The 278,947-nt window shown below is 41.7% G+C and overlaps 7 protein-coding genes and 1 long non-coding RNA gene across 13 annotated transcripts; 4 read left to right on the top strand and 4 right to left on the bottom strand.

Moving 5' to 3' along the window:
* Window positions 1–17,172: 17,172 nt before the first annotated feature.
* LOC309810529 lies at window positions 17,173–35,205 on the bottom strand. Its single transcript, XR_014295014.1, has 3 exons — window positions 35,091–35,205; window positions 31,592–31,691; window positions 17,173–17,428 (listed from the first exon to the last, which is right to left on the bottom strand). It is a non-coding gene; the product is annotated as an uncharacterized lncRNA (long non-coding RNA).
* On the top strand, window positions 21,529–22,523 carry LOC309810767 (taste receptor type 2 member 38-like; the record flags this gene model as incomplete). The annotated part of the gene is given in 3 exon segments (XM_082632980.1): window positions 21,529–22,077; window positions 22,079–22,269; window positions 22,271–22,523. Coding segments are annotated over 3 exon segments (993 nt in total).
* Window positions 35,206–47,321: 12,116 nt separating the features above from the next.
* Window positions 47,322–52,194, top strand: PRSS37 (serine protease 37; the record flags this gene model as incomplete). The annotated part of the gene is made up of 5 exons (XM_082632801.1): window positions 47,322–47,355; window positions 49,019–49,160; window positions 50,464–50,721; window positions 51,344–51,476; window positions 52,054–52,194. 5 exons carry the CDS (start codon window positions 47,322–47,324, stop codon window positions 52,192–52,194), a joined length of 708 nt encoding a protein of 235 aa, XP_082488927.1.
* Window positions 52,195–56,300: 4,106 nt separating this feature from the next.
* LOC309810528 (large ribosomal subunit protein eL32-like) lies at window positions 56,301–56,830 on the top strand. Its single transcript, XM_082632602.1, has one exon. It carries the CDS (start codon window positions 56,361–56,363, stop codon window positions 56,766–56,768), a length of 408 nt encoding a protein of 135 aa, XP_082488728.1. The 5' UTR covers window positions 56,301–56,360; the 3' UTR covers window positions 56,769–56,830.
* Window positions 56,831–70,308: 13,478 nt separating this feature from the next.
* SSBP1 (single stranded DNA binding protein 1) lies at window positions 70,309–80,075 on the bottom strand. 3 transcript variants are annotated; one of them, XM_082632902.1, is made up of 7 exons: window positions 79,988–80,075; window positions 79,251–79,317; window positions 77,197–77,257; window positions 76,380–76,520; window positions 76,086–76,173; window positions 74,101–74,189; window positions 70,309–70,869 (listed from the first exon to the last, which is right to left on the bottom strand). In XM_082632902.1, the coding sequence occupies exons 2-7, from the start codon at window positions 79,272–79,274 to the stop codon at window positions 70,826–70,828; spliced, it is 447 nt and encodes a 148-aa protein (XP_082489028.1). In that variant the 5' UTR covers window positions 79,275–79,317; window positions 79,988–80,075; the 3' UTR covers window positions 70,309–70,825. The 3 variants fall into 3 exon arrangements, with proteins under 3 accessions (XP_082489028.1, XP_082489029.1, XP_082489030.1); XM_082632903.1 differs by having other exon boundaries at window positions 79,929–79,997; XM_082632904.1 differs by lacking the exon at window positions 79,988–80,075 and adding an exon at window positions 79,770–79,905.
* A 7,087-nt stretch (window positions 80,076–87,162) lies between these two features.
* WEE2 (WEE2 oocyte meiosis inhibiting kinase) lies at window positions 87,163–109,589 on the bottom strand (the record flags this gene model as incomplete). The annotated part of the gene is made up of 11 exons (XM_082632250.1): window positions 87,163–87,319; window positions 88,955–89,097; window positions 90,749–90,919; window positions 91,689–91,774; window positions 91,907–92,014; window positions 92,680–92,826; window positions 98,155–98,276; window positions 99,842–100,014; window positions 102,067–102,118; window positions 104,109–104,305; window positions 109,236–109,589. The coding sequence occupies 11 exons, from the start codon at window positions 109,587–109,589 to the stop codon at window positions 87,163–87,165; spliced, it is 1,710 nt and encodes a 569-aa protein (XP_082488376.1).
* Window positions 109,590–121,258: 11,669 nt separating this feature from the next.
* Window positions 121,259–166,813, top strand: DENND11 (DENN domain containing 11; the record flags this gene model as incomplete). The annotated part of the gene is made up of 9 exons (XM_082633070.1): window positions 121,259–121,526; window positions 143,306–143,405; window positions 144,351–144,509; window positions 156,248–156,401; window positions 160,903–161,041; window positions 161,947–162,078; window positions 162,216–162,366; window positions 162,885–162,953; window positions 164,590–166,813. 9 exons carry the CDS (start codon window positions 121,259–121,261, stop codon window positions 164,783–164,785), a joined length of 1,368 nt encoding a protein of 455 aa, XP_082489196.1. The 3' UTR covers window positions 164,786–166,813.
* Window positions 166,814–175,851: 9,038 nt separating this feature from the next.
* On the bottom strand, window positions 175,852–261,146 carry AGK (acylglycerol kinase). 4 transcript variants are annotated; one of them, XM_082633072.1, is made up of 17 exons: window positions 260,584–260,800; window positions 259,684–259,829; window positions 255,424–255,541; window positions 229,274–229,313; window positions 226,375–226,454; window positions 221,177–221,252; window positions 215,672–215,764; window positions 213,910–213,942; window positions 212,483–212,577; window positions 207,578–207,647; window positions 194,843–194,922; window positions 191,876–191,933; window positions 187,078–187,225; window positions 186,522–186,616; window positions 180,182–180,252; window positions 178,129–178,213; window positions 175,852–176,738 (listed from the first exon to the last, which is right to left on the bottom strand). In XM_082633072.1, exons 3-17 carry the CDS (start codon window positions 255,522–255,524, stop codon window positions 176,601–176,603), a joined length of 1,263 nt encoding a protein of 420 aa, XP_082489198.1. In that variant the 5' UTR covers window positions 255,525–255,541; window positions 259,684–259,829; window positions 260,584–260,800; the 3' UTR covers window positions 175,852–176,600. The 4 variants fall into 4 exon arrangements, with proteins under 4 accessions (XP_082489198.1, XP_082489197.1, XP_082489199.1 ...); XM_082633071.1 differs by lacking the exons at window positions 259,684–259,829; window positions 260,584–260,800 and adding an exon at window positions 261,030–261,146; XM_082633073.1 differs by lacking the exon at window positions 260,584–260,800 and having other exon boundaries at window positions 259,684–259,926.
* Window positions 261,147–278,947: the final 17,801 nt, after the last annotated feature.

Genomic DNA, 278,947 nt, shown 5'->3' with positions numbered 1-278,947 from the left:
ATAGACTTTAAAATAAAGACTATTACAAGAGACAAAGGGGGACACTACATAATGATCAAGAGATCAATCCAAGAAGAAGATATAACAATTGTAAATATTTATGCACCCAACATAGGAGCACCTCAATACATAAGGTAAATGCTAATAGCCATAAGAGGGGAAATCGACAGTAACACAATAATAGTAGGGGACTTAAACGCCCCACTTTCACCAATGCACAGACCATCCAAAATGAAAATAACTAAGGAAACACAAGCTTTAAATATACATTAAACAAGGTGAACTTAATTGATATTTATAGGACATTCCATCCAAAAACAACAGAATACACTTTCTTCTCAAGTGCTCATGGAACATTCTCTAGGACAGATCATACCTTGTGTCACAAATCAAGCCTTAGAAAATTTAGGAAAATTGAAATCGTGTCAAGTATCTTCTCCGACCACAACACTATAAGACTAGATACCAATTACAGGAAAAAATCCGTAAAAAATACAAACACATGGAGGCTAAACAATACACTACTAAATAACCAAGAGATCATTGAAGAAATCAAAGAGGAAATCAAAAAATACCCAGAAACAAATGACAATGAAAACACGACACCCAAAACCTATGGGCAGCAAAAGTAGTTCTAAGAGGGAAGTTTATAGCCATACAATCCTACCTCATGAAACAAGAAACATCTCAAATAAACAACCAAACGTTACACCTAAAGCAATTAGAGAAAGAAGAACAAAAAACCCCCAAAGTTAGCAGAAGGAAAGAAATCATAAAGATCAGATCAGAAGTAAATGAAAAAGAAATGAAGGAAACAATAGCAAAGACCAGTAAAACTAAAAGCTGGTTCTTTGAGAAGATAAACAAAATTAATAAACCATTAGCCAGACTCATCAAGAAAAAAAGGGAGAAGGCTCAAATCAATAGAACTAGAAATGAAAAAGGAGAAGTAACAACTGACAGTACAGAAATACAAAGGATCATGAGAGATTAGTACAAGCAACTCTATGCCAATAAAATGGACAAACTGGAAGAAATGGACAAATTCTTAGAAAAGCACAACCTTCTGAGACTGAACCAGGAAGAAATAGAAAATATAAACAGACCAATCACAAGTAATGAAATTGAAACTGTGATTAAAAATCTTCCAACAAACAAAAGCTCAGGACCAGATGGCTTCACAGGTAAATTCTATCAAACATTTAGAAAAGAGCTAATGCTTACCCTTCTCAAACTCTTCCAAAATATAGCAGAGGGAGGAACACTCCCAAACTCATTCTACAAGGCCACCATCACCCTGATACCAAAACCTGAAAAAGATGTCACAAAAAAGAAAACTACAAGTAATATCACTGATGAATATAAATGCGAAAATCCTCAAAAACTAGCAAGCAAAATCCAACAGCACATTAAAAGGATCATATACTATGATCAAGTGGGGTTTATCCCAGGAATGCAAAAAGACCATATAATCATCTCAGTAGATGCACAAAAAGCTTTCAACAAAATTCAACACCCATTTATGATAAAAATATCATCCTCAATGGTGAAAAACTGAAACCATTTCCACTAAGATCAGGAACAAGACAAGGTTGCCCACTCTCACCACTATTATTCAACATAGTTTTGGAAGTTTTAGCCACAGCAATCAGAGAAGAAAAAGAAATAAAAGGAATCCAAATTGGAAAAGCAGAAGTAAAACTGTCACTGTTTGCAGATGACATGATACTATACATACAGAATCCTAAAGATGCTACCAGAAAACTACTAGGACTAATCAATGAATTTGGTAAAGTAGCAGGATACAAAATTACTGCACAAAAATCTCTTGCATTCCTATACACTAACAACAAAAAATCTGAAAGAGAAATTAAGGAAACATTCCCATTTACCATTGAACCAAAAAGAATAAAATACCTTGGAATAAACCTACCTAAGGAGACAAAAGACCTGTATGTAGAAAACTATAAGACACTGATGAAAGAAATTAAATATGATACAAACAGATGAAGAGATATACCATGTTCTTGTATTGGAAGAATCAACATTGTGAAAATGACTATACTACCCAAAGCAATCTACAGATTCAATGCAATCCCTATCAAACTACCAATGGCATTTTTCACAGAACTAGAACAAAAAATTTTACAATTTGTATGGAAACACAAAAGACCCCATATAGCCAAAGCAATCTTGAGAAAGAAAAACAGAGCTGGAGTAATCAGGCTCCTGGACTTCAGACTATACTACAAAGCTACAGTAAGCGAGACAGTATGGTACTGGCACAAAAACAGAAATATAGATGAATCGAACAGGATAGAGAGCCCAGAGATAAACCCATGCACATATGGTCATCTTATTTTTGATAAAGAAGGCAAGAACATACAATGGAGAAAAGACAGCCTCTTCAATAAGTGGTGCTGGGAAAATTGGACAGCTACATGTAAAAGAATGAAATTAGAACACTCCCTAATACCATACACAAAAATAAACTCACAATGGATTAAAGACCTAAATGTAAGGCCAGACACTATCAAACTCTTAGAGGAAAACATAGGCAGAACATTCTATGACATAAATCACAGCAAGATCCTTTTTGACCCACCTCCTAGAGAAATGGAAATAGAAACAAAAATAAACAAATGGGACCTAAAGAAACTTACAAGCTTTTGCAGAGCAAAGGAAACCATAAACAAGATGAAAAGACAACCCTCAGAATGGGAGAAATATTTGCAAATTAAGCAACTGACAAAGAATTTCCACAATTTACAAGCAGCTCATGTAGCTCAATATCAAAAAAACAAACAACCCAATCCAGAAATGGGCAGAAGACCTAAACTGACATTTCTCCAAAGAAGATATACAGATTTCCAACAAACACATGAAAGGATGCGCAACATCACTAATCATTAGAGAAATGCAAATCAAAGCTACAATGAGGTATCACCTCACACCGGTCCGAATGGCCATCGTGAAAAAATCTACAAACAATAAATGCTGGAGAGGGTGTGGAGAAAAGGGAACCCTCTTGCACTGTTGGTGGGAATGTAAATTGAAACAGCCACTATAGAGAACAGTATGGAGGTTCTTTAAAAAACTAAAAATAGAACTACCATATGACCCAGCAATCCCACTACTGGGCATAGGCCCTGAGAAAACCATAATTCAAAAAGAGTCATGTACCACAATGTTCACTGCAGTTCTATTTACAATAGCCAGGACACGGAAGCCACCTAAGTGTCCATCGACAGATGAATGGATAAAGAAGATGTGGCACATATAAACAATGGAATATTACTCATCCATAAAAAGAAACGAAATTTGAGTTATTTGTAGTGAGGTGGATGGACCTAGAGTCTGCCATACAGAGTGAAGTAAGTCAGAAAGAGAAAAACAAATACCATGTGCTAACACATATATATGGAATCTAAAAAAAGAAAAATAAAGGCTCTGAAGAACCTAGGAGCAGGACAGGAATAAAGATGCAGACATAGAGAATGGACTTGAGGACACGGGGAGGGTGAAGGGTAAGCTGGGACGAAGTGAGAGAGTGGCATGGACATATATACACTACCAAATGTAAAATAGATAGCTAGTGAGAAGCAGCTGCATAGCACAGGGAGATCAGCTCAGTGCTTTGTGTCCACCTAGAGGGGTGGGAGGGATACGCAAGAGGGATATATGTATACTTATAGCTGATTCACTTTGTTATACAGCAGAAACCAATGCACCACTGTAAAGCAACTATACTCCAATAAAAATGTTAAAAAAAATACACTTGCATGTGTGGAAAGCAATGTATGTACAGATACAGGTTCTTCACTGTAACATGATATATAACAGCAAGAGATTGCGAATAGTGTAGATATCTATAGAGAGAGGATGGAGTAAATTATGAAATAAAATAAAACTTAATATTATTCAAAATCATGATATGGTGGGTTTTTTTTAAATAAAGATACACAAATTCTTCTATACTCTTCCCTTCAAGAGGTGGAGCCAAGCCCCCCATCCCTCACCCCATGAGAGTGGGCTGGACTTAGTGACTCACTTCTAACAAATAGAATACAGCAGAGCGGATGGTGTGTGATTCCCAAGCCTGGGATACAAAAGGCATTACATCTTCCTCCTTCCTCTTTCTCTTGGATCACTTCTTGGAGAAGCCAGCTGCCATGCCATAATGACGCTCAAGCAGACCTACAGAAAGTGCCAACAGCCAGCAAGGAACTGAGACTTCCTGCCAACAGCCATGTGAGTGAGGCATCTCAGAAGCAGATTCTCCAGCCCCAGTGAAGCCTTCACAGGACAGCAGCCCTGGGCAGCATCCTGGCTGCAACCTCATGAGACCTTGAACCAGAACCACCTACCTAAGTATTCCTAACCCACAGGAACTGTGAGATAATAAACGTTCATTGCTTCAAGCTGTGAAATTTTGGGGTAATTTGTTATGCAGCAATAGATGATTAATATACACGGGTAAATGTGACTTTTGAATAAATATCACTTGCATTTTTAAAAATCTGTTTGCCTCCTATCAAAAGTCCTTTTGCATCATATTCAAATATGGCTACTGGCTCTATGGAACAATGATAATTACTTTCTAGCTATAGAAGAGAAACATTTCCTCAAACCTTAAGGAAAAAAAAAAAACCCTCATCAGCATCATCTAATTTACCTTACTTCCCAAATTATATGGATCTCAGTAGTGAAACCTATAATCTCAATTTGAAATGCAATTTAGAAAAAAATCAAGATCAAAGAAAAAATGTTTTAAAAAACTGTTACTTGGCAGTCTGTCATCAATCTTTGGATATTCTATTTCATATGAGAAACATAAACTGTGCAATTTTAATGATAATAATTGCTACCAGTAATTGAGTAACATTCTAAGAAGTTTACATAATCCATTGCATGTAATCTTTGTTATAACCCCTAGTGAGTTATTGCTACCATCTTCGCTTTCAGATGAGGAAGTTAAGCTTTAGCAAGGCCATATAACCTGCCTGATGTCACACAGCTGATGAGGAGTAAAGCCACAATTTGAATACCCGCCCTTTGGACCTCACAGCCAGAACTTGTAAGCACTACCCTGTATTCCATGTAATAATGCCCGCAGTGTACTCCAGCTTAGGCTTTTGGTGAGATTGTGCTGTCGTCAAATAGTACCTGGGTCATTAACCAAGTACTTCGAACGTGTGTGGCACTGGGCGAAGCACTTAGGTGCATTATTTTATTTCGTCCCCACAACCACCCTCTAAGCTGAGACTGTATTATCCCCATTTGACAAATGAGCTAACTGAGCCTCAGAGACCCCAGAATGCCTGAGGTCCAGGCAATCTGAATCCAAAGCCCACTTCCAAATATGATGCAAGTACAGAAAACTTACACATTCGTGATGATAAAAGTTTTTAATTTAAGAGGATGGAGGATGCATGGGAGATGCCTGTGTCCTTCCAAAGACAACCTCCGGTTAGGAAGCTTACAGAAAGAAAAGGAAAGAATTCTGCAACATCTCAGTCTCCACAGCCCCTGGGGGGTTTCAAAGCAGTTTTGTAAGCATCTGTTGTAGTAGTCAATTCACTTGAAGTTTACAACCCACAGGACTGTTTTAAATTCTCTGTGAGAGCCAGGAGAACGAGTTCCCCGTGTTTATCAATCCTTTATCTTTGGAGGAACAGGAGATCTGATTGCAGTTTATTTATTTACTCAACAATTATTTATTAAGCTCCTACAATGTGCCAAGCACTCTTCCAGGAGCTGGTTATGCAACAACAAACAAAAAGGTAAAAATTCTTGCCCTCATGGGACTTATATTCCTGTGGGTAGAAAAAAAGAGACAAAAAAATAAATGAATATGCTGTGGAGAAAAATAAAGCTTGGGCGGGGGAAGGACGAGGAACGTGAATGAGGGTTGCAATTTTAATTAGGCTGCTTAGGGAAAATCTCATGGAAAAGCTGCAAATTATTACTGTACATAAATCGTGCAGACTCCAACGGTAATTTTTTCCTTGAATTAAAATGGTTATACGAATAATTGCCAAAGCTCATTTTCCTGGTACTGTTATAATCATTTAGGCAAAGTAGATGGATAAAGCAGGTAGGGCCCAAACTACTGAGATGGCTATCTGAATTCATTAGGAAAAACTGGATAATCAATTTTCATTTTTTTCTGAATTATAGCCATTAGCTGATTTACATATGGCATTCTAAGCGTTCCTTTCAAAAATCCTGTGATAACACAAGGCAAGAGCTCTCATGGAAAAGAGAGGGTTAGTTTTACAGAGGCCGAGAATAACTTGCAAAGAGGACCCCAGCAAGTCACAGCTATTCCTCAAAACTCCTGGGCAAAATTTACTGACTTTGTACACTGTCGTCCGGATACTTAGAGAATGGGAAGGAAAAAAGGAGCTAACGATCTTTTTCTCCCTAGTCTGGTCACATCCAAAGTGCAAAGATCTAAAAGCCAGCTTGACCCGACTTAGCTGTGTGGCCTTGGAAAAACTTGAGCCTCATTTTCCTCATCTGAACCCAAAGGGATTGTGTCTAGAAGACAGCTATGACCTACAGTGACCCCAGCAGCAGGGTGTGCAAAGGCTTATCTGCTCCACCACCTTCTGCAGTTTTGGAAATTTTTAGATGGAAAATTTCTTCTTCTAAGGCCATCTAGTCCTTAGTATTCCATGCTCAGGGAGCAGTTTATAGAGTAACATTATTAGCCCATCAAAACTCTCATTTGTGAGGGATGCCGGATAATAAAAATCATTGGCATCTGCGGAAGCGTGAGTGAAACAGCGATGAGCTATCTTCAGTTGGGGGTACAGGACAGAAGGTCCTCCACATCATTTGGTCCTTCTCAGCACAGCAAACCAAAGACCCCTCCCTCTTCCTCCTACCTGCCCACCACACATACACACTGCTCCACACCGTGACAAAGAGCAATAGACAGTTTGGAGATCTGGAGGTCCCTTTAGCACATGAAAGTTGCCATTCAGACCCTCTATCAGGAACCCATGGAAGCTTTTTCTAGTGAGACCTGTGGGACTGATCTTGGTCTCCTGTTTCTCCAGTTGCAACTCTCCCTTCTCACCTCCACGGCCCATCAGAAAAGGAATGCCCACGTGTGTTTAGCTAGACTCTCAACAACTAGTGAGGATACCACCCTCTCTTACTTTGTTTTACCAGAGAGGAGCCTGCAACAATCCATCACCTTCCCCCTTCCCCTAGGCACTTTCGTTCCATTTTGACAGGAGACAGTTCAGATGCCAAGTCTTTCCCTTCATAACCTCCTTCCAGACCCCACAGGAAATCACTACACACCAAAGCATGCACACACGCCAGTACTTCACACACACACACACACACACACACACACACCCCCCACATACACTTTTAGACTCTTCCCCATAATAATTCTTTATTTGATCAATAAAGGCACCAAACTCACAGGGATAGAAATATATAGATTTCTCAATTTCCTGACCGTGATGGGTTCTCTAAATACCACTTCTCAGTCACAGCTCCACATCCTTTTAGAGGAACATCCTCAAATGCCCTACTCTAACTTCCCAATTCTAACTCCTTCCCCTCGCTTCCCCCACCTCATCTCAAGAATCAGAAAGAATTTCTACCAGTTACCTCACCCTGAATATTAAATCATTCATCACCACACAGACATGCACACACACATACATCCCAAGAAAAAAAGAGCTGAATTTTGTTTAATATGTGTTTGTGTAATTTTGTGGTTTGTTGTTGATGGGTTTTTTTTTGTCTGTGTTTAACCAGTTCACAAGGGCATTTGATTGAAAGAGATGAGCACAAGTCCAGGCACACTTGCACATATATATATCTGTAGCCGTAAGAGAGCACACAGTTTAGGTACATACCTCATCACCCCCGCTGCTGCTCCCTCTCTCTGAAGGATGGGGTGGCAATCAAGGCAGAGCACAGTCCACAGAAAGCAGCCACAGCCCTGGTAACTGATTACTGTACTGATGTGAATGGAGTTCAAAAGCAAATGACCACCCCGGCTCTTTCTCAGGATCAGATTTGCTAGTTAATTAGTAATCAAAGTCTCCCTGAGGCCGTCATCCCTAAGCCCTTGGGGCAAGAAGTAACCACCCTGACCCCTGGGGCACTGAATGTCTCTGCTGCAGTGAGGACGCTCCCTGTGCCTGGTAGCAGAACAAGACTGACACAAAGTGTAGATGATAAAGAGCAAAAAAAAAAAAAATGATCCTGCTGCCCCAGAAGGGCCCCATCTCTCCCAATGACCCCTAATCTCATCCACTGATCTGTGTTTGAAGGAAATAATTCTGAAAATGTTTTCAAAATAGTTCCTTCTTTTCCTGCCTCTAGGAGGGTTATTCTTAAGCTTTCTTATGTTAAAGAGACCCTTTGGCCATCCGGTACCTCCTAGGGTACCTCTCTTGGAATTACATTTTTCTTAGAATTACATTTTTAAATGCATGAGACAAAATACAAAATAAGCATACAAAAGAAACCAATTTCATTGAATTACAGTTAGTAGAATACTTTTTAAATTATAGTAATGGGGCTTCCCTGGTGGCGCAAGTGGTTGAGAGTCCGCCTGCCGATGCAGGGGACACGGGTGCGTGCCCCAGTCTGGGAGGATCCCACATGCCGCGGAGCGGCTGCGCCCGTGAGCCATGGCCGCTGAGCCTGCGCGTCCGGAGCCTGTGTGCCGCAACGGGAGAGGCCACAACAGTGAGAAGCCCACGTACCGCAAAAAAAAAAAAATAAAAAAATAAAAAAAAAATAAATTATAGTAATGTATGTGCTTCTTTAATAATATATTGTATTAACTAACAAATCTAGCAGCTGGTCTAATAGCCACTGCAGTTTCAAGATAGTGTAAACAGTATTTTGAGATTATCTTCAACATATGATATAAAAGTATCCGTGACCTCTCTTGGAATCAAAGTCTTAGGTACTGCTCACACTACTGTGATTTGTGGCCTAATTTTATATTTTGAAAGACATATTAAATGTCAGTATGTCAGCAAAGAAAAAAACATAAACACTTTCCCCTTCCAAGTTCACCTGCTCTCTGAATTAAATGCACAAACCCCAGGTTAAGAACTCCACTCTATTGCTAGGCAGACCCTCCCTCAAAGGAGGGCAGTGTCCTTGCCTGGGTGCCACTCCAAGTGATGCCAGTGATCCATGAACCCATTATTGCCAGTCCCAAGGAAATAAGTACCAAAACTGGGGATAAATATTTAGAAGCTTCTATTGCCACTTGTCATGGTAACTTATGTCCATTGACCCTAATAATTAAAAACTGGAGTTTGTGTTTGTGTATATATATGGTTTTTAATTTTCTTTTTCTAGTAATGTATTTTTATTTTAAATCTACAAAAGTCTCAGTCTGTGACATAATGGAAATTCTTGTTTTTTAAAAAACCTGATTTTTTACCATGGATCATTTTAAAAGCTCTGCTCAACTACTGTTATTCCTGGTCATTTGCTTTTATGGGTCAGTGAAAATTCAAGAGAAACTTAGGCCAAGGGACCTAAATTTATAACCTGTGTATCACCGAGAAAAACTAAAGTCACCATCTATTATCATTATTTCATTGTTGACACAGATTATTAAAATGGAATGAATTTATCTTTTTGAAAAGTTCACTTTCTTGTCCTTATTTTTCTCATTTCATCGACCAACAGAGAAGGAAGCTCAGCTCAGTGCTCTGTGATGACCTAGATGGGTGGGACTTGGGGGGGGCGGTGGGAGGGAGATCCAAGAGGGAGGAGACATAGGTATACATAGAGCTGATTTACTTCATTGTACAGCAGAAACTAACACAACATTGTAAAGCATTATACTCCAATAAAAAAATTAATTAAATAAATAAATAAAAAGGGAGTTTGTGATTGACATGTACACACTGCTATGTTTAAAATGGATAACCAACAAGGACCTACTGTATAGCACAGGGAACCCTGCTCAATATTCTGTAACAATCTAATTGGGAAAAGAATTTGAAAAAGAATAGGTACATGTGTATGTATAACTGAATCACTTTGTTGTACACCTGAAACTAACACAACATTGTTAACCAACCATACTCCAATATAAAACAAAACGTTAAAAGGAAAAAAAGAAATGTTGGGAACCAGTAAGACCTGCAGACCAGGTATTGGGAACCCCTGATCTACTGCGTTTGTTTGGCATCACAATGACAAAGAATTCTGAGCTAAAAGAGGAAGAAAAGGAAAACTAAGGTGTATGAAGGCCTGTTGGGTACTGACGCCTTTTGCCGACATTATCTCATCAGTATTCACAACGGCCTGACAGCTGCAAAGGTCTGAACTGTCATGCGGATACTTGTCCACTCTGCATCAGAGCCCAGGCAGACCATTTAGTATTAGCCCGAAAGAACTTCAAAGATCACCACATATAGCCCCCTCATTTTACAGACGGGGAACCTCGAACCTAGCAATTTTGTGAGGTTTGCGTTAGTCTAATAACGGAATGTAGTACGTGCGTGTTAACATTTAAAAAAGAAAAATTTTTGGCAGCTATATACTTTGCCCAAGGCCCTGTACTACTCACTGATTCTATGATGTTGCCTGACTAGAGATTTTGAAAAGTGTAGCCACTGGATTTAAAAAAGAGATGGTTCAGGACAGACCAATGTACAGAACTGTGATGCTGAGAGTGGTTTGTGACCCTGGTGACACAGCCTTACTTGAGCCTGAGGATGTCAGGAAAACATGTCTGTCTGGGAGCCATGGGGGCCATGCAACTATGAGAACCAGTAATGTGAGGACAAACCCTCCTCCTCAGAACTCTCCGGCCAAGCCCCTTCCCCAGACCCCGTGGCCCCATGTCTGGATCATGAAGGAGCTCCTGGGCCCCCTCCCTCCTTCCAACTCCTGAAAATACGATAACCGCTTCCTAAACACAAGTCAATTCAATGTTTAGTTATTATACGTGGCTATAAACAAGCATCTATCAGAATAGCAATGACAGCAATATTTATGGAACGCTTACGTGGCCCATGCATTATGTTAAATGAGTCACAGGCATGATTTCAATTTCTCCTCATAATTACACTATGAGGCAGTGACTGTTATCACCCCAGGTTTACAGCTGAGAACCCTGAGGCACAAAGAGCAACTGCCCGAAGGCTGTGTAACTAACAAGAGGTGAAACCAGAATGCGAGCGCAGGCAGCCTGGTCGAGCCTACGCTGGAACACAAATGTGAGCGCTGCGTCCGTAACCTCACAGCCAAGAGCATGTGAGAAGTCAAACGGCTGCGCTACAGAAGACAAGGCAGCACTGACAAATGTCACTGGAAAAAGAACACTCCCCACTGGGAGGGACGGGAAAGAAAGAAATTAAAGGCCAAGACAGATGGGAGTGGGAAAGAAGGAGAGACGTTAAGATTTTGGGGGCTAAGGGGTCAGCATAAGCAAGGCACAGAGGTAAGAAAGAATGGGACCTGCTTCAGAAACTGCAGCAGAAAGATAAGGGAAGACGGTTGTGGGAAAGTCAGGAACATTATTGGAAAAGTACCCTAGAGCCGACGCATCACGGAGATTCTGCTAACAAGAAGACTTCCACCAGCAACAGGGACCCATCGCAGGCTGTCATAAACATGAAATAGATTTCTAAGCCTAAGAGTTCTCTGCCTAGGACTCAGTGTTCAGGATTATCTGTCTCTGTGAGTCTTTACTCAGAATATTACTTCTTCCCACACCTCCAAACAGAACAAGACATATCCACAGGGAACACTGTGAGCTGTACAAGCTGCATGTCCACTGGGGTGGCCCCAAAGTATGGAACTCTGCTACCCTGAGATCCTCCCTGGGTATTCCCTGAAGACCAAAGAGCCAGTGGGTCACAGTCAATCCTGGGCAAGAACACCCGTCTCTCCCTGTGCAACTTTCCCAAAACAAAACTTTCTTCAGGCTTCTCTTCTAAAACCTAAAATAGCCATGGTCTAGTTCTCACGATAAATCGCACTTTTCTTTCTCTCTTTAAGGCCCTCCCTGTCATTATGACTCCACCACTCCAGTGTTTTTCACTGCGCACCAGTCAACTGGGCTCATGGCTGCTTCTGCATTTTTGCCTGAGGGCAGCCCTCCACCAGGGCTGTGTCTACATCCTCTTGTCCTCTGTTTTCTGTGAAAACCCCTCTCCTATTGCAAAGCCAAGTTTAAAATCCACTTGGTCATGAAATTTTCTCCAAACACTCAATTCACATTGACGTTTCCTCTTTTCTGAACTACTGAAGTAACAGTACATTCAAGAACAGTGTTCTGTCTTATGGGTGAACATACCCCAAAGTGCTCGGGGGAAAGCTAGCCTCTCATCAAGTCCCTGCTGGCTGAGTTCCCTCAGAGTCTCCCCAAAGCCAGACCCACGTGAAGAGCCTATTCTGACCTCCTGAGTGGAGAAGGGACAGCTGAGCCCCAGTGTGCGTTCTCCATCCTCCTAGCATTGAACATGGCAATGGATTCTCCCTTCTTGGAATGAAATCCTTATGAAAAGATACTCATCTGTCTGGATTTTACCAGCAATGGACTGTGGGTGGGTTATATAATCCTGAAAGTATTCCTAAATAAGCTTATTAATCTGAAACAGGTAGATATAACATTGAAATCAAGTTAAATCATCTCTTGGACACTGTTTCCATGTTAAGTCTTCAGCTGGTAGTTTAGTAGTTCCCTGTATGGTGTCATAGAAAGAGCAGGGGGTTTGGAAACAAACTAGCTGGGGTTTGAATATTGGATTCTCTGCTTACTTTCCACAGACCTTGGGCAGTCATTTCAATGCTCTGAAGCTCAATTGCCCTCTCTGTACATTAGGGGTGAGAATATGTGTGACATATATTATTTTGCGCCTAAGCTGAGATAATAAGTCCCTGATATCCAGTGTCGGTTTCCCAGTCCCTCCCTAACTTGTCTTTTCTGAAAATAAAGTCAAATAAAACCCAGCAAGCGGTCGCGTTAGCTTAAATTCTGTTAACAACTCCTCCTTCAGTTCATCCACCCTCAGGAAGACCCTCACTAGCCTGGGCCGGAGGAGGTGTTCTCTTGCATCCATGGACCACTGACAGACAAGTGCGGAGCATCAGTGCCTCCCACAGGGAACCACAGGCTGAGGGGGAAAAGCAGCCCAGCCCAGGACTTTGTTCTCCATGGCTCCTTAACACTCCTTCTTCCCCCATCTCTCCCCACACCCCCACTCCCAAGCACATGCCGTCTCCACACCTTCTTGTCACAAAGCATCTCTCACAGCCTCCACAGCCTACAAAATTGTATAAATTGTACCTCTTTCTTTTTATTGCAGCCGAGTTCCTTCTTTCATTCCCAAAATAAGCTCTTCACATCAGATGCTATCTAGCAACGGAGAAGTTGCTCAGAGTGAGAGTAATTTCCCTGCCCAGAAATGTTCAAAGAAAGGTGAAAGTAAAAGAGACTTATACTGGGCATTACAGCATTTCCTTCTCTTGTGAAATACCTATTAGTCAGCAGTTTTACACAACCTTTCATCCTTTCCTGCCTCACCCCCACGGACAGGAATAAGTGCAAACACCGGTGTGAGTCCAAGGAGAGAGTTATTAGGAATAATATATTACTTAGTATTCACCTGTTAGTAATAAAACTTTATATTTGTATAATACATGGCAGTTTTCAGAGCACTTTAATCTGTATTATCTCTCTGATCACACAAAGAAATAGAGCAGGAATTTTTTATCCCCATGTATAATGAGGAAACAAAATGATTTGCTAAAGGTCACTCAAATACTGGCCAAGTCGAACTAGTGCTAACTTAGTTTCAATCTCGTAATCCAGTGTTCACAGAGTCTGAGTCAGTAAATCCAGAAATTGCTTTTTCAGACACTAAATACTTGTTCATTCATTCAACAGATTCAAAGTTCACTCTCCACCACGTGTCCCAAAGAGGAAAGCTCAGATCCCATCCGTTATCAAATTCTACCATCCTCCCCTCACAGATGGATACTTCTCTTAAGTCCAAAGCTTGTCCTAGAGATTTCTACCATTTCCTCCATGGCTCCCCTACCCCATGCCCAGGGAACTGGCCCAATCCTGTAAGGGACCCCAATACAGTCCTAACTCACTAGTTACAGTTGACTGGACCAGCACTGGACAGCTGATCCAACCTGGTCCAATTGGATTCTCTCTCCCAGAAATTAGGATTTGAGACACAGAGTCTGAATCATATTCAGGCTGTGGGATCATGTCATGTTACTGAGAGGCAAAAATTAAGGTTTTACTGAAAATACCTGTTTGCCCAAAAGAGAACAGGACAGACATATAGAAAGAAGCAGGAGTAAGAGATTATTAAAACCCAAAGAAGAAAAAGTAAAGAGACTAGCTACCAGTATTTTTCCTATTTCTGTTAAGACCAATACACAACAGAATTTCAGGTGACTCTCCTGCTTCTTCACTAAAATACTACTTCTACAATACTACCACCACTGCTTCTACTACTAACCACCATCATCACCACCACCATCACCACCACCATCACCACCACTACCACCATCACCACCACCACTACCACCATCACCACCACCATCACCACCACCACCATCACCACCACCATCACCACCATCACCATCACCACCACCATCACCACCACCACCACCACCACCATCACCACAACCATCACCACCACCACCACCACCATCACCACCACCACTACCACCATCACCACCACCATCACCACCACCACCATCACCACCACCATCACCACCATCACCATCACCACCACCATCACCACCACCACCACCACCACCATCACCACAACCATCACCACCACCACCACCACCATCACCACCACCACTACCACCATCACCACCACCATCACCACCACCACCATCACCACCACCATCACCACCATCACCATCACCACCACCATCACCACCACCATCACCACCACCACCACCACTACCACCATCACCACCACCATCACCACCACCACCACCACCACTACCACCATCACCACCACCATCACCACCATCACCACCACCATCACCACCACCACCATCACCACCACCATTATCATCATCACCATCACCACCACCATCACCACCACCATTATCACCATCACCACCACCACCGTCACCATCACCACCATCACCACCATTACCACCACCATCACCACTACCACCATCACCACCACCATCATCATCACCACCACCATCACCATCACCACCACCATCACCACCATCACCACCACCATTATCACCATCACCACCACCACCGTCACCATCACCACCATCACCACCATCACCACCACCATCACCACTACCACCATCACCACCACCATCACCACCACCACCATCACCACCATCACCACCACCATTATCACCATCACCACCACCACCATCACTACCATCACCACCACCATCACCACTACCACCATCACCACCACCATCACCACCACCATCACCACCACCACCATCACCACCATCACCACCACCATTATCACCATCACCACCACCACCGTCACCATCACCACCATCACCACCACCATCACCACCACCATCACCACCACCATCACCACCACCACCATCACCACCACCATCACCACCACCATCACTACCATCACCACCATCACCACCACCATCACCACTACCACCATCACCACCACCATCACCACCACCACCATCACCACCACCATCACCACCATCACCATCACCACCATCACCATCAACATCATCCTTTCCTGCAGCCATGTACTGTGAGTTTCTATACCTGGCAACCAAATAGTCTCTGATGGCCCTGCTATGGCAGGCTCTCATTGTCTCCCTCTGTCCAGTGTAAATACCTTCACGAGAAATTTCTAACCACTCCAGTCCAACCTACAAGCAACATATTGGCAACACTTTGCTGACTCCTACAACCACTTAAAATTGTAGGACCTTCAAATCCCCACAAAGTCCCTCTGAATTATTTGGCCTCCCTATAGAACTGTGCTTTTTAGTTCAGGATACATGTAATCTAGGGGTATGTGGTGACACACTGAGAGGTACGCAACACATCTTCTTGGAAAATCAACTTTAGTCAAAGTCCTTGGAGAAGAATAGGCAATTTGAATATTTGGAATTATGAAAAATATGGCAGTATAAAGTAATGGCATGCATAATTTTTTTCAACATAAAACACTGAATTTACAGAAATCTTCCTGTGAGCCTGCTTCCCCCAGGTCCCCACCCCAGGGGAAACTGTGAAAAGAATGCCATAGGGAATGTCTTAAAGGCGCCAATAATGTCTCACAGCCACACACAGGCTCTGGCTATCGTTTTTGCCCTCTCCTCTGGCTTGGCCTCTCTCCCCCACATACTCCCTTGCCATTCCACTCTCTGGGAGTCTCCGTGTCACACCATCTCCCCTGTCTCTGATAGACAGTGACCCTCAAAGTGTCACTGCTGCTCAGTGTTCTCTTCCTTTTTCCATTACAGAGAAACAGAACAGGGCTGATTGTCATCCAATGTCTCACAGCTCTATCAGCTTTTACTTAAAACCTCCTCTTCCATAATTCATATTAGTGGACAAAATAAAGCTCAAAAAGGGGTCTGAGCACCTTCTAAAGCAATCCCTACCCACAGGTCCCTGCTGGGGAAAGTGACCCAAGTATGTCCCTAATCACAAGATTCCATGCTGGCACCTGTGCTGACTGGACCTGGGCTGGGTACTAACCCAAGACAGCCAGTCCTTCAACTGACTGGCATCTCCATACACCGCCTGCTGTGTGAGCACCAGACAACCCAGATTCTCTTTCTGAATGGAACGCACAGAGAATTTGCAGCAGGATCGGTTAGTAGCAAGAGCAAAACTGAAAGGCAGAGAAACAGAAATAAGAGCTGTGTGAGACCATCTTTAACCTCATCTCCCCTAGCATTACCTCTCTGCCCTCCTCCCTTTGACAGTTCAAAACGGACAGGATATGCTTTAAATGCAGGAAGCAGAGACGTCCTTCCTTTTGTTTCCTCTCTTGCGCTTCCTGTTTTCTGCCTCTTCGTGACAAACGAACCCAGACACAGGGCAGGTTGCCTTTCCCTCAGTCCACTTCCTCACTTCACATCCCCAGATGGGCAAATGGACTCAGAGCCCTTCTCACAGGCAAGTTATCAGTTAGTCATTGCGTTCAGCTTCCAGTCACAGTGGCCCAAGCATTGTGACTTAAAGACAGAAAGATATTACCTTTCTCACTTTCTCTGCTCTCTCTGGAGCACGGGTAGCCACTGGTATGGCTTCGCGAACTCAAAAACTTCAGGGTTGAGATTCTCTTGGCTTTTCACTCATGGTTGGAGCTCCAACCATAACATCTTAGTTCAGGCACAGAAAGAAGAAAAGGAGACAAGGGCTTTCTAAAAGATCTCACCCAATGTCTTCTTCTTGTGTCTCACTGGCTACTCTTATCTGAAAGCAAGATGGGAAATGCAGTTTATTTTTAGTTAATATTGACATACCCAATAACACAGGGGTTCTGTTGGCAATGAAAAGGAGAGAACTAATAGTTGCAGGCAATTAGCAATAACTACCATGAACAGAATGGCAAGTTGGATGAGTGGATTCTGCCTAGGTCTACTGCATGCTCCAAACCAAGTTGTACCAGAGTTCCACCTTGGGAGCTTTCAGACGCTGGTCTAGCTTTTAACAAAGTAACACACGCCCTACACCCCACTTCCCTGCTGCTCCTCTCATGTAATCGGAGTGATTGGCAGAGCTGGATTTGGGAATTCCCGGGACTCTTGGCTACATGCCAGCTAAAAGCATCAGCATCCTAACTCCTCACTTAGTAACCTTGGCCAAGATATCTAACTAACCTTCCTGAAACTCCACTTTGCCATCAGTAAAATGGAAGTCTCACTACACTCTTCACACAGCAACTCTGAGATTAAAGGACATTCAGCCTGCCATAATAAATGGTGTCTAAAATTTCACTTCTGTGACATACGGGTCACATTACTGCAAGAGTAAATCAACGACTGGGGTGAGCTTGCACGGAGAACAGGCCAGGAATTCCAGGTCTCACAGTGGTCTGGCGCCACCTCGTGGCAGCTGTTGAGTAATGATAGGAAGATTCTGGATCCCAAGCTGGCTTTGACTTGGGAAAATGGGAGGGAATACATGACTCTTCAGTTCGATTATCTGGGGAGTTCGGAGACGCAAGACTCATCCGCAGGTGCCATGCTTCCTAAGAGCAATTTACCTGTTCTTTCCCACTGGTCTCAGACAACCCTCTGAGGCAGGAGGTAGACAGGCCCCAGGCTGAGCAGCTGGAGTCTGTCCCCTGGGGACAGATACTCCAAGATAAAGATAACGGCAGGGGCAGGGAGGACCTGAGTGCTGCCCAGATAAAAGATAAAGAGACCATATATTTCCATTCTTGAGGTCAAGGAGACTTACCCAACTACATAGGAGCAGAAAGGCTCCTTGGGGGCCAAAAAGGGAGGGGGCGCCACCCCATAATAGGTGGTGTCAACCTTCCCATAGCCCTCTGTGCTAGAATCGATCTTGGCTAAGAGATGCACAGGCACACAGGGGAGGATCCGGAGTTAAACCAAATACAGACTCAGAGCCAGGCAAAGCAAGATGACTGGCCAGAGGAAACCCAGAAGAAATGCCCACATAAGTGATTCAAAGCACCACGGAGGCGCGACTCTCTCTCTGAGCCAGCCCGTGTGCGCCTATTCACAGGTACTTTTTTCCTCCTAATAAACACTTTACTTGTTTCACTACTTTCCATTTCTTTGCTGAAATTTATTTCTACAAAGCAGACAAGCCAGGGCCTTCTCACTGGCCACTGGCCCTCATGGTCTAGTGGCTAGGATTCAGCGCTCTCACTGTCACGGCCTGACTTCAAGCTCTGGTCAGGGAACTGAGACCCTGCTTCAAGCCACTGCAGGCCGAGGCCACCCAAGATCACCTCCATAACTATCTACCCACAGGGTAAGAACTGAAGCCAGTCCCTAGGTAGGAATGGGGGCAGGTGCCAGACGAGAAGAAGCCAATCATGGATCACTTTATATTATAATTCTCACAGAAGTGAAAGAAACAGTCTTGGTCAGGAGCCCGGCCTCTCCAGTCTCACCTTCTGCTACAAGGCAGCACTGGCCTCGTCTCACCTATCAGAGCACAGGGCTCCTTCCTACCCTGGTACCTTCCTGGGGGCAATATCCTCCATCGTCACCATGGCCCTACTTCAGAACACCACCATCCCAGTCCTCTGTTTCCTGTCAGTTGTCTGTCCCATTAACATTAAATTGTTTCTTTCAGTTATCTCTGTTATCTCAAGTCATTTAGCCGTACTCTCCTGTCTAAATTAAAATGCTCTCTCTCCGGGAGGAATACACTCTTTCACATATAAACTGCCATCTCTTCACCATCCCTGTTGTCTTGGCTTACTTCCTCAAGGCCTCACGGGACTTCCCTGCTGTCTCTCCCCCTCCACCCCTTTGCTCTGCATCTAGATAATTAAGTAGGTGAGGGAGCGTGAGGTTGCAGGGACTGAGGAATCTCAGCTCAGGGATGTTCAAACAGGAAGCTCACACTGTTCTCAGAAATGCACATACTTTCTTACAACAGCCAAGATATGAAGGCAACCTCAGTGCCCATGAATCAACACATGAATGGATAAAGAAGATGTGATGTGTGTGTGTATATATATATATAGTGTGTGTGTGTGAAATACTACTCAGCCATAAAAAAGAATGAAATTTTGCCATTTGCAACAACATAGATGGACCTGCAGAGTATTCTGCTTAGCGGAATAAGTCAGAGAACAACAAATATTGTATGTTTTCACTTACATGTGAAATCTATATATATTTGGTGAGAACATTTAAGTTTTACTCTCTAAGCAAATTTTATTTATACAATTCAGTGTTATACATTGTATGTTATACACTGGATCCTCAGACTTTATTTGTACCCTTTTGCCAACCTCTCCTTATTTCTTCCACCTCCCAACCACTGGCAATCACTGTTTTACTCTTTGTTTCTATGTTTGACTCTTTTTCTCATATTCCACATACAGTATAAGTGATACCATGCACTATTTGTCTTTCTCTGTCCGGCTTATTTCACTTCGCACAATGTCCTCAAGGTCCATGCAAATCACAGGATTCCCTTTTTCTCATGCCTGAATAATATTCCACCGTATCCATTCATCCATTAACAGACCCTTGGGTTGTTGCCATATCTTGGCTATTGTGAATAATGCTGCAATGAACATGGGAATGAGGACATATCATTGATATCCTTTTGCATTCCCTTTGGATATATACCCAGAAGAGGAACTGCTGGATCATATGATAGTTCTATAACTAGCATTTATTGATTGGACATCATGTGCCAAGCACAATCCCAGTCATGTTACATGTGTCAATTCGGGTCATCCTCCCAACCCACTGAGGTAGGTATTATTTTGTTCGTCATCTCTATTTCATGTGAGATGAGCGAAGAGGGTTCAGTCACTTGCCAAGTTCTCACAGAGAGGAAGCAGCAGAGCCAGGCCTTGGCCTGAAAGAGCTTGGTTCTAGAGCCCACACTCTCAACACAGAGCGCCCTTCAGAGGAGGACATCTGAGAAGGGACATTATGTATGATTATGTATGCAGGACCTCTAGGCCACTGTGAAAACTTGGCTGATACCGTGAAGGAGATGGGGGGCCCTGAAAGGTTTGAACAGAGCAATGACATGATCTTAGTTATATGTTAAAAGGATCACTATTGCTGCTTTGTATAAAGTGGGGTATGGGGGGGGTGGGAAGCAGACAGAGCAGTTGTAAGGCTTCAGCAATGATCCAGGCCAGATACCCACCCCTACCCCTTCATAGCAAGATGCTGGCCTTGTTCATGTTAATACTCCTCTTGCCAAGCACAGTACCTGGCATAATAATGATGACTGAATGAAATCTTTGGCAATGGCAGTCATACTAGTCATACAGGGGAGGGACCATGCACTTGTCTATATTAAAAACGTAGTCTATGATCAGTCACCCTCAGGGGTGATAGAAGGCATGCAAATGGAAAGAGGCACCATCTCAAACCTTAGTTCACAGAGAATATATGCTTGGTCTGCTGCCAGTTTCCTTAAAACCCATAAGCAAATCCTGCTCTCCTCTCCACTCATGTGGGTCCAGATGGGCATGCAAAACTGGGCTTGGGAAATCAAAACCTTGTCTTATTTGCATCCCTGATGCCAGGCCATGGTCCTCTGGGAAAGCTGTTGTTACAGAAACACCTGGGTTTATTCAAAGCTTCTGCATCACCCAAGAGATAGAACCATCATTCTTCTACTTTTATGATGAGCCTTTGTGTGTATCCAAGAGATATTCTAAAGCAGCAATATCCCTCTAAGTTTACTGTCAGAACTTTTTATGCACTCACTCTGGGATAGCTCTAGAGCAAGAGCTGGATGTCTTGTGAAGGAAAGGTCGTGGCACAGAATGTACACTTACCCTTCTCTGCTGGGTGGTATTTGAGTCTTAGATTAGCCAAGTAAGAAGAGACACCATGGTGACTCTAAGTGCCATTGTAACTGTGCCCTATAAAGTCAGGAATGCATTTCTGTTCTTTTCAGTCCTGGAGTCTGCAGTAGGGATCCTGGTCAATGCCTTCATTTTCTTGATGAATTTTTGGGTCGTGGTGAGGAGGTGGCTGGTGAGCAACTGTGATCTTGTCCTGCTGAGTCTCAGCCTCACCTGGCTTTTCCTGCACGGGCTGCTCTTTCTGGATGCCATCCAGCTTACTCACTTCCAGCGGATAAAAGACCCGCTGAGCCTCTGCTACCAGACCATCCTCATGCTCTGGATGCTCGTATATCAAGCTGGCCTCTGGCTCACCACTTGCTTTAGTCTCCTCTACTGCTCCAAGACCGTCCATTTCTTTCACACCTTCCTCCTCCGCTTGGCAAGCCGGATCTCCAGGAAGATCCCCCAGATGCTCCTGGGTGCTATTTTTTCCTCCTGTGTCTGCACTGTTCTCTATTTGTGGGACTTTTTCAATAGATCTCACTTCTCAGTTGCAACCATGCTACTCATGAATAACAATACAGAACTCAATTGAGAAACTGAGAAAACTCAATTTCTTTCATTCCTTCCTCTTCTGCAGCCTGGGGTCCATCCCTTCTTTCTTGCTTTTTCTGGTTTCTTCTGGGGTGCTGATTGTCTCCCTGGGGAGGCACATGAGGACAAGGAGGGCCAAAACCAGAGACTCTTGGGACCCCAGCCTGGAGGCCCATATCAAAGCACTCAGGTCTCGTCTCTTTCTTCTGCCTGTATGTGGTGTCCTTCTGTGCTGCCTTCATCTCGGTGCCTTTGCTGATGCTGTGGCACAACAAGATTGGGGTCATGGTCTGTGCAGGGATACTGGCAGCCTGCCCCTCAGGGCACACAGTCATCCTGATCTCAGGCAATGCCAAGCTGAAGAGAGCTGTGGAGACCATTCTGCTCCGGGCTCAGAGCAGCCTAAAGGTAAGAGCGGACCGCAGGATGCCAGATCTATGTTGAGAGTGGACATGAAACGGGCTCTTCATAACTATGCCTCTGATTGTTCATAAAGCCTTCAGAAACCTATTCCAATTTCTTTTCTAAGGTATAACTCCAAGTCTCTCTACTTTACATCCATGATCCCACCCACAGTAGAATAAAATAATAAAGCTCTACACGTGGCCTAGGCAAGTAGAATGCCATTGGTTGTCTAGGTTTGTCTTGATAAAATGAACAAAATAGAGAAGTGAAGTACTCAGTGTAAATTCTTTGTATACTATAGCTTACTAGTGCTTGGTATGAGCCAAACCATGAGAAATCACCTCTTATGAAATGATATCTAAATCCCAAGATAGCATGGTTGGTTTTTCACATGACTGCTATTTTTTTTTTCTTTCTTTTTTTTTTTTTTGCGGTACGCAGGCCTCTCACTGTTGTGGCCTCTCCCATTGCAAAGCACAGGGTCCGGATGCGCAGGCTCAGCGGCCATGGCCCACGGGCCCAGCCGCTCCACGGCATGTGGGATCTTCCCAGACCGGGGCACGAACCCGTGTCCCCTGCATCAGCAGGCGGACTCTCAACCACTGTGCCACCAGGGAAGCCCAGGACTACTATTTCTTAACATGAGTGCTAGTGGGACTTCCCCGGTGGTCCAGTGGTTAAGACTCCGTGCTCCCAATGCAGGGGCCCTGGATTCGATCCCTGGTCAGGGAACTAGATCCCGCATGCCGCAACTAAGATCTGGCACAGCCAAATAAATAAATATTTTTTTTAAAAAATAGGTGCTAGCATATAATATTTAAACATATTCACTACTATGGCAATTATATTATCCTCCTCAACCTCCACAATATTCATGGAAACATAGATATGATAAGACAAACTTGGAAGAACAATGATGTCATCACTTGAGCTTCAAGAGGTACTACATTAAAACGCCTACAGGAACCAGAGGATGGGTCATTTTGTCTGAAAATGCACTGATTCAGAGATGTACATTCACCTGCTTTAGAGTGGGAGAAAAAGAGAGGTAGATGCTTGCTCAGTGGATGCCCTGGATGTCAGAGCCTGTGTGTGTGTCTCCTGGTTCTACTCTACTTGCTCACGAGGACAGTGCTTTCTTTGCCTGGTACCAAGCACCGGTCCGTCTAGTCGGGGAACCTGCCAAAATAGCCTCGCTAAAAGGCCTATTTGTGGAGACCGGCATTCTCTGCCTGCCTGCACAGGAATCTAGCCAGGAAGGCTTTCCTCAAATCACATCCTAAATGGCTCAACAGAGAGAAAGGTATACCAGACCTAGATCTTTATGGGCTTCAAAGCACAGCCCATGACCCCAGTGGCTCCTGGTTCTGCCGGCTGCGGGTGCTGCTGAGTACTGCTTCCTCCTCCCAGGACCTGTTCTTGATAACTCCCATCCCTCCTCTCTATGAGAATGGCTGAGGGCTCAGAGCAGTGAATTAATAGACATGTGCTAGTTTCCTATAGCTGTTTTTAAGATGCTTAATTTAGTTTACAGAAATTTGACATTATGTGCCTAGGTGTGAGTTTCCTTTTATAAAATCTGTCTGGAGTTTGCTGCTTTTGTTCAGTCTATAAGTTGATATTTTTCATTAGAGAAATTATGAGACATATTTCTCCATATGACTCCTCTGGATAGTGCCCTCAAGAAACTTTTTTATCTCTTTGCTCTCTCAAACAACAAAAATTTTTTTCTCTTTTCTCTTTTTAAAAAATTTTAATGAAATATAGTTGATTTACAATGTTGTGTTAGTTTCAGTGTACAGCAAAGTGATTCAAAGTGATATATATATATAATTGAATATATATATTATATTCAATATATACATATTCTTTTTCAGATTATTTTCCCTTATAGGTTATTACAGAATATTGAGTATGGTTCCCTGTGCTATACAGTAGATGCTTGCTGTTTATATATTTTATATATAGTAGTGTGTATATGTTAATCTCAAACTCCTAATTTAATAAGTGGAGTGTCAGACCTTTCCCAAAAGTAGTCTCACACACCCCAATGATCCTAGACCACCACTAAGCACCATGTCCAGAAGTGTGCTACTCTCTTCTCCTAGGAAAAAGGACCTGCAGGGCATACTCTCCATACTTAAAGTGTTCCTAATAAAAAATTTATCAATGTGTTTCTCCCTTGAACTTTATTATCCTCACGTATTTTGCAAGAAATACCTTGCAAAAGGTAGAGAAGGAGAGATGCAGAATAGCAGGGGAGCTGCAATTGAATAAACTTAGAAATTTCAACGTTAAGATCGGAGGGTGATGCAAAGAATAATAAAACATGTTCTGTTTAGTGTAGAATCTTCCATTTACTTGGGGGAATACACACCATCATATAGGGAACATTTAAGTGGTGACAAGAGGCTGTATGTAATTCAGTGTCAAAATTTTTGGCATAAACAAAATGTGTGACCAGAGTTCAGATCACAATTTAAGTGAAATGACATAAACAAAGGGGTAGAAGTGAGAATAAGCATAGTATATTCTGTACAGGTAGGTCAAGGTCAGATTGTAGAGCCAAGCTCAAGAGCTGAGGCTTCTTCATGTTAATGGTCATAACAAAACCTTAAATAGGGAAGAGACATGATCATAGCAGTGATTTTATAAGGTTTTGTCTGATAGTGTTTTCTAATATTGATTTGAAAGGGAGGAGGTGAAGGTTTTGGGCTATTTGCACTCCAACTGCAGTGACAGATTTGAGAGTAGGATGGGGGTAGTAGGAATGGAGAAACTGAAATAGATATAACAGAGCTTTCAAAAAACACCATCAACTAGTGTCTTGATATGGTGTTTGACAGAGAAGGAAGAATCAAGGAGGCTTTCAGTGTGTGAGTGTGTTGTGATATAATGACTGACAAAAATAAAGAAGTTGAAGAAGGAAGTTGGATTGAGTTTGTGGAAATTGGTAAATGTGGTTTGGAACTTATTGCAACTGGACTGACATCATGTCACCTAGTTGAAAAACACCAGTAGAGTCTTGGAAATGAAGAACTAAAATTCAGATTTGAGGACAGAACTAGAAATAGACATATGGTCATCAGAAGAGCAGCTAGTCTGGAAAATATAGATTTTTAATTGGGTTATAAAGGTAGAGGGAAAATGTTGGCAAGGTTGGAGGCCATAAATTCCTGGCAGCAGTAATTGGGCAAGAAGTAATGAGAATCGTTGGAATAGGCCAGATGTGTGTGCACGTGCGTGCGTGCTTGTGTGTGTGTGTGTGTGTGCCTTCCCAGCACCTTCTTTCTTCTGAGAACAACCACATCCACCTAGGGGTAACTGCTCCTCATGTCCCAGTTAGGATGTTTACCATGATCCTGCCTCTGACTAAATTTGCTGGGTCTTTTCTAGTCCCACCAATGTCTACCTTCGGGATTTTTCTAACTCGATCCAAGAAAAATTTCTAAGACATGAAATACAGCAGCTTTTCCTGGCTATGCTTCCTGCCATATTTCCTATCACAAGAGGAAACGAGCAGAGACAAGAGGTAGATATGGCAAGACCTAGTTTTATTTGGTTCTTGATGTTCCAGAGGTTCAGCTATATCCTTTGCCTGCTTTGGTTTCACTGTACAACCCTTTATTATATGCGATGAGCCAACACATACCACTTTTGCTTAAATTAGTTTGAATTGAATTTTTCACTTGCAACTAAAAGATTCATGATACAATGATAATACATAACCCATGAATGGAAGAGGGGGATGTGACTGGTGAGTAGTACAAAGAGTTTCAGTTATACTGTAATGTTTCATTTCTTGGATTAGGAGATGGGTGTTTATTATATTATTCTTTATTCTTTTTTGTACACCTGAAATATTACATGATATAGTTTTTAAAATACTGCATCAGAGACTTGACATTACATGTCATCTAAGTACTTTGAATATGTTGTTGCTGGGGCATTTACATGGAGGCACACCACTGTATAATTAGATTCACTCTGTCCTACAAAAAGTCTGATTTGGGAAAATTTACTTAGCACTACATAATCTAGTTCACTTTCTGTGCCAAAATTAGTTTTCAGAAACGAAACAGATGACGTGAAATAAATTTCTGAGCCTATAAAAAATTAATTTTCAATATATGTTCTCCAATTTCAAAATTGTTGGGCAAATGTTCTATTCATATTTAGAAGAACCTATACTTAAAAAGAACTACTTTCCATTTATGAAGCAGAATGCAGTTAAATATGGCTCCCTGTTAACAGGATTCAAGGATAAATTCTGTACTTTACATCTCAATGAACAATATTAACCTGAAATGGCAATCCACAAAAGAAGTTTTTAGTTCCAAATCAAAGACAGGTAACAATTAAACGTTTCTAACTTTCAATTTGTATTTTTTCAATGAATTTAAAATATTGTCTCCAAAATCATACATTTGTGTTATGTGTTCAGTTGAGTAAAAATAAAAAGTTTCATATAGTTCTGGCAAGTGTTTGTCTTATGCTTGGTTAACTTCATTCAGTATATTCATTGTCAAGTACCTATAGGCATTTGAGTTTGTAAACCACTGGTTTATAAGCCACATTACTATAAAAACGTATAAAGGAAAGGTGTATTTCTTCACTCAGAAGGAGGGGGAAAGATCTCTGAGGTTTAACTTTGGCAGAATTACACACAATATCCATCACCAAACAAAATGATGAAATTTGTGGCTTAATGTACCTCCACTGAAGTTAATTCGCTGTTTACACCAGCCATCACCACAAAATCTGCAGGTCTTACCTTTATAATTGTGTATCTGGCCAATTCAAGAAGCCAAGGAATAGTGTTCCTCAAAAATGATTTCACAGAAATCATTAACACCAAAATTGCCACGTTTAAAAAACATTTTCTTGCAGTTTTGCTTTACAATTTCCAAAATCTTAAGGCCATCTGTTAGCAAAGACACTTCAAGTTTTCTTCTCACGAGTCCATTTTGATAAGTTATATTTGTGTAGTGATTTATCTAGTTTATCAAAGTTTAAAACTTTAATGGCTTAAATTTATGGTACTTTCTTACCATCATATTTCATAGATTCTAAAATAGCATCAATTGTAAGATACATCCTTATTTTACACACTACAAAAGAAGAAAAATTCAAAGCTGTCAATCAAACAATGCTTTCTTATCAGTAACTATGATACATCCTAAATCCAGAGATGTCATAATGAGAAAAAAAATGTGTTTCTCAGAGTCAGTGAAATATGGTATATTTTAAATCTCAGTGTATATGTTCCTTTGTTAATTTCTAATGTTGCTTAGTAGATGCATGGAGTACAACAGACTATCGTGCAGTGAATCCTATTCACACAAAGCCCTGTTTTTTTCTGTAGTTCCAGACTTTTCAAGCCTGTCTGGTACACAGCTTTAATTACCACATCCATGAATATTTTAGCACAGTGGGTTTCTTGACGAATGATGCAATGAGCAGGTTTCAGTTCTTTGCCATTGCGAAATGTTGCCACCATGGTTTAAATTCAGTAATAAGTCTGACTTTAACACCTACCATCACAGAATTTCCCCCAGTCACGCTTACTAATTTGAACTTTCTATAGTAAAATATCAAAGCTTTTCTTAGTACACAGATATAGATCATTTCTTGAAGTTGTAGATATCATGGGTACCATTTTAATAAATGCATTGGTTGCATAACCTTTTCAATCAATACCACAAGTAAATATAGCTAGCTACTTGTAATTATTATTTATACCCTTGCTTTCATCTGCTGCAATTATAAAACACCACAGATTAATTCCTCTCCAGCAAGTGCTCAGGCAATATTCTAAGCGACAGTACTTCTGGCTATAATATATTCATGAATGTTTGATTCTGTTGAAGTCATATAATTTCTCCTTTATTTCGCAGACAATCTTAAAGAAATTCATTGTCTGTAAAGGATTTTACGGCCACTTTTCCACAAAAGCATTTGGTAAACATTCTCTTTTCATTCAGACATTAATCATGGAACATTGAGTTCTTCCTTTCAGTTAATTGAGTTTTCATCATATGTCTTCTCTACAGAGCAGATGTTCTTTAATGTGTTTCGTAACTGTATTTAAGTTTTATTTTTTGGTGAAGACACATTTTGCATTTTCAATACATAAACTATTGTTTACTTTTTGCAGAGACAGATGTTCTCTCCCATTTTTCTGAAAGCGTATAGACTCTTCCTTCCACTTTTTGTTTCCCCTCTTTCAGGAGACTTGAAACGACTCTTGCTCTACTCCAGGAAAACACAATGGCCATGTAAACAGGATAATAGCTTGTACAGTAACTGGATTCCTCCCAGTGAGACGGTGAGATAGGAGGCAGCCCGAGCGAGCCCCAGCCCCTGCTTCAATAAACGACTGCCCGGAGGGAACGTGTTTTCAGCAGTGTCAGATCTTCTAGATACCTGGATAGCTACTGAAATCTCCAAAGCTTCAAAATGTTAATTCAAATTTCTTTCTGTTTAACAGATCAAACAGAATATAGCTGCAATCTGTGGGCCACCAGTTTGTAACCTCTGCTACCAATTTGCAGCCTCTCCCTAATGGGATATGAGAGAGTATTTTTCTGTTTGAGCAGAAAAGAAATGAGGAACTGAGACAAAGAACCATGAGATAAACGCCTAAGAAGGTGCTATTTAGGCTGAATAACTCAGAATGTAATGTGGGACTATTATCTACTGGTGCACATAGCCCTGCAGAATCCTCCTGAAAGTTGCTGAGTTTCCAAACTAGAGAGAAGGGTAGACTCTTTCATCTTACTAAGCTTCCTATCCGTTAGGCCTATAGTCTGGAGACCACAAAGAGGCTCTGAGAGCTCCCAGTATGGAGAGAGTGGGGGCTGGGTGGAGGTCTAACAGCCACAGCCCATGAGCAATTACAAATCAAACTCTGTATTGCACTTGACTTAGTTCCTAGATCACAATGGTTCTCCATCAGAACTTTAGATATCAATTTATGGTCTTCTGGGATTTAGAATTTTTTTTAAAAAAATCTGAAGATTTTTTTTACCTCCTTCTTAGGTTTTTCTACCTAGAAGCCTCTGGAATGTATTTTACCTACTTTTTAAAATTAAAACAAATCACTAGAATTATGCAGGTTTGAATCTAATTTCATTGATTTTGCCTGACTTTCAGCCTTTTCAATTACATTTTCTTCCACAATTTCTTTGGTTATTACTGCTGCTTATTAAGTTTTCGTGTTTTCTCTTCTGTAAACCACAGCATATGTAAATGACCTGCTAGATCTGACATCACATCTCTCTTTCTCTCTCCTCTAATCACATTTCTTTTTTCCTTTTTTCTATGAATTCTGAATTAATATTTTAGTAATATCTTCAAATATTCTCATTTTTTTCTGGAGTATCTAATCTGCTATTCAGACCTCTTCCCTCCACTGATTTTTTTTTTTTTTTTTTTTTTTTTTTTTGCTGTACGCGGGCCTCTCACTGCTGTGGCCTCTCCCGTTGCGGAGCACAGGCTCCGGACACACAGGCTCCGCGGCCATGGCTCGCGGGCCCAGCCGCTCCGCAGCATGTGGGATCTTCCGGGATCGGGGCACGAACCCGTGTCCCCTGCATCGGCAGGCGGACTCTCAACCACTGCGCCACCAGGGAAGCCCTCCACTGATTTTTTTAAATCAATAATTAAATCTTGAAGCATTTGTTTTTTAATTTCATTATATTAGGTCATATTCTTTTTATAAAATCAGTGTTCTCTAAACTCTGAATGAAAACATAAGTGAGATGTTTTCTAACATTTCCTATGACTTATAATGACTTTATTTCACAGACAGGCATTGGATCATTTTTTTTCATAATGCTCATCTTATTTTAAGTTATTATATTCTCACACATCCATTGGTTTTTTTTTGTTTTTGTTTTTGTTTTGCTATATATTAAACTTTGAAGTAGGATGTTAGCAAGTCTTTTACCCCACATTTGAAGTTGTGATGGGACCTGATAGATGTTGGAAGCATTAAATATTGTAAGATTTCATGAAGGAAGATGGGGGAAGTATTTTATTTTCTCTGGTTCTGTTTTGCCAGGCTACAGACAACCTGAGCAGAAAGTCTGATCACTGAACATAGTGTTTCTTCTGCCTGGTGCTGTGGCAGCTTGATAGAAATGAAGTCATGTCCTCCCTACCCAATTGAATGACTGTCCTCAGCAGAAGGACTTCTAATTTATTCAATGAGCCACTGCACAATGTGAAAGCCAAGTGTGAGCATCTCCCTCGGATCTCTGTGCTAGAACCTGACAGCCTTCCCACAGGCTCTACAGCATCCCTTCTCCAAGCTCCACAGCCACACCTCACCTCCAGGCCCTAACTCTTCAGATTAGGGTATATATCATAGAGTTCTCCTAGGGGGTCCTTCTAGTTATTCCCCAAGCAGGCTTATTCTGTGCATTCTGTGAATTCTGGATTGTCACCTTGTCTGAGTGGTAATGTACCTTAAAATAACACAGTAGTGGTGATATGTATGTGAATATAAATTAACTCTATCACAAACTAGGGGGCGGTTAGCTACCATCTGAAGTACTAGAGTCATAATTCATACTCCAGGGTGGTTATTTAAGATATGAAGCTTTCTAATCGGGAATTAATATCTTCAGAAATGGTCTAGCACTTAAAGTTTCCTTATTGAAAACTACAATAGCAAATGTGTTAATTAACATGAAGAATACAACACAAATTTTTAACCGATTAGGAATATTTTGTGGACCCTACAAATGCAGAAATTGCAAAAACCCAACAAACCTAGAAGCCTAATGTCATACTGCAGTGTTCTAAGCAGTATGGATGAGCTGCAGTTACAGCAGTGATGAAGACAGACTCAGCCCTGCTTCCATGATTTCACAGAATCTAGGAGGGAAAGCAAACAAGTGCATTATCATGCACTTTCCCCTCAAGGATAAAATATGAGACCGTATCATGAGACCATAGATATGGGGCACCTAGAGCCAACTGGGGCAGGGAAGGAGAACTGGCAGGAAAATTTCCCTGAAAAAAGTAACATTTAACCAGAGACCCAAAGGATGAGTCAGAATTATCTAGTTAAAGAGAGTATACAGGAATATAGGACTTGCCTGGCAGTCTGGTGGTTGAGACTTCACCTTCCAATGCAGGGGGTGCAGGTTCGATCCCTTGTCAGGGAGCTAGGATCCCACATGCCTCACAGCCAAAAAACTAAAACATAAAACAGAAGCAGTATTGTAACAAATTCAATAAAGACTTAAAAAAATGGTCCCCATCAAAACAAAAACAAAAGAAGAGAGTATACAGGAATATATATGTGCTTGGGAAAGGGGAGGTGGTTCTATTAGTGCTTTGTACATACTACATGCTCAATAAATATGTGTCAGGTGAATAAGTGAAGACTTGAATCCAAAAGAGAGTATATAAAGAACCAAAAGTTTAATGTTGCCAGCAGACAGTGCTAGGGGGCTAGCAGATGTAGTGTCATAAGATGTACTGAAAAACCAGAACCTATATCCCAAGTGCCTAGCAGAGTCTCTGGCACATGGTAAGCACTCAACAACATCTGCTGAAAAACTGAACGTGCAAAGACACATAGACCATGTTAAGGAGCCCAAAACTTATCTTAAGAGCAATGGAAAGTTACTAAAATATTTCATCAAGGGAATGATATGATCAAGTCTGCATTTTAGAAAGATCATTCTGACTAAGAGTGGAAAACTGTTAAAGCCAGATTATGGCAGAGAGGTTTCTTTAGAGACTGTTGAGGAGGTCCAGGAGAGAGCAGATGGTGACTGGATACAGGGTAGCAGGGAGAACGTGGAGGAGAAGACAGGTTTGATAAGCTCTGAGGAGACAGAATCATCATGACTTGGAGTTTTATTGAATGGGAAGGAGGAGAGAGAGAGAAGCCAAGGATAATACCCTCATTTCATGATTTGGGCAACTAAATAGATGGTCTTCCCATTCAGAGAGAGGGAACTCAAGAGGATGAACATGTTTTTAGCAGAGGATGGCAATTAATACACTCAGGGGCATGTCGACACTGCACGGTCTGTGGAGCATCTCAGTGAAAAGTGAAACTAGTCAGAAGACACACCGATCTGAAGCTCAGTAGAGATTGGGGCTCAGGTTAAGACTTGGGAATCATCTTCATGAACTTGGTGACTGAAATCATGAGACTAAGAGAAGAGGGAAAAGTACAGAATTTGAGGAATAGGCAGAGGAGAAGTAAATAAAGGAGAGGGCAGAGAGAAAGAAGGAAAACCAGGAGAATGTAGAATCATGGAGGCCAAGAAAAAGAGTATATAACATAGCATGATATGGGCCCCTGTTGCAAGATCAGGCAATATAAAGACCAAATGGCGTTCATTTAATCTACTGAGTAGAAGTCATTACTTGGGGATGTAGTTGTGGTGGAATTCAGACTGGAGGGAGTAAGGAGTAACTGGAAGATAGAGGAGGCAGTGAAAACTGACCATCCTTTCAGGAATTCTGACTTTGGGGATAAGAGGAAACATCAGGTCTCTTTCAATTTCTAGTTTTCTCATGAAATGTCTTGAAAGAATTCCTGTAATATATACATTTAAATGTATATATGCCTAATAATAAAGCTCAAGAGACAGCATTAGTCTTCCTGTGCTTGAGGTACAAAATAACAACTTTTTTGTAAATATTCATATTCATATCACTCCAAAACTCCGATCAATGAATCACAGGATGTCCGTTCTTCTTCTAGGTTTCCATTCTCAGACATCTTCCTGCAAGTATACACATGGCGGCTAATCAACCAAACAGGTCAATCACAGTTCCTACTGCCACAAAGTCTCACCAGCCCACTGAGCTGGTGGTGTTGCTGCCATTGTCACCATAGGGAGGTGACTCTGAAAATAGGCAGTCCACCTGTTTGGTGCCGGACTCTGTCAGTTTCAACAGTGGATGCTGGAAGATGGCATAAGGAAAACTACATTGTCCCTATTTTTGCTCTTCCTTAGAAGAGTTCTTGACTATCCATTTCAATCCACACACACACACACACACACACACACACACACACACACACAAGCTGTTTTCCCCACAACACACCCACAGTACACCTAGAAGCCTTGTTTAACCATATACTACGTGTCCCCTACAAATTTTTTCCAAGAACAACTGTGGGCATGACCTTCATCTCCCTTAACTCTCTGGTAATTACAGTTTACAGCAGACTCCACTGTCTCAGTAAGATAATTATAACATTACATAATACACTTCCTAAAAACTTAGCATTTTCACCTTAGTATTACTTGAAGACTATCAAAGTCAAATCTCAGTTTTGCTGTTTTTCATTTCTTAGAATTGTGGTAAATATACATAACATAAAATTTACCATCTTAACCATCTTTAAATGTACAATTCAGCAGTATTAACTACATTCGTGTTGCACAATCATCACTACCATCCATCTCCATGGCTCTATCCATTTCGTAAAACCGAAGATATTTTCAACATATATAACTGAAAAACAAGTAACATCTAGAGCATTTATAGAAGTTCTATGAAGCAATATTTGTAAAATTTAATACACAAAATTTTCAAAAGACATAAAAGAGTTTTTCCCAAAAGAAACATTACTGTCAGAAGGAGAAGGAAGAGGAGGATGGGGGCAGAGGATGTTAATCATCACTACTAGTAAAGGTAATAAAATTAAAATGATAATAAGATATTTGACAGTTAATCAGCAAAAAAATTAAAAAGCTTGACAATACCCAGTGTTGGGAGAACTCATAAATTGCTGGAGGGTGTGTAAAAGTGAACATTTGCATGCTCTATGACCCAGCAATTCCACTCCTAATTATATGCTCTAGTTATATACCAAGAGGTGTACTTACAGATATAAAACGATATGTGAATATACCAATACACACACACACACACACATATATACAGAATATGTATCACATATATATATACAAGAATACTTTCTAAGGTATGTGGTACAAGTACATTTACAGTAACACTGTTCAAAATAGCAGAAAACTAGAAATAACTCAAATGTGTGTCAAGAAAAGAATAAACCAGTGTGAATTCATATTGAAATATAATACAGCAATGAAAAATAAAATACCATCACATCTAGCAGTTTTGGATGAATCTTAAAAACATTAAGAACAGGGCTTCCCTGGTGGCTCAGTGGTTGAGAGTCCGCCTGCCAATGCAGGTGACACGGGTCCGTGCCCCGGTCTGGGAAGATCCCACATGCTGCGGAGCGGCTGGGCCCATGAGCCATGGCTGCTGAGCCTGCGCGTCCGGAGCCTGTGCTCCACAACGGGAGAGGCCACAACAGTGAGAGGCCCGTGTACCACAAAAAAAAAAAAAAAACATTAAGAAAAATTTACAGGTCTATTTTTATATGTATGTAAGATATAATTTTATAACATAAAACTTTTTCCTTTCCGGACACGTTAAACATAAGAACGTGTAGTTAAGTTTTATCCAAGTAGCTGAGCTCCCCTTCACCGTCAAATCAGGATTTCCTGACCAGCACAAGTTTTTTAGAATTTCCACAAGGAGTGTTGAGCCCCAGCCTTGAAGCCTTAACAGAGTAGACTGCTCCCCATCACTTACGGTAAGAAGCAGTGTGCTTCCATTATCACCCGCTGAGGAGCAATCAAGAGTCCCCATATAGGACTGGTAACTGGATTTCAGGTATAATAAATAGAAAAGATGACTTAGGTCTTCAGTGTCTTCAATAACAAATGAAATACACCTGAAACACAGAGAGAGGAGAATCAGGGATACAACCCAGCTGATTAATGGAAACTTGGTGTGGTTATGGAGATTTCAAGACACCAGTGTCCGATAATATCAATATTTACCACATTAATCACTTAGCCTACCATGTGGTACTAGAGTTCCATACTGTACAAACACTGTACTAAGCACTTTAGGTACTTTTAAAATGTTTTTTAATTTTCACAGGAAAAAAAAAACCCTGGGGTGGATACATTTTATCTTATTTTACAGAGTAAAAGCTTAACATTAGGAGACTTACTTAAAGCCATACAACTAGTGAATGATGGTTGGTTCAAGGATTCCGATTCCAGTCTATTTGATCCTAAATCCCATGTATGTACTTCTCCTCTACATGACCTCCCTGCTTCCCCTCATCCTGTCTGCAGCTTTCCAGAATAGCTTAGCTCATTTCCAATCTCCCAAAGGCTCAAGGCTTCTTGGTTCTATCCATAGTCACAGCAATGCAGCCTTTCCTACAGCTCCCTGACTTTTCCTACTAGTGAATTGCAGAGATGCTCTGAGACTAGTCATCATGATTCCAACAGCAATAAATTCATTAATTAAATAAAAAATAAAAACTTTAATTCTGGCATGAAAACATAGGGAGAGATACTTTGTACTGATGGGCACTTAAATATAAAATAGTACTTATTCTCTGGAAATAGGTACCTGGATTCAAATTCTAGCTCTATCTTTACTAGTAGCATGAACTTGAACAAATTATGTAAATCTCTATATCTTAATTTCCTTATTTGTACACTGAAATCATAAATGAACTTTTCTCCTAAGGTGATTGTGAAGATTAAATGTGTTAATATATGTAAGTAGCTTGGAGGAATGTTTGGCATATAATGTGTCCAATAAATGTTATTTCTTACTAAGGCAGTTTCAAGAACATTTTTATGTTGATAAAGTGCAAAATAATGCTCAGAAAAAAGACATAGACAAAGCCTCTCCATGACCCACCAAATAACTAAACATCAGATATTGACGGATACCTCCCTTCTTTGCCTTACTGCTGTTTCTTTACCAATGATAGCTCTAGCCCTAATATAATCCTCCTACCTCCTAAATAAAACTTTTGAGGTACCCAATTAGGGTTGGGGGACCCCAATTAGGGTTAGGATGTCCCTCTTCTCAACTGCATCTAATTCTGAACTGACCCCATTTCTCTAACTCCATCTTCAGAATTATCCAGCACAAGCTCAAACCCTGTAAGACACCCCTTCCAGCTCCCCCTTAACTGGGACACTTCTGAGGTTCTCTGGAGTGTGTTCTCCCAGATGCATAAAGAAAAATAAATCTCACTTTAAAAAAATTACTGGTTGGGCTTTCCTGGTGGCGCAGTGGTTGAGGGTCCGCCTGCCGATGCAGGGGACACGGGTTCGTGCCCCGGTCCAGGAAGATCCCAACCCGTGGAGCGGCTGGGCCCGTGAGCCATGGCCGCTGAGCCTGCGTGTCCGGAGCCTGTGCTCCGCAACGGGAGAGGCCACAGCAGTGGGAGGCCCGCGTACTGCAAAAAATAAATAAATAAATAAAATTACTGGTTAGTGGGTTCAACAAGTTAGATAAAATCTTGCTTTCTCCAGTTTAGGAAAGGACAGAGGAAAATATAAAACTATTAATGTTTTTAAAATCTATGTTCTAATTGGGGCTTCTCTTGCTATGTCAATTTATATTTCTGGGTCTATTGGTTTTTCATCTATACACATTACGTAGTAAAGGAACAATGACTTGTACAATATCCCCAGCATTTAGCACAATGTCTAGCACATAGTAGAAAATTAATACATATATATTATACAAATGGGTTAACGAGAGATTAGAACTCACTTTGTGTGCAGGGGTCCACTGGAAGGCTATGAAATTAATGCAATGGTTTTATGGATTCATATGTGAAGCAAGCATCATCAGAAGACTAAAAGTTAATATTATGTATACATATGCATGTACTTTTTTCCAAATCTATATATGCATGCATTTATTTTTTTAATTTACTGAATACTTATATGTACCAGGAAATATTGATATATTGGATGTTAAATATAAAGGGGTATCCAAGAGAAAAGCAGACTTTGTCTTCATGAAATGAGGGAGGTAGACAATAAGCAAATTGTGATGACACAATAAAAAAACAAATTGTGATGAGACAGTAACAGTGTTTTATGAGAAAGAATAATAAGGGCAGTAAATGAAAAATCTAATTTACTTTGGTTGGCAAAGAAGTACTTGCTGGGAAAGTGACCGTTAATCTGAGACATAAAAGATGAGAAAAAACAGCCATGGGAAGGTTAGGGTAAAGAGTTTCCCAAGAAAGGAAATGCATGTGCAAAGGCTTAAAAATGGGGAAGAACTAGGAGTGCTCAGGAATCTGAAAAGAACCAGTGAGACTGAAGCCTAGAGAGCAAGGAAAATATTGGCCTAAGTTGAGCCTGGAGAGGAGGCAGGGACCTCATCAATCAGGGCTTCAAAGCCATAGTCAGGAATTTGTATTTTATTCTAAGCGTAATAGAAAATTTTGAAGAATTTCATGTATGGGAGTGATATGATCCTATTATATTTTTAAAACATCACTTGCTTCCGATTAGACACAGGGTTAAAAAAGGCAAAAGTAGAAACAGGTTTATTGAAGTAGACCTAGCAAAAAGTGATGTGGCTTGTGTTAATGTGGCAGCAATGAAGATGGAGAAGGTCAGATAAGTAGATGGATATGAGACCTATTTCAAAAGTAGAGTGGACAGGAAATCCAGTTAAATACTATTTTGATAATAAAATACAAATTGCTTTAGCACGTATAGTTAATTCACCTTTTTGTTATTATATAAGTTTTTAATAACATCATAAAAAGACTCAAAATATTTTAAGACTAAAAGGGGTTCTCATGCTCAAAAAGGTTGAGAACCACTGGCATAGGTAGTGTTCTCATTCCTTCTTACTCTAAGCTCTTCCTGTACATAAATCTAAGTCTTATTTAACTCCCATAATCTATCCCTGATTCCAGACCATCTCTCACTAGCTTCTAAGTCTGCACTACCACTAGATCCAACTTATCTCTAGCAACAAGATATCCAGGGTCCCTTGAAGTCACTGGGACTTCCAAGGAAAGGTGAAGAACAGATCTTCTCCTAATTAAGACTGAGTTATGTACCTGGCTGAGCCCCCCAACTAAATATTGGTCATATACTCTAAATGTGTCCAGGTTTTTTTCCACCAAAGCCTTGATGCCCTGTGACCCAAGGTACTGTGTCACTCTTAACAGAGCTTTATAAAGTCACTGATTCTAAGAACTCATTAGAAACTTATACATTGACTCTTTTTCCCCCTCCATTTCTTATCAGACCCTGCCTGTTTTTACTTCCCTCTCTACCCAAGTTAGATTCCTTTATTTATCATTTCAACTATGCTCTTATTCTTTGGAACTCCCTTGTCCTAACACCCTTGAGCCATACTTCAACTGGCCAAATCTTAACTCCATTTTAATGCAACTATATGCCTTCACTGTATCTGTAGCTTTAACTTTCTTGATTTCTCACAGAACACATTAACTACACTCTCCTCTTAGAAACAGACTCCCCTGACTTGTATAAAATCACATTTCTATTGCCTCCTGACCCTTAAGGTACTTCACTGGTCTCTCATCTTCTACCCTCCAAAACATGAAAGCTCAACTTCCAGTTGATCCAAGATGGAGTAGCCCCATTCCTCCCAGCTCCTCCCTTTTACAACTAAAAGAACCCTGCACAACAAGCACAACAAACAAACATGGACTCAAAGTTGAAAAGAAGGAAGTGTACTGCCTAGAAAACTGGAGACTTAAGGAACAACATGGCAGTAACTTCCCTGCGTTTACCTTTTACTTATATCTCCAAAGATCCAGGACAGGGCACAGGAGCAGCCCACAACCCAGAACCTCCAACCGACAAAGACAAAAAACAAACAAACAACAACAAAAAAACCCCCAAATGACCTCCAAGTAAAAACCTGCTGCTCCTAGTTACAGGAAAGGGAAATGGGTGGTCTAACAGGACGTCTTATGGACAATACCCACCCTACTCCAACCAAACAACAAAGGAAAAAATGCCCACACACCATGGCTTCACCAGGGCTGAGCAGGCAGCTCATCTTCTATCCCCAATCCCAGTGGAAGCAGGCTTCCTGTTAGACCACCTTTTTCCCTTTCCTGTAACTAGGAGGAGCAGGTGTTTACTAAAGGCTCTAATGGATAAAGGAGGCAGCATGCAATCACAGAAGGGGAAATATAAGCAGAGAATTGGAAATCTCAAGAAAGAACCAAAAAGAAATGTTAAAAATAAAAAACACTAACAGAAATAGGCCTTTGATAGGTTTATTAGTAGACTGGACATAGCTGAGGAAAGAATCTTTGAGCTTCCACATGTATCAAAAGAAACTTCCAAAGCTGAAAAAAGAGAACAAAGACTGAAAAAGACAGAAGAGAATATCCCAAAACTGTGAGACAACTATAAAATGTGTAACATATGCATAACGAGAATACCAGAAGGAAAAGAGAGAAGGGAACAGAGGAATATTTGAAATAATAATAACTGAGAATTTCCTCCAAATAAATGACATATCAAATCACAGATCCAGGAAGCTCAGAGAACACCAAGCAGGATAAGTACCAAGAAACTACACTTAGACATATCATTTTCAAACTACAGAAAATCAAAGATAAAGAAACAATCCTGAAAGAAGCCAGAGGGAAAAAAGACCTTACCTATGGAGGAACGAAAAAAAAAAAGAATTACATCCAACTTCTCCTCAGAAGTCATGCAAACAAGAAGAAAGTGGAGAAAAATATTTGAAGTATTGAGAGAAAATAAACACCAACCTAGAATTCTGTACCCTGTGAAATTATCCTTCAAAAGTGAAGGAGACATACTTTGTCGACAAACAAAAATTAAGGGAATTTGTTGCCAGTAGACCTACCTTGAAAGAAATGTTAAAATAAAATCTTTAAGAGAAGGAAAATAATATACAACACAAATTCAGATCTACATAAAGAAAGGAAGAGCATTAAAGAAGAAATAAGCAAAGGTAAAAAATTTTTTTCCTATTTTTAATAGTAATTAATATCTATTATATCATAATAGATAACAGCTTGCTTAAAATAATAGTAGCAACTATGTATTCAATTATGTATGCTTACATATACACACATATATGTTAAATGACAGCAATGATATAAGGGACAGGAGGGAGGAAGTAGGATTACTTTGTTATTACAAGGTACCCCACACTACCTGTGAACTGGCATAATGTTATCTGAAAGTGGACTAGGATTAGTTGCAAATGTATATTGCAAGCTCTGGGGCAACCATATATAAACAGGAAAGTATAAAGAAGAGAAGTATAATGATATGCTAAGAAAGGAGAGAAATTGGAATCATATAAAATGCTCAGTTAAAACCACGAAAGGCAGAAAAAGAGTGGAAGACAAAAACAAACATTCTTATTATTGTTAATAAGAAACAGTAACAAATATGGTAGATATTAATCCAACTATATCAATAATCACTTTTGAATGTCAATGGTCTAAATGCACCAATTAAAAGATGGAGATTGTCAGAGTGGATTAAAATATAAGACTCAACTATATGTTGTCTACAAGAAACCCACTTTAAATATAAAGATGCATATAGATTAAGATTAAATGGATGGATAAAGATATATCATACTAAGACTAATCAAAAGAAAGCAGGAATATCTATACTGATTTGAGACACAGCAAACTTCAAAGCAAGGAAAGTTACCAGCAATAAAGAGGGGCATTATATTATGATAAAGGTGTCAATTATCCAGGAAGACATAACCACCCTCAATGTGCATCTGCCCAATGAGAGAGCCTCAAATTATATGAGGTAAAAACTGATAGAACTGAATGGAGAAATAGTTGAATCCACTATCATAGCTGGAGACTTCAACACCCCTCTATCAGAAATGGATGGTTCCTCATCAACAGACAAATGGATAAAGAAGATGTGGTACATATATACAATGGAACATTACTCAGCCATAAAAAGGAACGAAATTGGGTCATTTGAGGAGACATGGATAGACCTCGAGACTGTCATACAGAGTGAAGTAAGTCAGAAAGAAAAAACAAATATCGTATATTAACGCATATATGTGGAATCTAGAAAAATGGTATAGATGAACCAGTTTGCAAGGCAGAAATAGAGACACAGATGTAGAGAACAAACATATGGACACCAAGGTGGGGGGGTGGGATGAATTGGGAGGTTGGGATTGACATATATACACTGATATGTATAAAATAGATAACTAATGAGAACATGCTATATAGCACAGGGAACTCCACTTCGCTGTACCGTAGAAACTAACACAACATTGTAAAACAACTATACCCCAAATAAAAAAAAAAAAAGAAAGAAATGGATGGTTCCTGAAGGCAGAAAAGTAATCAGGACATAGTTGAACTCAACAGCACCTTCAATCAACTGGATATAGTAAAAAAATTACAGAATACTTTATGCAAAAGCAGCAGAATATATATGTTTTTCAAGCTCACATGAAAAATTCATCAAGATAGACTACATTCTGTGTCATACAAGACACATAATAAATTTAAAAGAATAGGAAACATACAGTGTCTGCTCTCAGGCCACACTACAATTAAATTAGAAATCAATAACAGAAAGATAGCTAGAAAATCCCAAAATATATGGAGATTAAACAACTTACTTACAAATAACACACGGGTCAAAGAAATCTCAAAAGGAATTTAAAAATATTTTAACTAAATTAAAATTAAAACACAATTTACCAAATTTGTGGATGCAGGAAAAACAGTGCTGAGAAGGAAATTTTTAGCATTGGAGGTATATATTAGAAAAGAAAAAAAAAGATCTAAAGTCAATAATATGTTTTCACCTTAGGAAGCTAGAAAAAGTGGAGCAAATTAAATCCAAAATAAGCAGAAGAAAAGATATTACAATATCATAATAATTAGAGCAGAAATCAAAGAAAATGAAAATAAGAAATAGAGAAAATCAACAAAACCAAAAACTGGTTCTTTGAAAGGATCAGAAAAATCAATAAGCCTTAGCCAATATAACCAAGAATAAAAGAGAGAGGACACAAATTACTATTAGAAGTGAAAGAGGAGATATCACTACCGACCCCATGGACAGTAAAAGGACCATAAAGGAATACTATAAACAACTCTATGCGGGCAAACATGAAAACCTAGATGAATTCTGTGAAAAACATAATCTGCCAAAACTCAAACAAGAAGAAATAGACAATCTAAATATGCTTATACCTATTAGAGACATCGATTAAACAATAACCTTCCAAAACAGAAAACACTGGGCCCAGATGAGCTCACTTATGAATTCTACCAAACATTTAAGTAAGAAATTATACCAATTCTCTGCAAACTCTTTCAGAAGATAGAAGCAGAGGGAATATTTCCTAAATCATTCTATTAGGCCAGCATTATCCTAATACCAAAAACAAAGTCATTACAAGAAAACTACCAAAAAAATCCCTCATGATCATAGATGCAAAAATCCTCAACAAAATATTAGCAAATCAAATCCAACAATGTATAAAAAACATTATACATACACTAAGACCAAGTGGGATTTCTGCTAGGTATGCAAGACTGGTTCAACATTTGAAAATCAGTTAGGAGCTTCTTCCTTATGTTTTCTTCTAGGAATCTCATGGTTTAAGTATTTAATTCATTCTGAGTTAATTTCTGTGAGTGGTGTAAGACAGTGTTCCCATTTCATATTTTGCATGTGGTTATCCAGTTTTCCCAGTACCATTTGTTGAAGAAACTATCCTTTCTTCATTGAGTGTCCTTGGCTCTCTTGTCAAGTGTCAACTGACTGTACATACGTGGGGTTATTTCCAGGCTCACTATTCTGTTTCACTGTTCTATGTTTCTATTTTTATACCAATACCACAATGCTTTAATTACTATAGTTTTGCAGTATAGTTTGAAATCAGGAAGTGTGATGCTTCTGGCTTTGTTCTCTGGATTGCTTTGGCTATTTGAGGTCTTTTGTGATTCCATACAAATTTTAGGATTTCTTTTCTATTTCTGTAAAAAAAAAAAAAGTCATTGGAATTTTGATAGGGATTGCATTAAATCTATAGATGGCTTTGGGTAGTATGGAAATTTTAACAATATTCATTCTTCCAACCCATGAACATGGGATATCTCAATTTGTTTATGTCTCCTTTAATTTCTTTCTTCAAAGTCTTATAGTTTTCATTGTACAGATCTCTCACTTCCTTGGTTAAATTTATTCCTACGTATTTTATTGTTTTTGATGCTATTGTAAATGGGGTACCATAAAACTCCTTGAAGGAAACATAGAGAGGAAACTCCTTGACATGGGTCTTGGCAACGACTTTTCTGACATGACACTAACAGTACAAGCAACAAAAGCAAAAATCAACAAGTGAGGCTACATCAGACTGAAAAGCTTCTGTACAGCAACAGACACAATCAACAAAATGAACTTGTAACCTACGGAATGGGAGGAAATATTTGCAGACTACATAAAGGGATAAAGGGCTAATATTCAAAACATATAGAGGACTCATACAACTCAAAAACAATTTAAAAATGAGCAGAGGAATTAAATAGACTTGTTTTCCCAAAGAAGACATCTAAATGGCCAACAGGTACATGAAAAGATACTCAACATCACTAATCACTGGGAAATGCAAATCAAAACCACAATGAGATATCATCTCACACCTGTTAGAATGTCTGTCATCAAGAAGATACAAAAATCCTTAACAAATATTAGAAAATTAAATCCAACTGCAAAGGAAGAAATATAATTGTCCCTTCCTGTAGGCGACATGATTGTCTACATAGAAAATCCCAAGGAATCTACAAAAAACTCCTAGAATACATGAGTTCAGCAAGGTCAGGGGATACAAAATCAACACATAAAAAATCAGTCTCACTTCTATATACTAACAATGAACATGTGAAACCTAAAATTAAAAATGCAATATGATTTACAGTCACTCCAAAGAAAATGAAATAATTAGGCATATAGCTAACAAAATATGTACAGAATCTTTATGCTGAAAAATTTTTAATGTTGAAGAAAGAAATCAAAGAACTAAATAAAAGGAATAACATGCTGTGTTCATGGACTGGAAAACTAAACATAGTAAAGGCAGCAATTGTCCCCAGACTGATCGATAGGTTTAATGAAATTCCTATCAAAATTCCAGCAAGGTCTATTAATTATGGAGAGAAGCTTATTGAACATTTATCAGACATTCAGATGAGGTTTTAAGCCCATAATAAAAGTTTTAGGACTTCCCTGGTGGCGCAGCAGTGCAGGAATCCACCTGCCAATGCAGGGGACACAGGTTCAAGCCCTGGTCCAGGAAGATCCCACATGCAGTGGAGCAACTAAGCCTGTGCGCCACATTACTGAGCCTGAGCTCTAGAGCCCATGAGCCACAGCTACTGAGCCCGCATGCCACAACTACTGAAGCCCACATGCCTAGAGCCTGTGCTCCGCAACAAGAGAAGCCACCACAATAAGAAGCCTGCACACCACAACGAAGAGTAGCCCCCGCTCACCACTAAAGAAAGCCCGTGCACGGCAACAAAGACCCAACGCAGCCAAAAATAAAAATTAAATTAAAAAAGAAGTTTTAGTTAGGTTCTACAAATGACTGAGCCTGTACAGAAAATGACTAGTATATTACCTACTTCCCAAACTTTCCTGTTCCTAACCCATCTGCTCTCCCTCTCCAACAAAGCTCCACAGCCTCATCTCCTAGTAACGCCCCAATCAAGCATGAGATACCTTCGGTCACTCACCAGTTATCATCAGCAAGGTTAACAGGATACACTTCATGTTGATGCCTGAATCTTGTCCTGAGGATAAGGCTGTAGTGGAAACTAACAGGCACAAAGCAGGGATAGAAGGTATATCCTGCTTGGGGATTCTGAACAGCAGGAGAAAGTGCAGGCGAGAGAACTGGGGATGAGGATTCTACAAGTCTGTCATTTAGAGGCTTCTCCTTCCAGTATTGATCCTTGGTGTAAACAAAATCCTTAGGAACAAAATCTGAGTAAAAGAATGGCAAGTTGAGCAACAGTAGAGAGGCACATGCATTCGTTCAAGTGAGACAGGATTATGGCCTGGGTTGGGGTGATAGCAGTGAGAATGGAAAGATATGGATGGCTTTAAGAGACTTCGGGAAGTAGGATGGACTTTGGGATTGAGTGGTCAGAAAAAGAGAACATTTTGTAAAGTGGAAGGTAGAATTGTCTTCTAAAATAAGGAAAACAAGTAGAAGAATGAATTTGAAAGGCTGGAGGAGTAAGGAGTTTAATTTTGACATGCTAAATTTCAGGAGCTGAGAGGAGACACAAACAATGGTTTCCAGGAGGCAGCTGTATATGTGAGACCAGAGCTCTGGGCTAGAGATACCAATGTGAAGCTCATCAACAGGCAGCAGTCCCCAGTGCCAACGCCTCCAGAAAATCTGCTTTTCTGCTCTTAGTCCTCACATCCTCGAACAAGCCTCAAACTCCCTTCCTGGTCCAGAATCTTTCCAAAAGATCTAGGAAAACAACCTGAAAGGAAAGTGTATCTCTTTCCCAAATTTTTACCTGTTCTAACTAATCCCACCCCCACCACAGAAAACTTTCCATAACTCCATCCTGTCTAGGAACCTCAAATATATTTCATAAACCAGCCCTACTCCCAATGTATATCTGTGTTCATTGTGAGGTTCAAGAAAGTATGTGTCGTGTTAATTTCTCATTCCACACTTCAGGGAATTTGTGTGAGGGACTGTATAGCTTTCCCAGATCCATGAATGCTGGTTAATGAGCTGAAGCCTGGAGGATGTGGTTGAAAAGTGGTGGGTATCCAGTAGTAAGATGTAGATTGTACTTATAGTCTTTCCAGCCATGTGTGATTTGAGAAAATCATTTAAATTCTCTGTTTCGGGTCTGTCACCTACAGGTCAGGAAAAAAGAAAAAATGATACCAGCCCCAACCCTGTCTCGTCTTTCCAGGGTTGCTGTGACACTGGAGTGAGATTATGAGTTTAGGAAACTTTCAGGGTCTAGAATGATACAAAGCATAATTAATTTTACATCTCAGACTAACCTGATATAAAATCACCACTAACAATGTCTGTAAAGAACTTAGCTCAGTGCCTGGGATGCAGTAAGTGCTCAATGAATGTTAATTATTAGCATCCCTGCTCTTTGTGTTCCCAACTAGCCAGGGATGACGGTGGCAGTCTGTTACTGGCTGAGAAATCTTTTCATTAGGTAAAAAACACTTAGAGGTACTGCCTTCTGAATTGTCACTAACCATTCAGTAGATCCTAGATCTAATGTAATCTAGAATGTAAGTCATTCTCCAACTGTCAAAATAACCGCTCAGTGAATGCTTTCCATGTCCACATTTCCATAGCTCAAAGCTGCTGATCAAACAACCAGACCAAGCTGGTGATGATGGCTGAGTGATGAAATAGTGACCACAGGGAAAGATGAAGTTAGTGTAATAAAGAAGGGAGGGGCTGAAGGAAAGTATAAGTAACTGTCAGGGAGTTCAGAGCAAACCTGAGCACACTGTCTTCCTGAACTAAGGTGGAGAATCCTGTCTCCCACAGCCCTGGCCTGAAAAACTCCATGGGGAGATAAGTCCTAAGCCTGGAGCTCCCTGTCCCGCAGACGGTTTAACTACTTTTAGGCAGATGGGCTTTTAGGGGCAGCAAATAGAGGGACCTGGATCCAGAAGTCTAGGAACTAGGCTTCCTTGTCCTTCCCTAAGAGACCCCAATAGAGGCACAGTCCCCCACCTTCCCTGGAGCAGAAGGGCCTCCATCTGCCTATCTGGAGCCCTCTTCCTCCTTCCTGTTTATGCCCAGAGCTGCTTTTCAATCCCACTGCGTGCCCCCATGCCTAACCACACCCACTGACTCTCCTAGGTGTTCCTGAGGAAAATACTGAGCTGAGAGCTCCATTTTCTGCTGGAATTCCGCACCTCACAAGGAAAGATTTAGACGGCTATGAAATTTATCTTCTGTTTGAGTGTCCTTGTTGGTATGTATCCATGACTTTCTACTCTGTCCTATAAGGCACAGGTTAATAGAGGATGGAGTGAGGCAGAGGCAGGATGTGTGGAAGGTGCAAAAGAAGAGTCAAGAAAAACTGTCAGAAGCATAATTAGGGGTCTCCTCTCTCAGACTCCAAAGGCTCTCGGGACAGGCTGAGCCCCCAGTGCTAGGCTATGGGGTAGGTTATGGTGTACACCTGCCTCAGAGAATGCTCGACAGTGAGTGTTCCACCCTGGTTATTCCAAAATGTGGGCTTCATCACAGTGGGCAAGCCTAGTGTAGTCACAAAGACAGAGTACTCATTTTGACATCTGATATGCCCCCTTTTTCAAAAGCTTAGAGACTCAGAATGCAAGGAATGGAGAACGTGGGAGCAAAAGATCAAATGCTAGGGCCCTATGTCCTACACTTCCTGACTACCATGAAGTTCTTCTGATGGCAGAATTTGCTGGTGAGGTCTTTCCCACCACACCCTGACTTGCCTAGGTTGCATCACAAATTAGCTGTGTGAGCTTGGACAAGTTAATTAATCTATCTGTGCTTCAGTTTCTACAGTCAAAATGGGGATATTACTACCTACACTATAGAGTCATTGTGAAGATTAAATAAATCCGTGTAAAGCACTTAGAACAAGAGCTCAATGTCTCTTGTCCTTAATAATAGTCCACCCTTTTTTCCTTGGGGTTTCTAACTGTGTGACCTCACAGAGAAGGGTGTGGTGAGGTACAGGACTGGGCTTGGGGAGGATTAACATAAGAACCAAGGGCAGTTGAGACAAGAACAATATTTCTGATACTAGAATCAGCCTTCCTCCTCTTTATTCTCTAGTTTTTTTAAATAATATAATTCATTTATAAAAGCACTGCATGTTCATACTAGAAAAGTTGGAAATATTAAAAAGTAGAAACAATAAACATCATTCATAATCCCACCTCAGTCAACACATGCTAATGCATTGTCTGAATTTACTCCCAGGCTTTACTTATTTTTAATGGTTTATTTTTGTTTCTTTACTTGTTTATAGACAATTAGATTACTGGATTAAATGTACATTTTTATTTTTTAACTTAAAGGTTATCAATATTTCCTTTGCTGTTTAATATTCTTTACAAATGCAATTTTAATATATATGACGTTCCATTTGTTCATATACTTTTGTATTTCAATGTCCAACGTTACTGCATTGGACACTCATATTTCAACCATTTAGTTATTATAAATAGTGTTAAAATGAGCACATTTATTAATAATCTTTGTCTACATCTGATTATTTCTTTAGAATCAAGAATTCTTGGCTTTGGAAATATTAGGTCAAAGTTGACGAACCATTTACAATTCTTGATGCCCATTTCTAAATTGCTTTTCAAGAAAACAGAATAAATTCCCATTCCTATAAGCAGTAAATGAGAGTCTCTCTCATTGTACTTTCTTAGACTGAATATTACCAATATTAAACAAAAATGATTAGTATAAATATTAGATGAAACACTATGTCATTTTGATTTACATTTTTATTCGAAAAAAATGTCAAACATTTTCACATTTCCTGGCCAACTGATTACTTCTTTAAAATCATCCATATTTCTATTCAACTAGGAAGTTGTTGATTGTCTTATTCGTTCTAAGAACATCTTATATATGTTTCTCAGGGATATTTTTCCCCGCTCACTCATCTGTGCAGAAAGAAGACCATGCCCCCTATTTGGTATACCTCAAGTCTCACTTCAATCCCTGTGTGGGTGTCCTCATCAAAAGCAACTGGGTGCTGGCCCCTGCTCACTGCTACCTACCGTGAGTGCTGGGCATCCTTACCCACTACAACAGCTACTACTCATTCTGCGTCGGTGGTTCTCAAGTAGAGGCAGCTTCCCCTCCAGGGTATTTACATTTGGCAAAGGCAGACATCTTTGGCTGTCACAATGGGATGAGGGATGGGGGGAGGCTGTGCTAAGGGCGCCTACCCAGCGAACAGAGGCCAGGGCAGGGATATGGCTAAACACCCTCCCGCGCACAGAGCAGCCCCACCGCAGAGCAGTACCCAGCCCCAAACGTCAGCAGTGCAGCTCTTGAGGAGCCCCGTTCTACGTACTATGCCTCCTCAGTCTCCCGTTGGTTTTTCAAGTTTTTTACTGGCAATAGGAATGTGTTTTGTCAGTTAAGGGACCAGCAGGTAACTGATGGTACACTCAAATTTGATTAAGTTGTGGAGTTCATAAAAAGAACTAATGACAAAGATATGGTCTCGTTATAGGGAAAACACAGGGAATAGTTCAGTCCCCCCGTGTTTAGCATTAGAAAGGTGCAGTTACTACCCCTAGACCTAAAGCGGCGGGGGAGAGAATGTTTACAAGGGGAGAGGGGGAAAGAGAAAGAGAGAGAGAGAGAGAGAGAAAGAGAGAGGACAGAGAGAGAGCGCTGTGCGCAGGGACTGCCTGATAGGGGCTGTAACCATTGGTCAAGAGATAGCCAACAGCCACGCCCTGTGGCAATCTTACAGGAAGAAAGATGGGAGGATAAATACTCCAACCTCTCCCTTCTCCCTCCCCTTACTTTCTGGTGCTTCTTATTGGCCAAATACCAATCAAACGCTAGAGGACCAGAAAGCCCACTGACTTAATCCACATATATCGCCTTCCAAAGTACAGAGCAGGATGAAAGAGTTGTGAGTAGATCTGATGAAGCAAACAGGAGATACCCAACACTCAAGTCACCTCATTCTCTTATCTCCACCAGAATGGAAATGCCCAATCTGATAGGCTGGAGCTGGAAAGGAGGGAAAATAATATTTCTATGCCATGCATCCTTTTCTTCTCCACTACATTAAGGACACTACATGAAAACACAGTGGTTAAAGGCTCCACCACTCAACTGTGTGACGTGGGTGAATACTCTTATGTGCCTCCGTTACTTCATCTGTAAAATGGGGATTCAAAATAGAATCCACCTCACAGATTTGTTGTGAGTGGTAAATGACGTAACCCAGAATCCAGATAAAGCCCTTGGCAAAGTATCTGGCACACTATAACATTCAACATCAGCTTAGATGATGATGACAATGATGGTGATGATTACTTCCAACCCTTTATCCCTCCAGAAACCTGAGAGTGATGCTGGGAAATCTCAGGAACAGAATCAGAGATGGGACAGAGCAGATAACTGACCCTATCCAGATTGTCCGCTACTGGAACTACAGTCATAGTCCCCCCCAGGATGACCTCATGCTCATTAGGCTGGCTAAGCACGCCAACCTCAACCACAAAGTCCAGCCCATTCCCCTCGCCACCAGCACCGTCAAGCCAGGCACCGTCTGTACGCTTTCAGGCTTGGACTGGAGCCAAGACAACAGTGGTGAGTGCACCTCCCACAGAAAGTCAGGGTCGTCAGTTATCCCTGAAGAGGAGCACCCATGTCTGTATAGCTGAGAAGGGAGGAGAATGGATGGAGACCAAAGGGAGATATACTATACGAGTGGTCTGACAAAAAGAGACCCTCCCCGAAGTCCAAAGCTCCTCCCTTCCCAGGGTGACTAATGCTCCACTGCTTCTTCAGAGCTTTGGCAGAGGGGGCCACCAGGCCACCTGAGTCTGCACAGAGGCCACGCCATTCCTGATCGTCAGAGGTACAATTCACATTAAAGAGTCTGTGCTCCCCTCTCCCATACTGGCTCACTTAACATGTGGAGGACACTTGAGAACTTGAGTCAGGTCACCTCTTATGCCTCCAAGAACAGACACAGGGAAGAAAGAAAACTCTGCTTTTTAAAGGGACATAAAAGCTATTTCAAAATCCTCAAGGTTAACTCTCATAACCATGCACAAAATCATGTCTTCCCTTTGTCTCATTATTTTCTTCAGACATACACAAAACACCAGTTGAAATAGAAGGTGGTAATTGGAGCGCTAAATAACAATTGTGAAAAAAAAAAACAATTGTGAACCGGAAGGTTTCTTTTATCCCTGTCTTCCCTCAGGCAGACACCCTGATTTAAGGCAGAATCTGGAGGCCCCCATGATGTCTGATGCAGACTGCCAGAAAACTGAACAAGGAAAAAGCCACAGAAACTCCATATGTGTTAAATTTGTGAAAGTGTTCAGTCGAATTTTTGGGGTAATCTTTTCTCTCTATTCAAATTTCACTTACTTGTATTATATATGTCCAGTTAACTATTTAATCACGATATTTAAAAAACTGAAAGCCCACAGCTTCAAAATTTTTTGAAAATTTGATAAGGCTGCAGCAAAGCCCCCCATTACCTTCAGTAAAGGGCCCTCCTTAGAGATCTGTATTCGTTAAAGGGCATCACGCAGTACCTAGAGTTAATAACACTTTGCTAGGTTTTTATTCTCATAGATGCAACTTTGAAACGGGCATTGCTTTTAAAAATTAATTCAAACTTTTCACAAATTGAAACTGGCTTCACCAGTTCAAACAAATGGAGTTTGACTCATTTTACATGTGAGTTCTAGAAAGGTTTTTCTCTGATTTTCTCAATGTCACACAAGACTAGTTACGACAAAGCTAGATAAATGACTCAAGCTTCCAGTCTCCCAACTCAGTGCTCTTTTCTTGATGCAGCATGCTACCTCTAGACAGGGCGCATCCACATTGCGGACGAGAGGGCTCCTATAGGGAGAAGATCTGACCATATCTGTCTCTCTCCCTCTCTCTGCATGATCCCTTGTAGGAGGTGGCCGTTGCTACTGTCATCTGCAAAGGCAAGCTACAGGGGATCGAGGTCGGACACTTCATGGGAGGGGATGTGGGCATCTACACCAATGTTCAGAAATATATCACCTGGATTGAGAACGTCACTAAAGACAAATAAGACCATACTACTCCCTCTGCATCCCAGTGGCTCTGCCATTGACAATACTAACCACAAGTTTCCCCAAATTCAAAATAAAATGTCCAAATAGAAATATTTGGATGTATCACACCAGTATCCTATGTTTCCTTATTTGTGTCTCTGTCCATATCCCATAATGATCTGAAGAACCAAGAACAAAACATGAAATAAGCACTTTCTACACTGTACTGGGTTATATCCATTATCTCATTTAATGCTTATAACAAGCCTTTGAGGTTATCGTTTATTGCTACTTTACAAATAAGAAAATTGAGACTAATATAGGTTACTTAACATTATTATAGCTGGTAAATATCAGAACCTGAAATGGAACCCCAAAATGTCAGATTTTCATCCCTGTGCTCTTAGCCTCGAAATTACAGGCAAGTCCATAGCATCACAACAGATGCTGGCTTCTGTTTTCCTGCTACTTCTCTTAACATTCAAAGGGCTTGAAGCTCTCAATTGTGTCTCAGATCTTGGGTACTGAAATAAACTCTCCCCAAAATGCAGCAGGCTGAAAGGAGAGAGCTAGTGGATGGGTAGGAGGTTGAAAAGAAATGTCAGGACAGTGACAACAATCACAAATCAAGTCCAAAGGGAGGCCTGGCAGCTCCAGAGCAAGATGAGGAAGTCATTTAGATCCAAGGAGAGCACAGTATCAGGGCAGCAGCAGAGCTTAAGAGGTAGAGATAGCTGAGAGGAGGTGAAAGAAGGGCAGAAATTGGGTTTGGCCTCAGACCATGGGATTAACAAGGTCAAGAAAGCAGGTACCAGTCCTCTGGTTGAGAACTTGGTAAAACATCTCTCCAGGTATCCCAGATCTGGAAGTGATAGAGGAATTCAGGATACCCAAGAGATTTGGTCATATAGGACAAGGAAGGTTAAAGTAATCTCCCAGCAGATGAAGATTCAGGAAACAACCCCACACTATCCTTGAGTAATATTTTCTATTCCCAAGGTTTAAAATACAATCTATACTTTAATGATGTCTGTGTTAGGCAGGATAATGCCCCCCCAAAATGTCCACACCCTAATCTTCAGAACCCATGAATATGTTACTTTACATGGAAAATGCAGCTTTGCAGATGTGATTATGCTTATGGACGCTGAGATTATCCTGGATTATCTGGGTGGGACCAATGTAATCACACTGGCCCTTAAAAGTGGAAGAGGAAGGCAGAATATTTGGCCAGAGAGATGTGACAACAGAAGAGGCAGCAGAGATTCAAAGCATGAGATGGACCTACCCCCCACTGCAGGCTTTGAAGATGGAAAAAGGGAGCTACAAGGCAAGGAACATGAGTGGTCTCTAGAAACTGGAAATGACCCTCAGCCACCAATTAGCAAAGAAATGGGGACCTTAGTCCTACAATCCTTGACAGCTTGATTTTAACCCAGTGAAATCTGTCAAATTTCTGACCTACGACTAGTACTATAAGATAATAAATTTGTATTGATTTAAGGTGATACATTTTATTGATTTAAGGTGTTCGTGGTAATTTGTTACAGCAGCCATAGAAAACTAATACAACCTTTAAATCCACAGCCCCTAGAAGAACTGCTTTTTATAATGGGATTTAAAAACCTTCAATGGTTCCCGATTGCCCTGAGAATATCTACACTTATTAGAATGGCATCCAAGCCTCCTTGATACTTCCCACCAACCTCATCCCACTCCCAAAATAGAATTTCTAATACTGTCTTGCCACTTGGCATTGCTTCCTGACCCTGTGAAATGTAAATCAGGTTAAAAAGAATGTCAGAGGAAGACATAAAAAAAAAAAAAGAAGCCCAATGCCCTCTTTCCTTTTAAGGTAGCAACCTGGTCGAGGCACAAACTTAACAAAGTTAGATCCATTCAAAAAAAAAAATTCCTTGAGTTGAAGTCAAGTCTTCGAGTGTTGAATGCAAAGGCAACACTATTCCAGGCAAAGTATTTCCTCTACTCCCATTGCCTATGACTTAGGCATAAACAAATCATATCAATCACTCTTAGTAGATTGCAAACTGTGCGTGCTTTGTTCAAACGTGTGAAAACTCCCTTAAATGCTGCCCTGCGGCTGCTGTCTCCTCAAATGATGCAAAGAACAATTAGGCAATAGAAGCAACAAGAAAGATTAGGACTTGTTTAAATCAAAATTACTGCCAATATGACAAAAGATAACTCAAACAGCAGTGTAGATCTGGATCACCATTCCAAATCATCTGTCCTATAGCCTCAGCCAGAGGATGACCAGAAGGAAGTCTGAGAAATGAAAATAAAATCCATAGTCCTACCTGTCAGAAAATTATCAATTCTGCAAAACAAGCAAGGACAAAACCACAACCTATCTGGAAAGAAAGGACCACAAAAGTTTCAGAATCCAGATGGAAAAAGAAACACTGAATGCACTCTGTGCTCCAAAGCCAATTAAAAGTGACCAATCCCTATTCACTGCCCATTTCCAAAAGCTCACCCAGTAAAGATCACCCAATTTATAACCATAAGAGCTAGCCCTTTAAAAACCCTCTGTAACTCCCCTTCTGTGGACATCACTGATGTTCTGTTCTTAATAAAGTATTCCCTAGCTGGAACGATTATTAATAAATGACTCTGCTCTTGACATAGGCTTTCCTGATGATTTTGTGTGGATTTTAACAGCTTGTATCTAAAGCAAAGCCTCCACTTATTCACTAGATCCCACCCCCTCTCTTCTAGTCAAGAAAATCACTCTGGTACTATTTCTCTTTTGGTCTCTCAGTCTCTCAGTCTCTCTGTCTCTATCTCTGTCTCTCTCTCTGTCTCTCTCCCCCCCCCCATCAGTCCCATAAACACAGAACCATGTTGTTATATCTCCCATTAAAAAACTGTATTTAGATCTCATGTCCCCTGCCCCGGCTGCTATCCTCTCCTACAATTTACAGCAAAACTCCTTGAAAAGGTTGTCTATTTTCACTTTTTTTCACCAATTCCTCTCCATCCCAGTCTCTTGATCCAACTCAAATCTGGCTTTTGCACAGCACTCCCTCTAAAACTACTCTTTCTAAAGTCACCAATGACTTGTATATTTCTAAATCCACAGGTCAATTCTCAGCTCTTATTTTACTTGACATTATCAGCATCAACTGAAAATGTTACTCATTCCCTCTTCCTGGAAACATTTTCTTTACTTGGCCTCCAGGACGTCATCTTTTTTCCATCTATCTAGCTGGCTACTTCTTTTCAGTCTCCTCTATTGATTCCACCACATTCCTCCAACCTCTTAACATCAGAGTTCCCCAAGTTTTAGTCTTGGCCCTCTTCTCTTATCCATATCATCCACTTCCTTAGTGATCTATGCCTGTCTTAAGATTTTAAATATGATGTATAATCTAACAGTTCCCAAATATATATCTCCAGTTTGGACTTTTCCCTTGATGTCCAGTCTCATGTATTTTACTCATATAGTCTACTTTGATATCTAATATATATCTCAAACTTAACATGTTCAAAACTGAACTCCAAGTCTTACCCACAGGTCAACCAGCCTCACCCACGATCTTCCCCATATGAACTGATGACAAGCTGATGACCCTGCAATTTACTCAGGCCAAAAATTTTGGAGTCACTTTTGACTCCTCTCATCTCTCATATCTTATATCTAATCTATAGGTAAATCCTGCCAGGTCTATCTTCAAAACATTTCGACAATCTTACCACATCTCCCTGTCTCCACTGCAACCACCCTGGTAAACCTGGAGCAGTGCAATATCCCCCAACCCATTTTTTTTTTACAACTTTATTGGAGTATAATTGCTTCACAATGGTGTGTTAGTTTCTGCTTTATAACAAAGTGAATCAGTTATACATATATATCTGTTCCCATATCCCTTCCCTCTTGCGTCTCCCTCCCTCCCACCCTCCCTATCCCACCCCTCCAGGCAGTCACAAAGCACGGAGCTGATCTCCCTGTGCTATGTGGCTGCTTCCCACTAGCTATCTATTTTACATTTAGTAGTGTATATATGTCCATGAGTAAAAGACCAAAGTAAGTATATAAGTGAGGGCCTTGGCAGAAAATAATTTGCATAAACTGGGTAATTCTAGAAGAGTTTTAAAAAGGGATTATTTGCTCTTCCTTGGCGCTGCCTACGGAGGTGGCAGCCATCTCCTACTCGGCATCATGGCTGCCCTCAGACCCCTCGTGAAGCCCAAGATCGTCAAAAAGAGGACCAAGAAGTTCATCCGGCACCAGTCAGACCGATATGTCAAAATTAAGCGGAACTGGCAGAAACCCAGAGGCATTGACAACAGGGTGCGCAGGAGATTCAAGGGCCAGATCTTGATGCCCAACATCGGTTACGGGAGCAACAAGAAAACAAAGTACATGCTGCCCAGCGGCTTCCGGAAGTTCCTGGTCCACAACGTCAAGGAGCTTGAAGTGCTGCTGATGTGCAACAAGTCTTACTGTGCTGAGATTGCACACAACGTCTCCTCCAAGAACCGCAAAGCCATTGTGGAGAGAGCAGCCCAGCTGGCCATCAGAGTCACCAATCCTAACGCCAGGCTGCACAGTGAAGAAAATGAATAGACAGCTCGTGTGCACGTTTTGTTTAATAAAACCGTACAACGGCCATCTGGCATTTCCCCCTTGGTTTTACTCTTCAGTTTGTTCGACAGCTTGTCACAGAGATTGCTCTTTTGCCTGTTCGTGCTCTGTGGAACCTTCTGTTTGGAAGGCGTTTGTAAAGGATACGTGATCCCTCCTTCATGGGACCCAGGCCTCAGGTGCCCAGAGCAGCCTTGGTCAGCTCCAGGTGGGCTCAGGAAGATATGGCCCTCGGACCACGGTAGGTTCCGAGACCCCTGGTTGAAGGACCTTGCATCTTGGAGCACGTAGTCATTTTTAGCCTCACTTTATAAAGTGAGGAATTACCCTGTGTGGTTCTTGTGAAGATTGAGGACAGTCAAGTTTCCTTTTCAACTACAGTCCTAGACCTTAGTCAGCGGTACCTAGAATTCAGCTGTTTTATGAGGCTAAGAGGCCATTATTCCAAGACATGGTATTAAGTGGCAGCACAGGTCCCATGGAGCAGGGCATGTGGCACTCTATAGCACAAGATTGGATTGAAGGCCCTTAGTTCAGTAGATAGATGTCTTACAGATTGGCTCCTGTTCAAAACTCAGTCAGAAACATTTGAGTAAATTGTTGGTCATTGTGTGACTTCTTTGAATTGACGTGGGAAGCATTCTGATAGTCTTTTGACTACTGAGTGGAGGAATTGTGCAGAGAAAACAGTAACAGCTTAGGATCTGTCCTTTATTAACCGCGGATAGCAGAAAATTCTTTGGCCTGTCGCTTAATGTTTCTGTGTCCTTGATACTAAAAACTAGACGTGTCCACAAACCACCTGGTTACACCTCAATGGGGGGACATGAAAGGTGGTTTGTACTTTTTCATTTGTGCTTTCCTGTCTCAGTTTGCTACCTAAGAGTTTGGGGATTAGAAAAAAAACATTACATCTAATTCCCTACCGCACTCCCCTGCAAAAATAATACACATTCCTGATTTATCACTGCCAATGAGAAATAAAGCATTTTGGATTCTAAAAAAAAAAAGGGATTATTTACAAAATGATGGACAGAGTACAGGGAAGCCATAAACAGATAGTGCAGTACCTCAGGGCTAGGAACAGTGGGGCACCATACCATGATACCACTGAGAGAGAGAGAGAGAGAGAGACCTTTGTGGAGGGGACCTCCTGACCGTAGCTGAGATTTTTCAGTTGGGAGACCCTGAAGAGAGTGAGCTGAGAGAATACACTTCAAAACACAGATCAGCAGACTAACAGGGCATTCTGAGATCATCTTCCACTCCTTCGTTATTCTTGACACTTTCTCCACAAGGACTTAGACATCATGGTCCAGGTCTTTGCATCATTCCCGCTTCTGATACTAATCTGCATGGCAATTGTGTTGATAAACATCCCGAGTACACTCGGACTGACATCAAGACAAATCATAGATAATATCCATTTCTACCAATCAAAGTTCAGTAATCTGAAGAACACAGAAGGAAATCAGTAGAGTTGAGTGTACACAGCAGAGATCAGCAATATATATAAAATGATAAGTGGTATGCAGCCTTCCAAGTCCCTTAAAGTCTTGACCTGGAGAATGCACAATGGCCAGCAATAAGTCTAAGTGAGCATCTTATCAGGATCCTAAAGGCCCACCCTCAAACTATAGATGCATAAATACATTCTGTATGTGGCTAACATGGATGATTTTCCATTTCCATTGCCTCCACCCTGGTCCAAGCTACCATGATCTCTCATATGAACTGCTCAGTGGCCTCCTAACCCATTTCTCTACTTCTAATCTTTTCCCCCGTAATACATTCTTCATACAGTCACAAGAATGATCCTGTTAAAGTGTAAATTAGATCTTCCACTCCACTACTTAAAACACTTCACTGGCTTCCCAGTGCAACTGCACAAAATATAAACTCCTCATAGTATACTGTATACTGAGAATCTCTTCTAAATATCCTTCTGCATGCAACAGAATTCAAGATAAATTTTATAATATCACATGGTCTGAGTTAAGGAATAGGCTTTATTGGATAAGAGAAAACTTCTACATCCACAACAGAAATGAAAGCATGGTTCCTCCTCGTCCTCCTATGACTACACAGAGGGACCTGGGCACTGTTAGGGTAGCAGTATACATCTGTATGCCCATGGAGATACCTCATCCTCTCTATTGGTCTCACTTCTTGTAACAAAAGTGTGAAAGCAACTTTGTCAGTAGGAAAATAAACAGTCTGCCTAATCCCAGAAAATCTGGACTTGGGGAGCCAGCTATTACAGGAGCTGTCTAGGAAGGCCAGCTGACCAACACCTGGGGACCTTAGATGTTCTAGTTCCCAGTGTTAGAAGGAGAAAGTCATCAATTCTGTGGGAATTGAGCTTATGTGAAACACATAAGTGCTTCACAGAAGTGAAAGAAAGATAAACAGGTTATCTTTTCCCAGATAACCTGTTGTCCAGGCAACCTAGATTGAACTCCTAGGGTTATTTTTGGATGACTTTCATCTTTGCAGTATAAATTTCCTATAAGAAGAGTGTTCAAATTTCCCAGTTTGTCCGGGACAATTATGGTTAGGTGCCTGTTGCTCCGAGTAATTTGTTAATAATGCACCCTTTTGGTGTTTTACTCACTGAATACCATCTGGCCCTAAGCTCAGTCCTTGGAACACAGTAGAACCTCAATAAATATATATGGAATAAATAAATTTTCCAGAAGTTTCATTTTTGCTTTTATCTCAAGTTTTAGATTCATTTTCTAATATCGCTGGATTTCAGGAAAAATAATGGAAAATAAATGAACTAGAAATTAAATCTTATTTCTGTACTGCCAATCATTCATCTAACATTTCTTGAGCATCTACTATGTGACAGGAAGTGTACCAGGTACAGGAAATCATGGACTAGAAAGCAAGAGAGACATATCTACAAAAAAATTACATAACGATGTGACCAATGCTTTAAGAGATAGATACAAAATATACATGTTTGCACAGAGAAGGGACCAAATTCTGCCTGGAATAGTCACAGGATTGAAAGAGGAGATAACATTTGAGATATGTTTTTTAAAATAAATCGGAGTTCACCTGGCAGGCAAGGTAAAGAAATGGGAATTCCATGCACTACTGAAATAGATGATGATTTATCCACCAACACATACCCACAGACTATCCAAGCAAGAAAATAATAAACATACATAATACTTAATTACATGCTATGCACTGTTTTAAGGTAGCTAGAGTAAGTCACTTAATTTTCAACACATGAGGTGAGTTCTATTATTGTCCCCATTTTTAAGGAGGAGGAAACTAAGGCTCAGAGATTCTCATAGAGCTAGTAATCAGTACAGCAAGGATTCTGACCCAGGCACTCTGGCTTCAGAATCCATTGCCTTAACTAAAGACCTCAAAGATCACCTATTAATGACACCTCAATAAATACAAGAAAAAAAATGGGGCCTTGAGCAGTAATGTTATGTCAGAGACAAGATGTTAGATCCCCTCTTTTTAGATCACACTGCGTCATCTGCTCTGGTTCTTACTGACCCCTATAAACTCTCAAACCATGGGCTGCACCTCAAACCAACAGGTGTTTTATTGAGAACCCTGTGTCCCATTCTCTTCCTTTAACATTACTCCTCATTTATCTGTATAACACATTTTATCAATTAGGGATCTGCCACTATGGCAAAATGGAAAAAATCCCAGAAGATAGTAACCTAGGATACTTGCATCCTTCCCATAGAAATGCTTTAAGCTAACGATGTGACAGTAGGCAAGTGTCTTGATCTTTCTGATCCTCAGGTTGGAAATAAATAAAATGAGGAGGTACCAGATAGTCAATATGAATGAATGGTTTAAGGACCTGGGTTCTGGAATCAGGCCTGGATTTGAATCTGAGTGCCACTGCTCATTAGCTATGTGACCTTAGGCAAGCTAATCTTCCTAACCTTAGATTTGCTCATCTGTGAAACAGACATAATAATAATAGTACCTATTTCACAGAATTGTTAGAGGGATTAAATAAGATAGTGACTATAAAAATGTAAAATGCAGGAGTGTTTTTGAAACGTTAGCTATTAATAGGGTCACTGCCCTACACATTACCCATACTTAGGATATTTTAATGAAAACTGCTATTCTTTTAATGTAATATTTAATACATATAAAAATACATGTAACATATAGGTAAATTATAAAGCAAACAAAATAAGTACCCATAATCCCACCACCCAACTTAAGTAAAACATCACCAGTGGTACCATGGCACATGTGTGCTTCTTCTTTGTCCTACCCCTTGTTCCTTCCCTCAGCTTCCTATGGTAACTCATCTTGAATTCTGTATTTCATTCCTTTTTGAATAGTTCTATCATATAGTTATCTATCCATTAAAATATTGTATACTTGATTTTAACCTTTATAAAAATAACATGCTATAACAAATATCCTCTGCAACCAGAGCAACATGTTTATAAAAGCTATTCCTGTTACAGGATAACTGTAATTCATTTACCCAGCTGTATGATAATCTACTGTGTGAGCATTTATTTATCCATTCTCTGTGGATGAACCTTGGGGTTGTTTGCAGTTTTGTACTATTACGTACATTATTGCTATGAACACCTTTGGACCTGTTTCTTGGGCCACATGGGTAAGAGTTTCCTATAGAGTGTACCTTAAAGGTTGAATAACTAGGTGAAATTTCAACAATATCAAAATGATCTCTCAGACAAGGCAAGTTAATCTCCCTCAAAAAGAAGTGCCAATTTACACTCCCCCCACTAGTTTCCATTGGTCTACAACATCCTCCTTCACACTTTGCTCCTTCAAATGTGTTGACATTCGCTAGCATGGAGGTCTTGAAAGTTCATTGCAGTTTCTGGTTTCCATTTCCTGGATTAATGAGGTGGACCACTTTTTCATATATTAATGGCTTATATTTCCTTCTCTGTGAAATGCCTGTCTTTGACCATTTTTGTACTAAGCTGTCATTTTCTTATTGCTCCATAGGTTTTCATATATTCTAGATCATATTCTTTTTGCTTTGTAGGTCTTTATATGTTCCAGATTGTATTTCAGTTATATTATTTCAAATATCTTCTCTGCCAGTTTGTGACTTGTCATTTTGCTTTCTTTATGGTGATTTTTGGTTTTAAAAAAGGTTATTTTTAACAGTTAAATTTATCACTCTTTTCTACATTCAAGTTTTTGTTTAAAAAAAAAAACTCCACACCCCCAAATTATAAAGTCATTGTCTATATTTTCTTCCCCCCAAATTTTTTTTCTAAAGAAGGGGGAAAGTTCCCCCATAATTTTTACCTCCTATTTTTTATTTATTTAGGCCACCCCACACGACTTGCAGGATCCTAGTTCCCTGACCAGGGAGGAATCAAACCCAGGCCCCCAGCAGTGGAAACACCGAGTCCTAACCACTGGACTGCCAGGGAATTCCCCTCTTCCAAAATTTTTGTTTTTCCTTTTCCTTTTTTTTTTTTTTTTTAACGGTACGCGGGCCTCTCACTGTTGTGGCCTTTCCCATTGTGGAGCACAGGCTCCGTACGCGCAGGCCCAGCGGCCATGGCTCACAGGCCCAGCCACTCGGCGGCATGTGGGATCTTCCCGGACCGGGGCACGAACCCATGTCCCCTGCATCGGCAGGCGGACCCTCAACCACTGCGCCACGAGGGAAGCCCTCCTTTTACTCTTTAAATAACCAAGAATTGACTTTTGCATAAGGTGTAAGGTAGAGATCCAATTTCACTTTTTTCTATTGATTTATGGGTGACAAATTTTCCTAGCATAATTTATTGAATAATCTATACTTTACCCAGTGATCTAGAATGCCACTTTCGTCATATATACTTTCCATATATGCATGGTCTGTTTGTGGGTTCTCTATTCTACACCACTGTTCTATGTTTATTCCTGCATCCATAGTATACTTAAATTATCACTGTAACGTTACTTTCAAAAAAGAAAACTGTCTTGCCAACTGGCAGAGCAAGCCCCCCATCTCACTCTTCCTCTTCAGGAACATGCTGCCTGGTCTTGGATCTTTGCTCAACAATACATCTTTAGAATCAACTTGTCCAGTTGCCCCAAAACACTTCTGGGAATTTTTGATCTGTAAACATCAACTTGGGGAAGGTTGACATCTTTACATTGTGATGCTTCCAATAAATAAAAATGGCATACCAATGTGTTTAAGTCTTCTTTTAATGTATTTCAGTAAGTTTTATGTCCTCCATAGGAACCACACACCTGGAGACATCTTTCATCTTCTGATGCTCTTGTATACGGCATCTTTTTAAAACTACATTTTCGCTGCTGTTGTTTGCGATTGACTTTGGTATACTGATCTTATTTCCAGCAACACTTAATTACTCATCCATAGATTCTTTTGTATCTTCTATGTAATCACAGCCTTGTAACTTTCTTCCTTTCCTGTCTTAAAACTTTTTCTTTCCCTTCCTAACTGTGCCCTGATACAACAGATTAGTTCCTCCAAAGAGATACCAGAGTGCTCTCATTCTCTCTCTGCCAACACTCACAAATAAGCGGTCATGCGAGCACACAGTGAGATGGTGCGTCACCTATAAGCCAGGAACACAGGCCTCACAAGAAACCATGCTGGTACCCTGACCTTGGGACTTCCAACCTCCAGAATAGTGAGAAAACAAATGCCTGTTGTTTACATCTCCTAGCCTATGGTATTTTGTTACAGCAGCCCCAACTAAGACAGCCAATGATGCAAATAAAAACTATGTTATACTTAGGATCCAGTTATTTTCCTGTGGGAAATCTCCTCACTCCAGATTATCTAGTCTGCTATACTGCCAGGAGAAGCTTAAGGGCAGGGCAGTACTTCTGTTCTTAAGTGTTCCTTTATTTAACAGGGGGCTGTTAACTAAGGGTCCTCATTAGGGACTTCAAGCAAAATTAAACAATATTTATTTGATGAGAGTGTGCTCATATTCATGCTTTTTAAGGCTAATTGCTAAGGTTTTGTGTGTCTTTGTTCCAATCCCCTCCTCAAATTTAGAATGAGACATAAGTTAAAAGCCTCAAGGATTGTGGGAGCAGAGGTGAGATTTTACTTCTACTTACAGTGGAAGTCATACAAGAGAAAGGCAAGAGTAACGAGTTGATCATGTATATGGAGATAAAGGTAAGAATGTGTAAATTCGTAAGGATTAGGTTTAACTGCAAAGCACAAATCAGTGGCTTAAACAAGGTAGAGATTTATTTGTGTCTCCAAAAGAAGTCCAGAAGTAGACTGTCCAGGTCTGGTATGGTGGTCCCATGGTCATCACAGATCCCCATTTCTTCTGTCTTCCATCCTGAAGATAGTATCATGCTCCAAGACCACAAGTGGAGATTCAGCCAGAGTCCACATTTCAGACAAGAAAAAGCCAAATGAGGGTTTAGAGAAGCACATAGGATGAGCCTCCCAACAGAGTTAGTTCACTGAAGGAACTTCCCTGGAAACACCATCAAATAACTTCTGCTTATAGCCCCTTAGCAATCCTTAACTGCAAAGGAGAATAGAAATACAATATTTTAGCTGTTCACACTGTCATCCCCAATAAAATATGGATTCTGTAAATGCAGAAGGAGTAATAGATATTGGGTATCATATTAACAACGTTTTGTTGGTTTTTTTTAATGACGTTTCTCATTTTCTGTATTTTACGATGCTTTGACATCTTGGGGCCTGGCAGACCCTGGGAGGGACTTTCCCCACTCCACCCCCAAATGATAGCTGATTCCTAGAAATAGTAAATGACTTGCCCACGAGCACGCCTTTGATATGCACACCAAGCAACCCTGAGTTCATACCCCTCATTAGCCTTTCATCAGGCTCCTGAAGTCCAGGACACTATTCCTCTGCCTGAAATCACCCCAGGGCAAGGTACCTGACAACCAGGGACCACCCCTATTACCCACTGCCTGCTGAAATGTATTCAAACTGTCCAATCCTAAACTTGCTCAGCTCTCCTATCCTGTCTCACCCATTCTTTCCCCGTGAAAACAACAATAAAAGCTCTGACCCATGCTTTCCCCTCGGTCCTTCTGCCTCCTGACCTACCCTGGTACCTCTCCGTGTGGTCCTGGCATGGTGTGTTGCAAGCCCTCCTCTTGAGAACTGTAAGTAATAAACTCTTCGTTCAAAGGCAGTTGTCTCTGTGACTGTCATCATACCATTCCTGATTAGAACAAATCCCATGTACATCGTAAAACAGGTAGGCAACTGGAAATCCTTCCCACAATATGGTTTTCCACAACAGGAAGCTGGAATCCTGGCATCATCTGAAAGTTATCTCACAAAAATCTGCTTACAATGTGTCTGGCAGAAGAAAACTAAAGTCACTCTTGCCTCAGCATCTCTTCTGAGCGCCAGACTCGTTAGCTAACCTTCACCCTCCCAAATATAAGCTAGAAAGTCTACAGTTAAACTGTTTTCAAAACGAAACTCGTTATCTTCGCTCCTCAAATCTGCTGCCACATCCACGTTCCTTAGTCTCTAATAAAATGTCATCATCTACACAGCTGCCCAAGCAGATGTTTCAAAATTATCTTCTGGAGTCCCACGAAGTGGCCTCTGGGATGCTTTCAGGCACCCAGGTAGACCCACGCAGTCCACCAGGGGGGGGTCACTAGAGGCCACAGAGCTCTAAATTGCGGCCGGACAGCGTGACCCGGAGTAAGTGTAACACACACCGGATGCCAAGACTGAGGACGGATGGGAAGGGAGTGTATGATATTCCCTTGATGACTTTTTATATTGACATGTTGGAATATTTTGTATACGCTGGGTTAAGTAAAAGTATTAAAATTTAGAAAAAAAAATTATCTTCTGATGGCCTTTTCTCTTACCACCAACACCTGTTCTGTCACCACTAGATCCTGGACAGGAGCTATGTGTTCTCGGTTATCTCCAACCCAGAGCCTAGCACAGGACGCGGCACATAGTTGGTACGCAACGAATGAGTCAGTGTGAATCCTAAACATCCCTCGTGTCACCTCTCATCCCCACTTTACTAACCTTTCCAGGCTTATTCAGTGGCTTCCTAACTACCGCCAGGCTTTGCTCCTTCTAACCCTTCAACTGTCTTCACAGTTCTTTCTAAAGCACAGTTCTGATGAGACGTCCCTGTTTTAAAACCTTCTATGGGTCCCCATTGCCAAAGTTCTCTGCAAGCTTTCAACGCCCTTTACAATCTAGCCTCGAGCACCTTTCGTGTTTTATCTTTGAATGCTTCGTATACTTCTAAGTTTCTGGACCTTCGTTCGTGCTGTTCCCTCTGCTGAAAACTAACCTAACTATTCTCTTCTGGGCCCCACAGGACTCTGTTTCTACCGTGACTAGAGTGTCCCCCCCACCGTATCACACTTGTCTACACAACTCCTGCTTTTACCTCCCCCATCCAACCCCCACCACCGTACACTGCGAGTCCCTTCAGTGCAGGAGTCCTGTTATATTCACCGCTACATCCACGCTGTATGGCTGCATGGCATATAGCAGGTGCCCACATGGCCTCTGAGTGTAAAAAAAGATGCCCAGGTTAATTGTAAACAGCCACAGAAGATTAACAACAAACCAAAGAAAAAAAAATGACCAAAGTGGAATATGTGCTCAGTAATCCACGGACATTAATAACTCAACAAAAAAAGGTCAAGTACAATAAATTGAAATTAAAATGCTCTCCTAAGTATCTCCTGAGACTTGGTGAGATGGGCATGGTGACTAAGAGATATACCTTGTTTAAAATAACTGCAACAGTAATAATAGCCAGCATGTATTGAGCACTTGATTCAGTTACTATGTGCTAAGTAAGTTACATGTATTACTTACTGTGTTCTTCACAGTAGGCCTATAAAAGTACGACTACTATTATCCCTGTTTTATTCACAGGAAAACAAAACAACAAAAATCAAAGGCATGGAGTGTTAACTCACCAGAGTTCACCCAGCTGCTCTGAGTAAAGCAAAAATTCAAATGCAGGCTTTCTGACTGCACAGCCTTAAGTGAACTATTATGACAGACCACCTTTTTCCCAAATGACTGGTACAGTAGAAAAACTAAAAAATGTCAAGATGTACACTTATTTGGACAAATAGGACCCTAAGGTCCAAAGCACGGCAGAGAGCTAATGGATGAAGGGTAAAGAGAGAAAAAGAAAAATTTCAACATTGTGGATGCATGATTCTGACAGCCAGAAAAGCTACACATCACCCTATCACAGACTGTGGGACTAGCACAGGGACCAAGAATAGTAGTTTTGAGAGGGGACTTCAATGCTGTTGGTGCCTGCCAAAAGTCTCACTCTCTGAAAAGTGAGCCTGACAAATTCTTGAACAATCTTCCTGACAATTTCAATGCTCAGTAGGAGGGAAACCATTGTAGGAAACAATAAAAGGAGCAGACACTCTGAACTTATTTTAACCAGTAAAGAGACACTGCTTGATAAAAAGGAAGCAAGAGGAATATGTAAAGATAACCTGGTAGAGAAATTAAGCGTGACTTATCTTCCTGTGGGATCATCGGACTGAAAATGACAAAGAATAAAGAGGCGGAGTTATTTCTCCCTCACTCGTAATTCTCCCCCCCAACCAAAACCTAGTATGTACTGAACTCCTGGTGTGATCCAGATGCACCTTGCATAGGGCGCTGGTCACAAGTCAGCAGTGGGGTTCTGGTTATGCAGGGCCAATGCAAGCGGGAAGGCAGCAGGAAGGAGACCATAAGGCAGAAAGCAAAATGCAAACTTCATGTACCCAAGTTCAAACCCCAGGTGTGCCTCTTATAGGCTGTGTGACTTTGACATGTCTCTTAACCTCTCCATTTCAAGTTTCCTCACCTATAAAACAGAGATAATACTACCTTCTTCTCAGGGTAATAGTTAAATGAGACAATGATAAACACTTAACTCAGGGCCTTGTGTGCAGGTGGTAAGCACACAATAAATGTCAACCATTAATATGATTATTGTTACCTTGTTAGATATTTCTCTGTAGCGCATTAACCTTGGGATTATTTCTCATTTTCTGCAATGATCTGCTTGCTGTTACTCCCACCAAATCTTCAGGGCACATAATGCAAACCCTGACAGCAAAATAAGTAAAGTGACCCTGCCCTCATTTTCATGTTGATGTTTCAGGGCAATCCAACTGAACAACACACATTTACAAAGCCCTAAAATGTCACTGTGCTCGGCTGAGCTGGACAAGGGCAAAGGGGTAGTCTGAGCAAAAGACAACACTGCCTTCAAGAATTACACGATATCTTTTGGGAACAATGAAAAACTACCACTAATTTCCCCTAGATGAGCTGCAAAGGTTAGACTGAAACGCAGTTGGCAATGACAAGTAATCCCCAAAACAGCCAGAGAAACATGTCTTTGGTGTTTTCAGATGTCTTTGGACTGATCAATCATCCAGAGATTTTTAAGAAATGGATGACTCTCTGAGAACTGCACCTTGCAGCAAACAGTGGATCTTATCTGGGCTGGTCTTTAAAGTCAGCCATCCTGGGTTGTGTATGTTTATTAAGAGGATACAAAAAAAAAAAGAAGAAAAAAAAAAGAAATGAAGTGTTTAAGCATGAGATGTTACGATACAGATAATGGGGAAAAATGCATGAAAGAATATCTAGTTCACCTCTAGCACATGAAGTGGTACTAGCTTAACGTGAATGAGGAGAGCAAGCCTGGCTTGGAAATAATGGAAAGATTTTTTTCCCCAAAAAATGTAAAGAGCTTTATTTACTTCTTCTTCTTCTTATGAAGGTAATACATACTCAATGCTAAAAAAAAAAACATTACAAAATTGTAAAAAATAAGGAAAATCATACATAATCTTCTCAGAGATCATCAGAGCATTTTGATTTTTCTCCTTCCAGACTCTTCTAAGTATATATTTATATCAATTACTTTTTTTCAAATGTGGGAATAACACCACACATGCTGTTTGATACTTTTTCTCCCACACTTCCATATATCATACTCATCTTTCTACCTAACCCTGAATCCCAAAATAAAAGTCACAGGGCAGTTTTCTGCAGGTACATCCCCTGACACTGTAAGAACATGAAAAAAGGAAATGCAGGACACAAAACTTGGACTAGAAGACCCCTACGGTCTGTTACTGCTATCAGATTCCACAGGTCCACTCTGAGACTAGGCTGGGAACAGTAGAAAGTTTCTCAGGAGACGGGGCTGCCTGCGGGGGGAGGGCAGACTTTATGCTCCCACAGCCTGCCTGGTTGTGGCCCCCGGGTCTGCAGTATCACATGCACGCTGAGGCCTCCGCACTGAACACCTGACTCTGAAAGCCCTGCTGCCCAGCCTCAGAGCCTCTCAAGCAATCTCCAGTGGGAGTCTGCAGAAGAGCCCCTCGGCTCACAGGGATCCTGGAGGACACATGCTTCTTCTGCCCCTGTGCCCTGGACTCAGAATCGCTTGGGGTTGGTAATTAAGCAGTTTGGTTCAACATGTCACTTTCCCAAGCACAGATTCATCACTCAGTTTAAACAGGAATACTAATCCGCATTAACTTCTCACAACTTTGAAGGAGCATAAAAGTACCTTTGCTGAGGAAAAAAATTAAAAGTTGCCCAAAAGACAAATTTTATCTACTTTACAATTTTGCTTAAGGAATGTGGCGTAAAGGAGTGAGGACTACATCACCAGACAGTTTTAATGTGGGAACTCAAGAGAGCAGACTTAATATGCTGACTAATGGTCCCAGCTACAGGAAAAAAAGAAAAAGATGGTTGAAAAAAATAATTAAAATTTAAAAATAAATAAAGATAGCTGATATGAGGAAACAGTAATTAATTTTCTACTGTCCCTGGGAGAAAGAAAGGATAAAGCTAAGGAACTCCATTTTTCCTTAACCAAACTGTGAGTACAAAATGCTGCTGATGTGTGCAGAAAATACCTTAAAACAAAAAGTCAAGGGTCCATAAAATAACGTGTGAATTCTGAACCTGTCAAAGTCCAGCGGGGTCTAAGCTACAGTTAGCACCACACTCTCTCAGGCAGTGGGGAGAGGACATGTTAAAGTAAAAGATGCATTAAAAAACTGAGTTTGTTTTATGTAATCTTTACGAGTAAATTACTAGTACTCTGTCAGAATCTTATAATAACTGTGCATACACAATTGTACACAGTATGTACATCAAGACACCATGTAGAAAAATAAGAGGAAAATGTCATATCTGAGGCGCTAACCTAGAGAGGCAGGGACTACCCTGAGAGCTCTGTATGAGACTAAAAGGACAGAGAATGGGGTTTAGAAAGATAGAAAATAGTGAAACCAGAGCCTATGTCATCACCTGGAGATGGACTAATCATCCCTAGTTATACTTTAGGTCTTTACTGCTAGTAAACTCTGTTTCACAAATGCTACTAGTGAAATTGTCCAAAAATGTAAGACGTGAATAATGTAGGTTCATCTTGAAGCTATTTAGATTAGAGATTAACCACTGTTCAGCAAGCCCCTACAATTTAGGCTAAAGCTTAATATCCCGTTGGGATCATTCATGTGTCAACGTTTATTGCCTATTCTGTGCCAAGCAATGGTTAAGACGCAGGTACATAAAGAAGATACAGTTCTTGCCTTCTAGTCTATAAACCAAACAGATAAGGAAATCAGTATTTACAACCATGGGATAAACGTATGACGTACAGCAATGCTCAATAAACACTGAGTGGCTAAATCAATACTATAATAGAAGTGTGCACAGAAAAGGGGGGGGGGCCTTCCGAAAGGACAGTTATCCCTCTGCCATAACACGGATGAACCTAACAGTTCACTATTTTGTATACTTATACACAGAAACCATCTCTTAAAGAATAAACAACTAGTGAATACCATAACATACAGGAGCTACCAAGGTTCATGACACAAAAAGGGGAAGGAGGACAGCAGTCAGGGAAAATATTATCACTCATTTTACATAGAGTATTTTAATTCTTGTCCTCAGAAACTATAAAGACTATCAAGATTTGGAAACGAGACTGTACCAAACAATGGCCAAAGAAGCATCGTCCATTCTATGCCTTGTCTTTCGTCTGGTCACTCAGAAATATAATGTTATCTGTAAAGAAGCCAAAGCATAAATGTTATTTTCAGAACGCTTTCTCCATCTTGTTTAATCATTCCCCTCTACCACATACATATTTTAGTGCTATTCACTGAAAAGACTTTAGACAAATTCTCAAAATATTATGTTCTTGCTATATTGCTTGCTATGTCCTTGAGAGGTATATACAATAGTTATAATGGAGCTAAAAGCTGGGCTTCAACCGTTTATCGACAACTCAGACCTTGTGAGAAAAGGTGGGATACTTCTCATCTTCCCTGAAGATAGCTAAGGTCTTCTCAGTAATAACTTTCTACAAAAGAGCTAGTCACAAATTCTGATGCTTGCAGTGCTCAGACAGATGCCATTAAACCAGGGAGCACGTCCTCACAGAGAAAAGGATCCCGGCATGACAGTCCACAGGCTGGAGGGATGGAGGAAGGACAGGGTTCAACAAACGGCCCCATCGCACAGATTTATGTTTTTTAAGTCTGAACACTTATATAGAACACATTTTATTTTTAAATTTTAAAACAGAATGAGTTTTATATATTCACTCTTGAGAAAATTTTTACTAATCAGTATTTCAGAGAGAACATTTTTATCCAAAAACATCAGACATTGCTCTTAAAATATTGTGCAGAAAGAGTTAGTTTAGGACAAGCAAAGGAAAAGAAGTAGTATCTCCCGTATAACACCGAAAGATCTACATTCTTAAAACTTCAGAATTATTCAAAAATGGTTGTTATATAGTAATTGAATATTTGTTGATGACTAGTCTTCTAAACTAGAATGTTTTGGAACAGAATGGTTACTATTTTAGAAGAGATTATCAGAATTGACATCACTGTGTAAAAAAGACAAGCGTGCCACCTGCTGGTGGTGGTTATTTTTAAGCTACATTGATCCAAAGGAGAAAAAAATATGGCCTATAAAACAGATAAGCCAAATTAAAACTCTATTCCCTTCCATTCTAATGTCACTAAAGACCTGTTCAATTTTACTGTTAGCCATAAACCTATATCAACTGCTTAATCATTCATGCTAGTGAATACTGGTGACAAGGGAAAAAAAAGGCAGATAATTTGAAATGCTTCTATTTGGCCTGGTTTATAACAATTCGCACAATCCAAAATTTGCCCTCACAACAGGCTTACAGTGGAATATGAAAGTGTTAAATGCTTCATAAATACATGATCAATAGATTTTAAACTGTCAATTATTTTATTAGAAAGCTTGGTCTTCCACTGCTGAAATCACAGGGGTAGTTCTATACCATATACAGGTCTAGAAAAAACTTTTTGAATAGGTAGATGTGTCTGGAGGCTTGACCCAAGGAGGAACAGGGCAGGCAGGAAGTAATTTACTGTCAAAACACTCAAGAATTATGAAAGCAAACCGGTCAGAAAAAGACCTCATCTAAGTTATCAAGGTCAGTATACTTTCAAAGAAACCAGTAAGAAAATATACGATTATTATTTACAACAAATTATAATTTATCCATATGGCACAGTAGTTAAGACAAATTCTGGAGCAAGTGACAAGAGAAAGATAAGAGGAAAATCTGTCAATTAGGAGACTTAAGTTGTCAGACTTTTTGCCTCCAGAATTGTGAGAAAATTCATTTCTGTTGTTTAAAAAAAGAAAATAAGAGACACCTAAGATACATATAAACCATGTAATATGATGTATGGACTGGTATTTATGAAGCAGTCAGAGAAATTTCAATACTATGACATCTGGTAAAAAAAATTTAACAACAATTTCTTAATATTAGGTGTGATAATAGCACTATAGTTATGTTTTAAAAAGGAATCTGTATCTTTCAGAGATACCTACTGAAATATTTACGGATGATATAATGTCTGAGATTCCCTCAGAATAATCCAGGTGGGAGAAAAGGGGGCTGGGGCACAGATGAAATAATATTGGCCATCTATTGATAATTGTTAAAGCTGCATTATGGGAGTTTTCGTTTCTTACTGTTCTCTCTCCTTTTGTGTATGTTTGACATTTTCCATAATAAAAAAATTAATTTTTAAATGATATCTAATTTGGGCATACCTCAGAAGTTCATAAATATTGATACTACTATAATAAAAGTTCTTTTATTCCCATCTACTTATTTATCAAAACAAGGTTTCTCAGTTTTTATATCGATTAAAAAACAAGAGAACAGAATGAATACTTAACTATTTTAGCAATTTATCCAAAAGGCAAAAAATGCATCATCTATGTCATTAAGATACACTTTCAATAAAATTTTAGTTTGTATACATATATACTGAAGTTGTTTTGGTCAGTTATGTTCTAAAAACAACTGTAATGATAACCTGAAAGGAGAAACCTAACATACAGAGCTCTACTGTTGCAGAATTTTTTTTAATATTTTAAAATTTCTATTTATGCATGTACTTTTGTTACAGCTAATTGAATGAATGACAAAAGAGTCTTGACTATACAATATATTAAGGTACACTTCTGAGGAGAAAATGAAATTGAAAAACAAGTTCATAGAAAAGGGAATAATGTAAAATTTCCAAATGTTGAGTTTGTATCTTTTTTAATGATGATGGATATCAAATTACTATAATATTTAGATCCATTAATACCTTTAAGAGTAACATAATTTTATATTAAAAAAGTTTAATGTCAACTTAAACATGTCCAAAGGGGTATATTATTTTCAAAATTCTTGTAGAATTTTCAGAAAAGTTTGAAAACTCTGCTCTAGAGGCTATCTTCTTAACCTCCCGAAGCTTCATGTGTCCATCTTTTCTATGTTGTTTGTATTTTGTTTAATGAGAACAAAAGGAATTTAAAACAAAATCATCATGTTAAGTACCAAACAGGTTCTGAACAAATCTGCACAAATGTCTAATGCCACTCACTTTAGTATAACTCTGTCTTGACACATGCTTTTTCCTGTTTAGGCCACGTCCTTCAAAGACACTAAAGGTTTCCTAAGTCCAAATAATAAGTACTGGTATAGACAGTTCAACTGATAAGTTACTTTGTGAACTAAAACTGTGAGTACAGAGATAATTTTCTAAAGGAAGAGATAAATGTAGAAACCTGGAGCAAGCCCACAAACGGTCACTTGGAATTCTCCTGGTGAAGTGCCTTACAATCTCATTGGCATCAGTACTAACAGCCTCAGGTAAAGTTACAACATAGCCAAGCTTTCAAAAAAGGAAAGGAGAAAAAAAAAAAAAAAAAGAATAGCTATTATCACAAGAGCCTTACCAGCTATAATTGTTGTTGCTTGTCGTCTCACATTATTTTTATCCATATATTCACCATAGTCTACTTTCCCTTCCACATAAATTCGAGACCTGATATAAATAAAATTTACAGTTTTTAGTCTGGAGATTCTAATGTACTTTACAGGAGAGAGTCAGGTCAGAGAGGGTAAGTATACATTAAGGATGAAACAGATAATCATACAGAACCTCATTTTTGCTACCACTTCTCAAAATTCAGAATTAAGAGTACTAAAACAGAGAGTTCCCTTGTGGCCTAGTGGATTCCTAAGGAATGCTAGCTCTAGGATTTCAGGCTTTCACTGCCAGGGCCCAGGTTCAATCCCTGGTCAGGGAACTGAGATCCCACAAGCCACGTGGTGCAGCCAAAAAGAAAAAGTAGTGAAAACAGAATGTGCACAGACTTGCCACACTTAGGAAAAAGGACAATGTTTTCATCCTTGAGCTAACTGTGGTCCTTATGGAAGTTTAAAAAAAAAAAAAAAAAAAAAGCTGTTCAAAATTTTAAGCCAAAATTAAAAAAAAAAAAAGCAACCTTAAGACCATGAAGAGCAACCTAGTGGCATCCTTTAAACCTCTATGGTTAATTTCCAATGTGTTATTTTCTGTCACTGCTGATTTTGGATTCTCTAACAGATTTGCTGATTTTTTCATTTATTTTTTAGTTAGTTCCTTTCTATATTAAGGTTCATACACTTACTCTCAAAAAACTTAGATTATTAAAATGCAAAATTTTCAGTTTTAGTATTTCACTCAGAGTTAATTACTAAGACTATACTGCACTCTCTAGAAGGCTGAACTAGAAGACAACTGTAACTCTGATTTCAAAGAGTAGAAAATGGCCATAATGACACCAATTTTCAGAGTCTAACACCACCAAAAATGTACAATACAGAAAATAGACAAGACTGGTAAAATGACTGGGTGCCAAAGGGAACAGTCACACAGATTCATCAATCAGTAGGTGAAACTGCATATAGACATTTTCCTTGAAATTTCCTGTGTTTATATGTGTATATATGCACATATCATACATACATGACAATGGAGGTACATATAAATAAAAGGTATGCACTTATTTTAAAAAAATAGAAATTTTAGTTACTGCTGAAATTATTTTACATGAAATGTTTTATTTCTATAAAACAAGTACATTTCTAAACATACTATGACTACAACTGCTGTTAAACACATCCTTTTGTCCTTCCGTGGGTTTGGAAAAGATACTTTTTATACATAATCAATCCAAGCATTCCAAAAGGGAACTACTAAGCTTACATAAAATTATCAAATATGAAATAACTGCTGTGAATATTACCATAATACCTGTGTCAGGCTTCCGACATTCCAGACCCTCTGTTAGGCCATCGTGTGATGCCAAGAGGCAAGACACCTGCCTTCAGGATCCCTGGCCGTGGAGGCACTTGCTCACATGGTACTCGGTACCCTGTGCCTTCTCTCTTACCTCATCAGCTCCACTTAAGTACACATCCTCTTTGCCCTAAATTATAAGTTCTTAAAAGGCTAAACCATGTTAAAACCTTTAAATTAGTCACATATGGCAATGCGCTATGTTTATAGCATTAAGCATTGCATGAATACCTCTTGGGTTAACACAGAGTAATTAGTGGTACTACATAAATAAAGGAGCTACGCAGTCCATGAGAACACGTTACCAGTTTCTTAAACCAGCGGTCCCCAACCTTTCTGGCACCAGGAACCGGTTTCGTGGAGACAATTTTTCCCTGGACGGGGGTGGAGGGAGTGGAGGGGGTGGGCGGGTGGCTTGGGTGGCAAAGCGGGCCATGGGCAGGGGCAGCTGAAGCTTCGCTGCTCGCCCACCGCTCACCTCCCGCTGTGCAGCCCGGGGCCTAACAGGCTGTGGACCGGGACCGGTCCGTCGCCCGGAGGTTGGGGACCCCTGTTTTAAACCATTCAATCTGTAAGATCCTTCTTTCCTCAACTTACCCCTTTTTCACATACTGATATGCCACATCTCTCAGGCCTGGTCGGAATACTGAAATTCTGTGCCACGTTGTCTTTTGACTGACATCACCTAAATCACAAGAATAGGGAATGTGGTTACAAATGCAAGACAAGTGCCAAAGGACGACGTGTCCCAGCAAAACCAATGCCACAATTTCTAAAAGAGCAGAAGAGAATTAGAGAAGGTCCTTTCTAAAAGTATCTAATTAGATAATTCACAATAAATAATGTCTACTTACTGCTGATAAAATTAAGAGCCCGGGCTTTTGTACTCACCCATTTGGTGTGTTTCATTTTCCCCTGATCGCCACATCTCATTTGTTGCTAGAGAAAATATTGTGACTGGGTTTTTTCCTTCTACCTGTCTCATGACAGGGTCCTGACCTACTCGACCAAGTAACTGCACACGATTCAGAGCTGAAAGGCAATGTGTAGATAAAACGAGACTGAGAGAAATGTCCAGGGAGGAACAGCTACAAACAGTACTCCAACTTCAGTCTTGGCATTAAGCAAAACCCAAGTTCTAGAAGGTTTGAAAATAAGTTGAAGGGGCAAATAGACAGAGGTTGGGAGGGAAAAAGAGGATTGGCAGGAAAGGAGAAAATATTCAGAGGAAGTAGCCCCACAAAACAAACGTTAAGCTCTTTATCTAAATTCTTCTTTTAAATATCTAAAAAAACTTCTAAAAACTTCTTTAAACTGTCTGTAGAGTTAAAAACACAAATCTGAATATCTTCATAAATACAAGGGACTATTTCTGTGAAACAACAGCTTTCACAAACATTCACTACTTCAACCAAATAACACATACCCTTGGAAGACTTAGATAACCAAATAGGACTCAAGGAAATTCTCTGGCAGGAAAGTGACAACAAGAGTGAGTAAAAACTGACTGGTAAAGGAAGAAGGGCCCAGTTTACAGGAGCCCCGCAGCCTGGCGGGGCAAGGCCAAGATCTGAGAGGCAAATATGAGTCAAGAGCGTGATGACTAACAGCTTATAACCCAACGAACACACCTCTTGTGTAACACTGAGAATATTAGCATACTGCTATAAATAACACACTTTAAACTAGGAAATCAGCTACTACTTACATCTTTCGAGAACCAAACTGCCAGCTATTTCAGACTCATGTCTTACAAACTGATGAAGGACCTAAAGTGGAACAAATGAGTAAAACAACTTTAATCCGGGGGGAAAGGCAAATACAAACAGAAGACCCGTTCACACGTGGTCACCATCTAGTCAGTAGCTCCTGTGGCATACATCCACACAAGAGGTGTGCCCAGCACACAGAGCCAGAAGGACCACGCAAACACTTCAGGGCAGCCTACTGCAGAAGCCCACAGGTACACAGGAGGTGTTACCCAGTATACCCAAGACAGCTCATCTACAGTCCTCTCCCGCTTCTTTTGGGGCAATCTTCCTGATTACGGTGCCTCTGTGTCTGCACACAAAAGGTAAATAAATACATGTTGGAAAAAGTCATGCTTTCGACAGACCAAAGAAAAAAGTCTAAGGTAAACAAACATGATTCTTTGATAAAGTGCCAAGATAGGCCTGCCCAAATGGGTCTGTCAGACAAAGGGAATCACTGCCATGTAACAGCAGCACTCAATGATAACGACAGCTATCATTACTGAGTACCCGCTAACTGCTTTACCTCATCAATTATTCCTCAGACTAAATCTATAAACTATGCAAAATTACCACCACTTTATCGATGAGAAAAATGAAGTTCAAAGAGAGAGAGTAACTTGCCCAAAATCCTACAGGAAGTAAGTGGCAAGTCACGCCGAGATCCCAGGGCCGTCCGACCCCAAGGCTGCTGCTTTTCCCCGTGCCCTCTGCGGCCTCTTCGAGGACCTTCTGTGTAAGGGCTACTGCCCAGATATGAGGACGCACCACTGGGAGCATCACCGGGTTCAGAGAGCTAAGCATTACACCAGAGGAACATGGGTCAAGTGGTGGCACCGTTAATAAGCGGCCAATTAAAACAATACCCACTCCAGGGGTGGTACTTCTGGCCATGGAATCCTAGCGCTATGTTTGGGAGCAGAGAGTGGGCAAGAAAATTAAAATGTGAGTTACAACCTATTAAAGATCAAACTGCTAACTGCTACCTGGGTCATGATTCCAGAAAGGTGCTAATCTGAGGGCTCAGATGAGCCAGAGATCCTAAGTTTCACGGGAACAACAGTTTGCCTCATTGGGGGCACACAAAAATCAAGACCTACTGGAGGAGCAGAAATGGGGAAAGAATTAATTTAACTGGGATACTTTTTAAAATTAAACATTTAACTCTTTTATACACAGCTTTAAAGATACCGTAATATTGTAAAATCGTGTATTAAGACAGGAATAACTCTTCCATGCTTCACATTTCAACACATGAAAAAGTATACGTTTCAAAAGTACGTATAAGTTAGTACGGATCCAAGAATATAGGGCCAACTCTACAGCAGAGCGGGGGAAATGTGAACAGCTTTCACGGAGGAATTGCTTCTTCCTTATCTTCACAAGATGAGTGAGAGAGGTGTTCTAAGGGAGAATCTATAGCACTTGGTGCCCAGATGAGCTTAAGCGAGCAAAAAGGGGTCTAGGCTGGCTCAAGGCTGGCGAGGCTGACTGAGGAGATCAGGGGAGGAGTCTGACTGGGTGATATGGGAAGCAATCCTGGACCTGGAAAACGTGTGGTGATGCTGAGACTGCCCCTGCTCTCCTCAGCACAAGGAAGCAGGGCGGGGTGGGGAGGCAGGCTGACAACACATGAGGCACATGGTCAGAAAAGGAACCACCTGTCTTATTAAAAAAAAAAAAAAAAAAAAAAAAAGCTGGAACAACGGTTCTCATAGTCTGCAGATCAACAACGACCTTCAATGCTCTCTAACTGATCTACGTGCAAGTAGCACATGTTTTTAACAGTAATTATTCCCATTATACATGTGAACACACTAGAAAAGTTCCGTTTTGCTTTAGTGAACATTATTTACCCAAGTAAAATCTGTCCCCAGCCCTCATGTCAGATAAGTACACCAAGGTGTGTGGGCTCAAAGGACTTTTGCTTCTGCAGGCAAAAGCCTAAAGAAAATTTGATCACTATGGCTTATAGGAACACATCCCAACACTAATACGAAGAAGTGATTACCTGCACTACAGGTCTTCGAAACATGGCTTCTATTTCCTTTTCTTACAATCTAATCTTTAACCTTTTCCTGAAGAAAAAAGAGATCAATTAGGTCCAACAGCAAGAACATGAATTCACTGAGTCCTAAGTGCCTAACTGCATCCACGACTTTTACGCAACCCACCTTTCGATCGTATCGCATCAACAGCCCTGCACAGGGGACGGGAAGGACTCCCTCCTGCTCCCAGAAAGCCCCTCTCGCACCTTCATGCTTCTTATCCCCCTTAACTTCCTCTTCCTCCAACCCACACCAAAAAATCCTGATTCTATCCCCATTTCCGTTCCACTGTCTTCTCAAATTTTATTAAAATGCAAGTTCCCTTCGGGCAGGGACTTCTGTCGGACTTTTTCACTGTGACACCCAATACCCCCAAAACAGTTCCTAAGACATAGTAAGGGCTCAATAAATATTAAAATGTTAGCACGGGGCTTCAATCTGAAACGTGTAGCCGTAAAAACTACCGCCTCCAGCCCCGTCACCAAAGACCAAGGAGATCCCTGGGCTTCGCCGCCTCACAGCCGAGATGTGCGGCCGCCCCTTCTCCAAGATGACGCTCCCAACCAACAACTTAAAGGAACTGAGAGGGGCGACGAAACCACGGAGTCCTCTGCGCGAAGGAGGAGACAAGGTCCACACACCGACACAGTACCGCCTCCAGGACCCACGAAGAGCCTTCCGCCCCTTCTCCCTCCCTCACCTGACGCTCAGGTTCCGACAGCTTCCAGGCAGGAACTCATTTTCGGTTGCTGCTGGGACGCAAGACTCGCGAGAAGAAGGATAAAACGGAAATCCCTCTGCGTGCGTCGTAAAAATGAGGCCGGCCGGCGCCGCGGGAAACACGCGCCCTTAACGCGGTAGTTCCGAGAGCTTCCTTCTGGGCGGGAGCGAATGAGTCAACGCCGCCAAGTGGTTCAGTTAACCTATTTGCAAGCTTCTAGCGAAATGAAATTACTGTTTGAAGAGGTTCCCGGCCCGGCCCGGGGCTCGGCAAGGTGGACGAAACAAAGGATAGCTGTGCCTCTGGAAAAAACTAGAAAGGTTCAGGCCTCCAAAAGCAAGAAGAGAAAAACAAAACAACAACAACAAAAACAAACAAAAAACGGAAAAAGTAGTAGAGAAAGAGCCGAAAGCGCAAAATTTAAGGGTCACCAAAAAAATGGGAATCAAAATAAGTAGTAATGCAATGTTTTCAAAAGTCAGAATTAAGGCAAAAAATTCGTGAATAAAATATGAAAATTTTTATTAAATACAGTATTTGAGCCAGATAGGATCCTAAGGCACCAGGAAAAACGTTTTTATGTATTTTAAAAAAACTTTCCAAGAACATTAAATTACTTGAAGAAATATTGAACATCTGAAAATTAGGTGTATTAAAACTAACAACGTTGCTTTAAGTTTAAATATTTTGCTTTTATCAAAAAGATAATTTTACCTTCTTGGCTTTAATGGAAGTAAACTGATTGATAGTATTTTCAAAATCTACTTCTTCGCTTACTTTATTTCCAATTGCAAGAGTTGCTGTGCCTGATCATGTTTCCTGAGGAAGTGGCATTAACTTCAGCTTACTGATCTTGCCTTTATTTAGAATTCTGATATTTTGTTCATTGTGGATTTTTCTTTAATTTTAATATCTTAAAATTATTGCATTAAAGTAGCATTAATCTTGAATACTGGGTTTCTTGGCCCCACTTAAATTTTGTCTCATTCCCCCTAATCCTGGCTTTGGTAAGGAAGAGGGGAATGGAGGCCCATAGACTGCAGAATACAGGCCAGAGGGAGCCTCCCCAGGCCTGTCCATCACCTGGTCCTGGCACTGTCCAGCTTCTAGAAAAGGTACCCTCCACATCGTTCTAATAAGCAAATCTCCTCCTCAGAACCCTACTTAAAACCTTTCAATGGCCCATTCTTGCCCTAAAAGGAAAAAACACAAACTACTTCATGTGATTTCCAGCACATACCCTAACCCACTCTTAAGAGTATGATTTACTAGTTGGTATATTTCTTGACGCTTACCTCTGTTTTACTTCCACCTTCAAGATGTTTAGTCCTGGAAACATACCATGTTATGCTGCCTTCAGGCCCTGCACAGGCATTAATCATCCCACACTCCATTGTGTTACTACTGTAACATACCCTCTGATGATTTCCTATTTAAAAATCCTATTTCCATTTGAGCTGTTGAGTCAAGTGAAAAACCAAATTCACCCTTTCCTTCAAAGCCAGTTTCCCCCTTCTAAGTTCCTTGTTTGTTTTAATAGTACCAAGATTCTCCCAGACTTGAACTTTGGAATCATCTTTGACACTTCTCACAGATCACCTACATCTGTTCATCCATATCCAATCACTTGGCCCTAAAAGTTCTGTCTTCACTAGGCCACAGATCTCTCCCTCTTTCTTTCTGTTCACAAACACTTTGGGGTAAGGAGTGTGGAAAGGTTTGTTTAAAAAAAAGAAAAGCAGGGCTTCCCTGGTGGTGCAGTGGTTGAGAGTCCGCCTGCCTATGCAGGGGACACGGGTTCGCACCCCAGTCCGGGAAGATCCCACATGCCGCAGAGAGGCTAGGCCCGTGAGCCATGGCCACTGAGCCTGCGCGTCCAGAGCCTGTGCTCCGCAACGGGAGAGGCCACAACAGTGAGAGGCCCGCGTACTGCAAAAAAAAAAAAAGACAAAAAAACAAAAAAAAAAGCAGAAAGCACCATGCAAATTGAAAATAGACACATCTCTGGCAAACTTTTATAACCTTATGAATAACATCTCAGTGGAGAATCTGGGCTAATCTGAATTCTCTCTCAGACAGGAGTTACCAATACACCTTCTCCTTAGACTGTTGGCTGGAGAAAGTTGCAAGTGCTGTTTTCTTTGACAAAGAAAAACATATTAAGATGTATAATGTCATGGAAGAACAGAGTTAAAACATTTTCTTCTGTCATCAAATAGATCCTCCTTCACAATATGACAAATACTTCAGCGTTGCTTTACTCTGTCTTCAGCATCAGAAATGTCCTTTCCACATACTTCCAAAATTCTCTACTCAAATCGTCTTTCCTTTGTTCTCCCATTTCACTCTCTTTACACACTCAGTCTATCTTGTATTAGAATTTAAATGCCCATGAAGGTGCCTCCTCTTCCCCATTGATTGTGAGCTCTTAGAGAATAAGGACCTTGTTGTGAATATCCAGTTGGCAATTATGCTTTAAACAAGAACAGGCCACAGGCCAGAACAGAGAAATAGAACCTAGAAGGATACTTAAATAGGCCTGAAATTAGAAAATTAAAAAAAAAAGAATCTAGAAGAGTAGCTGAAATGTATTTTTTAATTAAACATACCACTTTTACAAGAATCTACAATTTGCATTTTGGTGAGGAATTCCTGAAACCTCTTCATAGTGTGCATATACCTGCACACACTCTAAATTAATCATAAACTTTCTGTAGTTCATCTATGGGCCCAGAAAGTACCTTCCCAATGCTGAGAAGTGGTGAAAGCATCGTGGCTCTAATCAGTTACAATTACCCCTGGCAACAGTGGAATAATTCAGGGCTTTCATCCTTTACAAATCTAGCTGAGAAAGAGACATGTCTATTATATGTGCCCAAGTCCACAAAGTTATCTTTGGCCTTGCCTTTCTTTTTTCCTTATGATAACAGATCAATTTTAATTCTAGCACCTGCAGCTATACAAGGGTGTGCATTATAAACTTCATGGAACTGTTGTACACATTCAATAAAGTGACAACTGTGCAATACCACTTAGTATCTCAAAATCAGGAACATACATTGGAATTGTTTAAACACAATCCACAGAATTAAAAACAAAATCAGAAGTCATCCCCAGTTATACTGTCAATTAAAAGTTTTATCACTTACTACTTGATATAACAGTCAATATCTAGTAGGGGATATCGGAAATGATTTCAGATTCTCATCCTGTTGTACTCTGTTGGGAAGGTTTCTTGAGTAGCTATGTGACTGGCCAAAGGTGGGTACAACTAGGACCAGAACAGCATGTAAGGTTCTGCCAGTTTCTGTACTTTTTTCCTTTGTCAGTGAAAAGTGAACAGTAAGAATTAAATACTTATCTTTACATATACACAAGGTATGCTGTGAAAGCATATTTGCTAAAAATATGGAACGCTTCACAAATTTGTGTGTCATCATGGCACAGGGGCCATGCTAATCTCTGTACCGCTCCAATTTTAGTATATGTGCTGCCAAAGCGAGCACTGGCCTTGCCTTTTTTCTCCCTTAAATTAAAAAAAGTCTCAGCTATAGGCATCAAGTGGTAGAGACCAGGGTTGGCAATGCTTTCTCACAGATAGGAAGCTTTGGACAATTTCAGTGCTGTAGAAGAAGATTTTTTAGGTATTTTAATCAAGTTTTCACTTTGCTTTTAAATCAGTTTTTCCTCAAGCCTCATAACTATTGGAAAATTACAGCACTTATTACTTAAACTGATTACTGTCATGTTTTACATTGATTCAAAAGCAATTTTAGCAATACTCCATAGTTACTATGGCTATTTTTTTGTTAAAATGTTTTTTGAATTTATTTTATTTATTTTTTATAAGCAGGTTCTTATTAGTTATCCATTTTATACACATCAGTGTATACATGTCAATCCCAATCTCCCAATTCATCCCACCACCACCACCATCCCCACCATTTTCCCCCTTTGGTGTCCATGTTTGTTCTCTACACCTCTGTCTATTTCTGCCCTGCAAACCAGTTCATCTGTACCATTTTTCTAGGTTCCACATATATGCGTTAATATACGATATTTGTTTTTCTCTTTCTGACTTACTTCACTCTGTATGACAGTCTCTAGATCCATCTACGTCCCTGCAAATGACCCAATTTCGTTCCTTTTTGTGGCTGAGTAATATTCCATTGTATATATGTACCACACCTTCCATTCATCTGTCGATGGGCATCTAGGTTGCTTCCATGACCTGGCTATTGTAAATAGTGCTGCAATGAACATTGGGGTGCATGTGTCTTTTTGAAATATGCTTTTTTCTGGGTATATGCCCAGTAGTGGGATTGCAGGATCAAATGGCAGCTCTATTTTTAGTTTTTTTTTTTTTTTTTTTTTTTTTTTTGTGGTACGCGGGCCTCTCACCGCCGTGGCCTCTCCTGTTGCGGAGCACAGGCTCTGGACGCGCAGGCCCAACGGCCATGGCTCACGGGCCCAGCCGCTCCGCGACACGTGGGATCCTCCCACACCGGGGCACGAACCCGCGTCCCCTGCATCGGCAGGCGGACTCCCAACCTCTGCGCCACCAGGGAAGCCCTATTTTTAGTTTTTTAAGGAACCTTCATACTCTTCTCCATAGTGGCTATATCAATTTCCATTCCCGCCAACAGTGCAAGAGAGTTCCCTTTTCTCCACACCCTCTCCAGCATTTGTTGTTTGTAGATTTTCTGATGATGCCCATTCTAACTGGTGTGAGGTGATACCTCATTGTAGTTTTGATTTGCATTTTGTTAAATGCTTTTTAAAAACTCAACCTGACAGTTTTTATGCAATTCAAGATTGACAGTATGGTTCATACAGAGATTTTTAAGATACCTAACTGTTCAGGCTGAAATGTTGACATTTATCTTTCAGTGTTCATCTTTCTACAGTTTTAGATGAATAGCTTCTATAAATTGGTAGATATGTTAGAGCTTAGTAAAGCACAGTAGTATTTCTTTATAAGATTTCTTTAACTCAAGATTGTCTGTTGACACCTTAACGTCAGTGTTCATGTTTAAGAAACAGAACTTCATGACTGAGGGTGGAGTTTCTCACAGAGGCCAGGGGTCAACTTTCAACTGAAATGGAAGGGATTAAATCCCAAACCCATTGAGGATCCAGTCTCTCTCACACTCAGTGTCTGTGCAGCTTGCCTGCTCTTTTGGTGACTTCCTGCTACTGTGGAGCCCAGCAGAGAGAAATGGAGAGAAACCAACAGTCTGGCATCGGGTCCATTCAGGTGCTAGAACAATCTTTGGGAACGTGGTAGAGAAGGGGTTGTAGACCCTAATAGTAGTTGTCAGTGCCTGAGAAGAACAGTGTAACCACAGAATTCTGGGCTATACATTGCATACTTTTAATAATATACCTGCTGATAACTCGTAACACGTGGTTGACCTTGCAACACTGTACCGCAAGGGACATGGCTGGTGTCAGGGAGGCAAGAGAGAAATTAACTCAGTGTTAAACCCTGAATAATCAACTATACTCCAATATTAAAAAAAAATTAAAAAAAATACATAAGAGTACAAGGGAAAAAAAAACCTGAAGAAAGACTCATTCTTTAAAATGTCAGTGGGCAATCCAGAGCACTATACCCCACTTAATTGCATGGAAGAAATTGCTACTCCAAAGCAGAAGAATGATGTGATGGTTTGTTCAATCATTTATTCAATTTTTTTTTTTTTTTTTTTTTTTTTTTTGTGGTACGTAGGCCTCTCACCGTTGTGGCCTCTCCCACGGCAGAGCACAGGCTCCGGACGCACAGGCCCAGCGGCCATGGCTCACGGGCCCAGCCGCTCCGCGGCATGTGGGATCCTCCCGGACTGGGGCACGAACCCGTGTCCCCTGCATCGGCAGGCAGACTCCCAACCACTGCGCCACCAGGGAAGCCCGATTTATTCAATTTTAAAAACTTCTTAATTTGCCTTTAAAAATTAAGGGAAAAGAAGAAAACAAGGCAGCCAAAAAGCCTACAAGCCATGAAGAGGGTAACATCATCAATATGACACAACCAGGAGTTCTCAAATGCCTTTATGACCAACATTATTTTCTATCATAGCTTGGCCATTATTAGCTTTTAGGGCCGTGAAGCTGGGCCTTAAAGTCAAGACCTGTTAGTACCAGCCTATGGAATTCTCTCTCCTATCTACTCATGGTTTCCAACATAAATTTCTTATTCTTTGTTAGTTACATATTTATAAAGACGAGTGCTTTACTCATATTTGGCTTTGGACAAGATAAAAACCTTTATTTACAAACATTCTATTCCTTTAAAAATATATATACAGAGTAAAGGATTTGGATAAAATAAGTTAAATCACAGGAAGCAAAGCCAACTTCTGTTAAAATCAAGGAGAAATTGGTGACAACCAGAGAATCAAAACCAGTTATAACAGTTACAAGAGGCTCAAAGCAAATAGATTGAGGAACAACAAACCACATCAAATTTCCCTTGAACCCTCTACCCAGTGGTTTTGTTCTACAAGTTAATAGCCAGCTCAGAAATTTGAAGTTATGTAGAGTCTTATTTCTACCCACCTCATATGGTGGTGAAGTCATTTACTTAATAAATACAACATCAGAGAAAGGGGTTGGCTCCATTCAGAGAATGCAGTAAGAAAACTACTTGCTCAAAGTGGCTGAAAATTCCTTGAGGAATAAAATCATCTAACCTGGGAAATGTTGTTGAAATCCAGGCACACTTGCTTGTAAGCTGTTACCTCAACTCAAAACAAAATTGAATTCCTTTCTGTTTGCCCGGAGAGTCCCTGGGATCCTTGATAGGTAGGTAGGCAGCCTCATAGTCCACAGGCTGCACAAAGGGCTGCTTTCAGTTCAGAAGTCCATGCTTTTCCATTGTGCATCAACAAATCTAAGAAGTGAATGAACTGTTGACAGGTGGTGTTAGGAATGTAGCAAGAGAGAAGAGAAATGGCTACCAATGATAATACCTACGACCATTGCTGCTAGGAAGTCTTGATAGCTGTAGGATCTTGGCTGAAAACGCTAAATTAGGAGTGGCTTTTGAAATCTTTGGGCACCCAAGTCTGTCAGTTTCTCCCTTTACAAGAGAAAGGTTGACACAGTCGGTATCTATTTTGGGGATAAAAGGAGAGTTGGTGTGAAAGGAGTTCTTACGGGGAAGACTGTCCCCAGGTGAAGCTTGAAGACTTGGCACTCTTTCCTCCCACCAGGCGTTTGGTGCTTCTTGATCCCGTGGGGGTCCCAGAGACCCCAGGGACACTGTGGCATTCCTTGGGGGACTGGGCCTGCTGGGCTTCTTTCAGTTCTCTGGAATTAACGAGGAAAAATGTACGCTACTTAGTTCTAAATTAGAGATAATATTTATGATCAAAACTGATATAGATATGGCATGGACATACATACACTACCAAATGTAAAATAGATGGCTAGTGGGAAGCAGCTGCATAGCACAGGGAGATCAGCTCGGTGCTTTGTGACCACCTAGAGGGGTGGGATAGGGAGGGTGGGAGGGAGATGCAAGAGGGAGGGGATATGGGGATATATGTATATGTATAGCTGGTTCACTTTGTTATAAAGCAGAAACTAACATACTATTGTAAAGCAATTATACTCCAATAAAGATGTTTTTTAAAAATTAAATTAAAAATTTTCTAAAAAGTGAAAAAAAACTGATATAGATTTTTCTTTTTATTTCAGTATTTATAGAAACAAGCCTGAACTATACACGGAATAGAAAATTAGCTCCTGTGATTATCTTAAAAAATGGCTACCTCACACGTGCCTCAACACACAGCAGGCTTGGCTTACTGAATTCTACTGATTGGGGCATAAACGGTCTTTAAAATTAAAGAAAAATAAGAGAACAACTCTAAAGGCTATATACAAAAGCTCCAGGGGTCCGCGAAGCGCAGCCCATGGGTCAAATCTGGCCTGCCACCTGTTTCTGTAAATAAAGTCTTACTGGAACTCAGCCATTCCCATTCATTTGTATATGGTCTATGGCCACTTTCACATCACTCCAGTAGAGCTGAGTCGTTGCAGCTAAGATTATATGGCCCACAAAGGGTGAAATACTATCTCGTTCTTACAGAAAAGTATGCCAACCCCTGGTCTAGACAATTTCAAAAAGCAAAAAAATATTGAGTTGCTTATTAGGAAGGATTACCTGACTAAAGGCTCAGTTAGAGCTTCCACAGCTCATTGCCAAGAAATCATTTGGGGGACTTTTCAAACTAATCATTTTAAGATGGGTTGTGCATCCAAAAGAAACTGGACCTCTAAGTTTATTCTAGACAAGGACCATTTTTCATCTGCTTTTATATTTTCAACAGTTCACAGTATGTAATAATTACTTTAAAATGCCTTCAGAACCGTGCTCAAACATCGCTTCCTGACCTTTATAATACCAAGCCCACCCTATCTAATTAATTAATTTGTTAAATGAAGGAATAGATTAATAAATAAATGCCTGCATGAATACAAGCTTACATGCATAAGTAATAGGACTGCTTCCTTTGGCTTGGAAAAATACTTCTTTCTCTAAACATTTGCCAAGACAGAATATGTGCCTGCCCCCAAGATTTAATGGATTTCTAATAGATATCTTCCCTCTTTAACTATGGTTATCTTATATCGGGTGATCATCCACCAGTTACTTTAAAACACTGGTCACTCAGAATCCTGCTAATTTTTCTTTACCAGTTGTATTTCCTTGTATTCATTTGCACTGACTGGAATTTTCTCTCTCAAGCCATCTAGTCATGGAGCATCCAGCCCCTTGTTACAAAGAGCCCCATGCTACTAGCCTCTTTGTGGGCAGGGGCCCCTGTGTCATACTGTTGGATTCCACTTGAATCCATAGAGAAGACACATCAGACCAGTCATGTCACTGTGAGTAGTACATAAATAGATTCTTTCTCAACTCCAGCGTCCAAAATCTACCTTTCCAGTGTGGCTGTCTTGAACTTTTCCAAGTTCAACTGCTGCTGAAGCTCTTCTGTTTTCCCCAGAGAGGGACAGAGAACTCGACTTTTGGCCAGAGCTGCTGCAGAAGGTCTCTCTGCTGGATCGGGGTGGATCATGTTCTGATGAGGTAGGACCAAAAAGGAGGAAATAGAACCTTCACTGTTGGGAAAATTCTCCCCACCCAAGCCAACTCCAACCCAGGTTCTGCTGGTGGATTTTGTGAAACTCGTTTCTCCTTTGTACAAAGGGAATAAATAAATGAAAACTTAGCTCCACCTGGGACAGGAATATCATCCTTATCTGGTAGCATCAGTCATCCATACCTTTGAGTTGTCCTTAAGTATCATATTTTAGAGCTGGATGAATGATGAACCAGCTTAATTGCCTTAATTTTAAGCAGGAAGAAACTGAGGTCCTGAGATAAAAAGTGGCTTGTCTAAGTTATTGACAGGACCAAGACTAAAACTCGGGTTACCCAACTCCTAGTTCAGCTCACTTTCTACCATAACGTGCTCATTTTTCACTTAAAATTAATTAAGGATATCCCACCATGACAGTATTCCTACAGCATTTATCTTCAGGTAGAGGATGTGTATAGCCTAAAATGACTGGAATACAGTAGAAAATACCTAATATATGGAAATTAGTAGTGTCGAATAATGAAGAAAACACTGACCTTTCCATTTGGGGAGCAACGTTCAGAGCCAGCTCCACCACTTATTATGTAGCCTTGAGCAAGTCACGTACCTTTGCTGAAACTCAGTCTCCCTTTCCTATATTTAGGATAGTGATATTCACCTTCTGGACTATTGTGAGAATTAAATGAATTAACATATGCATATTACCTAGCACAGGGACAGCATTGAGGTACTCAGAATCAACTAAATCTAAGAGCAATTTACACACAGAAATAGGTGATTAGACTATGAACCGAAGACCACTGTGAGGAAAGGTTTGTCTTCTTTCAGGAAAGCAGAAGTGAGGAAGGACAAGTTTGGAACTAAATTTGAAGTGTTCAGGTAAACTGTGAAACTCAAATTTAATCTCCAAGAGAGTAGATATTTCTAAGGCTATTTTAGGGATTCTAACCATTCCGGTTCCTTAAGCCATGAAGTAAGTCTTACATATACATTGCTTTTCTAGTATAATTCTAGTTTCTTGACAGTGTAGGTATTTTTGTACCTCTCTTTGTTTCAACATAATACCTTCCTTTCCTTGTCCCTTCACATACTCAGGTATCATTAAGGGCAAGGAACACATAGATTCCTAAATTAACATTATGCCTTTCTTCTGCTCAAATAACTAGTGGGATTGTCAGTTATCCATTAATAAAGTAACTTATATTTCCTCTATACACACAAAATTCAATTTTTTGAGTAATATCACTGTTACCATTGACTGTAGTTAAAACCCTGAAATAGGAGCCTAAGAGCAGGTTTGATTTTGGAATTAATCAATTATCAAAAGTGAAATACAAGTCAAGGAACTGCTCTGAGTCTTGGTTTCCTCATCTGCCCACCTCGCAGGGTTATTAGGAAAGGTAAATGAAAAATACACTAGGATTTTTAAACTACAACAAAAGGTTTTCATGATATGCTCTAAGTTTCCTAGAGAACCTTTCAGTCTGTCCTGTTTTTTCTGGGCTTTCTAGTCCTGCTTCCTTTCCCTTCTGTCGATGGCACCACCATTTCCCTTTTCTCACCTATTTGCCATTACATTTTTTAAAAAACAGACATTTCTGTCCTCTCTTCATTTCATTAGAGACGCCACCTTGAGTAGTTGGTGAAATCCTTTGGAGAGCTCCTGAGGAACGTCTGGAAGATTCCCCTCACGGATGTGATGCCACGCCGCACCATTGGTAGGTAATGACTCTGCTCCCGCGGCCACTGCAATGGTCAATCCCAAGGCAAATATGTCTGCTTTAGGAAGGTGCTGATAATTCTTCAAAACAGAAGACAGGAAGTTCGCCAGTTAGTTCGCCAAGTGAAGTGAGTCTAGACTAAAACACAACTGGTAAGAGAGATTCATTTGAATGCACATGAACTTAAACAGATGCAGTGGGCAAGGTTATAGCTGCTGTGGTTAGTGGTCTATCTCTAGGGAAGACAGGACACAGCACAAATCCACTTGATTAGCACTGCCCTGCCCCAAAGAGTCTGAGGCAGAATCTCAGCGCCATTTTGCTCTCTCAGGCTCAAAGAGGCTTGAAGCATAGATTGACTGATCACAGATAGGAAAGACTCCTCTTTTTCCCCCCTGATTATTATCCTGTAGAAAGTTATACCCTTTTCCTAGGCCAGACTCACAGACATCTTAGAAGGTGAGCAATAAGTGAAGGTCATTCCAATGACCAAAGCTGGAAGTGCAATCAAAAGGATAGTAGCATGATAAAGATGGGTTCGACCAATAATGGCTTCCTTCCTACTAGGAAATCCATAAATTTAAGAATTCTAAGAAGTATTAGAAACAGTAAAGGACCTTCACAAAAAATAGTAAAAATTTTGATTAATCCATGCTTGAGCCAGCTTTCCCCACGCTTTTTTTTTGCAAAAGTTTCTCTCCTATCTTTGGTCTCCATTCTGGATAGAAAAAGGATAATATAAATTTAAATTATAAATATATACTTTTCATTTCTTGCACTGTCAACGTTCATTTGAGACTCAAAATGTTCAATGGTTTATAAAATACCCTCCATTTCCCTAATCTATACCTCTTGCAAAATCTCATTAGCCAGGAAGCGACTATCTCCCTCTTCCACTTTGGGCTTGCTTATTGATGTCACATGACCCAAGTCACCTAAAAAAAGAAAAAAAGAAATAGAGTTCTTTAAAAGCATGTCTTTCTTAAAACTGGAATAAACGGAGTAGAATCGTCCACATAAATTTTATAGGATCATAGTATACCAATCAGGTTACAAGACAGACTCACCAATTTTATACATCACATTGGCAGAGAGAAACCAATCAGCTTCATTTTCAATCTCTTCTGGGACTACTGGAGAGTCACTTTGCATCTTATGACATATGAAGATGTTACCTGAAAAAATACAGAATTGTCGTTAAGTAATGAATCCTAAACCTTTTCACCCGAGATTCTTTTCTGTAAATAACATTTCAGCCACCCTCCTTTTCTGTGTGCATGTAACAAGGCTACCAAGGTTTCTTTTCTTCCATGGAATCTCTCACACTACTTCTGAACAGCTGAGTGATTGATAAAACCTATTTCAGGGAAACTTAAATCTCAGACATACTCCATCCTCTGAAGAGGCTGGTGGCCTCAAAACAAAGAAATAATCAAAACCACAAAATAGTAACCACATTTCCTCGCATTTCACATTAATGAGTGCCTAAACCATTCATTGCTGCTCACTTCGATCAGGGCTGAGTTAGGAAGAGAAGAGCATCAGCTGTAAAAAGTCAAGATGCAGCCAATATGCTGTCACTTATCTATGAGGTAAATTAAACACTTATTTTCATACTTTTGCTTCACTATCTGGGAGTCTTTCCTCTCTGTCCTCTAGGCCCAGGGGGGAAATGGCTAAAGCTCTTTAACTGAAATTTGGGCAGGGAAGGGGGAAAGGGGAACTGATGAAAGGGATTCTGCCAGCAAACAGCATCTTTGACACTTGATAGACACGCAGGCACAGATTCTGACAACAGTGGGGAAAGAACTAAATACCGCCGGAGGAGAGCTGTACTGACTAGGTTTGATGTCCAGGTGTGCCATGCCAGAGTTGTGGATGTACTTAAGCCCAAGGGAAATCTGTAGAAGGATGTCTTTGAGTTTGCACTCTTGGAAATGATTGCCAGACTTTGCGTTTTCAGATATAGCAGCTTGCAAGCTCCCACCTGGGAAAGAAAAACAGAGAGTAGCCCCGCAAAATGAGAGAAAAGGTATGAATCTTATAAACGAAAGCATAGTACGTATTCAATAAATTCCTCATGAGTGAACGCAGTCCAGCAAGTATAAACTGCTTCAGTGTGAGTTTGAAACATAAGATCTGCTCCCTGTCTATACCATAGACATATTGGAAAGAGGAATTAAGGGCCTTTAAAGAGGAAAAGAAAATGCCATATCCTAGGTATTCAATATGTGGCCCTATTGCTTTGAGTATGCCCCAACTAACATTTTAAAAGTTTTACCTAGTTATTAACCAGAAGGCCAATCATCCCTAGTCATGTAGCTACTATGATGTTGATGAATAATTCCATGTTGGTATCAAGCTAGTAATTATAGGCCATTAGTAATTTTAATGTAATTGGCTTCAAGTTTCATTCCATTAAAATATATATCATGAAATAAGAACATGTAATGATTGCTGATCCAAGGAAAATATAAAACCTCCATATACACCTAAACCCTATTTGAGCCACCATGTTTGTATATCAACTATTTATCATTGTTATCAATAAAAAGATAAGGCCCCGGCTCATCTGACTACCTGATCTTAGATGCCCCTATCCTAAGGTATTAGAATGCTTCTGAACCCTTTGTTTCATTAATTAGCATTTGTTGGCAGCCTCTTCAGTCAAATTAGAGACTCCTGGGACCCCCTTGTCAGAAAGCCCACAGCTCTACACTCCAAGTATGTATCAGAACAGGAGCATCTGAGATGGTAACTGTACTTTTAAGGAAATCGATATTTAAAGTATCTTTAAATTCAGTAAAACTGAATTTAAAGCTTGAGCTGCCATGTGAAAATAAGTTCAGAAAGGAGAATTCAGCCCCTTTCAGAAACACAAAAAGGGCTAAAGTAAAGGTTATTTTTTTTCCCCGGGAGTCTTCTTAGGAAAGAATTTATGGACTGTTAAAGACATTAATTAGAAAGGAAGATTAAGTAAAGAAACAGTGCGTTGTGCTTGTTAAACGTGCAGTCACCTCAATACCAAGTTTGCGGATAAGGTTATGAGCTGCGACAAAGCCCCCGGGTCCCCACTAGCCTGGGTGTTCCTTTAGGACAGGGCCCACAGCTCTTTCATCTTCACTGTGCCAAGGTCTGGCATGTAATAAGTATTTTCTGAACTGAATGTCTATTCTGGCAACAGAGGGAAAAGAAAGGCTGAGTCAAGGACCCTATGAAAGGTATGGAAAGAAAGAAGCATCCTGGGTAACTTAGGATGCACTTAATATGTTCCTTTAGATTATAAGCAGAGGTATTTCTAATCCCCTGAAGAGCTGCAGATAGTTAGTAAGGGTAACTAGACCAGTGTTAGCAGCACTTTTAGTTACTCAGAATCTCTACAGGTAATATTAAAGATAGCCAAGAGGTAATTAGAAGAGTAGGGGTTACTGGAAAGTAATCATTTATACGACTGTATTAGAATATCCTTATTTTGCTACAGCTAAAGCTGATTGTGTCCACACACTCTTATAGAAGAGCATAGTTAACTGTTCTTTACTAAATAGTATTAACAAGGAAGCGTGTGTTTATAGACATAGCAATACTGAATGACTGTAAACTTAAGTCCTCCTAATCTCACCCAGCTGCACTGGAGCCTTAGCTCTGTAACCCAAGGCTCCCCGCTGGAGTTGGCTCCTGCCAGCATGGTGCCCTAGGAGGAAACAGCCAGCTCCTGGCAGCTCTTTTCAAACCACCTTTGTGAGAGGAGTTGCTGAATTCCTTCCTTTAGATAAAATAAAGATACTCGCCCTACTTGGCAGGAAAAAAAAAAAAAAACTTAAGAAAAATATATCTATGTTTTCCTGTCTGCTCGTGAGGCCTAACTGATACCGAAACAAATAAATAGCAAATGCCTTCCAACAATGAAATGCAAAAAGCAGACCAACAATTCAACAGGATATTGTGTTCATACATTTGTATTCTCACAATCTTGATTTTAAGTTGCTACCAACAACACAAAGCATATTTTCCTGCTGGTAGAGTTGTTCCTTATTTGGTGGAAAAATATAACCAGTATTCATGGTGTTCCACAGAAGACACAGACTTCTGGATGTCACATCACTTGAGCAAGTATGAGAACCACCATTCTAGGGGAACATGCCCTGTAAAACTTCTGTGACAGAGATGTCAAAAGAAAATACTGCCTTTAGGGAGAGATTAATCATCCAGTCCTGAATTGGTTAGAATCCTGGTTGTTGCAGAATCAGCCTGCTACCAGAAAACCTTCAGATTTCTGAGGCTGGCCCAGAGGTGGCTTGTAGGGGATCTTGGCTAGGGTGGCAGAGAAGGAGGGAACTTTTGATTAGTTCAGGGTTCAGGAGGGACAGGAGGGGAAATCAGATGACTGTTAGCCTCTAATAGTTAAAATCTAAGTTATCAAAATCATCTAACTTATAATCAGAGTTAAAACCATAAGCATACATGTTCCAGCCGGACTGCTATGAGAGTAGGGGTGAGGGGTAAGGGTGGGCATGGGGAAACAGGGCATAAGGATGAAGAGGTGAGAAAGAGGGAGAGGATGCAGTGGGGAGGGAGTGGAAGGAATGAGGCACTGACTACTCTGCTACTTCACACATACTTTGGGCTTATTATCCTCTACTTAGAGCCATCAGGCAAAGTCTCAACATGGATTATCCTTAACTACAAACAAGGTATAAGGACATGCTTTATTTTCCATGATCAGTTCACATATGAAAGGTTCAATGTATGTGAATTACATTTTGCTAAATCACAGTCCCATTTTAATTGGCAAGTGTTGAGTGAAGTTGGTGAGCCTCCATGATGAACAAACAATGATTCCCCATAATCTATCCCATCTAGTCAGACTCACTGCCTGGCTTTCACAACCCACTGCAGTCTTCCCACCCTTTACCTTGCTGATCTTATTTCCTCCTGTAGGGTCACCTCAGGCCTGTTAGTCTCCTTACCATCTGCTAGGCCAGACCGGTTCCCAGCACGGTGCTCTTAGCCTGCCTGTTCCCCTAACTGAGTGGTCTTCCTTCTCCTTGCCTAAACTCTAGTAATCCTTCTGCAAGGTCTCATTCAAGTCTTACCTCCTTTATGAGATTTTCTGCGGATATGCTAATGACATGTATTATCAAGTTCTTACTCTGTATTGGGACTTGATATTGTGCTAGCATTTGACATATATTGTTGTTAATTTTCAAACTACTCCCTTAAGTAAATATTACTGTCTCTTTATTCATTGAGATTAAATAACATCCCAGTGATCCTACAACTACTATGGGACAGAACTGGATTTTTTTTGGGGGGGCGGTACGCAGGCCTCTCACTGTTGTGGCCTCTCCCGTTGCGGAGCACAGGCTCCGGACGCGCAGGCTCAGAGGCCATGGCTCACGGGCCCAGCCGCTCCGCGGCATGTGGGATCTTCCCAGACCAGGGCACGAACCCGTGTCCCCTGCATCGGCAGGCGGACTCCCAACCACTGCGCCACCAGGGAAGCCCCAGAGCTGGATTTTGAACCCAGGTCTGCCTGACTTTAAAGCCCAGGCCCATCCCACCACATGGCCTCTTGCTCACATTCATCCGCTCTGAATGCTTTGTATCCACAGTTGTACCATATGGCTTTGCATCAGATTGTCTCTTTTGTATTCATTTTAACAGAGCAGATGGAATAAAGCTCCTTGAAGATAAGGACTTACTTACCTTATCTCACGCTACAGTATTTCTCACCCTAGAGCTTAATACAGTGTTGAGCCTATAGAAGGTATTCAAATGTTGAAAAGAATTAGAAGGTGATTTGTAATAGATCACTTCATCTTATTCTTTTTGAAAATTTGAAACTTTTACATTGCCCCAGTTAAAATTTACATTGCCTGCAGGTTAAAATTAGTTGTGTTTCACTTTATTAATTTTTTAATTTAATATTCTCTTTGTTAGTAGCTGAATGTCATGGAAATAAAATCAATCTTCTTTATAGAGAGAGGGAAGAGAGAAAAAGAATAGGGAATCTCAGGTTATGATAAGAGGAAATTAAGAAGAGAAGATGATACGAAAGTCTCAACCTCTCAATCACAAGTATAAGGAAAGGGTCCATTTTTTAATCCCAAAGAAACTATTAGAAAAAGGGATTTGGGGTGAGCTTATTAAGAAAAAAAAACTCATGAAGTTCACAGGTAAGGCTATGAGAAAATCAGGCTATAAGGAAACAATAAGGGAAATGCCAAATCATTATTTTATAGGATATGTCTTCTATACCATTTTCTATGTTTTTAGCAACTCGTAATGTTATTTACTTACCTACTTATAAAATCAATCATGTATACGGTGATGAAGCTTTATCACTGATCACTGTCCTCAAAAGCCAGGCTGGACGTACATACTCAGGGCTATCCAGTGGTCATTAAACTTACCCAAAGACAGACTGTACTATTAAAGAAGCTCAGGGTGGGTGTATATGTTGGGGGGATGCCGTTATCCAATATTACTGCAGCTAAAATATGGATTGCAAAATATGGATGCATCCTAAAATGATGGCAAGCTTCTATTCAACTGGTAGCACTTTTCTACTTTACCACTGAACATTTTGATGAAAATGTATTTCCGAGAATAACAATACACAGCTACTGTTATGTCACCCCTTAATCATAGATTAAAATATTAATCATGGATTAGAAATATGTTAATCCAAAGGACCACTCTTATAATTTAAGTAGCCCAGAAAAAAAAGGTTTTACTGGTTACGGTGTATATATGGTCCTGAAGGACCTAGGAGAACATATCTGAAGTCACTAAGTTTCAGTCCCAGCACCCCACCCCATGCCCTTACTCTCCTGAGAATACTTAAAGCTCAAAGGTAAGAAGCAGCAAGAAACATGAACAATCCCCAAACACAGGAATCCACTTCAAAATTAATCCAAATTTGGCTATATAAGTTTACCATCCCTTCCCCAAAATCATAGGGACTATGGCTTACATCTTTTAGAATACCTAGTAAATGGTAAAAGGATGATTTACCATTCAAACCACCAGGGTGAAAGTTTTCTCTTTAAGTATTAAAGTGTGAAGGATGTGATAGCTTCTGTGTATCAGCTGTGCATCAGCTTTGAAAGAGATACATAACAGCATAAGCCTGAAATTCCTTTCCAGCTCAACTCATTTTCTCCAGCTCTCTGTTTCCAAACAAAACAGTAGTACAGACTTTTAGGTATGACTCTAATATACCTGCCATGAACTACAAGAAGGAGGTAAAGATTCTTTTCTGAGGACTTAAAAGTTCATCGCCCTCTCCAGAGATATTAGACCACGTACTTACCATTGCAGTATTCATTCTGGATGATCATGTGGTCATCTTCTGCCCAAGCAGAGTAGTAACGGACCACATGGGGGTGGTGCCCAAGCACCGCATGAGCATAAACTTCATGCATAGCCAAATTCCTAAGAGACGGAAAAGCACTGATAAAATTGCATCAAGATAATAGACATACAAATGTTTTTAAAAGACAAGCTATGAGGCATTATTAACAATGGCAGAACATTTACTGAGTGCTCACTGCTTGCTTACTATTTTATCACATTTAATGTTTGTAACGCCTCAGTATGATATAGTGGCAAGGATTAAGGCCTTAGAAAGTTAAGTGACTGACTCAAAGTCAAGCTGGTGATAGTAGATCTAAGACCAGAACCTTGGTTGTCCTGGACCAAAGTCCATGGTGTTTTGATTGAACATGACATATGTAGAGAGGAATCCTAGGTGGTTATTACCTCAGCAGCAGACCTGCTTTAATTCTTTTTTTTAAATAAACAAACTTATTTATATATTTTTTATTTATTTATGGCTGTGTTGGGTCTTCATTGCTGTGCACGGGCTTTCTTTAGTTGTGGTGAGCGGGGGCTACACTTTGTTGCAGTGTGCGGGCTTCTCATTGTCGTGGCTTCTCTCGTTGCGGAGCACACGCTCTAGGCGCGCAAGCTTCAGTAGTTGTGGCACGTGAGCTCAGTAGTTATGGCTTGTGGGCTCTAGAGCTCAGGCTCAGTAGTTGTGGTGCACAGGCTTAGTTGCTCTGCGGCATGTGGGATCTTCCCAGACCAGGGCTCGAACCCGCGTCCCTGCATTGGCAGGCAGATTCTTAACTACTGCGCCACCAGGGAAGCCCAGACCTGCTTTGATTCTTATTTTCACTGTATCACAATCTAAAAACCCTGATGGGCTTAAGAAGAAATGGACTTGATTGTGGATATTGTGATGGGCCCTCTACCTTCCCTATGAAGGCTAAACAATCATTATAGTCAATATTAAACTCAGCCAGTATGATGTAGTCACAGGGACAGTCTTGGGGGCAGATATTCATTATGCAATAGGAAATTCAACACAAAAAAAGCAAAATATAGTACTTGATCAATTTCATTATTCAAATGAAGAATTCCAAAGACTGATGTCAGATTCAGCATTTTAGTATTATATTCCCCAGAGTTCATAAAAAGCAATGGCTGAATCTGAAAATATTTGTTTTCCTTGTGGAAAGGAAGAACTTTTGAACATTTAGTTCTGGGAATGAAATTTAAATTTTTGTTAGTTTTTCCTTGCTTACAAGGAAGGAAACTTTGAAACTTGACTATTGAATTTATTATTAATGCAAAGTAGAGATAACCAGTGAGTTAATAATAACTTGGTAATATTTCTGATGAACTAAACAGGCACCAGAAGATCATTCCATAAATCTATTCGTTAAAAAAAAAACAGTAAGACCAGTAGTAAAAGCCACAAGAATTACAAAAAACAAAACAAAAACACAACATGATCCCAAATGCTCATGGTATATTTCAGGAAATAACTTATCTCTGATCTTGAAAATTCAGAAAGGTTATGAATGTGAGACAACTTTCAGAGGGTCAGGGTGGGGGTAGTGATTAAAAAAAGTAGCAAATGACATCAGTGCCCTGATTCAAAATGCTTTGACAAATCCAAGTGTGTATTTCTAGTACATTTTAAAGGTACTCACTCATCTGATGATCCTACCAAAGGTTTCGTGGAGCGTTTTATTGCATAAACACATCCATCCAGCCTCTTAATGCACTTGTAGACCGTACCAAATTCCCCAACCCCGATTTTTTCCACCTCCAAGAATTCTTTTTCATAGCGGGAAGCCATGTTGGTTTCTCGTAGAACACATCTCTGAAATATTTCAGTAAAAAAAATAATTCTCCCTAACATATTGTGAGAATAAAATTAAGGCATATTATTCCTAAATTTCTCTAAGTTTTCAAAAAGACTTTTGAGGCAAATCCATCAATATTCTTGGTGACAAACGCCTCTGCAACCCTGCCACAATTGCTGACTACCTTCTCTGTGTTCTTTATAACCTGTCATACAACTCTGTACTGACATTTCTCTTTGCTACAGTATTACATCTTTTTCTATACTATTTCCTCTGTCTGGCCATACTCTTCTTCCCTATATGTGCCTAGAGGGGACACCTCACTCACAGCCAGAGCTACTGTCCTTAGCTGAAGGAGTGGGTGGGCTCTTGGAGGAGGATGTTAAACAAAGAGAATACCTCTCTTTGACTCTTGTTTACTTGTCTCACACTCTGGCTGCTGATGTTTCATCTCAAGTTGAATAAACATACTGTGTTCAGTTTGCTTCCCAAAAAATCTTAGTCTGGAGAACAAAATTGTCAAATTGATTATTTCAGAATGTGTGCTCAGATATAGCAACCACTCCCACTACTGGCCAACCAGCAACATCACTCATTGCTCTGCTAGTAAATAACTCGAGCAAGTCACTGAACTCCTTTATCAGTTTTCTCATTTGTAAGATGAGGATCATAGCAACTATGCCTCAGGGTCCTGTCAAACATCACATGAGAATTATATATGTTACAAATATATATATATATATATATATATATATATATATATATATATAAAATTCTCAGTAAATGGTGGCTATGATGACAAAAATATCCAGAGATTTATATGAATCTCAATCCAAGCTGATTCGTCTCTGTGAACTCATTTTTTCCCAATATCCTCCTTAGCAAGAATTTTTGCCATCCAACTTTAAGTGCTTAAAATATCTTGACTCTTACTAGCTCTTCATTTTCAACATGCAGTCCCAGCCAGTCTTCATCAACAAGATCTATAATTTCCCTCGCCCTTAGCCAGTCTCAAGCTCTGTTTCCTCCAAGTCTGGATTTGCTAGAGCTACCAGCCCTCTCTCCATCTCCTCTAATAGGAAGATTGTTTTTGCAAAATGATGCTGTAGAATCAGACAAACCTAATTGTTTCCCATGAGGAACCCACACTTTTTTTTTTTTTACTATTTTATTTATTTATTTATTTTTTAAACATCTTTATTGGAGTATAGTTGCTTACAATGGTGTGTTAGTTTCTGCTTTATAACAAAGTGAATCAGTTAGGGACCCACACTTCTGATCAGAGGCCTGAAGGTGTGGGTAGTGCTTACCTGCTACCTTACCATCCTCATCTCAGACACCAAGTACCACCTTACCATCCATATCACTCCCTCCCCCTCCCCGACCCTCCCCCCTCCCACTTACATGCACTGAACATTATAATGTTATGAAAACATGCCTATGTTCAAGCATCTTAATGGCAATTTAATATTCCACTGACTTTATAATTTACTTGGTCATTCTTCTATTATTGGACATTCAGTACTCCCCCCCTTTTTTTTTTCGCTATTACAGTTAAGGCTGCAACAAACATCTCTGGTGGTAATATTTACAGCATGATTTTCTTAGTTTATATTATCAAATGAGGGCTACTAGATCAACATTATAAAAATCAATGGATACTGACACATTTAAGAGCTAAATTTTACATATAGACCTCTGGCTTTATGCCCTTTTTCTCTGTTTTGTCTTATTCATTTTTGGACCTTAAATATCTTGATTTTCCCTTCACTTCTTCTGGAGTATAGAATTTTCCCCCAGATCAAAGACAGTAGCAGTAGCCTTTAAGAATACTCCAAGGTAATGGTTCAGCAATATATTTGTTAGACACTGTCTGGTAAAGTAACAACTCGCTAAGAATATAGACCCTGATGAGAGCCCAGATAAATTTAGCCGCAAAACATATTTACTACAAGGTGTGTGGAGGGTTGGAGAGGAGAGAAGGGAGAAAGAGGGAGGCAGGGAGAAAGAAGGAGGCATCAGGATGAAATGACTGTGTCACGACAGCTGGACCAGAGAACTGTGCTCACCTTGGCAGGCAGCCCTTGTTCCACCTTGCCTTCTCCTGGACCAGCTTCCTCACTTGGAAAAAAAAAAAGTGATATCAGAGTACGATTAGCACTTATTGAGCCTAGTACTATGCTAGGTTTGGGGACTCTATAAGTAAATAAGACAATTACTTCCCCTCTTCAATCTATATTTGGGCACAGGGATAAACAGAAATTTTCAATGCAAGAACTTAGGACAGGATAAAAACAAGATATCAAGGGATACCATAGACAGCACCCAATTAATTATTTGAAGAGTAAAAGCCTTTCCCAAAAGAGAGGACATGTAAGCTAAGATTCCAAGAATGAGTAGGAACCAGCTAAAAGAAAAGAACAGGGTTTTAGGCAAATGGAACAAGGTATGCTGAGATGCGGATCAAGAGAGTGCACAGAACATATCTGAAACTCTAAGGGCTCTTCACCACTAGTATACATTTCCCCTGCAGCACCCGCCTCCCTTAGAACCCGGCCTGTCTTAGGTTCACAAGCCAACTGTAAGTATAGCAGAATGTGCTCTAATCCTGGCTAAGATGTTTTCAATTACTTTTCATTAAGCTAAGTCTCTGACGGACACCCTCTTTGGCATGAGCAGATGCATCCTGGATCTTTAAGCAAAATTTCAGTTTCTAGATCAGCTAGCTAGGTTCTTCTTCTGGACAAGTACAGGGTAGAAGTGGCAAGTGGAGGACATTACACTCGTGCAAATTAGGTGACACAGGACACTTGTGACTTACATTTAATACTACATTCTAATACTGTATAAAATAACAATGCCACGGTGAAAAAGAGGGGAAAATACCCTCTCAGAATCACTAAGTTATTGTACTAAAATGTCATCACTTTCAGGGCCAGGAATTCAAATCAGCAGTCTTTTCCTGCTGGCTTCAGTGAGAGGTGAAGCCATTTACTCTGAAGGTTTACAAAGAATCCTAAAGAGCTAAAAGCAGTGGAATAGTCAGTAGCAAGAATAGACCAGTGTGCTTGTGCTGAAGTCCTGTTTACTTAAGATCCAGAAAATAGTATTGAGAAAAACCTATTCTGGCTATAAGGCTGATTAATATGTAGTCATGGATTCCAAAAGAACACAGCATATTAACTGTTCTACAGGCTTTTAGATTGTTAGCTGTGCATTTATTTTGCTGAGTACATCTAAGCATAAATGACTGGCCTGTTGTAGAGGTGCTTCCATTCTATAAAAAAGCAGCATGGAGGATACAGTAGAGAAATGTCCCTGAGTAATCTGCACTCTCCTTATTTAGGTGATTTCTACCATTCAGTGGCCTTTGTGGAATAGTGCAGCTGGCTTTCCATTTATTAGCCCCTCCAAAAGCAGTACTCTCTTTTTCTCTTCAGCCAGCCTTCCATCACCTGCAGAGAAGTTCAAATCCTTGCTCTATGGCTCTCATCACCAGTCACACCACTAGACTCAAAACAGCAATACACTCTCTGGAACGGGAACTACACCTTCCCCAACTGCTGGATTCGTAGTAACCAGAGGGGAGCCCTTGAGTGCAGTTCCATAGCCCATTCAACTTCCTAATATAAGACAGATCTACTGCTTACTCTGCCCTGTTCTTTCAAAGAGAAGGCATTTTACGGTACACTTCAGAATGGAAAGGTATTACGATCTCTGTGACAAAGAAGGTTAAAGCCAGCACTGACATTTAGAAAGGAGGGAATATATATAAACATGATGTCGACTCATTCAGACAGACTTCTTGTTTATTCCTAATCTTTTTTTTTTTTTTTTTCAGTACGCGGGCCTCATCACTGTTGTGGCCGCTCCTGTTGCAGAGCACAGGCTCCGGATGCGCAGGCTCAGCGGCCATGGCTCACGGGCCCAGCCTCTCCGCGGCATGTGGGATCTTCCCGGACCAGGGCACGAACCCGCGTCCCCTGCATCGGCAGGCGGACTCTCAACCACTGCACCACCAGGGAAGCCCTAATCCTAATCTTTAACACTCCCCCTTCCACTTGGCAATAGTAAGATCAGTTCTCAAAAGTCATAGCAACAGGACACTTACAGGTCGCCTCGGGTTTTCCGCTTGCCGTTGGATTTAAGGAATTGTTTCCTATAGGACTCCGGAGTGAAGGGATTAATATTGATCAGAGCCAGTGAGGTCATCGCATCGGTGAAGGGACCAGGTGTGAGCTTCAGATGCTTAGAGCTTCGGGAGGGGAGCTTCCCTGTTGAAGAGATCCCCGGCTGGCTCACCTGGCCCTGAATGAGGATGACAAAAGACAAATCAGAACGGAGGTAATTTTAAAAAAATGGTTCTGTATCCGTTAGTTAATTAATATTTGAACCAAAGAAAGTTATGGCTGAAAGGGACCTTAGAGGGTATCTGGTTCACTGCAAACACTGTAACTGGTTCTCTTATGAAAAATACAGATTCCCAGTCTACCTCTAGATATTTTGATTCCTGGGATCAGCACAGCAATCTCTGCTTTTGTTAAGCTCCACCCTCTTCCCCTGGGCGATTCTGATAGTCAGCTATGAGACCACCAATTCTAGTCCTACCTCCAGCTTTTCAAAGATGACCTTTCAGCTTAAACAAATGAAAATGACTCTAGAAGACCTGGTGCTTATGTTCTCAGACTGTATAGTTAATTTCCCCTCAATTATTCATCCCAATATTTGTTTGGTACCTACTAAGTAGCAGATGCTGGGTTAGGTGCTGAAGGGTCCAGAGGTGAATTCTGGTTCTTAAGGAATGCACAGTCTGTTAATCAGCAGTTCATTGATGTTTCAGAAATAATCACTTTGTAAGGGAAAGATTTCCTAGACTATGTAAACATGGAAAAAGAAGTTTCCAAGTCCATTAAAAATGTAGCACAAATTGAGAAAAGTTCCAGGAAGTGGGGTAAGGAGACTGAAAAGTAATACTCTAAGCCCTTAAGATGCAAGGCTTTGCAGTGGCTACAACTAGCATACCAGTCAATAGGAAAATGTGCAGGGCTTACCACTCCAAGTGGGGTACAGTAAGAGAACATCGGCCTAAAACCTAACCAGAACTAAATCAAACGACATAGGGGAGAAATCAAAGACAAAGAATTCTGATGAGACGGCAGAATGCTATTATGACCTAAGTGCCAGGGGCCAGAGGAATAGCTGGTAATAGATCCTCAAGAGGACAGTAGTAGACACAGGGGCCATGATGTAACCTCACAGTGTAATCATTGCACTGTGAGGCCCTTTGGAAAAGAATTCTATTTTGATATTCTCTGCACATGACGTTTGAGTGTAGAAGCAGAAGCTAGATTACAATATGATTCAGTATATAAAAATGTAATTAAAGAATGTGAGGCTACAAAGAATGGATATTAAACTTACTAATGAATACTCATTATTAGATTAATGATAGAAACAGAAATAAATACTCATTAACTGACTGATAGAAGCAGAAATGAAGGAAGCTATAGAGTATACATAGTAGCCTAACATTTTTTTAAGTGAAGAAAAATTGACACAGTCAAGAGTTTTGCCGAGGGTTTTACATATGTCTTAGAGTTCAGAGGGTCAACAGCCCTGGGGATATTATCAGACAAAGCCATTCAATGACAAACAGTTTTCCCATAAGTTTATTGTAAGGGTTGAGTATTGGTTCAAAAGAAATAAACTTATACTATATGACATTTCTCAGTTGTCAATGTGATTCAGGAAATGAATTTAGAATTATAGTAAATCATTTTCTGAAACAATTCTTTTTGTGATGCTGATTATCATATGGAAAATAAAATGCATCTGTCACATATGAAACAGTGGGGCATCCACACCTGGGACGCTGCACATAGTTCCAGTTGCTACCGTTCAAGGACAACAAAAAGGCCTAGAAACTTTTCAGATAAAAGTAAGGAAAAGTATTCCTATCAAGGAAGACTATGAGAATTCCTAGTCTGGAAATATGAGGGCTGATAGATTTTGTGAACTCCACTTACAATATAGCAAATATATTATGTTAATATGGACTTTATTGCCAAAATGATAGAATTATGAGTAATCCTTTTGAAATCTAAAAGAACACAGCTTGCAACAAGATTTATGAAAGTGAGTTCTGCCTAGAAGTAGACTGAAAATTTCTGGAAAGATGACCAGGTTGAGAGTATAAACGTGTTGCAGAGAGTGTAGCTAATTCTATATAAGTAACAGCTCTTACTACAGATGATTAAGAGAAAGGAAATTTGGGGAATAGCTCCTTGACTTCTGAAGATGGTGAGAGGAGAAGGAGGCAACCTCCCACTAAGACACAACATCACAGGGACTGGGAAAGACTTTAAAGGCCCAGTTGGTATAATTAGTTCCCTGATGCTTGAATCCCTGGTACAGTGTTTTTCTACCAAGTGGTCATCAAATAGCGTTGAATGCATTTAGCCCCAGGGACCTTACTGCCTCCTAAGGAAGCTCTTCTATCTCTAGATAATTCTGCTAGGAAGTCCTTATGGGGACCTGAAGTTGTTTCCCATGATTTCTGGTCCTATCCCTCGGGCAAGGCTGAACTAAGCCAATCCTCCTTTCCTCTGCATCCCTATCTTTAGCACAACATTATGAATTATCATCCCCCTGGCCTCTCTCCTCTGACCTTGATCCAAACTATATTTTTCGTAAAGTGTGTACTTTCCCAGTTGCATTTCAAGTTTCCCTCCCAAATGTTGTTTTCTTTCTGTCCCTCAAATCTTGGCATTCTAGGGTCCCTAGCTTGGACCCCTCCTCTTCTTACTCTGGCACACAGACTATGTAAACTTATACACACCCATGGCTTCAACAACTTCCTAAATGCTGATGATATCCAAATATAGATCTCCAACTTAGGTGGTTTTCCTGCATTGCAGAACCACTTATCCAACGATTTACACCACATCTCTTTCTCCAAACCTGTACATCCTCTAAGGTGACCTACCTTGATTCAAGGTACCATCGACTCTGTCAAACAAGCAGGAAGCCTCACAACACCCTAGGTCCCTGCTTTTCCCTCAACCCCTCCATCAAGTCAGTTAGCAATTCCTAAGCATCTCTCAACTTATCACTGTCCACCACTATCCAAGTTCAGGCCCTTCTTTTTTCTCACTAGATCTATTATGAATACTGCCCTGCCCCCAGGGTCTCTCCCACTCCATTCCATCCCTCACATGAAGGTCATGATTTTTCAAAACTGCCTCTGACCAAAACCATTTAATGGCTCTCTCAACACTTTCAGGATAAAATCTCAGTGTAGCTGCTACCTACCTACTCTGGGCTCACTGCCAGACCCCTGCCACTCTGAATAACAAGCGGTTTTCCAGGTGTAGCGGGATCTTTCCCCTCCACAGCTCGGTAGATGCTTTTCCCTCAGCCTCGAGCTCTCACTCCCTTCTTTTCCTGGCAAACTGCGACTCACCCTGTAAGACGGCTCTCAAACATTACTTTCTCTGGAAAGGTGTCCTGGATATCTCAAAACTTAATTCCCCACTATTTCTCATCACGCTCTACAAGTCCTCTAGCATACCTGATCTGAACTTTACTTACCGTTGTTGTTTACCTTTATTCATACTTTTTGAGGTAGTGAAGGGTTTGCCAGCAGAAGGTCTGCTAACATATCAAGGTGTTCAGTTAAGTTTTCAATGAGTGGATGAAATGCACATACTGTGCGTGTCCCCTTGCCTGCTTACTCTTGCTCTGAACTACATGCTCCTAGCCCACTCTCCCCATAATTTCCATGTATTAAAACCATACCAACTTTCATTGCCCTTCATATGCCTCCTTCACCTTCATTTCTTTCCTGACTACCCACTGAGAAGCGGTCCACCCAGAGAACTCTGACCACTCTTGAATCACCTATCACATAGTATCCGTAGGCACATCTCCCCTGCCAGAGACTGCCTCATGCTCCCAGCCCACAGTGGGTTCTCAGAAAATTAATGGTTAATTGATTGGTTATTGGGACCATTGAAAAACCCACAGACAGACGCATGAGCCTATTGAAGTAGTTTGTCTACCATTCAAACAAGAAGCTTAGTATTTGCTGGTAGTTGTGGTACCCATACTCAGCAGGTACCAAAGAGACCTGCTGGCAGTGACTGTGCTGCCAGAAGCACAGATGTAATAACATGAAGATTTAAGCACCTCAAGCTGAGCCAGCAGGAAGCAGAGCTGATTCCAGGCCTAAAGCTCACACACCACGGCACCAGTCTATTAGAGGTAACCCTGCCCCAGTCCTGGCTTTAATAACATGAATGATATAATAGGAGATCAATCACAGCAAGGATAAAGGAATCGGCTTACTTGGGACCTTTACCTATTTGCCATCCTCAGCTTATAAAGGAGTATCAACAAGTTACCTCTTTGTTCACATATAAGAGCCTGTACCTCACTAGACCAAGGAAGGGAGAGGACTTCTTTCTGGAAAGAGCAGCAGCAAAGAGATAAAAAATATGTTAAATAGTGAATGTGAACATCCTTATATTAGGAAATATTAGTAAATAATCACAGAAAAATAGAGCCAGTTGGCATAATGGCAAGAAAAGTAGACCAAGCCCCAAAGATCATGTTTCTCAGTCCTTTCTCTGCCGTTGGCTGAGCTACAGGCCACTTTCTCTCCTGAGACCTTGGTTTTCTCATAGGTAGAGTACCGGTCAGGCTGTAGATCTCAATATTTTTTCCAGTTCCAATATTCTTTCACTAGGAACTTTTTCCCCACCCAAGATTTATCTGTGGCCTACACCAATGGTTTTAAGAAAACAGCTGGGGGGCTTCCCTGGTGGCACAGTGGTTGAGAGTCCACCTGCGGATGCAGGGGACGTGGGTTCGTGCCCCGGTTGGGGAAAATCCCACATGCTGCGGAGCAGCTGGGCCCATGAGCCATGGCCACTGAGCCGGCGCGTCCGGAGCCTGTGCTCCGCAACGGGAGAGGCCACAACAGTGAGAGGCCTGCGTACCGCAAAAAAAAAAAAAAAAAAAAAAAAAGACAGCTGGCAAGACACTTAATTCTGTTTCCTGGTAACTTTAAACTCTTCTTCATTTTCACCAGGAAATACATAACTGAAGATAAATAGATACAGCCTGTGAAACAGATCTGTCACACATACATAGGACTGGGCCCTCATTCTCTGTCCGCCGAACTGAAGGAACACAGACCTCAGCGGCCCGGCTCCCTCCTCCCCAACGATGGACTTACTTTGGGAGTGAAGGGGCCCTCGCAGCGTGGCGGCTTGCCCTTGTCTGGCGGGGCTGGGGTTTCAGGACGTGTGAGAGAGTGTGACACTGGCGTTCTCAGACCCTGACCTGGACTCGCTTGGTCTTTTTCCTGAAATGTGTTGAGGTCACCTACGTTACTAAGGGGAGTTCTGAGAGGCGTACGCTGTGCCTCCTGAGCAAGTCCTGAATCCTGAACTGCAGACTTCTCTGGGGTTTGGCTCTGGGCCTCCTCGCTCTCTGGTGCTTCCTTCTGCTCTTCATTCTCGTGCTCTTCCTCACAAGAGGAAAAGTTTAATTTCTGCTTCAGTTCTTTGTCCTCAGCGTTGTCACCCATCTCAGCCAAAGAGCTTTGCAACCTAGCCAAGAAGGCCTCTCAGCAGAAAACACTACAGAGCTGCAGAAATGAGGAGAAAAGAAAGTAACCTGGCAAGTTCCCTAACTCCAGCCCGGCCTTCCTTCTACCAACTAACAGCTACATGGAGACACACCACTGGTTTACTCACTTAAGTACCACGTATCTGTGTGATCTCAGCTTCTCCTTATTTCCATTCTGATTAAAGAAGCCTCCAGTAACTCATTGAGCAATTAAATCCAATTATGTATAGAGCTCTTCTGGATATCCCACAGTCTCCCTGCACCCATGTGCAACAAACTACTAGGGAAACAGGTGGATTCTTTAATTTAGCATGGCTTTAAAAATACATATTCACCAACTGGGAACAAGCTCATTATTGGAAAGAAATTATTTTCACTCTTTTCCACCTACCATTTAGAAATATCACCCTCTCCCCCAGTTCCCACCTACCCAGTGGCTAGCAGCAGTTCCTTAGAATTCAGTATCACCTGGATATCATAATGATCCTTAAACAGCCGCTAACATATCTTGGCTGGAGTTCATCGCCCTAATAGAGACACACCTGAGATCGCTGCCAGACACACCTGTCCTAATTCAGGCACCTCCACACCCTCCGCCCACCCCCGGGTATTAGCAGTTAAAGCTTTTAGGGAACCGGACACACTTTCACACTGAAAAAAAGAAAGGTAGAAAGATCAGCAAACAGAGAAGCAGATATATGTATCACTTGAAAATGACAATTACTTGGGCCCCAGATGCCTTATTTTGTAAAATATGTTTTCTTACTGTTTAGATATCTTTAACATACATTATTCAATTTCTTTCTCAGAGAGGCCCCTATGGATAGGGGGGGAAAAAGCTCTTTGAAGAAAAAAAAGGCCACCAATATCACTTTGTAGGAGAAACCATGTGAAAGGCACTACATGAAAAAGGAAAATGATGTACATGAGCCCCTGGTGCCCTCAGGGGAGACTCTGGAGGGCCTGGACATGAGGAATTATTTACACAACAAATGTGGACCCAAAGAGAGATGCTGAGGATGAGTTTGGTCCTGACTGAAACAAATCCAATGTCCCTTCTCTTGATAGTCTTTGGTTACCCATTGCCTGTCACCCATCTTCCATCTTCTCTCTCTTCACCAATCCCTCCACCCCTTTTTTCTCACTCCTTTCCCGTTTCTCACCTGAACTCACAAGAATGTTAATCCAAGTGAAGGTAACTGGGGTGGGGGTGATTGTGAAAGTGTTTCTGCAGCTAAACGCCTTCTCATGCCCCAGCTTCTTGTAGGTGCGCACACCACCCAATCCTTCCTTTGTCCTTCCCCAGTCCCTCTGGCCACACAAACTTTCCAAATCACTCAACAGGGTAGCTCCCTGCTCACCTTTGTCAGAGACTCGGCATCCCACAGGGGCCAAGGAAAATAGAGTCATCCACAGGGAGGGGAGGCCAGTAAAGAAATTCCTATTAACTGAGATTCTGGGCTTCCGAGTGAGTTTCTTGTTTGCAAACCAGCAGGCCATGTGATATAATTCCTTCACTACAACCTTGGTGCTGATCAGTTTTCCCCTCTCAAGGCTGTGGCTAGTCACCTCTCCAGGCCAGCTAGAGGCTGGCTCTGCTCTCAGGCAGGATGGGACCAACCTGAAACCCTCTGACTGTATCACGGGCCTGCAGCCAGGGCACAGGGGCTGGTGTATTGGGTGTTACCCAGTAGGCCAGGTTGGTTTTTATCATCACCCCTGCCTTTCCTCTCTGCCTTGCTAGAATTCTCAATTACCTTTACTTATGACTGCACTGTTTGCCTAGGGAGGCAACTATGCCATCGTGATGACCAACAGATGATTGTGGCTAAGGCTTCAGAATAAGAAAGGTTTAATAACAAGTACAAAAAGAATATTCCCTATTTGGAAAATAGAACAATGAGAATTGGGCAGTTGCCGACCTTGATGGCCCAAGGGAATCCCTGGAGGTGCACATCTGGCCTCTTGCCTGCAGCCCCACTATTTCTGGTGTCATGCTTTACTCTTTTCTGTGTCCTTAGCCCCTTCACATTATGAAAGAGCCCGTCTTTGCTCCAGTGCACGTTAATACCACAGGCATCCATCCCAGGCACAAAGCTTAGCATCATAGTTGAGATGAGGTGTCAAAAGGGGAACCCAAATAACCTGTGACAATAAGAGGAAAAGGAGGGAGGATTTTTCCCTTAATGTGGAACACATGTGGGTGTTCCATAAACTTTTTTTTTTTTTTTTTTTTTGCGGTACGCGGGCCTCTCACTGTTGTGGCCTCTCCCGTTGCGGAGCACAGGCTCTGGACATGCAGGCTTAGCGGCCATGGCTCACGGGCCCAGCCGCTCCGCGGCATGTGGGATCTTCCCGGACCGGGGCACGAACCCATGTCCCCTGCATCGGCAGGCGGACTCTCAACCACTGCGCCACCAGGGAAGCCCCATAAACTATTTTTGAATGGACTTGGGAAAGTAAAATTAATGTATCTCATTTTGTTTAAAATACTCAGTATTTGAATTTTTTGAAGGTGGAATGTTGTTCATATTGATATAGGGATTTCTGCACAGCAGGAAGATAATGTTCCCAGGAGTAAGAGGTACAAGGAGGAAGTCAGCTTTGCATCTTAGGACTGGGTTCCCCAAACCGTGTGCTTGGGGGAAACTCTCCTTCTGCAGACACTGCTGAGTGATGAGAAAGCTCCTAGACTCAGAGCTCCGCTCTGACCAAACCTCAGTTCTGAGGCCTCTGAGACACTGATGGGAAGCACAGAAGCAGGAAAATCCAGCTAATTCAAATCGGATTCACAAGAGGTAGAAGCTTGTATTCACCTTCGAGGTAGACCGTTCCTTTGCAAAAGTAAAGCTAAGGCCGTGGGAGATGAGATATTTGAGGGTCTGTTGCTCCGAGGAGGGACGTGCTAGCCTGATTGTCTCCTCAGTTAGGAGGGAGAAATGTAAAAAATGCTTGGACAAGCCAAAGTGAAGCTCTACCACACTATTTATTGAAGACTGAATTAAGACTGATTCATTCCAGACTCTGAAAAAATACCGATGCTGGATTATGATGTATTTGACGGGACTGCCCCACTGGGAACCACTGGGAGGTCTGGTTTTCCAGATAAGAATTGGACATTTTTACTGCCAGGCTTAATGAGAAGCTGGCAGATTCCAGGACAGGAAGTGAAGACTTGAAGCCGGCTTAAGCTGAAAGCAACTCTCTGGGCTTTGGATGGTTGGGCCTAGAATCTGAAGACCAGAGACACACTTGAGGGAACTCCAAGATGGTGGAGGAGAGAAGTTGACCTTTATCCCCAGAATGTGCCCTGTAGAGGCAACAGTGCAGCCTCAGTGTTCTCAGACAAGGGCCCATGGACCTCATCAACATATGGAGGAATCATCTCCAGCTCACTGAGGAAACGGGATGAGGAGGCAGTGATATCTCTCAGGTCCCTCCTACTTCAAGCCCATCGTCTTCCTTGTCCTCATCTTGCTCAGTCTCTCATCACAGCCGGAAGTGTTTCTCAACCCCGCAGGGCAATGTTTGCAAAACCTTAGAAAAAAGCAGAACATGTCATCACCGACGTGTATTGTTCAGCTCCCTGGACAGATCCATCAGCCACAGTGACGGTGAGCACGTGCTGGGCCTGGACCCGTCCCATCAAGGGTCTCAGGTGCTCCTGACTCCTAGCAGCTCTCTTCCCGTGACAAGGGTGGTCAGCAAAGCCAGGAACCGTGAAGGAGACCTTCTCTTGATCTCCTTCCCACACCAGGAGAGAGTGCACAGAAGCAGCGGCTGCCAGTCGCAATCAGTCTAGTGATAATTACAACAATCATAAACAATATTCACTAGCGGTACTTATATTTGGCCACCACATTTCTTCTTTTGAAGTCCTTGTACATCTATGTCTAATGAGTAGCATTCCCAGCAGAACAGAATTCCAAGGAAAGACTGTGGGCCAGGTAAGATAAAGCCTGGAAGTCATCTCAAAGCTTATGAGTCTATCATGAATACTTTTCTTCTTGTTGTTTTGCTTTTTCTTGTGGAAGTGTTCAAACACACCAAAAGTAGAGGAAATATAGTATAATGAGTCCTGATGTACCAATAACCTAGCTTCAAAAATTGGGGGCAGTTTTACAGTCTTGTTTTGTTTACATCTGCAAATTTCTTGGGGGTGGGTGCTGGAGTATTTCAGAGCAGATCACTGATAACATGTCCTTTCACCCATGAATACTTTGGTGCTGTTAGTAAAAATCCTTAGATTAATCTATTTATTTGAAATCTACTATATAACTATGTAATGAGTAATCAGATTCTAATGAATTGCTTCTCTTGCCAGAGTTTTCCATTTGCTAGAACTAGAGGATAGTCATCAAAATAGCTGTTATAGGGCTTCCCTGGTGGCGCAGTGCTTGAGAATCCACCTGCCGATGCAGGGGACGCGGGTTCGTGCCCTGGTCTGGGAAGATCCCACATGCCGCGGAGCGGCTGGGCCCATGAGCCATGGCTGCTGAGCCTGCGCGTTCGGAGCCTGTGCTCTGCAATGGGAGAGGCCACAACAGTGAGAGGCCCGTGTACTGCAATAAAAAAAAAAATAGCCGTTATAATAGAGATATACTACTTGTCCACTCACAAGACAGTATTCTTCTTAGAACAGGTACAGAGTTCTGACCTCATATCCCACTAATTTAGAGACGGTTGATGTACTGCCCATACTTTAAGGAGAAGATAGTTTAAAATGATATAGAGTCATTAGTCTGATCTTTTCTCTATGGGCCACAGTTAGGAGAATTTAAGTGGCACTTGACCATTCCCAGGTTCTCTAAAATTAGAGCAGGTACTAGTTGCCTATGTGACTGAGTCCAAAGCCAGCCCTGCAGCCACAGAGGCGAGATCTCTGTCCCCTCTGTCTCTTTCTCTCTCTCACACACACAACATACACAACACTTGCGTGCACGTACACACACACACACACACACACACTCACTGCTTTGTTGTTTTTGGTTTTTTTTTGCAGTACGCGGGCCTCTCACTGTTGTGGCCTCTTCCGTTGCGGAGCACAGGCTCCGGACGCGCAGGCTCAGTGGCCATGGCTCACGGGCCCAGCCGCTCCGTGGCATGCGGGATCTTCCCGGACCGGGGCACGAACCCGTGTCCCCTGCATCGGCAGGCAGACTCTCAACCACTGTGCCACTAAGGAAGCCCCCCACACTCACTGCTTTAATGGGAAGAAATTAGTAGGGATGGAAAAGACGTTCTCAGAGCTGGACCTACTGTACCTCAATCTTGACTCATTCCCTTTCTCTGCTCTGAGAGGTGGGACTCAAGAAGTCCCAAGGAATTTGTCAAACATTCTCAGTCATTTCTTCACACTTCTGACCCAATTACAAGATCCCCACACTAAAGTTTTGCATTCATAAAACTAAGAAAGGCAAGGTTTTAATGATTTTTTTGAAGTGTGATTAGGAATGAAAGCTCTTCCACAGGAGGTGACCAGCAGAAACTCTAAAGACAGAAACTTAAAATATTAGTCTCTCAGAAGAGAGTGTGGGTATGGGGGATTGGAGGAGAAGGAGATTGCTACTCATTATACGTCCTGCATGCAATTTGATTATTTAATCTTTGCCATGTATATATATGCCAAATATATATATATTATATATATATATATATTTAAACCTGTCCAGAGTGTGCTTGAATCACTTTGCTCACTCCTCTTCATTTCCTGACCTCTGAACTCTGGAGGTCCCTGAGCTCAGTCCCCCAAACTTTTCTTTGTGTACACTCACTTCCTTGGAACATCATCCAGCCCATAGCTTTAAACCCGATCTGTAAGCTGGTGACCTTTGAATTGATATCTGCATCACATACCTCTCTGTTGAACTTCAGACTTGCAGCTACCAAATCAAATCTCCCTCTGGTTGTCTAACAGGCATCTCAATCTCAACACGCCCGAAAACAAACTCCTGATCTTTCCTACCAAACCTATTCCTCCTGCAATTTTTTCATTTCCCAGTAAATGGAAACATACCAAAAATCTGCGAGTGATCATTGACTACTCGCTTTCCCTGCAGCTGTGCATCCAATCTATGAGAAATTCTTTCAGTTCTCTCAGCCTCCTACTACTGGCATCCCCTGCTTTCCCCCAGCCCCTCTCCACCCAGCAGCCAAAGGGATCCTCCTAAAATGATCCTGCACTCAGATCCTCCAGGGACTCCCATTGCACTCAGAATACGGAGCCCGCCCCTCTACTAGGCCCCCAGGGCCATAGGATCCACCCAACAACCTGTCTGATTCCTGCTACCCGCTCTCTGCTCTAGTCTCCTCGCTGTTCCTCCAGACGCCAAAACCTTTCCCATGCGTCTCACTCACCCCATCGCTTCCTTCAGTTGTCTGCTCACAGGTCATTTATCAGAGAGGTCTTCCGCATCAACCCCATCACCCATTCTCTGGTCCCTCACCCTGTTTCACATTTCTTCACAGCACTTACCACTACATCATATATTATATATGCAATGGTTCATTTAAAAAATTATCTCCCTCATCCCAGCCCCAATAGAATCTAAATTCCATGAGGATAGGGACTTAACTCTTGCTTGATGCTGTTTTTCCATTACCTGGAGTAAGGCTTGGCACACAGTAGGTGCTGTGAATCAAGGCACACACTATGTGTTCTATGTACCCTTATGATGGACACTACCACAGAATGGATACCTTTTACGAGGTTTCAGATGTTTAATTTCCAACTCCATTGCAAATTTCAGAGGCCTAAAAGGGAGGGATGTGTGGATTTTAAATAACTTAGTAATTTTGAATATATATTCTATTCTATTAATCCCTACACCATTTATGGCTCAACCGGAACTCAGCGTCTGTAGTATGTGATTTACTGTGCTTTCAACTTGGATCCTGCCAACAAGTGCCCGAAGCGCAGATGATTCAGTGCAGATGGGGCTGACGTTATAGTTGTGTGGCTAATGTATAAAGTAAATGTGTCTCCTCCATTCACATTCTAAATTTCACCCCGTTACACCTCAGCTTGTCCCACAATCTGGACTCCTGTTTGGACCACTGGTATTTGCCCTGGTCCACTAGTTATGCAGACTGATCATGGAGGCAGAACAACCTATTCCTCACATGGATGGAAGACTACCTGGCCAAATAAAATGGCTTAGTTATATAAAGGTGTTGACCCTCCTCCAGTAAATATGTACAGATGACCCTTGAACAGTGCAAGGGTTGGGCTCGACCTTCGGCATGGTCAAAAATCCGCACGTGGGCTTCCCTGGTGGTGCAGCGGTTGAGAGTCTGCCTGCCAATGCAGGGGACATGGGTTCGAGCCCTGGCCTGGGAGGATCCCGCATGCCGCGGAGCGGCTAGCCCCGTGAGCCACAATTACTGAGCCTGCGCGTCTGGAGCCTGTGCTCCGCAACAAGAGAGGCCGCGATGATAAGAGGCCCGCGCACCGCGATGAGGAGTGGCCCCCACTTGCCGCAACTAGAGAAAGCCCTCGCACAGAAACGAAGACCCGACACAGCCATAAATAAATAAATAAAATTAAAAAAAAAAACAAAAAAACAAAAAACTGCTAGCTCATCAAGACTTGCTTCAAAATTCTTAAAAAAAAAAAAAAAAATCCGCATGTAACTTACAGCGGGGCCTCCGTATCTGAGACTCCCCTGCATCCGTGGGTCCCCATCGGTGCTTTCAACTAACCACGGATGGTGTAGTACTGTAGTGTCTACTACTGACAACCCACGCGTAAGTGGACTCGCGCCCTTCAAACCTGTGTTGCTTAGGGGTCAACTGTAATTCTCATGCAGTTTCGAATGAACAAAGATCACATTTTTTTGAAACTGGCTAAAATGATTTTAAGTTTCACATGGAAAAATCATTGTCAAAGAAATAGCTGAAGGTTTTTTTAAAAGAGTAAACAGAGAAGACGACCTCTCCTAGAAATAGAACTTTAAATTGTATGTAGAATAGGCAGGTCAGTGGTGAAGAATATATAGCTTAGTAAATATCAGCAATATTAAAAATTTTAGGGTCTCACGTCCTATCACATATCAATATAAACAATGAATAGATGAAGAGATCACATGTGGAAAATCAATCATAAATAACTAGAAGAAAATAAAAGTGAAGGTTGATCAAAGTTCTGGGAGGGGAACAACTTTATAAATGTCAAAGCAACGTGAGAAATCACAAAAAGAATTGATAAGCTTGATGACATAAAATTTAGAACTTCTATATTTCATAAAGCAATTAAGCAGCATTGAAACCATACAGTAAATTGGGAGTAATATTAACAAAAATGATGCCAGACAAAAGATGATTCTTACTGCATAAAGAACTCATGAAAATTGATAACAATTCTTCAGACAGTGTCTTCAGGCAGTGCTCTGAAGAGGAACCACAAATCACCAACATATATTTCGAAACCATGATTAGATTCAGTCACAAAACGTTAACTTAAAACAAAATGCCATGGTCATCTGACAATTGGCCAAAAAAAAAAAAGATTTTAAATGGCACTATCTAATTGGGACAAGAGGGAAATGAAACTGATGCCCTTGTACACTTGTGAATCAACAATTTGGCAGTACAATCAAAACATGGATACACCTTAATCCAGTACTGCCACCTCTGGCAATCTGTCATGTCAGCAGCCTGAATAGCTGATTGTACTTGCCCTGCCTGTCACCCCTTATTCTAGATTTCATTTTTTGCCTGATAGCTGCCTCCCCTGCTGGGCTATAAGCTTGATGCGAAGGGATGTCTGTTTTCTTCACAGCTGGACTGGGCATAGAATAGGAACCTAGTGTTAGTTCAGAGTGAAATTTAGGCACAACAAAAAAGGGAAGAGCTTGATTGTCTAACAATGAGAATGGTTAAGTAAATAAATTTTCAAACACACATACAAGAGAAGGAATTAAAATGATGCATATAAAACTTTCTAATAGAATGGCGAATTGTTCACAGTCTGATATTAAGGGGAAAAAAGAATACAAAATTGATATACAGTATGATTTCAACATGTAAACACAGAAAAGAAAAACAACTAAATCTATCATTTATTTTAAGATATACCATTATTATACCATTATTTTTACATGCCACTAAGAATAAAAAATGCCCATGATGGGGAGTCTAATATGATACCCCCTACACAACTTTGCCAAGTAAACCTCCCACGCAGAGAGGGCCAGGCAAGGAAGACTGCTTGTCTCAACTTTGTCATCGGGTGCAGAGAAGAAAAAAATCTCATCTAGGAATTAAAAGGCAGGGCTCGCAATAGCTTGTATTTTGAATTCACACTACCAGCGTGGCCCAAAGAACCTCCAGAAGAGAATTTAACTCAGAGTAGTCTCTGGTTGGTGGTGCCTCCAGATGGCTGACAAAAGCAAACACAAATCTCCCTTGTGAGACCCGGATCTCAGTGGGGCTGGCAGCAGTTATAAGTTGCCATAGCAATCCTAACAAGTGAGAAATTTTGCATCCTAGAACTGATGAGATAGGATAAGCAAAACCTTCGCAGGGGCCAATTTAGCGGTGAGATGATAGATCAAAAATACTTTTATATAATGTACTTTATGTACATTGTATTTTTATTGTAGTGATATTTATATAGTGTAGATATATTTTATATGTTTTACATAATGTAGATATATTCTTTGTAAAAGTGAAATAATTTTATTTTAAAATTTAGACATATGGGATTCTAGGGGAACTCATTAAAAAATTTAACATTACCCGAGGGTCTCTGAATGTGACCAGCCTTCATTTCTTGCTGCCTTTAACACTAGTTTCCCACCAGATCTATTCTAATAGCTAAGTTCAATTAATTCCCTTCCTATCATCTCATGAAATTTAGTAGACACAGAGATGATGAATCTGATGGTCAGGTACAGGGCCTCTCTCAGTCTGTGAATGTATGTCAAGCGGAGTGTCATCAGCATCATTAACATTTTTGAACACCCACTATGTGCAAGATACTAGGTTAAGCCTGGCAGGAGGGGGCCAGCTGTGCAGAGGTTTAAGTCTCTACTTTCATTCATTTGCTTAGTTGACAAATATTTGTTGAGCACCTGTTATGCAAGGCACTAGGGTCTGAAGATTGACCTGATGGCTGGTGAGCTAGAACACATGCTTAAATGAAGATTGGAAAAGGCACTAGGTTTAGGGTTTGGACATTTGGGTCTTCTGTTTATACAGAAAATTGATTGAGATGGAGATTATGAGTTTATTTCTTCATATATATATATACAGCTTGAGGGTATTAAACTAGGGAATTCGGGGCTGAGGGGAGGCTCACACAAAAGATCAGGAAAAGGAAGTCCCTTGGAAAAAAAGGAAAGTCAAACTAAAGCTGATGGCTTTGGAAATGGATTAAGGATTTTTTAAGAGTTCCCCATTTTATATTTAGAAGTAACATTTTGAATGCCTCACCCCTTGGGGTAAATCTGGTGGTTAAGTAATCAGAGGAGGTGGGAAAAAGAAATAGAAATAGCCACTAAAATAATGAGAAAGAATGAAGTGAGGAGAGAGACTTGTTCAGACACCCAATTCCTCCAACGTTCAGGAAGGCTTGGGGTTTGCCTGCCCTTAGAAGGACACTAGGCGTTACCCGGGGGGTGTTGATGAAGAGTGATATCTGTGTACCAGACACGCAATGATAAGATGATTTAACCCCCCTTCCCAAGGAGATCATCAATGACTGCCCAAGGCTGCTGCTTCCAGACAAAAATCTATGACACAACAATAAATGAATCTATGCAGCATTTTACCCTGAAGAAGGCAGACTGCTTTCATCTTGGCTATATTTATCAACATCTCCCCCACCCCCCAAGGGCAAGTAAGTGACCGTCGTCCACCACTCTCTGTAGAGACTAAGTCACTGAAACGGATGGGGAGCCCCACGCAGGGTCCAGGAAGGCCAGGGCCAGGCACTATCCAGCTCATTCAAGGGCACACCGACTGGGTGATACACACACAACTACTCCAGGCCGGACACCAAAGCCCATAGCTTCAGCGGATCAGGCCACGTCCCAAGCGCAAACAACGCGGGCAGCCGGGGCTCCCCGCTTCTGCTTCACTCCCAGCACGGCGGGAGCTCTGAACACACATCCAAGGTTATGTAACACCTATCTGTCACGGTCCATATGGCCAGGGGACTTTCAAAATCATGCTGGCGTATAACAGTTCACGGTGGTACAGTCATCCCACGGAATCCTAGGTGAGAAGGAACAGGTAGACAGATCCAAGTGGCTGCGCGTCCATGTCACCGCACTTTTCCTATCCCCGGGCGCGCAGATGCATCCGTGAAGTCTCAAACCAGGCACGCAGTTCAGCGAAGCCCGTAGGGAAGAACGCCCTCTCGGGCAGGGTCGGAACTCCGCCGAGCTGGGTGGGAGGGAGGCGGGCACGGCGCGGCGCGGGGCGGGGCGGGGCGGCACGGGGAGGGGCGGGGCGGCCGGGGCAGGTGCGGGCCTGGGGCGGCGGCGGCGCGGCGTGAGCGCGGAGGCCCGGCCGGCCGCCCGCCCGCCCTCCGGCGAGAAGAGTTCCCGCAGCCCGCCCCTGCGCCCGCCCCTCGCCGCCCGCGGCTCCTCCTCGCCGCCGCGCCGTGCCTCGCCTCACCTCGCCATGGTGGAGCGGGGAGACGCGGCGCCGCTGCTGCGTTGGGCCGAGGGCCCCGCCGTCTCCCCGCCGCTGGCCCCGGCCCCGCAGGCTGGAGTCCGGGGCTGGGGCGGCGGCGGGGGCGGCCGGGCGGCCGCGGAGCCGCCGAGGAGGCGGGAGCCCGAGGAGCTGGGTCCCTCCCAGGTGCTGCTGCAGCCCGGGCGTCTGGAGCTGGGCGACGTGGAGGAGGACCAGGTGGTGGCCGTGTTCGTGGTCACCTTCGACCCCCGCTCAGGTGAGAGCCGCTCCGAGACCGCGGGCGGGGAGAGGGTCGCCGCCCACTGGGCTTAGGGGGCGGCGGGGGAGGGGCTCGCTGCGCGCGCACCCGCACACGTGCAACCCCCTCCGCGCCGACCGGGCTACCCTGGGCGAGCCCGGCGCCCCCGGGAGGTCGGGGCGTGGGGCTTTGTTCCCTGCGCCCCTGACCCCCTCTCGGTTGCGTCCCGCTGCCTCTCAGCGGATCCCCAGCCCGCGCGCCCGTCCCCACAGTCGTGTTTGCGCTTCTCCGGTGACAGAGGATCTCGTTTGTGGCCATAGGCACGCTGGCTTTTGTTTTCGTTTCGGGCTCGGTTAAAAGGTTTCTCCCGAGAAGAGGAGGAACGCCCCCCAGGTGAATTCCGTCCGAAACTGATCGTCCTCAGCTTTCATGGTCTCTGCTTCCCGCCCTTGCTCCCCATCCCTCCGTGCACGGTAACTTTGTGAGCGGCCAAGTTTACTCTCTCTGACGGTATTATTTTGAGGAATTGATGCCTGGAGCATTAAGGGGTGGCACTGAGGCATTAAGCTGGAGACCGATGAAAAGAGAAGCCTCCTCAGGTAGGCTTTACCCTGACCATCCAGTAAGGAAGTGTGCATTTTACTGGTGAGAGAATTCATGGGGTTCAAAAGTGAATGAGTAAATACCTCCCTCCGAGAGCCTTAGGTAGTCGGGGAAGGACCCTGCTCTCAGGATTGGAGGGATGAGAGCTGTAGTCTTGGTTCTAGGGTTTAAGAACGCCCAGGTGTGTCTTTCTATCCTAACTCCACGGAGGTTGCTGGAATGGGGAGTGTTTATTAGGGGAAAAAAAAACAGAACAGTTTCTTTCTGGAGTTTCCTTCCTGGTCTGGCAAGGGTGAGGTGTGGAAGCCATTCTGAAAAACTTGATACTGTGCGCTGGAGTGGGAGGAAAAAGGGTGAGGGTCTTGGGATGGCAGAAGATACAATCCAGGGAGGATTATAAACCAGCAAGACCCAGGAAGAAGTAGGAACAGCTGTGGGGAGACTAGGCCTTTCTGACTCCTGTCTGTTCCTTGGCCCCATCCCAGTGGGTTTGAAACAGTTTTGACTGTGACCCACCATATGAAATTCATTTTACATACCAGTCAGTGTGCTCACATACGTACATACGTAACTGAAACAGAAGTTTCATGAAATGGTATTAACCCCTTTTACATGTAGTGCATACTGGCATTTTCTATTTTTCTTTTTCTTTTTTTTTAATACTCATCACATAGGCTGGTTGACTCATGTATGGTTGGGACTCCCAGACAGAAAAACTGTTCTTTTTTTGACCAGAGTAAACTTTATTGCTAGACAAAAACAGATACTACTTTGTAATTAATAATATTCCTTATGCCCTACCCCATGACCTACATACAGTAAATAGATGTGAGCATGAGATTCATTCTGGAAGGTGTTTAAGAGTAACTAGAAGAAATGGAGAGAAAGCGCTAACAGGTTCTGATTTAGCAGTGGTCGCTCTGGCGGTAGAGCCTAGAGAGGGGAAGAGGAGAAGGAAAAAAAAAAAATCCTACACTAACCACAGATGGAGTTAATTACATTGAAAAGCACCACAGAATTGGAACCCTCCCCCTGCCTTGTCAGTCACAGCTGGTGAGCATGATTTTGTGGGTATGTGTAAATGGAGTATTTGTGGGTACGTGTGATGTGCACACACACATGCACAAGTATGTATTTGTAATGCTTTTCAGATTAGGGTTAGTGTGGAAAGAAGGGATTTAACTGACACTTGGACACTTGCTTTGTGCAGGCATTTTACTATAATGGTTTTTCTTTTTTTTAAATTTATGTTTATTTTTATTTATTTTTGGCTGTGTTGGGTTTTCGTTGCTGCACACAGGCTTTCTCTAGTTGAGGCGAGCGGGGGCTACTCTTCGATGCGGTGCGCGGGCTTCTCATTGTGTTGGCCTCTCTTTGTTGCAGAGCACGGGCCCTAGGCACGAGGGCCTCAGTATTGTGGCATGCGGGCTCAGCAGTTGTAGCTCGCAGGCTCTAGAGCGCAGGCTCAGCAGTTGTGGCGCACAGGCCCAGTTGCTCCGTGGCATGTGGGATCTTCCTGGACTGGGGCTCAAACCCGTGTCCCCTGCATTGGCAGGCGGACTCTCATCCACTGCGCCACCAGGGAAGTCCCCTATAATGGTTTTTCATCTAATTCTCATCACCATTGTAATTTGATGATTGTTTATAACCAAGGATGATTAAGTAACTTGGAAATATTAACTAGCCAATAAATACTTGACTCCGAGTCTGGTTGTCTTTCTAGAATACAACACTGCCTGAACCTCTGGCCCCTAACTTTTTATCCTACTGGGTGCAGAGAGGGGAGAGGCTGAGAAGGAGTGGGGGAGGGGAGAGAGTGTGTTTTTAACTTTGGTTGATGGTTTTGTTTTGGTTTTTTTTTGGAAAGCTGCTGTTTCCTGCCCATAACTCTCTTGTCATCTTCTCAGTCCTAATTGGCACTTTACTTCCTGTAAAAAATTGTGATCGTACCTATAGCAAGTAAAAATTATATAGTGCAGTATAATTCTAAGAGTAGAAGATGGAATGAATGAATGCTACTGGGGTTCCCAGGGCTGCAAAGGTCGACACTAGGACAAGGGCCTCAGAGAGCCCATGGAGTGTCCCTTGGGTGAAGGTTGAGGAAATCGCGGTCTGAAGAGGGGAGATGGAGGCCCTTGGATGCCCAGTGAGCAGGAGACGTCGCTGGGGCCAGACTTACGTCTCCCAGTTTTAATAGTTCAGTGTCTTCCTCATTCTGCTACAGAGGCAGGTCTGCTATGTGTTATTATTATTATTATTATTATTATTATTTTTGGCACGTGGGCGTCTCAGTGCTGCGGCCTCTCCCGTTGCGGAGCGCAGGCTCAGCGGCCATGGCTCACGGGCCCAGCTGCTCCGCGGCATGTGGGATCTTCCTGGACCGGGGCACGAACCTGCGTCCCCTGCATCGGCAGGCGGACTCTCAACCACTGCGCCACCAGGGAAGCCCTGTGTTACTATTTAATCTTGGTCCACCGAGGCTTTTGCCTTCCTTAGCCCATGATACCCAAAGTAGTAAAGTGAATACTGGCTTCTTTACCCAAATCAGAACATATCACAGAAGTTCTTCCATGGGAGAAACTGTCTAGCGTTTCTGCGCCTGCCTGTCTGCTCCCTATGTCTCTCCCAGCTGTGGCCTCAGTGTCCTTCCCCAGGAGTTCCTCCCTTCTCCCCAAACCTCCCCAGTCACCTGCTGCCCAGGCCATGGGTATTTCATTCATCTTCCCACCTGGTATAGGGAACTGTTGGCACGTGTGCCTGCGAGAGTACAAGAGGGGATGGAGGAGGAGAGAATCCACAGCCGTGGGTCATCTGTCCGGGTGTGTGTGGTCTGGGTGTTGAGAGAGGTGTGAAGGAGGGGTGGATCCTGGTTACGCGCACATTCACACGCTCCTGGGCAGGGATGTGCTCAGTGATGCTCAGACCGGTGAATGGGAATAAGAGTAATTCTCCTATATTTTTGGATGCTAATTTTGGGTTGGGCATCTGTAGAAAGAATCAGAGAAGAGGCTGGGGCCATAAAGAATGTTATTTTCATCGGAGTCACGGTTTGAAAATTATGGTTGTTGGATCTGCCGATGTTGTGAGGTCCGTAGGGGCTTCAGGGTCAAGTGACGCAGAGGCTCGCTCTCTCACACACACTCTCCTTCCCCGTCTCTCTCTCTCACTCACTCCCTGACACACTCAGTCTTATCTGGAGCAGGGAGTCCCTGGGATGGTGCTGGTGCCGGCCATGTGGGCTACAAAGCTGCTATTGAAACCAGGCCCAGATGCCGACGATGGGAGCCAAGTGGGAGAGGTTGGCAGCCAGAATACTGGTTTTTCATTGTGTCCAACCCATTATTTAGAGCTTTGGGTTTTAATTTTGATTCTCTTCTTTGGGTGTCTAGTAAAATTTTCGTTCTTTTGTCTGCTTAATTAAGGGAAAAGTTACTGTCACGCTTGGAAATCAGCCTGCTCCCCCATCCCCTCTATGAAGGTGACATAGCTGTCTCGCCATGTGACTGAGGGCTTGTGTGTGGGCCTGGGGTAGGTAGAGCTCTGGATCTACAGTGTATGACACCTGTGAATCAGCCTCACTGGACTGTTTCTTTATAAGAGATTCACTTTCAACAGCTGCATTTTCCCCAGAGTTATCTTGTGAGTGTCTGGGGGAAATTCCTATGCTCTGCGTGTTTGTGTTGGGATGGCTGAGAGGAGGAAAACCTGCTGAGGTTTGTAAGATGTCTCTTTTTCCTTTGTTCTTCCTGATTAGGGATGAATTACCTGTGCCTCCCTCAACCTCTAGCCAGTGCCTAAATTACATCTAAGCCCCTATTTAATTTAGTGCATCAAAATGCTCCTGTGTTCATGTTAAATGAACGTAGTATTCAAAATCACTCACATACACTAATTTTAACCCCCATACATTCTGCGTATAGTCAGCAGAATACAAGCATTTTCTTTTAAACAATGGCGATGTGGAGGCACAGGGAGACAGGGCCAGGTGTAGCATCTGAGGCATAACTTGGAGGGCTGCCCAGGTCATCTGACTCATGCAAATAATAAATGGCTCCAGCCACTGGTGGGAAAGTGACAAAGCAGAATGAGAATGGAAAATTTGGAGCGCCATTTTGAGTCTCAAAGAGCAGTCCTATGAATGGCCAGCTCAAAGAGGCCAGGAGAAGGCCAGTTCTGATAGCCTAGGCCAAGAGGCCAAGAGAAGGCCGGTTCGAATGATTAACTCTGCCGCGTCCTTTCTCCGTAGTTTCTATCAGATGTCAGTGGAATACAGCTGTGGTGAATTTCATTAATTCCCACATTGGCAAACTCTTTCTCAGGCTGTTGGTGATTCACCTGCTTGCGGTTTTCAGGGAGAAGTCAGTTGGTGACCATCTGCAGGGACTTCTGTTTCTCCTCTTGAAAGTGGATGGAAACTAGAGTAGGAGTGGGAATCAAAACAACACCACTTACTGAGTGCCCACCGTGGACCAGGAACTAGCTAATCCTTTCAACAGTCTTCTCTGTAATGACGAGAAAAACAGAGGCACAAGGCAGTTAAGTCATGTTAAGTCACAGAGCAGAGAGGGGCAGAATTCCTATGCTTCTTCCCACATCACACCACACCACTGCCTGGCGCAAAATGATATGGGGCCCGTGAAATGGAAAGTTTCTTCCATGTAAAATTAATGCATTGGAATTCAGCCATGGATTGGCATATGGCTGACTTGAAATCACCAGGATTAACTTCTTCCTGCCTCAGGTTTCTTTATGCTGACTCTTTCTTCCTTTGCTTTGGATATACCCTCATCCTAGGCGGTGGTAAGACAATTCAAAACTATTTCAGACCCAGAGTTGAGTGATGTGGGTTGTCAACTTTTCTGGCGTTAGAGTCTGAACCATATAAGCTTCTGAGGTTTCTTCCATCTCTGGGATTTGGGGGCCTCCTGCAGAAGTGGGGACCACAAGTACACCTGGATTCTTGCCTTTATTCAGGGCTTGTGTGTATGCCGATGGGCAGAGCTGATGGAAAAAGTAAAAATCAACGCACATGTTGGAGAGGGGAGAACTGGTACAGAGCTCCACTGTTGAGGTCAGAGGAGCCGTAACAGGACCTTGAGCTGAGGCAGCCACTGCTTATGAAATCAAGGGCTCAGGAGGAAATTCTTGATTGGGAACCGCCCAACTCGGAGGGAGAAAAGGAGGAAGGGAAGCCACGTATTTCCCATTAGACAGATTATTTCGGTTCAAGATCATTGCTTTCTCCATTTTGAATATTCTGAGATCAGCTTTCTTAACTGGCAGCAGCAGTGGCAGCTAATATCTATTCTCCCTGGAGAAATGGTGGTTGATGAAATCCAAATATGCTTGGGGGTGTGGTCATTTCACATTTCAACAGAAATAGAAGGCAGAGGCAGCCCTGTATGTAGATAGGACAGAGTAAATCACACCTAGCGTAGGAGCTTGTGAAACATCAGCTCTGGGAGGCCCTGGCACACAGGGCCACGAGGTTCAGACCATCTCTGCATCTACAGCCAGGCTCGGCATTGCCCTGTGGCTTCCCTGGGTACCTGAGCCGCCAACTCAGTAATCTGTTAACCCAAGTTCCTTTGCCTGAGCCCAGAATCTGGCACTGGGCTGCCAAGTTATGTTCCACCAATATTTACTGAATGACTGGCTGAATGTACACAAAGCAGATTGCCACGTTTGTTCCTCGTGCAGTCATGTCCATCCTTCCTAGAGGCTAGGCAGGGCCTGTGGGTACCTGTGATGGGCCCAAGGCGAGGGGGGACATGGAGATGGAAGGAGAGCAAGTCAGGAAATAAGGCACTTGTCAGTGTTGACTCCTCTCTTTGATTGCCTACCCCTGGGATGAGCCCTTCTGTTCAATCTTGCCAGGCCCCAGCTCCCTGGCTGGGTTCCTAAAGTGTAGTGAGGAAATTTGGAAAACCAAATGGCTTTGAGTGTGAAGGCTGAGCCTGAGGTAGGTAGCATTCTGTGTGAGGTTTTTCTGGCCCTAAATGGCTCACGACAAGGATTGTTATTTCTGCCAAATCACTTTTCCTTTAAGCCTCTTACAAGTTTATATATAAACGGGTTTCTAATTTTTGAGACTGGTGTACTATTTCTGTTAAAGGATGACCTTTAGCCATCATGCTGTTTCATCCTCTTAAATATAACACATTGTCTCAATTATTTTTTGCTTTTGCAAAGTCCTTTATGCTTAGCTTATGGTTTTTTGCATCTCTATTATTTCAGTTCTGTTTCTTAATTCATATGTTGAAATTTTTTAATTTAATTTTTTAATATTGGGGTATAGTTGATTTACAGTGTTGTTAGTTTCAAGTGTACAGCAAAGTGATTCTGTTATACATATGTCCATTATTTTTCAGATTCTTTTCCCATATAGGTTATTACAGAATATTGAGTAGAGTTCACTGTGCTGTACAGTAGGTCCTTGTTGATTGTCTATTTTATATATAGTAGTAATCCCATACTCCTGATTTATCCCTCCCCCCCACCACCTTCCCCCTCTGGTACCATAAATTTGTTTTCAAAGCTTGTGAATCTGTTTCTGTTTTGTAGATAAGTTCATTTGTGTCATATTTTAGATTCTACATATAAGTGATATCATATGGTATGTGTCTTTCCCTTTTTGACTTAATTCACTTAGTATGATAATCTCTAGGTCCATCCATGTTGCTGCAAATGGCATTATTTCATTCTTTTTTATGACTGAATAATATTCCACTGCATGTATTGATATGTACCACATCTTCTATATCCATTCATCTGTCAGTGGACATTTAGGTTGCTTCCACGTCTTGGCTATTGTAAATAGAGCTGCAGTGAACATTGGGGTGCATGTATCTTTTTGAATTATGGTTTCCTCCAGATATATGCCCAGGAGTGGGATTGCTGGATCATATGGTAGTGCTTTAAGGAACCTCCAGATGGTTCTCCATAGTGGTTGTACCAATTTACCTTCCCACCAACAGTGTAGGAGGGTTGCCTTTTCTCCACACCCTGTCCAGCATTTATTGTTTGTAGACTTTTTGATGTTGGCCATTCTGACCGGTGTGAGGTGATACCTCATTGCAGATTTGATTTGCATTTCTCTAATGATTAGCGATGTTGAGCATCTTTTCATGTGCCTATTGCCATCTGTATGTCTTCTTTGGAGAAATGCCTACTAAGATCTTCTGCCCACTTTTTGATTGGGCTGTTTGCTTTTTTGATATTGAACTGCATGAGCTGTTTGTACATTTTGGAGATTAATCCCTTGTCAGTCACTTTGTTTGCAAATATATTTTCCCATTCTGTGGATTGTCTTTTCATTTGGTTTATGGTTTCCTTTGCTGTGAAAAAGCTTTTAAGTTTCATTAGGTCCCATTTGTTTATTTTTGTTTTTATTTTCATTAGGAGGTGGATCCAAAAAGATATTGCTGCAGTTTATGTCAAAGAGTATTCTGCCTATGTTTTCCTCTAAGAGTTTTATAGTATCTGGTCTTACATTTAGGTACTTAATCCATTTTGAGTTTATTTTTGTGTATGATGTTAGAGAATGTTCTAATTTCATTCTTTTACATGTAGCTGTCCAGTTTTCCCAGCACCACTTATTGAAGAGACTGTTTTTTCTCCACTGTATATTCTTGCCTCCTTTGTCCTAAATTAATTGACCATAGGTGCGTGGGTTTATTTCTGGGCTTTCTATCCTGTTCCATTGACCTGTATTTCTGTTTTGTGCCAGTACCATACTGTTTTGATTAGTGTAGCTTTGTAGTATAGTTTGAAGTTAGGGCACCTGATTCCTTCAGCTCTGTTTTCTTTCTCAAGATTGCTTTGGCTGTTTGGTGTCTTTTATATTTCCATACAAATTGAAAATTCTTTTGTTCTAGTTCTGTGAAAGATGCCATTGGTAATTTGATAGGGATTGCATTGAATCTGTAGATTGCCTTGGTTAGTATAGGCATTTTGACAATATTGAGTCTTCCAATCCAGGAACATGGTATATCTTTGCATCTGTTCGTGTCATCTTTGATTTCTTTCATCAGCATCTCATAGTTTTCAGAGTACAGGTCTTTTGCCTCCTTAGATAGGTTTATTCCTAGGTATTTTATTTTTTTGATGCAATGGTAAGTGGGATTGATTCCTTAATTTCTCTTTCTGATTTTTCGTTGTTAGTGTATAGAAATGCAAGAGATTTCTGTGTATTAATTTTGTATCCTGCAACCTTACCAAATTCATTGATGAGCTCTAGTAGTTTTCTGGTAGCATCTTTAGGATTTTCTATGTATAGTATCATATCATCTGCAAACAGTGACAGTTTTACCTCTTTTCCAGTTTGGATTCCTTTTATTTCTTCTTCTTCTGTGTTTGCCATGGCTAGGATTTCCAAAACTATGTTGAATAAAAGTGGTGAGAGTGGACATCCTTATCTTGTTCCTGATCTTAGAGGAAATGCTTTCGGCTTTTCACGGTTGAGTATGATGTTAGCTGTGGGTTCATCATATATGGCCTTTGTTATGTTGAGGTAGGTTCCCTCTGTGCCTACTTTCTGCAGAGTTTTTATCATAAATGGGTGTTGAATTTTGTCAAAAGCTTTTCCTGCATCTATTGAGATGATCATATCGTTTTTATTCTTCCAATTTGTCAACAGGGTGTATCCACTGATTGATTTGCAGATACTGAAAAATCTTTGCACCCCCGGGAAAAATCCCACTTGATCATGGTGTATGATCCTTTTAATGTATTGTTGGATTCAGTTTGCTAGTAGTTTGTTGAGGATTTTTGCGTTTATGTTCATCAGTGATGTTGGCCTGTAATTTTCTTTTTTTGTGATATCGTTGTTTTCTTCTGGTACCAGGGTGATGGTGGCCCCATAGAATGAGTTTAGGAGTGTTCCTTCCTCTGCAGTTTTTTGGAAGAGTTTCAGAAAGAGAAGTGTTAACTCTTCTCTAAATGTCTGATGGAAGAATTCACCTGTGAAGCCATCTGGTCTTGGACTTTTGTTTGTTGGCATTTTTAAAATCACAGTTTCAATTTCAGTACTTGGTGATTGGTCTGTTTATATTTTCTGTTTCTTCCTGGTTTGGTCTTGGAAGACTGTACCTTTCTAAGAATTTGTTTATTTCTTCTAGATTGTCCATTTTATTGGCATATAGTTGCTTGTAGTAGTCTCTTTTGAGTGTATTTCTGTGGTGTCAGGTGTAACTTCTTTTTCATTTCTAATTTTATTGATTTGAGCCCCTTCCCTTTTTTTCTTGATGAATCTGGCTAAAGGTTTATCAATTTTGTTTATCTTTTCAAAGAACCAGCTCTTAGGTTCATTGATCTTTTCTATTTTTTTCTTTGTCTCTGTTTCATTTATTTCTGCTCTGATCTTTATGATTTTTTTTCCTTCTACTAACTTTGGGTTTTGTTTGTTCTTCTTTCTCTAGTTGCTTTAGGTGCAAGTTTAGGTTGTTTGAGATTTTTCTTGTTTCCTGAGGTAAGATTGCATTGCTGTAAACTTCCCTCTTAGAACTGCTTTTGCTGCCTCCCATAGGTTTTATATCTTCATGCTTTCATTTTCATTTGTCCCTAGGTATTTTTTAATTTCCTCTTTGATTTCTTCATTGATCCATTGGTTTGTTGTAGCATATTGTTTAGCCTCCATGTGTTTGTGTTTTTGCAATTTTTTCTTGTAGTTGATTTCTAATCTCATAGCATTGTGGTTGGAAGAGATGCTTGGTATGATTTCAGTTTTCTTTAATTTACTGAGGTTTGCTTTGTGGCCCAGCATCTGATCTGTCCTGGAGAATGTTTCATGTGCACTTAGGAAGAATGTGTATTCTGCTGCTTTTGGATGGAATGTCCTATACATATAAATTAAGTCCATCTGGTCTAATGTGTCATTTAAGGCCTGTGTTTCCTTATTGATTTTCTGTCTGGGTGATCTGTCCATTGATGTAAGTGGAGTGTTAAAGTCCCCCACTATTATTGTTTTACTGTCAGTTTCTCCTTGTATGGCTGTTAGCATTCGCCTTAATATATAAGGAGCTCCTATGTTGGGTGCATATATATTTATGCTTGTTATGTCTTCTCCTTGGATTGATCCCTTGATCATTATGTAGTGTCCTTCTTTGTCTCTTGTAACAATCTTTATTTTAAAGTCTACTTTGTCTGATAAAAGTATTGCTATTCCAGCTTTCTTTTGGTTTCCATTTGCATGGAATACATTTTTCCATCCCCTCACTTTCAGTCTGTACGTGTCCCTAGATCTGAAGTGGGTCTCTTGTAGACAGCATATATACAGGTCTTGTTTTTGTATCCACTCAGCCAATCAGAGTCTTTTGGTTGGAGCAGCTAATCTATTTACTTTAAAGGTAATTATTGATATGTATGTTCTTATTGCTGTTTTGTTAATTGTTTATTTGGCTGTGTTGGGTCTTAGTTGCGGCACGTGGGATCTTCGTTGTGGCATGTGGGATCTTTTGTTGCGGCATGTGGGTTCTTCATTGAAGCACGCGGGCTTCTCTCTAGTTGTGCGCAGGCTCAGTAGAAGCGCGCAGGCTCTCTAGTTGTGGCATGCGGGCTCCAGAGTGTGCAGGTCAGTAGTTGTGGCGCGCGGGCTCCAGAGTGCATGGGCTCAGTAGTCGCAGCACATGAGCTCTCTAGTTGTGGTGCACAGGCTCTAGAGCACATGGGCTTAGTTGCCCTGTGGCATGAGGGATCTTAGTTCTCCTACCAGGGATCGAACCCACATCCCCTGCATTGGAAGGTGGATTCTTAACCACTGGACCACCAGGGAAGTCCTGCCATTTTGTTAATTGTTTAGGATTTGTTTTTGTAGGTCTTTTTTTCTTCCCTTCCTCTTTTGATCTCTTCTCTTGTGATTTGATGACTATCGTTAGAGTTGTTTTTGGATTGATTTTTCTTTTTTGTGTGTGTATATATTGTAGATTTTTGGTTTGTGGTTACCATGAGGTTTTGATATAGCAGTCTCTCTCTATATATGAAAATATACATATGTAAATATATATATGTACACACACACATATATATATCCAAGATTGTTTTAAGTCTCTGGTCTCTTAATTTCAAATGCATTTCGAATATCCTGCATTTGTACTCACCTCTTTGCACAGTTGCTGGTTTTGATACCATATTTGTGGATAATTTCTTATCTTTACTGTATGTTTGCCTTTACCATTTGTAATTTTCTTTTTTCTTATTTCATGGGCTTTCCCATTTGTAATTTTCTTATTTCTAGTTGTGGCCTTTTCTTTTCTGCCTAGAGAAGTTCGTTGAGCATTTTTTGTAAAGCTGATTTGGTGGTGCTGAATTCTCTAAGCTTCTGCTTGTCTGTAAAGGTTTTGATTTCTCTGTCGAATCTGAACAAGAGCCTTGCTGGATAGAGTATACTTAGTTGTAGGTTTTTCCTTTTCACACTTTAAATATATCAGGGCACTCCCTTCCAGCCTGCAGTTTCTAATGAAAAATCAGCTGATAATTGTATGGGGGTTCCCTTTCTCTTTGTCTTTAATTTTTGTCCATTTGATTAATATGTGTCTTGGCATGTTCCTCCTTGGGCTTATCCTGTATGGGATGCTCTGTGCTTCCTGGACTTCAGTGTTTCCTTTCCTATGTTAGGGAAGTTTTCGGCTATTATCTCTTCAAATATTTTCTCAGACCCTTTCTTTCTGTCTTCTTCTGGGACCCCTATAATGCAAATGTTGGTGTGACGAACATCGTCCTAGAGGCCTCTTAGATTGTCCTCATTTCTTTTCATTCTTTTTTCTTTATTCTGTTCCACGGCAGTGGTTTCCACTATTCTTTCTTCCAGCTCACTTATTCATTCTTCTGCCTCATTTATTCTGCTATTGATTCTGTCTAGTGTATTTCTCATTTCAGTTATTGTATTGTTCATCTCTGTTTGTTTGTTCTTTAAATCTTTTAGCTCTTTGTTAAACATTTTTTGTATCTTCTTGGTCTGTGCCTCCATTCTTCTTCCAAGATCTTGGATCATCTTTACTATCATTACTCTGAATTCTTTTTCAGGCAGATTGCCTATCTCCACTTCACTTAGTTGTTCTTCTGGGGTTTTATCTTGTTCCTTCATCTGAAACATATTCCTCTGCCATCTCATTTTGTCTAACTTTCTGTGTTTGTAGTCTCCGTTTCTTAGGCTGCAGGTTTGTAGTTCCTCTTGCTTCTGGTGTCTACTCCCGTTAGATGAGGTTGGTTCAGGGGCTTGTGCAGGCTTCCTGGTGGGAGGCACTGGTGCCTGCCCACTGGTGAATGGAGCTGGGTCTTGTCTCTCTGGTGGGCAGGGCTGTGTTAAGGCATGTGTTTAGGGGTGGCTGTGCACTCAGGATGACTTTAGGCAACCTGTCTGCTGTTGGGTGGGGCCAGGTCTTGGTACCAAAATGGCGACTTCTGGGAGAGCTGATGCCAATGAATATTCCCTGGGTCCTCTTCCACCAGTGTCCTTGCACCCACAGTGAGCCACAGCTGACCCCTGCATCCCCAGGAGATCCTCCACGACCCGCAGGTAGGTCTTGCCCAGGCTCCTGTGGAGTCACTGCTTTGCCCTGGGTCCCAGTGCACATGAAACCTTGTGTGCATGCTCCAAGAGTGGAGTCTCTGTTTCCCCTAGTCCTGTTTAGCTCCTGCACTCAAGCCCTGCTGGCCTTCAAAGCCAAATGCTCTGGGAACTCCTCCTCCCAATGCCAGACCCCCAGGCTGGGGAACCTGACATGGGGCTCAGAAGTCTCACTCCTGTGGGAGAACCTCTGCAATACAATTATTTTCCAATTTGTGGGTCACCCACCTGCTGGGTATGGGTTTTGACTATATCATGAAAACACCCCTCCTAATGTCTCGTTGTGGCTTCTTTGTCTTTGGATGTAGAATACATTTTTGGTAGTTTCCAGTCTTCTCTGTTGATGGTTGTTCAGCAGTTAGTTGTGATTTTGGTGTTTTCGTGAGAGGAGGTAAGCTCAAGTCCTTCTATTCTGCCATCTTGTCTCCCTCTCATATGTTGAAAATTTTTAAACCTCAGAAAAGTTGAAAGAATAGTACAGTGAAAATCTATACATCCCTGACTTAGATATATGTGTCATTCCGCGTTTGTTGACATTTTGCCATATTTGCTTTATCTAAAGTCAGTTCCACAATAATGTGAAATACGCATTCCTAAAAACCACTGTGCTAAGCAAATCATGCAGTAAAAATCACAGGGCTTATGGGGAAGATGGGGTGAGGGGCACAACACTCAAAAACTTTGTCAGTGACACATTAAAGAAAGATAGGTGGGCTTCCCTGGTGGCACAGTGGTTGAGAGTCCACCTGCCAATGCAGGGGACACGGGTTCGTGCCCCGGTCCGGGAGAGGCCACAACAGTGAGAGGCCCGCATACCGCAAAAAAAAAAAAAAAAAAAGGAACATAATAAAAGTGGTAGGACGGTTGTACATACGTTAAATAAGAAATGCATCAATCAATACTCAAAATACGGCACTCTACCTTAAAAAAGACCTGCAGTCTGCATACGAAGGTGGGTGTTGGAAGGGTTGAGCTTGTGAATTATAATGAAGCAGACGAAGAGGGCTTTGTGAAATTGGATGGAAAGTTGTAACACTAGAGGAGATGTGTGGCTCAGAACACACATGGTCAACCGAAGTAGCAGACAGATGTTTGAGTGTTGTGTGGGGATGCGTTTTGTGTAGTGCTACAGCTGGGTGCGGTTTTCTGTGTTCACATTTTGAACCTTGAGATCAAAACCACATATCAGCAAACATGAAATTCCCTATGAATTGTTAACATATCGATTGCTTTGGAACAAATTCGGCCAGCATTAAAGCAGAGCTGAGGATGTATAAATATATATATTTTTTCTGAACTATTTGAAAGTAACTTTCAGACATCATGACATTGCATTTCTAAATACTTCAGTTTAAATCTCCTAAGAATAAGGCCGTTTTCCTACATAACCACAATATCATTACTCCCCTAGGATAATTAACCTAGGTTAATTAATTTATTACCTTTCTTAATAAATTTTATTTTATTTTTAACAATTTTAGGTTTACAGGAAAACTGAGCAGAAAGTACAGAGTTCCCATATACCCTCTTCCCCTACCTGCCTGCCCGCCCCCCCCATTACCTCTATTATTGACATCTTGCATTAGCGTGGTTATTTGTTGTAATTGATGAACCAGTATTTATACATTATTGTTACCTGAAGTTCATAGTTTACATAAGGGTTCACTCTTTGTGCTGTACATTCTCTGGGTTTTGAAACATGCACGATGTTAGGTATCCACCATAACAGGATCTTACAGAATAGTTTTACTGCCCTAAAAATCCTCTGTGCTCTGCTTGTTCATCCCTGCTTACCCCCTGATCTTTTTTACTATCTATAGTTTTTCCTTTCCAAAATGTCACATAGTTGGGAGTTTGCAGAATATAGCTTTTTTAGACTGGCTTCTTTCACTTAGCAATATGCATTTAAGTTTCCTCCATGATTTTTCACGGCTTGGTGGCTCATTTCTTTTTATTGCTGAATAGTATTTTGTTATATGGATATCCCACAGTTTTTTTTTATCCATTCACCTTTTTGAAGGACATCTTGGTTGCTTCCAGTTTTTGGCAATTATATTAACAAAGCTGCTATAAACATTAACGTGCAGGCTTTTGTGTGGGCCTAGGTTTTCAACTCATTGGATAAATATACAAAGGAGCATGATTGCTGGATCATGTGGCAAGAATATGTTTAGTTTTGTAAGCAGCTGCCAAACTGTCTTCCAACGTGGCTGTACCATTTTGCATTCCCACCAGCAGTGGATGAGGTTTCCTGTTGCTCCACATCCTCGTCAGCATTTGGTGTTTTCAGCGTTTTGGATTTTGACCATTCTAATAGGTGTGTAGTAGGATCTCGTTGTTTTAATTGGCAATTCCTTGATGATATGTGATATTGAGCATGTTTTCATATGCACGTTTACCGTCTGTATGTCTTCTTTGGTGAGTTATCTGTTCAGATCTTTTGTCCATTTTTTAAATTGAGTTGTTTTCTTAATGTTGAGTTTTAAGAGTTCTTATTTTGGATATAAGCCTTTATCAGATACGTTTTTGCAAATATTTTGCCCCATCATTAGCTTGTCTTTTTATTCTCTTAATGGTGTCTTTCACAGGTCAGAAGTTTTTAATTTTAATGAAGTATAACTTAGCAATTTTTTCTTCATGGATGATTCTTTTGGTGTTGTATCTAAAAACTCATTGCTAAACTCAAAGTCACCTAGATTTTCTATGTTATCTTCTAGAAGTTTTATAATTTTGCATTTTACATTTAGGTATACTATTCATATTGAGTTAATTTTTGTGCAAAGTGTAAGGTCTGTGTCTAGATTCATTTTTTTCCATATGGATATCCAGTTCTAACACCGCTTGTTGAAAAGACTGTCTTTTTTCCCATTGTATTACCTTAGCTCCTTTGGCAAAAATCAGTTGACTGTAATCGCGTGGGTCTATTTCTGGGCTCTCTAGTCTGTTCCATTGATCTGTTTGTCTAATCTTGTGCCAGTACCATACTGTCTTGATTACTATAGCTTTATAGTGAGTCTTAGAATCAGGCAGTATTCTCTTCAGTATTGTATTGGCTAATTTTGGCCTTTTGCCTTTCCGTGTAAACTTTAGAATTAACTTGTCAGTATCCACAAATAGCTTATTGGGATTTTCATTGAGATTGCATTGAATCCATAGCATTAGCAAATGTGAAATTCCCTATGTGCACATTGTTCTTAACATATCAATTGTGTTGGCACAAATTCAACAAGCATTGTACTAGAATTGACTAAATACAGATAAAAACTTTTCCTCAGCCATTTGAAAGTAAACGCAGGGCTTCCCTGGTGGCGCAGTGGTTAAGGACCTGCCTGCCAATGCAGGGGACACGGGTTCCAGCCCTGGACTGGGAAGATCCCACATGCTGCAGAGCAACTAAGCCCATGCACCACAACTACTGAGCCTGCGCTCTAGAGCCCGCGAGCCACAACTACTGAAGCCTGTGCTCCTAGAGCCCGTGCTCCGCAACAAGAGAAGCCACCACAATGAGAAGCCCGTGCACCACAACAAAGAGTAGCCCCTGCTCACCGCAACTAGAGAAAGCCTGCGTGCAGCAACAAAGACCCAATGCAACCCAAAATAGAAAATAGTAAATAAAATAAATTAATTTAAAAAAAAAGAAAGTAAATGCAGACCTGCCTTCACTCCTAAATACTTGAGTATAAACCTCCTAAGAATTCTGAAGGACATTTTTCTACATAACCACAGTATCATTACTACTAGCTTTTTAAAAACATGCATATCCTCTATAAAGCTGGGTTTTTGCTTTGTTTTTGTTTTTAATGTCCATCCTGTCTTGTGCTAAGCACTGTACTATGTTGGGATGTAAAGATAAACAAGCAGAGTTCCTGCCTTTAAGAAGTCCAGTGTCCTGGGGAGACAGACATCTAAGACAGTGATTGTATTAGGCTGGGATGAGGGCCATAGTAGCTTTATCTACTTTCCTTTCATTCAAGGAGTGTGTCAGCAGAAATGTTCTTCCTGTGGGATAAAGGACTGTTCCCAGAGTGGTGTTCTGGAGTCCATGCTCCTTTCTGTGATTCACCAGCCTGACCCTGATGGACCTTTCTTCCCGACCTAGAGGGGCTTGCATCCATCTAGAAGTGAAGGATGTAACTAACAGGGTGTCATTCACTTCGTCTAATTCTTTCAGTTCCTATACAATGAGGATTGGCCAGGCACAGAGGAATAAGAAAGAAGCTTTGAGGACCAGGCTGAGGAACTGGGGGCTTTATTCTTCAGATCAGCTGTATTAAGTAAGAAGACGTATGTTTGGCTATGAATACCAGAGACCCAAATTAGCAGTGACTTAATCAAGATAAGAGTTTAGTTTTCACTTAACAGTCAGGAGATAGCCGGTCCAGGGCTGGAATGCCGGTTCATACCCATGGGGTCATCCAAGGACCTAGACTCAAGTTGGCTCTCGGTCCATCATCCCCTCCTTGATATGTGGGCTGGTGCCCTCACCTGTGTGATTCAAGACGGCTTGTCACCACATCCACATGCCAGGCAGCAGGATGGAAGAAGGGACTACATACTCCTTCCCTTTAAGGCACATTTTGGAAAGCCACACCTCCCTTCTGCGTATATCCCACTGGCCAGAATTACTTGTGTAGCCATACCTATTTGCAAGAAGGCACAGCGAAACATAGTCACCATTTGGAAGGCCATATGCCAGGCTAAGAATAGGAGGTCCTATTCCCTATAAGAAAGGAGTGGTATGTACTAAGGGTCAACTTGCAGCCCCTAATATACTGGTATTAAAAAAAAAAAAAAGCCTTTTGTAAAATTTGGCCCTTAGCTCCTTAAAAATAGGTCTGTTGGCCAAATAATTTTGGAAACGTTTAGCATGGTATTGATCTCATAGAGATTCATAATGTAGAGAAACATTAAAGGCTCTGAGAAGTTCTGCAGTAAAGGAACATGTTTGTCTTTGTTGAACCTAAACAAAGATTGTTTGGCCAAAATCCCCCCCCCTTTTTTTTTTTTTTTTTTTTTTTTTTTACAAATTTTGTGTTTTGCAGAAGCCCTAGTCACCTAAGCTTTGGGAAACACTGCTTTGGGAATTATTAAAGTTTCCTTAGTTTGCAGTGATGCAAACATTTTTACAGCCGTTCCACTCCTAGGGATGTAGTCCACAGAAATGTGTGTATATTGTGTCAGTCAAAGTCAAGGTTTAATCAAAGAAGCAGAACCACTGGGAGATAAATAAAGGGATTTATTGCAGGGATTTGATCTTGTGCGATTGTGGGGGCTGGTTAGAAAGTCTGTGTAAAGCTGTTGCCTCGTGTCTGATGGTGGAGCTTGAAGTCTCTTGAGCGGACAGTTAGGAAGAAGAGAGTAAAGTTGAGAAGAAGGAGAACAAGCTGGAGCTCACGAGGGTGGGTGGGAACCCAGGTCAGTGTGTCACTGCCTCCTGTTCTAATGATGTGGTACCCTGACCTGATGAAGCTGATGCTCTTCATTATGGAACTAAGCACACGCCTGGGGTGGGAGTCAGAGAAGCTGACAGAGGATCCGGGGGAGGTGGATCCGTCGGCAGCAGGCCTGGCAGCCACCCCCAAGTGTGATGAGCCTGCAAGACAAGCAGCAACGCCCATGAGTTACCTGATGCCCTCACACTGGCCTTCCGACATAAACACAACGTGGCTACCACTTCACTTCGCCTCCCCAGTCTCAAACGGAAATGGGAATTCTGAGAAATGTGAATCAGCCCAGCCGGGTCATGCGTTACAAAGCTACCGCACGTGTAGTCACCAGATGACAAGTATGGAATTGTTCACAGCAGTGCTCTTTGTGATCGCTTCAAATAAGAAGTAAGCTAGGGCTTCCCTGGTGGCGCAGTGGTTGAGAGTCTGCCTGCCGATGCAGGGGACATGGGTTCGTGTCCCGGTCCGGGAAGATCCCACATGCTGCAGAGCGGCTGGGCCTGTGGGCCATGGCCGCTGAGCCTGTGCGTGCGGAGCCTGTGCTCCGCAACAGGAGAGGCCACAGCAGTGAGAGACCCGCGTACCGCAAAAAAAAAAAAAAAAAAAAAAAAAAAGGAAGTAAGCTAAATGTGCATCAACAGTTAAATAGGTAAGTAAGCTGTGTTACATGCATAGGACGGAAGTAGTAAATGAAGAAATTATTGCTACAAGCATCAACATGGACGAATCTTGCCAAAAAAATTGAGCCAAAGAAGACAGACGCAAAAGAATACACAAACTATGATTGCATTTATATAAATTTCAAAAACAGCAAAGCTAATTTATCATGTTCGGAGTCAGGATAATCGTTAGCCTTGAGCGAGGGGTAATGACTCGCACGGGGCAGAAGAGTGGCTTCTGTTTTGCTGCTCATGTCCTGCTGCTTGATCCGGGCTCTGCTCACACAGGTGTGTTCATGCTGGGAAAACTCACTGTGCTGCGGAGCTATGATCTGTGCACTTTTCTAAACTTACCCCTCAGCACAAAGTTTAGGTACATTAAAGTTTTAACAAGTCATTGAGTAGTCATGGACAGGCTGGGTCAGAGGAAAGGAGCTAAGAGCAAGTTGAACCCTGCATGGAGTGGCATGGGGGCGGGGAACAAGGCGGCAGATACTAGAAGAAGCAGGTAAGTGAGAGGACAGTCTGCCAGAGGATCCATTGCAGGCTGTCCCCTCTCCTAGGCTGGCCATCTGTTGCCATCATGAAGGGTTCGGACCGTGTGCACAGTAGGCTCATCAGCTGAAGCACCCACGTGGCACAGATCATGATCGTGTAGATTTGGGGTGAGGGTCAGCACCTTTGTAAGCTTCCTAGGTGTCCTGATGCACAACACAGGGTGAAAGCCACTGGACCGAGGAGACCGTAGACAGGGATGCTAGTGGAAAGACAGGAATGTGGGGGAAGTCGGTGTGCGAAACCTTACCTTTCTCCGCACATTCGCCCCTCATTCAGCATGCAGCATGCTTTTTCTTGTCTTTAACCCTGACAGGTACAACATTGTTCTAGCCTTTCTGTTGTGTGAAATCTTAATTCCTTTTTCCATGCTTTCTCTTTTAGCCCATTGATTAGTTGTTTGAGTTTATGAGTCCTCTTTTGAAAATAAACTACTTGAAAGTGCCTTAGGCTGCTGAATATAGGATAGGCTGATCCCCTGTGATGTCCACCCCATTCGGAGACTGGGTTGTCCAAGTAGACTTGATATGCGGTACCTCTGATGCCCCGAACAATTATCTGAAGGCATTGTTGTCTGGGATTATTAATGGTATTTCTAATGCTTGGGAAATTAGGGTTTGAGGTGTTGATGAGAAGTTTGTTCTAAAGTGAAATCTTACAAGTATCTTAGTATTTTTATTTGGAAAATTTTTGAATATGCAAGAAAACAGTAGGGCATATTCTGTAGCATTCTCTCAAGCCTCTAGGAAACACTGCTCTTGTGAACTTCTCTGATTCCTTCAATCTGATGGCTGCTTGTGATTGCTACGTTCTAAAATCCCATGTTATCCTCTGTCATAGAATTTACCACACACCACCACCCTCAGCCTCCAGAACTGTAATCACTGGTCTCCTTGTTTATCTCCGTATCTGTCCCTGGAATCTAGTCTGTTTGAGGTCAGGGACTGTGTCTTATTTGACTTTGTAGCTCCAGCATCTAGCTCAGTAGAAACTCAGTAATTAGGGATAAGTGAATGAGCCCTTAAATTCTGCAGGCAAAGAACTGGTGTCTGGACCTTGGGAAAGAGCCTCATTTTGAGGAGAGAGGAGAAGGAGTTAGGGAAGGAAGCTGAGCTACATTTGATCAGAGAAGAAGGAAAAGAACCAAAATAGTATTCTATCACGGGAGTCAAGGGGAAAAGGGGAGACATTTTTTTTTAATTTATTTGTTTTATTTATGGCTGTGTTGGGTCTTCGTTTCTGTGCGAGGGCTTTCTCTAGTTGCGGCGAGCGGGGGCCACTCTTCATCACGGTGCGCGGGCCTCTCTTGTTGCAGAGCACAGGCTCCAGACGCACAGGCTCAGTAGTTGTGGCGCACAGGCCCAGCCACTCCACGGCATGTGGGATCTTCCCGGACCAGGGCTCGAAGCCGTGTCCCCTGCATTGGCAGGCAGACTCTCAACCACTGCGCCACCAGGGAAGCCCAGGGGAGACATTTTTGAGGAATTATCAAACGCCACAAAGAGATCAATGAAAATGCGAATTAAAAAGAGTTTGGGGGTTTGTCAGAGTCATTAGTGGCCATAAAAAGGCAAGATGGAAGCAGGATCTCGAGGGGTTAAGGAGAGAGTACGAGATGAGGAAATGGGGGTAGAGGGTCAAAACATGCACTTAGAAGTGAGGCTGCAAAAGGAAGGAGATTTGGAGGTGGCCAAGCAGAATGGGAGAACCAAAGCCAGCAGCCTCGCTAGGAAGAGCTGTGTTCATTTGAAGGCAGAGATCGGAGGTGCCTTCAACACCCATCCCCTGGCCCTCGGGATGACTCAGGGACTCTACTGGCACGTAGGCGATGGAGGGATGCGCCACATGAGCACCTGGTGGTCAAGTCAGTAGTACATTTACTCCGAAGCCATGTGCACTTAGCCCTGCGCTAAGCCCTTTGAATGATTTTGTCTCTTTTAAACTTGTATCCTCCCTTCTTCCCCACAGGAAACATGGTGGAATGGTGCCTACCTCAAGACATTGACCTTGAAGGCGTGGAGTTCAAGTCTATGGCCAGTGGGTCCCATAAAATTCACTCTGATTTCATGTAAGTACTGCTGGTTGCAAGTCTTCTCTGTACCATTTCCTCTCACTCTGTGCTTTCCCCCAGAGGATAAGGGCTCTCATCGGGGCATTTTCAGGAAGTGTGTGTAAATGCCCTGAAAATATATACTGGTTTGTGTTTTTATATCAGTTTTCTAGCAAGAAGTTCCCAAGCTCTCATTAGGTTCTCGATGAGTTTCATGATCCCAAAATGTTAAGAACTCCTGCCATAGAGGTTCTCTCTCCTTTCCTAAGAAATGATTTGGCCTTGCTTGAGGTTTGGCTTTAATAAAGGAATAGAGTTTCGGTTGCATTGGGGTTAACTTAAGACATGTATGTGCTAAAACCTGAAATTCCAGCTTTAAGTATGGCCAGTTTGTAGTCCTGTGTAATTAAGATTCTTGTGAGGAGGAAATTGAGAGAATGTCAGGGTGATGGAGTAGCTTTCATCTTCTCATTGGGCTGAAACCATGACAGACATAAGTGCGAGAAAGGGGAAGGAAACAAAGTGACAGCTCTGGTCAAATGTTCTATTTAAAAGATCAGAGACTCAGGAAGCGAGGAGAGAATCAACACAGTTTATGCTAATAAAGCAGAGGTGCCCCCATCAGGTCAGTTTCTATGCAGGAGGAGAAAGGCTGTATCCATGGTCGTGGGCGACTGAGCAGCAGGCTTTGCAGAGATCAAGTCCTGGCTCCAGCGGGATGACCCTTGGCGAGTTCCACAGTTTCTTTGAGCCTTGGTTGTCCCATCTGTGAGGTTGAGGGGCTTGGGCTGATAGTCCCGCTGTGATACTAAAAAAGGATTTTCTCAGGCTGAGTTTTCTCATGTAGAGCCCTGGACGCAGTTATGTCTTTTGTTCGCGACTGCATCTCAAAGGCAAAACACAAAGTAAAATGAAATTTCTCTCTCTGATTTCGAGCCACGCTACACATTGGGTCTATTTTAGCTATTTCCGAAAGGGGCCCTTCTTTGGCCTGGCCTGCTTCGCCAACATGCCTGTGGAAAGCGAGCTGGAGCGTGGCGCCCGGATGAAATCCGTGGGCATCCTCTCTCCATCCTACACCCTGCTGTACCGGTACATGCACTTCCTGGAGAACCAAGTTCGGTATGTGGCTTGCACACGGGGTGGGGTGCAGGGAGGGCCAGGGCAGCAGGGCTCTGCCAGCTGGTGTGCTGTGATGAGCCCTCAGGGGTAAAGGCTGTCCGTCAGAACAGCAGAGTCCTCACCAAGGACATCCATGGCTGTGTCTCCCACCTCGGGTGGTGGTCTTCGTGTTTCAACCAGCGGCCTGCATAAATGATTCTTCATCCTCGAATGAAAGCTGGGGTAGATTTTGCTTTCAGCTTATGTTAATATTGTCATCAATTTTGTTGAATTAATTTGTGGACATTGACGTGATCTCTGCTTACCTTAAACCACAATAATTATCTCCTTGCCCCAGGCAAATAGACTCTCAAATTTTTTTTTTTTTTTGCGGTACGCAGGCCTCTCACTGTTGTGGCCTTTCCCGTTGCGGAGCACAGGCTCCGGACGCGCAGGCTCAGCGGCCATGGCTCACAGGCCCAGCCGCTCCACGGCATGTGGGATCTTCCCGGACTGGGGCACAAACCCGTGTCCCCTGCATTGGCAGGTGGACTCTCAACCACTGCGCCACCAGGGAAGCCCTCAACTTTTTTTTAATCCTAATCATTTATTATTGGAGGTAATTATTACCATTAGGGGTAATAGGAAGGGAATTTTTAACAGAAGCTCCAAAACTATTAATTACTTCATATTTTTTTCATCATGTGAGTAACCTAATTTTATTTCAGATTTTGAAGGGAAAATCTACCCCTAAGCCCTGAAGCACTGTTAAAATTTGAGCACATTTCCCTCGCTTCTGGTATGCATGTGTGTGTACTTTATTTATTTATTTGGTTGTGTCAGGTCTTAGTTGTGGCAGGTGGACTCCTTAGTTGTGGCATGTGAACTCTTAGTTGCAGCATGCATGTGGAATCTAGTTCCCTGGCCTGGGATCGAACCCGGGCCTCCTGCATTGGGAGTGTGGAGTCTTAACCACCACGCCACCAGGGAAGTCCCATGTGTGTGTACTTTAAAATAATATATACATTGGCACCATATGACATACATACTTTTATATCATATGCGTTTAAAAGTTATTGTTATTTTAATTTTTGATATAATCTGTCTTGATCATCATCTTTGAAAGAATATGAAATTGTGGGAAAAAAATGTTTATTATTGAAAAATTCATGTGAACGTACACATGAATTTTAACAATTCTTCCAAATCTTAACACCCAGTGAGATATCCATTGTTAGTATTCAGCGAATGCCATTCTAAAATAGACATAATTTTACAAAAATAGGATTAATATTTTATGAAGATTTAATTTTATCAAATAGGCTAGTTTGAAATATATTTAATTTATTTGTAAATATCAGAGAAAAAGAGTAAGTGAAACTGAAGGAATTGTCAAACCTTAATATTTTTTTCACAGTAAGATATGTTGTTTCTTGGAATGTTCCTCCAGAGTTAAGAAAAACGACTGCAAAACATGAAGATACAGTGTCATTCTTATTGAGAAATAACGTATATATAATAAAGCGCACAAATCTTTGTATAGATGTCATTGGTGCTTTTAGGTTGTGTTTTAGTTGTAGACAGTCAGGTATCTTATACTTCTTCCCAGAACCCCTCCCCAACTTTACTTCTCAACTTTCATATACTGTGAGATTTATTACATTTAGTTCTGTAATCACAATTCCCATGATTCTTAAGTCTCAGTTATATGTTTACAACCACATCCAGGGCTTAACTGTGGCTTGCTACGTTTCAGAGCCCGTGATTTATTTCTTGGTTGGTTAGATTTTGCCATCAAGCATCTTTTGTTTCTTTTTTTTTTCATGAAAGGATCATGGGTGCTGCCTTCTCTGAAATCTTGCATGCTTGATAGTATTGGTCTTTTACCTTTACTCTTGGCTGGGTATAAGATCCTTAAATCTTTTCTTTCTTCCTCTCAGGATGCTATAAATATTGCGCAGCAATATTCTGATATTGGTTGTTTCAGAGAAGTCTCTTTTGTCTAGATCCCTATAGATTCTTTATCTGTGATGTTTCTGAACAGTTTTTTTCTGGGATAGTTTGTCCCTTTTTATCTATAGATATGACATTTATTTTTAATTTCAGGAACCTTTTTTTCTACAATAAAATACTTAACTTTTCCTCTGCATTTTCCCTTCTTCAGGAACATGAGTTATGTGTATGTTTTCTCCCCATTGTCCTCCATATTTTTCATTTTGATGATTTTTTTTTTTTTTTTTTTTTTTTGTGATACGCGGGCCTCTCACTGTTGTGGCCTCTCCCATTGTGGAGCACAGGCTCCGGACGTGCAGGCTCAGCGGCCACGGCTCACGGGCCCAGCCGCTCCGCGGCATGTGGGATCTTCCCAGACTGGGGCACGAACCTGTGTCCCCTGCATCGGCAGGTGGACTCTCAACCACTGCGCCACCAGGGAAGCCCTTGATGATTGTTTTAATAGCTCTGTAGTGCTAGAGCTCTCCCATTAGTTTATTACTCGATTGTTCCCCATGGTTAAGCAGTTAACATGCTTCTGAGTGTTTTAACTGCTCCTCTACAGTTTGGAGCTGTGATACATATTTTTCTGTATTTGAAATATTTCCTCAGTTTTGTGTCTCAGAAGTAACATTGAATTTTAAAAAAAACCATTTTTATTGGGATCTTGACACTTTAAAAAAATTATTACTGCTTTTGAAAAATTAATTTCCCAAGGAGGCAATACATTCTCGTGGTTCAAAAGCCAAAAATTGTAAGGAGGTATTCTATTAGAGTCCTGGCTAAATGGTGATAACGGAGGCCCCAAAATACACTGACTCAAATGAAGATTCTTCCCCATGTAACGTTCTAGAAGTAGGAGGGTGGTCAGGGTGAGCAGCCTGCTGTCCCCACAATTCAGGGCCCACACTGCTTCTCTTACTATTCTACCATATCCTAAGAGTGATTTTGTGTTCTAAGGTGTTCTTCTCACCTGTTTGAAGCTGCTCACCACTACTATGTCTGCATTCCAGCCCGTAGGGAGGAATGAAGGACCCAGAAGTTGCATACATCACTTCTCATATCCCATTGTCAAGTCCTCAATCACAAAGACACACCTGACAGCAAAGGACACTGGGAAAGGTAGTCTCTAGTTGGGTGACTTTATGACCAGTTAAAATTCGGGGGCTCCTGTTGCAAACAGGAAGAAGAGAAGAATGGATTTGGAGGAAAGTATAGCAGCCTCTGCTTCAGTTTGCCCCCCTGGCGACCTAGGTATCCATGTGTACTCTTCTTCCCAGACACAGAGGACATTCCTCCCACCCCAAGACATCATAGAGTCTCATCTGGTTAATGTTTCTAGTCTAAAATCCAGGGTTTCTGTGTGATTTGAGGCAATCAGGACATGGTTCTCTTATCCTGGAAGGCTAGGAAAGAACAGACACGTCCTCCATTCCCACCTCCCAAATGCAATATAGAAGTAGAGAAGGAACCACAATACAAGCTCCCATTTGAAAAAGAAGAATGAGAAATAATATGAGTGGTCGTTAGTCCATAATAATAATGAAATTCTGCTGAGCAGGGATGGCAAAGACCCCTTGTCCTCACAGAGCAGTATGCTCCTGGCTATACCGTGGTCCTGCTCACTAGAATCCCCTTGTCCATATTCCTCCATGGCTCCTGGCTTTGCCTTCTGGGGGTTCTTTATCCATTTTGTGCCATAACCACTTTTGAAGCAGGCATTGGTGAACATTGGAGAAAGCTGCATGGCTTTGGAACATGTTTCCTGCTGGTGTGGATTTGGGGGTCTGGTGATTTCTTTAAGGGTTGAGAAGTCAGCGGCTTATATAGGCCAAGAACATGACAGTACAGATGAGATCCGGCGATTTCAGGGTGGTATGGCCGTAGACAAGAATGTGATAATACCGATCCCTCAAAAACTGAATAGGCTTCTTGGTCTGTTTGCTTCCACTCAATTCCATGTAAAAATATCCACTGCCAAAGAGCTTCTCTGGGTCTTAGTTTTTAAGTCAGTAGATGGTGGCCTAGTTACTGATCACTGTTCTTGGCCTATCTATTTTTCCCTGGTTTTAATGGCAACTACCTTGAGACTGTAGCCTAAATCTGGGCTTTATAAATGGGCAGACTCCCGTGTCTGGGAGAGTTCCTTAGAGGCTTTGAGAGAAATTCTTATCTCCTGCATTTTTTTTCTTTTTTCTTTTTTTTTTTTTTTAACATCTTTATTGGAGTATAATTGCTTCACAATGTTGTGTTAGTTTCTGCTGTACAACAAAGTGAATCAGCTATACGTATACATATATCCCCATATCCCTTCCCTCTTGCGTCTCCCTCCCACCCTCCCTATCCCACCCCTCTAGGTGGTCACAAAGCACCGAGCTGATCTCCCTGTGCTATGTGGCTGCTTCCCACTAGCTATCTATTTTCCATTTAGTAGTGTATATATGTCCATGCCACTCTCTCACTTTGTCCCAGCTTACCCTTCCGCTTCCCCGTGTCCTCAAGTCCATTCTCTACATCTGCATCTTTATTCCTGTCCTGCCGCTAGGTTCTTCAGAACCTGTTTTTTTCTTTTTTTTTTTTTTTTTAGATTCCATACATATGTGTTAGCATACGGTATTTGTTTTTCTCTTTCTGACTTCACTCTATGACAGACTCTAGGTCCATCCACCTCACTACAAATAACTCAATTTCTTTTCTTTTTATGGCTGAGTAATATTCCATTGTATATATGTGCCACATCTTCTTTAGCCATTCATCTATCTGTCCATGGACACTTAGGTTGCTTCCATGTCCTGGCTACTGTAAATAGAGCTGCAGTGAACATTGTGGTACATGACTCTCTTTGAATTATGGTTTTCTCAGGGTATATGCCCAGTAGTGGGATTGCTGGGTCTTTTAAGGACCCTCCATACTGTTCTCCATAGTGCCTGTATCAGTTTACATTCCCACCAACAGTGCAAGAGGTTTCCCTTTTTTCCACACCCTCTCCAGCATTTATTGTTTGTAGATTTCTTGATGATGGCCATTCTGACTGGTGTGAGGTGATACCTCACTGTGGGTTTGATTTGCATTTCTCTAATAATTAGTGATGTTGAGCATCTTTTCATGTGTTTGTTGGTAATCTGTATATCTTCTTTGGAGAAATGTCTATTTAGGTCTTCTGCCCATTTTTGCATTGGGGTGTTTGTTTTTTTTTGATATTGAGCTGCTTGTAAATTTTGGAAATTAATCCTTTGTCAGTTGCTTCATTTGCAAATATTTTCTCCCATTCTGAGGGTTGTCTTTTGGTCTTGTTTATAGTTTCCTTTGCTGTGCAAAAGCTTTTAAGTTTCATTAGGTCCCATTTGTCTATTTTTGGTTTTATTTCCATTTCTCTAGGTTATCTCCTGCTTTTTGGGTACAGAGGGATTGGTTTTTTCAGTCCCGTGGGGCCCCAAATATTTCAAGTCTCAATTAATTTACATTGCAGAACTCAGAATGTCCACCCTTACGCTGTATATCCCACCATTTCTGCTTGCAAACTGACCAAATCTTGCTTATTTTCATCTTGCTGTTGTAGTAGTAAGATGAAAACTACTAAAAACTAAAAACATCAAGGAGCTATCAGTCCTCTGTTTCTCACTGCTTCCCTTAAAGTTACAAGTTCAGATGATACAAGGCCTGTCTTCCAAGTTATTGAAGTTCTAGCAAAGTTTTTTTTTTTTTTTTTTTAAGCAATCTTCCCTTTCTAGCTACTAAGCCAGTGCTACAGTGTGGTTTTTGATACTATGGTAAATCATTCCTAAATATTTTTCTGCTTTAGCTCAAATCCAGGCTAAGTTGCTCTAACAAAGAAACCCAAAATACAGTGACTCAAACAAGGTAGAAGTACAGGTTTTCTAGCATGACAATCCCAGGGGAAGGGAAGTAGTCCAGTGTGGTAGATGGCTTTGTTCCCCTGGGTCATTTCTGGGACCCAAGTCTTTCTGTTTCATATCCTGCCACCTGCTAGAGTATTGTCCTCACCCACATGGTAAAAGTTGATTCACCATTACTAGGTCTTACAGGAAGGGGAAACCCACAGGAATCCCAGAAATTGAGCACATCACTTCTGCCCACATTTCATTGACTTATTCTTAGTTCCTAGCCACACCTAGCAGCAAGAGAGTCTAGGAAATGGGGTCCTTAACTGGGTGGCCATGTGACCAGCTAAATTTTGGAAGCTTCTGTTACTAAGGGAAGAAGAGAGTGGCAGTCTCAACCACTGGCGTAAAGTGAAGTCTTCACCCAGTTCCCATATCCATCCAATAATCCCAGTAATCGCTGCTGATTTCCCATGTATCTTTCCAAAGTTCGTGTATGGGTATATACAAATACAAATGTATATTCTTATTTTCCCTCTTTTCATACAAAAGGTGGCATGTTATACATGTTGTTTGCACCTTGCCTTTTTCATTCAACAGTGTATCTGGGAGATCTTCTCATATTAGCACATGGAGAGCTTCTTCATTGTTTCTCACAGTTGTATTACGTGCCCTATGTAAAAGAACCATGCTTGCTTTATCAAATTGCTTACTGATAGACATTTGGTTGTTTCCAGTCTTTTGCTGTTATGAGGCTGCACTGAATACCTATGAGCAAGTATAATTTCACACATGAGTAGTATATGTGTACATTAAATTTCTAGAAATGAAATTGGTGATTCAAAGAGCATATGTGTTTGTAACTTTAATAGATATTGTCAAATTGCTTTACATAGAGATTGTACCATTTTACATGCCCAGCAGTAATGCAAGAGAATGCTGTTTCCTCACAGCATTGCCCACACAACAATACAACTTGTGGATTTTTGGCATTCTGATTGGTAAAACACAGTACATGAGTGTATATATATATATATATATTTTTTTTTTTTTTTTTTTTGCGGTACGCAGGCCTCTCACTGTTGTGGTGTCTCCCGTTGCGGAGCACAGGCTCTGGATGCGCAGGCTCAGTGGCCATGGCTCACGGGCCCAGCCGCTCCACGGCATGTGGGATCTTCCCAGACTGGGGCACGAACCCGTGTCCCCTGCATCGGCAGGCGGACTCTCAACAACTGTGCCACCAGGGAAGCCCAGCAATGACTTTTATATAAATTAACTAGAATTGATTTTTGAAAACACTGAATCCATGTTTTTTATATTTATTCTTACTTATGATATCCTAATGTTATTTGTTAATATTTCATCCATAACTCTTGGCTTTGATATCTCCCTAGTTAGAGAGTCTTTTCTATGACTATTTCTTATTAATCAGAAGATATTGGAGAACTACTATATAATTTTAAAGGATTAATTTTAAACCACATTTTTGACCTTGCTTAGATCATGATTCAAACAACCTACTGTAAAATAACATTTCAGGGACAGTTGGTATAATTTGAAAGTGGACTGGATATTAGTTTGGATTAAGGCACATTATTTTGTTAGGCAAGATAATGCCGTGGTGGTTATGTTATTTTTTAAATAGACTTTATTAGTTAGAGATGTATGCTGACGTATTTATGGGTAAAATGTTATAAGGGATTTGCTTTACAACATTTCAGGGGAAAGAGTGGTGGGTGGGCGGGTGGATAGGGTATAGATGTAACCATATTGATAAAATATTGTTGAAACTAAGTGGTGGATAATGGGGTCTATTATTCTCTTCTTTCTACTTTTTGTTTATGTTTGAAATTTTCCATATTGAAAAGTTTAAAAAGACTAAATATAAAATTAACATAGAGTTATTGCAGAAAACTGAAAAATGGACAAAGGTTAACGGGAAAAAAAGAACGTTGGGCTTCCCTGGTGGTGCAGTTGTTGAGAGTCCGCCTGCCAATGCAGGGGACATGGGTTCATGCCCTAGTCCAGGAAGATCCCACATACCGCGGAGCGGCTGGGCCCGTGAGCCATGGCCGCTGAGCCTGCGCGTCCGGAGCCTGTGCTCCGCAACGGGAGAGGCCACAGCAGTGAGAGGCCTGCGTACCGCAAAAAAAAAAAAAAAAAAAAGAACGTAATCCCACTAGCCAGACATATCTGCTGTTAACATTTATATCCTTCTGGTCTTTTTACCATGTATAAATGTGTACATACACATTAATTAAAAAAAAAAGAATGTTGAGGTCATTCAGTATCTAAATTTTCTAACTGAAAGGTGTGTTAACCTTTCAATGATCATGAATAATCATAGTCCTCATCGTCATTTTGGTGGTTCCATAACATCTCAGTATATAGACGAATTACAGTTTATTCAGTTGTTTCACTGTTATTGGGCTTTTAGGCGGTTTCTTATTTTTCACCACCGTGAACATGAGTATCCTTACGGGTAAATGATTGTTCATATCCATATACAGATCTTTAGGCCTCGTTCCTAGAAATGGAATCGTTGGGTTGCAGGGTACAATTGGATACAGATTTCAAGTGACCCTTCAGAAAGGTGGCACCATGTCGTACCTGCACCAGCAGCAGGTGGGAATGCCTGTTGTTCTGTACTTGCAAGGCCGGAAAACAGACTGGTACAGAGCAGTACTGAGTACACAGGAGTGATGAAGTGTGATTGCTGAACAGAGGCACCTCTGATACTTATATTGGGTGCATTATTGCCTGGTGTGGTGGCGAAGGGAGGGGTAGTTGCAGTGGGCATCAGCATGGACACATAGCTTACGTTGTATCAGTGGAGGGGCTGTGGGCTTACATAGCACCCCAGTGTCTCTGGCCCTTCAGGGGAATCCTTGATCTGGCCCAGAGCCCGTGGCTTCAGGTCAGTAGTGCATATTGTGCCGGTTATCCTCTCATTTTTACATTGTCATGTCTCTGGGGCAGTTTCCATAGATACTTGGGCTGTGTTCCTTAATCCATGTATCTGTGTAGGTAAGATCACCAGGAAGGCCTCCTCCTGAATCATCTTTGAAGCCCAGCCTATCTTCCAACACTCTCAGCCTTGTTGCAGTACCTTTGGGTTTATCTTGGTGTTACACTTCGATAATCAATCTTGTTTACTGCAAAATCTATGTAGTGTTTAAACTTTGAGGCTTTCCTAAAACGGTTGTTTAACATTCATCCAGGAACTATTATATTTATGTCTGTGTTCGCGTTCTGTATTCCATGTGGTTGCCTTGTCCTGTGCCATCAGCCAGTGGTATAGGCTGTCAGGGGACAGGATCCTGAAACTAGCTTTTTGTGTAAGAGACCCTAACCTAATAGTGAACTTTTCTTTAGAATCTTGGTTCCAGTATAGAGTTTAATGTAGTCAAACAGGTAGGACAGTTAATTCAGAGGCAAATCAACAAGGAACCTAGAAAATAGTAGCCAAAACATAGTATTAGAAATACAATAAAATGCTTCCCACGGTTCTTTTTAAGGAAATTAGGTCCTAATGGAAACACCTTTGAACGTAATTGTCTATCTGTTATTTTGTAGTGATCAAGCTTTTATCCCTTTGACACATCCCTGAAGGGTGTCTGAAGTCGGCCATCAGAATCGTCAGACACAGCTTAGCCCCCATGGATTTCCCATCTAGCGTGTGAATGTTTGTAAGAGTGAAAGGAATGATTATAAACGCACATACCCCCAAGGCCATTTGTTATTACATCACACGACTGCTTCCTTTTGCAAAGCTTAAAACAAAATGTGTAGGAGCCCCCAAATTAAAGAGCTGTCACTCAGAGGAGAGTTTATTTTTGTGATCTTTTTTTTTGGGTGTACTTGATGATTTTTTTTTCTTTTTAAAAATGTAAATTTGGGACTTCCCTGGTGGCGCAGTGGTTAAGAATCCGCCTGCCAATGCAGGGGACACGGGTTCGGGCCCTGGTCTGCGAAGATCCCACATGCTGCAGAGCAGCTAAGCCCCTGCGCCACAACTACTGAGCCTGTGCTCTAGAGCCCGCGAGCCACAACTACTGAGCCCGTGCGCCACAACTGCTGAAGCCCACGTGCCTAGAGCCCATGCTGCGCAACAAGAGAGGCCACTGCAATGAGAAGCCCGCGCACCGCAAGGAAGAGTAGCCCCTGCTCAACATAACTAGAGAAAGCTTGTGTGCAGCTACGAAGACCCAGTGCAGCCAAAAATAAATTAATTTTTTTAAAAAATGTAAATTTGCCCAAAGTTCTCTTCCAGGGCTTGGCCTGAATCTTCCCTGTTTACGCACTGTTTCCGAACCCTCCCTGTGCACCTGGCTAGCCTCCGCCCCATGTGCTAGGGAGGAGGGAACCTAGTGTTCTGTGAGGGGCTGAGATGTATGAGGCTCATTTTCTGCTTAACTCCATTTACACCTCAAAATGATATCGCGGTGTTACTAGTTATCTGTGTTTTTAAGGAGGGGGAAAAAAGCAGATTTTGAAAAGTTCAGTAGCTTGACCGAGATCTCACAGGGAAGAAGTGGCAGCTGTAGCCTTGACATGAGGAGCTGTACGTCCCTCTGGAGCAGAGATGTTTGGGGAGCAGCTGGGTACCGGTTGGATTGTGCGAATCTTGAATCTGAGTTTGTGTCAGCGTTTGGAGGAAGCCGGCAATGACAGGTTGGGGGCATCATTGCCTTTCAGCCATCACTGTACCAGGGCCAACCGTAATTGGCGATGCCTCCCCTTGCTCAGTAAAGCTATATTTTGATTCTTTTTCAGTGTAAGAGAATGAAAATTATAGGGTTCTAAAGAAATTTAAATGGACTAAAAAGGTTTTAGTGCCTTTTATTTCTCCCTATATTAGTTTCCTAACGCTGCTCTAACAAAGTACCAAAAACTAGGTGACTGAGAACAACAGAAATGTAGTATCTTACAGTTCTGGAGGCTAGGAGTCTAAAATCAAGGTGTCCGCAGGCTTGGTTTCTCCCCAGGGCTCCGAGAGAGAATCTATTCATTGCCTCTCTCCTATCTTCTGCAGTCTTTGCTCTTCCTTGGCTTGTAGATGCATCACTCTGATCTCTGCCTTCATTTTCACATGGTGTTCTTGTGTGTGTGTGTGTGTGTGTGTGTGTGCGCGCGCGCGCGCGTGTCCACATTTCCCCTTTTCATAAAGACACCAGTGGTACTGGACTATGGCCTCATTTAAAGTTCAACCCATTGTGCTGTCAGTAATCATAGTGCCAATATGGTACTCACGGTCCTCCTGTGCTTGACCTGAAGACAGGATTGGATTCTCCATTGTCCAGATGCTCCAGGGCCTCGATGTTGCTTTCTTGATTTTGGGGTCAGTTGACAGAACTACCCACAGCCAAGTCTCTGCCACCCGAGCAGGCTAGGTTGGGGAATAAAAGAGATTCTGAGCTTTTTATTACTTTATTACTTGGTGCAAAAATTATAAGCCCTTTGTGACATCTAATAATTGTTTTCCGTTATTTGAGACATTGAGGGGTACTCTTCGTCTTATTCTTTTGTATCAGCAAAGCAAGAACACGACTGTGCTTTCTAAACAAAGAGCAGCTTTCAAGCAGGGAATTTGTGGTCTTCCAGGTTACCCCTTCTCTGGGAAGCATCCTTTGCTCGAGAACAATAGACATTAGTTACAGTCTGTTAATTCCTCCTCTTTCCCAGGAGGAGGAGGTTGCTTCCACAGCACTGTTGGGGACTTTCAGAGCCTGTGTTAGAGTTTTTCATAAGGAGCTTCTGTAACACCAACAGAGGCGTTCTAGGCGACCTCAAGAAGGGGGTCTTTTAGTTTATCCAGGCCTTTGCCCTCCCCACCCCCACCAAAGTATTACTTCCCTTGGGGCCAGGGAGTGAGTGGCAGGTCCGTGGGAAGAGCCATTCTCACTGTGCATGTGTGTCGTGCAGACACCAGCTGGAGACACCGGGACATTACTCTCATCTGGCTGCATTCTACGAGGACAAGAAGGGGGTGCTGCACGCCAGTCCGGGGAGAGGTGGCAGCCTGCCCCCTGTCTACTGGCTGCCTTCCATCCACCGCTACATGTACCCGGAGATGAAGGTAGGTCAGCCAAACTCTCACACAGCCCCGGACTTAGGTCTGGGGACAGCAGTTGTTGATTATTGTTTTAATGAATAAGGAAATTGTGTCTTGGGCTGATGCCCAAAGTCTGCTTTTGATAGAATAGGATTGTAACCTAAGCATTTGATTCTTTTAAAACATAAGGCAAGTTATCTTAAACTAATATGCTTTCTAATACTTCTGTAATCATGGCACAAAGCCGTATTGATAGGCCGGTTGTGGTGGACTCCTGATTCTAGTGATTGCTTCAGGTAGTTTAAAGGCAGACATTTGAACTAAAGGTGAAGAGTTTGAGCAGTTAAGATATTTCTTAGTTACAGTAGTTTCGGTATTCCTTTATTGTGTATTTTTTTTTCTGAAGTACTTCTAAATACTAGAATATGTTTATTTACCATTAACGAAACACCCAGCCAAGTGTTAGGCGTTGGGAGGGTACAAAGATCACCCCTCCTCCTCCTTTTTCCCCCATCCCGCCTCCTCCATCCTGCACTTCCTCCTTCCCATCTCCCGTCCCCTACAGGTGGTCACAAGATACTTCAGTGGAAATTTCAGTCTCCCTGGTAGAGAAATTATGCCACGAGTTCTAGAGAACTCTGGGAAGGCATCTTGGAAGAGGAGTTGGTCCTTGAAGCATTTGGCTGGGGGAATGTGAGGGAAGCTAATTTCAGACTGAAGGAAGGCATGAGCAACAGTGGGGACCATGGTCCATCACTTTGTCAGCACCTTCTGTGAGTTAGACGTTCTGCTGGCTATTTATCAGTACCTGCTGCAGCACTCTTTAAAGTGGATTTTTTCTTTAATCCATATTTTACAGATAAACCAGTTGAGGTTTATAAAGGTTCAGTGACTTGGTTAAGGCCTTATAGCTAGTAGGAGATAGAGCCAGGATGTAAACACAGGCCTGATGCCAAGGCCAGTGCTCACTCCTTATCCCACTCCACTGCTTTTGTGAGGTCATGGGCGTGAGAAAGCACAGGGCAGGTTCGTGGGATGTGAGCAGAAGAGTTTGGCTGGGATTGAATTTCAGTGTCAGCTGGCCAGGAGAGAAGGGATTGGAAAAATAGGTTGGAATCAGATCGCAGAGAATCTTAAATACTAGACCATGGCATTTGAACCTGAATAAGTACCAGTTAGGGTCTTGATAGGAAAACACAAACGATGTCAGATATTTCAAACTAATTCAATACAGGGAATTGGTAATACAGGAATTGGAAAACCAGAGGCACAGAAAGGTAACAAGATAACCTAAACACTAGAAATGCAGACAGTGGCTACCACCCTCTATTAGTTATCTGTTGCTGCATCACAAATTGCCCCCAAAGTAATGCTTTAAAACAGTACATATTTGTTTCTGTGAGTCAGGGATCCAGGCATGGCTTAGCTGGGTCTTCTGCTTCATGGTCTCTCATGAGATTGCAGTCAAGGTTGGGGTCTTATCTGAAGGCTTGACTGGGGAAATACCCACTTCTGAGCTCACGTGGTTGTTGGGAGGATTGAGTTCCTTGAGGGCTGTTGGACTGAGCGCCCTGCGGACTATTTGTTGCCCCCAGTGGGTCTCTCCGCAACATGATGGCTTGCTTCATCAAAGCCAACAAGTGAAAAAGACTGTTGGCGAGATGGAAGTCATAATCCTTTGTACCTAACTGTGGAAGTCACAGCCCTGCAATGTTGCCATATTCTCGTGGTTAAAAGCAAGCTCCTCAAGAGGAAGAGGGGGTTGCATAAGGCCATAAACACCAGTAGGTGGGGACATCCCTGGGGGTTTGGAGGCTGCCTGCCACGTGCTCCCGGGGCTGGGGTAACAAAGAGGGAAAAGTGACGTTATCAAAACCGCAGGAGCTGGAGGAGGGGCCCTGAACAGCTGGCGCTCAGACCGCTGGCACTGTGCACCTGCCACATGTTAAGAAAATTTAAGTATATGGTTTGGTGAATTCTTTACAAAGTGAACACATACATAAAGAGAAATTTTAAATCAGCTTATAAAGTAGAGGTCAGATTTAAGACTTACAGAGGGAAAAAAAAAACCTGGAAAGTGAGAGGAAGGCAGGATCGCAGTCTCTCTGAGAGGCCCAACAGTGGCTGGTAAATGTTCCCCCAGGGAAATGGGGAAGTGGGAGACAAATGTGGGAAGTGAGCCCCAGGAGCAGATGCATTTCCTAGGGGGCTACAGGTGAAAGGTGAGGGACGAAGCGTGAACCCCGAGGGGCTTGCCAGCAATGGTGAAAGAACAGGGAGAGGAGAGCGTACCTGGCATGAAAGGGCAGAGGGAAGACAGGTGGGAACTGGGCAAGTCAAGAGAAGCAGCTACAAGGCCACGAGAAGGGAAACGGCTTGGAGCGAAAGCAGGAGAAATGTCGGTGGCGCTGTGCTGGTGGGCCTGAGAAGGGTCGAGGCACAGACTGCGGGGCCACCTCTCTCCGAAGTGAGGAGGGCCCCTCGCCGGGCCCAGGAGGGGCTGCTTCTCGTACCTGCAGGCCTCCGCACGCCCTCCTGCAGTCCCCGCTCTCCCCCCACCATCGCGGCTCGCATCAGCCTGGCCTTTAAGGGCTTGTGCACCCGCCTCTGCCGCCAGCCTGTACACTGTGCCAGGGCAGGGCCTGGCCTTCTGTTCATTGTGGGAGCCAGACTGCTTAGCTCAGGGCACAAAGCGAGCACGTGGGAAATGCTTCTTGCCAGAAGGCACACGTGTCCATGAATGAACGAATAAATAAGTACAGGCAGAATTGAGGGCTGCTGGTTTACTCTAGGATTCTAGGGCCCAGGACACATTTGGACAAAACCCTGCCAGGCCTTCGTGCAGGAGAAGCACACGTTTAGGGCATGAAGATGAGCAGAGTGGGCGCTGAGAAGAACCGGAGGGGCTTTGGCTCTGTTCTGCCTGGTTGGCGGGCGGAGGCCGGCGGGGACCGAGGTGGAAGAGTCTGGAGAAGGGAGGGAAGCAGAGGACACATGGATTTCACGAGAGGGTGCGTCTGGCCGCAGTGAGCGGCTGTGGTCTCGCGCCGCCCCTCCTCCCGGAGAGCTGGGACGTGGTGGCAAAGGAGTGGCAGAGGGCAGGCGGGGCCCTCGGGGGACAGCCCTTCCGCAGGCACGGGGCGATGCCTTGGGTAGGGAAGTCCTCTCCTGGGTGGTCCGGAGGAGAGGGGCTGGCGGAGCGCTGCGGCCACCCCGGGGCTCGGGTGGCGGGTGCCCCAGAGGGCTGCCAGGTGTCACACCCAGCGCGCCGCCTTGGCGCCAGTGGCACCTGCCTCCAGAAGCGCTCTCACCTGCATCCCGAACGGGTGAAGAGCCATGTCACTTCTGATGCTTTAGCGTGAAAGTGACCTTCCAAAAGGCTCACAAAGGGCCTCCCTGGTGGCGCAGTGGTTGAGAGTCCGCCTGCCGATGCAGGGGATACGGGTTCGTGCCCCGGTCTGGGAGGATCCCATATGCCGCGGAGCGGCTGGGCCCGTGAGCCATGGCCGCTGAGCCTGTGCGTCCGGAGCCTGTGCTCCGCAACGGGAGAGGCCACAACAGTGAGAGGCCCACGTACAGAAAAAAAAAAAAAAAAAAAAAAAAAAAAAAAAGGCTCACAAAGCACCTGGCTTGAAGCCTCATGTCTCGTCGGCGACAGTTGTGGCTGCTGCATGTGGCTTTTCCCACGTGCTAAGGGTTCCACACGGTTTTTCTCAAGTGGTCCTTCTAGCCAGATGAAGGATGTGACAGTGGTCTCCCTATTTTACAGATGAGGAAAGAGAGCCCGAAATGTTGGCTGGCTTTCCCGAGGCTTCCCTGTGAGTAGAGGGCAGAGCAGGACTGGCCCCCAGCTTTCCCCGGGTCAGAGCTCGAGCTCTTGACCCCAGGATGTGCCTTGGCGGCAGGGTCCCGGGAGGCGACCCTCAGGGTTGAGGGTCCTCGCATCCAGCACCGAGAGGAGGTGGGGGGTGGGCTTAGGTGCAGGGGCTTGTGTCAGGGAGCCCCGGGGGGTAGCCTGTCACCTGTGCCCACACGTCACCTCGCACGGGAGCCGGGCCCCTGTACACGTGGGGTCTCACCCGGGACTGTCAGCGCATCCTTTTCTTCCTTCCGGTGCTCAGTCGTGTTGGGAGCTGAAAGTTCTCACTGAGGCGTCCGTCAGACGTCCCTGGGGGTTTGGAGGTTGCCGTCAGTGAGGCGTCCGTAACTGAAGTTACGTCCAGTTTTGCTTCCTCTGCTCTGCGTCCCCCGGGTAAAGTCGTTTAATGATCCCTAAACTTACACTTTGGTGTATCAGGGGAGCTGTTGAATGATGGACCTCTAGCTTAAAGATAAGACTTTCAAAGTGAAAAATACCATTTTACATGGAAGTAACCATCCCTTATTGAATCTGTTTGGTGGTACCTTGGTTTTTTTGTTGTCGTTGTTGGCAGGGGAAGGGGTGGTCAGCACACACCTGTACTGAATATTTTTTGCAATATTTCTAACAAGCTATTCCCCTCCCACCCCCTTTTAATTTTTTCAGATCACACACCCAGCTGGCTGCATGTCTCAGTTTATTAAGTTCTTTGGGGAACAGATCCTCATCCTTTGGAAATTTGCCTTACTTCGAAAGCGCATTTTGATATTTTCTCCCCCTCCTGTGGGCGTCGTATGCTACAGAGGTAACTAGAAGCCAAAGTCAGGGACTCTTCCCAAGTTCTCTGCAACAGAAACTGCCCCAGTCTTTCCAGTGTTGGCCAAGGCCAGAAGGGATTGAGCCATATCAGGGCCTCAGGGGTTTTAAGCCTGGGAGTGACATGGTTGGATTAGTGTTGTAGAATGTGGACTCTGGCGGTACGGAAGCCGGATCGGGTCACACATCAGTAGTCTGGTGAGGGAGAAGGGTCTGGATTAAAGCAGAGAGGATGGATGCTTGATATGTTTAAGAGAGAAACCTGACAAAGTCTGGCGTCTGGGTTGTAAGGTTCTGATGTGTGTGAGGTAACGGAGGAAGAATCTAGGATGCTGAGGACGGTGAGGCCACCAGGCAGGGGTCCGAGGAGGAGCAGGTGGGGGGCAGTGTGACAGAGTTACCTTGGACGTGACAAGCGTGTGCTGCTCTGAGGCCTTCTCGAACGGTGCTCTAGGCACTGCTACAGTTGGGTCAGGACCTTGGGGGACAGGCTGGGCCAGAGAGACAGACCTGGGGGTGGCACAGAGGCCGAGCTGATAGCCGGGAGGTGGGTGCCATCATTTGGGGAGAATGTGAGTGAGGAGGGATGTGCCAGCGTGTAAGATGCAGGCCTGGAAGGTGAGCCAGTGAAGGCGGAAGGCAGAGGGGGTATTGGCGTGCAGTCAGAAGAGGGGAGGGGACCAGGAGGTGCAGGGGTCGTGGTGGGTAAGAGTTCTGAGAAGGGAGAGGGTCACCAGCGCCAAATGCTAAGCAGGGCCTCGTGAGACGAAGACTGAAACATGTCCGTTGGGTTTGAGCACCTTGGTGGAGCTGACAGCTCCGAGAAGGTGGCCGGCAGGCTGGGAGGGAGGGGCTAGAGGGGCCCGGGCGGCCTCACCTCCGCTGTCCCCGCAGTGTACTGCTGCTGCTGCCTGGCCAACGTCTCCCTGCCTGGCATCGGGGGCACCATTCCCGAGTCCAAGCCTTTCTTCTACGTGAACGTGGCCGACATCGAGAGCCTGGAGGTAGAGGTGTCCTACGTGGCCTGTGAGTACGGGGCCCGCCCCATCCTGCCCGCACATCCCTGGCGGGGTCGCCCGGGGCCCTGCTTCCCGGCAGTGTCGGGCTGGTTCCCTGTAGGGCCGTCCTCCGGGGTCCTGCCGCCTGAAGCCCAGCTCCCGCAGGCACCACCGAGAAGATTTTTGAGGAGAAGCGGGAGCTGTACGACGTCTACGTGGACAACCAGAATGTGAAGACGCACCACGACCACCTGCAGCCGCTGCTGAAGATCAACAGTGCCGACCGGGAGAAGTACCGGCGGCTCAACGAGCAGAGGTAGATCAGAGCCTGGGGCTGCCGTGCTGCCCTTGTCGGGACAGCGTGGGGGGGGGGGCTCCCGTCAAGCCCGCCTGCCGCCCCTTCCCTCTGGGCACATCTCTGCCCCCCTGCCGGGAGCCGGGGTTGAGGAAGCTCCCAGCGTATACCGATGGGCAACGGGCATGTGTGGGGTGACTCCTTTCTGGCGGCCTCTGGAATCTGTGAGGCCCGAGGAAGCGTGTTGGTATCAGTGGCGAAATAAATGGCCTCACCACCTCATCCCTATTTTATGGCAGTTAGGAAAGGTGGTCACGTGAGTGGGATTACACACAGGCAGAGCCAGCCCTGGCCTCCAAGCCCCGTTTATCTTTGCTGCTCTCCCTGCCTTTGGATGGGGGCCAGGGTGCGTGTGTCGCTCTGGATCAGCCTCCTTCCTGAGAGGCGGTGGCCCATGCAGATGCCTGGCCGGTGACCTAGCCCATTGCTGGGGTCCTTGTAGCTGCGCCAGAGGCTGACGGTCATCTCCTCCCTGACAGGCAGATGCTGTTGTATTCCCAGGAGGTAGAAGAGGATTATAACCCTTGTGAAGAGGACCTCTTTGTGCTGTAAGTCGGCCCAGGCGGTGGTCGGGGGCCTCCCCGTGGGTCCCTTAGCACTAAGGGCTTTAGCCTGGATCCCTCCCGTGTTACCTGCTGCAGCCCAAGGATACCCTTTATTGCCACCGAGGGCACTTAGAGCTGGGCTACACACAGAGTCAACCTGAGCCCCAAAATGCTGTTAGGGGGGACCCAGGAAAGTCAAAGCAGCAGGGGAAGGTTATTAAGAGAAAATGGGAGTCCCCGCAGTTGTCTTCCTGCTGGGCATTTACATCCAGATGTCTGCTGCATAGGAGCTCTGTGTGTCCCTCAGGATGCAGGGACTTCTCACTGCATTGCTTCCTTTGAATAGAGCAGTTCCTTGTACTGAGTATTATGGGATAATCAGAAACTTAACTCTTGAATCGAAGGACACTTCTTTCCTTCCGAGCTGTTGGTGGTCAGGGTGGGAGCCATGGCCTTTATACCTCAGAGCATTGATCTCATTCATAAGCAGCTGTGTGAAACGGTGCTCAGTGATAAGAACAGAACTGTAATTGAACCAGAAACAATTTTCCCAGCGTCCGGCTTGGTCTTCCTACCCCGCCTCCCGGGATGGGGTGGTGAATAGCACTTGCAGTTAGAACTGTTTCTGGCTTTGATATTGGCTTTGATAATTCAACAAAGGTGCAGTACTTTGACTCTAATAAAGTGTACTTTCTAATGCATACATGCTGTTTAGCTGTAAAAGTGTCTGGGAACTGAGCAGAGAACCAGCAGTCTCATCAAGGCTTGACACAGTCTATTGAATCTGAAATTCTAGAGCGCCCAGAGCTGCTTTGGGCACTAGGCACCTTGCTCTATGGAACACAGCTGAAAAGTCTAGACAGTTAATGCCTTTTCTGACTACAGTTCATATATTCATACAGTACTGTAAGTTCGTGACATTCAAATCACGCTCTGTGCATAATTAAAACAAAAAAAGTAATCGAAAGAACACAGCTGCGCACAGATGGTGGTGAGCTGTGGCGATAGCGGTACCTCCAGGCTGACTCCACTTCCGCCTTCACTGCCCGCTCCAGCGGGGCTGGCTTCAGGTTGCCCCGTGCGTGCCCCAGCCCCCCTGAGCTCCACCTTTTCTGTGTGGGTGCCTCAGGGCCTGGAGAGCCAATTCAGAGCCCTTCTCTGCCTCTAGGAAGGCTCACCTCCTGCTACGGGCTCTAATTACCCATCCAGGGCTTTGAAGGTGAATTTCACTTTCTCACATTAAGTCTTGACCTCAGAACTGCGTTACCAGTTTTTTTGGTTTTGTTTTCTGTCCTTCTCTTCCCTTTATGACTAAGCAGAAAGAGAGGAACAGAGTTTATGGGGGCCTCTCCCTACAGCTGTGTTTAAACCCCTAGTGACCTCCCTCTCAACAGGAAAATAAATTTTTGGCAGTCAGGCCATCAGTTGCTTAGAGATTTTGCTCATCGTACCATGGTTAAAGCCAGTTCTTTGCTGACCTTAGCGGCGCTTGAATAACCGTTTAACTTTTATCCTGTTTTCTTCTTTAAAAGTATATCAAGCAAAGCAGTGTAGTTTTGGTTCCCCATGTGTGGCTTACTTGGTGAGCTTTCGTGTCTTTTCTGCCCTCCCTTTCCCACGTCTTGTCTTGTGAACGCAGGTTTTTCCTAGAGCAAAACAATCGGATATTTCAGACTTTGCTGGAGGTGTCCGCCAGTCAAGACAAAACTCTGACAGCTGAGCATGCCCGGGGCATGGGTCTAGACCCCCAAGGAGACCGGAGCTTTCTTATGGACCTGCTGGAGGCCTACGGCATCGATGTCATGTTGGTCATTGACAACCCCTGTTGCCCATAGGAAGGATGAGTTCACCCAGGCCCCAGATGGCCTGATTTTTCATTAAGTTGACACAAAGGAATACTGTTTATACTTCCAACAAATGTAACTTTTGCAGCGCCTTCCCTCCCTTCCTCCCAAGAGGTAAGATGAGAGCACCTTGGTCTTGTAGGTCGTTGAAAGCTACCGCCTTCAGAGCTGCCACGTTTGGTCTTAGGAGTTATCAAAGCAGATTCTCTCATTGCCTTGTTGAGGGACTTGAGGAGATGGGGCGAAGACCGCGTATCACCAGGTGCGGGCCGAGCTCTGGAGACGTGGGGCTGGACTGTTGAGAAAGTCTGTCTGGTCTTTGTCGCTTGACACATCAAGAATAAGACAACTGTCTGTCCAGTGTGGCGTTGGATGTCCACCTGCCTGAAGCAGAAGCTAGACCAGGTGGCTTTTCAAGGTTATTTTCATCAGTTCTGGGAGTCTAGTCTTGGGATCAAATCCCTTTTCCTGTTCATTAGAGTAAATCTGTGTTTTCTCTGTTCACGTAGGTAAGAGACTTCAAAGAGGGACAAAGGATATTTCTGTCACCAAGTGTGAGCTTCTCTAAGGACAGATGACAGGGAGAGGTTGCTTCTCAGTCACCTGAGAACTAAAATTGTAGAATGAAGCCTTGAAAGCTTTCTCTGAGTAAGTTAATGGTGGCCACTCCACGTAATAGTCCGTTTTCTCTGAATCCCCTCCTCTTGGGATGGGCTGGCAGATTCCTTCGGGCTGACGTTAACAGGAGTGTGTACCAGTTTGGAGCTCTCGTAAACAGACTTCTCTTTAGCAGAGACGACATTTGTCGAGCTGAGTAATTGGGACCAGAGATGTGCAGGTTTTGTTAGAGAGCAAACGTGGCAGTCCCTCCACCCAGGAAAGTAGTTGGGAAACCTGAGAGTGGATGATGAGCTCCTCCGCTTTGCTCTGGAGCGTTCTGACCTGGGACAGCTCCTGTCGGCCCTGCCTGTTCTCTTTGGCTGGGGCATTCAGTGGATGGCAGCTTAGGTGAGAAGCTAGCTCCTGGCGTAGCGTTTAGGTCTTTTTGTTGGTGACAAATAACTTCTTGCCCTTCACCGTTCCTGCCTGGCTCTGTTATTGGAACAGCCATCAGTTATATCCATGTCTGGGACCAAGTTCCAGCCAGGCAAATGGACACAGCAGAGAGAAATAACTTCCAAATAGATGGATCCCATGTCTTATCTCAAGACTAGCTTTATAGGGCTTATTGCTTTATTTAAAAATATTTTCACTGTAGCTCCTTGACATGAAATTCAAGACTAAAGAAATTCACATGTGGAAATGCAAACAGACATTGATTAATCAAGGTAGCATCTTTTATGTAAGTATATAAATAAGTTTGGGCATTGAATTGTAAACCGTACATTTTTCTCCCCTGTGGGTTTAGCCTTCGTTTCAGTAATATGTTTACAAAAGAAAAAAAGAATCTGTGTTTAGAAGCTGAAGCTTCACTGCCTTTTTCCTGGAAGAGTGACTGTCTCCTCTTGCCCCTCGAGAAGAAGTGGCCTTTCTAACTTGGGTCAAGTTAGGGTTACTTTTATACTTTTAGTGGTATCCAAAGGTTCAAGGCTTTCTAAGTTGGGGGTGGGTGGTCAGAAGTAGGGGCGGGCGTAAAAGGGAAGGTCAGATTCTCGTGGAGGACGCAGGCAGACCCTCCTTCTGTGCAGCTGGGGAATTTGTGGGGAGAACACACTCTTTTTAAGCACTTCTGCTCCGGAGGCCTTCTGCGTGTGAACGCTTTTGTTTTTGTGGTATTGTAACTCCAAGCTCAGACGTGCTGATGTAAAGGTGGTAGGATGAAGATGAGATGCCTGTATTTCCCTCTGAATGGTGGGCCCAGGCTTCTGTGCTCCTTTTAGCTCCCTGCCGTCCTAGGCAGCTGTCCATCTGGCATCTGTGTCCCCCCGATGCTCACGCAGAGGTCTGGGCTGGGGGTGGTCCTGGGAGGGGGGCACCCATGAGGCAGTGCCATTCTGAGGTCATACGCACCCTGGGCTCAGCTGACCTTGAAGAGGAAACCCAAGAATTGGTTCTTCCCTGCATTGCCAGCTTCGGGGGGTGGGGTGGGGTGGGGGGCAGGAGTCTAGTGCAGCGCCCTCTGCTGGGCTGGCCAGCGCGCTGTTGCTCTGTGGTTACCCTCGTCACTGCCTGTCGTCCCCCAAGAATGCAGATGTGGAGCCTTTTCCTTCCGAGGTCAGAGGTCAGAAGGCTCCCGCCTTCTTCCTGATCTCTCAGGTGAGCAGCACCCACAGCGTCACTTGCTGCCAGGTCTCTGAAAGGGGAATTCGTGGGTGAGGTACCAGGCAGGACTCCCTGCACAGGGACGGCAGAAGCTAGAAGCCACACAGACCTGCTTTTGTGTCACTGTGGAAATATTTTCTGAGAAACCCCCTGCTTTTGTTTGGAAGCTTCGGAGAATGTCCCTCCTTCCTGTCCTCCACAGGGACAGGGCTTACTGTTATTACTGTGGCCTTCTGGAGCAGGTTGGGAGCCTCGGGTACACTGACTGATGGTGGCCTCCTGTCCCTCTAGACTCTTGGACCACCTTCCCCCCTCCCCACGGCCCCCCTGCACCAGCTGGCCTGGTCCTGCTGGGGAACTTTAAGCCTGATCTAACGCCAAGCTGTGAGCCACGTCCTAACTTGGAAACACTGCTGACCTGAGACACGGGGGCTGCCAGGTCATCCCTGAGTCAAGTTAGAAGAAACTCTTGGTGGCGAGAGTCCTTGTGGGACCTAGAATCCAGGCTTGGGGTTTGTTGATGTCTGTAAGGTACGACAGAGTCCTGGTAAAATGGATTTTTTCACTTGTGCAGGCTGGGCAGATGGTACCATTCAGCCTTTGGGACAATGTCCAGGTGTCCTGTGGATTAGGGCTCTTCAGGAGTCAGAAATGGTAGGACTTACCTTTCACCAGACCAAAAAGTATGGGCCAAAAAAATAGTTTAGAATTAGCTTTGGCTTTTGCTAAGCGTGAAGCACTCCTTAGGCCTGGTGGAGATCCCTTCTAATGTAAGTGCCTGTACAGCCCTCAGTGAGTTAGGATTGCTGTGGGTCAGCAGGCATCTGTCTCCCATAGCCATCATGCATCCTGGCATCATGTCTTCCATTTGGCTGAGGAAGGGAAGCTGAATTCATTGATATATTGATAGAAATAATTTAGCATAGGAATTTGCATTTATAACTTACCTTGTTTTGTCCCGTGTGAAAATCAAGATGGGAAATTTAAGTGTAGCACAGGGTGCAGATGATTCTCAATACCACGTGTGACGATTCATTTATCAGTGTAACTACCTATGATATTTTAGCTAGAAGATAAAGATAAATGAAATCATAGCTGAATCACTGTTTTTCATTCTGGTGGTTATGAGGATGAACTTGCTATTTGTCTTGATACACTGAAAGCCCTTCAAACGCAATAAAAAGGTAAGATTATTCACCTTTAAACCGAGGCCTTTGGGGAACCTTTTGTAAAGGGCAGTGAAGAGTTAACCTTTTAAGGGCAGTACAGCAACCCTCCAGGAAGAGGTGGGGACCTCAGGGACTGTTTGTTTTGTTTTGTTTTGTTTTAAATGAAACTGCAGAGCCCAGGGAATGAATTGAGGTGCTTCCTCCACTCCCAGGACGGATCACACTTGGAGAGGGAGGGGGAGGGGGAGGGCGCTGCTGAATAAAATAAGACAGTGAACTTGCTTTGGTGTGATGACAGTTCTCAAACAGTCAAGGTTAGTATGGGGGCTAGCGTGTCTCACATGGGCTTTCATCTCCCCGTTAGGTTCCTGGCTGGTGGGCTCAGACTCTGCGAAAGGGCCAGTCCTCGGGTCTTTTCCCTGCGTTCCTGCTGTACTTAGCGCCCTGCAGTGAGGATCCTGCAGACCTGGGGCTCACTTCAGCAGGCCAGTCCATCCCCTCTCATTTCAGGAAAGTCCTTTTGTGATTCAGGTAGGGGAAGAGGAGTTCAGGGCTCCTTTTACTCCCAAGTCATGGATTTTTAATATTCCATTTGTATTACCAATATACTTCTGTTCCCCGGAGCTGCTGGGGTGCAGAGTGCTGTGGAAAAAGGCTAACTGTGAATTTAGTTCATGTTTTTCTTATAAGAAATGGAAGTTTATTTTTATATCGATATTACTATGTGATGAATTGAGTATGCAGATGTTGGAAGGAAATTTCAAAACTATAATCCTAGAAGAAACGGGCAGTATTGCAATTTGGAAGCAGGTGAGACCCCATAAGAGTTTTGTTATTTAAATGTTTTGGTGAGTGAATAAGGACTGTCCTGTGAAATCTAACAAACAGCCTCTTGAGGAGATAAAGTTGACAGTCCGATGGAGGATGACACACATTCACCAACCTTAAGTAAGATTCTTGTATGAAAGGGGGTGAGTGTGATCATGCTGATTACTAGGCCTCTTAGCTGGAGGGAGATGGGAGGCAGGGGTAGTTTTATAACTGGCACTTTGACTCATTTGTGGAGCTGGAACACAGGGGCCATTTGTTGAAACTGCACATTTAGAAAGGAAATAAGAATTTTCCAGAGCTAGATAGAGAAATGATGATGGAGAAGTAAAGCCCTGCTTTTATCTCTTTAGCATTTATTCTAGAAGCTCAGCATAGTGGGCTTTTAGAGGTAATAGGATCTAAATTCAGAAAATTTATTTAACTACCATGGAAGGATAGGTATGAATTACCTCTGTGTGCTGTGGAATGCCTCTTTAGACTAATGGTACATCTACTTTGCTTTCTAAGGACAGTTGGGGGATGCAGGGATGGGGTGTATGGTATTATGAACTAGCTGGAGATGATCCACAAAATGAAAAATCTACACACAGGTCACTGGGTTCACTGGTTGTTAACATATACCATTGACATTGGAGTGAAAAACTCCTTCCTTTGGCCAAATCAAGCAAAGATAAAAGTCTCAAAAAATTCTGAAGGCAGCATCAGGAAATGAGTTTCGGTCTAGCCCTCCAAGACCAGTGAGGAAAGCTGTAGATTCTGTGCTTTTGAACAGACTGGGTAGGAGACTTTAGGGGTACAGAGTAGAGGAAAAACAAAACTAACCTCCTTTGTTTATCCCAAGCTTGTTGGCTAAAATTTTTTATAGGTCTGAGAGAGAAACCTTTTTTGAAAAAGAAATAGTTGTAAGCCTTGGGAAAAGTTCTGTTTTTTCCACGTTAGGATCAGCATAGTCTCCCTGTCGCCTTAAATGTCAAACCCCTACTTTGATTAATACCCCAGTGTAAGAGTTACAGCAATAAGAGAAACGGAATCTGTTTTTGTTTCAAGTATTTACCTCATAGTATGAAATCAGTAAGACAGTTCATAGATCTCACCCTGAATATACTGCATCTGGGTATGTTTTTTTCTCTTCAATGGTGATCATTTTAAAGGCCTAAAGGAAGCTGGGGTTCATCCCGAAGAGTAAATGTTTCTTGAATTGATTTTGTTCTGTGGTACAAATAACATCTGTGTATATCATATGTGTATATATCTGAACCAAGTTGTATGCAGAGAGGTTGATATAACTATATTTACAGAAGACAGTTTTTACAATTAAAATTCACATTTTAACATGAACATGTGTGCTGCAGTCCTTCACTTGGTCCAAGAAATGTGGTTTGTGGTAGGAAGCAGCAACAGCCCAGGGCACGAGCAGAATCCATGGCGCTCAGCACTGACCTCACTTACGGTGATGATGGAAGAAACCAGAGCTGGTGCCTGTCCTCCTTGAGGCCATGGTCTGGATACACATTCTCCAGGTAATGGAAACCGAAGTTGGAAATAACCGTCCCCATTCCATTAGAAAAGCCAGGACTGTGCACCCTCCATCATATCAGACAACTTCTGGAGAAGGACCCCACGGAGACCAAAGCTTTTTGGTTTCACATCTTCCTCCTACTAAAGTTTACTTTAAAACAAACATCACACACACACACACACACACACACACACACACACTCTCTCTCTCTCTCTCTCTCTCTCTCTCTCTCTGTCTCTGTCTCTGTCTCTGTCTCTCTCATTTTTAACCTTCTGGGGAGTTACTTATTTTAAGGCAGTAGAGACTCAATTCCTAACATTGTTAGCTCTGTGTTCCAAGCCAGGTTCCCACCTTCCAAGTGACATGACCACATATTACCTATTTCCTAGGGTTTTGAGAACACAGCTAATCATTCGCACGTGTAAAGCACTGGCACATAGTAATTACAACCGTGCATACAAATTGGCCATGGGGTTAAGCAATAGGTTTTATACTGAACTATATTTAACATAAAATATTTGCTCTGTTTTTAATAGAAATACTCTTGGTTTTTGAGTGAAAGCAGTCTGACAAAAGGTTTGTACTAAACAAGAAGGGGGGACTCGGGTTCTCCTCGGACCCCTCAGCATTCCAGGTCTAGCTGACGAGGGTCTCTCATAGCTGCTGAAACATCCTTTACATGGACCTTATATGGAAGGACAACACAAAGAAGGTAATAGATGATAAGGCAACCATGTTCTCAGTAAATACTCTGAATCAAGAAAACAAAATTTGAACTAGGACATATTTACATTTAAAAATGAATAAAAACTAATCTGAATTAAATATCCTTCCCCAATCATATGTTCCATTATTTCTATGGAAAAATTAGAATCACTAAAACACATACATGCGGGTAGCCAAGATTCTGTGCTGGTCTTTTGCACTCTATTATAGAATCAATATATGCCAGATTCTCTTGGCTTATGTAGACTGTATTTTCTTATACCACAGTACTCCCTCTCCCCTCCATGGGCAGTATGGAGTGGCTGCTCCTTAGACTGCATGTTTGGACCTGCCTGCTTTTTGTTGTTTTTGCAAAAGCACAGCTTTTAACACCACTCTGAAGAACACAGAGGTAAACAGGTAAGCATTATTTTATGGGCTTTTCAGTCATGGTCTCTTCATAGCTGTTTTATAATCCTTTAAGCATTGGTCTTCACTCTCCAAGGGGTTCGTGGGTGCCGGCATATGCACTGTCCTAAAACTGATTTACCTGAGGGTGAGCCAGCCAGTTCTCCTTTCCCTCTTCCCCCTTGTGCAATTTTCCTTCCTCTTTACAAAAAGAAAACCTTACGTTTCATCCGGCTTACTGTGATGCACTGCCCTCTGGAATATTAAAAAAACCTCAGGGGCACCAAGGTGATTATCGTGCCTAGCTACCAAATCCTCAGCAAGGTAGGTAAGTTTCTAGTTCTCTGTCTTCAACAAACTAAAGGAGCATCTAATCAAGCTGTTGATAGGTCACTGTGATTTTTGATATGCAACTCAAAAGAACTGCATGACATTGTTATAACAATTTTTTTCTATCCCATATGCTTATTTATGTATTTACATCTATAAGGTTAAGCCTTGTTTCATCTTAGCTGTAAATAACATGTGCTTTTGGGAGGAGACAAAATGGTGGAATAGAATGACGTGAGCTCACCTCTTCTTATGGAAACAGAATCACAACTAACTGCTGAACCATCGACCAAAAAAAACCCGCTGGAACCTACCAGAAAAGATACCCTATATCCAAAGACAAAGAAGAAGCCACAATGAGATGGTAGGAGGGGTGCAATTGTGATAAAATCAAACCCCGTACATGCCAGGTGGGCAACCCACAAACTGGAAAATAATTATACCACAGAAGTTCTCCCACAGGAGTGAAAGTTCTGAGCCCCATGTCAGGCTCCCCAGCCTGGGGGTCTGGCAACAGGAGGAGGAGCTCCCAGAGAAGCTGGCTTTGAAGGCCAGTGAGGTTTGATTGCAGGAATTCCACAGGACTGGAGGAAACAGAAACTCCACTCTTGGAAGGGCACACACAGGGTCTCACGTGCACCAGGATCCAGGGAAAAAGCGGAAACCTTGTAACTTACCTGCTAGTATTGGAGGGTCTCCTGCAGAGGCGGGAGGCAGCTGTGGCTCACTGTGGGGACAAGGACACTGGCGGCAGTAGTTCTGGAGAGTATTGATTGGCATGAGCCGTCTTGGAGGCCATCATTTTCTCAACAAGACCTCGCCCCACCCAACAGCCAGTGCTAGGATACCTCAGGCCAAACAACCAACAGGGTGGGAACGCAGCCCCACCCATCAGCAGGTAGGCTACTTAAAGTCCTGCTGAGAACACAGCTGCCCAATAAACACAACCCCTGACACAGGCTTGCCCACCAGAGGGACAAGACCCAGCTCCACCCACGAGTGGGCAGGCACCAGTCCCTTCCACCAGGAAGCCTGCACAAGCCTCTTACACAGCCTCAGCCACCAGGGGGCAGACCGCACAAGCAAGAACTACAACTCTGCAGCCTGCAGAATGGAAGCCGCAATCACAAAGTTAGGTAAAATGAGATGGCAGAGGAATATGTCCCAGATGAAGGAACAAGATAAAACCCCAGAAAAACAACTAAGAGATAGGCAATCCACCTGAAGAATTCAGAGTAATGATAGTAAAGATCTCAGAAAAGAATGGAGGCACAGATCAAGAAGGTACAAGAAATGTTTAACAAAGAGCTAAAAGATTAAAAGAACAAATAGAGATGAATACAATAACTGAAATGAAAAATACACTAGAAGGAATCAATAGAATAAATGAGGCAGAAGAACAAATAAGTGAACTGGAAGACAGAATGGTGGAAATCACTGCCATGGAACAAAACAAAGAGAAAAGTATGAAAAGAGGAAAATCCAGGAGACCTCTGGGACAACGTTAATAAACACACCAATATTCACATTATAAGGATCCCAGAAGGAGCAGAGAGAGAGAGAACCTAAGATAATATTTGAAGAGATAATAGCTGAAAACTTCCCTAGTATGGGAAAGGAAACAGTAACCCAAGTCCAGGAAGCACAGAGTCCCAGGCAGGATAAACCCAAGGAGGAACATGCTGAGACACATAGCAAATTGGCAAAAATTGAAGACAAGGAAAAAGCAACGTAAAATGTACAAGGGAATTCCCAAAAGGTTATCAGCTGGTTTCTCAGCAGAAACTCTGTAGGCCAGAAGGGAGTGGCACGATGTATTTAAAGTGATGAAAGGGAAGAACCTACAACCAAGAACACTCTACCCCACAAGGCTCTCATTCAGATTTGATGGAGAAATCAAAAGCTTTACAGACAAGCAAAAGCTAAGAGAATTCAGCACCACCAAATCAGCTTTGCAACAAATGCTAAAGGAACTCCTAGGCAGAAAAGGCCACAACTAGAAACAAAATTATGAATGGAAAAGCTCACCAGTAAAGGCAAACATACCCAGCAACTGTAAGAAGACAGCACAAATGCAGGATATTGGAAATACATTTGAAATTAAAAGACCAGCAATTTATAGCAGTCTATATATAAACAAGATTGTTTTATCAAAACCTCATGGTAACTGCAAACCAAAAATCTACAATAGATAACACACACAGAAAGGAAAAAGGAATCCAAACAACACTAAAAGTCATGAAATCACAAGAGAACAAGAGAGAAAGGAAAGACATAAACAAAATGAAAAGACAACCCACAGAATGGGAGAAAATATCTGCAAACGATGTGACTGATAAGGGATTAATCTCCAAACAGCTCATGTGACTCAATATCAAAAAAAACAACCCAATCAAAAAATGGGCAGAGGACCTAAATAGACATTTCTCCAAAGAAGACATACAGACACATGAAAAGATGCTTAACATCACTGATTATTAGAGAAATGCAAATCAAAACTACAATGAGGTATCACTTCACACCAGTCAGAATGGCCATCATTAAAAAATCTGCAGACAATAAATGCTGGAGAGGGTGTGGAGAAAAGGGAACCCTCTTGCACTGTTGGTGGGAATGTGAATTGGTACAGCCACTATGGAGAGCAGTATGGAGGGTCCTTAAGAAACTAAAAATAAAGTACCACATGATCCAGCAATCCCACTCCTGGGCATATATCTGGAGAAAAACATGGTTTGAAAGGATACATGCACCCCAGTGTTCACTGAAGTGCTGTTTACGGTAGCCAAGACATGAAAGCAACCTAAATGTACATTGACAGAGGAATGGATAAAGAAGATGTGGTACATATGTACAATGGAATGAATGAAATAATGCCATTTGCAGAAACATGGGTGGACCTGGAGATTATCATACTAAGTGATATAAGTCAGACAGAGAAAGACATATCATGTGATGGCACTTATATGCAGAATCTAAAAAAAAAAAGATACAAATGAACTTATTTACAAAACAGAGACAAAGAGAAGGAACTTACGGTTACTAGGGGGAAAGATTGGGAGTTTGGGATTGACATGTACACACTGCTATATTTAAAATAGATAACCAACAAGGACCTGCTTGTATAGCATAGGAAGCTCTGCTCAGTACTCTGTAATAAACTAATGGGAAAAGAATCTGAAAAAGACTAGATACATGTATATGTATAACTGGATCACTTCGCTGTACACCTGAAACAACATTAACTATACTCCAATACAAAATAAAAATTAATAAAAAACTTAAATAAACAACACAAAAACTGCTTTTTGATAAATGAACTCTAGGATAAAGAGCATTCTAATAAAATGTTGATTTTTAATTATCAAAAATTTATAATATCAATTGTATTTCAATAATTTATAACATTTATTATGTACTGAGTTAACGAAGAACTAAAAAAAGTTACTTCCACTTACATTTTTTGGTGGCAAGAAGATAGGTCCAATGGAAAGAAAATTTCAAGCATAAAAACATCATCATACCATTTGCTGAAAGTGGTTTGGAGATACACATACAAGGATAATCGACATTTTCAATGACAAAAAACTTATTTTTGTAAATGGAGGATGACTGTTAAATTGTTATGTATTTCAATTACAGTGAATATGTTTAAGACAGTAATGTAACAGTTTTATTTTAAAATATCAATATTTACATGACACCAGAAAGTCCATACTTTGGCAACTAACTTCCATGAAAAATTTTAGCTGTCAACTTAAAACTGAGGGGATACATGATTTTTCAAAATACTTTTAGGAAGTACATAAGCAGAATAGTGAGTGGATTGCTGCTTTACAAGACTGTGTCCTGTTCAGTTTGGGGGACACCTCTTGTGGTAGAACCACCTGGGGAAGGTGGACACCTTTTTAAAAATGCAGATTCCGGGGCTCCAGCCCCAGACTGAGTTACTAGATTTGGGTTGGGCCCCAAGTAAGTCAGTTTTCAACATGCACCCCAGGTGGTTCTCATGCAAACCAACATTTAAGAAGCACTACTTCAGGGGAAAAAACTAGTGTTTTACAGTATTTCAGCCATGGCTGAAGAGGGAAACACCTCAGGTATGTTTTGGATTAAGGAGAGAACTGAAAGACGCTACGAATTGGAGCTCACAAAGTAGCAGCACCCATGGAGGAGCCTGGGGAACGGGACGAGGCAGCGGAAGGCAGGCGCTTCCCTAGACTTCCCAGGGCAGCCACAGAGCCCAGCAGGACAGGAAGAGCCACTCAGCCCAGGATCCTGCTTCCCACTCAGGGGAGCTAACAAGGTCTAACCCATCTCCATCCATTGAGGGTGGGGATTTCCTGGAACTAGCCTGAGGAAAAGCAGTATTTAGAAGGGATGGACTGTCACAGCAGAGTCAAAGCATGCGCTGCTGGGAAGCTGGCTGCAAAGCTGGGAAGCACTAGAGAGGAGGGTGGAGGGTACTTGCCATGAACAGGCCCTTGGGGTCCTCTGACAGCGCTGCAGGCACGGGGAGGCCTTGGTTCCTTTTTGGTCCCAGGGTAGCCTAAAGTGCAGTCTTTGGCGCCCACTTGCAGCCCGCTCACTGGGCCGTGCTTTGCAGCAGCTGCTCCCTCTTCCGAGGGTCACAGAAGAACTGTAGTTTCCTGGGGAGCAGTTTCACCTCCACGGGCATCGCCTCGTATTCCTCGCTATCAATGCTGAAGGAGCCCCCTGTTCCCTGTGGAGAAGAGAATATTCACAACAGCTCATGCCCACGCTGGCTGGAATTCATCATCACTGCAGCACCGGAGCAGGTTGTTAGGGAAAAGAGCCTCCTCTCTGAGGACCTGGTCTAATGTTCTTTGAAAAGAGTATTTCGGTGCCTGTGTCAGATGCGGGGCTGGTTCTGGAAATAGCCCTATTCTACCACCATGAAAAAGGTTTCAGTGGCCTCTCTCTCCTTCCAGAGTATTTTGGGATTTGTGAAACAAGGTTATCATTTTCAGGTGCTTACTGTAAGACAGGGTCCTGTCACATCTTTAAGGAATTCATAGAACATAACATGTATGTCCTTCTCAGCCCTAATCTTTCTCAAATGAAAAGCGAGAAACAGCCAATTCTCTGAGGAAAGCCATTACAGCCACTTGATGATTCTCATGGTTCTTTAGGACTCGCTTAGCTTTATACCTAAGGTATAGCATCATTAATATTACAGATTCTATAAAAACCCTTCTGTAACTCATGCATTTAATTCAACATTTGCTGTGTTGAAACTATGGTGCCAGCCACTGTGGGGACACTTACCTTTTTGTAAGTTTTTTTCCACTTATAGGTTATTCTACTAAGCTTGGCATTTCCCAGTACAGAAAAATTTACTGCCATCCTGAAAACTGCTTCCAGATCCTTTTTAAAAAATGTGAAGCTAGGACTTCGTGGTGGCGCAGTAGTTAAGAATCTTCCTGCCAATGCAGGGGACAGGGGTTCAAGCCCTGGTCCGGGAAGATGCCACATGCCACGGAGCAACTAAGACCGTGTGCCACAGCTACTGAGCCTGTGCTCTAGAACCCATGAGCCACAACTACTGAGCCCACGTGCCACAACTACTGAAGCCCCTGCGCCTAGAGCCCATGCTCCGCAACAAGAGAAGCCACTGCAGTGAGAAGCCCGTGCACCACAACGAAGAGGAGCCCCCGCTCGCTGCAATTAGAGAAAGCCCTTGTGCAGCAACGAAGACCCAACGCAGCCAAAAATAAATAAATTTTTTTAAAAAAGTGAAGCCATAATCCACTATTAACATTTGCTAACTGGAGAACTTTGTGGGTATAGTAGCTATCTGCATAATTTACATTCAGAAAAATAAAAGCTCAGGAGACCTAAGGATCACTATACAGAACCTTGGCTTGACAACACCTGAAGTCTTCAGGAGCCCAACTCTAAACCCGTGACTCAGAAGGGGCTTCTGTCATCTTTTCAGGTCTCCCTTAATGTAACCCAGAGCCTGGCACAGTGCTCAGCACGTACAAGGTACCTAAAAAAGGGTCTGTTAATAGGAAGGAGGGGGAAGAAAACAGGAAGGAAGACAGACCAGGAAAGAACCACAAGCTCTGGGACAGCTCACCCCCGCTCACCTCAGGAAGAAGCAAAGTGCAGCGGCTGGCCTGAAGACACTCGGTGCCGTCAGCACGCACCTTGGGGTCTCTCACCTTTTTACTTCTGTTGGTACAGGAAAAAGCAAGCTTGGAAACCAGTGCTGGCAACTGCATTCGACTGCAAGAACATAGCAAGTTCTGCCTGTCTTTTGATGAGATGAAATAGATGAACTCATAATCTCTTGAACCATGGGGTTCTGTGAATAATTTTTCCCCCAGTGATTGTTGCTTAATGTTGAGATACGTTCTAGATTGAGGTTTATTTATTGCAGAGAACTGTGCTTGAAGTTAAGACTGTTTTTTCTTTGAATTGTTTTTTATTTTTAAATAGTTCCATGTATACCTAATTCTTGGGCTATTTAAAAATCTCAAATTTAAAAATTGGAATGAAATGAAGAAATTCTTTAGAAAAATACTAAACTTTTGATATTTGGTACTTCTTGTGAGTCTATTAAAGGAGAAAATTTTTTATTCTAATTTAAACTAGTTATTATATGAACAACCAATCTTAGTAGTTCTTGAATGATTCTCCATATTGATATAAACAGTCTACTTAGCATAGTGCATCTTTACTTTGACTACATGGCTTTAGAGTAAAATTATCAGCCTGTCCACACACGCACGTGTGCGCGCACATGCACACATACACACACACACACACACACTCCCCCCCTCGTGTATATACCCTTCAGCCAGTCAGTCAGGGTCAGTGGAAAAGGGGTAAAAGCTAATCTCAGAAAATTAGTCCATTCTTTCATCTATGAAACTTCATCCACTTTCTAAAGCAGCTTTACAATGTTCTTATCAGATACCCAGAGGAAACAGACATTACTTGATTTCACTTCCTGTAGAGACCAAAAGGAAGCCATGTTATTTCTGCTGCTGAAGATGACAGCAAGAATGCAGAACATAATGACTTCGTCTGATTTAAGCAGTATCACCGGTTTTTCTTCCTATTTTTGGAGGTCAGTGTTATGAAGGAGATTCACATACAGCTGGTCCCACTGGCCAGACGTTCAATTAAGACACTGTGTGGCTTCTGGACCCTTCCTAGGAGAAGAAAGAGTTTTCCCTTCTTCCTTTTACTACAGTTAAGTAAATCAAAGGCTGCAGAAGCAGCTATTCAGCAACTGAAGAATTGGTACCAAAGGCAAGAATAACACAAACTGGTGAAAGCCATTGTACTGCCGGTGCTGGTGCGGAGAATGAAGTAGCCACGGAGACCCGGCTGCTGCAGCAGAAATGTCTAATCCTTAGGTGGGCGCCAGAGGGAGCTCTGAGACAGCTCATAAAAAGCTGAGACGCTTCCCAGTTGGCATGGTAACTCACAGCCGCCTCAGATGCTTTGAAGGCTGGCAGAGGGCTGAGAGCGTTCTTAACCAACAAAATTCTGGCAGAGGTAGGGCTTAATAAATCAGACAGGACTTGGAAGTGTGTTTTGTAGTGGAAAAGGGAAAAAAGCCTGGAAAATGTCCAAGGTACTCAATACCTTTTCACCAATGCCCTGGGAAGAGGGCAAGGTGGGCTGACATGAATGGTAACTGATGCTGTGGAGTGCTTCACACTGAAAAAGAGTTTTCCCACACAGTCCCTTGTATGAGACTCAAAAACAATCCTGATAGAGGTGATTATATCACACCATTCTATACACAGGGAAGAGGATTCAGAGAAGGTAATGGATTTGTCCAAGTCATAAGGCCAGTGAGTGGCAAAATCAAGATTTGTACCCAGTAGTTCTGACCCTGAAGCCAAAATTCTGGGCATGATACCACGCTACACTGAATCCTGTCATTTCAGTCGAAAGACAAAGACACCTCCCATACTCTGATCTTCCCGAAATGAATGGGGAAGGCCAAAGTAGGAGAGGTACACTACACATGCCAACTCAAATGAAAAAAGGATGCTATGGTTCCCAAACCAGACAAGTCCTCGGTTGGACCTCTGTCTTGGAGTGCATGGGCACTCAGATTGGTGAAGTCTGAGAATACAAACTACTTAAAGCCTCACTGCCTACAAACCCCCGTCCACTTACCCTATAGTTATGAAGTCTCCTTTGCTGACCGTGTTGGGTTCCATGCAGATGTTCATAAAGTCTTCTTTGCTCTAAAAAGGTTAGGAAAACTAAAATGAATGCTCTCAATTTTGGCTAATGCAGCCTGTTGCCCTCCTTTAGCCTTAGAGGGTCGCGGTTGGAGCTGTGTACTATGGAGGGGACTTTACTTTCAAAGACTTTATCCTGAATATATCCTCAGTCCTTTTTTTTCTTTTTACATTAAGACCTTTATTGAAGTGGTATTTACATACCATAAAATTCACCTCTATTGCTTGCTTGTTTTTTTACTACATACATAAGCTAGGTAAAAACTCAGGTTTGGAGGGTTGTCAAGTTCTGTCACTCACTAATCATAGCTGTTATAGTCTCTAGGGTCCCCTCCCTGGCAGGCCAAACTTTCAGCCCCTCTCTCCCAGCAAGTCTCCACCCTCACTGTACGTCATCATCACGCCGCACTGGCTGGATCAGCTTCTTGATGTGGAGAGCCCCCAGGTATCTGTTTTTTTAAATGCTCTACATGCAAACTTGGTATTTGACCAGAGTTGAAGAGCAGCAATCCTTTTATGCCATGGCAATGTTTTTAAAACTCTACATTCCCAACCACAGAATGTTCTGGAAGAACTGAGCTACAAGGAAGTGGCTACAAAAACAGACTTGGTTCCTGTGCCACTCCCCACCCTCCCCCCGTCTCCCCACAATTTACCACCAGTTGGTGGCTAGGAGTACAAACCTGACCCTCTGTAACTCAATCCCAACACTTCTGTGTCTGCCTCAAATAGAGGTTTGTTTATTTTTGGACAGCTTCAAAATCTGTAGCCCCAGGATCACCCCCAGGCCTCTGAGAGCTGACAGCCTGTGCCTAAGATTAAAGGGCACTACCAAAGCGCAACTTGACATCCCAACTAGGAATTACAGAACACAGAGGGATACCTCTGCTCCAGGGTCACCTTGTGTTCAACGACTTCTTGTCACCTATGTACCATGAACTCTTCTAAGTGCTAGGGTTGTGTCAATTAATGAAAGAAACAAAACTTTCTGCCTACAAAGAACTTACATTCTACCAGAGAGAGTGGAAGGGATAAACAAAACACAACCATAATAAAATAAGAAACTTCATGTATATTAGAAGTATGTTAGAGTATATCCGTATAAAACTAGTAAACTGTGGACTGTGTATGTATATTAGAAGTATTATTAGAGTATGTTATAAAAATGAGATAAAAGGTGGTATTGGTGGCACTTTCAGTATACGTGCTACCGAAGCAAGCACGATTGGTGGCGTTTTTAAAGAGGGGTCCAGGTAGGCCTCACTGACAAGGTAACCTCTAAGCAGACACCTGAAGGAGGTGAGGGCATTGCGGAAATCCAGGGCAAACTCTGGCAAACATCACCTGGAGGGCCTGTTAAAACACAGGTCAGAGCTTATGGTTCAGTAGGTCGAGTGAGCCCCAAGAATCTTCATTTCTAACAAGGTCCCAAGCGATGCTACTGCTGCTGACCCAAGGCCCACACTTTGAGAACCACTGGTCTAGGGAAGCGCAGGCCACACGAAGGGCACTGCCAGGGCAGGGGCCTTAGGTGGGAGCAGGCCTGACGTGGGAAAGAACAGCGAGGAGGCCAGTATGGCTGGAGCAGAGTGAGAAAAGGGGACGAGGAGATGGAATCAGAGGGTTCAGGCACCGCAGCAGTAGGGCCTTGTGCACCCCCACGAGGAAGTTGGCTGTTAGGCTGAGTGAAGTGCGGAGCCACTGGAAGGTTCTAAGCAGAGAAATATGATTTGGCTTTTTTCAAATTAAGATCTCTCTGGCTACTGTGTTTAAAGGAGAAGAAAAGGGAAAAGAGCGGGGAGACCCCTTAGGAACATATTGTGATAATCGGGCTAAAAGACCATAGTGGCTTGGATCGGCTGGCAGCGGACGCTGTGAGACGCGCTGGCAATATTTAGAAGGTGAAGCCGCCAGGACATCCTCTGAGATTTGATGCGACGAGAAAGAGGAGCCAGATGTTTGGCCTGAACAATGAAAAGGGTGGAATTACAACCGACTGCGCTGCAGGAAGACGGAGGAGAAGGCAGGTTTCGGGGGTGGAAGGGCAGACCAGGAGCTCCGTTTGGGACATGCCAAGACCGAAAGGTATCTTAGACATGGAAGGGGATAAGTAGATATACGTGCAAGTCAAGGATTTGACTTTTGTTAAGAGTGCACGTGAGAAAACCAATGTGTTGTGCTACAATGACAGATTCAGTGAGAAAAAGCCTTATCTCCGTAGTGGCTGGAAAGGTCCTTGATAAAATTAAAGATCCACTCATGATAAAAACTCTGAGCAAACTAGGATGGGGGTGGAAGAGGACTTCCTTAATTTGATAAAGGGTATCTATAAAAAACCCCATCAAACTCAAGAATGAAGCAGTGAAGCCTTTGTCTCAATCAGGAATGAGACAGGGACGCCTGCCATCACTGCTTCTGTTCAGCACTGTACTGAGGCCCTAGCCTAGGCGATAAGACAAAAGATTAGAAGAAGGTTAAGTATTTGAAAGGAAAAAATCATATCAACTGCACTATTTGCAGCTGATATGACTGAATCTATAGAAAATCTAAAGGAATCCATAAACTTAATAAGATTGTTAGGTTGCTGACGCCGCATCAATATAAAAAATCGTTACTGTCCATCAACTAAATCAGTTAAAAATAACAATTTAAGAGATGCTGTTTACAACAGTATCAAAAATTAAGATAACTAGGAATCTACCCAGCAAGACAAAATCTTATAGAGAAAACTATAAAACTTCATTGAAAGACATTAAAAACCTAAATAAATGAAGATACACCATATGCATACAATAGAAGAGTCAATATTGTAGAAATGTCATTTCTCCTCAAATTGATCTACAGGTTCAACGTAATGCTGATCAATATTATAACAGATTTTTATGTGGAACTTAATAAACATTCTAAAGGATTTATAGAAGTCGAAGAGCCAAGAACAGCCAAGAGACTCTTTAAGAAGAAAAACATAGAGGGACTTACTATAAAACTATAATAATAAAGAGAAACAGTATTGCTACAAATATAGAAAAATAGAGCAAAAGAACAGACTAGAAACATCTCCATGTATACAGATACTTGACGTATGGCAGAGGTTTACTGCAGATCAGTGGGGTGTGGGGGGGAAGGACATTTCAATAAATGGTGCTTGGACAACTGGCTTTCTATATGGAAAGAATATAAAACTGGAGCCTTACCTCCATCATTCACAAAACTTAATTATAGATGGGAGTACCTCTTTTTTAAATAAATATGGAATCATTTGCTGCAAATCATGTTAACCTGGTTTTTCATTTAACAATATACAATGAACATCTTTCCATGTCAATAAATAGAGAACATTTTAAATACATGTACCAAAATGTATTTCTCATCAGTGGCCTGATTAGTTTGTTTCACATATTTTGCTATTATAAATACAGTGAACATAGCTCTACAAGAGATCCTAATTTTCAAGCATTCCACACCCCTCAGGCCTCTTTCAGACTCTGAATGGACCTTTTTTTTTTTAATGATAAATGAACATTTTTAGCTATTACATGGCAGCTTCATTGTCTGAATATTTTATTGCATTTGCTTTTATTTTTACAAAGAGGAGAGAAAAAAAATGAATGTGCTGCTGCTAGTGATAAGCAGCACAGGATCATACACTTTTATAATTGGCACAAAGATAAAAAGCTCTTGGCACTCTGAATGAGGCTAATCTCGAGCCACAATCACATACATACTCACTGAACGCAATCCATTCATTGGTATTCAGTCATCAGAGCAAAGAACAAGGTTAAAGAACATGAACAAAACACTGGAAGTACATATCATCAGAGATTGAGTATAAAGGAAATGTATAATTAGAAATCTTATCTTTAAGATTCCTCTTTTTAACAGTATTTTTTTTAACCTTAATGCATTCACTTTCACCAACATTTTCAGACTCTCTACGTTATGTATCATCTGATTATTTCTGAAGGATAAATTTCTAGAAATATGCTTAATAGGGCCAAGGGTATGCTTACATTTCAGATGCTTAATATATACTGCCAAAATGCCTTGGAGAAAGTGTTCCGATTTCTCTTTCCCTCAAGAAAACCTGACAGCCCATTTCTCTATCCACACCAACAGTGAACAAACACTAGCATGCTTTTTAATCGATGGCAATTCAATATTTAATATTTTAATTTGTATTCTTTGATACTGAGCACTTTTTCTGTTTCTTTACCTATGAAATTCAGACAGAAGTTATATCTACCTGATAGTGTAGTTATGAGGATTACATGAGCTGACACTGTGTAAAGTTCTTAGGACAGTGCTTATCATGTAGTAAATATAAGCGATTTTTTTCATGTTTATTTCCTTTGTGAATTTCTAATTATGCCCCCTGCTTTGCCCATTTCTTATTGATTATCCTAACAGTTAAGTATAAAGGAAAGCTATTAACTCCTGGTATATCACATCCTAATATTTTTCCCAATTTGTCATTAAACAAATTTTTTTAAAGGTTGATAAATTATAAAGGAAATCTAAAAATGAACGTCATTAAAATTTTTGTTTATAGTTTCTTTTTTATTAGAAGTAGACAAATGCATCAATATGATTTTTGGTTAGATGCCAGTCTTGAAAAGGCCTTGTCCTCCCAAGTTTATATTGATAATCACTTAAGATTTCACTCTAGTGTTTTGTTTTTTTGTTTTTTTGTTTTTAATGCGGTACGCGGGCCTCTCAGTGTTGTGGCCTCTCCCGTTGCGGAGCACAGGCTCCGGACGCACAGGCTCAGCGGCCATGGCTCACGGGCCCAGGTGCTCCGCGGCATGTGGGATCTTCCCGGACTGGGGCACGAACCCGTGTCCCCTGCATCGGCAGGCGGACTCTCAACCACTGCACCACCAGGGAAGCCCTCTAGTGTTTTTAATAGTTTTATTTTCTCACATTTAACCTTTTAATCCAACCAGAATCAGTTTAGAAGGTGAAAAGAGCTATGTGATCCAAATGTTATACAATGGACATGCATTACCTTTATAATTAAAAAGCAATCCAATACTCTGAATATTAATATTGGAATCAAACTTCTCACTACACTTGTCCCCCTCATTCATCTTACTACATTCATATGTTCAACTCCATGTGCCAGTTTTCAGACTGACCAGGTTAGTTGTGAACATACTACTTTGATTCACATAAAAGCTGAACATAATATTAGTCCACGGTTAAGGATAGCTTTCCTACTGGCATTCTCATTAACATAAACTACTAAAGTTGTCTCTAGACCAGGGGTCAGTAAACCCTTACTGTGAATGGCCAGATCGTAAATGTTTTAGGCTTTTGGGCCATTCAGTCTCTGTCATAACAACTCAGCTCTGCCACTGCCACAAACATGGATATGGATGAATATGGCTATGTTCCAATAAAACTTTACTTGTGGATGTTGAAACTTGAATTTGGTATACTTTTACCTATCACAAAATATAATCCTCCTTTTGACTTTATTCCAACCATTTAAAAATGTAAAATCAATTCTCAGCTTGCAGGCTATAGTAAAATAGGTGGCAGACCAGTTTGCTAACCTCTGCTTTATTTCAAAAAAATTTTAGCGTATTATCTATATCAGCACTATCCAGGAGAGCTTTTTGCACTATGGAAATATTTTATATTTGCGCTTTTTAATATGGTAGCTACTAGCCACATATGGCTATTGAGCACTTCTCATGTGGTACAAGTAATAAGTTTTAAATTTTATTTGTATTAATTTAAATTTAAGCAGCTACATGTGACTAGTGGCTACCATACTGGTCAGTGCATGTCAATAGATTGGACTCAATATGTAAAACAGAGATGTTTGTGTGTATACATATATAGATCTCTATAAATGTAGATGTACATATAGTTTTCTCTCCTGGAGACCTAAATCTACATATTTAATATAGTCACAAAAATAATGGATATTTACTCAAGTAAAGTTCCACAAATTTTTATTTCTGTGACAAATGGGATTAGGCTAACTCCACTTCTAAAGGCCTTTTGCCCTCAGTTCTCTCAGGCAGAAGCCTTGGCAACAGACACTTGATCAGAGCCCCTTAAGCTTTTAGGCACTTCACTCGCTGCTTCTTCTCATTGCTATTATTCCTCAAAGGCACCCCACATCCTCCTGTTCCTGACCCTTCCACTCTCTATCCCCACAGGGTAAAAATAAAAATACCAAGTTAGTGGAAGAGCACGTAGCCTTTGTCACTTTTTCCCAAATGCTTTTCTACTTTAAAAAAAAAAAAAAAAAGCACACTTACTGCCAGGTCAAGCTGACTGTTCCGGGTCGTGATGGACAGTTCAAGGGTGGACAGCTGCACTTCTTTCCAGACCTCTGGGCTCACCTCTTGGGGGGCTGTGTGAATGCATTCGATACAGGTCAACGTCTCCCATGAACATCTCAGCACCACCACCACGGCCAGCTACTCGTGGTTCAGATGGCCTCCCAAGCCCGTCTGCTGACCCACCCCCCCACCCCACTTAGTTTTCTTTATCTCATACTTTTGATACACAGGTCAAAGGGCCAGGCTCAAAATGGAATCTCTATGCCTGAGACATCCCTATAAAAGTAGCCACAATAACATAAAGGTTGGTGACAGAAAGGGAGTCCCTGGGAGTCACAAGTGACACAGGCTGTTCCCATTCATGGGACACTGCTGCTGCCGTTTGGGGCCTGCACTGTGCACACAGAGGGGAGTTCAGTGATGCTGGAAAGGCTTCCCCCGCTCTAGAAGAGTCGAACCCTGAGGTGGGGTCCGCTTCAGGCAGGCCTGAGCTGACCAGGGCTTTCCAGTCGTCAGTCCCCATGCTGCTCACCGTCTTGCGACTGTACCCAGTAGGATGCGAGCCTCCGTAATATCCTCCTGTACAAAGAGGGCCGTGGAGGGGTCTCTTCTGCACCACTGGGAGGTCGCTCTGTAGGTCCCGTGTATGAGAGAGAGGCTTGATGAGTCTGAGGCCACTCCTTTCAATGTGAAGAGACAAAAACCTTTATCATGCAACACGATTCCAAACTCTTGGGGTTTCTCTCTACAAAGGATAGTATTCCACCCATATCTGCTTGAAAGCTAACTAGTAATCTCCTCTCGTGGGATGAAATTATCTCTAATTTGGAGTGTGGAGTCCTCAAGCTTTCTTTTCCTATTGAAGGCCTATAGGAACCCAGTGACTGCGGCCTCCACTGCTCTCCAACACAGAGCAGAGAGGAGATCAACGTGGACCGGCAACCAACCACTGCTTATACTTGTCCAGGAAAACCTCAGTATGTACAAGCATAGTGTCAACCGGTACTTTGACTTAGAGATGGTGAGACAAACATGAAATCCAGTTGTATCACATACCTTCTTCACTTCTGTTATCATATTCCACTCAGAGACCAGACTGATTTAGTCCAGCCTCGAAATCCAGGCCAAGGCCTCTCATTCCTGCTTCAAAGGCCATCATTCCCAACTCCAGATTTGTCTTCTTCCTGGCACCGAGTCCAGTGCCATCCTGGGTCCCATCAGTGTCCCCAGGGATGATGAAAACAACACCCTAGCCTCTCAGCCCTTGATGTCACCTCTAATCTACCACAGCCACCGATTTCCATGGCCACGTCCCGGTCCTTATCGGTACCCGTACCCGGAACTACTCCATCTTAGAAATCTAAAGCCCTGATATCCTATCATCTAATCACTTCCCATATTCTTCTGGTTGATTCTTTTGTGCCCAATGGCTCTTAGGGTGAACTACTCCCTTGTTCTCAAGTTTCCGTGGGGTGAATTACAAAAGAGTAACAATTCCAGCTTCTCTCACTCCATCTCTTACTCCTTCCCAAGTCCAGAAAGATCCAACCCCTTCTCTTCTCACTCTGCAAGTGGCCGTCCTGGGGACTCACGCATCCACTGCTTCCTCACGCAGTGAGCTTACTTAGCAGTCTCTGCCCCGAAGGAGATGTTTTAAGTGGATAAATTCAATTTGGAGTATTAGGAAATCAGATTGTGACCACGTATCCAAGCTGTGTCCTTCACTCCTGCTGACATTTATAAAGCTGGTATGTTAATTTCCATCTGCTTTGTTCCTACATTTGGTTAGTCAGAGGAGGAAGAGAGGGGTGTGATTTGGGGGCCCGTGGAGACCCTAACCACACCAAGCTCTCAGTCGCACTGAGAATCTCAGCCCCTGACCACGCCATTTGTCCTCAGGCCAACCAGATGAACAGTGGGTTACTTTACATCACTCTCTTTTCCCATTGCTTTTGGCCCTTGTGTCTTCTTTCTTCCATAATGTTTGCCCTGAAAAGCCCCTATTCTTGATCGATCTGTCACTAGGTGTCTGTCTGTACTTCTACATTGTGTTTCAATATTATTAGAAGGGGAAATAAAACACTCCTGCTGAGTACTGACACGGGGAAAACAATCACCCAAACGAGCATATCCATGTCAACAAATTCTTGGTCTAAGGTTGTCCATGCCACTTGATAATCCTTCTAAACCTATTTTCATCTTTCTTCAAAACTCCCCATACTACCATCAACGTCACCATCACCATCACCGCCACCACCACCGCCATCACCACCTCGCTTTCAAAAGATCACTTGCTTCCTGCACTTCAGTGAGAATGTCAAGACATCAGTGAGAACCGCCTTACCTGTTTATAAATATGTCTTCATCTGTACCTCTTCTTTATTTCTCTCCTGTCTCAAGGAAAAAGGCATCCCTCCCCCATCCAAGGCTAGTCCAGGACTTTGGATCCCACTCCCTTCCACGTGCTCATGGAACTAGCTGAGCCAGTCATGCTTTTTGTGTCCTTTCTCTCTTCTCCTCCCATTCTTTTTCCCTCTGCTTCAGGAAATAAAGACAGATATCTCTCCAATTAAAAAAAAACAGAACACTCCAGTGGCCCCATGTTTCTCATTAGCTTTTGTCTTTTTATGTCCTTCTTTTCAGAGTCGAGGTCCTTGAGGGAGTGGCTCTGCTGCCTCTACATTTTGCTCCCATTTACCCCTGAACTTTCTTCAGTGCAGCTACAGCTCTTCCACCCACAGGCTGCCGAACCTTCAGCTCTTCCACCCACAGGCTACCGAACCTCACTTTCCTGCCTCTATTTAGACTCTGCCGTTGCTTCTTGAAATCTCATTCTCTTCTTGAAATTCTCTCTTCCATCGGCTTCTATGTTGGTACTTCCTCCTGGAGTCTGTCTTAGCGGTTCCCAGGCATCGTCTCTGGCTCTTTAACTGAAAGCTATTCCTGGCCATCTATTCTCTATAGTAACTTCATTAAATCCATAGCTCAATGCCACTCATACACTTATGACATTTACACCTATTTTTTTTAGCCCAGATCTCTCTGAATTCCAGACCGAAGTCACGACTGTATCGCCACTTGTCTGCACCACCGGTATGTTAAACTCAGTATGTGCCAAACTGAAAATTTCATCTTTCTTCACAAACTTGATTCTACTCTAATATTATCAGCATTAAGGGAAAACTCTAGCTACCAAACTCTAGTCCCTCAAACCAGAAATCTGGGAAGACTACACGCTCTTTCCAGTTTTTGAGGGCTGTACCTCTTTAATCCATCCTCTGTGGTCAATACTCACTGTAACCACCTTATCACCTCTCAACTGGATGATGTTAACAATCTTCTACCTGATGCCTTTGCCTTTAACTACCCACGTCCAACCTCTGGTCCACACTGTTGCCAAACAATTTTTCTAGAGTGAAAATCTGCTCTTGCCACTCCCCTGCTTAAGACTCAATAACCCTGTCGTGCTTTAGTGATAAATGTCAGATCCCACACCAAAACCTGCCATAAGCGGTCCTGACCCAACCCTCAAAGTCCCCTTCCCGCCATGCTACTGCATTGGCCATAATTAAAGACTGTGTTACACCACTGTGACTTCACTCATCCTCACCGCTCCACTTGGAATGCCATTTATCTAGTCCTGTATGTATTTCAAAATCTGGCAGAATGCCATTTATCTAGTACTGTATGTATTTCAAAATCTGGCAAAAGTGTCACCTTCCCTGGGCTGACTTTACCAACCTTCAGTCAGAGGTAAATGCCCCTCCTCTCTGCTTCCATCTTATTCTCTCCATATTTCTCTCTTAGCACTTGCCAAACTGCTGATTTACTTGGACCTCACCCCCAGCACTTGAATACTTCTGGAGGGCAGGAAACCTGTCTTATTTGACTTTGCATTCCAAATATATAGCAGGACTTGCCACACAACAGGTATGCAGTAATTGTTTGCTGAAGAAATGATGGAAACAGTTTGCATGCTCCCAGATTCTACAACTTAAATATGTAGTTACTCTATTTCTTCCTGAATGCAATCCCTACTCCACCAATGTAATTATCCCCTCAAGCAACAGCAGTAATGCATTTTACTCACACAATTTGCCTTAGGTATAGAAAGTCCTTGGCGCCCCAAGTTCATTTTAATAATCATGTAGACTGGTTACCCCTAGTACTTTAATGGTTTTGTTATCCATCTGGAATTTATTTAGAAGGTAATGGGAGCTATGTTTTCCAAACATTTTGCAATGGACATATATTATTTTGTAATTCGAAAAACACTCGATACTCTGAATGTTAACATTAAAACCAAACTTTTCACTACATTCAAACTTCACCTGCCAATTTTCAGATTGGTCGAATTATAAATATACTACCTTGATTTGCGTAAAAGCTGAACACAGTATATAGTACACAGATTAAGTATGACTTTTCTATTAGCATTTTCATTAATATACATTGTTGAGCTTTTCTCTATGCCAGTATTTTTCATTGCCTAGTCTACAGCAGCATGGCCTGGTAGAACTTTCTCTGATGATGACAACTGTCTCTATACCTGTGCTGTCCAATACAGCAACCACTACCCACATCTGGCTAGTTTGAAAAAGCATAGTTTGAAGCACAAAGCATAGTTTGAAACCTCCTATATTATACACAAGCCTATATGATTAGATACAAAACTTCAATTCATTTCCAGATGCTAATATAGGCACACTTGCAAATAGTTAATGAGATACAGGTTACTGTGTTCAAAGTTTGTCTGGTTAGAGTGAGTGAATGAATAGACAAAGGGAAGTAAAATACTAAAATGAAATTAAATATGGGCTTGGTAATGGAGAGGATAAGTTGGTAGATGAGAGGAATCACAACAGGAATGCTTTCTGCATTTGTATATAAGTAAATATGCCCCGTTTTAGTGTTAGAGCACGCTATATACATCTGTAGCAAGAAATTTATTACTTGAGAATGGACTTGAGGATATGGGGAGAGGGAAGGGTAAGCTGTGACAAAGTGAGAGAGTGGCATGGACATATATACACTACCAAACGTAAAATAGATAGCTAGTGGGAAGCAGCCACATAGCACAGGGAGATCAGCTCGGTGCTTTGTGACCACCTAGAGGGTGGGATAGGGAGGGTGGGAGGGAGGGAGACACAAGAGAGAGGGGATATGGGAACAGATGTATATGTATAACTGATTCACTTTGTTACAAAGCAGAAACTAATAAATAAATAAATAAATAAATAAAAGAAATTTATAAAAGTTCCAAATACACACATCACAGAGGAACAACAAAATACCAGAGGTCAAGCTTCTACATTGTAAACTGTATTTACCTTAACAGTGCTGAAAAAGTGGGCTACTTTGGTTTTTAGAGGCCCAAGATACCAGTACCTGAGAAAGACCAAGATAAAAATGTAATTAGGATATTAAAAGAACTATCAATGTGCTAGATACCATTCATGACAGATAATACATTAGAATTACACCTTTACCATGAGTGTCTGCTCTGGAGGCTTGGAGACTGTGGTTTAGCATTAAAAAAAGTACTGCAGTAAGTTTTTAATCTGCATTTGAATACCATGTCAAACCGTACATAATTAGTTATACAGCAGCTAGATCCTTGCAATCTACAAGGGATATACAATCAGAGTCTCCTTGAATCTCTAAATGCACAGGTATCACCGTAATATATACCTTCCACCATGGAATACAGTTGAGTATACATTCCAAATGAGTGGGGAGTGATAAAGCCACAATGAGATGCAGTTGCTGGGTGCTGATGTATTACTCATGAGCTAAATGGCTGCATTCTGTACACCGTGTTCTCTCTCACACACAAACATACAATTAAAATCTGTAAATCAGCATAATTTCACATTACTCGTGTTATGCAGCTTGAAAATGGCAAATGTGAAATCTGGGAATGAAGAGGGTCTACTTCTTATTGCTAAATACCTAAAAGCTACTGAAGAGAAAGAGATGCCTAGTTGGAATTAGAAAAGTGGCATAAAGTAGATTTCTCTCTTAAAACTTATCTCTGTCACCTACCAGCCCACCTTAACTGCTCCCTATTTGTTTTGGATCAATATGTATTTATTTAGCACTTACTATGTATATGGAGGAAACGAAGCAATAGAAAGAATATAAAATTCCTGCCTTTGAGGGCTCCTAATTTGAGAAAATAAGGCCCCCCAAAGTAATAGAAAACAACAAATAAATAAACATATTTATATGACATGGTATAAACTGATCACTATTCATTGGTAAGGAAAGTCAAGAAGGCACAAGAAATCATTAAGGGCCTAAAATCACTGAAGCAGCCACACTTGCATAATGAATGACACAAGAACAAAGTAAGGGCCTGAGACCTAGAAACATGGGTTGGATTTAGATACATAAAAGAGGGAAGAAAACCATTCTAGGCAGAAGGAGTAGTAAAAGTACGGGAAATGCTGAGAGTAACAGCCAGAGCAAAAGCTTTATTTAAAGCAAAGATACACAACTCTGTAATTAGGGGTGCTGATGGATTAAGTTGGGCCTTGAATGCCCAAATAAGGAGTTTAGCTATCCAGCAAGCAATGCGGAACCACTCTAACCATTACCCAGGTTAAGTACCGCGATGCTATTAATGAGGGCTTTGACCATCTAAGTTTTTTGTTTTTGTTATTTTGTTTCAAAGGTTACTCAATGATTTGCTTCTTTTCCCAGTTAGCCAGACAGAAACATATCCCATCCAAGGCAGTTTATTTCTAAACTGCCTGCAGTTGTCTCCATCTGTATCAATAGCAAGTTCTGACACTGCGCTTGCGGTCTTCCTGAGGCCAGCTAGGAATTGGTTTCTCGCATCCCGATTGTTTCTCTCATGACACACAGAGCGACTCAGTGCATGGTCCTAGTCCAGGTATAACAACAACCAGAATTTTAAAATTCACTGCTCAGAAATCAAACAGAGTATGGGCCCGCGTGTGATATTCCTCAAGGGCTGACCTATGCTTGTGCTCAATACATTTAGAAAGCAATTTGCTCTCATCAGACTTTCTCAGGGGAAACTAAGCAATTCCTCTTGGTAAATTGCTGGCATTTGAGATTACAGATCAGACACAAAGATAACTGGAATCAAGATAACCACGGCATACTTGCAAATAAAAGCTGTGAAATATTAAAGAACACAGTGTATGATATAACATAGTGATATCTCTCTTTTGACAGTCCACTGTCAGGAACTTCATTAGCAGGAATAACCAGAAACAAATGAGAGAAATTTCTGTAGGCACCTCCCTGGCAGTCCAGTGGTTAAAAGACTTCGCCTTCCAATGCAGGGGGTGCGGGTTCGATCCCTGGTCGGGGAGCTAAGATCCCACAGGCCACACGGCCAAAAAAAACATAAAACAGGAGCAATATTATAACAAAAATTCAATAAAGTTAAAAATGGTCCACATCAAAAAAAAAAAAAGAAATTTCTGCAAAGAAAATGAGCAGGAATGCCTACAATGTGAAAGAGGGGTTTCTTGATAAAAGCTGTGTGTGAGATCAATCATAATTCACTCAAACCATACTAAAATTGTAAGCCCGTTTTCAAGAAGAGGTAAAGAAAAACTAACACGCCCACCAGCGAGGAGGGCACCTCACGCCGCGTCTGCTCAGCCCCACCTCAGGAAGCCCTGCCCAAGCGGCCTCTCCATGCAACAGAATAGGACACACTCTCTTTCCGAGCCAGGAGCCTATTCTACACGATGAATTCTCCAAAAATAAGCCCGTTCACATGAAAAGCCAGCGGCGGCCCTCTAATCACCTCCTCCACAGGCCTGTTTCTTCCATCTCCCAACATAGCCAGGCATCTGCCTTTCTTCCTCCTCTGAAAGAGGCGGCCTGGGGTCTGTGGATCTGCTAGGCTTTCAGAAAGAACACCTCTTGCTGGGGGGTCTTCCAACCAGGGTTGTGAAAGCTCCACGAGGCTGTGGCCCCAGCGATGCCTCTGACTTCGTACCCAGCTAAGGAGGCCGCGGGAGGAGAGGCCATCCAGTGCCCCTCCGGGCTAGTGTGGCCTCACCCACGCTCAAGCACAACGTCTAGAAAGAGAGATGCACGCTGCTCCTCTTGAGCTTCCGCCAAGCTAGCGTGGAGGAAACCGGAACTCTCCGCCGCCTCTCTGCACGTAAGAACTTAAACCTCTACCTCTGCTATTCACACATAATTCAACCGCACTAACTCCTAGATCACTACATATTGAAACCGCAAAGACAGGGAGAGAATAAGAAGGTGTCTTAAAATCACCACCCGTTAATACAGTGCCCCTTTACTTGCTAACTGAGACGCCAGCATCTCGGAAGGATCCCCATCGGAGGCCAGTCAGTGCAAACACAGGCTGTTCCTTTTCACCCTGGAAGTTAAACACATTTAAGTTAAATTAATGACGACAATAACTTGGAACTCTCTACAGGTAAGTAACCAGCAAACGTTCATGGCCTATGTTTCATCAAACCAAAATTCTAAAAGGGATGTTCCAAATTTAAGAAATTAATTCTGTGAGTGCTCAGTAAAAGTACTTAAATAAACTGTCCTGTAAAATGAAGCTAACTTTTATGTATTAGGCCTCACGAATCCGCTGGCAAGAAAACATAGTATCATACTTCAGACTGTAATCATTATGCTGATTCTTGGACCAATTAGTCAGGTCAGCCAGAATTTCTTCTCCCTCTTATACTTGTCCAAGGCAAAGATAATTTAAGCCTGCGCTCTCTGTGGAGGGCCAAGAGCTATCAAGGAAGATCAGCGTCCTGGTATGTACTCCAGAATGTTTCACTTGGATATCTGAAAATACAGCCAGATATTGTTCATAACAGATCAGGATGAAAAGTGATTTGGATTTAGTCCAGTGCTTTATGGCCAAATACTGCATATTATAATCAGCAAGCTTCTAATAAGTCAGTGAGTTTATTTAGCAATATATAGAAAACACACAATTGAGCCACTGCCTTCAAGAGTTTATACTTCATGATGGGCTTTCCTATATGAAAATATATACACCAGGATTCTGAAAGGGACTTTCCTGGTAGCTCAGAATTGTAGCTAAAGCCCAAGGGTACCCACATTCTAAAGAGAGCTGCCAAATGCCAGACGCAACTCCACAGAATTTGCTAAACAGGCACAGAACCAGCTCGGTTTCCACCATGCCATCATTAGAACCAGCGTAAGCAGAAGATTAGGAACTGGAGGAGAATCCTTGGTACTGTAAGTTGTTGGCCTAGAGAAAGTGTCTAAGTCTTCTAAGGAGAGGTGGTCCTTCCCCGCTCAGTCCCACTTTCACTCCTGTTCCCGCTACACTGAAACCAGTGAGGGTTTTCTAGGCAAATCACACATGAATAGGGCCAGCCTACCAGTAAAAGACACTGGCCTCTCATTCCTTGGTTGTGTATCTGTTGAAGATTTCCTTTTCTGCTCTCTCCACCTGCTTAAGCAAGAGAAGAAGGAGCTAGAGGGAAATGGCAGAGCAAAGAGGTGATGGTAAGGTAACCCATTACTGGCACAGCAAGGATGTATTAGTCTCCTGGGTGCCTAGTGCATACTGTGGAAGACAGCACGGCTTGAGCCATCCTGACTATACTAAGCTAATCATTCATTCATTCATTTTTTTTTCATGAATCGTCATTAACGGATGTATATTATATATTAGGAACTAGTGATAAAAAATGTCCTCAAAGAGCTCAAGGTATAATGGGGGGTAGAAAGACACAGACAATAACAACACAAGGCAGTAGGTTCAAAGAACAGAGATGTGTATCAAGTATTACGAAAGTACAGAGCAGGTGCAACTGTATAGTGAGTGAGGGAGCCAAGGAGATGGATGGTCAGGAAAAACACAATGTAAGTTTTAAGACAAACCATAAATTTTAAAGAATAAGGTAAAATCTGAACAGACTGATTACTAGTAAGGAGACTGAATCAGTAGAAACCTCTCAACAAACAAAAGTCCAGGACCAGACAGTTTTACTGGTAGATTTTACCAAACATTCAAAGGAGAATTAATACCAATCCTTTTCATACTCTTCCAAAAAACAGAAGAGGAAGGAATTCTTCCAAATTGATTTTCTGAGGCCAGCATTACCCGATACCAAAACCAGACAAGGACAATACAAGAAAACAAAATTAGGACAATACAAGAAAACAAAATTAAAGGCCAATATTCCTGATGAACATAGATGCAAAAACCCTCAACAAAATATTAGCAAACCAAACTCAACCATACATTAAAAGGATCAGACACCATAAATCAAGTAAGATTTATTCCACGGATGCAAGGATGGTTCAACATCTTCAAATCAGTCAGTATGATATGCTACATCAACAAAATGAAGGATGAAAATCATATGATCATTTCACTAGATGCAGAAAAATTATGTGATAAACGTCAACACTGATTTATGATAAAAACTCTCAACAAAGTGGGTATAGAGGGAACATACCTCAACATAATAAAAGGCCATATATGATAAGACCATAGCTTACATCCTACTCAACAGTAAAAAGCCTTTCCTCTAAGATCTTGAACAAGAAAGATGCCTACCCTTACCACTTTTATTCAACATAGTATTGGAAGTGTTAGAGCAATTAGGTAAGAAAAAGAAAGGCATCCAAATTGGAAAGGAAGAAGTAAAACTATCATGATTTACAGAAGACATGACAGAACTAATAAATTCAGTAAAGTTGCAGGATACAAAATCAATACACAAAAATCTGTGGCATTTCTATACACTAATAACAAACTATCAGAAAGAGAAATAAAGAAAACAATCCCATTTACAACTGCATCAAAAAGAATAAAATATCTAGGAGTAAATTTAACGAAGGAGGTGAAATTGAAAACTACAAGACATTAATGAAAGAAATTGAAAATGAGAAGATATTCTATGCTCCTGGATTGGAAAAATTAATGATGTTCAAATGTCCATACTACCAAAAGCAATCTACAGATTCACTGCAATCCCTACCAAACTTCCAAAGACATTTTTCAAAGACATAGAACATATAATCCTAAAATTTGTATGGACCCACAAAGAAACCCCAAACAGCCAAAGCAATCCTGAGAAAGAAGAACAAAGCTGGAGGTATCACACTCCCTGATTTCAAACTATATTACAAAGCTATAGTGATTAAAACTGCATGGTATTGTCATAAAAACAGACACATAAATCAACAGAATAAAGAGCCCAGAAATAAACCCACACATATATGGTAAATTAATTTATAACAAAGGAGCCATGAATATACAATGGGGAAAGGACAGTCTCTTCAATAAATGATGCTAGGAAAACTGGACAGTCACATGCAAAAGAATGAAACTGGACCACTATCTTACACCACATAAAAAGATTAATTCAAAATGGATGAAAGACTTCAATATAAGACCTAAAACAATAACACTCCTAGAAGAAAACATGGGGGTAAGCTTCCTGACGTAAGTCTTGGCAATGATTTTTAAATCTGACACCAAAAGCAAAAGCAACTAAAGCAAAAATAAATAAGTGGGGCTACATCATACTAAAAACCTTCTGTTCAGCAAAGGAAACCATCAACAAAATAAAAAGGCAACCTACTGAATGGGAGAAAATGTTTGCAAATCATATATCTGATAAGGGGTTAATGTCCAAAATATATAAAGAACTCATATAACTCAATAGAAAAAAAAAAAAGCAATCCACTTGAAAAATGGGCAAAGCATAGAAACAGACATACTGATGCCCAGCATCATTAATCATCAGAGAAAGGCAAATGAAAACCACAATAAGATAACACCTCACACCTATTAGAATGGCTATCATCAAAAAGACAAGAAAAAACAAGCGTTGTTGAGAATGTGGAGAAAAGGGAAACTTTGTGCATGCTGGTGAGAATGTAAATTGGTGCAGCCACTATGGAAAACAGGATGGAAGTTCCTCAAAGAATTAAAAATAGAGCTACCATGTGATCCAGCAATTCCACTTCTAGGTATTTATCCAAAGAAAACACAAACATTAACTCAGAAGATATATGCAACAGACACTGCAGAAATACAAAGCATCATTAAGAGACTACTACAAGCAACTTTATGCCAATAAAATGGACAACCTGGAAGAAATGGACAAATTATTAGAAAGGTAGAAGCTTCCAAGACTGAACCAGGAAGAAACAGAAAATATGAACAGACCAATCACAAGTAGTGAAATTGAAACTGTGATTAAAAATCTTCCAACAAACAAAAGTCCAGGACCAGATGGTTTCACAGGTGAATTCTAACAAACATTTAGAGAAGAGTTAACACCCATCCTTCTCAAACTCTTCCAAAAAATTGCAGAGGAAGGAACACTCCCAACTCATTCTATGAGGCCACCATCACCCTGATACCAAAACTAGACAAACATACTACAAAAAAAGAAAATTACAGACCAAAATCACTGATAAATATAGATGCAAAAATCCTCAACAAACTACTAGCAAACAGAATCCAACAACACATTAAAAGGATCATACACCATGATCAAGTGGGATTTATCCCAGGGATGCAAGGATTTTTCAATATACGCAAATCAAGCAATGTGATACACCATATTAACAAATTGAAGAATAAAAACCATATGATCATCTCAATAGATGGAGAAAAAGCTTTTGACAAAATTCAACACCCATTTATGATAAAAACTCTCCAGAAAGTGGGCATAGAGGGAACCTACCTCAACATAATAAATACCATATATAACAAACCCACAGCCAACATCATTCTCAATGGTGAAAAGCTGAAAGCATTCCCTCTAAGATCAGGAACAAGCCACTATTATTCATCAGAGTTTTGGAAGTCCTAGCTATGGTAATCAGAGAAGAAAAAGAATAAAAGGAATATAAATTGGAAAAGAAGTAGTAAAACTGTCACTGTTTGCCAATGACATGCTACTATACATAGAGAATCCTAAAGATGACAACAGAAAACTACTAGAGCTAATCAATGAATTTGGTAAAGCTGCAGGATACAAAATTAATGCACAGAAATCTCTTGCATTCCTATACACTAACAACGAAAGATCAGAAAGAGAAATTAAGGAAACAATCCCATTCACCACTGCAACCAAAAGAATAAAACACCTAGGAATAAACCTGCCTAAGGAGGTAAAAGACCTGTACTCAGAAATCTATAAGACACTGATGAAAGAAACCAAAGATGACACAAACAGATGGAGAGATATACCATGTTCTTGGATTGGAAGAATCAATATTGTGAAAATGACTATACTACCCAAAGCAATCTACAGATTCAATGTAATCCCTATCAAATTACCAGTGGCATTTTTTACAGGACTAGAACAAAAAAATCTTAAAATTTGTATGGAGGCACAAAAGACCCCAAATAGCCAAAGCAGTCTCGAGGGAAAAAAAACAGAACTGGAGGAATCAGACTCCCTAACTTCAGACTATACTACAAAGCTACAGTAATCAAGACAATATGGTACTGGCACAAAAACAGAAATATAGATCAATGGAACAGGATAGTAAGGCCAGAGATAAACCCACACACCTACGGTCAACTAATCTGTGACAAAGGAGGCAAGGATATACAATGGAGACAAGACAGTCTCTTCAATAAGTGGTGCTGGGAAAACTGGAGAGCTACATGTAAAAGAATGAAATTAGAACACTCCCTAACACCATACACAAAAATAAACTCAAAATGGATTAGAGACCTAAATGTAAGACCGGACACTATAAAACTCTTAGAGGAAAACATAGGAAGAACACTCTTTGACATAAATCACAGCAAGATCTTTTTTGATCCACCTCCTAGAGTAATGGAAATAAAAACAAAAATAAACAAATGGGACCTAATGAAACTTAAAAGCTTTTGCACAGCAAAGGAAACTACAAACAAGACAAAAAGACAACCCTCAGAATGGGAGAAAATATTTGCAAACGATTCAACGGACAAAGGATTAATCTACAAAATATATAAACAACTCATGCAGCTCAATATTAAAAAAAACAAACAACCCAATCCAAAGATGGGCAGAAGAGCTAAGTAGACATTTCCCCAAAGAAGACATACAGATGGCCAAGAAGCACATGAAAAGCTGCTCAGCATCACTAATTATTAGAGAAATGCAAATCAAAACTACAATGAGGGGCTTCCCTGGAGGCACAGTGGTTGAGAGTCCACCTGCCAATGCAGGGGACACAGGTTCGTGCCACGGTCTGGGAAGATCCCACATGCTGTGGAGCGGCTGGGCCCGTGAGCCATGGCCACTGAGCCTGCGCGTCCAGAGCCTGTGCTCCGCAATGGGAGAGGCCACAACAGTGAGAGGCCCACATACCACAAAAGAAAACAAAACAAAAAACTACAATGAGGTATCATCTCACACCAGTTAGAATGGGCACCATCAGAAAATCTACAAACAACAAATGCTGGAGAGGTTGTGGAGAAGAGGGAACCCTCTTGCACTGTTGGTGGGAATGTAAATGGATACAGCCACTATGGAAAACAGTATGGAGGTTCTTTAAAAAACTAAAAATAGAATTTCCATATGACCCAGCAATCCCACTACTGGGCATATACTCTGAGAAAACCATAATTCAAAAAGACATATGCAACCCAATGTTCACTGCAGCATTATTTACAACAGCCAAGTCATGGAAGCAACCTAAATGTCCATCGACAGACGAATGGATAAAGATGTGGTACATATATACAATGGAATATTATTCAGCCACAAAAAGGAATGAAATTGGGTCACTTGTAGAGACGTGGATGGACCTAGAGACTGTCATACAGAGTGAAGTCAGAAAGAGAAAAACAAATATATATTAATGCATATATGTGGAACCTAGAAAAATGGTACAGGCGAACCGGTTTGCAGGGCAGAAATAGAGACCCAGATGTAGAGAACAACCTATAGACACCAAGGGGGGTAAGTGGTGGTGGGGGGGTGGTGGGGGGATGAATTGGGAGATTGGGGTTGACATATAAATATGTATAAAATGGATAACTAATAAGAACCTGCTGTATAAAAAAATTTTTAAATAAAAAAAAGATACATGCACCCCCATTTTCATTGCAGCATTAATTACAATAGCCAAGATATGGAAACAACTTAAGTGTCCACCGACAGATGAATGGATAAAGAAACTGTGGCATGCACACACGCAAATGCATGCACACACACACAGACTCAGGAATATTATTTAACCATAAAACAGAATGAAAACTTGCCATTTGGGACAACATGGATGAACCTTGAGAGCACTGTGCTAAGTGAAGTCAGAGGAAGACAAATACTGTATGACCTCTCTTATATGTAAAATCTAAAAAAACAAAAAATAACAACAACAAAGAAAACAAGCTTATAGATGATACAGAAGACAGATTGGTGGTTGACAGAGGCAGGGAATAGGGGGTGGGAGGAATTTTTTAATGCAATCTAACTATGTTTTTTGATCCAGCATTTATATGTATGTGTATCTGTATCTATGTCTATATCTGTATAATTCCTGGATTCATTCTTTTATCTATTCATTATAATTTTTGCAGATCAACCTAGGAGGTTCCCAAGAGTGAGCTAAGCGCTATATAGTATTGAAAGAGAAGGAACAAGGCTGAATCATACAGTACTGGACTAGGGAAGATGCATGCTAATGAAAAAAAAAAGAGAGAGAGAAATCAGGTCCCTTGAGGAAGGACACTATATTACAGTAATAAGTGCATACTATAGTGATTTCCCCAGTCCTTTCCCAAAAAGGAAAACTAAATAAAGCATCTAGATTGGGGTGGGTGGGAAGAAAGTAGAGAGAAACAAAAGGAACGAGGGGAAAGGGTGCTCTAGCCTAAGGGAGAGAATTAATACTATGTGAATAGTTTGCTGTATCAATGGGAACATTTCCCAAATGTTTCTTAAGATGTTAAGTGTTACAGCTGATGATGATGATGATATGATGATGATGATGATGACAGAAGATTCCATGTTGAAATAAGTTGGGAAATATCAAACTTATCTGGTTTGAAAGAAGTTATGTTTACTGCAATTCTTTTTAGAGTCTTTAATATGTTAATGTACATTATAAATTTCCAAAAGAAAAATACAATATACAGCTTTCCTGAGTTGTTAACTGTTCAGCCCTTCTCTGGGAAGACATCTTGCATAAGTAATATTCCTTAGGGAAATGCTGTTCTAAAGCATGTAGTGGAAGCAAGAAGTGCTGAGCTAAGTACTCAAGATTTCCTGACTGGTGCTCTAAAACCATTTTCCCTTTCTTCATGTAGGGGGAAGAATTTTGGGACTCTTCTGTTAAGATTAACCGAAAAGCCTTGCAACCTTAAGGTTCCACGGAATTGAGTTGCTATGTTCAGCAAGGGGTAGGAAAGGAGTGTGAAGAATGTGAAGAGTCTAGAAAAGCAGATGGGCACGGAGTCCTCAGGATTCAGCAGAGGCCTGAGGGTCAGTAGTGGAGACACCGGTCCCAGTTGGAGGACACACAAGCACAGGAAAAATAAGCAAGGTCAGCTGAACAGACTGGAAGCCAACAGACAAAGCACCACTGTATCTTAGGCCAGTGAAGTTCTGGGCAATAGTCCGATTATGAGATGGAGAGATCAGAAAACAGGAACAGATCCTGTACAGAAAGACAGGCATACAGCCAGATCTTAGCAGCAAAGGAGATAAGCTGCTCCAAGTCAGAGGCTCCCCTGGACAGAGTAAATCCCTGCGGGGAAATGGCCTCATGCTCTGCAGAGGAAAACAACTGGGAGAGCTGGTTGGAACAGAATTTAAGGAACAGTGACAAGAAGAAGATCATGGTCAACTAGACAACTGCCCAACCTATGGATTTTAGGGATTCTAGATGAAGAAAAAGAATCAAGGCAGAAGGAGCTCAGGAGCAGCTCTAAGCATCGTCGCATGAGAATGATCAGAGCTGGGGCTTTAACAGAAGGAAGCCAGGAATGAAAGACAGGGGAAAGGGGAAGAGTCTCACTCTCACCACCTCCCCTATCTTCCTCATTTGATTCTGGGTTGGCAGGGTCTGAGTCAAACTGAGAGACCAAAAAGAAAGAACTAGGAAGAATTCCATAAATCTTTACAGTAGTTACTTTAAAGTCAAGTTCCAGGCATTGTAGATGTCCACATGGGAAAACTGCCCTTTAAAAATCATGTGACAGGCCAAGAGTGATCCCACCTAGACAAAGCAGTGAAGGAAAAAGCAATGGACTGTAAGACAGAAAATCCTTATTCTACTTCTGTCTACAGCACTAGTCATATGATCGGATAACCCTTTTTAAAAACTCTGTCCAATGGAGATACTAATACACACCTTGCCTCCCTCACTGAGTTAGAAGTCCTAAGGAGATGCAAACTCACGCTATACAATGAAAACATAAAGCACTATTATAGCTTCCAAGGACTATTTCTTTTATTTTTGGAGAATCTTCCATTATATGTTTAATTGTGTTTCAGTTTGTTTTTTAAAAAAAGAGGAATCTGGTATCAGGCTTCATCTGCAATGCTTTTTACCACATTCTGAAAGCAATTTCCAGAAATAAAGAAAGAAGAGAAGACAAATTCAGCCTAGCTGGGTGCCTCAGACACTACAGTAGAGGCTACTGTACTATGTTTTCGAGGAATTGATTTTAAAAGTTTTCTGCTTCCTGGGGAGTGTTACCAATATACAGAGCCTGTGGTAAATCTGATACTGGTTTCATCAATTCACAGAATCAGTATATTTGAAAGAAAAAGATAAGAGACATTTAAATACAAGCACAGTCAAGAATGTTCAGTTAAATCCTAATTACTCTGAATGTATTACTTCTCACACATAAGTAAGAAGCAGTAAATCACTCAGTTATTAAGAGATCTACCCTGATTCACTCCTTTGACAGCAACAATACTTTAAAATAATGGATGCTGACCTGTAGTCTCTTTTCCAGGCTAACATTCCTTTCAGCACATTTTGTGAAAACGATTAAGCTTTATTAGATGCTAAAGAATCAACTGCAACTTAAATCGCTTTTATCCTGACCAACAACGTCATGGTGGAGAGTCCAGATATCACTGCATAAAGCACAAAGGAAAATAAAAGGGAAATGGGTTGCAAGCTCACGGGTTCATCAACCGTAAACGTGCATATAGCAAATGCCATATAACTAGGAACGACATTTTAGGATTGAAGTTTGGAATCATGACACAGTACGGAGGCTTCTTCCACAGATACTAGGAAACTTGCATAAATATAAAATGTGCATAGCCTTTGGAGGACAACCTGAATGTAGCTGGTACATTCTAAGGCTAAACCTGAGTAAAGTATGCAGGATTCACTGTTTATAGGCTTATTTGGCTTTATGGCTCAGCCTTCTTAGGAACCTGCCTTTTCCAGGGGGAAAAAGAAGAAATTTAGATGAAGAAGGAATAGATACTTAACTACCATCAAGCGAGAATATCTTTTCCCTAGGAATTAAACCCTTTTTAGAGAGAAGATTCTGATCAGGAATCAGGAATGGCTATTGGGTCTTCTTCCCTCCAAAATTTTAATATTGGTAAGATGTCAAACCAAAAAACCTTTTATATGTGCAATGAACACCATATTTACCTCTCACCCAGCTTCACCAGGCCAACATTTCCACACATTAGCTTTATCTCTGTGTGGGTAGTTTGTAGTATTGTTAAATCATTTGCAAATAAATTGCAGGCTTCATGACCTTTCACTCCTAAATATTTCAGTATCTCCCAAGAACAAGGACATACACAGACATAACCATAACACCACTGTCACTCTCAAGAAATCTCACACTGGCATATAACATCTAATATATCATCCATATTAAAATATCTCTGATATCTTTTACGGCTGACACTGTTTTTCATTTTTCCAGTCCAGGATCTCATACTGGACTTCATTATGATATTTCTTTAGTTTCCCTTAATCTTGAACAGACTATCTTCTTTTAGATTTCATGACATTGACATTTTTTTTTTTTTTTTACAGAGAGGTCAAATGACTTGCCAGAGATTATGTAAGAAAGATGGCTATGTTAACTGACAGATTTAAGAGATCCAGGGGGGATCCAGAATGGTTGCAAAGTTTTTTAGAATGAGTGACTAGACCCTTGAGAAGGTTGGGAAGGTTTTAGAGAAGGAAGAAACTAAATTTAATAATAAGTTTAATGAATAGAGAATCAAATTTAAGGTAGGAATTCGATTCATCAATCTAGTTCATCACTTTATAGAGGAGAACACTGAGGCTCTGAGAAGTTATACAGTTTGTCCAAGAGCATGTCTCTGGGATGGATCCATGTTAAGTGAAAAGTAGAATATGTGAGTGATAATAAAAATATTCTGTAGGAAACTGGAGATGAGCCTGGGTACCACCCGGTCAGCGGATGGCTCTCCCCAGACTGCCTGGACAGCTCACGAGTTCACTAGAAAGATCATCAGCGAAGGGATGTGCCCAGAGTGCTGTACCGACATTGACATTTTTGAAGAAGCCAAATCAATGGTTGTTTTTAGAATGTCCTACAATTTGGATTTGATTGTTTTCTCATTATTAGATTCAGTTAGATTAAGACTCATGTTTTGGGCAGAAAACTACATAGGTGATGTTGTATCCTTCTTGATACATCACATCAGGAGGCAGATAATGTCCATCTGTCCCATTACTGGTGATGCTGTTTGACCACCTGGTTAAGGTGGTGTATGCTAGATCTCTCTACCATAAAGGTACTTTTTCCCTTTGTAATTATTAAGTAACTTGTGATAATTTGAGACTGTGTGGATATTTGTTTCTCAGCGACCTTTTATCCAATGTGTGTAGCATCCATTGATGATCCCTGTTTGAATTAATGATTTCATTAGTGATTGCCAAATGGTAATTCTCTAACTCTGTCTTATTTTATACGTTTACAATTTGGTAATTCTTCTGTAACATAACTATAGATTCATCATTTTTATTTAATGTATTATAATCCACTAGCATTATTCTTTTTGATGTTCAAACCAGCCCCAAATTGGCCAGTAGGGTACTATCATGCTGGCTCCTATTTTGTGTTGTCTTCATTAGTTTTTGAGTTCTTTGCCTTATTCTTGCCCTGCCTCTGAAAGACATCTTTTCACAGAATCCTGTTAAGTTTTATTAGGTAATGGTATTTAGAGACCAAAATCTGGATGCCAGATATGCTCATTGCTGTTGGGTGTCACCGCCTTTAGGCCCCTTCAGTGGGCAAAGCGAGCAAGTATCTTTCTAGAATAATTCATGAGTTCATCTACAAATCAGTAAGAAAATGTTAGACAACCCAATAGAAAAATGGGAAGTTCTGCTCCTCTCTAGGATGTAGGAAGCAACAAAGAACATTGTTCCCACCCTAAAGATGAGAAAAAGCCTGATAATCTACAGAATCATAATTATTCTTAAGCCCATCAGAGAGCTGACAATGCAAGACAACCAAGTAACCTGAATTCCAAAGAGAAGGCCCTCCAAAAGACGGATGGGTCACGAGAAAGGTTTCGCCTTTGGCAGAGCATGAGATAGAGAGGTGGCCACCATACAAACAGGTGAGATGAAATCGGGTGCTGTTCTAAGTGCGTTATATTTATTAGCTCTTTTAATACTCAAAACAACCATATAAAACAGAAAAACTACTTGTGGGCCAAAGGTAATCAGAGGAACTAAAAATCATGATACAACTATACTGAGAGGTGATACAGAGGCCAAGAGATAAGGTCTAAAACTGATAAACCAAAAAGTAGTATTATATACTTAAACTGAATTATACACCTAAAAATGGTTCTGATCGTAAATTTCATGTTTTGTGGGGTTTTTTTTTTTACCACAATTTTAAAAAGTAGCATCACGAGCATACTAATTAGTGATAACTAGAACAAACAGGTAAAATTATCTTCTCTGGGGGCTTATACTTCAGATAGGAAAGGGTAAGAAGAGGGACAGTTGTTTTCCTTATAATCTTATTTGAACTACATTTTTTTAAGTGTGTATTACTTTGTTAATTTTTTCAAACTCTGATGAAAAGATCTTACCTTGATCTGCAAGACATCAAGTGGAACTGTCTCTCCTTTCACAACGGCAAGTGTAGCATCTGTAATATGTCTAAAAGATAACAAGAAGGAAATGATCATGTTGTGAAAAATAAGCAACATCTCCCGCAACACACACATACACACACACAACCACACTCCTACCCAGAGTACTAATAGCTGGGTCAAGAAAAAGACAAATTCCTTCAAAATACTCCAAGAAAGCAGAACAAAGGTGTATAAAAGAATTACTGATACAAATCTAGTGGAAGGCTCTGATACAGACTCAAAGAGAAGGCTTTGGCAAAGAGAAGTTTATACGAGGCACCAATCATTTATTTACCTCACATTTATTGAGTCTCTACATTGTGTCTGACTTTTATCACTGGAAAATATGATAAATAAATAATAATACAACATCTTTCATTCATTGTAAGAGCATGAAAGTCAAGCACTTCAAAAACCATATTCCTTTTTACTCTAATAATCTGAAGGATAGCTAAAGGACAGGATTTGCTGGAGTTATCTTAGCAAAATATAATAAATCCCCAAAATATACACATTAACTCCAATGCTTGGATTACATTCTGGGTTCCCTAGGAAGCAAGTTGAAACTTAAGAAACAGCCTACTTTACTTTCTCATATTTCTCTATCAACATATCTTTATCCCATTTTCCCTCCAATACAGTTGCTATCTGGGAAGTAGGCATCAGTTTAGAAAATGAGATTCAATTTAGGAGAAAGCAAGACACGTGATCACCAGTTTAGATTAATTTGATATGAATACATTAATTTCAAAGGAAGTTATTAGAAAGAATCCTAAAGCTTTGTGCTTGCTCTGAGTAGTACCTAGCACATTAAGAGGTTTAAGAAGTGCTTTTGAGAGGCTGACCTTTAAAAAATGTTCCAACTGAAAAATGCCTTTTTCTATTAATTTTTTTCAAAATTCCTTGGCAGAAGATGGTTAAAATGCAACCTTAAATTTATCACTCTCCAGCAATAATTGAAAGTTCTAAATAAAGCAGCACTGTAGCACGAAACAGCTATTTTTTAGGATTAATTATCTGCAACATTCCAAATTCAAAATTCCTTTTTCTCCTGTAGTAATTATGGTACAACAAATCTTGACAGCTATGCAAAAAGCAAAGCCTTGTTCTTTTAAGTAGCCTCAGGCATCTGCCATGTTAAGAGGTCTACAAAATTATGAACCCAGGGCAGACTGACTTAATTATCTAAGAGCCCTGGGGCATGCTTATAAATTAAGTTTTATAAATCTTTAAATTATAAATAGAAGCAGCAACAACATTAGTTTAACTACAGGGAAAATTAGCCCCTAAAAAACCGAAGGCTATCTAAGACCTTGAGGGCAGCCACACTGCACAGACACTGGCTTTTGGATAGGTGAGGTGTTCTCTAAGGGACATGCCCTCCCTCGGCATCACTGGCATATCTGGTAATGCTGGCAAGCAGTTCTAATAATCTATACTGACAGGGGGAAAGACTAGCTATCTAAAGTAACCAAGACCCAAACCAGATAGGATTTGTCTCAGATAAGAAAAAATGTTTAATTCATTGTTTGTCATATTTATAGCCCCTCAGAAATTCTAAACTGGGAAAAAAATATGGCAAACTGAAATGCCATATTAGGCTGCAGGATGATTGGTAAAGAGCTGAACACTCCCCATCAGACTAAGGCTTGAAGCATGAGAGACGTTTTAATAAAGGCCTGATATATGTCTACGTTTATGCCTGGTGTTTGATATGTGGAGCAAGGTTTTTATCTAAAAAAAAAAAAAGTTAAAAGATAAAAGATGAGTCCTAAAACTACAACAGCAAAAATAAATCCACAAAACCAGCCTATTCAAAATCCCAAAGCAGAACTGGACAGCCACATGCAAAAGAATGAAACTAGACCACTAGCTTACACCATACACAAAGATTAGCTCAAAATGGAGTAAAGAATTGAATGTAATAAGACCTGAAACCATAAAACTTCTAGAAGAAAACATAGAGGGTAAGCTTCTTGACATAAGACTTGGCAATGATTTTTGAATCTAACACCAAAAGCAAAAGCAATAAAAGTAAAAATAAGTAAGTGGGGCTACATGATACTAAAAACCTTCTGTGCAGCAAAGAAAACCATCAACAAAATGAAAAGGCAACCTATTGAACGGGAGAAAATATCTGCAAATCATATATCTGATAAGTGGTTAATATACAAAATATATAAAGATCTCATACAACTCAACAGAAAAAAAAATCCACTTGAAAAATGGGTAGAAAATTGGAATCGACATTTTTCCAGAGAAGACATACAGATGTCCAACAGGTACATGAAAAGATGCCCAGCATCATTAACCATCAGGGAAATGCAAATCCAAACACAATGAGAGGGCTTCCCTGGTGGCACAGTGGTTGAGAGTCTGCCTGCCGATGCAGGGGACACGGGTTTGTGCCCCGGTCCGGGAGGATCCCACATGCTGCAGAGCGGCTGGGTCCGTGAGCCATGGCCGCTGAGCCTGCGCGTCTGGAGCCTGTGCTCCACAACGGGAGAGGCCACAACAGTGAGAGGCCCACGTACCGCAAAAAAAAAAAAAAAAACACAATGAGACATTACCTCACACCTGTTAGAATGGCTATTATCAAAAAGATAAGAAATAACAAGTATTTTAGAGGATGTGGAGAAAAGGGAACCCTCCTGCACTGTTGCTGGGAATGTAAATTGGTGCAGCCACTATGGAAAACAGTATGGAGGTTCCTCAAAGAATTAAAAATGGAACTACCATATGATCCAGCAATTCCACTTCTGGGTATTTATCCAAAGAAAGCGAAAACACTAACTCAAAAGATATATGCACCCATGTTTGTTGTTCAGCATTATTTACAGTAGCTAAGATATGGAAACAACTAAGTGTCCGTTGACAGATGAATGAATAAAGAAGATGTGATATATATGTGAGATACATATATATATACATTTGTGTGCACACACACACATACCCTGGAATACTATTCAGCAATAAAAAAAGAATGAAATTTTGCCATCTGCAACAACACTGATGGACTTGGAGGGTATTATACTAAGTGAAGTAAGTCAGACAGAGAAAGACAAATACTGTATGATATCTTATATGTGGTGGCATCTTCAAAGAACAAAAAAAAAACAAGGGACTTCCCTTGTGGCGCAGTGGTTAAGAATCCACCTGCCAATGCAGGTGACATGGGTTCGAGCCCTGGTCCGAGAAGATCCCATATGCCACGGAGCGACTAAGCCCGTGTGCCACAACTACTGAGCCTACGCTCTAGAGCCTGCAAGCCACAACTACTAAAGCTGGTGCACCACAACTACTGAAGCCTGCGCTCTAGAGCTCGCGAGCCACAACTACTGAAGCCCACACGCCACAACTACTGAGGCCTGCCCACTAGAGCCAGTGCTCCACAACAAAAAGCCACTGTAACGAGAAGCCCGTGCACCGCGAGGAAGAGTAGCCCCCCGCCCCGCAGCAACTAGAGAAAGCCTGCGTGCAGAAACGAAGACCCAATGCAGCCCAAAAAAGAATTAAATTAAATTAAAATTAAAAAAAATCAAGTTCATAGATGATACAGATAACAGATTGATGGTTGTCAGAGGTGGGGTGTGCGAGGTTGGTAAAAAGGGTGAAGGGAGTCAAGTTATAAAATAAGGCAGTCATCGAAACAAAGACCCAACACAGCCAAAAATAAATAAATAAATAAATAAATTTATTTTAAAAATAAGTCAGTCGTGGGGATGGAACGTATAGCATGGCAACTAACGTTAATAATACTGTATTACATGTTTGAAAGTTTTTAAGAGAGTATATCTTAAAAGTTCTCATCACAAGGAAAAACAATTCTGTAACTATTGAATGGTGACAGATGTTAACTATAATTATTGTGGTGGCATATAAATATCAAATCATCGTGTTATACACCTGAAACTAATGTTTTATGTCAACTATACCTCAAATCTAAAATAAAAATCCCAAAGCAGAAAAAAAAATCCAAACAGAAAAATCACCTGAGTATTATTATTGTTATTGATTCTAGAAGGTTATAACAAGAAATGTCTTGAGAAGATTTCAATTCATTCATTAAACAAATATTTTTTATTGACCTCCCCCAATGTATCACAAAGCTTACATTAAAGATCAGGCAACTGACAATGAGAACCTGCCTGAAAATGATTTGTCCAAGATTATATTTTTAATCATTGTCAAAGCCACGACTCAAATTCAAGATTCCCATCTTCTTGAAAGACTAAATCTTTGTTTACATAATGCTTTTGAAAGAAAAGAGCAATAATAACAACTTGCCTGACTCCTGAGGACACTGTTAGACTCACAACAGTTTAATTTAATGTCAGGGCTGCACTACTTTCTCTGTCTACTTTATTCACACTGCCTTCTACTTTTGGCATTCCCTAAAGGATGTAACTATACTTGGTTGTTTTAGCTCCTTATATTATCAAGATAATGGAGCCAAGGCTGCTGCTGGCCCAGTCTCCACAGGGAACTTGCTATTTGTCATCATGCATACTTAAAGCAAACAAATGATCACTGCAAATATGTCTTCACCAGAGAATCTTACAACACAAAAGCACACAAACAGTATGCTTGGATCAGCGAAGCTATCTTCATAAGTGTCAGAAGGACATCAGTATTCATCTCCATACCTGACCTGAGGACTTCACATTAGATCACCAGGGTCCCACAACCCAACAGAGAAACTTCCCAATCAACCCAACGCTTGAACTCTGATCTCTTCCTCTTAATGATCTGAAGTCTCAGGCTATCAAAACTCAAAAAGAAAATTATATCACACGTGTGAATTTTCCATTCCCAGGCTCGCTCACCCACAAATGCTACCATCCCACATTGACAACCTACTGGACTTTGTTTCCACTTTCGGCAAAGAGTGTCTGACTCAAACTACTGGTCTGGCCCAGTGGGATAAATCCAATGGGAATCTTACTGAAGGTAGCCTGGCGGGGAAGAAAACAAGAGCAAAGTTTTATTGTTATGGTCAGAAAATGAGGTTGAACAGAGAGGCACAGGTGTGTCCACTACGACAAAGTAACTGACCCTGGGCCTGCCTCCCAGCCTTCCTTCCCACACGCCTAGACCAGCAACCAGGTAATACTGAGGAAGCAGGTTCTAGAACAAGGCAGTTCATGAAAACAACATACCTTCAAATTTGGAAGGAATATTTGGGTGCTCACTAATGGCAACTGGTTGAAAGAAATTTGGTTAAGAAAATGAGGGTCTTAGATATTAGATAAATGCATGATTGTGACAGACTGTGTATTATGTTGCCACACTATTTGACACAGTTGCAGATAGACTTCAACTAAAAATGTCTAACATTTGTACAGTGACTGAGGACAGGTGAAAGTGCCTTATAAACTACCTCAAGTATAAACAAGGCTAAGAGAATAAGCAAGGTCAAGTAGCAGAAGAATGACATAGTAGAGGACTTAATTAAAGGCCACAAATAAACAGATACCATAAGGTTCCTAAAGATTATTCTGAGCTCAGTCTACTATTACCAAAGGGACTGGGAAGGACCTTCTTTCTTGTTGTTACTTATAAAATATTTTATCACACTTTTCTACAATAATTTAAAGTAATCTCACGAATACCCATGTACCCAAGACCCAGATTGAACAAATATTACATTTTGCCATATTTGCTTCAGAGTTTTAAGAGATAAAGTGATGCAGATACAATTCAAGTCCCTTCTCATCCTACACCCCTTTCCCTTCCCAGAGGAAGCCTTTATCGTGAGGTAGGTGTGATTCCTTTCCATCCACATTGTTATCCTTTTACTACATAGTTTAGGCATCTATTAAGAGTATCTTTGTTTTCTGAATTTTAAAACTTTGTAGAAATGCATAACATACTTTGGCAACCTGCCTTTTTTTATCGAATATTTTTTAGATTTACCACGTAGCTATTTATAAACCTAGTTCATTCATTTTAACTGTTGTATGGCTTCCAATATAGGAATATACCACAATTTATTAATGAAGGAATCCTTTGAAGAAAAGATTCTATAGGGAAATGTTATATTTTAAACAACTCTTGGTAAAAGCCACTGGATACCCTGGATTCCCAAAGCAGAAAAGTCCGCCATGAGTTAATAAAAGTGTTCCATTACATAGGCAGAAGTACTTCATTTTCTACAATCCGAGGAAGCACACTTGTGCCCCTGTTAAAATATAAAGGGGAGAAAGGGTAAAAGAAGGAAATAAAGAGAGATTAAAAGAACAGGAAAGTAAAAGTCAAAACGCAATTCTTCTTATTTTAAAGCTCACCTCATCTGCTCTTCGAAGAACTCCAGTTATAACCTACAAATGTTTTAAAAAAATTATTATGAACAACTTGTATTTCCTTTATCATAAAAGAATTGGATTCCATTTTCATGGACCACAAACTTGTTCCCGTTTTCTTCCTAGAAACTATGTCAAAAGAGGTATTGGCTCTTAAAGCACAAACGATTCTCCAGTAAGATCAGAGCTAGATTAGATTTTATTCTCCACCTAGGATCAATAGTACTATAAAGGCTAAGATAAAATAATTATAAAACTTCCACATTATATTAGTAAAATTACGTTTTAAGTTCTATAAGATGGGTATAAGTGTGATGTACACATCAATTATACTAAAGATCCTAGTTTCCTACTATGAAGTACACATATCGGAAAAAAAACAGCACTTTGCTACACTCAGAGAGAAGCCTGCTCTCAATAAATGTTTCTTACGGATGAATACGAAGACAAGCTAGATCGTATTCCCTCTATAAAAAGACATTTTTAATTGGAATTTTTACTTAATTTACTTTTTATTTTTAAACTATAATACCCATGTCTTGTAAAAACTGTGAAAAATACCTGAAGAAAAAATACTTTCTCATAAACCCACCAGGCATCATTAGTCAGTCGTTTATATTTTGCTATATTTCCCTCCAATTCTTTTTTTTTAACCAGGGCATATTTTGATGACTAGATTATACCAGATACACAATTTGGTTTCTTTCTTAAAAACATTTTGTAAAGTCAAGGCAAAAGCCAATCTTCTCCCACATCTCCTGCCTCACTGAGTTTCGGGATTAAATGGGGCTGTCATGAGTTCCACTTCATTACTTTGTTGGCATGCTATCCGTATTCTTCACACTTCATTAAAAAGCCATAAACACAATTACAAGATCATTAGCACAGCCTTTTTAAAAGAAGCTTACTAAGGCTTACATGATTGCTAAGTCAAACACAGGACAATGCCCTGTCCGCTGTTATAGCTCCTGGTCCCTGAACACCAATGAAACCACCAAAATAGAAGCAAAAGACAATGAGAAACAAGGTATGGATGTGACTTACGGTACACAGGATGGGGTGACTGAGTGGGAGGGGTACCTGCACTGGGCCCTTTAGGGGTTTCCAATACATAATGTAGGTTCTAGTCTATTGCCCTGGAAAAGAAGAGCATTTCCAGGGCAATATATTTACTGTCTTTATTGGACCAAAGCAAGCATTAAGGAAATGGAATTGTAGAACAAAAGCACCGCATACATCGGAACATGCAGACCTCTGCCTCTAAATGTACCATGAGGAGGTAACATTACATGGGATGGAAACGATGTGAGAATGGACAGATGCATTTTTTAAAAGGCAATTGTTATTTAAGTTTATTTTATAAGAAACCTTCCCATAATTGAAACAGTGATTCCCTAACAAACAGGGCTACTTCATAAGCATCTTCAAAATATAAAAAGCGTTTCACACCCAGCACCATTTTGTACCGTAGCACCATTTTGTACCGTTTTATTCCATTTTATCCAACTTAAATCTGATAAAACAAAAACCCTTCTATGTGCTGGGTATAGAATTTATACGAAGCAATGAAATAAAAGTGCATGAGAAAAATGTAATGCTGTACTTGTTTCAGAGAGAAACAATCCTAAAAAGAATGGATTACAAAGAAATAATTTCCTTAAATTATAACCACTTTACGCCACTGCTCCAAGACCTAATTTCTATTTTCCTCCCTTTCAAATGGTTTCAAACAGAAGAGCGGCCACACCTCCTGCAAAGTCCCATCTCCTCCAGCAACAATGATCACATCTGTGTTTTCCAGCAGTTCCAGGAGCTTCTTGGCTTGGCCCTCATAATCTGTCTGCAATACAAAGGAAGCCTTTGGTAAATTTATCATCCTAGAGCCACAAGCCCAAAGGTCTAAAAATATGGGATATTTTCTTTAAAGTTTTACACTAAACCTTTTCTTAAATTCTACATAATTGATATACATGAAAAACTAAACAGCTATCAAAGCAACTATGTATGGTTTTTATAGTTTTATATTTTTAGAGCTGGAAGGGACCTCAGAAACCATCTAGTCGGCTCCTTACTTTAAAAATAAAACTCAAACCTAGTAATCTGTCTCGGTTATACAGTCAGCTAGTTAGAGGAATCATTTCTAGTCCAGTGCAGGTTCTATTACATCGTTTACCCAGTGACATTCATCTGCAAGCAGCAAGTCAAGTGTATATGCAAATAAGGAGAAACAGATGTAATAAAAAGAGCACAGATTTGAGAGCCCAGGAGACCCAGATTAAATCCCAACTCTGCTACTTTTTAGCTGAATGGCCTTAAACTCTCAGGATCTTAATTTCCTTATCAATGAGATCACGTGTACTGGAGGAAGGGAAAAGCGCTTCCCCCAATACTGTTGGAAAGCAGTATGAAAAGCAACTAGCAAGGTAATTGTTCTTAACTGGCACTGTACTAATAAACGGTTACTGTGGTTTTGTTATGATTGTACATAAAGAAATATAGGTATGGCTCAAAGCAGTCACAAAATGGTGACTAAATGGTATGTAAGCCTCACCATTTGTATTGAGAATACCTCATTTCAGACACATATGTAGACTTAAATGAATGATCTAAGCCACCACCTCTAAAACCAAACACTGAATTTTAACAAATGTAATGCAACTAATACTGAAATAAGGAAACACTCTCTCCTGCTGACACTTTACTAGACACACTAATAGCCAAAAATTAAAGATTTGGATGTCAGATGGGCTAAAGCACCTGGGCCACTAAGTCACAGTCAACACACAAACAACGAAGTCCCTTACACTAACACCATCTAATCTTATGATGAATGGTTCTACTTTTATCCTGAAAAATGAAATGACTGGCTTTGCAGTTATATATTTGTAAATATTTCTTTTTTTTTTCTTACAGTTATCAGTTTATTAGAAAGGATTCAGATGAACAGACAAATGAAGAAGTACATGGGGCAAGGTGTGTGGGGAGCAGTGTGGAGTCTCCAGGCCTCTCTGGGCGCACCACCTCTCCCCAGATCTCCACAGGTTTACCAGCCCAGAAGCTCTCCAAACCCTGTCCTTCTGAGTTTTTGTGTAGGTTTCATTACATACCCATGGTTGATTAAATCATTGCCCTCTGGTGATTGAGCTCAATCAATCCAAATATTTCACTTTTTAAAAAAAGAATATAGGGACTTCCCTGGTGGCACAGTGGTTAGGAATCTGCCTGCCAATGCAGGGGACACGGGTTCTGAGCCCTGGTCCAAGAAGGTCCCACAGGCTGCGGGGCAACTAAGCCCGTGCGCCACAACTACTGAGCCCACATGCCACAACTACTGAAGCTTGCACGCCTAGAGTCCATGCTCCGCAGCAAGAGAAGCCCGTGCACCGCAACGAAGAGTAGCCCCCGCTCGCCTCAACTAGAGAAAGCCCGCGCACAGCAATGAAGACCCAACGCAGCCAAAAATAAATAAATAAAATATTTTTTTTAAAAAGAGAGAATATATGTTGATCCTGATTAAAAGGATGCTTTGTGAACACCCCGAAATAGGTGATCACTGGGAATCTGCACGGGTTCACCAAGAACAAGGCATTTCAGAGTATCCTCATCTTTGACAGATTACTAGATGAGAAGATCAGGAAATCCAGACAGACATTCTATTGGGTCTTCAGCAAGGCACCTGGCAAGTTATTTGATAATATCCTTGGGGACAAGGTGGAGATAGGTGGGAACAATATACTAGAATACAATTGGGTGAACTGATTACCAATTGAACGTCTACGTTCAAAGTAAGATGCTCAGTGGAGGGACATCAAATTGTAGGTAGATTCCTGGTGACATTTCTTTAGGGCTCTCCATTCAGCCTTTTCCTACACAACACTTTATCAACAACAGAGAGGAAAGGTAATTGACTGAATGCGTAAATGATACAAACCTGACAATCTTGCCCCTCCTGACTTCTTCAGCCTCATCCTCTCTCCTGTCTCCCCTCGCTCATTCTCCTCCAACTACATTTGCCTCTCACTCTTCCTCAAGCCCCAAGTACACTCCTCTGCAGAGCCTTTGAATGTGCAGTACGCTCAGCCTGGATGCTTTCCCCAACCTACCAGCATGACTCACTCATTTCCCCCACGTCTCTTCCAAAGGTCATCTTACCAGACTGGCCTTCCTTGGCCTCCGGAACTAAACTAACACCGCCATTACTCTTGGTCTCCTTACCCTGCTTGCTTTTTCTTCTTGGTTCTCATCACCATCTGACAGATCATATGTTTATTTGTATATGGTTTTTTTGTTTGTTTGTTTTTTGTGGTACGCGGGCCTCTCACTGTTGTGGCCTCTCCCGTTGCGGAGCACAGGCTCCGGATGCACAGGCTCAGCAGCCATGGCTCACGGGCCCATGCTGCTCCGCGGCATGTGGGATCTTCCCAGACCGGGGTACGAACCCGTGTCCCCTGCATCGGCAGGCGGACTCTCAACCACTGCGCCACCAGGGAAGCCCTGTATGTTTTTTATCTGCATCCCTCCTTGAAGCTCTTTGAGGACAGAGAGGGAAAACTTGTTTTGTTCAGACTGTATCCTCAACACGTAGAACAGAGCTTACTTTGTAGTAGGTACTCAAATATTTGCAAGAAAAATTGATAAATATGAATAAGTACATGAATGAAAGAACCAAAATTCAAAAAGATATTGACAGATTTAACAGACCATAATTTAAAAGATTACATTAATAGGGATGACACATTTGAGGCTCTGATCTTAAGAGGAAAATTCCAAATGCAACAAAGAGAAAGGATAAAGAGTGGCCTAAGGATGCAGAAGAATTGAACCTTATACCTTTCACAAAAATTAACTCAAAATGGATCATAGACCTAAATGTCAGGGCTTCCCCGGTGGCGCAGTGGTTGAGAGTCCACCTGCTGATGCAGGGGACATGGGTTTGTGCCCCGGTCCAGGAGGATCCCACATGCTGCGGAGCGGCTGGGCCCGTGAGCCATGGCCGCTGAGCCTGTACGTCCGGAGCCTGTGCTCCGCAACGGGAGAGGCCACAACAGTGAGGGGCCCACGTATCACAAAAAAAAAACAAAAAAAAAAATCCTGTTTTCATGCCTTTACCAATGATGCATTAAAATATAAGGATACAAAATGGCTTAAGTAAAGATAAGTAAAAATTATACCAGGTAAAAACTAATCAAAGCAAGCTAGTATGGTTACTAACAATACTAGATAAAATAGACCACAGTAAAAGACAGCATTAGTGCTAAAGAGAGTAACTCTATGACAGTGTCAACATGCAAGAAAAATGAAATAATTTGAAATGTAAATGCATCTACTGACATAGTCTCAAAATATAAAAAAGCAAAAGTGGATAAAACTACATAGAGAAACAGACAAATTTATCTAGTGTGATATTTCTAACACCTCTTTCTGAATAATCTATAGTTCAAAAAGAAGAAAAAAATCAGTAAGGACATGTAAGATTTGAACCACACAACTAACAGACTTGACTTAATGGACATATATAGAACATGGTACCCAATAACTGATATATATTCTTTTTAGGCCTACATAAAACATTTATGAAAACAAACCACATGCTAGGCCATAAAACAAATCTCAATAAACTTAAAATGCTGGAATTATATAGACTACATTCTTTGACCATAACACAATTAAATCAGAAACCATTAACAAAAAGATGTGAGAAAACTTTAGATTTGAAAATTTTAAAACATGCTGAATAACTCGTAGGTCAAACAAAAATCATGATGAAAATTAGAAAACATTTAGAAATGAATGATAATGAAAATATTATATATCAAAACTCCTAGGATGCAGCTGAAGCAGTAAAGTTTATAGCTTTCTAAGAAAACACCAGGAGAGAAGGGTAAAAATTAATGAAATAAACATCCAAGTTAAAATGTCAAAAAGAACAGCAGAAAAAAAGCCAAAGAAAGTAGAATGAAGGAAACAATAAAGACAGACCAAAAGTTAATGAAAGAAACATAAATGAAAGGATCAACAAACCAAAAAATGGTTCTTGGCAAGGATTAATTAAATTGATGCACCTCTCACATGACTGGCAGGCAAAAAAAAAAAAAAAAGCACAAATAAACAATAAAACAATATTGAGCAAGAAAATGATGTATTTCAGATGTTACAGAAATTTAAAAGTTAAAAAGAAGATATTATGAACAACTTGATGCCTATTAATTTGAAAACTTAGATGAAATTCACAAATTCCTTTAAAAAATTTACCTTACTAAAATTAATTCAAGAAGAAACAGAACTTCCTGATGTACTTCTACAGCCATTAAAGAAATTTAATATACAAAAAAATTTCCCTTCAAAGAAAGCTCCAGGCCCAGATGGTTTTCCTTGTGAGTGCAACCAAACACTCCAGGAACAAACAATATCAGTCTTAAATAACCATTCTCAGATCTCTCATACGTAGAGTCTGCAATATGCATTACAGGTCCTGAAATAAATGTCAGTTTTCTCCCCCACTCTCCCATCCCCAGAGGCAGACAACTAGAAGACCGACAAGCTGGAGAAGAGAGTTCAACATCAACATCGCATGGTCAATTGGACTAAATGACTGTTCAATCTCTATGATTTAATGAAAGTGTGTAATATTAAAAATTGGTATACCATAGATTTACAAACATGGTAACAGTGATTTTCACCAAATACACACATCTATGTACATACCACACACGTCGCACTTAAAGCCAAGAAAGTGGAGTCTTGAGACATCTTCTAAAATAGCACAATTCCCTCTCATTTACTTTTGTCCCCATTTCTTCTTACCCAAATCTTGAAAATTCTAAAGCTTTACCACTTAAAATTCCTCACCTGAAATAATTCCTCACCAGAAAGAAAACGTTTACCTGTCTGCGGAACTACCAAGAAATTAAATTAATTACTCAAACTTGAAATTTCTTCTTAATAGTCAGAAAAAGAATTCTTACAGCTGTAACAACTTTCATCTTCCAAGAGACAATAGTTCCACGTCCTATCTGTCAGATGAAAGGAGCCAAGTTCATGGCTCCATTCAATCCTGTTCTGAAAGTGAAAAGCTGACCGTGGTTGGAAAAAACAATATTATCTTATTAATTATCAGAAGAAGAACACAACATTGACTTCTCTGTTCTTATCTTCTAAGTGATAAGTGATTTCTGCTAAGAAGTCAAGAGAAGAGGATATGTTATAAGGAGGGGTAGCTTGGATAAAATTAACATTCTAGAGCAGTTCTCACCTTAACAATAGTCACATCCATGCCAGATAAGTGTAAAATCGGGGCAGCATTTTTTTCAAATAGAGTCCTGGCTTTGCTGTAGACAAAGGAAAAAAACACAAATATTTTAACACGAGTTCTCAAGAGGAAATATAAAAAGCCCAACCATCTTCTCTAGAAGAGAATAAGAAATAGCATAGAGAACACGTTTCCTCTATTTGTTCAAGGACAGGAAGGCTAGTGAAGAGTAATGAGTTTCTCTGGATATAAACGTGGACTCTTTCACTCTGGGGCCTCCAAGATTTTGCCCCTTGTCTAATACAATAAGCTCTTACCCATGTGGGATGCTTAGAGTGCACAATCTAGTTCCTCTAGAGGAAGTGTGTACACTGGATATGGCTCCATTCAGGCAACAATGTCTGATTCACTCAACAAGCATTTACTGAGCCTCTACTGTGTGCTAGACACATCTAGGAGCTGGGCAAACAATAGGACAAGGCAGACAAAAATACGTGTAACTGAGGTATAATGTAATAAGCCCTCATGGAACTTATTTACATTCCAGTGGTTGACTGAGAATGTACTAGAAATCAAGGGATACAGAAGCTGCAAAAAAGTCCCCAATTGCGGAGTCTCAAAGTTGAATAGATGTTAAAACATACCAATCAGCTGACTTGTCTTTTACCCAAATATTTTCAACTATCACATCACAAAACAAAACAAAAACTAGTACTTTCAAAACAATCAACACCAAACATCTAACTTTTACATCCACATTTACTCAGTCCTCTTTCAAAAAGATTATTTTTTTTTATCAGTGATGCATGCTTCAACTTTCTTAAAAATATTTTATACTAGAAACAGACACAAAAGTAGTGAATGAGGAACATGTAGAGTTATGCACAGACCAACTTCAACATTCTTTAAACTAAAAAGAAATAGCTATCAAATGGAACACAGAACATAAAACATTTCTGATTATGAATTAAAATAGAAACTGAGAAGCTTGAGCAAATTTTCACAAGAACCAAAAGTATACCTTGAACCAAGGGCACACCTGAGCACGTGATTAGCAAATTAAACAAATATATCCTCCCTCTTCTACAGCTCTGAATGCTTATTAGAATGAACATGAAAGGCTAAATGGAAATTTCTCCTTTCCAGATCACCATTTCTGGGGCTTAATCCAAAAATAAAAGGCGAGCTAGTGATACTGTAAACATTTCTCCTTGCAGGGTTGCTTTTATTACTAGGTTGATAAGAAAGGGTCAGGTGGAAGTGGATTAGATCTATCTCTGAGAAGCAAAACTCTGGAGAAGTCTCAATCAGCTGTATTAATCACTTACAACACATCTATAAGCTCCTCTGAGTTAGTTTAAGAAATAAGATTTGGGCTTCCCTGGTGGTGCAGTGGTTAAGAATCTGCCTGTCAATGTAGGGGACACGGGTTCAAGCCCTGGGCTGGGAAGATCCCACATGCCGCGGAGCAACTAAGCCCATGCGCCACAACTACTGAGCCTGCGCTCTAGAGCCCGCGAGCCACAACTACTGAAGCCCGCACGCCTAGAGCCCATGCTCCACAACAAGAGAAGCCACTGCAATGAGAAGCCTGCGCGCTGAAGAGTAGCCCCCGCTCGCCGCAACTAGAGAAATCCCGCACACAGCAACGAAGACCCAACTCAGCCATAAATAATAAATAAGTTAATTAATTAATTTAAAAAAAACAAATAAGATTTGCAGAAGTAAAATGAGGTATCACCTCAGAATGGCCATCCTCAAAAAGTCTACAAAGAATAAATGCTGGAGAGGGTGTGGAGAAAAAGGAACCCTCCTACACTGTTGGTAGGAATGTAAATTGGTGCAGCCACTATGGAGAACAGTATGGAGGTTCCTTAAAAAACTAAAAATAGAAGTACCATATGATCCAGCAATCCCACTCCTAGGCACATATCCAGAAAAGATGAAAACTCTAATTCGAAAAGATACATGCACCCCAGTGTTCATAGAGGCACTATTTACAATAGCCAAGACATGGAAGCAACCTAAGTGTCCATCAACAGATGAATGGATAAAGATGTGTGTGTGTGTGTGTGTGTAGAATATATTATATACATTATATATAAAGGAATATTACTCAGCCATAAAAGAATGAAATATTGTCATTTGCAGCAACATGGATGGACCTAGAGATTATCATACTAAGTGAAGTAAGACAGAAAGAGAAAGACAAATATTATATGATATTACTTATATGTGGAATCTAAAAAATAATACAAATGAATTTATTTAAAAATAGAAACAGACTCACAGACATAGAAAACAGTTATGGCTACCAAAGGGGGAATGGATAAAGTAGGAGTATGGGATTAACAGATACACACTACTATATATAAAATAGATAAACAATAAGAATTTACTGTATAGCATAGGGAACTATATTCAATAACTTATAATAACCTACAATGGAAAAGTATCTGAAAAAAATATATGTATGTATATATAACAATCATTTTGCTGTACACCTCAAACTAACACAAGACTGTAAATCAACTATACTTCAATTAAAAAAAGAAAGAAAGAAAAAAGATTTGAACATTTGGGCCTTTATTCACATCTTTGTGATGCCACAGGTACAGAAAATCTCTAAAGCGGAAGGGAAGGCATTTTTTTTCCTTCTAATATTCCATATAAAAGATTGAAAAACAAGTGTTACCAGTAATAAATGTATTATTTATTATATAATTAAGGGTGAGATAGCACCAGAGTTAAATAAAACTTTCTATACCTCTAGCAATCTGCAGGTTCACACACGCACATAAGATAATTACTCCTTAATGCATTATTTATTAATGCAAAACACAGTTATTTCCTAAAGCTCTAATGTAGTTTTAAACCAGTACTACATAATGAAATAGCTACATGATAAATTATAAGTTATGTGTCAGGTCAGAGCCAAGATGACAAAAATAGTACAGTTAAATAGTGAAATCTTTAAAAAAAAGATGCTGGAGAGTTTCAAAGTGGCTGCTTCCTAGAAGCATGCAGGGATTCACCTGGTTAAAGGGGACCATGACTTTAGAAAAGAAACACTTTCCTTACCCTAGCCTGCAGATAAAGGTATTACACTTTTCAACAAGAACCTACCTTTAAAAATGCAAATACACTTAACGTGCAAAAGTGTAAATGGAACCTAAAACTTCTCTAAAAAAAAAAGTTTATTCATTTTTTAAAAATGCAAATATCTCAAGTAGGAACTCAAAATGACTGATTATAGCTTAAACAAACTACCATATATTTCAAGAGAATTAGCAAGTTACTAACTTACTAGATCTCTAAAGGAATAGGACCTGGAGCAGTTACAACAACGGAGGCAAAAGGAGAGATCCAAGGGTGGGAGAGCCAAGGTGAGAACCTTCTGACCCAGCCTACAGGTCAGTAATACCAAGAACAGCAGCTTATATTTCTTTTATCAAGTGCTAACTAGGAAACGGAAAGAAAGCTGAATACCTTATAGGCATTACCTCATTTAATCCTAAAGAATGACATGGTAACTTTTATAAGGCATGCGCTATTACTTTTCACACTTTACAGATGAGTAACTTGAGGATTTAAGAAGTTAAGCAACACCGGCAGGTATCACAGAGCAGAGAAGAGTATACGCAGGAAACACCCAGCTCCCTGCTAGCTTCTCCCACAGGCCGCCAGTGACTATTTAGTCATCTTGGGTATTGTGATTGTGTTGTGTTAGAACCTTTGTTGATATTTTTGTTCAGTGTTGGTTTTAAACAAGAATGAACAAGAGGCCTTAGGACTGGTATGTTTATGGGGGCGGGAAGTGGCTCCAACAGAGCTGGGCAAATATGATTCAATTAGGTAGAGTAATGGAGCCGATTTAGACAATCTGTAGGTAAATATCTTAAACTGCTGAATTAAAAAGAAAGAAGGCGTGACTACCCCTCACATCTGTGAAGCCACACACACTACCTCCCAAGAAGTGACTAGAGAAGCTTATTCCAGAGCCCCTGCGTTTCTCTCCAACGTTAACCTTACCACTTAGAAGCTACTACCAACTATGCTTTTTGTTGCTGTTCTTATTATCTTAATGTCATTTGACTTCGAACTTAGAGAATCCAATCTAATACATACTTATTAATTTTTCCTCAGTCAGGACAAAAAGAATTGTTCTGGCCGTTAGATAGAATAAAAGGTATCACTTTTTCTCCCCCTCAACCCTTTAATTCTTACTATTTTTAAAAAATAATTTTAAATTTTAAATGATTTCTTCTAAAAGCCACCCAAAGTCTTATTTACCTTTCCAACTGAATGAGAGTTGTACCTAACTAGCAATGTAAAAAAAAAAAGTTTTTATTTCGCTTACGGTACTTTTAAAAATTAATAGACTATTTTTTAGAGCAGTTGTTAGGTTCACAGTAAAAATGAGTGGACAATACAGAGAGTTCTCACACACCCCCTGCTCCCCTACACACACACACACGCACACACACACACATGCACACACACACACACACACACAAAAAACCTCCCTCACTTTCAATATCCTGCACCCGTGTGGTACATTTGTTACAATAAATGAACATGGACACATGACTGTCGACCAAGGTCCCAGCTATTCTTCACATCTTAATTCTCACAGTTGCCTCCCATGACCCCTCGAGGCCAACCAGACCAGTTTACAGACTTTCCTGTGACACAGCAAAGGACAGTAGTCGGCACTCCTGTCTGTAGGCCGCCGCCCCATGGGCCATTTCGTCAGTCGGGAACACTGAGTGTTCTCCCTTGACTGACCTCCAAGACCTAACTCTACATTCACCACTTTGGGAAAGAATGTTTCTGACCTCACAAGGCCACAGTGCTTTCGGCAATCTCTGAACATCTTGTAACAGAGACGGACTCGTAATTTACATCACAGCAGCAGAAGTTGTTCCCAAGGGGGCTACCACCAAGCAGATAAGACTGATTTGAGAGTGTTAATTCTGGAATAATTATTAAACTTCAACTAGACCAGTTAGCTAGGCATCAGTTAGCTTTACAGTTATATCTGATTAACTGTGATTTCTACATGACAGTTGAATCTTATTGTTAGAAGCGTCCTGAACCTAGTAGCTCCAGTTCCACACAATCCAACCAGCTGCCTAGTATTCTGTGACTCTTTTCCCCTTAGAAAAACCAAATCTATAACAAATCACAAACTGAACTACCCTTTGCAAGCAGCAGGATTGAGAAAGACGGTTGCCTTCTTCACTTGTGCATTGGGAGGAATAAGTTGATTGCCAAACACCTAAAAAGGAACAAAGAAAAGTTTTCAGTAAATGTCCTTCTATTCAGTTAGTGAGCACATATATTCTTTCATTCCAAAAGAATTTACTTCTGGCAGATACGGCGTCTACCCTGGGGAAACAAATGTTCTTTCTGGATTTCACGCTGACAACCCCACCATAAACAACAACAATAAAAGTGCACCTTTAGTTAATGAAAATAAGCTGAATTTTATATTGTAATAAAACGCCCTGCTTCATTCACCTACTAAAGGTAAGTAACTTTTCTTTTCTCTGTAAGATATGACTAGGTTTACTACAACCAGTAAGTCCGTAGTCTGTCACAAGGGAAGTTTAATTTGTCTTTAGTTTTCAGAATATAACCTTTTTCTCTTTTAACTTATTACTAAAGCTTATTCATGAAGAATCTTCATGTTACCAGTTAATCTTCGTATCTTCATACACGTAAAAAATAAATCTAATACTCTATTTGCCTCCTTTCTTTGCAACCTTGATAAGTAGCATCAACTGGTACAGGAAAAGAAATGTAATTAATATTTACTAAGCACCTAGTATTTGCCACTTCCACACATATTAATTCTTAGTTCTTAGAAACCAAGGAGGTATTAAATAGTCCCATGTTTACAGATGAGAAAGCCAAGATTCAGAAAGATTAAGTCAGTCAAAGTCAAAGTGTGAATAAATTACAAGCCTAGAATTTATATGAATCTAACTCCAAATGTCTACGCTATCAGCTCTAAAGAGCTAATAAATGATGAGGCGGAGTTAAGACACCCAGAGGACTAGATGCAAAGAGTGAAAATGGGAAGTAACGGGAGGAGGAGGTGGTCAGTAAAAGGAATGAGAATAGGAAAACCCCAAAGAGGGCAAAACGGCGAGTCGTAGATGGTGGGAAGTAGGTCTGGGCCAAGAAGGTAGAATTAAGTACAGAAGCACAAAGTAAAGACAGGAGAAAAATGGAAGTTATACCAAGATTTTTATTAAGTAACTGATCCCAACTCTACCACCTCCCTGACAGCCCACTGGAGATCCTTTGTCACCACTGTCTATTTCTTGCTTTAAAAAAAATAAACTTCTATTTCTGAATACTTCAGAAAGACATACTATTTCTTTGTAAAAAGTTTCTGTGTACGTTATAATTACTACTCTGTGTTCACTCTTACTGAGTTAGATCTTAACATCTTAACAAATCTCTAAATATTGTAATTTGTTCTTTTTCTATCCATACTATTTCTGAGATTTGGTCAGAAATGATTTAATTAACCTGCCAGATTCCAGATCTACAGTTCTAGATTATTCCTCCTGGTCCCGGGTTTTTAACCTCTAGAAGTCCTATCTAACTGCAACTCATGTCTCAGGTTTACATGAGACTACAATGAGGTGAGTTTATGTGAGATTAAAAAAAAAAAAAAAATCGGGCTTCCCTGGTGGCACAGTGGTTGAGAGTCCGCCTGCCGATGCAGGGGACACGGGTTCGTGCCCTGGTCCGGGAAGATCCCACATGCCGTGGAGCGGCTGGGCCCGTGAGCCATGGCCGCTGAGCCTGCGCGTCCGGAGCCTGTGCTCCACAATAGTGAGAGGCCCGCGTACCGCAAAAAAAAAAAAAAAATCATATTTTTTCAAGAATTTAGACTGAAAAGGGAAGGACACAAACAGGAAAAGTAACTAGAGGGGGGGGCTATAAGGATGAATTCGCTTCCTTTTTTCAGACAGAAGGAGCTAAATGGGTGTCGGGAAGTAGAGAATTAGAACAGTGGGAAAAGTAAGCGGAGATGGAGTTCAGAACAGAGGTGGAGGTATTTACTTTGCACAAGAAAGGGAGTATCCCATGACCACTCTTCCTTCAAGGGGGTTAGCCTTCCCCTCCCAAGAGGATTTTCCAGTTGCTAATGGAAAATTAGCTTGGGGTAAAGATCACCTCAAATTTAATATTAAAGTTTATTTGAATTGATTTCCAAAACAACTTAGAGCCATAAGAGATAAAAACAACAAAGCAATCGAATTCTTGAAACACGGATTTAGAACAGTTAGGGAATCACTAAAGAGAGGAATTTATTAATAGTGTCTATTGTCATTGTCATCCACGGAAACATTTCAAAAACAAACATGAGGTCTGCCACCCACCTCTCCTACTAAATGCATCATGTCTTTTGTCATTTTTTAGTTTCATGTTTCTTTTTTGGTATTTCTGACATCGTATGCCTGAATGACATAACAAAAAGGCAACTCAGTCGTGCAAATTAATCTGCAGTGTATAACGCACACATTTGGAGGGGAGGGAAGAACAAAAATGTGGCCTTAAACTTGAAAGGATTAACAATTCAGCTACAACTAGATAGATGAATATTTAAGTGCAATATCATGGGAGACGGTCTGAATCAGTTGTGCTAAAGAGACAGGCTTTAAAAATATGAATCAACAATTTTAAGATTTGACTTTGAGAGGTAACACCTGTTCTGAACTGATATCCTTGGGGGTTATTCGGATTAGGGATGATTCGGGCTTTAGCCAGATCTTCAAGGACACCTGCAGACATGAACAAATTCCCAGAGTGCCAACCAGTCCAGTTTTGTGTTCTCTGGACTAATCCAGAAGTAAACAAGTCTAAAGGGCTGGGCGTTAGAACTGCTCTTCACCAGACTGTTAACTTCCTCCAGTTCTATTCAGAGTTGGCTGGCAGCCTGATTCATCCTGATAGTGGGGAAAAAATAGCCAAGCTGCACTGATGCAAGGCACTGTGCAAGTCCCCCTGGAACAGCCTGAGATTTCTGCACAGTGGAGATAAGGCGGGTTTTAATTGTTTCATATTAAATGGCATTACCTGAGCTTCTTGACAGGCTGCTCTCCTTAGCAGGTTATCACTATCAAAGTAAACAAAACAGAATGAACGTTAGCTTTAATAAGTAGGTTCAGATCCAAGCAAATCATCATCAGTTTTTAAAATATGTATAACTCTTCCCTATAAAATACCCAAGTCAAAGTTTCTTAAGACCTGTAACAAATCATGGGCACATTTGAAAAATACTTTCTCCAAATGAAACCCAGTGTTAGGTTTCCATACTATGGGGGGCATGATAATCCCTCCTCCCTCTAAGATGTCCACATCTGGGAATTCCCTGGCAGTCCAGTGGTTAGGACTCAGCGCTTACACTGCCGTGGGCCTGAGTTCAATCCCTGGCCAGGGAACTAAGATCCCACAAGCTGCGTGGCTCAGCCAAAGAAAAAAAAAAAGGATGTCCACATCCCAGAACCTGAAAATGTTATCTTATGTGGCAAAAGGGATTTTGCAGATGTGACTAAGTTAGGATCTGGAGATAAGGAGAGAAACCTAGATTATGCAGGTGGGCCCAATCCAACCACAAGGGTCCTTAAAAGCAGAGAAACTTCAGCAGCAAATATGACCATGGAAGGATGGTCAGAAAGATGCAACCTCACTGGCTTTGAAGATGGAAGGTGGCCATAAGTCAAGGAGTGTGGGTACCCTCCAGAAGCTGTGACGGCAAGGAAATGGGTTCACCCCAGAGCCTCCAGAAGGAATGCTGTCCTTGCCAACACCGTCATTTTAGCCCAGTGAGACTTGTGTTGGACCTCTAATCCACAAAACCATAACATAATAAATTTGTGTTGTGTTAGATCACTAAGTTTGTGGTAATTTGTTAGGGCAGAAATAGAAAATGAATGCACATACCCTGCATTTTTCTTATCCAGTAGAAATTATTCAGGTCATTTGCCAGAAATAAATTTAATATGTAGTTGCTTCTGCTAGTGTTTTATCTAAATCAGGGGTCCCCAACCCCCGGGCCACAGACCAGTACCAGTCTGTGGCCTGCTAGGAACCAGGCCACACAGCAGGAGGTGAGCAGCGGGCGGGCGAGCGAAGCTTCATCTGTATTTACAGCCGCTCCCCATCGCTCGCATTACCACCTGAGCTCCGCCTCCTGTCAGATCAGCGGCGGCCTTGGATTCTCATAGGAGCGCGAACCCTACTGTGAACTGCACATGTGAGGGATCGAGGTTGCGCACTCCTTACGAGAATCTAATGCCTGATGATCTGAGGTGGAGCTGAGGCGGGGATGCTAGCGCCGGGGAGCAGCTGCAAATACAGATTCTCATTAGCAGAGAGGTTTGACTGCACAGAGACCGTAATAAATCAACTGCTTGCAGACTCATATCAAAACCCTATCAGTGAATGGCAAGTGACAATTAAGCTGCATTTTACGGAGTAGACGGGACATAAGCAACACACTTCGGGTATCACTGTCTCCCATCACCACCAGATGAGACCATCTAGTTGCAGGAAAACAAGCTCAGGGCTCCCACTGATTCTGCATTATGGTGAGTTGTATAATTATTTCATTACATATTACAATGTAATAATAAAGAAATAAAGTACACAATAAATGTAATGCGCTTGAATCACCCCAAAACCATCCCCCCCAACACCCGGTCCCTGGAAAAACTGTCTTCCACGAAACTGGTCCCTGGTGCCCAAAAGGTTGGGGACCGCTGATCTAAATCTCTTATTTTTTATATCACAGCCAGATACTCAATTATATCATAAACAGAAAATTTGGGCATGAGGCAAAATTTTGCCTTGCAAAAATGAAAACATTCTATCAGAACATGTTCATCTATTTAGCATAAAGCTTTCTAAAATGTTTGTGCCACTTATGCCTTAAGAGCACTTTAAATGGCTGACTGCCTACTGGGTTCCAGAATCTTCTCCTTGTAAGAGTCAATTCTAATGCATGTTGCTGGCACTGCTAAGATAATAACTTCAACCTGATTAACAACAGTTAAGAAAACTAATACCCAGAAAACATGACCAATAAACAATTTATAGGAAAGAATTAAAAGGAGAAAAGTGTTATTTCACTTAAATTTTCTGTCTAGACCTTTTTCATAATATCAAAGACCCTGAATTTTGCATTTTTATAGTCATTCAAACCTAATTTTGACATTTAAGTTTGGACTAAAAAAATTAAACAATCTTTTGCTTTCTGCCATGGTTGCAGTCAAAGGCTATGGATTTTTCTTCCATAGCCAGGCTGGAGGAGGACCCCTAGGTTTCACAGAGCAGTCAGCTTCTATGAGAAAGTGGAAGTATCTCTTCCCTACGGGGAAGTATCTCTGCTGCCCACCTGAAACCTAAGGGCAATGACAATGTCCCATTGCAATTATAACGATACCAGTACCTCAAAAGCACATACGGTTTTACAACGAAGATTTTAGGGGGACCGATCCCTTGTGAGGTCTACCCCACAAGGCGCCTTTACAGCCAGGTTCGGTCCCCTGCTTGAGTGACACTGCTCCCTACTACCCTGTGGCGAAGGGAGTCCTACAAGCGCCCCTCCCCTCCCCCACCCAAGAGTCACAAATATTCATGTTCTGCTCTTGTCCTCGCTGCCCCTCCATCAACTGCTCTAGGTGACTTAGTCTAACATCAACAAAATATACACACATGCCAGATGAGGTAAATTCAGGGTACAAGCTAGTAAAGTAAAAAATAATTAACATGTCAGTAACCCTGTACAGTTGACTTGATCTCTCACACCCATGCCCTTCTGTACAATGATGAGGTAAAATACTGAGCCCTCAGTAACTGCCAGATCATAAAATAAAACTGGGTTCCTTGTAGTCAGCAGAGCATTGGCACCAGATTCCCCCGGGCTCGGCCAACCCTCAGTCGAGCTTCCATACTGCCTGGGGTACCACTTCCAGCCTCACAGGACTGTCTTCCTGAAACCACTTGCCTCAACGTGGCTTTCCTAGTAGACAGAATGACCTGTGCCTCCACTCCCTTATCCTACAAAGACATCCTGTGGATTATTCTGTACAAGTATATGCTGCTATAAAAGCTGAGTACCTATCTCTACATCCCTGTCCATTTCCCCCAAGCCAGCTCCTCCTCTTCCTACTAGGGACAGGCCTCCGAGGGCACCAGGCTCCTCTGGGTCATTAGTAGATACCATCTCCCTTACTGAATCAGCCACACTGATGCCTGTGGACCCAGCTGAAAACACAAGACCCCCAAACATATACAAGAATATGGGTAGCACCTTGGATCACTTTTTTCCTCAATTCTTTTTTGCTTTTTTGATGGTTAAACTTGTGATGAAGTATATTATTAAAGATCTCAGCTCTCTCGAGCTTACTAATACTGCTTGATGTATCAGGCTGCTATTCAATATCAATAGATTTTTTGATAGTTAATTCCCTGGATTTTACCGTGTCTAATGGAACATGCATGCTGCCAATGCAACCCGTGAGAAAGCCAGAATATGTACCAATTTAGACACTACAAAAGAAATCCTCATTATAATCACACTTAATTTTTTAAATATCAAAAATGGTATTAACCATGTTGATCACGCTCTCTGAACCAAACTGTCTCTAAAAATCAAAACGTATCCTCAAAGGAAAAAATATTTCTCCTATTGACATATTCTGATGGTCTACAGAAAGCTCTAAAATCTATTTCAAAAAAGAAATTTCAAAAACATTTTCTGTAATGGCTGCCTGCGTTGGTGGAATAGAAAATAACTTAAAATTCACAGAACAACTACTGTGTGCCAGACACTATGGCAGTTGTTTTCATAAACCTTTAATCTCTGCAACAACCTTGCCAAGGCAGGCATTATATTCTCCTCTTACTGACGAGGAAGTCCAGGCTCAGAGAAGCGGGAGAGCTGGGTTTCAAACCCATGCCAACCTAACCCTACAGTAAGTGCCTTAAGGCTCTTTCTTTTTAATTTCAGACAATACTGAATGGGCAATACTCCTTTGGATGTATACATTATAGCACATTTATTAAATTTATCACATTACTTCCTAGTTTCATCTAATATAACTCTTAAGATTTACATTCATATAATTTTTTAAATAAGTTCAGGTGGAATAAAGCTCCCAAAAGTGATTGGTGAAACAAACTTATTTAACACAAAGTGCCAGGTACAGCACCATGAACCAGATTTGGTCCTGATCTGAAGAAGCTTAGGATCCACTTGGCAAAGAATAGCTCTTGGTAAATATCAGTGATAATAGTAAAAGACATGTTTCTTGATAGATAATATGCCAGGCACTGTGCTAGATGTCTGGGATATACCAGTGAATAAGCCCAACATTCCCCATCCTCATGAAGTTTACACTTGAGAAGGGAAGAAAGACAATTCGACTGGCAATCATCAAATGATGTGACTTTTATGTGCACCATGAAAGGGGCATATAATAGGGGCATCTAACCTAGTCTTGAAGGAATTAGAGAAGACTTTTTACAGGGACAGTGAAGTTGAGATCTGGGAGATAAATAAAAAGTAGCCAGGCAAAAATAGGGAGGAGAATGTGGGCAGAGGAAAGCGTATGTGAAAAGCCTGCAAGCGCTAGATCACGACCAAGGTAGGAAACTGAAAGCAGTTCGGGACAGCTGCAGGCAGCAAGCCAGGGAGAAGCCAGGTACCAGCCAGACCACCAAGAGCCTTTTTTAACCTATTTAAGGAATGGGGATTTTATCCTAAGGGCCATAAGAAGCCATTAGAGGGTTTTAAGAAGAGAACTGATATGATCAGGTTTACACTGTAGAAGGATCCTTCTGGCTGCAGTGTCAAGAGGGCAAGGGTCAAAGGTAAGATTGAATCCAGGGAGCCCAGGGAGGATTCTTCAGGAATGCAGGTCAGCGATGAGGACTAGAACCAGGATCGAGGTAGTGGGGACAGAGAGAAGACAGATGCAGCAGACATTTGGGAGGTAAACTTAAGGGCTGGCTCGTGGGAACCAATGAGAAGGGAGGGGTCAAAGATGGTGCCCACATTTCTGCCTTGACCTTCCAGTGGAAGGCAGCGGGAGGTGGTACCTGTCACAGAGATGGAAGGCAGGAGGAGGGACAGGTGGAGGAGGGAGGAAGCTGAGTTTAGTTTTGGATCGGTCAATCGGAGACAGTGATGAGAGAGCAGGTGGAAGGCTCCAGGGCACAGCTGGAAATACACATCTGGAATTCCAGACAGAGCTCTTGACTAAAGACACACATGGTAATAGGAGGGGTGAGAGGGGATAAGATCATCTCCATGAGTAGGTGAAAGCAGAAGCCGGAAGAGATACCCTGCACGTTGGGACCCTCCACAGAGAACACCACATGACTCTCAAGTAAATGGAGACTGCACCTCATCTCAAAGCCAAAGGAAAGATGTGGTGGACAAGCAAGGAAAAAGGCTAAGCATCCTTTCCCCTATCTCCCATCATGCTCTTGATGTTGCCTCTACTCTTGGCAAACTGCACGCCTTGCTGTTCCTAAAAGACAGAGCGGACTGCACTTTTCCCCTCCAAGGATGTGGTCATTTTATCCCCTCTCCCTTTAAAAAAAAATCGAAGGCCAAACAATACCACCCACACCCTTACCTCACCACACACAAAGCTGCTTGTCGTATCTTTCCTCCTTGATTATAACTGTCTTGAAGTCATGGATAATTCACCCTTTTCTCTTCCACAGCACAGAGCACAGACTCCGTAGGTAATCTAAGATACTCTATAAATAACTTTAATAAATAAGTGGCAAATGTTTGAACACGAGAGACTGACTCACTGTGCCCAGACAGGCAGACTCTGTTCTGGAGGATAAACTGAAGGTTATTCTTTGTAGGAGTATCTGGCATTCTTGAACCAGCTGGGATGGGTCTTGACCACCAAAGGGCAAGAGGAGGGCTCACTGTGGGGCAGGACAGGAGAGGAGGGGAAACTCCAACCAGTCAGAGGAGCTTTACTAGATCAAGAAGACCCAGGGAGGGGGGTGTATGTTTGCCAGAGAGGGTAATGGAACCAGAACCCTCTAGAAAGGCTAAGTCAAGAACTCCTTTTGGTACACCAGGAAGCACCGTAAGAACTGTCCCAGTGGCTGAGTTTGGTGTCAGAAATTCCAGATTGTTAATGAGTCAAGAATCTGATTGGGAAACGAAGACCCTGTGACCAGGAAAAAAAAAAATAAAGGACTGTATATAAATTCCAGGCCCATGCTCTTTCCACTACAGCATGCTGCCTCCTGAGAGAATGGAAGTTTAACACAATTTAAAAGAGGTGCTACAAAATGTAGTCCTATCAAAAAGAGTCCCTGAAGGTCTGCTCAGTACTAAAATGCGGGTTCTTTGACAGAAAGAAATTACAAGCTTCTGGATTAGAAAATGAAAAAATCTGCTGATGTCACCCTGCCTGAGGCTTTAAAAGAATATGAACAATGCCTGCTACCACAGGAAGTGGGATGCTCTCAATTTATTCTGAGCCATAAATGTTTTATTTATTACTTTAGTACTGCAAAATAAGATAAGTTGTTATTTCAATAACAACTCTACACGGAGAGAAAAATCACATGGATCCATCCTATTTCCCAAAAAAGAGTTCCCGCTATAGTCTAGAGGCAAACTGTACAGCAATTTCCACCACCAGCTTTTCCCTTCATGCATACAAACACAGTTTTTGCTTTACACAAAACAGATTTCAAGTCTAGATGTTTGTAACAACTACTTCTACTAATCAAAGTGTATTAGAATTAATCATTATATTGCAGTGGTGGTACCCACTGGTTGTCAGCAGGGATAGAGTGGAAACGGAAGCAAAGATGAAAATGAACCTTTGAGAAGTGACTGTCTTGTGTGCAAGAGGGGAAAGCGCTTTCAAACTACAGATTCCTCCTCAAGCCTATGCCACCTCCAATTCCCCACCCAAGGGCTGCTGCAGTGAGCCTCTGTCATTCATGGGAAAATGCTGACTGTCCCTGCCTAAGAGAAAGGCATGTGACAAAGCCGGAAGAAATGCAGCCCCTTAAACAAGAATGCTTGATCTTTGAGGCCTGAAGAATGTTCATTTGGATAGAAGAAAATGGATAGTATGCAGATTAGAAACTCCAAGAGAACAATGAAAACAGTAATGATTTTTTTAAGGTGTTTTTTTTTGAATGATTCTTTAAATTCTACAGTGCTTTACAATTTTCAAGTTTCACACACATGATTTCATATAATCCCATAACCCTTCTTTCCCCCATCCCTATATTGCCCCTCCCCCTTCCCTCTCTCCACTGGTAACCACTAGTTCGTTCTCTATATCTGTGAATCTGCTTCTTTTTTGTTTTTTCACTAGTTTGTTGTATTTTTAAAGATTCCACATATAAGTGATATCATACAGTATCTGTCTTTCTCTATCTGACTTATTTTACTTAGCATAATGCCCTCCAAGTCCATCCATGTGGCTACAAATGGCAAAATTTTATTCCTTGTTATGGCTGAGCAGTATTCCACTGTATGTATGTAAGTATATATACACACACACATACCACATCTTCTTTATCCATTCCTCTGTTGATGGACACTTAGATTGCTTCCATACCTCGGCAGTTGTAAATAATACTGCTATGAATACTGGGGTGTGTTGTACCTTTTCAAATTAGTGTTTTTGTTTTTTTGGATGTATACACAGGAGTGGAATATCCTTCCAGATAGATTTCTGTACTTAGGTATATTTAACAATGCAAAGATAAACATTTTTAATAATAATATAAAGCAAGTCAAGAGCATTTCCCCAAGACTGTTATTTGCCAAAATAGGAAAGAAGGGAAGGAGGGAAGGAGGGAGGGAGTCAGTCAAGTCCATGGTTAGCAAGAATGAATAAGTCAGCATTGAAATTAAAAATCCAGAGAAAGTAGCTTCTCTGAGGAATGAGCTGATACCACAACCCCTTTCGTATCTTGTCTCAATAAAGTCAGTCCACCCAGCAGGCCTTTGCCAAAATATGTTTCACCCCATTTAATATGTAAGATGTGTGATTTACCCCAGAGATATCAATTTACCCACTATTTAACCATGGCTTCCTGAACATTTACACTAATTTTCAGGTCTACAATCCCTGTTTTTACTATCTTTATTTATTTCTTTGTCAAAGTGTTAAAGTTCTACAGCTTTAAAGGTATTTTATTTAAAGCTAAATAAACTGCCTTTATCAAAGGCATCCAAACCCAAGTTCCATTTCCTGACAATGAACATTTTTAAGGCTGGGCAAGTCCTCAGAAATTATCTAGTCCAATGCTTTTCAACTTCCCCCAACACAGCCTGATCCCCATCAATCAAATGACACGACATTCCATTGGCAAGAGATACACACATACCACACCACACACACACACCCCCACACACACACCCCTTATGTGGTGCCAATCCCTAAACCCCACGTGATTCTGGTGTGTCCACTTAATGAGGGAATCCTTCAACAGTGCCATCTCCTTTGAGCTCCTAAAAAATACCCAATTGATCTAGTCTGAGAAACTTCTGGCCTCGGAATTTGCCCATCATTAGACAGAAGTTACTCAAAGACTGAGCAGTAGAACTTAAGCCTTCTCGTTCTCAACAATGGCCTTTTTTCTTGCAACACTCTGCTTTTACTCTGCTCTCTACGGGCATCCCCGAATGACACAAGAGGCAGTCAATAAATCTCCATCCACTCTTTAATCACACACGCAGGCATATGCCTCGGTTATGGTCACCTCAATTCACGATTGATAACTATAATGATTACGTGATCTCCTGCAAGTAGGCTTAGGAAAAAGCCCAACTAAATCTGACCCCACTCTTTATGCATTAATTCAAAAACACTTATTAGCCAAAGATTCAATCTCTGTCCTCAGCGGGAAGGCCCCATCTATAATAATGGCCAGCAGCGGCACAAAGCTCTAGTTGAACTAGTGCTTATTCTTTCTCACTCTCTGAAATATAGAAATCCAAAAGCTATCTTCCTCCAATCTTACCTGTTCCCAGCCATTTTAGTCCATACATGTGTGCTTAAGTGGAACACGCCACTACTTCTAAATATTTCAAGTACCTTCTAATTCCTCGGGTTTTCTCCACAAAACTTCTCCTCTCCAGTTCAGGATAGGAAATGACTTAATGAAAAATGGCATCTCGAGGGCCCCTCTCATACAATAAATGAGTCATTTGGGTCTGTTCTGTAGAACTTTCCATCAGCCAGAGAGATGGAAATGGGTTCGGCCAGTTATTCCCTCATCCCATTGACCAAGAGAAATGGACATGTAGGAAGCCTAAACTGTCTCTCTTCCTCCTCTTAGAACATGAATTTATTCTATTTTCACCCTCTTATTTGAGCCTCAGCTTTCCCTAAAATACCAATTTCTGTTCCGACTCCACCGCCGTATTAATATTCACAGGAGCTGAGGTCTGAGGACCGTCTCCGGCTAGCTGCTAGGTTACGCTCAAGTGTGGGCTTTGGCTGCCTTTAAAGGGCATCGTTCTTTGAGATGCTACCACTAGCCACTTTTTCAATGACTCCTACCCCTACCTAATTCTCACAAGTATTCTGACATTCTCTTATGGTTCACTTACTTCTTCCACTTTCTGCTCTTTTTTCCATCCATTCATTTTTAGCCTACATGCCAACTCAAACATTCTATGCCACATACTTTTCTTCACATACTGCATTAACATTAACTTTACTAGGCAACCCAAATACTAGTTCTTTCCGTTCTGTCAACCATTATACATTTGCATATACAATTACACACAAATACACATTGAGTAACAATTATATACAAGGTCCTCACACCTATTTGCATAGAAAAAGAAAAGACAGGGCTTCCCTGGTGGCACAGTGGTTGAGAGTCCGCCTGCCGATGCAGGGGACACGGGTTCGTGCCCCGGTCTGGGAAGATCCCACATGCCGGGGAGTGGCTGGGCCCGTGAGCCATGGCCGCTGAGCCTGCGCGTCCCGAGCCTGTGCTCCGCAACGGGAGAGGCCCGCGTACCGCAAAAAAAAAAAAAAAAAAAAAAAAAGACATTAAACAAACAACACAGAGATTATGACAGGTATTCAGGAAGAAAGCACAGGAAGAGAGAGTCCCTTCCAACCTTCCTCCCAGCCGACAATGTGCTCTGTATAAATCGCATGCAGAAAGAGGTTATTTACTTTGAGATCCAAGATTCAGCACAGATCTGGATAACTTCTGACCTATAAACACATAAACTAGTAGCTACTATTGTCAATATTTCTGCAGTTCCAGCACATGCAATATTTGAGATGTCAGTTACTACCTGGGGAAGGGCTAATTTTAGCATCAGCTATGATTATTCTCTCTGCAGTGCTTGGAGCAGCTAAAATCACGGATATAAATACCCCTAAAAATTATGTAAAATCTACAAAACAAAATATAACTTAGGGCCTCCCTGGTGGCGCAGTGGTTGAGAGTCCGCCTGCCGATGCAGGGGATACGGGTTCGTGCCCCGGTCTGGGAGGATCCCATATGCCGCGGAGCGGCTGGGCCCGTGAGCCATGGCCGCTGCGCCTGCGCGTCCGGAGCCTGTGCTCCGCGACGGGGGAGGCCGCAAGAGTGAGAGGCCCGCATACCGCAAAAAAAAAAAAAAAAAAAAAAATATAACTTAAATATACCTCTGCCATTCCATCTCAGTCCAACCCCATCCCACTCTACCTCCCACTAGTAAACATATGGAAAACACAGAAAGGAAGCAAAATAAACAACATAGTTTTTTTTTAAAAGAAGAAATCTCTTTTCTAAATAATATGACAAAGAGTTGAAAGGGAAAATAAACTTCACTGCACTTAAAAAAAAAAAGAAAAAAAAAAAGCTTCCCCTATTCCCTATCAAATCTGGGCTGACAGGCATGTTATTTAATTGCCCATAAATGAACTTCTTTAAATAGCACCTATTAATACTCCAAATTTCAGCATCAGCTTGTGCTCAGAAAGAGAGAGAGAGAGAGAGAGAAGAAACTTGAAACCGCTAAAACGCAAAACAAACTGCTTTCTTCAGATTGCAACAAAATCTGGAATGAGAAAAAGCCATGAGGGGGAAGAGCCTTGCTACCTTCTGCTGCTGAACCAGCCGGGTCCTGGGCCACTGACTGCAAAGTCAGAGGCTAATGTGAATGGATGTCCAAGTAAAAATAAAACATCTGCTTGGTCAGAAACCACAGAGATACTGAGAAATAAAGCACAAGGCATTACTGGAACCATAATCTGTACCAAAAGAAATAGCACAGGTCTAGTCAAGTGTGGCTCCTGCATAATTTCCTCCTGAAATCTGACACACTTACCCCTGGACATCCTGTCAGGGTTTCAAACTCAACACATCTAAAAGGGAATGTAATACCGCCTCCTTAAACCAATTCTCCCTGGCAACCTTCCTCTTTCTGTATCACCAATTATCCTAGACCTGAAGCTAAAAAATGATTTCACCTACCCTCCTCTCCTTCAGCCAGACACCCAATCATCTAGTAATAATTACGGCATTTATCTAGTGGCAACTCTAAGCCGGGCACGTGACATGCACCATCTCATTGAATCCTGACAGGTAACCTGCTAAACAAGACCTCACTGTCCCCATTCACCAATAAGGAAAATGAGGCTCTGAGGTTAAGGGAATTAAGTAACTTGACGTGGCCAGTAAGTAGCGACACCCAGACCAAACAGAAGTGTGTCTGCCCACAGCGCCCACGCTTGGGCATTGCTCACTCTGCCACAGCTTCATAACCGCCCTTTAATTCCCCCCCCTAATGCCACCACCCTGGCTCTGGCCTTTCCTACCTTCTACGTGAACCACTGAAACGCCCTCCCAGTTTTCGTGCTTTTCTCCCTCCCATGTCTCTTGCGCAGGGAGACGGATTCAATGTCCTAAACTCCACTTCACAACATTCTCCTCTCCTTGAGCATCTTCACTGAGTCTTCACTGCTCACCAAATACTACAAACTTCCTAGAGTCAAAGCCTTCCCCAATCTGGCTTTCCCCACACTATACTGAAAAAAACAACTCTAGTGAAGTCAAATTCTTCGCCAATCTCCAAAAATACACTGTGCACTTCTGAATGTCACCTAGAAGTGACATTCAAGTCATGAATGTCACCTAGAACACTGTCCCACCCAGTCTGCAAGGCCCCACTCAAGACATTTTTGTTATGATGCTTTCTCTAATGAGGAAGGACAAGTGGAAAGGCAGCACTGTCTCTGATGGAGAGCTTGCTTTGTGCCAGGTCCAGTTTTAAGAAAATCTGCATGACAGCCCAGTGAGATGCATCCACCATGATGCCCATTTTACAGACAGAGAACTGAAGCACCTTTTCCAGGGTCGCAGACTGGTAAGGGTAAGTCGACATTCAAATCCATCTAGCTGCCCTCCTCTTCACCATGTTGCCCCAGGGGGCTCTCAGAATCGACTTCTCAACTTTCTAACAGGTGGGTCAGGCTGATCCCAACTGAACCCACTGATCAAGCTTAACATCCTCAAAAGCAACACAACCAGACACCGCGTACTTCCTGATGTGATACAGTAAGAAATCCACAACAGGCCTATGAAGCTTTCTTGACAGAAAAACTAACCCTGATTGGAATCACACCTCCAGAGCAGTGCTCCTCAAACTTTACTGTGCATGCAGACCCCCTGGGGATCCAGTTAAAATGCAGGTTCTGACTCAGCAGGTCTGGGTCGGGGTCTAGGATTCTGCATTTGTAATAAGCTCCCAGGAGTGAGCTGTGCTGCTGGACCACGGCTCACGTTTTGAATAGCAAAGCTCCAGAAGCCAGACATAATCACCGGTGGACAAGACACAGGCGAGACAGAGAAACAAGGTAACTCATGGCCGGGACTAGAATGAAGGGAGTGAGGAACCACTTGCCTCAGGTGCAAAATTTAAGGGAGCACCAGAAGACATAGGAATGGAGATAAACATTTTAATACAGTATTTTAAAAAATCAAAATGAACGTAAAAGACCCATGATGAACACAATATCAGAGTTTTAAATAAAGGCAGACTCAGTATTACTGATTTTTCTTTTTGCTCACATTCCGATATGGCTCTGCCCAGCACTGAACTGTATAAGTTAACCGCCAAATCTGGAGGATGAAAAATTCTAAAGGGCACATGTAGACATGCCTGGTTGCTAAAACAAATAAATACTATGAAAGGAGGAGGGGGTTAGAGTTTACGAGGCTAAAGAATAGACATCAAACGCAATGTGTGAAACTTGTGTTGATACTGACTTGAATAAAACCATAAAACAGAATTTTGGGTCGACAGGCAAAATATAAACACAGACTGAATATTAGATGACGTAAAGGATTTTTAATTTTGTTAGGTCATGTCAATGGTATTGTGATTTTTTAAAATTCGTTAATTATTAAAGATAAGATACTAAAGTATTTATGGGTAAAATGACATGAGATATATCTGGGATTTGCTTTAAAATATTCCAGAAAAAAAAAAAAGTAGAGGAGAGAGATGGGATGAGATTAGCAAAATGCTGGTATCTGTTGAAGCTGGGGGACAATACAGGGGGATTGTTACACTACTCGAATGTGTATGTTTTAAATTTCCATAATAAAACAACGTTTAAGTAGCCCTCTTTGCCTTAGGTGCCCTAACACTGACTTTGTGCCACTCAAACAGGACACAGCACGGAGCGCCTTATTCATCCATAATAAAAGGAGCTGCTTTTTCTAATGTGTGCCAGGAACTGTGGTGATCTTATTTAAATGTCACAATAATGTTGTGAGATACTGTGTGGATGAAGAAGAGTGAAGTTTAGCAAGCTTGAAGAACGTGCCCGAAGTCACACATCAGCAAGTGACAAAGGCAAGGCTTGAACCCAGACCCAGCTGACTCAGAAGGAAGCCCGATTAGAAGCACGACATTCTATCATCCGTCTTACGCCCTGTGGGGCTGAAGGCCTAAGACAACCTCAGTTTATAGTTCATCTCTCATGCTACCTAAGACACAGGAGCCATTCTGAGAGGTGACGAGGAGGCCCTGGTTTTGAATCGGGGCCCTGACACTGTCCAGCCGTGTGACCCTGGGCAAATTACTCTACCTTGCTGTCCCTCAATTTCTTCATCTTTGTAGGGCTATTAATCTCACACTAGTATGAGATTAACAACCGTCTCACAAAGTTGTTAGGAAGATAAAATGAGCTAATAAATGTAAAGTGCTTAGAACTGTCTGACACATGGCAAGCACTGATTAAGTGTTAGTGATTATCATCATAATTGCCACTAAGTTCTCAATAAAATTGAATGACACTGACCACACCCCTCAGGCCAACTCATAACCATTTAGTTTTCCTTCTAAGCAACTGTCTGACCACAGAACTTGAAAGGTGGGCTCCCACCAATGCTTACAGTATAGGAATCAAGATTAATGTTCCTCTGTTCAGAGGGAAAAAAACTCCAGTATTAATAAAAACCTAGAGACACATGGCCGAGGACCATTGCTATACAGTAAGTCCTGTACATACGAACGAGTTCTGTTCCAAGAGCACGTTCCTAAGTCCAATTTGTTCGTGAGTCCAACAAAGTTAGCCTAGGTACCCAACTAACACAATCCGCTATATACCACTGCTTTTACACTTCCTTCCGGACATCCTGGGCTTGAAATAAAGATCCTTTACTACTGTACTCTCTACAGTACTGTACAGTACACAAAAACACAGCCACTTGTAGACGATGCACGCATGTGACAATGTACGCCAGACTCGTGAACTCACTTACAGGATGGAACACGCGAACGCTTGTTCGCATCTTTGAAAGTTCGCAACTTGAAGGTTCATAGGTAGGGGACTCACTATAGTATCACAGTTGCTTTGCAAGTTTCACGTTAAGGGAGGTATAGTGTTTGTGGGATTTAAAATTCTCCGAGAAGGAACCAGGAATTCTGGCTGAGAAGCTAGACACTCCACAGAAATAAACAGCAGGGAGTCCTGGGTCACAGGCCAAGGTGGGTGGCAGAAGTGGTGCCAGAAGCACTGAGCCAGAGGATGAAGCTGAGAACCAGGAGCCAGAACTAAGCAGGAGCAGAGCTGCGGTCAACTGCTGAGCCACGAGGATGAGTTGAGACGCTGTGGAAGGGCTCACCAGCCAACATCACAAGGAGAGAGGCCAGAGCCAGGATGGGCAAGGACAAGGCCCCCACTGAGGAAAGGAACAATCTGAGCTCGAAGGAGGCAGACGAGGGTTCTGACACGGCTTGCGGCTTTTAACTCCTTAGGCCCTGCCTCTTTTGTGGTTATGTTCTGTCACGCTTGAAATTACACTTCTCCAAGCTGTCGTTACCCATGGAAGGTGAAATAAATAAAAGGCTGAGATCTCATTACACCATCTGGCAGATCCTCGTCTTCCTTCCCCACTGGCTGTCTCTCGAATCACTCATTGCCCAGTTACCAGCAGTAATTCGTTTTAACTCCCAAAGTAACTGAGTATATATTATATCAAATTAATTCACAATTACTAGCATGTATTGAACCCTGATATCAATCAGGCACTAGGCTAAGAGCTTTCCAGTTATCTTAATCCTTCAGTGGTCCAGTGAGGAACTGTTATTATCCCCACTTTACAGATGAACCTGAGGCTTAGAGCGCCCAAGGTCATACATACTGTTAGAAGTGCCTCCTTTCTTATGTTACTCTCTATTAGCAGGCTCCTGGCTACTGAAAGGGCTCCAAATGAGAGAAAGACCATTGCAGGTAACTGCTGACATGATGAACTGAACAACCTGAAACTCGACCTCCCCCAGGGAACCCTGAAAGCTTGGGAAGAGCAGTTGAAGAGGAATGAGCAATACTTAAATTCTCTTTACTTTCAGCAAAGAGGGTCATTTCCTCCTCTTCAGTTGCTCCTACCAGAGTCCTGAGAGCAGCCTCTGCTGCTCCTGTCAACTACTGCAACCTGCTGTGGGGGAGATGATGCAGTGAAAAATATCACAGGTTCTTTTCCTTGAAACTGAGGGGAAGGGAGAAAAAAAAGGAGAGGAATTCCCATAGGAGAAGAAAACTTATAAATACAGCAACATGAAATGATGCCTGCAGATAAATAATACCTGTGCCAAAAGACAAGTTAAAGACAGCAGCCAAAAATGGGACAGATAACATAACATATGCAATTTCTTCCAAAGCTGTTGCAGAAAAGGCCTTGTTTCCTTAAAAGCAAACTAAAATTTACTCTATCAAACCATGGTCATTATTAAAATCAACATTGAAACACAGCCAATTATTATTACTGGCATGTGAATCCTGTATCAGGAGACACTATTTTCCTTTCAAAGGAAAGAAAAAGTCAAATACATATAATACAATAATTTGCTTGCTTTTTAAAATTAGAAATATAAAATATTATGTTCACTATTATGTTCTTGTTAGAAATCAAGAACAAGGAACTTAAAATTCTATAAGTGTAAAATAATAATTATTGTATGTTTACCTTCTAGAATACTACCCAGCAAAAAAAAAAAAAAGGAATGAACTACAGATAAATAAAACAATATGGATGAATCTCAAAGCCATTATGCTAGAGAAAGAAGGCTTACAAAAAACAATACAGGTTACATTATATGATTCCATTTATATAAAGTTCTAGAAGTGAAAAAAAAAAAAAAGAATCTATGGTGGGGAAAAAACCAGAACAATGGTTGCCTCAGGGTGTGGGGGACAGGGATTGACTGTGAAGGGACATGAGGAAAACGTCTGGAGGGGTGGCAGCGCTCTCTATCTTGCTAGGAGCCTGGGTTACACAGGTGTATGCATCTGACAAAGCACAGTGAAAGCTGGCTTAAGATTTGTATATTTCATTGCATGTAAATTTCATAGTAAGGGAAAAAACACTATAAGCAAATACCGAGCTCTGATTACTGATACGCATGGTCAAGTACTCAGGTGGAAGTACACTGATGTCGACAAATTATTAATACTTGGAAATGCATCAAAAAGTAAGACTGAGAGGAGGACGGACAGATGGATGATAAGTGATGAAGCAAATGCAGTAAAATCTAGAATCCAAGTAGTAGGTAGGCAGGTGTTTACTGTAAAATTCTTTCGAGTTTGCTGGATGTTTGAAGATTTTCGTAGACTAGAGGAAAAATAAATGTACTCATCTATAAATTACAAACAGGTAAGGAAGCTAAGAAAGGGGGGGGGTGGGTAGAAAAGTGAAAGGCAGAGTGAAAAGGAAAGAACAGTGAGTAAAAGGGAGAAAAGGAGACGGGGAGTCAGACCAGTAGACGAAAGGCCCACAGAGAACAACCGAGAGCACCCAGGAGGCTCTGAAATGAGGGCTCCGGTCCCTGGGCAGGTGTGTCCAGTTTTCACCTTGTCTCTACTAAATGCTAATAAATGTGTTCTATCTAATAAAGGAGCTTTATTCTATCCAGTGAAAAATGAAATGAGAACATAATAGAACAGTTCTAATAAAGTTATATGAAAGGCATTTAAAAGTTAATATTCAATAATTACAGCAGGATTTATATATTAAAGTGAGCTTTATTTTTCAAAGTTGTCAGCAGCAAAGAAAGTACATGGGATTTAGAACATGATTAACCTGGGTCCAAATCCCAGTTTCACCAGTAAGCAGAAATATGACTTTAGACAAGTTACTAATTTCTCTGAGCCCCAGTTTCCTCATTTATATATGGGAATAACATTACCTCTCTCACAGGGCTACTTTGAGGATTAAATGAGACCATGTATGCACACGGAAACAACTAGCCCAGCACCAGGTACGGCGTAATTATTTAACACAGGTGGTTTTCCTTTCCTCTTATTCTAATAATGCCACCGTTACTTAACACAGCTTTGTGATATTTTTGAGCTGTTGGCCAGGTGAAGAAGAGCAAAAGTGTTCCAGGTCGGGGGAAGAACACAAGCAAAGGGAGAGAGAGGGACAACAGGAAACAGGTCTTTTTCTAAAGTCTTCTGGAACATAGAGGTTGAGTGTAAGGGTGATGGAGAGAGGATGAAAAGGAATCAGAAAAAAGCCGAGAGGAGACAAGGCAGGATCATGAAGGGCCTTTTATGCCATGCTAAGCAGTTGGGTCTTTTTCTTCCAGGCAATGGAGAGTCATTTACAGGTTGTCAGTAGAACAGTGACATGATCAGAGTTCTCTTTTAGAAAGAATATTCTGCTGGCTGGCTGCATGGTACAACTCCAGGGACACGACTCACACAGGATGTCAAGAGAAGCCAGACATGGACTAAAAAGTATTATGACTCTGAAATCTTAAGTACCACACCTGAAAGCCCTCATGTAGTTATGATCACCTAAGAAGTCTACAGAATGAGGATAGGACCTGGGACACCAACCTTTAAGGGACAAGCAGAACAAAAAAGACACCCTAAAGGCAACTGAAGAGGATATGGTCAAAGAGAATCAAATGCGGCAGATATGGACTGAAAGTATCCACTTCATTTAACAACTAAGAGGCTATTAATGACCTTGTCAAGAACAGCGTCAGTCAAATGAGGGGAATAAAACCAGATTTTACTAAGCTTACTCTAAGGTGGAGGTAGAGGCTGCAAGTGTGAGGCAAGATCTCAAGAATGGTATAAATGGAAGAGAGAGAGACTAGTAAATAAATGGGGACACACAGCTGAGATGACACGTTTAAGCTAGGAAGAGTTTGACAAATAGGGGCAAAGAAGTAGGAAGGATGAGATTCAAGATACAAGTGAGGAAAAGGATAACCAATGAAGGAGGAAGAACGGGATGCAGATCGGGGTTGGCCTTGGGCAGGAGGATGGCAACCTCATCCAATGAAACAAAAAGAACAGAAATGTGCGTGCAGGGGTAACTGCCCAGTGTTCTTTATTTTCTCTTTGAAGTAGGAGTTGAGGTTGTCCAACAATGAATATGGAGAAGGTGAAGCAGGAAACTGAGGAAATTCATGAATATTTCAAACTAAATTTGTGAAAATGGAAGAGTCACCTGACTATGGGTTTAGTGTATCATTTTCTTCAGGAGGATTCAACAGCCTGGGTTTGTGAATTCACAAGTGGCCAGTCAACAGGGTTGAGATTTTGCCCTCTGAGACTTTCATTCTCTTGTTTGTTCCTTCCTCCATAAATACAATATGTCTCAAGTGCCTTCTATGTGCTGGGTCTTGGGGACAACACTAAGAAAGACAAACAGGGCCCCTGCCTTTAGAGTCTTATAATATAAGAGAAAAAACAAACAGAACAAAAAACTATAATAGTAATAAGTATTATGTAGAAGTTCACAATACCATGGAGAAAATGTAGGAAGTCTGCCTAACCAAGACTGGAGGGGACAGGGAAGAAGGAACATTTGCGACCTGGAGAAACGGTAGTTGGCTGGGGAAGAAGAGAAGGGAAGAGAGTTTCAGGAGGGAACACGTATGAAGGCCCTCTACGGAACCCTGAAACAGAAAGGACATGCCACTTTGGAAGACCTGAAAGTTCTATATGCCAAAGTGTAGAGTGTGGCAGGGCTAGAGCTGTCTACAGATGGGGCCAGGTCATGCAGAGTTGGTAAGAATTTGGGATCTGAGTCTAAAAGCAATAGCAATTTGCATTTTTAAAAGACCGCCCTGGCAGTGCTGTGCAAAATAGATTAGAAACAGGCAAGAGTAGATACAAGGAGAATAGTCAGAAAGCATTTAGTAAGAATCCAGGCCAGAGATGATGGTAGTGAGCACAAAGGCGGCAACGGTGAGGAAGGACAACAGAAATCGAACAAAGTAAGTGATATAAAAGAAGTAAAATCACTTAGAATGTATAACTGAATGTGGGAAATAAGGATGAAGAAGGAATGGAGGATGACGTTCAAATTTTTAGTTTGGGAAACTGGATGGTGAGTGGTACTAATCACTGAGAGGGAACAGGTTTGACAGGAAAGCTTTTGATTTTATTTTTAGTCTGTCGAGTTTGAGGCACCTGGGAAGCAACCAAGGAGACAAGTTAAGTAAGCAGCCGAATGCACATATAGGTCTGGAGCTCAGAAGAGGTCTCTATGGAAATACAAACCTGTGGTCTGTCTACCTACGGCTGACAATAAAGCCACGGCGAGCAGATGAGATCATACAGGGAGAGGGTATAAAGTGAGCAGAGGGCCCAGGGCAGAGTCCTAGAGAACTGCTTCTGTAACCCCTGAGTAGAAGGGAGAAGTAAAAGGTGAGAAGGAATGGCCAGAGGAGGAGGAGGGAAAACAGATGCCCGGCAGTCAGAAGCCAAGAAAAAAAAGTGTTTCAAGGAGAGTCAACTGTGTCTAAAGCTGAGTAATAAAACTGGTGCGACTAATTCAAACGAAGACCACACAGGATGTAGAATGGGTAGGAGGTAGGGAAGCAGAGAGAACCTATTCAAAAAGTTTAACTTAAAATAGGAGGAGGAAATGAGAGAGTGAAAAGGCCAGGGAGGACATAGGAAAAACTGTGTTGAACTGTGTGATGTGATGAATCAAGGAATCTAGGACAGGAAGAAAGTGAAGAAGGCAGGGATGAGTGACAGATTGGGAAGAAAATGGAGGGCCCAAGGGACAAGAAGTCTTGATAACACTGAAAAAGAGGAGTAAAGGAAGAAAACTGGAATAACAGAAGGCTGAAATGAGAGATTCAGATGCTTAAGTTCCATTTTCAAAAGTGGAACAAGGACAAGTGATGACAAGGTTTAAAAGCATTCAACCAGTGAGAATGGGGAGAGTTGAAAGAGGGCAAAGTATTAAAGTCCCAGGAATAGATTAAGTCAGGGAAAGGAAAGACAAGGTGTTGTTAGGTGGGTTGTTCACATAAACACTCCGGGTATTCAGAAAGATAACAAGATAACAATGCCCTTTTCTCTTAAAGAGAAAAGAACATTGATAAGCCAGGCACCAAAGCCTAAGTATAATGTAGATGAGATCCCAGAAAGCTGGGTGCTTTATGGTTTTATAATATAGCCAGATATGATGAGCCTCAAAGGAGAAAAGATTTTTATAAGAAGATTAAAGAGTAATGGTTTGGAATAGGTACCGAGGAGCTAGGAGAATGGCAACCCCACCTCACAACCCATTTGAAGAGGAGGGCAGCTTCTATTCAAGAGAGCTGCAGGGTAAGATTTTTGCAGGGAAAAAACTAAATTAGTATTATAAAAAATAATGTGAGGACTGCTATGTGAAAAGTTTGGGATTTTTTTTTTAAAGGACAATAGAAGGAAACTACCTCAACATAATAAAGGACATATATGAAAAGCCCACAGCTGACATCATATTCAACAGAGAAGACTGAAAGCTTTTCCTTAAAGATCAGGAACAAGGGAAGGATGCCCACTCTTGCCACTTCCATTAAACATAGTACTGGGAATCTTAGCCAGAGCAATTAGGCAAGAAAAAGAAATAAAACGCATCCAAATTGGAAACGAAGAAGTAAAATTGTTTGCAGATGATGTGATCTTACATGTAGAAAACACTAAAGAGTCCACACAAATAAGCTATTAGAATAAACAAATTCAGTAAAGTTGCAAAAGTTTGCAAAGTTTACAAAATCAAAACACAAAAATCAGTTGTGTTTTTATACACTAACAATGAACAATTCAAAAAGGAAGTTAAAAAAAAAATCCCATTTACGTAACAGGATAAAAAGCCCAGAGATAAACCCATGCACCTATGGTCAACTAATCTATGACAAAGGAGGCAAGGATATACAATGGAGAAGACAGTCTCTTCAATAAATGGTGCTGGAACAACTGGACAGCTACATGTAGAAGAATGAAATTAGAACACTCCCTATACCATACACAAAAATAAACTCAAAGTGGATTAAAGACCTAAACATAAGACCGGACACTATAACACTCTTAGAGCAAAACATAGGAAGAACACTCTTTAACATAAATCACAGCAAGATCTTTTTTGATCCACCTCCTAGAGTAATGGAAATAAAAACAAAAATAAACAAATGGGACCTAACGAAACTTAAAAGCTTTGCACAGCAAAGGAAACTATAAACAAGACAAAAAGACAATCCTCAGAATGGGAGAAAATATTTGCAAATGAATCAATGGACAAAGGATTAATCTCCAATATATACAAACAGTTCATGCAGCTCTATGTCAAGAAAATACAACCCAGTCAAAAAATGGGCAGAAGATCTAAATAGACATTTCTCCATAGAAGACAGACAGATGGCCAAGAAGCACATGAAAAGCTGCTCAACATCACTAATTATTAAAGAAATGCAAATCAAAACTACAATGAGGTATCACCTCACACCAGTTAGAATGGGCATCATCAGAAAATCTACAAACAACAAATGCTGGAGAGGGTGTGGAGAAAAGGGAACCCTCTTGCACTGTTGGTGGGAATGTAAATTGATACAGCCACTATGGAGAACAGTATGGAGGTTCCTTAAAAAACTAAAAATAGAATTACCATATGACCCAGCAATCCCACTACTGGGCATATACCCAGAGAAAACCATAATTCAAAAAGACACATGCACCCCAATGTTCACTGCAGCACTATTTACAATGGCCAGGTCCTGGAAGCAACCTAAATGCCCATCAACAGGTGAATGGATAAAGAAGATGTGGTACATATATACAATGGAATATTACTCAGCCATAAAAAGGAACGAAATTGAGTCATTTGTAGAGATGTGGATGGATCTAGAGACTGTCATACAGAGTGAAGTAAGTCAGAATGAGAAAAACAAATATCGTATATTAATGCATATATGTGGGATCTAGAAAAATGGTACAGATGAACTGGTTTGCAAGGCAGAAATAGAGACACAGATGTAGAGAACAAATGTGTGGACACTAAGGGGGGAAAGTGGGGGCAGGGGTGGTGGTGGTGGTGGTGGGATGAATTGAGAGATTGGGATTGACATGTATACACTGATGTGTATGAAATAGATAAATAATAAGAACCTGCTATATAAAAAATAAAATTCAAAAAAAGGGGGAAAAATTTTTAAACCCCATTTACAGTAGCACTGAAAAGAATAAAATATTTAGGAAGAAATATTTTAACCAAGGAGGTGAAAGACTTGTATACTAAAAATGATAAAACACTGCTGAAAGAAATTAAAGAAGACACAAATGAATGGAAAGACATCCCATGCTCATGGATTGGAAGGCTTAATATTGTTTAAATTCCCATACTACCCAAAATGAGCTACAGATTCAATGTAATCCCTATCAAAATTCTAGTGGCATTTTTGAAAAAATAGAAAAAACCATCCTAAAATGCATATGGAATCTCAAAGGGCCCTGAATAGCCAAAAGAATCCTGAAAAAGAACAAAGTTAGAGGCTTATCACTAATTTCAAAACGTATTCCAAAGCTACAGTAATTAAAACAGTATGATACTGGCATAAAGACAAACATATAGATCAGTGGAACAGAACAGAGAGCCCAGAAATAAATTCTCACATATATGATCAAATGATGTTTGACAAGGGCACCTAGGAGACACACTGGGGAAAGAACTAGAAATGGATTAAAGACCTAAACCTAAGACCTAAATCTAGAAAACTCCTAGGAAAAAAACATAGCGGGGAAGCTTTTTGACTTTGGATTTGGCAATGATTTCTTAGATGTGACACCAAAAGCAAAAATAGACAAGTGGAATCACACCAAGCTTAAAAACTTCTGTGCATCAAAGGACAATCAACAGAGAGAAAAAGGCAATCTATGGAATAGAAGAAAATATTTGCAAATCATGTATCTCATAACAGGTTAAAGAACTCCCACAACTCAACAAATAAACTGATTTTTTTTTAATGAGCAAAAAACTTGAACAGACATTTCTCCAAATAAGATAAACAAATGGCCAGCAAACATATGAAAAAATGCTCAGTATCACTAATCATTAAGAGAAACACAAACGAAAACCACAAAATGCCATATCACACCCATTAGGATGGCCAATATCAAAAAAAAAAAAACAGAAAATAAAAAGTGTTGATAAGGATGTGGAGAAACTGGGGTTGTAAAATGGTGCAGCCACTATGGAAAACAGTATGGAGTTTCCTCAAAAATTTTAAAATAGAAATACCATCTGATCCAGCAATCCCACTTCTGGGTATATACCCAAAAAAATTAAAAACAGGATGTTACAGCCATATCTGCACACCCAAGTTCAATGTAGCATTATTCTCAATATCCAAGAGGTGGAAGCAACCCAAATGTCCATCAACATATAAACAGATAAAGAAATGTGGTATATGCATACAATGGAATATTATTCAGCCTTAAAAAAAGAAGGAAATCCTGCCATATGCTACATCAATGAACCATAAGGACATTATGCTAAATGAAATAAGCCAGTCACAAAAGACAAATACTACATGATTCCACTCACATGAAGTATCTAAAGCAGTCAAACTTACAGAAACAGAAAATAGAATGGTGGTTGCCAGGAGCTGGAAGGAGGAGGAAATGGGGAGTTGTATTCAGTGGGGATAAAGTTTCCATTTTGCAAGATGAAAAAGTTCTAGAGATCTGCTGTACAGCAATATGAATATATTTAACACTAGTCAGTGTACACTTAAAAACGGTCAAGGTGGTAAATTTTCTGTGTTTTTTACCACAATTTTTTAAAAGGGGGCGGGAGGGGTGCTAAATAGCACCAGAGCATGCGGAGAGAAGTCTGAGGAAAGGAAGCTACACAGGACGATGGGGGGTTGCATTCTGAGCAGTGACCTTGAATGTCAAGGGTAGAGACACAGCAAAATGATGCCTCCAGCCTCCTGCTACAGTTCTAGTTCAAGCTGTTTCGGATCCACTGGGAATGAGGCCTCCGACGTGCCACACACTTCATGGGCCTTTTTTAAAGTCTCAGGACTACGCTGGCGAGAAATTATTACGGTACCTTAAAGACATCCTGAACAGGGGACACGGTTATTTCCTCACATCTTCACCCAGCAGTAGCAATGGCAATGATCCGCAGCAGGTGGGAGGTTCTCCCGCCTCAAGCCAGCTGTGGCCTGGACTGGGTGCTCCTGAATAGGAAATCCTAGTTCCTACCTTGGCAGGAGGTATGAGGAGCCTTTCCTCGAGGGCTCAAATGTCACCGCTCAAATGTGCTGTCAAATGTTACGGAAAGACCCGAACGAACTTTTTGGCCAGCCCAATAGTTTGAAAAGGGAGGAAAAGCCAAACATTATATGCTCCGTACACAATTTGTTAAAACATTTCCTCTGCCCTTCTCTTTTTTATACATTAAAATTTTAAGATTCTTAGGTCTGTTCTTTATACGCTAGCTAATGGAATTCAAGTGCTTAGCCTTGAGAATACTTAGAAAGAAAAGGGGGGAATGTTCCATCTTCTCCACACCTGCAAAAAGTAGACACCATGCGCATCATAAATTATCTCTGATAGTGGTGAATTGAGAACGTTCACAGAAGTACCAGTGTGACTCTCCTTTCCAACGTGGAGACTTCCATTATAAAGCCTGTTCAGTTTTCTGTTTAACAAAGCAGTTATTTAGGACACTTGGATGTCAGAGAATGTTGCTATATACTTAAGACGTAGCCCTGAATCCCCAAAAGACTGCAATTTGATCGGCTCTCTTAGTAATTTGTATAATTTTTATATAAAAACTGTTTATTCAAATCTTATTACCATGTGAATCCAGAAGAGGAGCTCTGGCACTTTCTTCTCCCCACAGACCTGAAAGGCTAATAAAACCCATGACTGCCTGGAATTCCTTATTCAAACAAAAGGTTTGAAAGTCTAACTTTCATTTAAATGAACTAATGGGTTCATTAGTTTTGTTGTTGCTAATGGGTTAGATGAGGAAAATCACAGGGGTTGCAGGTAGCAGACTCAGTGTCTAGCAATGGGCGCTATTAGAGATCAAGAGACCATAGCGGGAAACGGAAGGACCACCCAAGGACACGTGTGAGTTCCAACCCCCTACTATTACTAGGGAAGTCCCTTGTCTCTCTCTAGGCGGTCCTCAATTTCTCCCCGTTCTGATCTCGCTGCAGTAATCTGTGTCCACTGAAGTACGAGTGTTAATAGCTCTATACAGTTTCCATCTTTCAGAACTGGGTACAACAAGAAGCCTTTGTCTTTGAGGTTTCAACATTTGCTTTCCTTTTACACCACACTGTTTTACAGAGACAAGCACAGCTAAACAGGATTTTAACTGTAGGCCCTTTTGGACTGTTTTGTTGTTGCATGTGAAGGTGTGGGGTTTGGGGGCTATCAGATATTTACCAGTGTTTTCCATAGAGCCAGTGGCCTCCCCATGTCAGCAGGCAGATCCCAGCTGTAGTTTTCTTCCAGTGATTTCGAAGTGTTTTAAAGAACACAGTCATCTTCTCTTAGGGATTTGCTAGATTAGTAGAGGCAGAAAAGAAAAAAATATAATTGTCCAAGGGAATCGTGCAGAGTCCCTATGACTGGCTTCGGTTCTTTCATCCTCTCCATGTTTTCCTTCCTCCCTCCTTTTCCTTCCTAGTTACATCATCTCCATCTTCTCACCCACCCACCTACCCTTTCTTTCTTTCTTCCTTCTTTCCTTCTTTTCTTTTCTTTCCTCCCTCCCTTCTTTCTTTCTTCCTTCCTTCCTTTCTTCACTTCTTTCCACCTAAACTACTTTTTTCTTCTCTCATCCCTTTTTCTTAGAAGGAAGGGGGAGAGAAGCAGGAAGAGAAGGAGGGAATTCTAGGTGTCCTGTCTTTGCTTTCTCCTTACAGTCATTATACCGCTATTTAAGAGTATCTGCTTATCTGGGAATTCCCTGGCCGTCCAGTGGTTAGGACTCGGCACTCTCACTGCCAGGGCCTGGGTTCGATCCCCGGTCGGGGAACTAAGATCCCGCAAGACGTGCGGCACGGCCAGAAAAAAAAAAAAAGGAAAAATAAAAAAAAGAGTGTCTGCTTATCCATTATATATAAAGTGTATATCATCAAATTAGTAATATAAAGGGATTATTCAAAATAGGAGAAAACACTAGGCCCTCAATAGAACATTCACAGAAAACCCAATGAAGAGGAAATGCACATAGCTCTGTAAAAATGCTCAACTTCCTGAGTAATCAAAGACATGCAAATTACAAAGAACTATCACTATTCACCTATAAAATTACCAAAATTTTTAAATGATTATACTCACTGATGACAAAATGAGATAGACACACACACTCCTATACGGAAGGTAAACTAGCATAACTTTACTCAAAAACAAAGTGACCATATAAACCTTTTCTGTTTCTTTTCGTCACCGCACTTATCCTGGGATGATCCTTATGTGCTAGTTTGTTTATTAACTTACCCACTGGAATGTAAACTCCGTGACAGTAAAGGTTTTGACTGTTCTGGTCACTGCAGTATCCCTGTGTCTAAAATAAAACCTGGCACATAATAGCCATTCGGTAAATAACTGTTGAATGTGATGGGGTTCAAGACATGCTGCCCCAAAATATGGCACCTTGGCAGAGTGGATATTTTAAGCGGAAGGAGTTCGGGAAAACGGCAGAAGCAGGAAGATCACCCTGACCACCTACCCGCCTTGCCCTTCTCCCCTGAAAGAGATCATAAAACCCTCCAGTGAGAGGTGCCTGCCCTATACCAGCAGGAAGGATCCATTTGTCTCCAAAGAAAAAGGGATGCCAAGAAGAATCCTAACATGCAGGCCTTGCTAAGTTTCCCATTTGCTATAAATACCTCATACCTTTTACCCTATCATACTCCTCCACGACTGTCTAAAATAAAATACTCGGGCCTGTTTCCTTGGGTCTTCATTTCTTTATGAAGGCTCTTGTATCATGTAAAGCTTATACTGAGTAAACTTGTATGCTCTCCTCCTGTTGATCAGTCTTTGTCAGTTTAATTTCAGACCTAGCTAGGGACCCTATGAAGGTTAAGGAACACTTTTCCTCCACTACATTAAATTTTTTTTCACTAAGAATTTTTGTTGATGTGGAAAAAACTAAAAATATAATGTTAAGTAAAATTAGCAAGATTAAAAAGCCTTATGTAATTGGTATTTACCAATTATGTTCAAACATGAATATAAGTGAAAAAAATACCAGTAGGAATAAACACACAGAAATTTTAAGTAATTCCCTCTTGGTTGTGAGAAAATGGGTGACATTTATTTTACATCTTAAATTGTAATGTATTTTCTAAATTTTCTAAAAATAAATATAAATTATTTTCTAAACAGATACAGAAAATTTTTATGACTTTGTGTGCATGAGGTAAACAAACCAAGAAAAAAAAATCTTCAGCTTTTGGTGAAGATTCTAGTTCTTTTATTACTCCCTTTAAACACAGACTCTCTTCTTGACCTAACTTTAATCAGGCTCCTCTGAGCTCTGCTGGACAAGGCCCTAGCTTGGGCTTCCCTCTCCGCCCTTGTAGAATCCAGTTTGAGCAAGAATCCCACTTAGCTTAGTGAAAATCCCCCACCTCCACCGTTGGTATCTGACCACCCTGGATATCTTATCACCCTGGTCTGCCTTCAGCAAGAACTCTACTGAGTCAGCCTAACAAGAATTCCCCTTAACCCTGATGTTCCCTCTTAGTAATTTTCCATCCACTGATGCCCACCCTGCACCTTGGCTATAAACCCCCATTTGTCCTTGTTGGAGTCAGAGTTGAGTCCAATCTCCTTCCCCCACTCTAAGACCACCACTGCAGTGGTCTCTACATCCACCCAGATGCCTCTCCCTACCCTTGAGTAAAGTCTGCCTTATCATTCTTTAACAAGTGTCACTACATAATTTTTTCTTTAACACTACCATTGGCTAAAATTCCTCTCAAGGACAGACACATCCTTATCACCAGCAACAATGAAGCCAGTGCCAGGGAGCACACCTTCCTGTGAATCAGAGTCACAGTCCAGGATGGTACAAAAAGGAACCCAAAGGCACATGTGATAATTAGATGCCTCTCCATCGCACCCTAAAGCACTCGTTCATTCAGCATGCTAGACTCTGTGCTGGGTGCTGGCAGAGAAGCACAAGCCTCTATTCTCAAGTGCTGGCAACTGTTAAACCCACAAGTGCAAAACAATTACACAATTTATGATTGTAATACAGTGGGAAGGATGTTGAGGGGTAGGTCATGGCTCTGCCAGAAGCCACAAAAATGACCCAATGTAGACTGGAGGTGACATGGTGGTCCATGGTTGGGGGAAGTCTTCCCAGAAGGCGTGACATTTACCCTGGGTCTTGGAGAATGAGGAGTACCAAATGAGAAGCTAAAGAGATTGATGTGCATAAAGGCATAAATGATAGCAAGGTATGTTCAGGGAAACACAGGTGGGTAGTCAGGTATAAAGTGCAGGGTAAATATGGAAGGTGAGAACAAGGCCTCTCAAACTCTAGTGTAAAACTTGTTAAAATGCAGATTCTTGGGCATTACCCCCTGAGATTCTGACTTGTTCTGGTTGGGCTGTTAGTGAAACCGAGCAGGACCCTGTGGGGCTCCTGGGCACGAAAGCCTTTCTGTGTCTCCCATTTCTAGACTTTCCGAGTTCCAAAGGGCAGGTTCAAACAGTTGCTAATCAGGGAAGGGAAGGGATACAGAGACAACGGAGGAGCAGTCAGGAAACATTAGTGCAGCCTTGGGGCAGGGTCCTGGTTCCACCTCAAGGGATACACATAACAATATCTTTGAGCTCTTCCATAGAACTAAAACCCCCAACAAATGGAAGATGGTACCTACTTGATGAAGCAATCTTCATTTCAGAGAGGTCACAGTTTAATAACCTCCAGAATCACAGAAGCTCATCAGAAGACCACCTGAGGCCAGATTAGATTAAAGGAACGCAGGCCTGCACACACCCTGATCCTTATAAGCAACCCCGCCCTTGAGCCATTGCTATAAAAGTCCTCACCAAATCCCCCTGGGTTGGAACACACAGTTTTTGAGGGCATGAGCCTGCTGTGTCCCCCTCTGCCTGGCAAAGCAATAAAGCTATTCTTTTCTACTTCACCCAGAACTCTGGCTCCAAGATTCAATTTGGCACCAGTGCACAGAGGCCGAGTTTTTGGCATCATCATCTTCATTATTAATGAGTACTCCTATGCTTCTAGTGGAGGTCAGCACCACACTTTGAGAAATAATAGTCTGGAGATAAAGGATGGGGAAGGTCGGGGAGGTTCAGAAAAGGTCAGGAAGGACCTTGACTCCACGCTAAAGACTTTGGATGTTACATTGAAAATGATGAAAAACCTTGAAGGGATTTAAGCAAGTGAGTGATAGGATCACATTTGGACTGTAGAAAGATCACTTTGTAGCAGAATGGAAAATGCGCTGGAAGAAGCTGAGCTAAAAGCTACAGAGAGCCAGTAGCAAGTTACTACCACAATCTCTAGGCACATAACGAAGGAAGAAGCAAAGGAGACAGAGAGAGGATAGATGTGGCAGATCTTTAGAAAATAGAATCTCACAGCCATTGGTGATCAGCTGATTGTAGGAGGCGATAGAAGAGGAACCAAGCCAGTTTTGTACTTGGGCAACTTACTGAATAGTGATTTCAATCATTAGAGTTGGATTGTAGGTTCATGAAGAAAAGTGTTGGAGATACTGAGTTGGAGATGCCTGTGGGGCATCCAATGGAAATGATCAATGGATGTCTGGACTTAGCAGTTTGAAGCCAGGAGAAATTGTCTGGATGGAAGATATAGATTTGGGACTCATCAGTGTGAAGGAGATAAAGTTGGAGTACAGGTAAACTATCCAAGGCAAGGACAGAAGTTAGAGAACAATCTAACAGTCGTTAAGAGTCTGTTTTAAGGCCACCCATGACCCACTGGAACTCCCTTTGTGTCACAAATGAATGGGTCTGCGTATTACAAAACTACTGTGGGAACATGCAGGCAACCTAGTGTAGTGGAAAGAGCACTGGTCCAAGGGTCTTGAGGCCTAGATTCTAGTCCTACTTTTGATACTTACTGGCAGTGAGAGCCTGGGTAAATCATTTAACCTGTCTCTATGTTCTCATTAGTAAAATGAGGATACACCTGCTCTGATTAACTCATTTGGCTGCGAAGATCACATCTGATGGGGCTGTGAATGCACTTTCCTCCTTAGTAAAATGAGGATACACCTGCTCTGCTTAACTCATTTGGCTGTAAAGTTCACATCTGTGAGGGGTATGGATGCACCTTGTAAAATTTTCCGGATTTAAGTCATCATCAAATATGTAATATATTAGCTAGCAGTGTATATGGCTTCTAAGTACCCAACAGAACTCTTATTTCCCAATCTCAGTAAAAACTTAAATTTTTACTGAAAAAAATAAAATTTGGCACATAATAGCCATTCGATAAATAACTGTTGCATGTCTCGTCCGAAATGCATGGGTTTGGGGTTTTTTTTTCCCAAGAACTCCCCAATTCTGATTATATTCGACCCTCCTCACCATGAGGCGGGGCTTTTCTCACTAGACCTGGGACCCCACAATGGGCAGGTTCTGTCTGTGCATCTCTAGCAAACAGAACCTAGTAAAGCACCTGGAATGAACGAACCAATCAACCAATCCATCAAGCTTTCAGAAACCATTCGCCCCATTTTGCAAATGAGTTAGCTGAATCGCTCCCCCCGGCCCCAAGAGAAGTGGGTAAGGGTCACGCAAGTTCAAGGCAGCTCTGGGACTAGACCCCAGGCCACCAGCCTCCCGCAGCGGCAACAGGAACCCCGCCGTCCGCAGGGAGCCCTCCCCGCGCGGTTCCGTCCGGCCCTCGCTCCCACCCTCCGCCCGCACCCGGGTCGCGACGCCCACCCCACGCCCCGGGGCCCTCCCCGCCCGCCCGGGCGGGGTCCCCGAGCCCCGCTCCCGGCTCCCCGCCCCGGCACCGCCGCACTCACCAAGGCGGGTCCAGCGCGCAAGCTGCCTTTCCTGTGTGCTCGCTCAAGATTCCCCTGCTCTTTGAAGGGAAACCGCTGCCGCCGCCCTTGGGTTCCGCAGCGGGTTCCTGGCGCGCAAGGAGGGTGGGGTTTGCAGGGGCCGCCCGAGGCGCGCCGGGGCGGGGGGCGTGCCTTCAGTTTTGTTTTTTTTTTTTTTTTTTTTTTTTATGGCTGTGTTGGGTCTTCGTTTCGCACTTGTGGCAAGTGGGGGCCACTCTTCATCGCGGTGCGCAGGCCTCTCACTATCGTGGCCTCTCTTGTTGCAGAGCACAGGCTCCAGACGCGCAGGCTCAGTAATTGTGGCTCACGGGGCTAATTGCTCCGCGGCATGTGGGCTCTTCCCAGACCAGGGCTCGAACCCGTGTCCTCTGCATTGGCAGGCAGATTCTCAACCACTGCGCCACCAGGGAAGCCCCTGCCTTCAGTTTTTGATCGCTCATTTTATTCATCCATTCAGCCTTATCATCCATCCCTCTGTCGCTCAACAATATTTTATGGAAAACCTACCGAGACAAACACTGTTTTAGGACCTGGCACTAAATCGGAGAATAACTAAATGAACAGGGCAATTTCAGGCAGTGCTATGTACCACGAAGAAAACGAAAACAGGTGATAGAAAAGGAGGGGGGTGGGGGGAGAACTATTTTAAGTTAGGCCGTCTAAGTTAGGCCTCTCCGAGTAAGGCGCAATTAATCTGAGACCTGAAGGCGAGAAGGAGCAGGTCAAGCAAAGATCCAGAGGAAAAGAGAACCTGAAGGAGGGCACGGCCAGGGCAAAATCTGTAAAGCCTGAGGCAGTTTACCAAGTTGGGGGCCAGTGCGAGTGAAGCAGAGACAACTAAGCAATAAGAGGTAGCGATGAAGCCGGAGAGGTGGGCAAGACGGGCCATGGTGGTAAGGAGTTCCGACATTATATGGAATGGGATGGGAAGACCTTGAGAGGATTCAGTCCGGGGAATGATCTGCTCTGGTTTGCATTTTAAACACCTCTGGCCACAGTGTAGTGAATAGATTCTAGAGAGCCAGAGCTGCAGAGAAGCCAGGGCCCATGCTGACCACCAGAGGGCAGCTCTAATTCTCTGTCCGCCTCCCACCAGTTCCCCCACCCGCACGTGTGCTGTGGGGACCATACCAGTCAGTCAAGGTTTCTTTCTTTTCTTCTCCCATCCATCACTGGATCCACCAACATTTGCTGAGTGCTGCGCATGCGCTAGGCACAGGGGATGCACTCCTGTACAGCACCCACCCCTGCCCATTGTCCCTGCCCTCACAGAGCTTGCGGTCTAGTTTCCCCATTTACTGCATAAAGACACGCATCCTTACTATCGCCCCCCAGATGAATGTTTTAAGAGAAATGAGAACCACCGACGAGATTATGGTGCAGTAAAGCATACTAGGCCAGGTTCTAATCCTCAGGACCCCACCAGTAGGGTGAACTTCCTAGCCCTTCCACCAGTAAATTAGAAGACTGGATCACCGTAAAAAATCTCTTCTAGCTATAAGATGTTGTGATATTCTAGGTATGAGAGACAGTTATTTTCAACTCTCCTTTTCCAACCATCTAAAACATTTGCATTTGAAAATGAGTTGCTGAACTGCTTGCCTGCAGGCTAGAAAAATCTGGAACTTGATGCTGCATTGTCCAATGGGCAGACTAAGCTTTAGGGTTTCAGCAAAACAGTGGTTCCCCAAAGTGAGAAAAGTTTGGCTTAAATGAATTTTCCATAATTTTCCAATCAGAAAATGAAGAAATATAGAAAGAAGCTTTTTCTTAAAATATATATCTATACTTTATATATAGATGTATATTTTGTATATGTATACTTTTTATATATGTATACCTTTTCTTGTTGTTTTAGGGCTGATTTTATTTTTGTTTTGGATTACACATTGACAGGGAGCTCTACACTCATTTCTGTCTTTAGGGTCAACAAGGAACAGAATCCAGTCTCGCTGGGACACCTGCATCACGTGTGGATGTGATCTGACCACACTGAATGTGCTCGTGTGCATGCTGGCCTGCGAGCGCCCCTGTGAGGACAGCTGTGCAAGCATGGCCATGTATCTGTGCACACGGTGTGGATAGTTTTATGGCAGTGAAAAGAGGCCTCCCTCTGTGGTCTGTGACTTATTGGCACAATTGGATGAGAGCATAGCGCTGCCCAAGCTGCAGATGGGCATTTAGCGTGGTCTTAACACTGCACTTAGCCAGTGGGGGAGGGCAGCACTGTCCAGTAGGTAAATGTATTTGCACCTTTGGAACCAGGTGCCTGGACTGGAATTCCAGCTCTGCCACATACTAGCTGAGGGAGTTGAACAATGCCTTTAATTTTGTACCTAAGTTTCTATAATGATGATGATAATAACTGTATCTACTTCGTTGGATTGTCATGAGGAGTAAAGGCGTCCATACACGTAAATCGTTTAGGAAAGTACAGAGAGCAGAGTTAACATTCAATAAGTACTTGTGGTGTTTCTGTTTTTGTTTTTTTCCTGTAGCCACTGCCTAAACCTCAAGCAACTACCAGCCAACCAGAAAATCCCTGGGATCCACCAGGTACCCTGGAAGGAAGAATATGTATTTGGCAAAACTGGGGTGAGCTGAGAGTTTCAAGCCCACCGGGAGCAGGCCATCTGTGCACATGGATGGAGTGCCACTCGGCCAGGGCGAGAATTCTGAGTACCGACCCCTCCCCATCCACCCCCCAGGGTCACTGAAGACAGGAGACAGGAACGTTAACTCACGGAGGGCTGATGCCAAAGAACCAGGGCTGAGGTGAGATTTCAGATCCCCTGTTCAAAACGGAGGTCACAGCTTTGACTCTCCCAAAGCTCCGTGGAGAGGGCGTGAGGGTCTCACCGGAAGGTAACATCTGGATGGGGTTGAGCTGTGGGAAAAGAAAACTCTGGTTTTATTTGAGTTAGAGCCACGCACTGTTGAAAAGCTCAGGCATCACAAGGCAGATGCCCAGAAGGCCTGTGAGGAAGGGTGACAGGCCTCTGCCACCAGGGAGAAAAGAGCACCCCACGGGGGAGGCAGTCCCTCCAGGGAAGGGAGAAGAAGGGTATGTGGAGGGTCGTGTGTCTCACAGCCCACCTCACTCAGGACTAGTCGAGTCGTGTTCATGAGACCGTTAGGGAATATTTGTTAGTGTTCTTTACTTTATTTCTTTAATATGAAGGCTTTAATTCATTGTGGCCAGTGTGGCAGTAATTGGGAATGTTGGCGTCAGGCTGTTGAGTTCCCAGCAGAGAAGTCTGGAAACATCTCCCAGGTTTTTATCTGGATGCTCAGACTGGAGAAAATAAGACATCTCCGCAAAATAAAGCCTCAGAATTACATCTGCAAGGGAGGAGTGTAGCCATGGTGTGGGGCATGTCTCTGAGAGAGACCTTTGTGTTCCCTCCTTAAATTGCATGTTTGTATAAACAGGAACAATAGGTCCTATGGCTCAGATAGGTCACCTGCAAATGGGAAAATACCTGCATCAAAATGGGAGTGAGCCATTAATTCATCTCTGAGGAATTAACTGCACCCATCACACGACACATGTATTTCCTGACACTGTAAAGCATTATTGAAGCATCCCATTTATTTTTGAAATGATATAATTTATACTACTAATATTTTTGCTGTAGAAACTGCCCTTTTTCGGCCACACTGGTTAAGCCAATGATTGCCCCTTCATATCCTTTCTAGAGGCACACAGTTGTAAATAAATAAGTGAAGGATTATCCCTGTTTCAGATGTAGAAAACGGATGGATGGATGCCGGGGGTGGGGGTGGGGGGAAGGGGGAGGTGGGATGAATTGGGAGATTGGGATTGACATATATACACTACTATGCATAAAAAAGATAACTAATGAGAACCTACTGTAGAGCACAGGGAACTCTACTCAATGCTCTGTGGTGACCTAAATGGGAAGGAAATCCAAAAAAGAGGGGATATATGTATACGTATAGCTGATTCACTTTGCTATACAGCAGAAACTAACACAACATTGTAAAGCAACTATACTCCCTCACCCAAAAAAAAGTGAAAAAAAAAAAAGATCAGAAATTGAAAAAAAAAAAAAGAAGATTATCCGTGTTTACAGAAGTTAACCCCACCCCGATCCTGTGGGGGGATAGAGTGGAAGCCACATCCTACACTAGTAGTCTGTAAGGCCACAAATGACACTAAAACATGGAAACCTCTCAGAGGCTCTTTTCAGGCATCATGACCAGGGCTGAGCAGTGGACATGGAGATGCGCCACCTGGATCCCCCTTCACGGAAAGACCTGCTGTCCAAGTTGCTGGGAGCGCCGTGATAGACACAGCCCCTGCAGGGGCAGCCTCCATGCAGCGAGCCATCTTAACCGGTGTCACGCCCTTCTGGAAGTGACCCACATCTAATGACCTGATCCAGGAGAAAGTACAACAGCTTTGTCACTTTAGACCCAAATAAGACACCTCTGACCAGTTATCCTAGCCCCAGAGCTTCTCATGGGGTCAGCTGCGGCTGTCAGGCTGCATCATAGCTTGGCTTCTCCCTCTACTCCATCCTGCTTCCTTCTCTCCCTTTTTGCAGGTGTTGATTCTGAACACTAAACACTGTATGCCAGACAGCGTAATGACCCCCCCAAAATGTCCATGTCCATCCCCAGAACCTATGAATACTCTGTAGACGTGTTTAAGTTAAGGATCTTGAGATAGGAAGAGTATCCTGCATTATCCAGGTGGACCCAGTATAATCCCAAGGATCTTTATAAGAAGGAGACCAGAGATCAGAGAGAGAGAAGATGTTGCTCTGCTGGCTTTGAAGGTGGAAGAAGGAGTCACAAGCCAAGGAATGTAGGCAGCCTCCAGAATCTAGAAAAAGTAAGAAAATAAGTTCTCCTTTACAGCCAGAGAGCACACAGCCCTACAGACCCATTTTAGGTTTCTGACCTTCAGAACTGTAGGCTAAGAAATGTGTGTTGTTTTAAGCTACTAAGTTTGTGGTAATTTGTTACAGCAGCAAATAGGAAATTAATACACACTGTCATAGAATATGCTTCCTGGAGAATCCAACCTAGACAGGTTGATATTTCAATACTTTCAGTGAATCAAAATTAAAACTAAATTATTTTTCTGTCCGCCATTTTGTTTGTTTAGGGCCATTTGTGCAATCCCTCACCCGTCCCCAGAGCAAACCTGTAGTGCCCCCTTTCCTTCCCTCTGCTCATCCAAATCACATCCTTCCTGCAGCCTTTCCTGAGAGCTACACCCTTGTTGATCTACCCCTTTCTAGAACAAGGGTGATGCTTTTAGTCTGCATCATTCACTTCAGTCATTAATCATGTATTTTTATAGGACAAATGGGGGACGTCAGAGATAATGAGGGAATCCCTGTATGCATTCCTCTAGGTAGATGTAGAGGTTGGAGTTTTTGGAGACCTACACCAACTCTACTCTCTTCCAAACTCTATTTTACTAGGATGTACACAGATCCCAAAATAATCAGGCTCAATTGCTAGCCAGCCTTGAATGGTTTCCTGCAGCCCAGCAGAAATCTGACACTCTGGCTTAGGCAGCCCCAAGACCTTCTGTTCGTCAGGACTGGAGCCTGGTGCTCTCTCATAGTTAGGCAGAGTCCTGGAAATTTTCCTCTGCTGGTCCATGATGAGCATCTCTAGTTCCAGAGAAGAAGATTCAGGTCTGACGCCACAGGCCTTAGATGCCTGCAGCAGCCCCTTGGGCAGCATCCCTGAGGTTCACTGGCACATTCATGTCTTTGATGAGGCCAAAGAGCTATCCAGATGTGCACAGCCAGAGACAAGGGCATGGCTCATGCTCTCCCTTTCCCATGTTCTTTGTTCAGTATTGCTGACAGTTAAGTGAGGTTCCTAAACAGCAGAAAATTAATTCCCAGTAGTCATTTGGAATTTTCCTTGGTCTCCAACGCTTGCCTGGGATCTTTGGAGAACATGCTGCACCTTCAAAGATAGGGATTTGTGTCTCTTTCACACAACATGTTGCCACACATGGTACTGGCTACATGTTGAAATAAGCTACACATTGAAACTGTGAACTCAGTTGCCTATAAAATGAAGTCATGTTTCCCTGAGGGCATTAGAAGAATGTGCTGACAGATAGCCAATAGCCCCTGGTATTGGAAGAGTCTTACTTACATCTCAGTATCTGTAATATTTAAGAAACTAAAAATAGAGCTACCACATGATCCAGCAATCTCACTCCTGGGCATATATCCAGAGAAAAACATGGTTCGAAAGCATACATGCACCCCAATGTTCATTGAAGCACTGTTTACAATAGCCAAGACATGGAAGCAACCTAAATGTCCATCAACAGATGACTGGATAAAGAAGATATGGTACATACAATATATACAATGGAATATTACTCAGCCATAAAAAAGAATGAAATAATGCCATTTGCAGCAACATGGATGGACCTGGAGATCATACTAAGTGAAGTAAGTCAGACAGAGAAAGACAAATATCACACGATATCGCTTATATGTGGAATCCAAAAAAATGATACAAATGAACTTATTTACAAAACAGAAACAGACTCACAGACTTAGAGAATGAACTTATGGTTATGGGGGTGGGGGGGAGGGTGCAGGGGGAGGGATAGTTAGGGAGTTTTGGATTGGCATGCACACACTGCTATATTTAAAGCAGATAACCAACAAGGACCTACTGTATAGCAGAGGAAACTCTGCTCAATACTCTGTAATAACCTAAATGGGAAAAGAACTTGCAAAAGAATAGGTACAAGTATATGTATAACTGAATCACTTTGCTGTACACCTGAAACTAACAACACTGTTAATCAACTATACCCCAATATAAATTTTTTTAAAATCTGTAGTATTTTCCTAACACGATGACAGACCATCCAGAAACCCAGTAGCTTCCCATTAGTCCAGAACCAATCCTGAGGTAACTTTCTCTTGGCTCAAAATCTGTTATTAAGAATGTTGAAGGGGGGCTTCCCTGGTGGCACAGTGGTTAAGAATCCACCTGCCAATGCAGGGCACACGGGTTCAAGCCCTGATCTGGGAAGATCACACATGCCGCGGAGCAGCAAAGCCCGTGCCCCACATCTACTGAGCCTGTGCTCTACAGCCCGCAAGCCACAACTACTGAAGCCCACGCACCTAGAGCCCGTGCTCCTCAACAAGAGAAGCCACTGCAATGAGAAGGCTGTGCACCGCAAGAAGAGTAGCCCCTGCTCGCTGCAACTAGAGAAAGCCTGCGCGCAGCAACAAAGACCCAACACAGCCAAAAATCAATTAATTAATTAATTAATTTTAAAAAACAAATAGAATTTTGAACGGAAACAACCTCTGTTTAGAAGTAGGGTAAGAGGAAACAGGAAGATAGGAGTGCCATGATCACTCACGGATCACTGGGGATTTAAGAAGTACTGAAGTCGCCAGTCCGATTGCTCCCTAATGTGGAAGAGTGAGAGAATGTGAGACTAAACCAAGGGAGAGAGACTCAAGGTTTCAGGTAGCCCCACATTTTAATTTTATGCTCACTGACAAGATATACATATACAGATATACATGCATATGCATATATCTAATACTCTCAAACTTGCAACCTCCTTCCCAGTTATATACATCAACCACATAAACCTAGAACAGCAAAGGTGTCTGTTGACTACCCTAGAGAGGGTGCTGTGTGGCTCTCACTTCTCACTTACTTCTCCCTGCTTTTGCCACTTCCCTGAAGCTCCAGAACTTGGTCAGCTTAGCTAAGCCTGATGGTAGGATCTACTGCAGGGGTGGTATATGGAGTGACTTGAGGCAGTGGCCATGGTAAACCTACAGCAATAGAACCTTCATAGTGTCCTAGAGTCGGAAACTTACAGACGCAGAACAAAAAGCCAGAAAGAAAGGAAGACCAATAGAATAAATAAACCCAAGACAAGTGTAGCCTCTTTCACCACTGATTCTTGGTTCCACTTGTAATTATGTTATACTAAGTGTAGTACACTTTCTTTCTTTATCCATCATCCATTTCCCCCATTCTTCTTTCCTAAAAGGAACCAAATTTTGCTCAGGTATACACTTCTCACCTTCACAGTCCCTGCCGGCCTGTGACAACTTTGCAGGTGACTAGATAACCCCATCCCTGTTGTGAGGAGTTAGTTTACATCAGTTTAAGGTCCTCATAGTAATTCCTCTTCCACTGCCAGTGCTTGATCATGTAACTCACTTTAGACCAGAGAGTCTTAGGGGGAGTCTGCTGAGAGATCTCAGGAAAGATTTCATTCTCCTTAAAAGGGGACATTCAAGAAAGATACGGTGATGACCCTTAAACATATTATGCCAGGTGAAATAAGCCAGTCACAAAAGACCACATATTGTATGATTCCACTTACATGAAACATTCAGAATTGCCAAATACATAGAGATGGAAAGTGGAATAGAGGTTGCCTGAGGTTGAGGTTGGGGTTGGGGATGGTCGGGGGAAAAATAGGAAATGACTGCTAATGGGTATGAGATTTCTTTTGGGGGGGATGAAACGTTCTAAAATTGGTTGTGGTGAAAGTTGCACAATTCTATGAATATACTAAAAACTACTGAATTATAAACTTTAGATGAAAGAGTTGCAAGGTATGTGAATTATGCCTCAATAATGCTGTTGAAAAAAATGAAAGGGATGGTCCCACTTCTTCCCATAGATAGGGTCATATGTGTACATAATACCTGAAACTACTACAACTATTGTTCAGCCATGAAGGGAGCCAGCCCTTGGGCGAAGCCAGCTCACAGAGGATGAGCAGGAAGAGGTGGAAAGAACTTGGGTCCTTGGTGACATCGTTGAGGCAAATGGTTGGACTATGCCTGGAGTTTGCTCAAACTTGGACATCCCATAATGTGGAATAATAAATTCCATTATTGTCTAAGCCAGTTAGAGCCAGGGTTTTCTGCTCCTTGAAGCCAAGAGCACTGACTTGATAAAGCACAGGCCATAGGCTCTTGGTGGGTAGGAGACACAGTGAGGACAATGTTTTTAAAAAGATGATGTTGAAATTTTAAGGGAAAAACAGATGAAAACAGAAGGCAGAAAGGAGCTAGTTGACATCAATTGGTATGTTTAACCTTATATTGTTCCTAAAATCATTCTCCAACCATTCCCCTGGACCCTGGACCCAGGCCATGCTCATCTGCTATAGATTCATTAACATTAAAATAGAGTTAAGTGTTCAGAAAAAGTGATATAACATTCACATCACCACAAATAGCCTTACATGAGGCACCTCAGGTGGAATCTGCTTTTTATGGGAATAGATGCTCCTCCACCACAACTTTTACCATCGAAAATTAGGTACAAATTCCTTTAACATTCATTTTGGTTTGTTTACGTATTCTACACACACAGGTTCTTCTTTAGACTACTTTGTTTCCACTAAGAAAAGTATGAAATGGAGATCTTGTGGTATTTAGGCTTAAAATCTCTTCCTTGTTGTGACCTTTAATATCCACTGTTAGTAGTAACTAACAGATTGGAAACATGTAAATGAGGCCTTTCAAGAAACCAGCAGGTTGCTAGGAGAGAGAATATCTTCCACATTTAACGTGGGATTTGATAAGAACACTCTGCAAAGCCCATTCTCACCCATGATCGATATGGGCCCTGCCTTTTCCCGAAAGTGACTTCTTTTGTTAATGTGTCTCCTTGTCTTTTGCCACCTCCTCCTCCTGACGACATCTGGGCCCTAGCTGGCACTTTCCAGGTGGCTGTTTAACATAGGCATGAAAAGGGACAAAGCTAGGGGTCACATTGATTGTATCAAGCAAGTTCTCTAATATTGTTTTGCAAAACCCAGTCTCCCAGAGTAACCCAGTTTCTAAGTATTCTGAAACAAGGAGGAGGAAATTCTATCTATAATGAATTTTAAGGAGGTGTTCTTTTAAAGATTCTATTTTTTAGAGCAGTTTTAGCTTTATCACAAAATTGAGAGCAAGGTACAGAGATTTCCCATATATCCCCCTGCCCCTAGCCCACCCCCATTATCCCATCACTCACCAGAATGGTGCCTTTTTTTTTTATTTTTATTTAAACTAAAGATGAGCCTACATGGACACATCATAATCACCCAAAGTCCATAGTTTACCTTAGGGTTTACTCTTGGTCTTAAATGTTCTATGGGTTTAGACAAATGACACATATCCATCATTACAATATTATACAGGGTAATTTCAATGCCCTAAAAAAACCACTGTGCTCCCTGTGCTTTCTATTTCTCTCTCTCCCAATCCCCACCCCAGCAAGCACTGATCTTTTTACTGTCTCCATAATTTTGCTTTTCCAGATTGTCACATAGTTAGAATCATATAGTATGCAGCATTTTCAGATTGGCTTCTTTCACTTTGTAATATGTATTTAAGTTTCCTCCATGTCTTTTCATGGCTTGATAGCTCATTTCTTTTTAGCCCTGAATAATATTCCATGGTCTGGATGGACCACAGTTTATCTACCCATTCACCGACTAAAGGTCATTTGGTTGCTTCCAAGCTGTGGCAGTTGTGAATAAAGCTGCTATACACATCCATGTGTAGGTTTCTGTGTGGACATAAGTTTTCAACTCCTTTGGGTAAATACCAAGAAGTGTGATTGCTGGATCATACGATAAGAGTATGTTTAGTTTTATTAGAAACCAGCAAACTGTCGTCCAAAGTGGACGTACCATTCTGCCTTCCCATCAGCAATGAACGAGAGTTATTGCTGTTCCATGTCCTCACTAGCATTTCATGTTGTCAGTGTTCCAGATTTTGGCCATTCTAACAGGCTTGTAGTGGTATCACCTTGTTGTTTGAATTTGCATTTCCCTGATAATATTATGTGGAGTAGATTTTCATATGTTTTTTTATTTGCCAACTGTGTATCACTTTTGGTGAAGTGTCTGTTAAAGTTTTTGGTCCATTTTAAAATCGGGTTGTTTGTTTCCTTATTGTTGAGTTTTAAGAGTTCTTTGTATATTTTGGAGAGCAGTCCCTTACCAGATGTGTCTTTTGCAAGTATTTTCTCCCAGTTTATGGTTTGTCTTCTAATTCTCTCATTATCTTTTGCAAAGCAGAAGTTTTTCATTTTAATGAAGCCCAGTTTATCATTTTTTTCTTTCATGGGTCATGTCTGGTGTGGTGTCTAAGAAGGCATCACCATACCCAAGGTCATCTAGATTTCCTCCTTATGCTATCTTCCAGAAATTTTATAGAGTTTTATTTTACATTTAGGTCTATGATCCATTTGGAGTTAATTTTTATGATGAGTGTAAGGTGTCTAAATTAATTTTTTTTTTGTAAGTGGATTTCCAGTTTTTCCAGCACTATTTGTTGAAGAGACTATCTTTGTTTCATTGTACTGTCTTTGTTCCTTTGTCAAAGATCAGTTCACTCTAATTATGAGGGTCTATTTCTGGGCCCTCTATTTTGTTCCATTGATCTACTTGTCTGTTCTTTTGCCAATACCATACTGTCTTGAGTAGTGATGCTCATGGCCCTTTACCTAACTTGGGTTCCTTGGTGTGAAGCAATGCTGTGCAAGATACCGCGATCATTCATAAGGCCCCTGGTGAGTCCGCAGTGGGTGGCTCTGGCAAGGCATGACAGGCAGGGAAAATAAAACCAAATCTGAGAATCCACAGGGTCTTGTTATACGTCCATTCCACATCCTGATCTGCCCCCAGACACCAGGAACATGGTTAGATCTGTTAGATCTTAAGGGCTGAAGGACAAAATCAATTGTAGCCGTCAGCAGAGGAAACTTCTGCTCCAAGCCCACTCAGACCTGACAGCTTTTTGCCCACCTGTGAAATGGGTCACTGTAGCATACGTGCGTTTCACAGTTGTTGTCTCAAAAATGGATGCCTTCTTTTGGTGGAGGATGCAGTGTACGGTGCGCTTCCTTCGCTGTGGTAGTGTTAAGGTAGTGGACCAGCCAATATGATAGTTTTTAGGGTAGTGTGGCAGTAAAAGTCTCTTGCCTTCAGTGGCCGCATGGTTGCAGGCGACCACAGATCATAATATATATTTTTTTTAAATTTATTTATTCATTTATTTATTTTTGGCTGCATTGGGTCTTTGTTGCTGCACGCAGGCTTTCTCTAGTTGCGGCGAGCGGGGGCTACTCTTTGTTGTGGTGCGCGGGCTTCTTATTGCTGTGGCTTCTCTCGTTGTGGAGTACGGGCTCTAGGCATGCGGGCTTCAGTAGTTGTGGCACACAGGCTCAGTAGTTGTGGCTCGCGGGCTCTAGAGCACAGGCTCAGTAGTTGTGGCACCTGGGCTTAGTTGCTCCGTGGCATGTGGGATCTTCCCAGACCAGGGCTCGAACCCATGTTCCCTGTATCGGCAGGCGGATTCTTAATCACTGAGCCTCCAGGGATGCCCACATAATATTTTTTAAAATTCTTTTAAATTAATACATAATATTTCAACATTTGGATACATCGTTGTTTATCCCTTCATCGTTGAAAGATTGGGCTTTAAGATTTTAACTAAAAAAAAAAAAATTGAAGATCTTTGAAGTCGTTTAGGATTATATCCTTAGGGTTAATTTTAAAAACTGGAATCAGGGAAAAAAATATCTAAGGTTTCAGATGCATATTCCCAAACTGTTTTATTAAAAGCTTATAACCAATTTGACATTCTCACCATCTGTATAGGATAGCCTTCTCACCAGCAGTAAGTAACTTTTTTTTTCCCCCAATTTCTACTTATTTAATTGCTGGGAAGATGGTATTTCATTTTTTCAACTTACATTTGATTGAGTAAAAATGCTTTTTCATCTATTTAGCCATTTTAATTTTCTCTTCCATAAAATATTTGCTTGTTTTTTACTTGTATTTTTATCATATTTTCTCAACTTGCTTTTTATGTTTATTTTTGCCTCAAAAATTCTATAACCTTATCTAAATGATGAAAGTATTAAATCATTTTAGAAGGATGATATTATAGTAACTGGATTCTGTTGATATTTTAGTGGTTTTCTCATCAATTTGATACATGCTCTTTGTAGATTAAGAGTCATAATCCTTTGATTTATTTGTTCCAAATACCTTCATGGTTTATTTGCCTTTGTACTTGGTTTATGATATGTTTTACATTTAAAAAAACAAACAAACGACAAAAAACCTCTTGTATGGTATGTAGTTGAATTTTAGTCATACTACTGGAGAACCTTCCATCAAATCATCAGAAATTCACCTGTATTTATTTCCTAGGAATTTTCTGTGGTTTCATTTTTTATATTAATGTTTTAAAATTCACCCATTGGGCTTCCCTGGTGGCGCAGTGGTTGGGAGTTTGCCTGCCGATGCAGGAGACAGGGGTTCGTGCCTCCGGTCCGGGAGGATCCCACGTGCCGCGGAGCGGCTGGGCCCGTGAGCCATGGCTGCTGGGCCTGTGAGCCATGGCCGCTGGGCCTGCGCGTCCAGAGCCTGTGATCCGCAACGGGAGAGGCCACAACAGTGAAAGGCCCGCGTACCACAAAAAAAAAAAACAGAAAAAAATATTCACCCATAATTATTTTTCCTTATCAAAATATACCAAAATCTTTCCAACTTCAAGGTCTTCACCAAGGCTGGTCCATTCACTCATCACCTAACCCACTCCCATTCATCTTCCTCCTCTCAGCTTCAATGGTCACTTCACCCCAGAGACTTTCCCTGGGTCATTCATCTAAATTAGGTTCCTCCTGTTACACTCACCCAGAGCTCCCTTATCCTTCGTGGAATTCATTAATAATCTGAATGTTTCGCAATTGTATCGGTAACATAATACAAGTCAGTAATTGTATTAGTGCCTGAACCCTCCCCCAACTATGATGTTCTAAATTCCATAAGGACAGTGACAATGTTCTTCTTTTTCCTATAGAATACTCTCATCCTTATATAGATAGTGCCTGTCATAAAATAAACACTATTTTAGGGTTGAATGAACCCTGAACTTCCTCAACTTTCTGCCCTCCCATGCACAAAATTACTCACATAACATGACTCAAAGGTGAAAACGCACACCACCCTCCTCGACTGCAGGCTGTGGGACACAGTGTTCCCTCCTCCCCTTCAAGGCTCATGCATCCACCTGCACTTTGCCAGGTACCCCCTTCTCCCCCTCTTTGAGAAAACTTGCCTTATCAGTCAAACCCTCCCTCCAGTGTTTTCTCCCTCCATCTCCACTGTCTTTCCCTCTTTAGCATATAAACCTACTCAAAATGTGTCCACCTCAACACAGAGATATACCCAAACCTACTCCTTCCTGATCTTGCATTCCCCACTACAATTTTTAAAATCAATTTTATTGACATATAATTTACATACAATAAAATGCACCCAGATTGGTGACTTTTGATAAATATATACATACCTGTCATGACCACAATGAAGACAAACATAGATCAATTTGAGAGGACAACTTTTTTTTTTTACAATATTGAGTCTTCCAATCTGTGAACATGGCATTTCTCTCCATTTATTTAGGTGTTCTTTATCTCAGTAATGTTTCTTAAGTTTTAATTGTACATGTCTTGGACACATTTTGTTAAATATATCCCTATGTTTTTCGGGTTTTTAGTACTCTTGTAAATGGTACTATTTAAATTTCAATATAGAACTATTTGTTTCTAGAATATAGAATGGACAGAAATACATTTTTTAAATATTCAGTTTGGATCCGTCAACTCTTTTCTCCAAATCTCTCCAAGGCTAATTGAAATTTTTCACTTACAGAATTATTTATTCCAATTACCAATGCTTCTGAAGCACTAAGAACTGATTATATAATGAATATTAATTTGATCAGATTGTTTTGCTAACATCAAACTGATAGGCACTGAGGAAACCAAAGTAGGTGTGAATGGTAACTTTGAAACCTGCTGTATGCTGAGACGGAGAGGTTAAAATGGGCCGCTGGACTATGAGTCAATTATGTCTCAATGAAGCTGGAAACTAAATAATAAAAAATTTAAAAAGAGAGAGAGAGATGAAAAAGATGGGGGGCTAGAGTGAGTACCAATCCAAGAAAAAGATGAAAGATGTCGAAGAAAGGAAGGGAGAGATACCATACCATAGGTACATTTTACATTTTCATGGAGACCCCCGGAGACAATCAGTGTACCATTGAAATCCTGCTCTCCCATATTAATTCTTTCTTGAACAAGGAAGGTTAGAAGTAAGAATTTTGAAGCAAACTTAGGCTCTGAGCTGTTTTTCCATTTTTGTTTTATGCCCAAGGACTATTTCGAAAGATTGAATCCCCATTCAGTTCAAAATTATCTCTCAAGCCCAGGTCTCTTCAATCAGACTGTCCAGCATATTATCTTCCAGACCAGCATTTCTCATGGTGTGTTTTATAGCCTATGATGTCAGAGGAAAGTTAACAGTTATACACACACACCAAACAACAACAACAAAACAATGATTCCACGAGCTTGGGAATCACTAGGCTAAACATGTGTATTTATATTAGATTCAACAGAACCTCTGACATACAAATGAGCATACAAGTTTCCAAAAGGGTGATATAGTACATAGCGTTTTATATATTATTAGGTTGGGAATAAAAAAGACTTCTTGACTTCAAGAATGGTGCAGTCAGGTCATGTGGCAGAAATACTCCTAGACTTTGAGATAGGAAACCCAGCTCCTTTGTTTACTTATGTCACTGGGGGTGGTTACTTTAAATCTATGAATGACATGCTCTTAAAGAAAATGCAGATTTTAAAAATCCACTGTGATTTGCATTAATTAGGTTAAAAATACTACATACAGAGATGGACCTAAATTTTATAATAGACAAAGGAGAGAGGAGTTGACATTATAGTTAAGATATTTAATGTATATAACAAATGTAATAAACTGCCATCTGCATTATAAAAATTCTCAGGAACTGTAGTTCTTGCCTTAGCGACAGAGTGATCCGAGCCTTTAGGAATACAGTTTGTTGGAATAGAACAAAGCTGACTTGCCCATTGGTAGGAGAATATCAATGCAATTGTGGCAAAACCAGGCAAATATCAAAAGAAAGGGGGCACTAAGAAGCAGCACAGCAAAAGGAAAAGATCATTCCACCCAATCCGGGTCCTTGCTTCTTTTGTTGGCCACTTGACCTTGAGCATTTAATGGAGCCTTACCTGCTCTAATTGAGAAATGGAAATAACACTTGCTCTGCCTGGGGGTAGGGGCTGGGTCGGGTGCTTTCTTCTACTTCTCAGTTCTGCACTTCTTTGCACAGCTTTAACTTTTGATCTTGGCCTCACTGTCCAAAATTACTCAATATCCCAAGCTGCACAGAGATAAGCACAAATACAAAACCCTGCTCCTAAATGTATGCACGTAATTGCTGAGATTAAGTTCTGTGACTTAAAATTCTCTGACGTTAATTCTAAAGCTCTCCATTTATTCATTATTTCCACATAGTCTCTTATCCTGAACCTTAAGAGGAAGGCTTTAATCCTTCCAGCTTTAAGCCAGGGCCTGAAGCCCTCCCTGGTCGGTTGCTTTGGTAGCACAGCCAGCCTGAAGGGCATACCACTAGGTGGCGCTGAAGATCTGGCTGGAGAAGGAGAATTGGGGCTAAACAGGTCCACAAGCGACAATTTTCCTCTGGGTCTACTGGCTGGCCCCAGGTTGCTATTTTCTTTATTGTCAGAGACCTTGGGGGTGTCCTGGCTTGAATCTGATACAAACAGTCCCTCTGCAGTGCTCAGCAGTCTGTAAAGGGGATCTTGGTCTCGGCAGTAGTATCTCCCGGGCCTTATCACAAGATCATTAATGACTGGATCTTCCTGCCTCCTCCTTGCATCTTCCCTGAGTCCCCAAGTCTGGGGGCCTATCCTGTGTTTCCTCACCCATTCATTCAAGCATTTATTGCATGCTCTTACGTGTCAGGTTTGAAATACAAGACTTGAGCATTTTTTTTCTTAGTTGGCCACCAGCACCAGGCCCAGGTACTGTGCACCAGGCCCTGCGCTTAGGGGACCAAGTTGCTGGCAGTCGAGCTGTGTTTCCGGGAGGGAGAAGAAAAGCAATATCCAGGTTCTTATATTTACAACCAGCCCATAATCCCTGCCCGCTCTGAGACACACCGCCTGCATGAATGCGTTGAGAGGGGAAATGCAACCTCTCTGCCCACACACCTCCACATCAAGCTGCCCTTTGCACCTTCCTTTTCTCTTTCATGGAGCTCTTGATATTTAATTAACTCTAATACAATGCAGTCTTTGGTCTTTCTTTTTAAATAAAATGTCTGCTGGGAATACGTTTGTAATGGAATATTTTTCAACAGTGAAAAAGAGCTCTCAAGGAAAAGACCTGAAGCAACTTGAAAGACATATTACTAAGTGACAGAAGCCAATGTGAAAGGCCACACACTGTATGAGTCCAACTCTATGACATCTGGAAAGGCAAAGCTACGGAGACAGTGAAAAGATCGCTGGTTGCCAGGGTGCTGGGGAGATAGGCGATGAACACGGGGAGCACAGGGGATTTGTAGGGCAGTGAAACCATTCTGTACAACACTGGATATATGTCACTAAACATCTGTCAAAGCCCATGGAATGTGCAACACAAAGAATGAACCCTGATATAAACTATGGATTTAGTTCATAATAATGTACCAGTATTGGCTCATCAATTGTAACAAATGGATGCAAGAATTTAATAAGAGTGGAAACTGCAGGCGGAGTGCGAGGCCTATGGGAACTCTCTACTTTCTGCTCAATTTTTCTGTACACCTAAAACTGCTCAAAAAATAAAATCTATTTATTTTTAAAACATCTGCTGGGAAAGGCCTCATATTTATATAGTGCTTTACAGTTTCCGAATCAATCCATTTGCTTCTCAGAAGAGCACCGTAAGATGAAAAGGACTGGTATTG

Source organism: Mesoplodon mirus (genome assembly GCF_964341445.2).
Source record: "Mesoplodon mirus genome assembly, chromosome: 9".
Classification (NCBI taxonomy): domain Eukaryota; kingdom Metazoa; phylum Chordata; class Mammalia; order Artiodactyla; family Ziphiidae; genus Mesoplodon; species Mesoplodon mirus.
The sequence above is the reverse complement of the archived record's forward strand: the minus strand, read 5'-3'. Positions and strand labels throughout refer to the sequence as shown.

Coding starts and splice junctions, on each gene's coding strand:
- AGK (XM_082633071.1), bottom strand. CDS start 255,524: ATGACTGTGTTCTTTAAAACACTTCGAAATCACTGGAAGAAAACTACA. Junction 221,253..226,374: donor AATCCTGCTGCTTGCAAAGG/GTAGTTCAGTTT, acceptor CTTTGTCTACAG/CAAAGCCAGGACTCTATTTG. Junction 186,617..187,077: donor CTGGGTACAGTCGCAAGACG/GTGAGCAGCATG, acceptor GCATTCACACAG/CCCCCCAAGAGGTGAGCCCA.
- SSBP1 (XM_082632902.1), bottom strand. CDS start 79,274: ATGTTTCGAAGACCTGTAGTGCAG. Junction 76,521..77,196: donor CAGTTTGGTTCTCGAAAGAT/GTAAGTAGTAGC, acceptor ATTGCCTTTCAG/CTCTGAATCGTGTGCAGTTA. Junction 76,174..76,379: donor AAATGAAACACACCAAATGG/GTGAGTACAAAA, acceptor CTTGTGATTTAG/GTGATGTCAGTCAAAAGACA.
- LOC309810528 (XM_082632602.1), top strand. CDS start 56,361: ATGGCTGCCCTCAGACCCCTCGTGAAGCCCAAGATCGTCAAAAAGAGG.